This window comes from Artemia sp. Qi Xiang Cuo, chromosome 17 (assembly GCF_049724085.1).
Source record: "Artemia sp. Qi Xiang Cuo chromosome 17, ASM4972408v1, whole genome shotgun sequence".
NCBI classification, from domain to species: Eukaryota; Metazoa; Arthropoda; class Branchiopoda; order Anostraca; family Artemiidae; genus Artemia; species Artemia sp. Qi Xiang Cuo.
This window is the reverse complement of record NC_142810.1, coordinates 26,667,022-26,955,379: the sequence shown is the minus strand read 5'-3', so window position 1 is coordinate 26,955,379 and position 288,358 is coordinate 26,667,022. Positions and strand designations below refer to the sequence as shown.

General features: G+C 36.2%; 2 protein-coding genes across 4 annotated transcripts; one reads left to right on the top strand and one right to left on the bottom strand.

Moving 5' to 3' along the window:
* The first annotated feature begins 14,795 nt into the window (after positions 1-14,795).
* Naa60 (N-alpha-acetyltransferase 60) lies at positions 14,796-81,679 on the top strand. Its single transcript, XM_089103551.1, has 5 exons — positions 14,796-14,900; positions 32,562-32,726; positions 36,543-36,769; positions 71,226-71,325; positions 79,846-81,679. Exons 1-5 carry the CDS (start codon positions 14,847-14,849, stop codon positions 79,975-79,977), a joined length of 678 nt encoding a protein of 225 aa, XP_088959677.1. The 5' UTR covers positions 14,796-14,846; the 3' UTR covers positions 79,978-81,679.
* A 26,607-nt stretch (positions 81,680-108,286) lies between these two features.
* Nt5b (5' nucleotidase B) lies at positions 108,287-262,840 on the bottom strand. 3 transcript variants are annotated; one of them, XM_089103738.1, is made up of 14 exons: positions 262,786-262,840; positions 250,890-250,962; positions 228,632-228,705; positions 221,520-221,637; positions 219,028-219,123; positions 194,934-195,080; positions 188,344-188,437; positions 173,998-174,165; positions 164,958-165,123; positions 163,098-163,320; positions 160,130-160,243; positions 135,473-135,596; positions 132,107-132,223; positions 108,287-109,108 (listed from the first exon to the last, which is right to left on the bottom strand). In XM_089103738.1, exons 2-14 carry the CDS (start codon positions 250,946-250,948, stop codon positions 108,956-108,958), a joined length of 1,653 nt encoding a protein of 550 aa, XP_088959864.1. In that variant the 5' UTR covers positions 250,949-250,962; positions 262,786-262,840; the 3' UTR covers positions 108,287-108,955. The 3 variants fall into 3 exon arrangements, with proteins under 3 accessions (XP_088959864.1, XP_088959863.1, XP_088959862.1); XM_089103737.1 differs by lacking the exon at positions 262,786-262,840 and adding an exon at positions 262,592-262,744; XM_089103736.1 differs by lacking the exons at positions 250,890-250,962; positions 262,786-262,840 and adding an exon at positions 233,371-233,486.
* Between the last annotated feature and the right edge of the window lie 25,518 nt (positions 262,841-288,358).

Genomic DNA, 288,358 nt, shown 5'->3' with positions numbered 1-288,358 from the left:
CAGGCGACAAGCAAGCCTTATGGATAGATTTTAATTGGTCTTAATCAATATACATCTGAGGAACTACGTGTCGTTAGTAGGAATTTTGTTCGTGAAATAACTGTATATCTGCCAGCGGGCGATAGGAAAAGATATTAGTTGAAGCTATGACGTTGAAGAAGTTACATCACAATAGATGCTTGTTCTCTGTTTTGAGGAGTTCAAAGCTGTGTCTTAGGAAGGCCATACTAAAGAATGTAGATCGAGAATTTATTAAACTCATTTGAGAGCTGTGTTTTAATTTAACTGCAGGCACCAGATGTAATTAAGAAGCAGATTAGAGAACATCAATCAATTGTTCTTGAACTGTCCATGAGAAATACCAGTCAAAAACTGAAAAGAAAGCATTTATTTCAGGCGGGGGAAAGTTTTTCACAGTTTTATTGCCAATAATTACCGGTTTCATTAGCAATCTTCTTCTTCCAACTTCGTCATAATAATAATAAGAAAATATGGCTAAACCATATAAATTGAATGAGGAGGCTCTATCTCCACTGCAAACTTTAGAGGGTTATATCACATATTTCCTTAATGACAATAGTATACCTGATTATCCGTAGCTTTCGATTTTTCAAATGGCACCTCGTCGTGTTGACAAACAAAAACCATATCAAATAAAATCCATCAGTGTTTTGAAAATTTCAGACACAATGAGACACAAGAGTCAAGTACTTCTTTAAAAGCAGCAGTTGCACCATTACTATCGCATATATAAAAAATATTAGATTTATTACCTATTTCCTATCGAGACTGGGGTAAAAGACTATAAATTTATGTAAATGAAAGCAGTGATGTTAAAATTGATGCTACAAATAAGCAAATCACTCAAATCACAAGAAAATTGTATCCATTGACAAAAATCTTCTTAAATATTTAAACACATTGAACCTTCCCAAGGCACTTGTTCTTAACAGATTTTTTTTATAAATAATTGATATCAACAAGTGATGATGATAACAGTTCTGAAAAGGATGATTTTAATACCCTAATACTAAAAAGTACACCCAAATCAATCTAAAACAGAGATGATGATGATGATAATTCAACTTTAAAGAGTAAGAAAAAACATCTTTCCACTACCGCCGAGGCCAACACCGGTATACAAAAGGGTAGTGGAAGAGGAAGTACACATTTATATGCAAAATGGCTGAAACTCTGAAACATACCTATACAAATGATGGTAAGAAGAAAATTCATGATGCCCCCAGTTCACTTTCTCATGCCTCTAGTGTCCAATAGAGCATAGCAAAAGAGTATATTCAAAGCGAAACCAGGTATACTCTTCATCGAAATCATAGACATGGTAGTAATCAGTATCGAAAAACAAAGGTATTCTACCCTCTGTAGATCATGCAAGCTGATCATATGACTTTGGATGAGATACAGCGAAACTACAATAAACCCTATAAGCACTTTCTAATTGCGATTAGTATTTTCAGTCGCTACACCTATGAGATTCCATTGAATTCTATGCGTGGAGAGGTGATTGCAATTGCTCTAGAAACAATACTTGGCCATGATTCCTATAGTAAAATTCTTACCGATCAAGGGAGTTAATTTGTCAATCCAAATGTAAACAAAATTCTATTGAAACATGGTACAGAGTTTTATTATATTCATAGCCATATCAAGTCAACATTGGCTGAACGATTGATTAGAACCATTGGATTTCTCATTTCCAGGTATTGAACACTCAAAAATACTGCCGCCTTCATTCATGATTGGGATAAAATAATGCATGTTTATAATCAACGTCCTCATCGCTGCCTGTCCAATCTTAGTCCTCTTGAAGCTCATCGTGGTGACAATACACTTGACATTTTTCTCAAACAATATTATTCTTTGTCTAGCAATGAAAGTGGAATTAAAAGAAAATTCTCTTTCGGTGTGGTGATACAGTTCGAATCAATCGTACAAGCATTATTTTTGAAAAAGAAAATTTCCTATAGTCTACTGAACTTTTCAAAGTTTGAAAAGCTCGAGAGACTAAACCCGTGACCTATCGACTACGAGACAGCAAAGTTGATGAGATTTTGGCATGATTTTATGACTATGAATTGCAAAAAGTTAACGACAGTGGCCTACCAGATTGACAAAGTATTAAAAACTCAAACGCAGGTTGGTAAGAAACAATTGCTAGTTTGATGGCTAAGGTACAACTCTGAATTTGATTCTTGGCTAGGTTTCGAAGACGTAAACAATGCCGAACTATTTCTATGTGACATTCATGTCAAATATTTCCGATCCTCTATGACGATTTAAATAGAATAAGTAATTTTTGGACTAAACTTTCCCTTACCATTAAATTTGAAGGTAGATATGAAGTTGCTCTCGCTGATTGTATTATCAAGAATACAAATGATGTTCTAAGAAAGTAGACCTTATACGAGATTAAAGTAATACCCTTCGATTTTGGTGATAAACGTGGGGTGGCAACTTTGGACTCTGATGATTAACCTATAGCTACAATACACTGCAGAGAATAAAACAATATGCATGAACTGTATCGAGTTATCAATAAAATATTGCAAGTAAAAAAAAATAGGTGTTTCCACTTTCAACTATTTGACAGAATAAAGGAGATTTATATTACCAATCAATATGAGAATGAAAGAATTTTCCTCAGTGAGACATTTGTGAGGTTATCGGTTTTAAAGATCGGTTTTAAAGATTTCAGTGGCAAGAAACATGTTATCTATGCAGACTATGCACCCAGTTTCTCCCCGAACGTTTGTATGTTTCTTTAAATTTCATGTCTGGAAACGTCGACAATTGGTCATTCAAATGTCCCCCTTCTACGTGTTATAGAGTGAAAAGGTATAGAAAACAAAGTTCACCACTACAATATATGACATATCCTGTACGTTTCCATAAGCACTTCATATATGGAACTCAATCAGTTAACACTCAGAAGTGAAGTCAAGCATCTCTTAGCTATAAAAAAATGTTTGCGTGGATGAAAAATAGAAGAATTCCATCTGTCTGGCCTAACATTGATTCCTATGTCTGCTGCTCTGAGTCCTAGTCAAATAGGGCATAGGTTGGACTATTACACGGAGCGTACTACAATGTCTGACTATGGTCCTGGTAGTTGGTTTGCTAGGCTATTTTGTTCTTCACTACCCCTTGCTAAAAATATAATGTACCGGCTATAGCAAATTTTGCTGCCTTAAAACTACAGGACTGGAACTTGGGTAAAAATTTAAACGAGAGTCTTAAGGAAAATAATAAATCTTCACTAAGAGCTGTTGGCGAACAATTGAAATCTCAGCAAAAACGGGAAGGGATTAAAAAGAGTGTGTGACCACCATCAACTCATCAGTCTCTAGCCTGGTGGGAATCGAAAAACATCAAAAACGACTTCAAAGAATAAAAGAAGAGCAAAACGAAGAAAAAGATTGTTAGATAAAAGAAATATTTTTCTCTTAAGATGACCTATCTCCTCCACGAAGAATTCATCCATCAATCACCTCGTCCTTGAATATATTCAATGCTGAAAATGTTGATGTCAGTGTTAAATATGGCTAGTCTAAAAAATTTCATCCTTAACAACCCCTGTTAGAAAATATACACTTTCAAATATTTTCCAAGCAGATTGTTTTATCAATTTATCATCCACATTTACTGATTTAAATGTTTCAAACTGATATTGCTACTGAAGGTCTATCCTATGAAAACTGTATCCTACACAACTTGTTCAAACAAATTCATGTATTCATTAATGGAATATTGGCGATCATTAATAACAATTTATCAAACTATGTAAGCTACATACAATTTATGTTGATGACTCCAAAGTCAAACAAGGAGTTGAGAGGACAGGTATTGGGCTATGCATATAGATCCAAAATAAATTCTCAAAACACCCTGGCTAAATATGACAATTGAAACTCAAAGAGAAAAGAAACTAAAAAGATGAAATACAAAATAAAAAAGGGCGAAAAAAGAGGATTTTGTCAGCCAGTGGCGAACCATTAAGAAGAAGAAATAAGCAAATATTTTGACAAGGACCTTTGCCAAGTCGTCCTCAGTGCTAAACAAAAAAAAAGAAAGAAAAAAATCTAACCTTTCGAAGTTTACCTTATAAAGACAGAACAGGCACTAAATAAAAACCAGGCAGGAATAAATAAAAAAGAGTTTACCAAGATGATTGAGCAATAATCCTTTGCGTTGCAATAGTTTTAACTGGTCTACAGTTTTGGTTTTCATTAGATATACAAATAGGTTCTTTTCAGTTATGCCGGGTGAAAATATTGATTGAGTCCGTCTAAATTAAACTGTTGCAAACTGGGCTTAATGAAATATCTCCAGTATCTCTATTTATTGCTAAATTTTGTTCATGTCCTTTTTATCGACAAGAATTACGCCCCTGACTAGAAACATCACTTTTGTTCAGGGGCAAATCTCCAGCCTTTTTATTGGGGAGCGCAAAAGGGGTTCATCTCCGGATAGTCAGGGGCCATGGGCTACAGAATACTTTCTTATACAATTTATTGAGGGGTAAGTGCCCCCTCCCTTGTCCCCCTCAAACGACAACCCGGCTTTTGGTGTCACTTCTTACGTAGAAAAGTTTGGAAGTATAAAACGATATCATCATTTTAGTAATTATGGTCCAAAACCCTTAAATGGAGTTTTGCATGAACACCTCCAGTATGATATTCCTCCAATCCCTCCTAATAACTACAAAATTAAGGATCAAATACCAATATATCAAATTAGGTTATTAAAGGCGTGGTTGTGTTAGTACAGCGTTGGACTGCAAATTAGAGTGTCTTATAATGCTTTCTTGATTGTTTTTTCAATCGCAGTTTTGTCCCCTTCTATATGATAATTATTAGATAATTTCACTGTTTTTTTAAATGTGATGCTCATTTCTTAAAGTATGTCCCGGGAAGGTATTTTATCAAACGTTTTGAATCAAAAGGAAATAGAGGACATCCAGTTCAAGTTTTCCAACAACATTAGCGTAATTTTGGAAAAATCATGTGGGGGGGAGGGCTCCAAGTTGCGACCAATTTTACCAACTCAAGTGAAACTGACAGAGAAAACTGAAACACACACCGTATAGTAAAATTAGAGGTAAGGATATAGTAAAGAAAACTGACCTGTTTCAGTGGATGCTTGAATTTGTAGGCTAATCTCAGTTTTGACAACATTTTTGGAGAAATTGAATTTGAGCTGAGGGAGGGACTGGGGTCTGGGGGAGAACTGTGGTCTGGAAGAGACAGTTGCCCCCTCTACCCCACAGGAAATTACGCCCCTGACCCCAACCTCTTGCTGCTTAGTGGTTGGAGAGGTGTAGGCTTGTGGTTCTGGAACCATCCAAAGTTGTATATTAAAAGAATGCTTACTCATTTTTATACTTACTTATTCAAATTATTTACTTGACAATTCCACAGTAATATTATCTCCATATGTAAGACTGTGCATATAAAGAGGAAGAAAAACAAATGAAAACAGTTCTATAGGAGAATTCAGGTAATTTTTCCCAGAATTTTGAAACGAAAACAAACTTAGTTTATAATACCATTTATCGTCCCTACATAAGAAATAATCTTTTTTTGAAATTCATTAAAAACTTTTTCCGCAAAATCAATTTTCTACGACAAAACTTTCTATAAAAACCTTATTTACCCGCAGGGCATAACTTAAAACCTTTTATTGGGGGTTGTAGGGGAGTGTCCTCCTTAAAAACATATTTTCTATCTGAAAATCAACTACGCTGAACAAAATGGCTTTCTCAGAATTTTCATCATTCAATCCATTATTTTATATGCTATGCAATAACTTTAAACTTATTATTTTAATGCCTAAATTCAAAGATAATTTTAATTTTATACTGAAAGTTACTGATATCACAGCTCCTGTAAAACTATGGAAAGCGTTATAGATTAGTTTGCTGCTGTAATGCTACGTATATACTTTTGACTCCTAAATCTATATTCTTGATTCTTATACTTGGCTTTTGTGTTTTCAGTTGCTCGAGTTTTGTGCAATCTTACGAACATAGGGAAATATCACCAGTTGATTTTTGTGCACTAGTCTTATTAATATATGTTTGATAGACTGTGAAGTAATAATTTTTGTTCGTTTTAAGTTTCAAGTTCGCTCTTTACTTTCCTCAGAAAACCTTTTTTTTATAACATTTATTTTCTCAAAGGGGAGTTTGAAACGTCAAGTAAATTTCTCTGATCCGTTGAATTTTATGGTGCAGTTGTCAATAAAAATTCTTGACTTTAGTGCTATTCACTGTTAAATGTTTACTTAAATCAAAAGATCATATAAGTTGCTTGGTGATTTAAAAGTCATTTCCTGCTTACGTAGCAATGTAGACTAAAAGAAGCCTTGTGCATCCAGGCTATCAAAATAGCATATCTTCATTATCTCAGGAACAAACAGAAATAAGGATTCACTTGAAATTGCCTGGGGATGTTTTCGGTGGGGGGGGGCGAATTGACCCTGACTTTTGACTTAAAAGTAGGGTCAGAGGATAATGTTGGAAAATGTGTGTCTAGGTTGTCAAAATAGTGTAACCTTTACAAACGACTAAAAACACAAACGAAGTAAAAAAAAAACCGAGACTTAAATTTCATCTTTCCAATTGGCTAGAAAGTGAAATTTGGGGTCTGTTGCCCAATACCAAACATAATTTCCAGGGGTATTTCTGCAGGGGAAAATATTCTGGATAGAATTTTCCGTTGAGAAAGCCTATCACCGTGGAATTCATAAATTTCTTGACTAAGTGGATTCCTACGCAACAAATAAGCCCCAAAGTAATTTTGTCTACTGACCCCAGTAAGTGCCCGATTTCTTTTTTCTTCTTTACTTTTGGTTTACAGGTTGAGCAGCCAGTCAAGTTTTGGACTATCTTGAAAAAACTGGCATTTTCAAAATTTTGATCAGTGTTCACCAAGGACAGAGAGTCTAAGAACAACAAAATGGGTTTTTACCCCCTTCCCATCAATCACTTTCAAACATCCCTTATATATGTTTATATATGTAAACATAAATATGTTTTGATATTAATCCCTTCAAAATCACTTAAAAGCAATCATACTTAGAATTGGTCAAAACCACAAGTAGTACTAGTTAAATTAATGAATAGTCGCAGCGGTTGTTGAAGTAGCATTAGTAGGGGTCCTGAAAATTTCAAGTCGAAACACTCAGATATTTCTAATGTATTGCGGATAAACCTTTTTTATAATTCTTGTGCGTAAACAATCAAAAAATTGTATAATTTTAAATCTGCCAAATCCATACGTTTTTTCTTTAATTAATTATTTTATAAATTTTGCTTCTCCTTCCGTATAACAAGATACACATATTGGTTTTCGATTTAGTTCAAAATACAGCTCAACGTTCACTGAAGTTTTACGTTTAAACCCCTACGCTTTTGGGGCACAACCTGGTTGGAACATTTTTTTCTTTCCCAAAGATAAATCCTATGCGTATTAAATAAAAAAAAAATAGTTTTTTAAACTGAAAGAAAGCAGTGACATCAAAGCTTAAAATGAACAGAAATTATTCCGTATATGAAAGGGACTGTCCCCTCCTCAACGCCTCGCTTTTTACGTTAGAGTTTGACTCTTTGTCTCAGCTTGATTTTTTTTTAACAATAAAAACCTTAGTGCAAAGAGTGAGGCGGTGAGGAGTCCATAGCCCCTCTCATATAACGTATAATTTCTGGTCGCTTTAAATTGTAATGTCGCTTCTTACTTTCAGTTAAAAAACTAATTTTTGAAAATTTCTTATCATTTTTCAACTAATGCAGGTTCGAACTTACCTCCCCATACATGAAAAATTAAGACAAAATTTGCATATTAATTTTGGCAGATTTGTTCCGTATATGAAGGGTTGCCCCTCCTCAATACCTTACTCTTTACGCTAAAGCCGTTAGCACTCTTAAAAAAGCTTTCTATTCTAATTGAAGAATAGAAAATGTTTCAGTAGACCCTCTTCAAAAATTAGGACAAATACAAATAATCACAAACTTTAGTTTAAAGAGCAAGGTATTGAGGAGGGGGCAACCCTTCTTATATGGAATAATTTCTGTTCGTTTTTCAACTAATGCCGATAAATTTGGATCACCCTCTATGAAATATACCCTCCCCTCACGGAAAACTCTTCCGTGGAAATTTCATGCAACGTAAAGTGCACCCTCACACGTTAAATTTCGTTCAGACAGCTACATCCTCGCCATGAATCCTTACGTCCTGTAAAAGTGCTTGTGGACGATTCAGCCTGAAAAATTCTCCTTAGCATTCTTTCATTTGAATAAGACTTTAATTTCTAATCTGTTTCATGATCATTTCAGAAATACCACATTCCTCGGAAATTATTTCTAGGAAAACAAAACACGCGGAAAAAAGCCCCCCCCCCCCGCTCGGAACAGTTCTACATGAAAAATTTGGGCAAAGAGAATGTAAGAGAATTAAAAAGAATCCACCTTAAGCACACCCATCCCCCTAAACAAAATAAACACGTCTGAATACTTCCCAATAATAAATACTATACGTAAAGAATGAGCGAATTTCACAACTTAAAGGCCTTTCCCCACAAATTGCGGGGGTCATTTTACAGCTAAAGAATGACATTTTGACTGACGAATTCAGACGATTCGAACTGGATTTATTAGGACTTTCAGAAACTCATATACCAGGGGTAGGAAGCATGAAATTAGGTGATAGAATTTGTTTACTCAGGCAGGAAGGAGGGGGTTCACAGACAGGGAGCAGGGCTCATGATGAATAAGGAAGCTACTAAGTCTTGTTTAGGCTGGGAAAGTATTAATAATAGAATATTAATTGCTCATTTTATGACTAAAAAGTTCAGGGTATCAGTTATAGTAGTATACGCCCCTGTAGAACCGACTGACGGAGATACTAGTGACTCAGATGAATTTTACTTACAGTTACAGGAGCAAATAGACTAGGTCCCAGGTAGAAATATGATGTTATTACTGGGAGATTTTAATGTCCAGGTTGGTAGAAATAAGGATAGATGGTATCCCAGCTTAGGTAAATTTGGTGTAGGAAAAGAAAACAGTAATGGATACAGACTTTTGCAATTTTGTAGGTATAACAATCTAGTTATAGCCAATACGGTGTTTGGTCATAAAATGGCTCATAAGCTAACATGGTATTCACGTGATGGTAAGACAGCAAACCTTATTGATTATGTTATAGTAAACCGAAGACTGGCAGGATCAATACAAGATACTAGGGTATATAGGAGTGCTGTTATTGATGTTAAACGTAAAAATCACCATCTAGTAGTGTCTAGGGTTAATTTAAAGCTGAAATTTCGGAAGGGTAATAAGGGTAATTGCCTCCCGGGAAGTTATGATGTTAGTAGACTCCAGGATGAGAATTTGAGAGAAACTTTCCAGGAAGAGTTGAATACTAAACTTGAGAGTTTAAAATTTGATAATGTGGAAGATGTGATAATTTTAGAAAAATAATTTCTGAAGTTGCTGAAGGTGTATTAGTGAAGAAAGCTAGAACTGCAGCTAAGAATATTAGTGAAAAAGCTTTATGATGAATAGAAAGGAGTAAGGACTTGTACAAGAATTATCTGAGTGATAGATCGCATGAAAACAAAAGAAATGTAAAGAAAGTGGAGAAAGCATTGAAATATGAACTAAGGAGGTGTGAAGTGGAGGCCATGGATAAAATTGCCGAGGATTTAGAAGATGCAGCTAGACAGCATAATAGTAAAATATTGTACTGGCACGTTAACAAATTGAGAGGTAGTAGTCAATCCGGACTTGTCCCAGTTAAAGATAGGAATGGGGTGGCAATTAGCGATAAAGAAAAAGCTAAAGCGAGATTGGCCGAACATTTTGAGAACTTGCTAAACCGAGATAGAGTTGCAGGAAAAAATATAGAGGAAAATGAAAAAGTTTGTGATACCTCGGATGTGAAGGAAGATTTGCTTTGTGAGGAGGAATTAGCAACAGTACTAAAAGGATTAAAAAATAATAAGGCTCCAGGTACTGATAGGGTAGTAAATGAGTTTCTTAAATATGGTGGCTCTGAGGTTAGAAATAAGCTATTGAAGATTATGAATATGATTTTTGAAAAAACTGAAGTACCTAACGATTTTAGGAAAACCTTAATTAAGGCACTTTATAAGAAAGGTGATAAAAGTGAGTGTGGTAATTATCGAGGCATTAGTCTGGTCTCTGTAGGTAGCAAATTGATTAGTAATATGATACTTTTTAGACTGAGAGATGTTGTAGACAAAGTTTTAAGAGAAGAGCAGTGCGGTTTTAGAAAAGGTAGAGGATGTGTTGACGTAATTTTCACTCTTAGGTTAATAATTGATAAGTGCCTGAGTTGTCAAACAGCTTTGGTTCTCAGTTTTATAGATTATGAGCAAGCGTTCAATTCTGTTGATAGAGAAGCTTTAGTAAAGGTTTTATCCTTGTATGGTATACCAGACAAATACATTAAAGTGATTAGTGCTATGTACGAGAATAAAACTGCTGCGGTTAAGGTAGGAAATGAGGTTAGCAGCTGGTTTTGTATTAAATCAGGAGTTAAGCAGGGTTGTGTTCTATGCCCCTTTATATGGATCATTTTGATGGATTTTGTCTTAAGGAGCACAGGAAAGGCAGTGGGAGACTACGGAACCAAATGGGGAGGAAAAAGTCTCCTGGACTTGGATTATGCTGATGATTTAAGCATCCTAGAAAACCCCCTAGATGAAAGTGTGAGCAAAATGAATGAAGTTTTAGAGGTTTTGCGAGTTCAAGGTGCTAGAATTTGTTTGAAAATTAATGTTAGGAAGACTAAGTCACTAAGGCTAGGAATAAGAGAAGATGAAAAGGTGACGATGGGTAATGAAAAGATTGATCAGGTGGGCAGATTCCCTTATCTTGGTAGTATTATTAGTAAAGATGGTGGGAGCAGTGAAGATGTTAAAAATAGAATAGCCAAGGCTCGGGGTGTTTTTTCACAGTTAATAAAAATCTGGAAGAATAGGAAGATAAGTCTGCAAACCAAGATTAGAATATTAGACGCTACAGTGATGACAGTGGTCAAAATTGGTTCTAAAACATGGGCGTTCCAAAAGGCGGATGAAGATTTGCTAGATGTTTTCTAGAGAAATTCCTTAAGGATTTTTCTGAGTACCCGGCTGACTGACCGTATTTCAAACAATAGGCTATACGAAAAATGTGGTTCAATACCGCTTTCTAGGTCTATAATGAAAGAAAGGTTGAGGTGGTTAGGGCATGTTGTGCGGATGAAGGATGACAGATTGCCGAAGATTGTTCTTTTCGGCCAACCATCTGGGGCTAAACGGAAAGCGTGTCGTCCCCGTCTGGGTTGGGAGGACGTCATAAAGAATGATTTAAAGGAAATGGGAACTTCGTGGGCGGGTGTAAAAAGGGAGGCTTTGAATAGATTGGAGTGGAGGAGGAGCGTGCGTACCTGTGTTGGCCTCAGGCGGCTTGGTGCTGCGATGAGTTGTTAGTAGTAGTAGTAGTTTCATCTATACTGAACAAAATGGCTTTTTCAAAAAATTTATCACATAAATTTATGGCCAAAATGGGCCTGGGATGGGGCCCAGCTGCCCTCCAATCTTTTTGGTTACTTAAAAAAGTGAACTAGAACTTTTAAGTTCCGTTCAAGTGCACCATCTCCCGACCTTCTAGGGCTATTACTTCAATACAATCGCCCTAGGGGCAAAAAAAAACAAGCAAAGAAATACATAAACACACATCCGTGATCTGTCTTCTGGCAAAAATAGCAAAATTCCATATTTTTTACCTAGCCTAGGAAGCCTCTGAATATTGCTCTTGGCTTCTAGAACTGGATTTAGTCTATTCCTATGTATTTGCTGTTCAATATCTCCGAATATTTTTATGATATAAAAATATTATGTTTCTCAGTTTAAATATGTCGTGATACTTTTTGAGCTTCAATGGCTGCAGTAAACCGTTTCTGTATGAACATTTTTGCGATTTTCCTCCGTCTGCTATCCTCGAGCCGTTTTATGTTGAAAAAAAGCCATAAATGAGAAGCAAGGGATATGCTCGCATCAATTAGAGCCTCCCTTATGGATTTCAGACATCGTTACTGAAGGCAGCCAAAGGGTCAATCTTGAATACGTTAAACCATAAATGCCTGCATTATATTTTTGGCATGCATCAGTCAGATTTAATCTCGAACAACAAATTCAGGAGAGTATGCCGATTCACTTGTCTCAAATATTTTCAAGCAGAGGAAATTGAGATGGTTTGACCTCACAATGCAGAGACCAGATGATTAAATAAGCAAAAGGTATCTCAAACTTCGACTATTACCTGCATGGAAGAAGAGAACTGGAGGGCAAAAGAATACATGGCTCGCGACAGTTAAATTTGATCTGGAGCGAATCGGAGGACTCAGAAAATACGACCGTCGTTGGGATTGTTAGTGGCTGGAAATCCTGAAGCCTGCCACCCCCAAGCAAAGTCTCTGGAAGAAGATATGTCGTCGTCTGTTGGGTACCACAATGGGAGTCTGGATGCAGCTTTAACGTGCAACAAGTACGAATGAAGTAAGTATTTACAAGGGTTAGTCAACTATTCAACCTCTTTGACTCCTTTTAATCTGATTCGTCAAAAGCTCCTTGAACCTTTCAAATTTTTGGTTTCATCCCTTTAGCACCTGATCAGCACCGGGGCCACCTAAGTAACAGGGTTGCTACCGGTGACACTTTGCTGTCACTTTTGACACTTTTTTTTAATGGCACTTTTTGGGACACCTGACACTATTAAGACTCTTTTTAGCAAAAGTGGCACTTTTTTTGCTAAGTAGCACTAGTTTACAAAAAAAATTTTTTTTCATACAAAAAAACTGGAAGGAAAACTGTCAATGTCGATATGCATCGATATCCTTTTTCTGTCAGTTAAGATTCTTATCTTAACTCCGCGCGTGGCAACTATTGGATGCAAGAATCTTTCTGTGCGGTGAAAAACGTAAACATGTTTGTCTCTATCTGTGTGTGAGAAATTTTTATATTCTTATTCTTATCACTGATAAGCGAAGATCACCCAGTGATCTTCGGTACGAAATACTTAGCAATGAAGAGGAAAAAGACAGACATTTAACGGCAATATTGTGGAGAAGCCTTCAGTTGTTTTCAGTTGTTTGGTTTGACTATTTTGCGTTGTTGCAATAATTTGTAGGCTCATAGACAATAAGTCAGTCAAGCGGTTTGCAATTCTTGAGTGGGTCCGAATTCAATTTTTATGTTTTATTAGTTGAGAGTTGATTAAAATTCAAAGAAGAAAAGAGCAAGAAAAGCAAAGAGCGTATTTTCCGCCACTATGTTAATAGCTGTTACTATGCTAACCAGTCACTGAACCAGTGACTGCTTAACTTTAAGCGTCTTTTCATCGATATCCGTGACTGGAGGTCTTGAAACCCAGTGACTGAAAAGCTCACTGGTGACATCACACAAGGACTCAGCAACGCAAAAACACCCACTGAGCTCACTGGTGTCCTACAAGAATATCTAGTGACCTCTTCAGAGCCGCAAAAATGCGCTCTAACATTTCCGTTCATACGTTTCATATTTTTTCTTTGAACTCTTGGCAATGTACAAATGAACATTCATACATAACCATCATACTAAAAACAAAATTGATACCAAAACTTCTATTATCTTAAATCCTATGCAATCCTTAGCAAAATCACAATATAATTTAACTTTTTTTTCTAACTTAAATTTATCTTACATCATTACATAAATGGAATTTGGACGTACTTCCTCATTTTAGTTATTTCATTCCCACTAATTTTGATTGTAAATGTGCTTTCACGCTGACACTCTAAATACTTGTTTTTTATTATAAAGGTGCTTTCATATTGATGCTTAAAATGCTAGTTGACTGTTCCTATGCCCTAGTCCCTTCAGAGATCATAAATAAAAATTTACTGGGAGTGGCGAGAGTTCTCGTGAAACGTATTCTATTCAGGTTGTGATAAACAGATTAGATGACATAGCTGTCTTATTGTTTTTCCACAAGTTGTTGCCAAATGAATTATTTGAAAAACTTAGTGTCTGAATCAGTATTAGTTGTGTTTATCATAGGGTCATTAATAGCTACAATCTATGTTCGTGGCAATCTCTTCAGCATTTTCGGAGAAAAGAAAAGTTTCAAGCACATGAATGCACTGTAATAATCCAGATAATCTATTTTATGGAAAAAATGGATGAAAAAACTCTCAATTTAGACGAGTATTGCAATCCCATTTCTTCCATTTTCTCAAAAGAAAAAAAAAACTTAAGGTTTTTCCTCTTTTCTTTTTCCGTTCCTTTTTTACGCTATGAACAAAGACTGCTCAGAAAAAAAGAAAAGAAAGTACTTTGTGGAACGACTTCCCATTTTATACAGTAAGCACCATTTACGTTTTAGCGGGTTTTTAGGAGGGGGGGGGGGGGGGAAAGTTGACAAGAGTGGAAGTAAGCCGGAAATCAGCACCGACTAAGTAAAATCAAAATTTCTTTTTTACAGTTGATAGATGGCATTATATCCGATATATTTAATGTTGGAGAATTTAAAGATGTGGGAAACCAGAAGCGGGGGTGATCCCTAACGGATTTGCTAATATTTCCAATTTGAAAAGCTTGTTGATATGAGCACGAGCGATGCGAAGCGTCGCGAGCGGCAAATTTTTGAAAATGACACATTTTATACAAAATTGACACTAATTTTCCACCCAGAGTGGCACAAAAAACTGCTGAGTGGCAACCCTGCTTTATCATGACCTACACAAACTCATTAATTTTAAAATCAGAAAATACTGCATAGCATGCATTTGTCAGATGTTTTTTTTCGATTTTTGAGCCCATGTGACATTGAAGAGGTGACAGTCTTTACGATTTAAGTTAATTATTATGACCTATCCTTTAATTTTTTTATGTTTAATTCCAGAATTAAACCCTGTAGTCTCTTCTTATGATTAGATATAGGCTACTGGTCTTGCTGCCAGGATATGTTGCTCTTGTCTTTTAGTCAATTCATCTGTTCCTACCGCTGAATTTTGCCAAAATCCAAGTGAGTCAGAGCAAAATGGTAGAACTCTAGTTATTTAGGTAAATTTGCAGGTGGCATTATAGGTAAATAGCCTAGCCTATTTGGTAAATTTTTACCAAATCATATTATTAAGTGAGGAATACAGTGAATACACCATTTGATGCATTTTTTATGCTGATTACAAATACAATAATCATTTCTATTAGAAATAATTTTCAGCCCCACCCCCATATGTGCAAATATATATCCTGAATTGAAATATATAGGGGAGGGGGGGGGGCTAAAATTCATTTCCAATAAAAATGATGGTAGAATTTTACCAAATCATATTATTGAGTTAGGACTAAAGTGAATACACAATTTGATGCCTTTTTTTATGCTGATTACAAATATAATAGGCCTAATCATTTCTATCAGAAATTAATTTCAGCCCCCTATATATGCCAATTCAGGGTTAGGTTAGGTTAGTTTAGGTATATATATAGGGGGGGGGGGGATGAAACTCATTTCCAGTAGAAATGATTAGCCTATTATATTTGTATAAAAAAAGCATAAAAAATGGCATCAAATGCTGTATTCACTTTATTTCTAACTCAATAATATGATTTGGTAGAACTTTACCAAAATGATTGTTAGCATATATTTGTAATCAGCATAAAAAAAAGGCATCAAATGGTATATTCACTTTAGTTGTTACTCAATAGGCCTAATAGGATTTGGTAAAAATTTACCAAATATTTACCAAATCATATTATTGAGTTATGACTAAAGTGAATATACCACTTGATGCCTTTTTTTATGCTCTTTACTAATATAATAATCATTTTTGTCAGTAATGAATTTTAGCCCCTACCCCTATATATACCAATTCAGGGTATATATTTGCACATTAGGGAGGTGGGGGAAGGTTTAAACTTACCTCTTGTTTACATCAGAAATAAAGTTACCCCCGCCCCTTTAATGTGCAAGTATATACCCTGAATCAGTATAAATAGGGGTGGGGCTAAAATTCATTTCCAACAAAAATGATTATTATATTTGTAAAGAGAATAAAAAGGCATTGGGTGTTATATTCACTATAGTCATAATTTAATGATATGATTTGGTAAATATTTACTGCATTATAATTTAGCTGAGATGAAAGTGAAAATTTGATTTGATGCCTTTTTTTAGGGATACCACCAGATGGCTAATTTGACAGTGTATGTATATACAAATCTTCAAATTAGCCAACTAGTATTTTAAGCTGAGGATCCCAGCTGGACATAAGAAAACAATTTTACTCCATAATTTGCAGAATAATCCTAGTTAACACATTTTTCAGGCTGAGAACCTTTTTCTTTGCTTATTTCCTTGTTTATCCAGTTTTGTAAGAAATTCATGAATTTCCTAGAACTTACATATTCAGAGAGTGGTAAATTTTCTGTAAATTTTTCATTATTCATATTATTGACTTACCAATAAAGTAAACATACCACTTGATGCCTTTTTGAATATAATAATCATTTTTGTCAGAAATAAATTTTACCCCCTCCCCTATATATACCAATTCAGGGTATATATTTGCTCATTAGGGGGGGGGGAGGGTATAAATTTTATTTCTGATGTAAATGAGAGGTAAGTTGAAACTTTTCCCCTGTGCAAATATATACCCTGAATTGGTATATATAAGGGTGGGGGTAAAATTCATTTCCAACAAAAAAGATTTTTATGTTTGGAAAGAGCATAAAAAGGCAGTACTCCTGTACTAAATGGATTCTTTTATATATCCCAATCTGGAGATGCAACAAAAACTTATTTTTACAGAATAATTCAAGACACCACTGTAGAGAAATACAATGTATAGAATGGTTTTAATTCCATATACAATATTTAAAGTGTTTTTTTAGGGGGGGGGGGGTAAGGTACCTAGGTTAGGTTGGATTACATATTTAATACATGCTTTGCTCCTCACCCCCTCACCCCTAATGTGCAAATATATAGCCCAAATTTGTTTCTAAACTATTATCTAGTCATCCTATTTTATTCATTAGCATTAACCAAACTAGAACTATATAAAAGAGTCTATTTAGTACAGGAGTACCAAAAACGCATTGAGTGGTATGTTTACTTTATTCATAAGTCAATAATATGAATAATGAAAAATTTAAACAAAATTTTTCATTGTTTATATTATTGTCTTATGAATAAAGTAAACATACCACTTGGTCTTTTTTTATGCTCTTTCTAAATATAATAATCATTTTTTTGGAAATGAATTTTACCCCCACCCCTATATATACCAATTCAGGGTATATATTTGCACATTAGTTTAAACTTATCTCTCATTTACAGCAGAAATAAAATTTGTGTGGTTACAAAAATGAGATACATTTGGGGACCCCTCTAAGGGATTAAGATGCAATTTGCCACAGAAGTAATTATTGTATTACAAAAGAGCTATAAAAAAGGCATCAAATTATATTTTCACTTATATCCTAGCTAAATTATATTGCCACCTGCAAATTTACAGATATTTTCTGTCAAGAGCTTCAGATTGGTGAGCATAAAATCCATAAGGTTCAATCACACTGTTATTGAAGGATTTGTTTGTCTTGATCCTCTTTTGTCATTTCAAAATTGTATTTATCACTCAAGGGCAGTAGCATATCCAGGGGGGGGGGCAGAGCAGCCCAGCCCTCCCCCCCCCCAAATTTCTTTTCGTATTTTTTTTAAGTGCCCATATAGTAAGTTCCAAAATGTTCACACTTTTAAGTTATTTGCAACATCCTTTCTTTTTTTTCATTTCTTGTTAAATGGCTATCCATTTCTCCAGCAAGCTTATATCATTATTTTATCATCATATGTGCAATCGCCTCCTGTAATCAAACAAGATGTCAAGAAATTTTTCTCACTATTTAACCCCTGCAGCTATAAGCACTAGATTCTCTGCAATGAATGAATTGCAGTAAGGAATTGGACTAAGAGGCGATAGTTCATTCAAAGTTTCAAATGCTGCTATAATTCCAGTGTAAGCTAAGCATTATAGCGGAAAGGTCACATGAGAGGAAAGAAAGAAAATAACCTTAAATCGCATGTCCAGCAAGATAAGGTGGTTTTGAGCCTCATGTAGAAATCTCACTGGTGGTGTTTCAAGGTTATTATTTGACATCCCAGTTCAGCCTCCATTCAGCCTTGGCCCAGTCTTGATCAACTCCTTTCTTGAAGGCATCTAGAGTTTTAGATGGGACAGTGGCTTTGGATAGGCTGTTCCAAAGTGGGACAGAACAAACTGAGAAGAACTGTTGGTGCTCTCACTTGATGCAACAGGGCCTGCAGCTTCTTGGTGTGTCCTCATGTGGTGGTTGCAAAGGACAGGGAAAAGACATGACTTAATAGGTCATTTTCTAGCAACTTACAAGTTGCTATTACGTCTCCTCTTTTCCTACTGTATACTAAGGTAGGGAGTTTGAGTATGATGAGATGTTCCTTGTAAGATTTGTCTTGGAATGCAGAGATAAGCATAGTTGCTCTTATTTGGACACTCTCAAGTACTTTCACATCCATCTTATTGTACAGAGAGGCTAGGGTCATGCCAAATTCCAGGTGAGGATGGACCATAGCTTTCTACAGTTTTGTAATCACTCCTGACTTCCTGGTGGTAAATCTTCACTTTATGAGGCCAAGGGCTTGGTTTGCCTTTGCAACTTGAGCTCATGTGGGGCAGTGAAACTTCAGCTCATTGTCAAAAATAACCCCCAGGTCCTTCTCCTGACTGACTGCCTCAAGTTGTGTGTCTCCTATGTGATATGCAAGTTTTGGATTATTGTGTCCAAGATGTAGAACTTTACATTTTAAGGCATTGAACTGTAGACACCAATCCGATGACCATCTAGATAGTCTGTCCAGATCTTCTTGCATAGTTGATAGATTTAGGTTGTTCTGGGCCAGTCCTAGGAGATTGCAGTCATCAGCACATGGTGTCAAAGGATTCTTCAGGTTCATTGTACAGTTATTGATATACATGCTGACAAGCTTAATTAGTTCTAGTTAGTTCTTGTAGTCAGATACTAATATGAAACTCATGCTTAACTTGAAGAGTGGTTTCTTGGGTTTTCTGTTTGCAGAAATCTCACCAGCTCTGCAGTAGCAAAACAAATTATCAGCAAATGCATTGCATTTGGCTTAAAAATGGAGAAATTTGTGGGGGTTGGTTTTGATGGGGCCAGTAACATATCAGGCTGCTATTCTGGTGCACAGGCAGAAATTAGGAAAAAATATTTGCATGTAATCTACACCCACTGTGCATACACAGCTTAAATTTGGCTTTATGTAAAACTAGTAGGGTAGGACTTGTTAGGTCAACCTTTGCTACTATACAGCAGATTATATCATTTTTATCATCCTCACCAAAAAGAACAAATATGTTTGCAGAAGCAGTTGCTGTTGTTTGTCCCAATAGTCCTATCAGTCAGCTTCTGAAGTTGTGCAAAACGAGATGGGTGGAGTGTCACAATTGCATTTTAGTTTTTATGTCTTTGTATTGTGCAATTCGTTCCATACTTGCGGAAATAGTTGGTAGCATACAGTGTGATACAGAAGTTGTTTCAAAAGCAAATGCATTGGTTTCAGCAGCAACTAAATTTAGTTTTATGTTCAAGATGGGTATGCTAGAGTTTGTAAGTGCCATAATGCTCTCTGTCTCTAAGGCGCTGTAAGCCAAAGATTTAGACTTAGTTGAGTGCTGTTGGCATGTTAAGCAATGTTCTGATACTTTACTGCAGTCAAAACAAAATAATTTTGAAACATTTTTTTAGAAAGCCTGTGAGCTTGCACAAGAGTTAAATGTGGCTCTGGCTGTTCCAAGGTCTATCCGCTGAAAATCCATCAACAATAATGAGTCCATCAAGGTTTTTTATCGCGAGTCATTGTTCAAACCTTACTTTGCTTCACTTATTGAAGAATTTGATCAAAAATTTTTGCGCCATCAGGAGGCATCTTTCAAAATCGGAAGGCTTTTGCCAGCTAACAGCAAGTAATTAAAAATTAATGAATTTGTGAACGTTGTTGCTGTTTACGAGGGATATCACAGGGGTAGACGTGTGCTCAAAAGTGAGTTAGTCCTTTGGAAACAGAAGTGGCTCGGAATGTCTGAGAAACCATCAACTGTTGCTTCAACTCTTGCGTTATGCAACACAAAATTTTTCCCATGCATTCAAAGGCTTTTGACAATTTTTCAGACATTACCAGTGACTACCACTTCTACTGAGAGGAGCTTTAGCTGTATTAAGTGATTAAAAACCTATCTGCAGAGCTCAATGGGTGAGGAGCATCTGAGTGGACTAGCTCACATGACCCTGAACCACAATATCCAGGTCGATGCTGACCAAGTTTTTGATCAATTTGCATCCAAAAAAGACTGGCGGTTGTTACTGTGAGAGGTTAGGTCATCTTTCGTTGCTCGTTTCTCTAAGTGCAGTTGATTCTGTTTTTTAAACTTTAATTGTGCTTCATCCTCATTAAACAATGTTAATATCAATACATTTCTTGCTTTCATGGCTGCTATATTAGATAGACTGGGGCCTCCACCCCTCCAAAACCAAATTCTGGGTAATTGTCTTTGATATAATATTATTTTTTATTTATTTGGTTCTCTAAAACAAGGGTCCCATAGGCAAATATAAGGAATAATGCACTTCTTTTTTTTTATATTTTCTAAATTCTGCTGCTTTAAGTAACAAGTAACAATGGGTTTATTTTAAAAAAATATATACATCATCGATTCCCTGAATCAATGCTTCTGCGGGAGAAAAACTTCCTAATAAATAAAAAAAAACAAGAAACAAAAAAAAAGAGAGAAAAAAAAAAGAAATAGAAAAAAAAAACAAAAAAAACAACATAATTCTAGCTCAAATGACCGGACCCGAAAACCAACGAACCACCAAACAACACCCAACAAAATTATAATAATTATAATAATATTCAGCTGCAACTAAACACTCCTCAAAAACAAAACTTAAGTGGCATGGAATAATCCATTCAAAATATACACATCAAAACAATGGTTCTTTAACAATTTGCGAAATTCCTGCAAACCCCCAACATTCCTCAAATCCTCTGGCAAACTCTCCCAAACTAACGGAACAACATGGCGAATTGAAGACCTAGACGTGACCATCGCTGGTCTTTGCATCAACTGAGAAGATCGTGTCAAATGATCGTGAATAGTAGACACAAGACTAAACATTCCTGAAAAACATGATGGTAACTCCGAAGCTAAATATTTAAACATAAACAGAGCATTATAGAATACACATATTCCTGCTAACGGTAGAATTTTATACTCGCGGTAAAGATGCCTCACCGATACAGATAGGTCAATTTGATTACCATAAAGAACTCTAATTGCCATATTCTGTGTTATGCAGAGCGGATGGAGGTGAGTTACGAATGTTTTCGACCAAACCATACAACAGTAAATGAGATATGGGTGAACCATAGAAAAATACAACATTCTCAGAATTTCACACAGAAAAAGATACCTAAGTTTACGCATAATACCAATATTACGAGACAATTTGCTGTTAACAGATGCAATATGATCTTTAAAACTAAGGCTTTCATCAATTATAACACCAAGGTATCTAGTACTAGTAGATCTTACAATAGTATGGTGCCCTACTTCTATACTATTAATCCATGGATAATGTCCAGTAATTCTACCATAAATAAAAAAATTCGACTTATTGTGATTCAGTTTCAATTTATTTACTCGCATCCACTTTTCAATCGAAGAAATATCTTGTTTCAATATAGTCATCAACTCATTTTCAGTTCTAGCAGCTACAGTAAAATGGGCATCATCAGCAAAACATGGTAGAATTCCTTTAGTACCGTAAGTATCAAGGTCTAAAGAACAAGACACATTACTTGAAGCTCTACAAAGGTCATTAATATAAACCAAAAACAACCAAGGGCCCAAAACGGAACCCTGGGGTACTCCAGTCGAAATATATTCAATTTTAGATGTAACTCCACCCATCACGACACACTGAGTCCTTCCACTAAGATAAATAACTATGACGTTTAAAAAATCACCACGTATACCACTACTATACAGCTTTTGAACTAGTATATCATGATCAACAGAGTCAAATGCTTTAGTAATATCCAGAAATATCGAAGCTATCTTCAGACCCTTGTCTAAAGCATCATTAATAAAAGTTATTAAAAATAAAACTCCATGCTCTGTAGAATGATGACTCCTAAACCCGAACTGACTAGAACTAAAAAATTGTCTTTTCTCGAAAAAATTTACCATCCTACTATGAATCAACTTTTCAAACACTCTAGAAATAAATGACAGTAAAGAAATTGGTCTATAATCACTAAAACAATTCTTATCCCCTCCTTTAAATATCGGGATAACATTCGCGCACTTTAGACAATCGGGAAATATTCCAGCTTTTAAACAATTATTTATCAGTCCTAAAAAATGACTAGATATAACAGGTAATATCAACTTCAAAACCTTCAACGAAATAAAATCGCCTCCTGATGCACCATTTTTCATATTATTTATAACATCAAATAATTCATCAATAGTTACAGATTTAAGGTACGCAGACACATCACAATCTTCAGGTAGGAACTGACGAAAATCTCCATCTTGATCAAATACTGGCACCAATGATGACACACGCTGCCCAATAGTAGTGAAGTGATTACACATCTCATCTGCAACATTATTATTCATTCCTATATTATCTGGACGGATCAAGACGCTACCATGGCAAGTCACCGTCTTAATCAATGTCCAGGTCTTACTCGGGTTACCCTCAACTTTTTTAAATTTAACCTTATAATATTCTACCTTAGCCAGTCAGATTGCAGCATTTAACCTACTATTATAAACTCTATATATTACATTATCATGAAGATCATTGCTCCTTGTTGACAACTTATATAAAGAACGTCTTCTATTAATTGACTGTAACAAACTCTTTGTAATCCAAGGTTTATTCGGAGACACCCTTCTCTTCTGTATTCCTGACACTTCACAACATTCCAAAAATGTATCCTTAATCTTACCATACCAAAGGTCAAAATTCAAATTTAAATCTAATTCTTCTTGTAAAAATTTAAAGTCTAACTGTTCTATCCTAAGCTTAAATCTTGAAATAGTATTTGAATCAACTAATAATTTCTTAGGCTTAGGGCGAGCACCACAATTAATATTAATATTCTTAAATATACCCGGAACTAATATAGCCAAACTAAAGTGATCCAAAACATCATTTAACACAACACTCGACGAATCATGGGAACATTCAAAAATACATTATCAATTAGAGATGAAGATGACTCCGTCACTCTAGTACAAATACTTACAGCAGGATGCATCCCATAACCTAACATTAAATTCAAAATATTCCGGGCTTTTAAATTAGATGCTAACAATTTCAAATCAATGTTAAAATCTCCACACACAAAACACGGCATGTTCTTACGAGTTAGAAGGTCCATTTGTTGCTCTAATAATTCTAAAAAACAATCTACACTAGCTGAAGGGGGCGGTAACAAACAGCAATACAAAATGGGTCACCATTCTTATCAAACTCCTTAACAAAACACTCAAAAATCATCTCTTTATTAACAGACAAATCATCCCTAACCTTCACATTCAAATCAGTTCTAATATACAGGGCAAGTCCTCCATGCTGATGGTGAGTACGGTTCTTAACATACATATTATAATTTGAAATATCCAATAGTCCAGAATTATTATTCAATAACCATGTTTCAGTAAGTGCAAGAATATGAAAATCAGATAGCATACACAGCTCCGACAAATAATCCAATGTACTATTTAACCCCTGACAATTCAAATGAAAAATGCCAAGTTTATCCGGTGCCAGTCTAGTATGTAAATCAACTGGGCACTTATAATTTACCTTCGGAAAAACATCATCTACCCCCATATCAAAATCCCTGTGAAGTACCCCTAATCCTAAATCCGAAACACTCAATGGATTATTCGCAAGCCAATCCAAACGATCATTACGAACAATTACCATTTTTTATAAATATATATATATATATATAAAAAAGAAAAGGAGCCTAACCAACTGAATAACTTACTATAACTTGGAGGGTCGGTGGTCCCGTTTCCAACATAATTGAAGCTCCAGAAAAAACACAAAATAACCTGAAAATAAGAAGAAACATATTAACAAAATAGTATAAATAAACAAATGAATACAAAAAAAGTGAAATAATTGTCACTAATGCTAGCCTGTAAAAGTACAGGTTTACTGATTACATTACTGAATTCCAGAAAATAATAATTGAAGAAAACACAATGCTCTACATGTGCCTACTACATATTCTTTCTAAATTCTAAAAAAAACCAAATAATTTAGAAAAAAAGAACAACTTTTCTTTTTTTTCCATAAATACAAAAAAAAAAAAAAAAATATCTTAACAAAATCTTAATTAACCATTCATGATATAACCATCTATTGGTCACATAACTCAGGGATAGGCTCATCGTAACCAAATTTTGCCGCCACACCACCACGGTCGATCCGTATATATGGTGGAACTGTATTGGAAACCCACGATGAAACTCCTATAGCATTTAATCTAGATTTCTTTACATACAACTTCCTTCGAGCTTCACGAACTGATGTTGGCGCATCATCGCTAACAGATACATTTCTATGGTGTCCAACAACTTTACCTTTTAATTTCTTTCCGTTCTTAAGCACACTGACCTTCACATCTCGAGAACCAACATCAACTTTAAAATACGGTTGCTCCTTACTGACACTACCAACAACTCGAAACCTCGGGACCATGGACAGACCTAGACCCTCCAAACACAACTGGTCAAAAAACGTTTCGGCTTGGGTGGTATTTTCGCAGGGAGCATTCCAAACGATAATATTCGTCTCTGTATGTCGATACTCAGATGCCATAAGCCGACGAGACAGATCTGCACTCCCAGTCTCATACTTTTTCGTTGCACTAGCGATAATTGACATTTGATTTCTTAAGCTTAGAACATCAGATTCAAGCTGTGTAACACGCGAACTCGTAGTATTAACTTCTGATTTTAGCTCAGACTGTGTATTTTCCACTGATACCATACGATTTTCTAACATTTTTATACTATCGTTTATAGAGTCTAGTTTTTTACCATTTTCAGTAAGTATTGTTAGCATCTTAGCAAAATCATCCGCCAGGGTCTTCAGTGAAGCGACATCGTTATTCCCTTCAGATGAAACGGTCGAATTCAACAAACTGTTCTCAACAGACTGGGATCCTACTTGGACAGTTTTAGCAATCTTCCTTTTTCGCCCCATGGCAAGTGCAAATAAAATATGTAATCTCTCTTACCTATTTTGGCACCTATAATTTATCCACGTCGATGTGGACGTGCAGTTCGCTAAGCCACCGTTAATTTGGGCACGGCTAACACCCCTATCTCCTGCACCGACGACTTCCAACAGCGTTTGAATACCGACGCTACTTCAGGAATCACAACCAACTTTCAGGAATACACTGTAACGTTTGCAAAATTCAACTAATCAAATATTTGCATTTCAATCCACTCTTCAGGGCAAGCGGTAAAGACACCTGAACTACTACTCAATCAGAGCTTGATTCATTGTCTTTGGCCTATTTTCTTTTTTTGTCATAATTAAATGACGTAATCCAAGGTGTATAATCCCAAGCCAATTCAATGTTTCGCAATATCTTCACTGATATTGCAGTTCCAAAACATCTACTTGCCCAAAATAGAAACTCTCGCTGCTTCTAACTTTTTTTTAATTCTGACTTTGTTGGCGAAATTTTGTCATCCTTTCTCAAACAAAAAACTCTACAACTAGAAATACTCATGACAAGTGTGTACTTTTCATTTCTTTACCTAGATAACCCCCCCCCCCCCTACCCTTGCCTGAAATCTTGCACTATGATAGATAATTTTCTTGCTCACATGACTGCTACGAACTCAGCGTATCAAAGAACCCTACTGTATAGGATTCAAGCTCCTATTTGCAAAAATGCGGAATTTTGTATTTTTTGCCAGAAGAAAGATCCAGGATGCATGTTTTTTTTGTTTTTTTCAGGGGTGATCATATCAACCCAGTGGTCCTACAAAATCGTGAGAGGGCTCATTCAAACGGAAATTAAAAGTTCCAGTGCCCTTTTTAAGTGACCAACAAAATTGGAGGGTAACTAGCCACCCCCCCCAACCCAACCCCGTTTACCAAAACCGTCCATTAAAAATTTTGAGATAGCTTTTTTTTCATCCTAGTTGAAAGGCCCAATGACTATGTCTTTGGGTATAACATGACCCCCCCCGCCCAGTCCCAGTCCCAGTTGATAGATCTAAGTTATAAACTGAACTCCTTGATTGCCTGTATTATTTGTGATGCGGTTGTAGGCATACATTTTTGGGTCGGGGGGGGCAAATTTTCTTCTGGGGGTTTTCCATAAGGGTGATTTTTCATGGGAAGGGAAGTTTCCAGAGAGTGAACTTGTCAAGGGAAATTATACACTGGGGGAATATTTCTTGCATTGTCTTTTCTGTCACAATTTTAAACGTGGAGTGGTTAAGAGTTATTGTCCAAGGTAAATTATCACCGGGATTGAATTTTCTAGAGGATATTTCCATGGGGATGGGGTTTTTCCCATGGAGATGTGGCCAGATTTCCTGGCACTATTTAATAAACGATCAGAAATTAAATAAAAAAAAAAAAAAACAAGTTTTTTCAACTGAAAGTAATTAGCAACATCAAAAATTAAAACGAACAGAAATTACTACGTATATAAAGGAGGTTGCCCCCTCCTCAACACCTCGCTCTTTACCCTAAAGTTTGAATTGTGTTCCGATTATTTAATAATGATTCCTGAAAAACAAGGGCCATCTAATTAGAACAATAAGACACTTTTTTAAAAGCACTAAAAAACTTTAGTATTAAGATTGAGGTGTTGAGGAGGGGGAAATCCCCTTTATAAACGTAATAATTTCTGTTCGTTTTATGTTTTAATGTTGCACCTTACCTTCAGTTAAAAAAAATCTGTTTTTTTTTTAAATTTAATCAGCACTTAATTCAATCATGACTGCCATAGGTTGTGCTTTTTGGTGGTCCATCTGAGGTCAAACAAAAAGCAGATCAAACAAAAAGCAAATGGGGTGTGAAGAGGTCATAAAAAGGATCTGAAGGAAATTGGAACTTCATGGGAGGGGATAAAGAGTCAAGCTTTAAATGGATAGAGATGAATATAAGAGCGTACACAGCTGTGTTGGCCTAAGGAGGCTCAATGCTGGGGTGAGTTGTTAGGCTTTGTAGCAGAGTTTCTTGGGATACAACATAGAGCTAAATTTCTCATATCTACAAAATAAACAGAAAACTGGAGACCAGTCAAAAATTAAATTCTGTAACTTATTTTGATTCAATGTATGAGTTTGATACAAAAACATTTGATACAATGTATCATTGTATATACATACATACATATATATATATATATATATATATATATATATATATATATATATATATATATATATATATATATATATATATATATATATATATATATATATATATATATATATATATATATATATATATATATATATATATATATATATATATATGTTGTGATATCATGACTGAATTTTTAAAATTAAGCAAAACTTATGTCATATGAATAGCCTACATATGCATACATTTTGAATTGAAAATCAAGTATTTTGCAGTATTTTGTCCCTTTCATCTTCTCTCTAGATTAACTGCTCTTTCAAAGGAGGAAACACAACTAGCAGTATTTATTGTACAGAAATTGGCCATGCCCTTTGCTGTGCTGAAAAAGGTGCCGTCCCTCTAATTAAACCCCGTCATCCTACCCTTCCTGGCTGGTGTGAAAATCCAGATTTAGTGGTTACCCAGTCCAAATTTTGGCTTCAACTTTGGATTTCTTGTCGATCACCCCTTTCGGGAGTAGTCAATTCAATCCGCCTGCTCACAAAAAGAAAATTTGCGAAGGAGCTAAAAGCTGACAGAAAAACGATGATTGATATCGAATCTACAAGGGCCAAAATTAATCCTTCTCTCCTTTGGTGTTTTATGTCCTCTAAAAGCGATGAGTTTTTGTCCGCATATGCTATCCCTGATTCTGAATTGTACGTGTACTATGGGTCAGAATTTTTGCCTCCTGACCCAACCCTCAACGAAAGATATGAAGCTGAGTTGGACGACTTCTTAGATAATTGTCCTCAGGGTGATTCTGTTGTAACAGAGGGTACTTTATGCAAGGCCATCTATTGCCTAAAACCTAAACAATCTTTTGGGATTGATGAGATCAGTGCACTCCATCTAATAACTGGTGGGCCCTCTCATTAGTCACGTAACTCTCCTGAGGCAGATTATCCTCATTCAGGGGATTTTCCCAACCTCTTTTTCAATTGGAGATCTTACGCCAGTTCCTAAAAAAGGAAAAATTACCATGCAATGGTCCTCTTTCCGTCTAATCACGATTGCTACTCCTCTTTGCAAGTTATTTGAACTTTTATTCCTAGATGAGTTTGAGAAACTGTGTCGCAATCCACAAAGACAATTCGGTTTCCAACGCGGTATTGGTTGTGCTGAAGCGCTCCTTGTCGTTGCATATGAACTCCTGGATGCACACAAATCAGGAGAAAGCCTAGCGATCGGTGGCTTAGACCTGCAGAGAGCGTTTGATTCATTGATTCATGCGCTTATGTTGCTAAACTCAGCTAAAAGAGGAGTGAACTCAAATATCATTCGGGCTTTTCCTGATCTTTACCCTCGCCTTCGCGTGCGACTCAAGCTCTCCAGATAAAGGGCTTCCACCAGCCCCACGGTCAGCTTTGACACCACTCCGTAAAGGTGCCCGTCAGGGGGTAGTTTTATCCCCAAATTTCTTCAACAACTACATTATTGAGCCTCAAGACAACGGTCCTTCATCGTGCATTCTCAGTCCCATTGACATCTCCCTAGTATGCTATGCTGATGACACGCTGAATCTCAGCCGGACGCTTAACCGCCTTTCTGAATTATTCTCATGTCTGCAGTCCAATTACGAGAAACTCGGTCTGAGATTTAACTCCCAAAAGTCGGAAGTCTTGCTTTACAATTGGAAGAATGATCCTCCTACTTATGTCACACTAGGTTATTGCTCAGTAAAACCAGTTGATAAAATAGTATATCTAGGGCTGCCAATAGGTACCTCATTACAGCATATCCGCTCCCTCCTGATCTCACATCATGAACGGTGAATTTCCAGCTCCTATGCTTTGGTCCTTAAATCCACTCTGAGATTTAACCGTCCACTACTGGCAAGTATTTGCAAAGCTACCGCTCTGCTACACATATTATATATGACCCCTTTCTGGAAATTATAGGCAAAGCGTGAAAAGTCTAAAATCCGCTCTTTATTTTTATGTTTTGCCAAGTACCCACTAAAATTGCCACCTTGGGCAAAAAATAGTTTTCTTATTCGGCGCTATAATCTAGCGGACCCAAATCTAGCTTTTGAGACACTTATTAGCCGGCAAAAAACAAAACCAGCAATTCTAAAGCACGAGTGGGCAAGTTTGCTTGTTTAATTTTCCCTCTTTTTCTTTTTTTTTCTCCTTTCTGAAGTTGTTGAAAGGATATATATATATATATATATATATATATATATATATATATATATATATATATATATATATATATATATATATATATATATATATATATATATATATATATATATATATATATATATATATATTATTCAGAATCTTTATAAAACTTTTGGTAGCTTCGTCGCCTGATCTGGTTTTTACTTGAACTGTTTCTGGTACAACAATTGCCTATCAGTAATTTGCTGTTTCTAAAATTCAGACTTAAAAACAAATAATGAAGAAAATGCCCAAAACTTAATTATGTGTCAGGAAATTAAAGTTATTTTTTGTCAGTGCAATAGTTCGAATAGCAAGAAACAAATGACTTATCCCTCTAATACGTTTTCTTTAAATAAATGCATCTTGTGCTGATTTAATTAAAAAAAAACAAGTTTTTTCAACTGAAAGTAAGCCACAACATTAAAATATTATTATGTCTATAAAGAGGGCTCCCCCTCCTCAACACCTCGCTGTTTACGCTAAAGTTTTTTTAGTGCTTTTAAAAAGGTGTCTTATTGTTCTAATTAAACGGCCCTTGTGTTTCAGGAGTCATTATTAAATAATTGGGACACAATTCAAACTTTAGCGTAAAGAGCGAAGTGTTGAGGAGGGGCGACCCCCTTTATATATACGCAATGATTTATGTGTGCTTTAAGTTTTAATGTTGCTCCTTACTTTCAGATGAAAAAACTTGTTTTTTAAAATTTAATTTCTGATAGTTTTTAAATAATGCCAGGAAATCTGGCCCTACCTCCACGAGAGAAAACCCATCCCCACGGAAATATCTTCTAGACAATCCAATCCTGGGGAAAATTTACCTTGGACAATAAGTCTTAAGCACTTCACCTGTAAAATTGAGACGGAAAAGACAAAGCAAGAAATATAAAAAGAATGTTGTATAAGAATTCTGGCAAATTCCCCCAGTGTCTAATTTTCCTTGACAAGTTCACTCCCTGGGAACTTCCCTCCCCTTAGAAAATCCCCCTTATGGAAAAACCCCAAGTAAAAATTTGCCCCCCCCCCCACCAAAAAATGTATGCCTACATCCCAATAACAAATACTATGTGCAAACAATGGGCAAATTTTATAACTTAAAGACCTTTCCTCTGGGGCTTTGGGCGGGAGGGCATGTTATACCCAAAGACATAGTTATTGGGCCTTTCAACTAGAATGAATAAAATAGCTATCTCAAAATTTTGATCGGACGTTTTTGGGAAAAAAGAGGTGGGTTAGGGGGCCTAGTTGCCCTCCAATTTTGTTGGTCACTTAAAACAGGCACTGGAACTTTTAATTTCCGTTCAAATGAGCCCTCTCGTGATTTTATAGGACCGCTGGGTCGATACGATCACCCCTGAAGAGAAAAAAAATAAACATGCATCCAGGATCTATCTTCTGGCAAAAAATACAAAATTCCACATTTTTGCAGATATGAGCTTGAATCCTATAGGCCTTCAGTAGGGTTCTCTGATACGCTGATTCTGATGGGGGGGTTTTCGTTGAGATCACTTCACTTTTAGGGGCTATTCTCCCTTTTTTCAAAAATCAGGAAGTTTTCTCAGGCTTGTACCCTTTGATGAGTGAGACTAAACCTAGGGAAATTTAGATATAAAACCAATATAAAAAGCCGATTCTTTTGATATATCTATTGGTATCAAAATTCAAATCCTTTTTTTTTCTTGTTTGTATTCTACAAACGGTTTCATAGAGCTTGAGCAATCGTTTTTTCTTTTTTTTTTTTATAAAAAGCAAAATTAAAGTGTGGAATCATGTTAATAATCAGGAAAAGGTATTGAATTTCCAATAGGATTCTAATTCTTAGGAAAAGTATGATTATCTCGATTCCGATTCATTCTCCTGTTACTAATTTCAAACTATTGTTCATGTTAGTTTAGATATCTATATTTCCCTTTTGTTTTTCAGTAAAGTTAGACCATTTCTTTATCAATTTGAATTCAATAATTTGAATTATTGAAAAAAGTAACGACATTCACCTTACCATCTGCTCTCATCACTATTTATAGGTAGTAGATGCAAAATTTAATATCCCAAATGCTCCTTCTCCTGCGCGACCACACTTTTACATGAGGGGCTATTCAATTCACAGTAACATTGTATATAACACGAGTCTTTAGGACAGATTTCTAACAAGGTGGTTAAAACTCTCGTTTAATATACGTATATTGAATATGTTCTGACATCCACCGTGTCTTATCGCCTGTCCCAACTTACAAAGCTGCGAATGCTTGCTTTTTCAATTGCCACCTCTCGCCTCCCACCTTTAGGAGGACAGTCATTCTGGTTAGTGTTACATTGTACAGAACAGACTATTTGTCAACAATAATAGCACCATTATGAATATTGCACACTCAATTTTTGAAAATGAAATATTCTTACCTTACGAGCAGAACCGAAGTGCCCCCTTTGCACCACTGCATTCTAATCAGTGATCTCCCATTTAATCAGGGGTGCTGGTTGGGAGGTGGCAGATTTTAAAAAAATGTGTTATATTTTCATTTTTCAAATTCAGAAAAATTCTCTCCCTCAACCTAAGATTTTGAAATTTTTGGTATCATAATTTTAAAAAGCTAAAATAATCATTCTCCTCCTCCACCCTCTCCCTCCTGCGTTTTGGGGAATGGGTCCTGCTGCATCCGTTTATTTCTCTAAAATTAACCTTGATTAAGCAGAATGAGAGTTTCTGTTTTTCTTTTCATTTATAAAACGCTGGTTGCTGTGACTCTGTTCTTGTCTCCAACAATGTAGTTTATTTTAAAAGTATGTCTAACTTCTTTCTTTTATTTATAGGTTAAGACCCTCTGTAAGCTGTGGTTTCCATTAGATTATCCTGATACCTGGTACAAAGATGTTTTGTCTAATCCTCAATTTTTCTCATTGGCTGCTTGCCATTCAAATGATATCATTGGATTGATTATAGCAGAAATAAAGGAAGCTAGTGGAGTGAACAAAGAGGTACAACCTTTGCTAAGTGAACAATGTTCATCTCAAAACTGTTCAGGGGATGCAAGAACACCAAACACCAAACTTGTTGAGCAGCGTTCAAATGCAGGTTCACCAAGACATCTATGCCTGAATAAGTGATTCTGGCCCAGCATTTGATTAGGCAGGGAAGTCGAGCCAGACAAATGTGTGAAACCCACTTTTAAGAACAGCTGATAAATATAGTGACAAAATAAGTTTCTTGATTAGTAGAATTTGATATCTTAGACACTGGACTCAGTAATCTGGATTGAGATGCTTAGTTGTAATTGTTGGAGCCAGTCACCGAATTTTGCATGTGAATCCCCCTACTGCCTGTGAATTGATGCCTAGAAAAACACTTGTCTGTGCACATCAGTCAAGCTATACCTGTATATGAATGTTGCTTAATAATGGTAGTTACAACAGTTATAATATAGAAGAAAACACAACAGTTATAATAATGAAGAAATAGTGCATATTGTACCTGTACCACCAATGTTGAAATGTAGTAGAACAAAGAAACAACATGTAGAGAAACTAAAAGTACAAATTAAAAAGTTAAAAAAGCCTAAAAAGTATACCAGTTTTAAGTTGACTGAAGCCAACATACTTTTACTACTTTGGTCCCCTCACTAAGTAATACTTTCCTAAGTAACCTAAATAATATTTTCCAGTCAAGTTTTGATGTCTGACCTTTCTTCTATCCCCTTATGCGTCAATTAATCTATCCCCTTAGTCAATTGTCTTTGTATATTTGGCAGAGGCATTGAAAGTATATACCAAAGAAAGTACCAAGATGTATTGAAAGTTCGTTGTTAACACCATTACCTGGAATATCCTTCAAAACCAATAAAATAAAGCTTACTTAGAAGGGAATTAAAAAAGAAGAATTATATACATCAAAGACTTAGACTATCTACTTAAAATAAAAAAAAATAAATAAAAAAAATGAGGGACTGGAAAACAAATTATAAAGAAAAAAAGAAAATGAAGCGTAACAATTCATATGTATACATAGTTGTGAGCAACCATTTTCAAAGCCTAATGTAAATTTCAGTATTTTAGCTTCAGTTGGCCTCCTGGATTCCATATTTATACAACACAGGTATGTGTTCACTCTGAAACACGTGATTTTTTGACAAGTTTGCAGCTAAAACTTACACCAACTAGACAAGACACTCATATCACAAGGTTCATTAGTAATAGACCTATCCATTCACCAATCCAGAATTATTATATTGCTTAAACTTTTTATTGGAGAAAACTCTAAATATGCTTATAAAATTAGAAATTTGTTCCTTTTCAACAATTTTCAATGTATTTTCACCATATTTTCCATCTAAAAAGCCATTTACAGTGAATTTGAAAAAAGTAGTTTGGTAGATGGATAAAAATCAATCTCAGCTATGGAATGGTAGCAAAATTGTCGTCATCAGGTTATATATTAAAATTATAGGAAGGCACAAAAAATAGAAACTGAAAATTTCATTGGGAATATGAACCTTCATATTCATAGTTTGAAGGGCGAAGAATTAAAATAAATCTTTTCCTGTTTTTTTTTTTTTTTAAGTCCTAACGCCCTGATAAATGTTACACCCACAATTTTGTTTTCAAAGGTAAAGTGTAGGCTATACTATAAGACATAATGGTGCAATGATTATAAATTTCTGATTTGCTTTCAAAGGGAAATATACCTGGCTTACCTTTTTGTTTGTTGTTCTTATCTTTATGAAGATATAGAAAATTATTCTTGCACTTTCTAAATTTAGAAGGTTGAAATTAAAACACTGAAAGTTGCCAAATCTCTTAAAGCCCCATGGCTGAGGAAACCTAATTTTCCTAAGTTTCTTGTTTTTCCCAGAGTTTCTTTTGTGTGCTTTGAGAGGAAATTGTACGCCAAGTACCTCAATATATTTTCGACGACGACTCTGGTTATCAGCCAATACGGCAAACTGTTGATTTGCCCTCGCTATTAAGGCCATGTTCCTTGAACCTAGTTGTCTTTACTCGAGTGGGAAGAAAAGTCAAGGAGCGACCAAAAGAAGCCTAATAGTTTTCATGATCAGAAGTGCAAAACTTAAGTATGGCTGCGAAAACTTTGAGCCCTAGCTCAATACTGAGCGTGCGAAGTGTCATTGCTCAATCAAAGTAATGAGTTAAGATCTTGATAAAACCAGTATCGTGATATTGGAACGATAATGGCCTTATACTGGGATCCAATGACGTTAATACAATTCTCACCTCCGTCTGCACTGCTTTCCCATCCATTGCCTCTTGAGGGGATGTCTCTCTTCTTGAAGGTTTACCCAGCAGAGGCTTTAAACTCTTGCGGCAGCCTATAGAAAAAGTAACTGAGGCTATTGGAAAATATTAATGGGGCCGACTCCTTTAATGTTGGACGTCTATATACCTTTGTCAGAATATTTGATCAGATCCTAAATTGACTTGAAAGGCTAAGCTGTTTTTTGACCTTTTAGCCATCAATCAATTTTTGTAGCTGATGTCACATTTAGTAGCCTGCCTAAACGTGAAACAAATGGGTGCAAAACACTAAACGCTGACAATTATGCTTGAGTTTTTGTCCAAAAGACAATGTATTTGCTCTACACAAAAAGGACTGCCACTCAGAATGGAGTGAGAAAACCTGCGATGCCCTGCAACGGACCAAACAGGCAGGAATAACGTTTCCTGCCAGCATCACCTACTTGCTCATAGAACAGAACGATTAATACAAATTTGACGACGAATTTGTTGCTCATACTCAACTATCTTCTTCAAGGGGAGGTCTTCAAGAGTCTTACTTGCTCCCGCCATTGATCCGTGCAGCCATTTAGCGATCCAAGACATGGCTAATTGTAGAAAGACAAAGCCAAGACAGATATTCCAAGTAATCGAGTGCCAAATGTTTAAAAGGCTGCACGGGTAAATGGTGGGAGTAAGTATGATTTACTTTCCCCTCAAAGAGGTTCCCCGAAATCATTTTCGATCTACCAAGTTCACAGTGCTCTGATTTTAAATTTACTTTCTACTTGGTCAAGTAAAAAATACTTGGACTCAACTTGCTAAAGAGAGACTTCACCCCTCTCTTTAAGCTTCCTTTCCCTGTTGTGAATGAGGTGAAAATGCTAGGTGTCATTTTTTCACATGATTGCACCGTCACTACCAATTTTAATAGTGTGAACTATAAAGCTAACGCATAATGCAAACTTTCAAAAATGCTTCGTTTTGGGTGCAAGACCCATAGTCTTGTTAGGGCATACCAGTGCTATGTACACCCCATTGTGCCTGTGCGTGCTCGAACAAATCGCTAGCAGAACTTTTTCATGTCCTTTTTTACATCATTATGTAATAGTGTATACTGAAATTTGTTGCATTATAAAACAAATTTTGCCATTGAGCTATGATTTTTTTTGTAGAAATAAGCCTTTATCTTTCTCTCTCTCTCGCTCTTTCTCTCTCTCTCTCGCTCTTTCTCTCTCTCTCTCTCTCTGTCTCTCTCTTTCTTTCCTTCTCTCTTTCTCTCTCTCTCTCCCTCTCTCGCTCTCTTTCTCTCTCTCTCTCTTTCTCTCTCTCTCTCTCTCTCTCTCTCTCTCTCTCTCTCTCTCTCTCTCTCTCTCTCTCTCTCTCTCTCTCTCTCTCTCTCTCTCTCTCTCTCTCTCTCTCTCTCTCTCTCTCTCTCTCTCTCTTGTCTTTAATGCTGCTAGCTAGGAACCCGCAAGAATGTGGCTTAAGCAATCTTGACCCAAATTATACTGCTGCTCCTTGTTTTATAACATTATGGCTAGTTAATTCTATTCAATATTTTAGGATAGTAGCTTGCTTGACTATGGGCTTATTTACAATGCTGACGTTGCTTACATTCTTGCTTTGGGAGTGAAGGAGGAGTATCGAAGATGTGGAATAGCTTCTCTTGTTCTTGACACTTTCTTACGTCACTTGACTGCACAAGAAATGAAAAAGGTGAAGGTCGTCTATTTGCATGTCCTTGCAACTAATGACAAAGCTTTACGGTTCTATGAGACAAGAAATTTCAGGTTTGTATCTTTCTTCTTTTGATTAACACACTTTTAATCACGAAAAATGGGTATCCTATAGCAACAGAGAAATTAATTGTAAAAACGTTGTTAGTTTAAAATTTAGCGGTTTTTTGTTCTGGCTTAGAATTTCACAGGGAAGGACTAATCAGGCAGAATTGAACTTTTGTTGTTATTACTGGCATAAAATTTAACACGGAAGGACTAATCAGGCAGAATTAAACTTTTGTTGTTATTACTGGCATATAATTTAACACGGAAAAACTGATCAGGCAGAATTAAACTTTTGTTGTTATTATTGGCATAAAATTTAACACGGAAGGACTAATCAGGCAGAATTAAACTTTTGTTGTTATTACTGGCATATAATTTAACACGGAAGGACTAATCAGGCAGAATTGAACTTTTGTTGTTATTACTGGCATAAAATTTAACACGGAAAGACTAATCAGGCAGAATTAAACTTTATTTTTATTATTGGCTTAAAATTTAACACGGAAGGACTAATCAGGCAGAATTAAACTATTGTTGTTACTACTGGCATAAAATTTAACACAGGAACCATTTAGACTTTAAAAGCTAGGGCCGCTGGCTTTTCATTCTAGTAAATACTTCATGTATAATTTGACTTACTTATGAAAATACGTCACAAACCTAAACCAATGAAATATTTGCACGCTTTTTACCAAAGAACCATGGGAAAGTAATGTATCTTTTTACTGTTGGTGCTATGTGTAAGATCAAGCCCTTTGGAAGCCAAATCAATTAACTCCAAAGCGACAAAATTTTAAGTTAAAAGCATCATATGTTCTAGCGTGGAAAATATAAGATACATTTACTTATTCAAATGGCTTTCACAAGCAGACAATCCCAAACTTACATTTCTTGTTAAAGAATGAATGAAAGAAAGGTGATTCAACAAAAACGAGAAATGTAGGAACTAGACAAACTCAAGATGAAACAATAATAAAGGTCCGCTTTTAAAGTTAATGCTAGAAACACAGTTTACCAAACACTTATGGTAATAAACTTCAACCTAATCCGAAGATAATAAGCGATTTTTTAATATAAAGGATTAATAAAAATTAAGAGATAATTTAGAGTCAAAAGGGGGTAAAAACAGTTTATAGGGAAACTAAACTTAAAATTTAATACAAATTTTTGATTTTTAATTTCAAATTTATGCAAGCGCACACTCGCAACAAAAGGCATTTTTTAGGCTAAGCGGAAGGGGTGAGTGAAGCTTTTATTTCGCTACCTATTTTTTAAATATAACTCATTGCATTCAATATCACCCTTATGCCTTAAAAAAATAGACTCATAGACTTTTAACTGAGCTGTAGAAGCATTTAGTGTGATAAATTTCAATCGGAAACTTCAGTATGCAAGCATTCATGAATTTTATGACTAATCCAAAAGGATAATAATTTCTATTACAGGGTGGCCACCCTATGTGCGCAAGTGTGTCCACGACCCACGACCTTCTTTATGTTGAAACACCGTCACTAGATTTCACTCAAAAGTTTTAGCCTTGTGTATCTCAATACTATGCATTCAGTTACTAGGGTCTACAGTTGGTACTTTCACAGAACAAATTCTTTAAATACATATAAAATAAAAAAGGGAAAGCGTCAAATACATTGAACATATATTTATATTAGGGCTCACTTGACTCAAGGACTTGTAGTTTTAAGTTTCAATCAATTGAAAAAAAAAATATTGTGCGTTGGACCAGGTTTTCAGGGAAATCTATATTTATTCCATTTCTTTTATGAAATCCGATCTCCTTGGTCCAAAAGGTTTTTATACAAGTTTCAAGCCAAATGTAAAAGTTTTTCGGTTAATTGTTTGGGAGCCGCTCCGCGAATCTTGTTTTATTTTGCCTATTTTTTTTTAAATATAACAGTTCATTACATCCAATATCACCCTTCTGCCTAAAAAAAATAGACTCATAGACTTTCAACTGAGCTGTAGAAGCATTTAGTGTAATAAATTTGAATCGGAAACTTCAGTATGCAAACATTCATTGTAATACATCTTTTTGGGATGTACCACGAGTCGAAGCAAGTCTCTTTAATATTCCTTTAAATTTATCTAAACTCTGTAATTTCTGAAATCAGCTAGCTAGCGCCCTTATCATTAACACAGATCTGCTGTTGCCAAATAGTACAAGCAATAGCATGGTCAGTTAAATCTTTAACGAATTATTCGAATTTCCAAACAAACCAGCCTTATAATGGAATTTGGTGATAGAAAATCAATGGGTAAAATTGCAGATTTTTCTAGAATCAAAACTGGGATTAGAATGAATAACATTTTCCTGATTTGTATTACGATTCCAAAGTCGGGTTTATTTTTGAAGTAAAGTAAATTGTATCTTATATTTGCATTTAATATGCAAATACAATAATTTAAACTAATCGCCTGGAGTTTTCATATGTCTGAAAATATTAAAAGTAAACTGCTTTATTTTTATTGTCGTGGTCACCCCTGTCAAAATGTATATGTTGCTATGCAATTTTGGACTAAGTTGTAAGGAAATAATTGCACATATTTTTGAGAATCATTATATGTGTACTCCTAATTAAAGCAGAATATTACTTAAATTAATCTGCTTAAGTCCGTTTTCTTTTTAAACATACGTAAAAATTTATTTTATGAAATGTGTGTATAACACCTGGTAGGTACGCCAAAGTTTATGCTGGAGAGTGGGGGGAGGAGCGTCGTCACAACCCTATAAAAAAAGGCGAATATGAAGAAAATTGAAAGAACTTGGACATTTTGTAAGGGTTTGAAAGAGTGCCTCACTTGTGTGTAATTCACTGTAAAAACATAAGGAAAACCCAAATTTATTAGTTTGCTCACTTAGTATCTTTACTTCAGAGTAATGAATGCTAGCAATGCTGAAAAACGAGTACCAAAGTCCACACCGAACCAACGGTAATAGGTAAGCGGAACCTGTCATTTTGAAAGCAGGCTGAGACTTGTAGGTGCCTTGGAAATTGACATCTAACAAACATCTAGGAAAGAGGCTGTTAGAAAATATTTCAAGAAAATGGAAATTCCATGAGAGGGAGTAGAGTGGTGCTTTGAATTGAATGGAGTCGAATAGAAGAAGGTCGAGTAGTGAGGTTGATAATGGGTTGTTAGTGGGATTAATTGTAGTTTCTAATGAGTCAACGACTATCAAACAAAAATTTTATCAAGCTTTTAAATTTTGCATTCTACAGCAACATATATTTAGCAAATGTTTCTAAATTAAAAAGGATATTTTGCAGAATATCGCACATTTTCATTGATATCATCTGCGCTGCAGCGGTAGCTAGCAACCTAGTAAGAAACGACTACGTCCCATTGTAAAAATTACAATACCACAAAACTCCTAAAAAAAGAATCAGATCAAAACATGTAGTGCGCTATTAGAACTACCTTGTTCAAAATCCCTATATAAAAAACTTACCGTCCCTTGCCTAAAAACAACAAGGGAAATATATTAGCTTGAAAATCATGAAAAGTGGATGGAACCACGACATTCTGCATATACATCTTTTTTTTTCAGATAGCTTGGCACTGGAACATCATAGACAGTTCTTTAATGGCTCATTTTAAAGGAAATTGATATGGTTAAAAACTTGGTGTAATTAAAAAAAAAACTACTTGAAAATTAGAATTCTTACGGAAAAATGATAAGGAACTATAGACCGTAGTAACTGAAAATACACTTTAAAGAGTGTTTCTGGCAAAATATGATACTAGTGTGAATTTGATCTTTACTTAGTTTCATTGGTACCTTGGTTGTAGAGATAGCTGACACCTAGTAAAGAACAAACCACGGCATATAGTAACTAAAGGTTTGTATTTGTATTCGATTAATGACGCTTTTTGACTACTAAGGTCTTTGTGTCGGCCCTGCAGTGTATTACAACAACGAAGTTCCATGTCTGAGTCTCTAATTACCATGCTGAGGTCCCAAAGTTGCTTTTCTGGGGTATGATGTCATATTTAGTTTATTTAGCTCCCTGATTCTCTGAGATTCGTCTCTTACTATTTCAACTAAGAAAAGGCCATATGCTTTTTCCTGTTTTCAATTATTTTTGAAAAAATGAGAAGAAAAACCACGAATATAGTGGAGAATAAACCACAAATCTAGTAGTGAGCAAGTTTAAACTAGTAGCAACAGAAAAGCTTAGGTTAAGAGACACAAATTAAAAGGAAGAAAACACATTATTTGTTCTAACTATACCTAGCCTCCCAATGTTTGTGCTAAGGAAATTTAATTTGATTTGTGAATGTATCAGTTACATTGTGTATAAAATTTTATCCATATTGAAAACTTGATCTAATTAGTCGAATTATAATAAGATTTATACAAAAGTTAATAATAAAAGAATGTTACAAATCAGTTGTCAACTGACTTTACTGAAACTGTATTATATGAAACATCGGTATAGTTCATTATAAATATTAGAGTGACGAAAGCTATAAAAAATCAAGACATCTGCGAGGCTACTACACCAAAGAACACATACAGGTAAAGCTCAAAAGTACATACAGAAGTCCAAAAACTTGGCAACCATGAAATCTGATGTTTATGAAACTGAATAGAATAGAGTTAACTTCATAAGAGGTACTATTATGTCACTTCTGATTATAAATTATAATTATGACGTCATTCATTATCTTGTAAACGACGTAGCACTTTTTTTTTCTTTGAATATTGTGTCTCATCAATCACAAAAGCACATAAACTTAGCAATGTCCTTCAAAAAGAGCCCTTAAACAGCTCTATCTCCGGAGATTTTATTTGTGATTTAAACTCCTCTTAGGGGGGAAATAAAAAAAAAAACTATCTATTTTTAATCAACAAAATGCTAATTTCAATTTTTCCCTGGTCAATAAGGCCGTGCTTGAGCGGTTCCATGATGACAACACATAAAGGGGGACTTGAATGCTTGCTTTCTTAGAAATTCACCGACGACATCTCTATGTTTCTTAATAGAAAATGCTATAATTGAGTAGGTCATAATATGACAGTGATAAATTTCAAACAATGTCTACTGGACGGAAATTTCAATTCAAAGAGAGTGGGAAACTTATAAAGAGTCAGGTCATTCGCGATTTCACATGTAAAAATGGGATTTCAAAAACTATAAGCGTCAATTCAATTGATGCTAATGTTTCAGTGCCCCGCTACCAGCAGAGAAGGAAAAGAAAGGATGCTTCTCGTGCAAAAAAAGTGATTTTTCTTGTTTTCAATAAGATACGGTTTGATCCATATATGTTTTTTTTTTAATTTAAAACATAAGTATTGCAAGCATAGGGCCCTGTATTATACCTTTCGATACATCAAAGCGAAACAGAATTAACATTAACTGAAACATACCGAGATTTCTTTGAGAGGTAAGACCTTAAACATTCTAAAGAGATTCCATGCACTCCAATTAAAGATAGCTTAGAAAGAAGAGTAGAATGTTTGAAAATATCAACTGCTTTAAAAAGCCAAGAAATAAACCCGAAGAACAATTTCTTGCCCAAATTAATTCGCACAAACGTTTTGATATCTGAAATTAGTACAGAGGCTATTGAAAAACATTGGTTAGCAAAATATATAAACTTGTATTCTTTGGTGACTATTGGAAATATATTGGTGTCTCAGGATAGATTGTTGCATTTTTAGAGACGTGAGATATACAAAGAAATGATGACACTTTTTTACGACAGTTAAGATGTACATGAAGTAAGTTGTTAGTGAGAAAAGGTTCTATTAATGAGTCAATTTACAGTTTAATATCATATGATAAAATAAATCAAAGAATTCAAGCAAGAAGGACAAGATATAACGTTAAGAGAGAAAGTAAACTTTCTGAGCAGGTTGGTGTATTTTTGGAGACATGGGATATACAATCAAGAAATGAGGTTTAAAAAAAAAAAATTTAAAGATCTACATAAAGTTGGTTGTTAATGGCAAAAAAAAGGAAGTTAACGGGTAGAATAAATTGGCCTAGAAATGTCTGCTTTGGTGAGATTCAAAATGAAAAATCCTGGACATGAAACAGCATTCTTAAATAGGATTCATGACCCTCTGAGTGTCCACCTAACATAATATATGGACTCTAATGACGAGATGAGAACCCTGAAGCTGGGAAAGAGCCAAAACTGCTGAAAATATTCAAAATTTTACTTGACGTTCAGCGTATACTACTAACAGATAACTGAATGATTATAATTATTTTCGGTTGCAGGTGTGGCTGGAACCTAGTAAAGAACAGGGTTATGGTCTTATGAAACCCAATTGATTATTTTACCAAACTTATAAAATGGTCCTGATACCACTTTGGTGCTTCCTAAAAATTCATTATTTGATGCAGCTTCCATCAAATTATCATTATGACGTTATGATGCGAGATATTATAATATCATATTGAAATGGTTGTATGTAAATTATGGTTGCAGCATTCACTGCAACTTAGTTAAGAACAAACTCAAAATATTGTAAACAAACATTAAAATAGTATTAAGAAAAAAAAAACTAACAAGTGAAGAAGAATCAGTATTTGAAGGTGATTGAACATTTTTAACTACTAACTGGCGTTTGGCTAGTTCTCCATGAAGTAAGGAAGCCTAGCATTAGTTACTGGCACCAATAATTAGTTTGCACAAATACACACTTAAATGCAGACTTAAATACTTTGCTAGGATAGTAAAATTCAAATGCAATAAAAAGAAAATTCAAATGCAATACCGTATTTCTAATTTGCCAACCAATTTTATTGTTTCAGGTTGTAAGTATTTTACCCAAAAATTCTTAACAGTGTTGAGAAGCTTCTGAACATAGATAAATTATCTCATCCAAAAAGCAAAGATATTAGTATTTGTCTGTTTCACCGAAGAAAAAGCCAAAAAATATTTGTGGTGAACTCTTATTGTTTATTTCATTTTAGGATAGCCTTCAATTTAGACAAAAAATTGAGAAGAGAAAGTTTGTTTTTAGTTATTAAATTGAAGAAGGACGTGCTGAATTGGTTATCAATATTGATAATATCACCAAAAGCTATAAAACAAAATGTCGGTTCAAGCATATAAAATAGAAAAAAAATTCTGGTACGCCTACAAGATAGCTTCTATTTTTTTTATTTTTGGTTTATTCCTACATGCAACAGGGATAGGGTCGCGTTTAATTTACAGTCTTTTTGATGATTTTGACGAACAAGCTATCATACGTGAAATGAAAATGAAATACAATCTTGAGGAAGACCAGAGTGAATACCTTGACATTAACGAGCCAGATATGGAAGAAACTGAATATAATAAATTAGTAGATAATCCTAATGACGATGATCTTTATGGTCTCCATTTTGGCAAAATCAAGTCTCTGCCATTAAAAAAAGAGGATGTGACATGTTCCTTTGGTGAGAATGGCACGGCACTAGTTTCTATTGACAATAAATATCACCTGAAGCTGCAGCAAAACAAACAGCTGTTCAGTACAATTTTTCAGGTACAACTAAAATACTATACTAGCAACGGAAAGCTGCGTACGAAATCCTACAAGCCGAATTTAAATAATTTCTTTGTTGGTCATGTAATCAATCGCTCCGAGTCTAGTTGGGTAAATATGTATGTTGATAAAGATTGTGATATCATGGGCTCAGTTCATCTAGAAGACGAAGAATTCACCATACACCCTGGGTATTACTATACTCGTATATATAGGAACATAAGCTCTAATATTCTAGCAAAAACAGAAGCAAAAGGAATACCAATTTTTAGACACCAGTTCCTACGATTTTCTAAGAATGAAAGTTACCCCTTTTTTGATCCAGACTCCATTGAACTGGTTAACGTAAATAAACCTGTTTGCACTGTCAAAGTAGATGCGCATCACTCAATGCTGTATGGTCCTTTGGGAAGACAAGGTAATGAAGTTCATCACACTTTTAGGTACATGAGCCTAATGGTTGCTGAAGCTAGTAAAATTTTGGAAGGCTTTATTATACCACCTTTTACACATCAGATTAAAAGCCGGGATCCAACAGAACGGAAAAGAACAAATATCAATAAAGACGGACCTACATATAACAATCCTTATGTCAATAAAGAGGAGACTGATGAGGAGACGGACGAGGGGACTGATGAGGTGACTGATGAGGACGAATGGGAAGTAGAGATGGAAAAGAAAGAGAATCAAACAGCAATTGAAAATGAAAGAGAATCAAACAACAAAACTGATGATCCAGAACTTTCACGCAAGAGGGTCTTAGAAACAAAGCCAGGACACATCTTTAAAGGTGCTTTTTTAAGCATTGACGAAATGGTGATATACTTAAATGGAAATGATTCCATTTATAATCTAAGATCAGGAAAAGAGCCTGAAGTTGTCAAGGTAAAAAACCAAACCGGCACATTTAATTCTAGTCAATACAGAAAAAATGTTGTCAACTATTTGGCTGACTTTAATGCTGCTACTTCAGGTGGTATTGGAATCAAAGATTTCTTCAAGAATCACGTAATGTCAAAAAAAAGAAAACATAGAGACGCTGTACAAGGAGACCTCTTGAGAATGCCCAAATTTCGTAAATTTGACAAGCTAAAATGGACAAAAAAGTCTGAGAATGGGCTGTACAAGCACGAAGATGATTGGAATTGTCTACGAATTATGTTTACATCTGACAACTTTTTTACAAATGTTATTGATAGACAAAAGATAGCTTATAGTTATACAAAAAGTATGTGTGCTGAAACCTATGGTCTGAATACAATTCTCACAAAAATAACTACAATTCATCCTCCACCACCTCTACCTCTTGTTCGACCTATACAAGCATTAGAGAGATTAGAAAGGCTAGACATCGTTTACACATGGCTAGCAAATCATATTGCTTCTACTTTAGGTCTAGGACATGACTGTTTTGGTTTCCGAAAACTAATGACTCGAGGTCAAAAGAGTCAAAAGAGAAAAGTGAATGAGAAATTTATAACCAACCGTTATATAAGTAAACAATTCATTGTTGGGAGCGCGGAGCTTGAGTTACTCCAGCCAGAGTGTTTTATAGAATTCATAGAAGAAAAGAAAAGTATTTGGGACATCATGCTGGAATGACTTTTGGATCAACCTTTGGTCGATCGCAGGTTATGCTCAATTTTCAAGGTTTTGAAAAACGGCACAATAGCATAACACTTTGACCCTTTATCACAATTTGACTTTTCAAAGTAATAAAAACTTTAGGGTAAGGAGCAAGGTGATTATTTAATGTTTTTTTGGATTTCATTAATTTCTAATAAAAATGTCTGTTCATTTGAAGTTTGAATTGTTGTTTGCCCTATTTCAACTCATCTTTGGTGTTTCTGCTTGCCACAACTTACCTTACCAAAATAAAGCCACATATGCGCTACATTGTGTCACTTTGGCTAAGCTTTTCATCCTTAAAACCTCAAACTTATGAAGAATATGTTGATTTCCAAATACAACTACTATTATTTTGGGTATTTTGGTTGATGCTTAACTTATAATTTAGCTCTTGACTTCATTACAATTGCAAAGTTTGGCTGTTGACGCTTTTAAGAATGTGACAAAAAATGGACGTGATGCAGTATAGTGTAGAAATATATAAATTTTGTCATAAGAAAATTTGGATGGAATTGAAACAAAAATTGAAGCGCAAATTTACTTGGAAGCAGAGCATAAACACGAGTAAAAACAATCACCAAATGATTCGCAACCACCTTGCTTCCCAACCTTGCTTCAAGTGCTACTTTGTTGATTCAAGGCTGTGTGCTACATCCGCCAGCTTGATTATTGGCTATTTACTGAAACCCCACGACTCCAAAAGAAGCTACTAATAACCTTTTTTTTACAAGAGATCCTTTTTAAGGCTGGAGCTCTTAGTAGCGTATTATCATAGCAACTTATGTATGGGACTGCTTTCATATACGGAATAATTTCTATTCGTTTTAAGTTTTAACAATACCACTTACTTTCAGTTGAAAAACTTGTTTTCTTATTTAATATTTGATAGTTTTTCAAATAATGCCGGTAAATCCATGAGACAAATGAAAGAACCAGATGCTTTGGTGCTTTCATTGAAGTAAATCTTTGTTTCTTTTGTGCTGAAGACGCCTCGTTTTTATGCAGGCGAAATGTCCGCGTCGTGTTTTTTTTTTTTTTTGTCTTCGCTACTGGCCGATGTCTCGTTTTGTCTCTTTTCTTCATTGAGTTTTTTTCTCTTTGTTTCTTAAACCATGAGACGTAAAATGGTGCAATTAATTTTTAAAGGCCTTGTGGTAAAACTAATCCCCAAGAAGTAACTAATAAAACATTATTTTTTTCCATATGTTGATAATGCTAATTAACTTTTGTTTAAGGATGTAAACTCTCGCTTACTTGTAAAAGATTTTCTTGTGTAATTGAAGGCAGGCTGAGTAAACTGCACTGACTCACTTGCTACAAAACACTGATGTTTTGAAAATACTGATTTTTGACCTTTTGAAGTAAATAATAAAAGTTATGGACACAGAAAAGTTGCAGAAAACACAAGTTAAATAATGTAAATCAGCAGGAAAATGTTCCAATAGCACTGAAACAATTATAAATCAGTAAAACAATAGCGTAGTCAAATTTGTTTTGCAATGCTGTGTCTGTCATATTGCTGTTGTTGTTTTAGAAAAGAACATGCTCGGCTTTCGTCCTCTGCGTTACGAAAAAATATAACTGTTTGACAAAACTTTTAATTATTTTAGATAAAAATTCAGTCTCATAATTTTCATTTTTCTGAGTAAAACCAGAGGGCAACCACGTTTGAACCGATGATCTCAGCGGTCGTATGGTCTACCACTAAGCTAAAATGTTTGTGTATGATTTAATGCCAAATACAATATCTAAGCAATATGGGCAAATTTCATAACTTATAGCCCTTTCCGGTATGTGAAGGGAGTTGCCTTATAGAGGGTCATTAATCCTATTCAAAAATGCTGTTTGATGTCCAGGATTTTTTATTTTAAATTAAACCAGAGGAGACATTTCTGGTCCAATTGATTCTACCCGCTAACTTCCTTTTTTTGTCATTAATTAATAAAAAAAAACTTTCTGAAAAATAAGTTTTTCAAAGAAAAGTAAAGGCCAAATTTAAACTTAAGTTCAGCAGGTACAAATACATTTTAAAACTCAAACTCGAAACGACCAGAAATTACTATTAAAGAATAAATGAAACCCAAGACGAATAGAAATTAAATAAATAATCGTAGCAAAAACGTACAACAAGTAATAATATAAATGAATAAAAAGATCTTAAAGCGAGTAATGCTTAGATTGAATAGGAAAATCAAGCTTAAAACAGGCTCAAAATTTGTAGCGGATGGGTTTGGTTAAAAAGAGCGTGGTGGGGGGACTAAGTGCCCTTAACTCTCTTGACCCTAAAAACTGAACTGAATAAATGAAACCCAAGACGAACAGAAATTAAATAAATAATCTTAGCAAAAATGTACAACAAGTAATAATATAAATGAATAAATAGATCTTAAAGCGAGTAATGCTTAGATTGAATATGAAAATCAAGCTTAAAACGAAAAAAATATTTTCCTACTGTAGTATAAATAAAACTTAAAACGAACAGAAATTAAATAAACAATCAATGCAAACAAACATACAATAGATATTAATTAAAATTAATAAATCAATCTTAAAATGAGTGAAACTTAGATTGAATATGTAGATCAAGCTTGAAATGTACAAAAATCACAACAAACAAGAGTTGGGGTATGAACTCCTTTTTGTGAATTTTATGAACCAATTTTATGAAAAATATTTTCTTTTGTACTTAATATTGAAAATAAACATTAAAATTTTGAACTGACGAGATTTTAGCAATTAATATCATCATACATCGAATATTCATTTTAAATTATTATCTCTTTTTGAAGATGTTTAAGACGAATATAGTTTCATTGCGAACGAGTGTTTGGATACTGCCTCCTTTCCTAACTGTACATAAAAATCAAAAGCCTACTGCGTCATTGGCGCTTAACTAAAAACAAATTATATTACAAATATTTTCTTTCCCAGTTCTCACAGCGTTGAAAATATATATAAAACTACAGTGAAATAAATTCTTCAACATATGGATCTTTCAACAGCTAATGTCATTATTTATCAAATGTTCAATTTGATGTTGTTAATACTTTCCCATACTGTTAAAGACCCATATTGTTTTCAGCAAAGCGTTAGCCGCGCAGTAGCTTTTAGACTCTTATACAGTGAGAGAAGGAGGTCATACCCAAACTCTTGTTTGTAGTGATTTTTGTTCGTTTCAAGCTTGATTTGCATGTTCAATTTAAGTTTCACTCGTGCTAAGATTTATTTATTAATTTACTTTAATATCTTTTGTATGTTTGTTTGCATTGATTGTTTATTTAATTTCTGTTCGTTTTAAATCTCATTTATGCTTCAATAGAAAAATATTTTTTCGTTTTAAGCTTGATTTTCATATTCAATCTAAGCATTACTCGCTTTAAGATCAATTTATTCATTTATGTTATTACGTGCTGTATGTTTTTGCTATGATTGTTTATTTAATTTCTGTTCGTTTTGGGTTTCATTTATTCTTTCATAGTAATTTCTGGTCGTTTTGAGTTTGAATTTTTAAAGGTATTTGTGTCTGCTAAGCTTAAGTTTAAAATGGCCTTTACTTTTATTTTAAAAACTTATTTTTCAGAAAGTTTTTTTTAATTAATTTTTGTTCGTTTTTGGTTGCAAATAAATTCAAGTTTTTAAAAATTTCTTATTTCAAAATCAAACTTAAAAAAAAATCAAATTTTCATCAAAGTATCAAAACTAGTATCAAAGTAACGATACCAAAGTGAAAAAATGGGTTTGTGTCAACCTCGGAGTTTTAATTTCTGATGTTTGAACTATTTTTTAACAAAATTGCTATCTCAAAATTTTGGGAAAAAGGGCGTGTGTGGACTAATTAAGCTTCGGTCTCTTTTGACTCTTTAAAAATGAACTAGAATTTTCTATTTTCAATCAAATGAGCCTTCTCTGAAGTTAACCATATATATCCCCAGAGTATAACTTACAACGCCTGTCCCTGGGCCCAAAGGGGTTTGTGTCGACCCTGGAGCTTAATATCTGATGGTTGAACTATTTTTAACAAAATGGTCACCCCAAATTTTATCGGATGGGTTTATCCATCCCATACACCAAAAGGTGTGAAGGGCGGGAGGGCTTAGTTGCCCTCCAATCTTTTTTCACTCTGGGAAAATAAACTACAACTTTTAATTTCCATTCAAATGAACCCTCTCCGAAGTTTATATGAGCGTTGCTTTCATAAGAACCACATACGGCCTCAGTACATAGCTTACAATGCCTGACCCCGGGCCCTGGAGGGATGTGTCGACACCGGAGTTTCTGTTATCTGACCTTTCAACTATTTTGAAAAAATGGCTCTCTTAAAGTTCATATCGGATGGGTTTGAGAAAAATAGGGCGTAGAGTGGGGGGCTAGTTGCCCTCCAATCTCTTGACTCTTTACTCTTTAAAATAGTAAAGTTGACTCTTTAAAATAGCACTAGAACTCTTGATTTCCAATTGAGTGAGCCCCCTTTGAAGTGTATACGACGAACCCTTCTATATGAAGTGCCTCTGGGGAAAAAATAAATGGAGCATGAGGGGAGGTTAGCTGATCTCCAATCACTTTTGACTCTTAAAAAGTGAATTACAACTTACAATTTTCAATCAAATTAGCTCTCTAGGAAGCTTATACGAGCATCCCTTCCATAATAACCATATATGCCCCCAGGGCATAACTTACAAGGCCTACCCCCGGGACTTGGGGGGCTGCATCGACACCCGAGTTTTTGTTATCAGAACTTTGAAATAGCTATTATAAAAATTTTATCGGATGGGCTTGGGAAAAAAGGGTGTGTGGGGGGGGGGCGCTAGCTGCCCTCAGATATCTTTTGATCCCTAAAAATGAAACTAGAACTTTCAATTTCCAATCAAATGAGCCCCCTCTGAAGTTTATACGAGCATCCCTTTCATAAGAACCATACAGGCCCCCAGGACAGCGCTAACAACGCCTACTCCCCCGGGCCCTAGAGGGAGTTTTCGTTATCTAATTTTTTAACATTCTCAAAAAACAGGCTCAAAATTTGTAGCGGATGGGTTTGGTAAAAAAGAGCGTGGTGGGGGGACTAAGTGCCCTTAACTCTCTTGACCCTAAAAACTGAACTAGAACTTTCAATTTCCAGTTAAATGAGTCCTCTATGAAGTTTATACGAGCATTCCTTTCATAAGAACCATACATGCCCTTAGGGCATAACTTAGAACACCTTCCCCTGGGTCCTGCGGGGTTGTATTGACACCGGATTTTTCTTATCCGACCTTTGAACTATTTTTAAGAACATTTCTATCTCAAAATTTTCGTCAGATGGGTTTGGAAAAAAAGATTGGGGGGGGGGGTTAGCTGCCCTTGGATTTTTTTACTATTAAAAAGTGAGCTCGAACTTTCAATTTCCAATCAAATGAGCCCTCTCCGAAGTTTATACGAGCATCCCTTTTATATGATCCATATATGCCCCAGAGCATAACTTACAACACCTGCCCCCGGGCCCGGGGGAGGTTGTGACGACACTTGAGTTTTGTTATAAGAGTTTTGAGCAATTTTCAACTTAATGGCTATTTCAAAATCTTTATTGGATGCATTTGGGGAAAGGGGGCGTGGGGGAGGGAGGGGCTAGTTGCCCTCCAATCTCTTTTGACTCTAAAAAACTGAACGAGAACTTTCAATTTCCAATCAAATGAGCCTTCTCTGAAGTTCTTGCGAGCATCTCTTCAATAAGAGCCATATATTCCCCCAGGGCATAACTTACATCACCTGACCTCGGGCCCTGGGGGGCTGTGTCGACCCCAGAGTTTTCGTTATATGGTCTGTGAACTATTTTAAAAAAAGCTATCTGAACGTTCTTATCGGATGGGTTTGAGGAAAAAAGGGCGCGGATGTGGGGGGGGGGGGGGCTATGTACCTTCCAGTCTCTTTTGACGCTTAAAAAGTGAACTAGAACTTTCAATTTCCAATCAAATGAGCCCTCTCTGAAGTTACTACGAGTATCCCTGTCCATAAGAACCATATTTGCCCCCAGGGCATAACTTATAACGCCTGCTCCCGGGCCCTTGGGGGTTATGTCGACACCGGAAGTTTTATTATATGATCTTTCACTATTTTTAACAAAATACTGACTTACTTGACTTAAGTCCCATCCGTCCTTGAAGGTCGTCTTGGGGCGTCTTTCTTCGTAACGGCGTGGATGTGCCTTTTGTATGTTTCACGGTGTTCTGCTAGGCAAAGAAGGTCCGAGAGGCGGTGAGGTGCAAAGTTTTCCTTCCACCTTTTTGGGGGACGACCATGATGACGAGAACCGTGAATTTGGCCTTCGAAGATGATTTCTGGGAGACGGAACCAACTCATCCGTTGTGCATGACCGAGCCATCGAAGTTCCTGCAGCTGGATCTTCATGAGAATTGTTTGTTGTACTTTAAGGCACTCAAGAAGTTCAACATTTGAGATTCTATCAAGGTAAGTGATCCCGCCGATGCGGCGGAGAAGCTTAGTTTCAAATGCTGCAAGTCGACGGTTGTCATTTACCTTCAGTGTCCATGTTTCACATGAGTAGATTGCGATGGGGATGATCAGGGTATCAAAAAGTCGTCTCTTAAGCCGCAGAGACAAATCCTTGCTTGGCCATATGGGCAAAAGGGCCTTGAAACTGGAACTCGCGAGGGCGAGACGTCTTTTAATGTCTTTTGATAGACTGTTGTCGCTGGTGATCAGACTACCGATTTAAGGGAACTCGTCAACCCACTGGATACACTCTTCATTAATTTTCAGGTCTGGCTTAACTGTATCCTGCGGCTTTCGTGAGCAGCACATAGCCTTTGTTTTTGACTCATTTATGATCATTCCAAAAGAACTAGTGGCTTTGAAGACATCGTTAGCAACGGCTTGTAGATCCTCGGGTGTTTCAGCCATTTCGTCGATATCGTCGGTGTAGGCTAGCTTATCTATCTGAACACCCCCTATATGTGCGCCACAAGTTGTCTCTACCAGGGATAAGACTGCTGTGAGGAAGAGGTTGAACACCTCTTGAGACAAAAGGCATCCTTGAAGGAGACCTGCGGAAGTCCGGAAACTGTCAGTGAGACCTTCACTAGTCATGACGCGACTCCCAAATTTTTAGTACATATCCTTGATAAGATCTACTAGGTTTCGTGGGATTCCGTAATGGAGGAGGATATGCCATAGGCCATTTCTCCAAATAAGGTCAAATGTTTGCCTGAAGTCGATGAAGAGCTGATACAGGTCGCGACCGAATTCCAGATATTTCTCTAAAATTTGTCGAACAGTGAAAATTTGATCAATGGTCGATCTCCCAGAGCGAAACCCGGCTTGGTATTCTTGGATGACTAAGGATGACACGGCTCTGATCCGTTGGAGTATAATTCGGGTGAAGATCTTGGCAGTTTGACTTGTTAGGCTAATAGGACGGTAATTATCACATACTGCCTTTGACCCCTTCTTGTGTAGTGGAACAATTGTGGCTTCGCACCAAGAAGTTGGGAAATGACTCTTTTGCCAGGCACCGGATGCAATCTTGTGGAAAAGATCTATAAGTGGTTCACACCGGACTTTCAGCAGTTCTGCCTGTATCCCGTCCGGGCCAGGGGCCTTGTTAGTCTTCAGTGCTTGGATGGCATCTTCGATCTCAGAACGGAGAGGAGGTGGGCTGGGGTCTGAGACAGTAACGGGAAAGAAGTCCAGAACAGAAGGGCTTGGAAAGATATCAGGATTAAGCTTTTCTTTGAAATGCTCCATCCATCTCGATCGGATACCTTCTGTACTTTGTATCTGAGAGCCATTTTTATCTAGCAGTGTACAAGGCAGTGTACTGAGGCTTTTCTTGCTTGTTAGCTAACGAACTCTCTTATACATGAAGCATGAATCGCCTCTCTTAAAATCAGCCTCACACCGTTCACATTTGTCTTTAATGTAGGTGTGATGGGCTCTACGGGTGGCTTTTCTACAACACGCTTCAACTGCTTATATATGTCCTTGCTCTCTCATTCTGACCTGTTACTATTTTTTCGTCTCTCAGCATACAAGAAAATAATTTCGTTGGTTATCCAAGTCTTTTTATCACCCTTTTTGGTTTCTAGGCTGGAAACTGTTACTTTGCTGACGATCTTAGAGGAATTTGCCACTAGTTTATTCATACCCTCTTAAGATAGGTTTACAGGAATATTAGAAAGAAGGTCCGATATTTGAGTAGACAGTTCATCGATGTAGGTTTGGCGAGTTTGAGGGTCTTTGAGAAGATGTGTGTTGAAACGAGCGGGTCTATTATTCAGCTTTGCGGAAGATTTCAGGCGTATCTTTAGTGCAGACATGACCAGGGAATGGTCGCTGTTGAAATCGCCACCTGCGAGGGTGACAGTATCTAGCACAGATGATTTCCACCACCTAGAGACGAGCACGTAATCAATAAGATTACGGGTTTTTCCATCCGGTGAAGTCAATGTCGCCTTACGACGTTCTCTATGTTTGAAGAGAGTATTGGTAATGGTTAGATCACTGTCTCTGCAAAATTCAATGAGGCGTTCACCCCTCTTTTTACCCATAACATCTTCGTTACCAGCAGAATAGTTACCAACAATAGCATTGAAGTCGCCAATAGCAACAACATGGTCTTTCTCGGGAGCTGCGTCAGATAGGCTCTGCAGGGTAAAACAGGAATTTTCAGACTCTTCATCTGGTTTGCTGCAATCAGGAGCGTAGACTTATATGATTGTGATTTTTATCGGTGATCCTTGCATTTGTATCTTAATCAACCGTTCTGACACAGACGTTACGGAAATCAGGGATCTTCGTGCCTTAGTCGACATCAAAAAGCCAACACTTTGGCGGTGGACGCCATCTGTTCTCCCAGACACTATCAGACTAGTGTTGCCAATCCTTTCTTCGCTGGTGATAGGGAGATTTGTTTCTGAAAGTCCCACAATATCCCATTTATATCGGTTTAGCTCATTTAGGACAAGATCTATTTTGCCTTGTTTAACAAGCGTCCTAACATTCAGGGTTCCAACAGATAAAATCAATTTAGGAGAAAGCATAGGCCTCTGGGTTTGGAGTTGTCAACATTGTTAAAGGGAGATTCTCGGTCGTCAGATCGTTGGTTGCCTCGGACGTGGTAACTTCGTTGGTTGCCCCGGACGCGGTAACTTCGTCGGTTGCCCCGGACGCGGTAGTATTGGTTCTCGTTCTTGATCGTTTGTATTTCATATTTTATAGGAAAGAAGGTTTCTTGGCTAATTTCAGGACGGCGGTAAGCCACTCCTCTCCATCCCTAGCAGGGGCCGGCTATATCTACTACCGATAATGCGCCCTTCTGGCGTCCTGCATCACCTGCAATTTTCCCATTGCTGGGAGAAGGTTTGTGACTGGCGAGACGTATCCATAAGCCGATGGGCCCTGCCCATTGCACATCAGAGGGGCCTTCCACCTCCTCCGCCTGAACTTATGGCCCCCAGACGTGGGTGCTCTAGTTATATTTTAAGACCCCCAGGGACCGGGTCCTCCCTTGGTCCGCGCCTCCCTACCGGGAGGTGCCCTGCATATCTACAGGACGTTCCCCTATCCGCCACCTGGGGACGCGCTGAGTGGCCTGGGAGAGGCCGAATCTCAGAATTGGAAAAAAGAGGGTTTTTTGGGGGGGAGCTGGCTACCCTCCAATACGCTTATAAAGTGAACTAAAGCTTTCAATTTCTAATCAAATGTGTCCTCTCTGAAGTTTATATAAGTATTCCTTCCATAAGAACCATTAATGCCCCCAGGGCATAATTTATTTTCCTTACCCTTGAAGACTGAGGGGGGAGTGTCCTGCTCAAACATATAATTTCCAGAACTTTCAACTACGTTGAACAAAATGGCTATATCAAAATTTAGATTGGATGAGTCTTAGGAAATGGAGGGCGTGGAAGGGGTGGCAGCTGCCTTAGAATCACTTTCGACTATTAAAAAAGGAACTATCCATTTAAATTTCCAATTGATTGAGCCCTTTCTGAAGTTGCTACGACGCTGTCTATAGAAAATCTTATATGCCCCCAGGACATAAGTTACAACCCTTGCCCTGAAGTTTGTGGGGGAAGGGGGGTTTTCATCCTCAAAGACCTAATTTCCAGAACTTAAAGCTACGTTGAATAAAATGGCTATATCAAAATTTTTATTGGATGTGTTTTGGGAAAAGGTGGGCGTGAGAGGGGGGGCTAGTTGCCCTCCAATCACTTTTGACTATTAAAAAGAGCACTAGCTCTTTGAATTTCCAATCGACGAACCCTTCTATATGAAGTGCCTCTGGGGAAAAAATAAATGGAGCGTGAGGGGAGGCTAGCTGCCCTCCAATCACTTTTGACTCTTAAAAAGTGAATTACAACTTACAATTTCCAATCAAATTAGCTCTCTAGGAAGCTTATACGAGCATCCCCTCCATAATAACCATATATACCATTGTTGGCATATATACCATTGTTGCATCCCTTCCATAACCATACATAACCATTATTGGATGTGTTTTGGGAAAAGGTGGACGTGAGAGGGGGAGCTAGTTGCCCTCCAATCACTTTTGACTATTAAAAAGGGCACTAGCTCTTTGAATTTCCAATCGAATGAGCCTTTTTTTAAGTTTCTACGACAACGCCTTCTATAAAAACCTTATATGCTCCCAGGGCATAACTTACAACCCTTGCCCTGAAGGCTGTGGGGAAGTGTCCTCCTTAAAAACATAATTTCTACCTGGAAATCAACTACGCTGAACAAAATGGCTATCTCAAAATTTTGATTGGATGTGTTTCGGGAAATGGTGGGCGTGGAAGGGGTGTTAGTTGCCTTCCAATCACTTTCTACTATTAAAAAGGGCACAACCCTCTCCAATTTCCAATTAAATTAGCCCTTTTCGAAGTTTGTACGACAACTTCTTCAATACGAAGTGCCCTGGTCTAAAGGAAAAAAAATAATACGTTGTGCCAGCATCGTTCTTATATGTCCCCCGGGCATAACTTGAAACCCTTGCTCTGAGAGTTGTGGGGGAGTGTCCTCCTTAAAAACATATTTTCTCTCTGGAAATCAACTATGCTGAACAAAATAGCTTTCTCAAAATTTTTATTGGATGTGTTCTGGGGAATGATGGGCGTGGGGGGCTAGTTGCCCTCCAATCAGTTTCACCCTTAAAAGGGGCACTAGAACTCTCGATTTCCATTCGAATGAGCCCTCTTTGAAGTTTCTACAACGACCCCTTCCATATGAAACGCCTTTGGGAAAGAAAAATAATTAAATAAATAATAATGATAAAACATTGGAGCCGTATGGGCTTTACTATATGTAACGCTATAGCGTTGCCTCTAATTAACAATCAAATATATGTAGATCTCTAATTTCTTTTTAAAAAATCCTTTTTCTTGATTGTATATCCCATGTCTCCAAAAATACAACAATCTGCTCTGAAAGTTTACTTGCTCTGATTAGCCTTTGTACTAATTTGAGATGTCACGGAGTTTGTGCGAGTTAATCTGGGCAAGAGATTTTTCTTCGGGTCTATTTCAGGACTTTTCGAAAGCAGTTCATATTTTCCAACATTCTAGTCTTCTTTCCAAGCTATCTTTAATTGGAGTGCATGGAATATCTTTAGAATGTTTAAGGTCTTACCTCTAAAAAAAACCTCAGTATGTTTCAGTTAATATTAGTTCTGCTTCTCTTCGTTGTAAGTAACGATTGTAAATTATGGCCCGAGGACATATAAAGTTTTTATGCAAAGGTTGGTAGTATGAACTTCTGGAGAAGGCTTATTGTATTGGAAATAATAACTTCTAGGGCTCTTTTTAAGATTCAAGGCGTCAGAAGGTGACTAGCCCACCATTATGGTCTATTTTCCCAAATGTATCCGATAAAAATTTTTAGATAGCCATTTGTTCAAAAACAGGCCATTGGGCATGACACAACCCCCCGAATTATTGATTCTTATAGGAAGCAACTTACGAATATAAAAATTTTATTCCACGAATAAGACTTGTGTCAATAAAAAACGAACAGCACACAAAAAAAAATTCAAAGAAAAGTAAAGAGCTTCATTAAACCAAAAATGAGCAGAAATGAAGTCAAGTATTCTTCCAAGAGTAAAATTACCATAAATCATTATTTGCACTTCACTGAAAACAAGATACATTTTAAATGTCTTCAATTTTATGACTCAATAAATAAAAATATTCTTGAAGCTTTAAGAAATAAGTACTACTCGTGTTAATTTTTGCTCGTTTTGGGTTTGACTCGGTCATTTATATTAATCTCTTGTTAGTTTTTGGTCTCATTTATTTATTGATGGTTATTTGTGTTAGTTTTACTCTCGGAAGATTACCTGACTTTACTTCTCCCAGTTTTTGGTTTAATGGAGCTCCTAACTTTTCTTTGAAAAACTTCTTTCGAAAAAGTTTTTTAGATCAATCTCTAGAAACATCTTTTATCTCGTCCGTAAGAATCGCATAGTGATTAACTTATTTTACTTCTAAGATAACGTCTTGAGTAGTGGAGGCCCAATAGATCCAGTTGCATCGCCTATCTCCACGTTCGGTCACTGCGTGCCCTAGCAACCAGTAGGTGTTATTGATCTATTGTGCTCACGTGGCTATTACGTAATAGTTTTATAATGATGTAATGATATTCAGAGATGTTTAATGAGGTGAACCATTCAAAGGCAAGGGGGCTTTTGGGCTCACATCTGCTTCTTGAAGTCTCAATATATTGTTGTTGTTTTTTATGCATTGTACTTTCCACATCATTTGTCTATTTCGTTTTTTTTTTCGAACTAGTGACGATATCCCTCCAGAAATGTTCGACACAGCAGAACAAAATTTTGTGTGTGTGCCCAATAGTATATATAAATCAGAGGCAACGCCATAGTGTGACGTGTAGTGAAGGCCATACGGCTCCAATGTTTTCTAACTTCAAAGGGAGCTCATTCGATTGGAAGTCGAAAGTTCAAGTGCCCTTTTTAAGAGTCAAAAGTGATTGGAGGGCAACTAGCCCCCCCCCCACCACGCCCTTTTTCCAAATGTTTCCGATAAAAATTTTGAGAGCGATTTGGTTAAAATAGTTCAATCATCCCATAGCGAAAGCTCCGGTGTCGACACAACCCCCAAGGGACCGGGGGCAGGCGTTGTAAGTTTTATCCTGGGGCATGTGTGGTTCTTATGGAAGGAATGTTCGTATAAACTGCAGAGAGGGCTCGTTTGATTGGAAATTGAAAGTTCTAGATCACTTTTTAAGAGTAAAAGATATCCGAGGGTTACCAGACCCCCCCCCCCACAACTTTTTTCCCAAATGCATCCGATAAAAACTTCAAGGTGGCCATTTTGTTAGACAATGATCACATTACAAACACTCCCAAGGGTTCAAGGGCCCGGGGACAGTCGTTGTAAGTTATGTCCTGGGGGTACATATGGTTCTTATGGAAAGAATGGTCGTATAAACTTCAGAGAGGGCTTATTTTATTTGAAATTTTAAGTTCTAGTTATAGGGTAAACAGCCCCCTCTCCCCACGCCTTTTTTTTACACGTGCATCCGATAAAAGTTTTGAGATAGCCATTTTGTTAAAATAGTTCAATGATCACATAACAAAAATTTCGGTGTCTACACAACCACCAAGAGTCTGGGGGCAGACGTTGTAATTTATGCTCAGGGGGCATATATGGTTCTTATGGAAGGGATGCTTGTAAAAGCTTAAGAGTGGGCCCATTTGATTGTAAATAGAAAGTTCTAGTTCAGTTTTTGAGAGTCAAAAGATATTTGAGGGCAACTAACCTCCACCCCTTCCTCCACGTTCTTTTCCCCCAAATGAACCCGATAAAAATTTTGAGAAAGCCATTTTGTTAAAAATTTTGAGAAAGTCAGATAACAAAAACTCAGGTGTCAACACAACTCCCCAGGGCCCGGGGGCAGGCGTTGTAAGTTATGCACTGGGGTATATATGGTTTTTATGAAAGGGATACTCGTATAAACTTCAGAAGGAGCTCATTTGATTAGAAAATGAAAGTTTGAGTTCACTTTTAAGAGTCAAAAGAGATCCGAGGCCAACTAGACCCCCACCACGCCTTCTTTTTACAAACCCATCTGATGAAATCTTTGAGATTGACATTTTGTTAAAAATAGTTCGAAGATCAGATAAGGAAAACTCTGGTGTCAATAAAACCCCCCAGGGCCTGGGCGAAGGCGTTCCAAGTTTTGCCCTGAAGGCTTGTCTGATTCTAGTAGAATGTATATATGGAATTCTACGACCGCAATAGGACCATGCTATTTGCGTACCGCAATAGGACCATGCTATTTGCTTAGACGTATAGGAAAAACATTTCCAGAGCATGTACTTATGGATTTGCTTGCCTTATGTTCCTTGGCGTCTTTCCAGAGCATGTACCTGTGGATTTGGGTGGATTATGTTCCTCTTATGCTATTCTAAGGGTTTATGTTCCTTCCTGTACTATTCTAAGGGTTTACGTTCCCTCCTATGCTATTCTAAGGGCTTATGTTCCCTCCTATTCTATTCTAAGGGCTTATGTTCCCTCCTATGCTATTCTAAGGGTTTATGTTCCCTCCCATGCTATAATAAGGGCTTATGTTCCTTCCTATGTTATTCTATGGGACCTCTACATGTGATTGAACACGTTTTGCTTGCCTTTCATTGGTACCTTTCCAAGCGAGCGGGGATTCCCCACACAAGTTTGTTTCAACTCCAAGTTTTTCAACCAGAGGATACCATTCCAAGCAACGTGATTAAACACGCTTTTACAATCGGAATTGTTTGATTGACATTTGCAAAATAAAGGGGTAAGGAATTCGCAAATTGAACTCTATGAACGATATTAATTATGTTTGAATAATAGGAGTGTGATTCATTCTAATTAGTGATTGGATAATTTTTTAACAAAAAATCTCTGAATAAAATATTTTAGGAGAGATGGGGTGATGGGAGCGAGGTGTCTTAGAGTACTTATAATGGTGTTATTTGGGGAGATTACGTTCCTTGGCACTTTTGAATGACATTGCGAGTTGACCTAGCTCTACTTCTCCGTATTTTTTATTCGTCCTTGAGATTTTGTATAAAATGCTCGGGGGGGGGGGGGGGTGGAGCGATGACAGAGTGGATGTCTTAGACTAGTGATAGTGCTGTACTGTGGCACGAATTGCTTGCGAAAAACCCAAATGAATGACTTGAAATAAAAATTTTTACGAGAAATGTCTGAAAATTGTTTTTGGGGGGATGGGGCGATGACAGAAGCGTGTCTTAGAGTAATTATAGTTCTGTACTGTGGCATGAATTTCTTGTGAAAACCAAAATGAATGACTTGAAATAGAATTTTTAACAAGAAATGTCTGATTTTTTTTTTGGGGGGGGGGGGGTTGGGCGATGACAGAGTGGATGTCTTAGGCTAGTGATAGTGCTGTACTGTGGTACGAATTGCTTGCGAAAAACCCAAATGAATGACTTGAAATAAAAATTTTAACGAGAAATGTCTGAAAAGTGTTTCTGCGGAGATGGGGCGAGGACAGCAGCGTGTCTTAGAGTAGTTATAGTTCTGTACGGTGGCACGAATTCCTTTTGAAAAACCCAAATGAATGACTTGAAATAAAATTTTTAACGAGAAATGTCTGAAGTGTTTTTGGGGAGATGGGACGATGACAGAAGTGTGTCTTAGAGTAGTTATAGTTCTGTACTGTGGCACACATTGTTTGTGAAAAACCAAAATGAATGACTTGAAATAGAATTTTTAACAAGAGATGTCTGAAAATTGTTTTTTTTTTTGGGGGGGGGGGGGGGTTGGGCGATGACAGAGTGGATGTCTTAGACTAGTGATATTGCTGTACTGTGGCACGAATTGCTTGGGAAAAACCCAAATGAATGACTTGAAATAAAAATTTTTACGAGAAATGTCTGAAAAGTGTTTCTGGGGAGATGGGGCGAGGACAGCAGCGTGTCTTAGAGTAGTTATAGTTCTGTACTGTGGCACGAATTCCTTTTGAAAAACCCAAATGAATGACTTGAAATAAAATTTTTAACGAGAAATGTCTGAAAAGTGTTTTTGGGGAGATGGGAGGATGACAGAAGCGTGTCTTAGAGTAGTGATAGTTCTGTACTGTGGCACACATTGCTTGTGAAAAACCAAAAGGAATGGCGAAATAGAATTTTTAACAATAAATGTCTGAAAATTGTTTTTTTTTTTGGGGGGGGGGCGGGGTGGGGGTTGGGCGATGACAGAGTGGATGTCTTAGACTAGTGATAGTGCTGTACTGTGGCACGAATTGCTTTCGAAAACCCAAATGAATGACTTGAAATACAAATTTTAACGAGAATTGTCTGAAAAGTGTTTCTGGGGAGATGGGGTGAGGACAGCAGCGTGTCTTAGAGTAGTTATAGTTCTGTACTTTGGCACGAATTGCTTGCGAAAAACCCAAATGAATGACTTGAAATAAAAATTTTAACGAGAAATGTCTGAAAAGTGTTTCTGGGGAGAAGGGGCGAGGACAGCAGCGTGTCTTAGAGTAGTTATAGTTCTGTAATGTGGCGCGAATTCCTTTTGAAAAACCCAAATGAATGACTTGAAATAAAATTTTTAACGAGAAATGTCTGAAAAGTGTTTTTGGGGAGATGGGACGATGACAGAAGCGTGTCAGAGTAGTTATAGTTCTGTACTGTGGCACACATTGCTTGTGAAAAACCAAATGAATGACTTGAAATAGAATTTTAACAAGAAATGTCTGAAAATAGTTTTTTTTTTGGGGGGGGGCTGATAGAGTGGATGTCTTAGAGTAGTTATAGTTCTGTACTGTGGCACGTATTGTTTGCGAAAAACCCAAATGAATGACTTGAAATAAAAATTTTAACGAGAAATGTCTGAAAAGTGTTTTTGGGGAGATGGGGCGATGACAGAAACTTGTCTTAGAGTTGTTATAGTTCTGTACTGTGGTACGAATTGATCGTGAAAACCCCAAATGAATGACTTGAAATAAAATTTTTAACAAGAAATGTCTGAATAGTGTTTTTGGGGGATGGGGCGATGACAGAGTGGACGTCTTAGACTAGTTATAATGCTGAACTCTGGCATGAATTGCTTGCGAAAACCCGGATGAATTACTTGAAAATAAAGTTTTGACAAGAAATGTCTGAAAAGTGTTTCTGGGGAGATGGGGCGATGATAGAGTGGATGTCTTAGAGTAGTTATAGTTCTGTACTGTGGCACGAATTGCTTGTGAAAAACCCAAATGAATGACTTGAAAATAAAGTTTTAACAAGAAATGTCTGAAAAGTGTTTTTTGGGGATGGGGCGAGGACAGCAGCGTGTCTTAGAGTAGTTCTAGTTTTGTACTGTGGCACGAATTCCTTTTGAAAAACCCAAATGAATGACTTGAAATAAAATTTTTAACGAGAAATGTCTGAAAATTTATTTTGAGGGGATGAGGCGATGACAGATTGGATGTCTCAGACTAGTGATAGTGCTGTACTCTGACACGAAGTGCTTGCGAAAAACCCAAATGAATGACTTGAAATAAAATTTTTAACAAGAAATGTCTGAAAAGTATTTTTTGGGAGATGGGGCGATGACAGAGTGGATGTCTTAGACTAGTTATAGTCTTGAAAATAAATTTTTAACAAGAAATGTCTGAAAACTGTTTTTGGGGAGATGGGGCAATGACAGAAGCGTGTCCACACACAGATACGAAACACGCATAGAGGCAACACACACACACACAGAGACGGCATCCACACAGGGACGACACACACACAGAGACGACACACTCAAAGTGACGACTTACACATAGAGACGACACACGCACAGAGACGACACACACACAGAGACGACACACACACACAGACGACAAACACACAGAGACAACACACACACTGATACGAAACACACACAGAGACGACACACACACACACAGAGCTGACTCACACACAGAGAGGACAAACACACAGAGACGACAAACACAAAGAGACGACTCACACACAGAGAGGACAAACACACAGAAACGACACACACACACAGAGACGACACACACATAGAGACAACACAGATACGACACACACACAGACGACACATACACAGAGGCGACATACACATAGAGACGACAAACAAACAGAGACGACACACACACAAAGACAACAAACACAGAGACAACACACGCACAGAGACGACACACGCACAGAAACGACACACACACAGAGATACGAAACACACATAGAGACGAAACACGCACAGAGACGACACACACACAAAGACAACAAGCACAGAGACAACACGCGCACAGAGACAACACACACACACACAGACGACACACACATAGCGACGACACACGCACAGAGACGACACACACACAGAAACGACAACACACAGAGAGAAGACACACGCACAGAGACGACACACACACAGAGATGACACACACACAGTGACGACACACACACAGAGACGACATATACACGGAGACGACAACACACAGAGAGAAGACACACATACAGAGACGATACACACACACAGAGAGACGACACACACAGAGATGACACACACACAGAGACGAAACACATAGAGACGACACACACACAGAGACAACACACACAGAGACTACACACACATAGCGACGACACAAGCACAGAGACGACACACACACAGAGAGAAGACAGACGCACAGAGAGACGACACACACATAGCGAACACACACGCACAGAGACGACACACACAGACACAGAGAAGACACACGCACAGAGACGACACACACACACACACACACAGACTACACACACACACAGATGCGACACACACACAGAGAAGAAACACACATAGAGACGACACACGCACAGAGACGATACATACACACAGAGACGACACACAGAGAGAGACGAGACATACACACACAGAGATGACACACATAGTGACGACACACACACAGATACTAAACACACATAGAGACATACACGCACAGAGACGACACACACACAAAGACAACAAGTATAGAGACAACACGCACACAGAGACAAAACAACCATAGACTACAACACACAGAGTGACCACAGACGCATACAGACGACAAACAAACAGAGATGACAAACAAACAGAGTCACAACAACCACAGAGACAACACACGCACAGAAACGATACACACACAGAGACGACACACACAGAGAGAAGACACACACATAGAGACGACACACACAAAGAGAGGACACACACACAGAGACGACAACACACATAGAGACGACACACGCATAGAGACAACACACACACAGAGACGAGACACACACACAGAAAGGACAAACACACATAGAGACGACACACACAAAGAGAGGACACACACACACACAGACGACAACACACATAGAGACGACACACTCACAGAGACAAAACACACAGAGACGACACACACACAGAGACGACACACACACAGAGACGACAAACACATAGAGATGACACACGCACAGACACGACACACAAATCGAGTCATAGTGAGAGAGATATCCAAAAAGTTGGGTTGATCTAGGTTCACTTAGAGTAGCGCGCCACTCTAAGTGAACCTAGATCAACCCAACTTTTTGAATATCTATAACTACTCTAAGACATCCACTCTATCATCGCCCCATCTCCCCAGAAACACTTTTCAGACATTTCTTGTCAAAACTTTATTTTCAAGTAATTCATCCGGGTTTTCGCAAGCAATTCATGCCAGAGTTCAGCATTATAACTAGTCTAAGACATCCACTCTGTCATCGCCCCATCCCCCCAAAAACACTATTCAGACATTTCTTGTTAAAAATTTCATTTCAAGTCATTCATTTGGGTTTTTCACGATCAATTCGTACCACAGTACAGAACTATAACTACTCTCAGACACTCTTCTGTCATCGCCCCATCTCCCCAAAAACACTTTTCAGACATTTCTCGTTAAAATTTTTATTTCAAGTCATTCATTTGGGTTTTCGCAAGCAATACGTGCCACAGTACAGAACTATAACTACTCTAAGACATCCACTCTATCATCGCCCCACCCCCCCCCCCGCCCCAAAAAAAAAACTATTTTCAGGCATTTCTTGTTAAAAATTCTATTTCAAGTCATTCATTTTGGTTTTTCACAAGCAATGTGTGCCACACTACAGAACTATAACTACTCTAAGACACGCTTCTGTCATCGTCCCATCTCCCCAAAAACACTTTTCAGACATTTCTGGTTAAAAATTGTATTTCAAGTCATTCATTTGGGTTTTTCAAAAGGAATTCGTGCCACAGTACAGAACTATAACTACTCTAAGACACGCTGCTGTCCTCGCCCCATCTCCCCAGAAACACTTTTCAGACATTTCTCGTTAAAATTTTTATTTCAAGTCATTCATTTGGGTTTTTCGCAAGCAATTCGTGCCACAGTACAGAACTATCACTAGTCTAAGACATCCACTCTGTCAACGCCCAACCCCCACCACCCTCCCCCCTAAAGAAAAATTTCAGACATTTCTTTTTAAAAATTCTATTTCAAGTCATTCATTTTGGTTTTTCACAAGTAATTTATGCCACAGTATAGAACTATAACTACTCTAAGACACGCTTATGTCATCGCCCCATCTCCCCAAAAACAATTTTCAGACATTTCTAGTTAAAATTTTTATTTCAAGTCATTCATTTGGGTTTTTCGCAAGCAATTCGTGCCACAGTACAGCACTATAACTACTCGAAGACACGCTTCTGTCCTCGCCCCATCTCCCCAGAAACACTTTTCAGACATTTCTCGTTAAAATTTTTATTTCAAGTCATTCATTTGTGTTTTTCGCAAGCAATTCGTGCCACAGAACAGCACTATCACTAGTCTAAGACATCCACTCTGTCATCGCCCAACCCCCCCCCCCCACCCCCCAAAAAAAAACAATTTTCAGGCATTTCTTGTTAAAAATTATATTTCAAGTCATTCATTTTGGTTTTTCACAAGCAATGTGTGCCACATTACAGAACTATAACTACTCTAAGACACGCTTCTGTCATCGTCCCATCTCCCCAAAAACACTTTTCAGACATTTCTCGTTAAAAATTTTATTTCAAGTCATTCATTTGGGTTTTTCAAAAGGAATTCGTGCCACAGTACAGAACTATAACTACTCTAAGACACGCTGCTGTCCTCGCCCCATCTCCCCAGAAACACTTCAGACATTTCTCGTTAAAATTTTTATTTCAAGTCATTTGTTTGGGTTTTTTGCAAGCGATTCGTGCCACAGTACAGCACTATCACTAGTCTAAGACATCCACTCTGTCATCGCCCAAGCCCCCCCCCCCCCCCGAAAAAAAAATTTCATACATTTCTTGTTAAAAATTCTATTTCAAGTCATTCATTTTGGTTTTTCACAAGTAATTCATGCCACAGTATAGAACTATAACTACTTTAAGACACTCTTCTGTCATCGTCCCATCTCCCCAAAAACACTTCAGACATTTCTTGTTAAAAATTTTATTTCAAGTCATTCATTTGGGTTTTTTCAAGCAATTCGTGCCACAGTACAGCACTATCACTAGTCTAAGACATCCACTCTGTCATCGCTCCACACCCCCCCCCCTGAGCATTTTATACAAAATCTCAAGGACGAATAAAAAATCCGGAGAGGTAGAGCTAGGCCAACTCGCAATGTCATTCAAAAGTGCCAAGGAACGTAATCTCCCCAAATAACACCATTATAAGTACTCTAAGACACCTTGCTCCCATCACCCCATCTCTCCAAAAATTTTTCATTCAGAGATTTCTTGTTAAAAAATTATCCAATCACTAATTAGAATCAATCACACTCCTATTATTCAAACATTAATTAATATTGTTTATAGAGTCCAATTTGCGAATTCCTTACCCCTTTTTTTGCAAATGTCAATCAAACAATTCCGATTGTAAAAGCGTGTTTAATCACGTTGCTTGGAAAGGTATCCTCTGGTTGAAAAACTTGGAGTTGAAACAAACTTGTGTGGGGAATCCCCGCTCGCTTGGAAAGGTACCAATGAAAGGCAAGCAAAACGTGTTTAATCACATGTAGAGGTCCCCTAGAATAACATAGGAAGGAACATAAGCCCTTAGAATAGCATGGGAGGGAACCTAAACCCTTAGAATAGCATAGGAGGGAAAATAAGCCCTTAGAATAGCATAGGAGGGAACATAAGCCCTTAGAATAGTACAGGAAGGAACATAAACCCTTAGAATAGCATAAGAGGAACATAATCCCCCCAAATCCACAGGTACATGCTCTGGAAAGACGCCAAGGAACATAAGGGAAGCAAATCCATAAGTACATGCTCTGAAATGTTTTTCCTATACGTCTAAGCAAATAGCATGGTCCTATTGCGGTACGCAAATAGTATAGTCCTATTGCGGTACGCAAATAACATGGTCCTATTGCGGTGGTAGAATTTCATAGATACATTCTACTAATTCTTGTGCAGGGATGCCTGTATAAACTTCGTAGAGGACTCAATTGATTGGTAATCGACAGTTCTAGTTCACTTTTTAAGAGTCAAGAGATTTTAGGGGAGCTATCCCCCCCACGCCCTTTTTTCCCAGAACCCATCCGCTAAAAATTTTGAGATTCCCTTTTTTAAGTTTTTCAAAATTACATAACAAAACCTCCGGTGTCGTCACAACCCCCCAGGGCCCGGGGAGTAGGCGTTGTAAGTGTTGTCCTGGGGGCGTATATGGTTCTTATGGAAAGGATGCTCGTATGAACTTCAGACAGGGCTCATTTGATTGAAAATTGCAATTTTGAGTTCACTTTTTAAGAGTCAAGAGATATACGAGGGGAACTAGCACCCCCCCCCCCCCCCACACACACATACCCCTTTTTCTCCAGACATATCCAATACAAATTTTGAGATAGCCATTTCGTTAAAAATAATTCAAAAGTCAGATAAAATAAACTCCTGTGTCGACGCAACCCCCCCCCCCCCCACGGTCCGGGAGCAGGCGTTGTAAGTAATGCTCTGGGGACATGTATGGTTCTTATGGAAGGGATACTCGTATAAACTTTGGAGAGGGCTCATTTGATTGAGATTGAAAGGTGTCTTTCAGTTTCTAAGAGTCAAAAGAGGGTAACTAGGCCCCCCCTCTACGCCATATTTTCCTCAAACCCGTCCGATAAGAACTTTGAGATTGTCATTTTTTTTCAAAATGGCTCAAAGATCTTATAACGAAAATTCCGGGGTTGACACAATCCTTCAGGGCCTGGGTCAGGCGTTGTAAACTATGCCCGGAGTGTTATATAACTGTTATGGAATGGATGTGCGTATTATCTCAGAGAGGGTTCGTTTGATTGTAAATTGAAAGCTCTGTTTCAGTTTTTCTGAGTCAAAAGAGACCAGAGGGAAACTACCCCGCCCCACACCTCTTTTCCCCCAAATGCATCCGATAAAAAATTTGGTATAGGCATTTTGTTAAAAATAGTTCAAAGGTAAGATAACAAAAACTCTGGGGTCGACACAACCCTTAGGACCGGGGAGAAGGCGCTGCAAGCTGTGCCCTGGTGGCATATATGGTTCTTAAGGAAGGGAATGCTCATATAACCTTCAGAGGGCTCATTTGATTTGGAATTAAAATATCTAGTTCGCTTTCTCGGAGATCGGAAAGCAACTAGTACCTCCCCCCTCCATGCCTTTTCTTCCCCAACCCCATCTGATAAAAATTTTGAGGAGACCATTTTGTTAAAAATGGTTTCAAACATCAGAAATTAAAACCCTGGGGTCTGCAACTGGCCCCCCCCCCCCCCAGGGCCCGAGGATAGGTGTTGTAAGTTATGCCCTGGGTACTTATATGGTTCTTATAGAAGGGATGCTCGTATAAACTTCAGAGAGGGCTCATTTGATTCAAAATGGGAAATTCTTGTCCACGATTAAAGATACAAAAGAGATCGAAGGGCAGTAAGCCCCCCCCCCCATCCGCCACTTTTTTTCCTCTAACCCATTCGATTAAAATTCGTTAAAAATAGTTCAGACATCAGCTAATAAAAACTCCGAGGTGGACACAAGCCCATTTTTTTTTACTTTGATATTGTTACTTTGATGCTTCGACGAACATATGATTTGAAAAAAAAAATGAAATAAGGTATTTTGAAAAACTTGAAACTTTTTGCCATCAAAAATTAACAAAAATTAATTTAAAAAAGCTTTCCGAAAAAGAAGTTTTTTAAAGAAACGTAAAAGCCATTTTAAATTTAAGATCAGCAGATACAAATACCTTTTAAAATTCAAACTGAAAACGACTAGAAATTACTATTAAAGAATAAATGAAACTCAAGACGAACAGAAATTAAATAAACAATCATGGCAAAAAAACATACAATAAGTAATAATATAAAGGAATAAATAAATCTTAAAGCGAATAATGCTTAAATTGAATTGTCAAATCAAGCTTAAAACGAAAAAAAATATACATTGCTATTGTAGTATAAATAAAACTCAAAACGAACAGAAATTAAATGAAGCATCAATGCAAACTAACATACAATAGATACAAATGTAAATGAATAAATAATTCTTAAAACGAATGAATTTTAAAATGAATATGTAAATCAAGCTTGAAACGAACAAAAATCACTACAAACAAGAGTTTGGGCATCGCCTCCTTCTCTCACTGTAGAAGTCTAAAACCTACTGCGTCATGGTTCTTTACTGAAAACTATATGTGTCTTTAAGAGTCTTGTAAAGTATAAACAAAATCAAATTGAATATTTGATATATAATGATATTAACTGTTTAAAGATCCATCAGTTCAGGGTTTTATTTCACTGTAATTTTATTTTCATTTTCAATGCTGTAACAACTGGAAAAGAAAATATTTGGAATACAAATCGTTTTCAGTGAAGAGCAAATGACGCAGTATTCTTTAGGTTTTTACAGTTAAGGGAGGGGACAATATAGGAGTTTTGAACAATTTAACAAAGAACTAATAGATTAAACTGAATATTTAATGCTATTAAACTGAATTTTAATGTTTATTTTCAATATTAATTACAAAAGAAAGTATATGTAATACAATTTGTTTTTTGTATGTTTTGTATTGTTCTATGTTTTTTTGCTTATAAACAGCGCATAACTAAATATAGTTATGCGCTTGTAGATTGGTTGGTGGTGGCTTTTTTATTTGACGTTATTTAAAGCGTTCGTATCTAAGTAGCCTAGGAGCTTCCGCCAGCATTGCTTTGATGCTTATTTTTAGTGGCAAATGTGTTCTAATTTTTTGCGACTGAGATGATGCATAGCAAAGATATTACTGTATTCGAACATTTTTTCTTCTTATTGGTGTCAAATAGCTTCTAGGATATCTTAGGTGCTAAGTTCTATTCTAAAATATACAATGTTATTATTTCAGGATGCATTCATTTCTTCCGTACTATTACTGCATCGGTGATAAAATGCGAGATGGTTTTACATACTGCCTTTATGTCAATGGGGGACATCCACCTTGGACTGTTTTATATCCTTTTGTGACAGTAATCATGACTAATCGATAAGAAATTATTGTCAGCTTGTTGCCGACGTAAAGTTGAATGTTATTCTCTCTTTCTATATCTCTTTCTCTCTGTCTTCTATTTCTATCTACTCTTTCTTTCCTCTCTCTCCCTTCCCTCCCGTATATTGTTTGCTCTGCCTGTTTTATTTGTTGTGATTCATAATACATCTACTTTTTCAAACTAACATCAGGCATTGCTTGTTTGGATTGTATTGCATTAATCACCTAATGGAGCTCCATTTCTAACAGTTTGATTTCAAAGCATGAGACCAATCCATGTATAGTTCTGCAGCTCCATCCAAAAACCATTCCTGGTCTTAGGTGTATTTGTAGCTTATCAACAATAAAAATTTATATCAGAGTAAAAGTATCAATTTCTATTTTATTGTGAAATGATCACTTAGGGCAGACAGAAGGGCCTCTAATAAAATGTTATGGAAGGGGGGTCGGTTTTGCCGACAAGCTGGTTATTTTCCCAGTTTCTTTGCCGACCGAGATTGATAATTTATTAGAAAGTGCTGCGAAATTGATTGAGCTGCCGTGAAATCTCAGTCTTTTGCTTTTCTTTCCTTAATGGGTATTTTACATTTTTGGAAAGTTTATTTCATTAACGTGCAAGTTCTATACCTTAATGGTTACATTATTTTATAGAAAAAGGGAGTGAAATGTCAAATACTTTCCTAGCAGCCGTTAAAATTGTGCACTTAAAAAAATGCCAAAAGCTGTTCATTTTGATCATAACCTGTCCATTTTTACTGACATTTTACCGACGATAATTTTGTCAAAACTCCGGTAAAGTCGGGTGAATTGTGACAAAATCTGTGTCTCCTTTCTGATCCTTCCTAAGTAGATTACTGGAAAGCTAATTTTCTCGACACAAATGGCACACAGTTTTAACGGTGGCATTATTAACTCCTTTATATGTAATCGTATATTTGTACGTCAAGTATTTCCGTTGCTGCAGTTTAAGACTGAACACTTTTACAAAAATAAATAATGGAATTGAAATTAGTTGAAAAGAACCAAAATAAAGGCTTTTTAGATAATCACTTTAATTTTTAAATTTTAGAACTCGAAACATCCGTAAACTATAGTGTAAAACCATTGTTACTTTAGATTGGCACAATTTTCATGCAGAACAGCATGCCAGATCATTTTGAGCTGCTGAAATATGTACCTAGTTGATGCCAAATTTACCAGTCGATTTTGAATTTCGTTTGGAGTTACTTAAGTACCGTCTATCCTAAATGATGGCACGAATCAGGACTTGATGTCAGGATCTGTGCTGTTGTGGATAGATTTCAGAAGTTGATTTTTCTTTATTATTTTCACTTCGTTACTTTTATTTTGCCTTACTCTGTTTTTCTGTTTGTAAGAGGGCAAATTTTGCCTCTTTTTCCTAGTTTTTCATAAATACTTCTTATTCCCAGTTTTTCATAAATACTTCTTTTTCCTAGTTTTTCATAAATACCTCTTTTTCTTAATTTTTATAAATACCTCATTTTCATAAATGGTTTTAAATCATTTTCGTAGCTTTTCTTAAATACATCTTTTTCATAAATCCTTTTACCTCTTTTCCGTAAAAGTGCTTACCTCTTTTTCCTAGTTTATCATAAATACCCCTTTCATAAATGCTTTTCCCCCTTTTTTCCTAGTTTTTCGTAAATATATCTTTTTCATAACTGCTTTGAAATACCTGTTAGTGTCATTACATGCTTCTTAGTTTCATCTTCATCCTTCTGTTAGTTTCATTTTGTAAAATGTTCAAAAAATCCTGACAGTGACAATCATATTCACTTTCACTTTGTGTATCCTATTTTTACTGTTTTTCTTAAGAATTAGTAAAAAAAAAAACTTTCCGAAAAAGAAGTTTTTCAGAGAAAAGTCAAGGCCATTTTAGACTTAAGATCAGCAAATACAAATACCTGTTAATGTTCAAACTCTAAACGACCAGAAATTATTATTAAAGACTAAATGAAACCCAAAACGAACAAAAATTAAATAAACAATCAATGGAAACAAACATACAGTAGATACTAATGTAAATGAATAAATAAACCTTGAAACGAGTGAAAATTAAATTGAATATGCAAATCAAGATTGAAACAAACAAAAATCACTAAAAACAAGATTTTGGGTATCACCTCCTTCTCCCATCGTAAAAGTCTAAAACCCACTGCGTCATTGGTGCTTTGCTGAAAACTATCTGTGTCTTGAACAGTCTTGGAAAGTATAAACAAAATCAAATTGAATATTTGACATATAATGATATTAATTGTTGAAAGATCCATCAGTTCAAAATTTTATTTCACTGTAATTTCATTTTCATTTTCAATGCTGTAAGAACTGGAAAAGAAAATATCTGTATTATAATTTGTTTTCAGTGAAGTCCCAATGACGCAGTAGTTTTTAGGTTTTTACTGTTACGGAAGAGGGTAGTATCCAAACACTTGTTTGTAGTGACAGTATATTCGTCTTGAACAATTGCAGAAAGAACTAACAAATTAAACTGAATATTTGATGTATAATGATAGTAATTGCTGAAAGCTCATCAGCTAAAAATTTTACTTTAATTCTAATGTTTATTTTCAATATTAAGTGCAAAAGAAAATATTCGTAATACAGTTCGTTTTCAGTCAAGCGCCAATGACGCTGTAGGTTTTAGACTTTAACAGTGAGAGAAGGAGGCGATGCCCAAACTCTTGTCTGTAGTGATTTTTGTTTGTTTCAATCTTGATTTGCATATTCAATTTAATTTTCACTCGTTTCAAGGTTTATTTATTCATTTACATTAGTATCTACTGTATGTTTGTTTCCATTGATTGTTTATTTAATTTTTGTTCGTTTTGGGTTTCATTTATACTTCAATAGCAAAATATTTTTTTTTCGTTTTAAGCTTGATTTGCATATTCGATTTAAGTATTATTAGCTTTAAGATTTATTATTCGTTTACATTATTAATTGTTGTATGTTTTTTTGCAATGATTTTTTATTTAATTTCTGGTCGTTTAGAGTTTGAATTTTAACAAGTATTTATATCTGCTGATCTTAAGTTGAAAATGGTCTTTGCTTTTCTTTGAAAAACTTCTTTTTTGGAAAGTTTTTTTTTATTAATTTTTGTTCGTTTTTGATTGCAAAATGTTTCAAGTTTTTAAAAATTCCTCATTTCAAAATCAATTTTTTTTTTTCCAAAATCAAGTGTTCATCAAAGTAACAATATCAAAGTAAAAAAATGTGTTTGCGTCAACCTCGGAGTTTCTTTATCTTATTATGTATTAGAGGCAATTACCAATTACTTGGCTAAAAAAAAAAAAAAAAAAAAAAAAAAAAAAAAAAACTGTCTTCCTAATTTAGTACCCGAAATAAATGAGCACTTGAACAAGGTCTAGACCTTATTCATCCATCCAATCACCTAGGACAAAACAGTATATCCAATCCGAAAATCAAGTCCAAAATAGAGCAAAATCAGCACTAATAAGAGTAAGTCATTGTCCCAAAACCAAGCCATAGCACCTTAAATCTACAACATTTTAATATTCCCCAGGTAACCACCACATATTAGTGCTCATCAGATGAAAACTCATTGCCTATAAAGGTTTCGGCGCTTAAATTTCATTACCCAGCAAAATGAGCGCGCCATGCCATAATATGGCATATCCCTATGTAGTGACACCTGTGGAAACAAAAACCAAAATACCCCAAAAATATAAAAATATACCCCAAAAAAAATTTCGAGCTTCCTTAACCAATCTTCACCTAGCACTAAATCAAATTAAACACATCCAAACTCTGAAAGCATAACCTTCAGCCAGTATAGCTCCACTTATTTGCATAACACTAACCATCCACCAGAAGATTTTCACTTTCACTCAATTTCTACGAATTAATTTCCAAATATCCTACGTTATTCTTTACCTGCTCGTGTCGAAACCAACCCTGAACTCCAAAAATATACCGGGAAGAGAAAAAATATTCATCCAACAGGTTACCGCAAAATATCATTCAAAATATCTTGATAACTTTTATTATACTTATTTAAAAGTTAATTTTATTGAAAACAAAGCTTTTTGAATCGCCAAGCAAGTTTATTGGCGGAAAAACCTCTTACGATTAGCTTATTGCTAAGTATTTTGCACCTATTTCTAAAATCGATGTAATTAGTACAAATTCTTGCATATCTAAATAGTTGGGGAAAGTACGATGAATATGTTATATTCGAATGTATATTACTTTTAGGAAATACCCCTCTGATCTCTTTTGACTTGTAAAAAGTGAACAAGAACTTTCACACAAATTAGCCCTCTCTGAAGTATATACGAGTATCCCTTCCATAAGAACCATATATGCCTTTAGGCCATAGCTTACAACGCCTGCCCCGGGCCTTGGGGGAGTGTATCGACACCAGAGATTTTTGTTATGTAACCTTTAAAATATTTTGAACAAAATGGCTATCTACAAGTTTTATTTGATGCATTTGGGGGAAAAGGGTGTAGAAGGAGGGAGGGCTAGTTGCCGTTCAATCTCTTTTGACTCTTAAAAAGTAAACTAGAACTTTCAAATTTCAATCAAATAAGCCCTCTCTGAATTTTATATGACCATCCCTTCCAAAAGAAATATACCCCCAGAACATAACTTATAACGCGTGCCCCTAGGCCCTGGGGGGTTTTGTCGACGCAGGAAAGTTTGTTATCTGACCCTTGGAATATTTTTACAAAATGGTAATCACAGAGTTTTTATGCGGTGCATTTGGGGGAAAGGGGCGTTATGGGGAGGGGCTAGCTGCCCTTCGATCACTTTTGACTCTTAAAAAGTGGACTACAACTTTCAATTTCCAATTAAATGAGCCCTCTCTGAAGTTTATACGAACATCCCTTCCATAAGAACTATACATGCCCCCAGGGCATAACTTACAACGCCTGCCCTCCAGGCCCTGGGGGTTTGCGTTGACGCCGGAGTTTTCGTTATCTGATATTGGAATTATTTAAAAAAAAATGGCTATCTCAAAATTTTTATCGGATGGGTTTGGGGGAAAAGGACGGGGGCGGGCTAATTGCCCTCGGATCTCTTTAATTCTTAAAAAGTGAACCAGAACTTTCAATTTCCAATCAAACATGCCCTCTGAAGCTTGTACGAGCATCCCTTCCGTAAGAGCCATATATGCCCCCTGGGCATAACTTACAGCAACTTCTCCCGGCCCTGGGGGGTTATGTCGACACCATAGTTTTTGTGATCTAGCCTTTTAACCATTTTGAACAAAATAGCTATCTTAAAATTTTTACCCGATGCATTTGGGAAAAAAGGGCGTGGGGGGAGGGGCTAGTTGCCCTCCAATCTCTTTTGACTCTTAAAAAGTGAACAAGAACTATCACTTTCCAAACAAATGACCCCTCTGAAGTTTATACGAGCATCTCTTCCATAAGAACCATATATACCCCCAGAGCATACCTTACAACGCCTACCCTCCGATACTTTTGACTCTTAAAAAGTGAACTACAACTTTCAATTTCCAATCAAATGAGCCCTCTTTGAAGTTTATACGAGTATCCCTTCTATAAGGCCATCTCACAATTTCATCTGATACAGTTGGGGCAAAAGGGTGGGAAGAGGGGGTTAATTGTCCTCCTGTTTCTTTTGACTCTAAAAGAGAGAACTAGAACTTTTGATTTCGAATCAAATGAGCCCTCTCCGAAGTTTATATGAGCATTCCTTTTATAAGAACCATATTTGTCCCCAGGACTTAACTTACAGCGCTTGCCCCCGGGCCCTGGGTGCTTGTGTCGACACTGGAGTTTTTTTTCCTGTATGATCTTTGAACTATTTTAAACAAAATGGCAACCTCAAAATTCTCATCAGATGTATTTGGGGAAAAAAGGGCGTGGAGGGGGGACCAGTTGCCTTTCGGTCATTTTATACTCTTAAAAAGAGCACTAGAACGCTCAATTTTGCATTCGAATGAGCCCCCTTTGATGTTTATAGGACGACCCCTTCCATATGAAGTGCCTCTGAAAAAAAAATAATAATAATAAAATATTGGAGCCGTGCGACCTTTACTATAGGCAACGCTATAGCGTTGTCTCTGATTTTGAACTTATATTGAAGGACAAAAGAAATACCCTAAATTGTACGCTTTGTCTTTCAGTTTGCTTAATTGTTGTAGTAGCATTTATATTTATCATTCCTTGTCTTTTTATTGACCTGTTTTTACTTTTTAATTCTTCTTCTTTTAACTTTAGTATTTTAACCTTTTCTCTTAAGAATATTTATGTCACGCCAGAAGACTGAGGAAAGTCAAATAAAATTATATCCTTCTTTTTTCTAATTAATTTTATCTTTTTCTATTTAGAAAGAGCACTAGACATAGCAATTTCCTATCAAATAAACCCTTAAACATCTCTCTATTATGTTTCAGCGCCCCTCTATCGGCGACAAAAAAGACGTCACTGCTTGCCTTGCGATAAAGAGATTTTTCTTGCTCTTTAGGGGACTGTAATTCTCCTAAATTGGGTTTTCTGCAATGTTAATTCCAATGGTGCATTTTTATTCTGATGAAAAATGGCAGGCCAATTCTTGGCATTGCCATCAAATGATAAAGATTCATCCTCACTTGACAGTTGTTGTTTTTTTTTTTTTTTTAAAAAAGCGTTATTAATTTTCCGCTTACTATGGGCTAGGGTTCGCTCTTGGCTCAATAGCGCCTACTTGTACCCCATATTTTTAACTGTTTCTGTCCAGTCAAAGCTATTTTTGTATTTATTTTCCTTGACAATTTAGAAATTACTTTTTAAGGGCCTGGGAAAAACCTTGATACACTTCTTTTTTTCTGTTGGTCTGATTGGTACACTAGCTTTCATTTTAATATTCGTTATTTGTTTGCTGTTTACTTATGCCCTTGCCACATCATAGTCACATCTATCGATGAAAAAAGCCAAATATCATTAATGACAAGGCAATTTTCTTGATTTTAGCGTCACATTTGTATTTAAAAAGCAAAAAATTAAAATGTCAAAAAATTAGTTTAAAGAGTTTGCGCCAACAATAATTTGTGTCCAACTGTTATCTACTAATACTAAGTCTTCTTAACTTTTGTCAGATGCCTCTCCCAGATAGAAAAACTGATGTTCTAAGTTTCCATCTTTTGTAGTTTTAAAAAATATGCCTTAAACCTTGACTCTGATTGGTCAGTTAAGAAATTTATGTTTGAAAGTTGAACAATGTTCAACTCGAGAAATTAGGAACGATGAACATAATTGGTGCTGTAGTCATGCGTAATTTTGATTTCATCGACAACTGTGACTATAATTTGGCACGGGCATTGGACTTTTTTTTTTATTTTATCGATGTTTGAAATATAAAATAGGCTATTTGTTTCAAGTCTTCATTTGTCTATTTGTTACAAGCCTTCAGGGCAAAACTTAGAACGCCTTCCCCCAGGCCCTGGGGGGTTTTATTGACACCAGAGTTTTCCTTATCTGATCTTTGAACTATTTTTAACAAAATGTCTATCTATACTACTACTACTACTACTTAGAACTCACCGCAGCATCAATCTGCCTGAGGCCAACACAGCTACGCACGCTCCTCCTCCACCCCAATCTATTCAAAGCCTCCCTTTTTACACCCGCCCACGAAGTTCCCATTTCCTTTAAATCTTTTTTTATGACGTCCTCCCACCCCTGACAGGGACGACCTGCTTTCTGTTTAGCCCTAGACGGTTGGCCGAAAAGAACAATCTTCGGCAATCTGTCGTCCTTCATCCGCACAACGTGCCCTAGCCACCTCAACCTTTCTTTTATTATAGCCATAGAGAGCGGTATTGAACCACATTTTTTCCTATTGTTTGAAATACGGTCAGTCAGCCGGGTACCCAGAACAATCCTTAAGCAATTTCTCTGGAAAACATCTAGCAAATCTTCATCCGCTTTTCGGAGCGCCCATGCTTCAGAGCCATATTTGACCACTGTCATCACTGTATTTGTTTATCGATGTTTGAAATAGAAAATAAGCTATTTGTTTCAAGTTCGGCTCAAAACTACATTTCTGATACAATTTATTTAAACTGATGACACTTTTATATTGAAGTTTGACATATAATGTTATTTTGACCTAGGTCCATCGCGCCTTTTTTATATAATAGTTTAGTTACCTCTTTTTTCGTTTGCAGTTTATTAATTTAACCATTTTATTGAAGTTTAAAATGCAATCTTGTATTATTTTAAATCCTCAAAACTATCTAATATGAATAATATATAACAAAACTTTCACCGTCATAATAAACTAACACTTTTTTGGGTAAATTTTTATTTTGACATAAAAATGTAATTCTATATTTGTGTCCACGAGTTCTTTATCCTATTCTCTTTACTGGCCTTAACACAAACTTTAGGTTATTTTGCTTTGAACTCGTTTCACGACAAAAATTTACGTTCAGCTATTTAGCTTATTCCTACATTTTCCTCTAACAAATTATCCTTAACTGAAGCGCACAGAATATGCATGGCATTGGTGTTCATCTATACCTATTAGAGGATACCTTCTTCTCCCTTGGAGGATGTTAAGATACCTAGTCCGTTTAATGTTCAAAATTCTTCAAAGCAGAGAAGCAACTACGTGATTGGCTGTGATTTATTCATTGTTTCAGAACTACTTAATTTGTACAAATTCGTTGATAATAGGAGCGCTTCTAGGGTAGTTTCATCCTTCTAATGTCTGTACCGTAATTTGTTGTAACCGTTCCGACCTTGAATTCAGGCATTCGAATTTTGGCTCTGCTTTTACTATTTTCATTTCAACCTACCTTCCATAGCAGAACCACAGCTTTTCAAACTACTTAATTATTGTATAAGTAGTTAGTATTAATTATACCAAACTAATAAGTATTAAGTATTATATAGAGAATTTTTGTTTTCTATCTGTATGTTCAGAATGCAGGTGTAAAGAGTTGGATAGGACTCTTAAAAAATGACCTATTCTTCCTCTCATGAAAGTTACAGGAATTTTGACACGTTGCTTTGAACCGTTATTTTTTTGGATGTTTTCTTGTCCTGAAATTGACCTTTTTTTTATTTTACTTATTTAAAAACAGAAGGAAACTGCTACTTGATAGCCAACAAGAAGTAAAAAAACAAAAACATTAACGTCTTCTTTAAAATGATCAGACAGGTAATCAGACTGATCATTATCTTCAAAATTACCTTTTTGATTCTACTTCTGTTAGGTAGTGTGATATCGTAATTTTTTAAGCTTGATTTAATTCAACCTCGCTTTTTCTTATCTAGATCCTCTAATTTAAGGTGTTAGTCGACATTAAATGTTATTTTAGTTATACCCTAATTTATACCCATACCCTAATTTTTAGGATGGTGGAGTTGTCCATGTTAAAATTTGTATTTTTGTATAAGCTATATCTGAAATGCCTCCGTATTAAAAATTGTTACTGGAACCGGTAACACCTAAACTATAAGATACAAAAACAGTTCGATCTCATAATTAATAGCGTATTTAAATATGTACTGATATATTATATCAATGTGTATATTGCGCGATTTTTACTGATTATCTCCATGTGCTGAAGAGTAGTTACGCTAGGCGTTACTACGTACTTTTTCCGCTTAGTCTGGCAGCAGTCACTTACAAATAATCATAAAAATTAGGTTCTTGAAACTTTGTGCAAAAAAATAAGAAAGTCAGGAAAAAAAAAATTTTAAGGCTCCTGAAAATCTTTTAAACTCACGTCTATAATAGTTCTTTGTATTTAAAATTTATGTAGAAATTAAACTTGAAAGTATCTAGGCTTATTTTAAGAGTTTAAATGGAAAGCAGAAAGCTTTGTTCCATAAGTATGTGCTAAAGTTCTGTGGTAATTTAAATTTAGAGTATGAATTGTTTTTTAATTTTTATAGGTTATTAGATTTTTTTTTGGTTCGATTGTTTTGTTAAAAAGAAAGCTTTTCTGATGGAAGTAAAGAGCGACATTGTAACTTAAAACCAAAAAAAATTCTTGCTTTGCAGTTTATGCAAAATATATCCTAAAAACTGGTTCAAATAAACTTGTAATATTGCCCCTTATTTGTAGAACCAATTTAAAACTAGCCCTTTACCGAAAACACAAAACCGACGCAACAAAACTGTTTAAGTGAAGAAAACTCAAAGTAACCTGCAGATCTAAAAAATCAAGCAAGCTCAGTTTTCAGTAAAGCGCTAGTTTTAAAGAGTGCTACAAATATAGGAAAATATCACGAGGCAGCCATCAGAAAACCTTTTTTTTATAAATTATTGTTTGTGTTTTAGGTTTTTTTTTAAATATACACAATAAACCTTGCAAAACGATGTTTGTCTAATTCAGGCGAAGATACTAAAGAAGTTAACATGAGTTTTTTTTAACAGGGCATTAGATATAAGTTATACTTCAGACCTCTTTTAAAATCTTCCTCTTTTAAAAAGTCTGTAATTTTATCACATAAATAGTCAAAGGGACAGTGCTGTCAATTTCCAAGAATTTTTGGGATAGAACAAAAGCTATTGTCCAAAATTTAGGAGGGGGCAAATTTGGTGTTTCTGTTTATGAAAATAACAAAAAAAAAACTTTTCATTGAAAATACTTCAAAAAGAGGTATTTTTCAAAATATAGGAGGGAGGGAGCAACCTAGGGGGCCACATGCCTCTGATTCGCTACAAAAACCCTGCGAAAAAAATAGAAAAAGAGAAGAAGACACATCATGGCTTCCCATGCGAAAAATTAATTTTCCTTTTTGTTTAAGATAGGAGACTCTAATTCTCTCAAATAGGTTTCGAGCATGGTGATTCCAAATAAGCCTCTACGATGTTGCATTGTCCTACTAGCGGCGCAAAAAAGGACACATCAGTGCTATCCAAGCTAAAATATACTATATTGGGTTTTTGAAAGGGGGGGGGGCTAAAAACAAAATGAATTAACAGACCTTTCAACAATCAAATGCCCAATTTATATGTAATATTACAGTCTCACGTCGAAAAAGATAGCGTGTACTGCATTAGGAATGTTCCAAGTGCCTTCAGCCACTGTAAATCACTGTTTTAACAACGCTGAAAATAGATAGGTTGCTTAAGTTTTTCAAACGTGTTTGCCATTCTTTGCATTTAGTTGCCTCAATGACTGGGGAATTGTTGCCTAGAATTTATTTTCTCGTTAACTTGTTGGTGGTTTAGCGTAAACCCTTGCCAAGGGAAGCTAACCGCCAGATATATAAGCTAACATTTCACAGAAAATTTGGCCCCTTATAGTACTCGCTGATTGTCTGCAGAGTTGATGCGTTTAATATTTCGGTTTAGTTGTCATTAATTAAAAAAACTTTCCACAAATTATGTTTTTCAAAGAAATGTAAAGAACTCCATTAAACAAAAAATGAGCAAAAATAAAATCAAATAATTTACCAAGCGTGAAACTACCACAAATCAGCATCGATAAATAAATGAAACCCAAAACGAACAGAAATCACAATAAATAACGGAGTCAAACTCAAAAAGAGCAGAAATTAACATGAGTAGGGCTCAAGGCCAGAACATATTTTGCATTTTACTGAAAAAAATGCAAATGAATGTGCATTGTCAGTTTAATATACATATACTGATGTATAGTAATCAAAATGTTAAGAAAATTTGATTTATTAAAGTTATAAAAGTAAAAACATTTATATTTTTTCAGTAAAGTGCACATTTTGTTCTGGCCTTGGAAAAGCATAGAGGTTTATAGCCCAACTTGTGTTAATTTCTACTTGTTTTGATTTTGGCTCGGTTATCTATTGTAATTTCTAAACCCTTTTAAAAATCTGGACACAAATAGTAGTTTTTAATTTAGTTTCATACCTCCTCTAGTTGACCTGAAATGGAAAACTTGATACCATTCGCAAAAAAAAATCTATTTACTTTCTTCAATAGCTTGGATACACTTATGCTATTTTGATTTGGTTAAATTTTAAGAGCAGAAGTAGCCCCGAAAGTTTGAATAGAATACCCTCAGTCGTTCTTGGGATACCGCTGAGCTGCCTTATTGGGAATTAGGAACATTTAGTTTTTAAACATAATGGGCAAATGAGAGGGTGGGCGTGGGAGGAGGATTAGTTGCCCTCCAATCACTTTCGACTATTAAAAAGGGCATCAGCCCTTTCTATTTTTAGGCGAATGAGCCCTTTTCGAAGTTCCCACGACAACTCCTTCGACACGAAGTGCTCTGGTCTAAACAACAACAAAAAAATAAAATGATACCCTCATCGATCTTCACTATAATTTATGTCAAGCCTTCCAATCACTTTCGACTGTTAAAAGGGGCACTAGGCCTTTTGATTTCCAATCGAATGAGTCCTTTTTGAAACGGCAACGTTTTCTATAAGCACCTTATATACCCCAGGGCATAAAATACAACCCTTACCCTAAGGGCTGTTAGGGTGGTTATCATCCTCTAAGACCTAATTCCCAGAACTTTCTACTACGTTGAACAAAATGGCTATCTGAAAATTTTGATTAAATGTATTTGGAGGAATGGTGGGCGTGAGAGGGGGGTTAGTAAACTATTAAAAAGGGCACTAGCCCTCTCAATTTCCAATTGAATGAACCCATTTTGAAGTTTTACGACAACTCTCTATTAAAACTTTATATGCCCCCAGGGTATAACTTACAACCATTGCCCTGGGGACTCTGGGGGGTTTGTCATCCTTAAAAACATAACTTCCAGAACTTTTAACTACTTTGAACAAAACGGCTGTCTCTAAACTTTCATTGAATGTTTTTGGGGAAATGGTTTGCGTGAGAGGGGGGTTAATTACTCTCCACTCACTTTTGACTATTAAAAAGGGCAATTTCCAATCAAATGACCCCTTTTTGAAATTTCTACATCAACTTTCTATATAAACCGTATATGCTCCTAGTGCATAACTTACAACCCTTGCGCTGAGGGCTCCGAGGGGTTATCATTCTAAAAACCGAACTTCCTATGTTTTGATGGGCGTCTTTGGGCTGAAAAACCTCTTCCTAGCTAATTTATCTATTATGGGTTGCCTCCCCGTAATAGCATAATATTTGTAGGCATGAATATATAACGAGTCGGAGGTAATAGGCTTGAGACTGTCTGTGCAGGATATTGAATCTTGTTGATAGAAGAGCATCGCCAAGTGCTGAAAACGATGTTGTGACCAAGATGGGCCCAAGATTGCACAAAGCCTCCATTCATGGAGGTGCCAGGGACTTCTTGCTGTCTGGTGCTAAGCCGGCTTAAGCACTTCGGTGTAGACTTGAGAAGATATATGATCTCCGTCCTGCACTGGTATCCGGGATCATTGCTTTTCCTGAGGCCAAACTAATTTGAATGATTTAAAGAACATGAAAATTGGAACTTGGAATGTTACGACATTAAAAAATGACTATCGTATTGACATTTTGACTGACGAATTTAGGCGATTCGAACTGGATTTATTAGGAATTTCAGAATCTCATATCCCAGGGGTAGGAAGCATGAAATTAGGTGATATAGAATTTGTTTACTCAGGCAGGAAGGATGGGGTACATAGACAGGGAGTAGGGCTCATGATGAATAAGGAAGCTGCTAAGTCTTTTTTAGGCGGGGAAGGTATTAATAATAGAATACTAATTGCTCATTTTATGATTAGAAAGTTCAGGATATCAGTTATAGTAGTATACGTCCCTGTAGAACCGACTGACGGAGATACTAGTGACTCCGATGAATTTTACTTACAGTTACAGGGGCAAATAGACAGGGTCCTAAGTAGAAATATGATGTTTTTACTGGGAGATTTTAACGCCCATGTTGGTAGAAATAGGGATAGATGGTATCCCAGCCTAGGTAAATTTGGTGTAGGAAAAGAAAACAGTAATGGAAACAGACTTTTGCAAATTTGTAGGTATAACAATATAGTTATAACCAATACGGTCTTTGGTCACAAAATTGCTCATAAGTCAACATGGTATTCATGTGATGGCAAGACAGCTAACCTTGTTGATATTGCTAGAGCAAACCCAGAGACTAAAGGGATCGATACTAGATACTAGGCTATGTAAAAGTGCCGTTATTGATGTTAAGAGTAAAGATCGCCATCTGATAGGGTCTAGAGTTAGTTTAAAGCTCAAATTTCGGAGGGGCAACGACCTCCCGGGACGTTATGATGTTGGTAGACTCCAGGATGAGAATTTGAGAGAAACTTTCCAGGAACAGTTGAATACTAAACTTGAGTTTAAAATTTGATAATGTGGAAGATGGTTGGAATAATTATAGAAAAATAATTTGTGAAGTTTATGAAGGTGTATTAGGGAAGAAAGCTAGAACTGCAGCTAAGAATATTAGTGAAAACGCTTTATGTTTAAAAGAAAGAAGAAAGGACATGTACAAGAATTATCTTAGTGATAGATCGTATGAAAACAAAAGAAATGTAAAGAAAGTGGCGAAAGCACCAAAATATGAACTAAGGAGGTGTGAACTGGAGGTGATGGATAAAATTGCCGAGCATCTGGAAGATGCAGCTAGACGGCATAATAGTAAAATATTGTACTGGCACGTTAACAAATTGAGAGGGAGTAGTCATTCTGGACTTGGCCCAGTTAAAGATAGGAATGGGGTCGCAATTAGCGATAAAGAAAAAACTAAATAGAAATGGGCCGAACATTTTGAGAATTTGCTAGTAGTAGTATTGATACAATTAAAGGTAGCGGACAGTCCCCCCATATAGCTATAACGATTACAAGCGGGGTGTCTCCCATATAGCTATAACAGTTTCAAGCGGACAGTACTCCCGTCAATACAAGCAGACAGTGTAATGACCGGAATTCAACCACCATGAAAATTCGTGTTGATCTGTGTTCAAAGTGCGTGATGACTCCTTTGTATGAAATTGTGAAATTCTTTTTGTAATTTAATTTGTTAGGCGTGGTTGACTTATGTTTAACCTTGAATACGGATATAAAAACTCTGACAATTTGTTATCTTCTCAGTTCAGAATTGGCATTTGAAATATAATGATGCATTCAAATAAAGGGAATATTGACGAAAGCTACACGCAAGAAGTAAGTTATTCTTTTATAATCATAGTGGGTAAAGAAATTAATTCTACTAGAATTTATACAGATCCTATTATAGTTAACAGATTGTTAAATGTTTTTTGAACCTGGATCTCCAGAGGTCGGTAAAGAGCAATATCAAAACACGAATAAAAGTATGTAAACATTGCATTTAAATGGCTTGCGACTTAGCACATGAGTTAAATCATTCCTATTTTTTATTCCGGACCAAAGTTCTCCACATTCGTTCCCCACCGGCCCCACATTCGTTCCACACCGGCCCCACATTCGTTCCCCACCGGCCCAAAGTGCCACAATCGTCCACCGCCCCCTCCCTCCAACTTTTTTTTAACTTTTTTTTACATCTCTTAGAATGTCATGAAACACACTTAAAACACAAAAATTTCATATTTGATGTTTTCAAACTTAAAAATGGGAATGATATAGATATGTGTGTCGCGACTTTTTCTATTAGAAAAATAAAGTTTGTAGTGACCAATTTTTTTTCTGAAAGTTTTTTTTAACTTTTTTTTTCTGACAGTTTTTTTTTTAACTTTTTTTTCTGACAATTTTTTTTTTCTCTGACAGTTTTTTTTTAACTTTTTTTTACATTTAAATCATATCAGAAAAATAGAATGACACTTTCAATTTAAATTTTAAAAACTTATTCTTGTGCATACTATTGCTGAGGACTGATGGTTCTCTTTCAAGATTTTTTCATGAAAAACAATTTTTTTTTAGGATTTTCCAGAGCTCCCCCTACCCATTAAGAAGATAAGAAGGGGTGAAGCGACGCCAGTGGTCAGCAGACCGACGGTTATACAACATGGTCGTAGGTCAAATCCATTAATACAATCAACATTAACCGTAAACCGCCCAATAGCCAACTATCCAGCTATCACAGCTAGCATCCACAGCAATATGATACAACCATCCGGACCCATCTTACACCAACCAACTGTCAACTGGTCAATTCCTACATCCAACACTCACAACAAGATAACACAACCACCCGGACCCATCATACACCAACCAACGCTTACTTGAGGTGAAACCTATCGTTATCTTTTAGGTTTTAGCATTCAAAAGGAAGCAAAGGGAAAAGGGCCCCCAATGTAGCAGTTGAAATTGGAAAGGATTCCCGACTAACATTTGAGTGGGATGAGATGTTTGGCAGATACGTTATATCATTGAGTAAATTTAAGACAGATGAACAATTATGCTTTGCCGCAAAAGTGAATATAATGTATTTATCACGACTATAGCATGGAATGAATGCTATTATGAAGCACATTGAGGGAAATGGATTGACTCACCTAACGCAAAGAGAGTGAAAATATTATTTCTTTGAAATACACATTTACATTTTTAATTTCATGTTTTTGATTTTATATTGATGAAGAATTTAAACACAACTTCAACTAGTTATTTTTTTTGTTCGGCATAAATGAAAGGTCCAATACCTTAGTTAAACTAAGAGATTACATTTTGACATTGTTTGACAATTTACTACATTTTAAGGTTTTATTTAGTTTCAAAATGTTTTTGTCAGTCGCCACCTTTAATTATTCATAAACAATACTGAAGAAAACCAATTTCCACTGTTTATCGATATTAAATTATTAAGAAGGCTATTATTTCTTTGAAATACACATTTACATTTATAATTTCATGTTTTTGATTTTATATTGATGAAGAATTTAATCACAGCTTCAACTAGTTATTTTTTTTTGTTCGGCATAGATGAAAGGTCCAATACCTGAGTTAAACTAAGAGATTACATTTTGACATCGTTTGACAATTTACTACATTTTAAAGTTTCCTTTAGTTTCAAAATGTTTTTGTCAGTCACCATCTTTAATCATTCATAAACAATACTGAAGAAAACCAATTTCCAGTATTTGTCGATATTAAATTATTAAGAAGGCTATTATTTCTTTGAAATACACATTTACATTTATAATTTTATGTTTTTTTATTTTTTAAATTGATGAAGAATTTAAACACATCTTCAACTAGTTATTTTTTTTTGTTCGGCATAAATGAAAGGTCCAATACGTGAGTTAAACTAAGCGATTACATTTTGACATTGTTTGACAATTTACTAAATTTTAAGGTTTTCTTTAGTTTCAAAATGTATTTGTCAGTCACCATCTTTAATCATTCACAGTCAATACTGAAGAAAACCAATTTCCAGTGTTTGTCGACATTAGAATATTAAGAAGGCTATTATTTCTTTGAAATAGACATGTACATTTTTAATTTCATTTTTTTGGTTTTAAAATGATGAAGAATTTAAACACAACTTCAACTAGTTTTTTTTTTTGTTCGGCATAGATGAAAGGTCCAATACCTGAGTTAAACTAAGAGATTACATTTTGACATCGTTTGACAATTTACAAAATTTCAAGGTTTTCTTTAGTTTCAAAATGTTTTAGTCAGTCACCATCTTCAATCATTCATAAACAATACTGAAGAAAACCAATTTCCACTGTTTATCGACATTAAATTATTAAGAAGGCTATTATTTCTTTGAAATACACATTTACATTTTTAATTTCATGTTTTTGATTTTATATTGATGAAGAATTTAAACACAACTTCAAATATTTTTTTTTTTTTGGTTCGGCATAAATGAAAGGTCCAATACCTGAGTTAAACTAAGCGATTACATTTTGACATTGTTTGACAACTTACTACATTTTAAGGTTTTATTTAGTTTCAAAATGTTTTTGTCAGTCACCATCTTTAATCATTCACAAACAATACTGAAGAAAACCAATTTCCAGTGTTTGTCGACAATAAATTATTAAGAAGGCTATTATTTCTTTGAAATACACATTTACATTTATAATTTCATGTTTTTGATTTTAAATTGATGAAGAATTTAAACACAACTTCAACTAGTTATTTTTTTTGTTCGGCATAGATGAAAGTTCCAATACCTGAGTTAAACTAAGAGATTACATTTTGACATCGTTTGACAATTTACAAAATTTTAAGGTTTTCTTTAGTTTCAAAATGTTTTTGTCAGTCACCATCTTCAATCATTCATAAACAATACTGAAGAAAACCAATTTCAACACACACACAAAAACTTACACACATACAAAAACTCACACACACAAAAACTTACACACACACAAAAAAAAAACTAACACACACAAAAAAAATTACACACACACACACAAAAACTTACACACACACACACACACACACAAAAACTTACACACACACACACACAAAAACTTACACTAAAAAAAAACTTACACACAAAAAAAAAATTAAACACAAACAAAAAATAAAACAAAACAACTAAAAATAAAACACACACCCACAAACTTACACACACACAAAAACTAAAACACAAACTCAAACACTGACACACACACAAAAATTTACACACACACACACAAAAACTTACACACACACACACACACACAAAAACTTACACCTACATAAAAACTTACACACACACACAACTTACACACACAAAAAAAACTTACACACACACAAAAACTTACACACACAAAAAAACTTACACACACACAAAAACTGAAAAACATACAAAAACAAACACACACAAAAAAACTGACACACACAAAAAAACTTACACACACACAGAAACTAACACACACACACAATCTTACACAAACACAAAAACTTACACACACAAAAAAAAACTAACACACACAAAAAAACTTAAACACACAAAAAAAATTACAAACAAAAAAACTTACACTCACAAAAAAAATTACACACACACATAAAAAAACTTACACACACACAAAAACTTACACACACACAAAAACTTACACACACACAAAAAAAAACTTACACACACACATAAAAACTTACACACACACACACAAAAAAAAAAATTAAACACACACATAAAAAACTTACACGCACAAAAAAAAATTACACACACACAAAAACTTACACACACACACAAAAACTAAAAAACAAAAAAACTTACACACACACACACAAAAAATTAAACACACACACACAAAAAAACTTACACACACAAAAAAACTAACACACACACAAAAACTTACACACACAAAAAAACTTACACACAAACAAAAACTTACACACACACAAAAACTTACACACACAAAAAAACTTACACTCACAAAAAAAACTTACACAAACACAAAAACTAACACACACACAAAAACTCACACACACACACACACACAAAAACTTAAACACACACAAAAACTTACACACACGTTTTTTTTTAAGTTTTTTTTTGTGTGTGTGTGTGTGTGTGTAAGTTTTTGTGTATGTGTTAGTTTATGTGTGTGTCTTAGTTGTTGTGTGTGTGTGTGTAAGTTTTTGTGTGTGTTTGTGTAAGTTTTTTTTGTGTGTGTGTAAGTCTTTGTGTATGTGTGAGTCTTAGTGAGTATGTAAGTTTTTGTTTGTGTGTTGAAATTGGTTTTCTTCAGTATTGTTTATGAATGATTGAAGATGGTGACTTACAAAAACATTTTGAAACCTTAAAATTTTGTAAATTGTCAAACGATGTCAAAATGTAATCTCTTAGTTTAACTCAGGTATTGGACCTTTCATCTATGCCGAACAAAAAAAAATAACTATTTGAAGTTGTGTTTAAATTCTTCATCAATTTAAAATCAAAAACATGAAATTATAAATGTAAATATGTATTTCAAAGAAATAATAGCCTTCTTAATAATTTAATGTCGACAAACACTGGAAATTGGTTTTCTTCAGTATTGTTTGTGAATGATTAAAGATGGTGACTGACAAAAACATTTTGAAACTAAATAAAACCTTAAAATGTAGTAAATTGTCAAACAATGTCAAAATGTAATCGCTTAGTTTAACTCAGGTATTGGACCTTTCATTTATGCCGAACAAAAAAAAAATAACTAGTTGAAGTTGTGTTTAAATTCTTCATCAATATAAAATCAAAAACATGAAATTAAAAATGTAATTGTGTATTTCAAAGAAATAATAGCCTTCTTAATAATTTAATGTCGATAAACAGTGGAAATTGGTTTTCTTCAGTATTGTTTATGAATGATTGAAGATGGTGACTGACAAAAACATTTGAAACTAAAGGAAACCTTAAAATTTTGTAAATTGTCAAACGATGTCAAAATATAATCTCTTAGTTTAACTCAGGTATTGGACGTTTCATCTATGCCGAACAAATAAAATAACTAGTTGAAGTTGTGTTTAAATTCTTCATCAGTTTAAAATCAAAAACATGAAATTAAAAATGTAAATGTGTATTTCAAAGAAATAATAGCCTTCTTAATAATTTAATGTCGACAAACACTGGAAATTGGTTTTCTTCAGTATTGTTTGTGAATGATTAAAGATGGTGACTGACAAATACATTTTGAAACTAAAGAAAACCTTAAAATTTAGTAAATTGTAAACAATTTCAAAATGTAATCGCTTAGTTTAACTCAGGTATTGGACCTTTCATTTATGCCGAAAAAAAAATAACTAGTTGAAGTTGTGTTTAAATCCTTCATCAATTTAAAAAATCAAAAAACATGAAATTATAAATATAAATGTGTATTTCAAAGAAATAATAGCCTTCTTAATAATTTAATATCGACAAACACTGGAAATTGGTTTTCTTCAGTATTGTTTATGAATGATTAAAGATGGTGACTGACAAAAACATTTTGAAACTAAAGAAAACCTTAAAATGTAGTAAATTGTCAAACGATGTCAAAATGTAATCTCTTAGTTTAACTCAGGTATTGGACCTTTCATCTATGCCGAACAAAAAAATAACTACTTGAAGCTGTGTTTAAATTCTTCATCAATATAAAATCAAAAACATGAAATTATAAATGTAAATGTGTGTTTCAAAGAAATAATAGCCTTCTTAATAATTTAATATCGATAGACAGTGGAAATTGGTTTTCTACAGTATTGTTTATGAATGATTAAAGGTGGTGACTGACAAAAACATTTTGAAAGTAAAGAAAACCTTAAAATGTAGTAAATTGTCAAACAATGTCAAAATGTAATCTCTGAGGTATTGGACCTTTCATTTATGCCGAACAAAAAAAAATAACTTGTTGAAGTTGTGTTTAAATTCTTCATCAATATAAAATAAAAAACATGAAATTAAAAATGTAAATGTGTATTTCAAAGAAATAATATTTTCACTCTCTTCGCGATATGTGAATCAATCTATTTTCCTCAGTTTCCTTCATAATAGCATACAATCCATGTTTTAGTCGTGATATATACATTATATTCACGTTTGCAGCAAAACATGATCGTTCATCTAACATAAATTTACTCACTAATGTAACATATCTGCAAAACATCTCATTCCACTCAAATGTTAGTCGGCAATCCTTTCCAATTTCAACTGCTACATTGGAGGCCCTTTTCCCTTTGCTTCCTTTTGAATGCTAAAACCTAAAAGATAACGATAGGTTTCACCTCAAGTAAGCGTTGGTTGGTGTATGATGGGTCCGGGTGGTTGTGTTATCTTGTTGTGAGTGTTGGATGTAGGAATTGACCAGTTGACAGTTGCTTGGTGTATGATGGGTCCGGATGGTTGTGTCATATTGCTGTGGAGGCTGGCTGTGATAGCTGGATAGTTGGCTATTGGGCGGTTTACGGTTAATGTTGATTGTATTAATGGATTCGACCTACGACCATGTTGTATAACCGTCAGTCTGCTGACCACTGGCGTCACTTCACCCCTTCTTATCTTCTTAATGGGTAGGGGGAGCTCTGGAAAATCCTAAAAAAAAGTATGTTTTTCATGAAAAAAATCTTGAAAGAGAACCATCAGTCCTCATCAATAGTATGCACAAGAATAAGTTTTTTAAATTTAAATTTAAATTGAAAGTGTCATTCTATTTTTCTGATATGATTTAGAGATGTAAAAAAAATAAAAAAAAAACTCAGAAAAAAAATTGTCAGAAAAAAAAGTTAAAAAAAATGTCAGAAAAAAAATTGATCACTACAAATATTATTTTTATAATAATAAAAGTCGCGACACATATATCTATATCATTCCCATTTTGAAGGTGGAAAATATCAAATATGAACTTTTTGTTTTTTAAGTGTGTTTCTTGACATTCTAAGAGATGTAAAAAAAGTTAAAAATATTAAAAAAAAAAGTTGGTGAGGGTGGGTTAGAGAGAGTGGGTTGGAGGGAGGGGCGGTGGACGATTGTGACACTTTGGGCCGGTGGGGAACGAATGTGGGGCCGGTGGGGAACGAATGTGGGGAACTTTGGGCCGGAATAAAAAATAGGTATGATTTAACTCATGTGCTAAGTCGCAAGCCCGACCTCTGGAGATCCAGGTTCAAAAAACGTTTAACAATCTGTTAACTATAATAGGGTCTGTATAAATTCTAGTAGAATTAATTTCTTTACCCACTATGATTGTAAAAGAATAACTTACTTCTTGCGTGTAGCTTTCGTCAATATTCCTTTTATTTGAATGCATCATTATATTTCAAATGCCAATTCTGAACTGAGAAGATAACGAATTGTCAGAGTTGTTATACCCGTGTTCAAGGTTAAACAAAAGTCAACCACGCCTAACAAATTAAATTACAAAAAGAATTTCACAATTTCATACAAAGGAGTCATCACGCACTTTGAACACAGATCAACACGAATTTTCATGGTGGTTGAATTCCGGTCATTACACTGTCTGCTTGTATTGACGGGAGTACTGTCCGCTTGAAACTGTTATAGCTATATGGGAGACACCCCGCTTGTAATCGTTATAGCTATATGGGGGGACTGTCCGCTACCTTTAATTGTATCAATACTACTTTTGCTTAACCGAGATAGAGTTGCAGGAAAAAATATTGAGGAAAACGGAAAAGTTTGTGATACCTTGGATGTGAAGGAAGATTTGCTTTGTGAGGAGGAATTAGCAACAGTACTAAAAGGATTAAAAAATAATAAGGCTCCAGGTGCTGATAGGGTGGTAAATAAGTTTCTTAAATATGGTGGCTCTGAGGTTAGAAATAAGTTACTGAAGATTATGAATATGATCTTTGAAAAAGGGGAAGTACCTAACGATTTTAGGAAAACCTTAATTAAGCCCTTATATAAGAAAGGCGACAAAAGTGAGTGTGGTAATTATCGAAGCATTAGTCTGGTCTCGGTAGGTAGTAAATTACTTAGTAATAGGATACTTTTTAGACTGAGGGATGCCGTAGACAAAGTTTTAAGAGAAAAGAAGTGTGGTTTTAGAAAAGGTAGAGGATGTATCGACCAAATTTTCACTCTTAGGCTAATAATTGAGAAGTGCCCGAGTTTTCAAACACCTTTGGTCCTCAGTTTTATAGATTATGAGCAAGCGTTCGATTCTGTTGACAGAAGAGTTTTAGTAAAGGTGTTATCCTTGTATGGTATGCCAGACAAATATATTAATTAGTGCTATGTACGAGAATAACACTGCTGCGGTTAAGGTAGGAAATGAGATTAGCAGCTGGTTTTGTATTGAATCAGGAGTTAAGCAGGGTTGTGTTCTATCCCCCTTTATATTAGAGAGGGGTTGTCATCCATAAAGACCTAATTTCCGAAACTTTCAACTACGTTGAATAAATTGGCTGTCTAAAAATTTTGATTGGATGTGTTTGGGGAAAAGGTGGGTGTGAGAAGAGGGTTAGTTGCCCTCAAATCACTTTTGACTATTAAAAAGGGCGCTAGCCCCTTGAATTTCCTATCGAATGAGCCCTTTTTCAAGTTTCTACAACAAAGATTTGAATAAAAACCTTATATGCCCCTGGACATAACTTATAACCCTTGCCCTGAAAACTGTGGGGGGAATGTCCTGCTCAAAGGTATAATTTCCTGAACTTTAAACTGCGTGGAACAAAATGGCTATCTCGAAATTTGGATTGGATGTCTTTTGGGAAATGGTGGGCGTGGAAGGGATGTTAGTCACCTTCCAATCACTTTCGACTATTAAAAAGGGCACTCCCTTGCAATTTCCAATCGAATGAGCCCTTTTACAAGTTTCTACGACAACGCGTTATTTAAAAACCTTATATGCTCCCAGTGCATAACTTACAACCCTTGCCCTGAGGGATGTGGGGGGGGGGGGTGTTATCCTCAAAGACCTAATTTCCAGAACTTAAAACTACGTTTGATAAAATGGCTATCTCGAAATTTTTATTGGATGTGTTTGGGGAAAAGACGGGCGTGAGAGGGGGATTAGTTACCCCAAAATCACTTTCCACTATTAAAAACGGCACTAGCCATTTGAATTTCCAATCGAATGAGCCTTTTTTGAAGTTTCTATGACAACGCCTTCTATAAAAACCTTACATGTCTCCAGGGCATAACCTACAGTCCTTGCCCTTAGGCCTGTAGGGAATTGCCCTCGTCAAAAATATAATTTCTATTTGAAAATCAACAACGCTGAACAAGACGGCTGTCTCAAAATTTTGATTGGATGTGTTTTGGGAAATGGTGGGCTTGGAAGGGGTGTTAGCTGCCTTCCAATCACTTGTGGCTATTAAAAAGGGCACAAGCCACTTCCATCTCCAATTGAATGAGCCCTTTTCGAAGTTTCTACGATAACTTCTTCGATACAAAGTGCCCTGCTCTAAAGGAAAAAAAAATGATAAATAACAAATTGTGCCAACATCGTCCTTATATGCCCCCAGGGCATTACTTAAAACCCTTTCCCTGAGGGTTTTGGGGAAGTGTCCTCCTCAAAAATATATTCTATCTGGAAATCAACTAAGCTGAACAAAATGGCTATCTCAAGATTTTTATTGGATGTGTTTGGGGGAATAATGGGCGTGAGGGGGGGGGGGCTAGTTGCCCTTCAGTCGCTTTTGACTATTAAAAAGCGAACTAGCCACTCCAATTTCCAATCGAAAAAGCCCTTTTAGAAGTTTCTACGACAATTCCTTCGATACGAAGTGCCCTGGTATGGAAAACGAAAAAAAAAAAACAAAAAAAATAATAATAATTCATTGTGCAAACATCGTTCTTTATTTAGGCAGAGCAGTTGCGCTGCCTATGATTCCTACAACAACTTTTTATGTAAACCCTATAGTTCCCCGGGCATAACTTACACCCCTTGCACTGAGCGCTCACCAAAGGGCTGGGAGGGAGGGGATGTCATCCTTAAAGACTTAATTTCCAAAACTGTCAACTACGTTGAATAAAATGTCTATCTAAAAATTTTGATTGGATTTGTTTGGGGAAAAGGTGGGTGTGAGAGAAGGGTTCGTTGCCCTCCAATCACTTTCGATTATTAAAAAGGGCACTAGCCCTTTGAATTTCCAATCGAATGAGCCTTTTTTGAAGTTTATACGACAGCACCTTCTATAAAAACCTAATTTGCCCCCAGGACATAACTTACAACACTTGCACCGAGGGCTGGGGAGGAGTGTCCTCCTCAAAAACATAATTTCTTTCTGGAAATCAACCACGCTGAACAAAATGGCAATCACAAAATTTTGATTGGATGTGTTTCGGGAATGGTGGGCTCGGAACGGGTGTTAGTTGCCTTCCAATCACTTTCGACTATTAAAAAAGGCACAAACCACTCCAATTTCCATTTGAATGAGCCCTTTTCGAAGTTTCCACGACAACTTCTTCGATATGAAGTGCCCTGCTCTAAAGGAAACAAATAATAAATAATACATTGTGCCAACATCGTTCTTATATGGCCCCATGGCATAATTTAAAACCCTTGCCCTGAGGGTTAATGGGGAGTGTCCTCCTCAAAAACATATTTTCTATCTGGAAATCAACTACGCTGAACAAAATGGCTATCTCAAAATTTTGATTGAATGTGTTTGGGAGAATGATGGACAGGAGGGGGGGGGGCAGTTGCCCTCCAATCGCTTTCGACTATTAAAAAGAGTACTAGCCTTTCACTCCAATTTCCAATCGAATGAGCCCTTTTCGAAGTTTCTACGACAACTTCTTCGATACGAAGTGCCCTGGTCTAAAACCAAGAAAAAAAAAATAATGCATTGTGCCAACATCGTTCTTTATTTAGGCAGCGCGATTGCGCTGCCTATTATGAAAAAAAAGTTCACGACAACAAAGCAAAATTCGTTTTAATAAATAGCCTTGACACGAATCTACTTAAACAAACATATTGTTTCAGCAAAATGTAACCTAAGAGGCTTATTCTTTTTTAACAAAATGGTGGATTAAGATATGGGTTTTTTCAAATGTGTCTATAGGATAGGGGTAAAGCTGGCTTCAGCCCTGTATAAGATCAAATTAAGACTTTCAATACAAACGACTGATAATGTTCCTCTTTATCCGCCAAAAATTTTGTTGCAAAACAATTGTTCAAAATCTATAGCACAAAACTACTATTGATCAAAAATTGGACTGAATATTCAGATTTTGTCCAGAATTCAAATCAGATCCAAAAATTCAATTGTTAAAGAAAAAACAGAAAGAAACTTTGGAAACATTCCTAATAATAAAACTGCGTCAATTAAAAAGCAAATAGAAATTATTTATTTTTTATCTTTAAAAAAAGGAATATTTCTAAAAAAAAAAGTAAAGAGCCATATCAAAGCCTAAGAAACAAAGTCATAATATGATTTAAACCTAAAAAGAACGTAAATTACAATCAATGAATAAATGAAACGAAAAATGCAGAGATTAGCTGGATAAAAGAATCCGAAAACAGGTTTTTGTTTTTCTCTGTTTCAACTGTTTTATCTAAACTACTTAATACAACGAAAAGCATTCACGACACAGGTGACTGTTCAAGTCAAAGGTAAAACGAACAGAGATTACCAAAAAACGGCAGCTGCGGTGCTGCCCCCTTAAGCTTCGAAAGATCAGAGCGTAAATTGCGATTTAACGAAAACAAATAATATTTTCTTTTCTGTTTTATAATTATAGTATTACAAAATTAAAAGTTGCTGAGACTTCCGGGAATGAATATTAAACAATCAGTCGGCGTTCTTTAATTCTTTTCCAGTTCTCTTGATTGGTGGTTTTCTTCTCTCTTTTTTTTTGCCGGTGTTTTGACGTATATTAAACACAAACACACTGCTAAAATACATATCGTTTTTGTCGTGCATTGCATATAGTTGTAAACCTGTCGTCAAAATGCAAATAATACTAAAGCCGTTAAAGGTAAGAGGGTAGCATCACTCTTATTTGTAAGCTTTGTTAGTCCTGAGATATTATTTTTCTGTTATGGGCCTGCTGATTTTATGACGAATTAAGATCAACTTGCCAAAAATGCAGACCGTTTTCACCAAATCCCAAACGATGCTCAGACCTTTAAAAGGTTTAGGAGATGGTAGCCCTGCTCCTCTGTATGGTAATTTCTGTTCTTTTTAGGTTTGACTTGATTATGAATCTTCATTTCTGTTAGTTTTAGGATAAATTTATTTATATATAGCCGTATTTGTTATCTTTATGTTTTTAACGGGATTATTCATTCTAATTTCAGTTCGTTTTGGGCTCCTTTTATTCATTGATAATAATTTCTGTCGGCTCTAAGTTTGAGTTATTATTTATTTTTATATATATTTGTCTCAGGTTATAATCTGGCTGTTTATTTTTCTTGAACAGAATTTTTTGGGAACGCTATTTTTCAAATTAATAAGTAAAACAAAATGTTAATAATTTAGAATGTAGTATATGCAGAACCGTCATTTAGATCCTTGTTTTTTACTGGTAAATTAGACGCTGGCAAGTTCTTAGAACGCGTGCCTACTTGCTAGTGGGCGTGTTCTGTCCATTGTTTCAGTTTTTTTTTAAATTACTTGGATTCTAGGGTGAAAATCCTGGCAATGATCTCGGTGATAGAAAACAAGACCTGAGGAGAAATGTTATAGGTATATGGTATTTTTGGGTTAAGTGGGTCGAAGAGATGCGTTCAAAAGGGGGGATTGTAAACCTCTGGATAAGGATCTTCGACCATAGATATTATATCTTAATACGCTTTTCAGTCTTCCCACTCCAGTTTTGTGCCATTTTTGGTGCTAAACTTTGGTGCTGGCTTCGTCAAAGTTATAAAATGAGCTCATACTTTCAAATGGGCCATTAAATATCTCTACGATTTTTCGGTAGCCTGCCAGCCCCAGTGGAAAAAAGTCTCCCTGCTGCTACTTATTCAAAATACCAATTAATCTTGTTCTTCAAGACTAAGATACATGCTCCTTCTGAAATAAGTGACTTAATGATAAGCCTCCAGCTGTAACTTACACCAAAAATACAAGATTCTTATATTATTTGATTATTAGTCTCAGATCTATCCATTCACCGAGCCACACTTTCGATATTATTTGGGCTTTTTCTTGGCGAAAAATTTAAACTTGCTATTAAAATAGGAAAATTATCCCTTTTTCAACTAATACTAAAAAAAATTTTTAGTCTAAAACACCCTTTACTTTAAATTTAAAAAATTAAATTTGGTAGATGGATAGAGCTGAATTTCAGCTATGGAATGATAGTAATTTTGTTGTCTTTCTTTGCCATACTAACACTGTAGGAGAGCAGAGAAACAACGTATTAAAAATTACACCTGGAATATAAACCTTAAAGGTTCAAAATCTTCAGTTAGGAAGTTTTGACCGTAGTTATCCCAAGGGCAAACTTTTTGGTTTCGATCCACCGCCATTTTTGTGGAATTTCCTGCTCTTTCAACATTCCTGAAAATTGATTTTTGCAATAAATCTTTACTGTTAAGACAAACGTGCATAATAGTTACCATTCCTGAATCGCCTTTAACTGACAATTTTCTCACTAGAGGATTTTTTTAATACCCATTGTTAAACTTTCCGTTTCCTATGAGCTGGGGTCGCTCTTTAGCCTATTAGATTGCTGCTATTGCTTCAAACATGACTGGATTTCTAATTCAGTCTTCACAGCTGTGGAAAACTGATGCTTTTACTAAAAACAAAACAATATAGGGTATTTGTGAAGTAGAAATATAAAACGCAATTAGTCGGTTAGAAAGGAATAATGTTTGTTCGTTTCATGTCTCAGCTACACTTCACTTCCGCTTGATTTTTTTTTTTTTTTTTTAATGAGTCTCTAGGGTCTAAAGAGTGAGTTAGGTTAAAAAAAAAACATATTAATTATATGCAAACTGATTGAATACGCTAATTTCTTTTTATAAGACCTAACGCAATCCTTTTCATAAGACTTCCTATTTTTAACTAACTTGGAAAATTAATTATAATTAATTTTTAACTAAATGGAAACAAAAAAATATGCTGCCAAAACGTTTAAAAAAAAATGTACTAGAGTATTCAACTCAAAATAACCTACAGGAAAGGGCCAGAAGAATGTTGTTTGCAACTGTTTACTTCCTGTACCCTGAGCCACTGCTATGAGCTATCTCATTACTTTCCGTTGGTACTGTTCTGCTATAAAAAAAAAGTAGGAGGCCGTAAAAAAAACGTCGTTAGGCCCAGTAGTGTCTCAACTCCTCTGCTCTTTGGCGACATGAGTCAATTATCTCGCTTACCTTAAATATGTGAATCGAAGCACGTTTTTAAGAGCCCAATAGCTCTTACTTCGATCTGATAACTTTACTCGAGTTAAAGGAGTGGGGTTGAATACTAAATGCTAGGATAAGGAGTTTTAGGAACTCGGTTGACTGACCGCATATAAACAGTAAGCTATATGAAAATGTAGTGCGATCCCACTTTCTAGAGCTATAATGAGAGAAAGGTTAAGTATGGTTAGGTCAAGTTTTATGAATGAAGGATGTTAAGTTGCTAAACCCGTTGTTTTTTCCGATCCACCTTGGGCCAAATGAAAACCACGACGTCTTCGAATAGGATCGGAAGGGTTCTTGCACATGGAGATAGTAAGAAAACCGTTGGACCATTTTAACTCAAGAAAACTTTAAAGGCTAATTTATTCTAATTTTGGAATATGGCTTTTGGAACAGAATTGCTTAACTGGGAGACACATCCTGGGTCAAATTCAAGGAAAATGCAAAAGCAAGACACAACAAAAACATTAGGTAACCAACCAGGTGGCCTAATTTTTCTAATGGTGACACAAATTTTGTTTGATATGCAAAACAGAACTTGACTGTCAAAGATGTCTTAGTTCAGATTGTTTTAAAAATATATACAAAAAATCTCTAAGTGACAAGAGTCAATGAGAAAAGTATAGACAATAAGGGAACTATAACCCACTTTACAAAAAGAAAAACATTTTAACTAAATTTAACGGTCACATTTTAGCTACGCTATCTCTATAGAATAATCCTTAGGTTCAGCCTTGAATTTAGATTTTAAAAATTATTAGTAATTGATCCAATTTGAGTCAGTAGTTACATAAATGAATCCAATTTAAGTTGGTCTACTACCCGTGATTATGGTTGAAATATTATATAATCATCAGCATTCTTATATATACCATGTTACTGAAGGAAAATCAAAGATTAAAATTGAATATATTGGTTTTAAAAGAAAACCAAAGGTTTTTTTTAAGATAAGTATTTTGAACGAACAATTAAACATGGAGCTAAAGCGTGTAGTTGATTAAAGTAGGCTGTATTTTCAAAAATTATTATCTTAAAAAGGCTAAGTTGACACTAAAAATCATAGCTCCAGAATATTGAAAGTCAGCGATTTGTTTTTTTTCTGAAATTAGCCAATGTTTCATTCGGTCTCAAAACCAATGTTTCTGTCTCATTTACTTTCTTATCAGTCTTACTTTCAATCTTAAGACTCTTTGACCTTCCTCCCACATCAATGCTATTACTTGACTTCATGTATATGTTCCATCCGACACCTGGAACCACCTCGACTCTTCACGGTTTACCTAATCTATCAAATTTCTTTTTCTCTCGGATAGTAGCTATAAATCAACCAGCATAACGAAATAACAGGGCTGCCACAGGTACAAGGAGTCAAAAATAGGAGTTTTAGATATGGGTAATATCAAGATGATTCGACCCCTTGGCTTTCCATATGGATCTTCTCAAGTTTCCTTTTTTCTTGATTTTCAACTAAGAAGGTACACAAATTCGAAAAATTACTTAATTAATGACCATAAAATCATCTCATGACCGCAACATTTCAAAATCACTTTTTATGTTTATTGTTCTTGATGTTTTTTCCAGCTTTGGCTTTTCTTCCTTTAGACCTTAAAAACTGCAGTTATCAGCAACTGCCTTTATTTCTGCATATTAATTAAAAAAACTTTCTCCACAAAACATGTTTTTCAAAGAAAAGTAAAGAGCTCCAATGAGCCAAAAATGAGCGGAAATATAAAGCACAAATTATGCTCTGGTCTTGGGAAGGCAGGGGGGTTATCAGCCATACTAATTTTAATTTTTTCTTGTTTTGAGTTTGACTCGGCTATTTATTGTAATTTCTGTTCGTTTTGAGTTTCATTTACTTATTGATGATGATTTGTGGTAGCTTTACTCTTGGAAGATTATTTGACTTTATTTCCGCTCATTTTTGGCTTAATGGAGCTCTACTTTTCTTTTAAAAACTTGTCTTGTGGAGAAATGTTTTTAGATTGATTTCTGCTAAATTTTTTTATTGGCATTGTCTTTTTCCTGGGAAAAAAAAAAATTATATCTTCAGTTCTTCTATAGGAATCCATAGCTTGGGTTGCTATTTCTATGTGGAAGAAACTTTTTCAACAATTTTTAATCCTGGCACAAACAGTATCTTTTAATTTAATTTTATAACTCCTAAAGTTGACCTGAAAAATAAAACAATATCATTCCCAAAAGATTATATCTATGCTCTTTGACACCCTGGATACACTTACACTCTTTTTATTTATTTAAATTGTAAGAGCAGAAGTAGTAACAGTATTATCCCCAAAAGTTTCAACCTAACACTCCCAGTCGTTTTCGATATATTGTTGAGGTGTCTTCTTGGCAACCATAAGCACGATGCCTTTTTATTTAGTTTAAATCAACATTTAGTTTTAAAGCGTAATGGGCCGATAGCACGATTTTGGGGGGCTGGCATACCCAATATCCCTAAGGATATAGTTGCTGGGCCATTCTACTATGCTGAACAAAATGGCTGTCTCAAACTTTTGACTGGATGTGTTTGCAAACTTTTAACTGGATGCGTTTGAAAAATGAATGGGCTTGAGAGAAGGCCTACTTGCCATCCAATCTCTTTTTACTCTTAAAAAGGGTACCAGAACTTGCGCGCTGCCCCTCCAACGTTTTTGGCATTCGGCAAAATTGCCCGAAATTTAGCAAAATTCTTAATTTCTGCAGAAAATTCAGCACAAATCAGGTAGCGATTCGGTAAAATTTACGAAGATCGCCCTCCAATGAAATGAGTCTCGGGACGCCCCTACCTGTATTTATCACAATACTAACAGTAGAATTAGCATTAGTTTGCACATATTGCCTTTTGATGAGATGATCTTCCCCTTGAAGCATTCTCTGAAAGTCCCAACTGAATACCCAAATCGATTCTTGAGATAAGCTTTTTTGATAATGTGCAGGGACATGCTTCTTTTGATTCAGTTCAAGTTTGCCCTTAATGTTGTAAATTGGGAAGTGTGACAGTAGTAGATGCGGTAGTTGCAGTAGTGTTGGTAGCATGCAAATATTGCCGTTCTGATCATATCTCTTATCATTTCCTGAATTTTCGAAAATAATATACTCAGTTGTTCCGGTTTTACGTCCTTTTGAAAATCCATATACGCATTAAGTGTTTTGATGTTGTTAAAGCTTCTCTCAAAATTCTTCGAATGATTCATCTAAATACCCTTCGTCTTTATGAAAAGTAAAGTTAAAACATGCCTACCTTTCTCAATAACACATACTGTGTGTAAACAGTGAAGAAATTGCCTATCTTACAGCCCTTGTCCTGAGGACTGTGGGGAGGTTGACATCCCCAAAGACATAATTACTGGACCCTTTAAAAAGGTTGAAAAAAATAGATCTCTTAAAATTTATATATTCTGGGGGATGATAGGCTTGGAGGGAGGGGGGAGGTGCTGATTGTCCTCCAGTCATTTTTGACTCATAAAAAGAGCACTAAAACTTCGGACTTCCAATCAAACGAGCTCCATCCGATCCAAAGCTTATACGGCCACCCGTTCCCGAAGAAACTTATATGCCCCTGGACATAACTTACAACCCTTGACCATGGACTCTGGGGGATTGTGTCCACCCTAAAGACATTGCTATATGATTTTCGGACTATTGGTAACAAAATGACTATCGTATGATTTCAATCCAATTTCTTTTGAGAAAAGAGGATGTCAGGGAGCGGGGCTAGTTGCTCTCCGTCATGTTTGACTCTTAAAGGGAACTAGAGCTATACATTTCAAACTAAATGAGCCTCTTCTAAATTTCACACGATCACCCCTTCCATAAAAACCTGATATACTCCTGGGGCATAACTTATAACCCTTACCCCCCCCCCAGACTCTGGGTGATTCTGTCCACCCAAAAGGCCTTATTATATGACCTATGGACGATTTTCACCCCTTCCCATTTTCACCCCAGTCTGGGGGGTAAGGGATATTATTTTATCTCCAATGTTCTTAAAACCGGAGGAGGTCCTTAAAAGTCCTTAAAACACCTCTCGAGTCCCTAAAAGTTCCTGTTGGTAAAGTTAAGTCATTTGTAAGTTTTATATTGTAATTTTTTTCAAATATTTAATTTTCCCATTTGGATTTTTTCTAATATTACTTTCCAGTAAAGTTAGGCTTCTAACTTTAGAAGTTGGACGATTCATTGACTTGTTTCATTAGTTAGACTATTCATTGATTTTTAAGGGCCGGTCTTTTTCTTACTCATCCCCCTGACTTTTGGTGCAGGATCAATACTTCACACAAGAAGTCTTTTTGTTGTTTTACTGACCATTAGGGTCCTGAAGATGGCAGAATAATTTCAAGGCTACAGGATCCAATTCTTCTTGATAAAGATGGACGTAGATGTCCTTTGCCTCTGGGGTCAGTTAAACATTGAACACGGGTTTTGATGAAGGTAAAGGATTTGTTTAAGATGAAGTATGTAAAGTAAAAAAATAGATGGGAATAAATCAATTCAGACTATTCCTAGTTGCAAATATAACGGGATTTCAATTAGTTATAAAAAGATTGCAAGGGAAGACAGAAGAACCTGATAAAGTTGTACAAGATGATACAAGAATAATGAAAAAAAATGCTTGGTTAGGTAGAAATGAAGCAAAATCTATTATATACTCACAAGTTTGAGTTGACGCTAAAAGAATCTAAACCTGGCAAGTCTCTAGGTGCGTATGAAAGGATAAATGAGTTTTTGAAAAGGTGACTATTACTTTAGAGATAGGACATCATAAATTATTGTTTTCCTTTTTTAGATACGTTTTGCTTTAGATTCCACATTTTTCTCAGCTCTAAATGGACTAATAAATTCAGTAAAGTAGCCATTGATGTCAAACCCTTGCGGACCTAATCCTTATGTCATTGTTGCAGTGGTAGCTGCAAGCTAGTATAGAACAATCCTCGGGCCAGAGCAACCGAAAATTAAAAAACGGTTTAAAAAAATTAATGCTAAAAAAATGCTCAACCAAAAGAAATCCAAGAGTTTATCTGTTATTCACTTCTAACTCAACATTAATTTATATCGAAAAGTACACCACTGGAATAGCCATATTCGAAAACCCTTCATTAGGGGTTTATAACCCTATCTCCAAAGCCCAAAAAATGACAGCATCGCTATACAGCCATTTTTTATACCCATGCCCTTTGGTAGTATTGGATTGCTATACTTGTGTAATGTCTCATGGCATATTGATCTGGGCCTAGGCTACGCAGTGTGAGGTTTTGAGTTCAAGTCTTGTGCTCGAATTTTTTTTTATAAATGGTGTCAAAGCAAGTAGGACATGGGCATCTCTTCAGCAATAAAGTACTCCCCCCATCATGAAGCAAAACATTGACTGTGATACAAGAATGTCGTTTCAAGTTACTGAAGTTATCTTGAGAACCAGAGAGAGCTGGAAAAAGAAGAATGAAGAAGAACGATGGATGGTGGCAGAAAAATAAAAATAAATGCTCGATGCATTTTTTCCCAGTAAGCAAAGAACAGAAGCTCTTGAAAAATCATTACAAGAAAAAAAAGAGAAAAGGCTGCTGGGTACAAGGAGCAAGCTAGAGACAAGATACTTGAAGAAGTCAGAAATTGTCTTAAAATGGGCATTTGGAAGAAAGACCTGATTGAAAATTCAGCTCACCCAAACCACGATGGATGGGTCACTTTTGTTGCACAGCAAACAGAAAAAGGAATCAGCACCTGTTGAAAGTACTGAGGTACTCACCACAGGCAGTGCAATAGCGCTGACTAAGTAAAGAGCGATGCGGGCACAATGTGTTATTTTTTGGTCTTAGACCAGGGCACTTTGTATCGAAGGACTTGTCGTAAGAACTTCGAAAAGGGCTCATAAATTGGAAATTGAAACGGCTATTGCCCTATTAACTATGAGATAGCCATTTTGTTCAACGTAGTTGATAGGTCCGGAAATTATGTCTTTGAGGATGACACCCCCCCCATAGCCCTCAGAGCAAAGGTTATAATTTATGCCCTGGGGCCACATGCGGTTTACATAGAAAGGGTGATCATATGAACTTTGGAGGGGACTCATTAGATTGGTAAGTAGAATTGTTAGTGCCTCTTTTAAGAGTCAGAGTGATCGGAAGTTGGATACCCCCCCCCCCCCACACCTCGTATTTTCCTGAAATTCATCTGATAGAAATTCTGAAATGGCCATTTGTTGCAGTAGAAACTTCGAAAATGCTTATTCGATTGAAAATTGATGGGGCTTGTGCCCCTTTTAATAGTCAGAAGTTATTGGAGGGGAACTAACCCCCCGCTCCTACCACGCCCACCATTTCCCCAAACACATCCAATCAAAATTTCGAGATAGCCATACATTTCAGTGTAGTTAAAAGGTCCGGAAATTATGTCTTCGAGGATGCCAACTTCGACGTTGTAAGTTATGCCCTGGGGGCATGTAAGGTCTATATAGAAAGGCTGGTCGAATAAAATTGGGGGGGGGCCCACTGGATTGGTAATCCTATTTCTCTAATACCCTTTTTAAGATTCAAAGTGATCGGAGGGCGGGGACCCTCAAACCCCGCCCCCCTGCCCCCCACACACACCTGTATTTTCCCGAAATACATCTGTTTGAAATGTTGAGATGGCCATTTGTTGTCTTAGAAACTTCAAAAAATGCTCATTCTATTGGAAATTAAAAGGGCCTTTTTAATCGTCAAAATAGATTGGATGGCATCTAGCCCCCCTCCCACACTCCAATTAATTCCCAAAGCACATCTAATCAAAGTTTTGAGATAGCCATTTTGCTCAGCGAAGTAGAGTTCTGGAACTACTGTCTTTGAGAATAACAACCCCCCCCCCCACAGTCCTCAGCGCAAGGGTTGTAAGCTATGCCCCGAGGGCATATAAGGTTTTTATGGAAAGGGTGGTCGTATAAACTCCAGAGAGGGCTCATTGGATTGGAAATCAGATATTCTAGTTCCTTTTTAAAGAGTCAAAGTGAGCGGGGGCAGCCGCCCCCCTACGTCAAATTTTCCATGAATGTATCCGATAAAAATTTTGAGATAGCCATTTGTTCGAAAATCGTCCATAGGTCATATAATAAGGCCTTTTGGGTGGACAGGATCACCCAGAGTCTGGGGGGTAAGGGTTATAAGTTACGCCCTGAAATAATAGTACAATATATTTTCTTTCAAGTTATTTACTTTTCCAGATTTTTCATGTAATCCACAAGGTCATTACCAGTTTCAGAAAGGTTTAAACCATAAGCAAAGCTATGTTATCTATTTTTATAACACCCATTTCGACTGCAAAGCTAGAAAATTACCTTTCGAACGCTTAGACAATAATGGTTCGTCAACTTTACCTACTTATAGATTAGGAGGGCTCTCTAGCTCATTAAAAATAAAACTTGTTTTCATCGTGTACATATATTTTTTGCAAATAAACCAGTAAAATGAATAGACAAATGAAATGTGCGAGCTCATAGTCACCAATTACAACTGTTTTTCTACTCTAACTTCAACGCCATTAGCTGGAAACGTATGGAATAAAATGAACTAGAATTGTTGCACGTAACGTAAGACATCCATAAAACAATAAAGCGAAATAAAATAATGTATTAAGGGAAGGCATTCCTTTCAATTTAAAATTTAAAAACTATTGTTTGGAAATCCTTTTTAACAGTTTCCCCATAACTTCAGAAAATCTGATTTTGAAAACTAGTCAACCAACTTTCTCAAGAAAATTTCACGAAAAAATTCACTGGAATTTCTTACTATTGCACATAGCCTAAGAAATGAAAATGACAAGGGATGGTTTAGAACACGGAATCCACCCCTTCCCCCTTACTCTAATCAAATTATGACACAGTCACCATAAACCAAGGTAACTTCGAACCCAAATGTTAAATTTCGAACCCTGAAATTACAAACTTTATTTGAAAACTACCAAAGTTTCATCTGCCTCCAAGAATTAGGCAATAAAGTGGATCAAAATTTTGCAACAAACTTTCAACGTCCCTTTTTTCCCCTCAACCGAACAACATATTTCTAGGTGCTATCCAGGCCAAAAATTTATTTATTTCGATCCATTTTGAGGTGTAATTTTTAACTCCCCAGTGGTAGTGATGTGAACTTCAATATCTGAATCATAGTCTTCATCGTGCGTGTGAGTGACGCGTTGCGGTGTTGCAGCTCGAGCGTGTACCAGTGTTGACAATTCCCGTTGAAACTAAAAAATAAAATGAGTTCACATAATACCTAACAAGTTTGCTAATTTTTTCGTGGATTATCTTATCCTTTCCCCCAAAGAAAATGTATATTTTTTCCGCTCTCCCTATAATTCTACTCCCACTTTTGTTTATTCTTCACCAGTTTTACGAACCATGCGAGCTTCTTATAACGATGCTATTACAGTTCTTGTCTTTACCTTAAAGAGGTTTGGTAATAAAGGATATTGATTCCAATTTAATTCCTGGACTACATTATAGTCACACTTATTGATAAAATCAAATAATGCACGATTACTGCGCCAATTATACATCCCATTCGTAATTTATCGAGTTGAACAATATTCAAGCGTAAACTTTATGATTGACCAATCAGAACAAAGATTTAAGATGTCAATTTTTGAAACTAGAAAAGATGGAACAGCAGTTAAATATCGTTAAAACTGACCAGAAATTGAAATGAGATGAATACTGTAAAATCTACCTAACTAATCTCAAAACCTGAGAAACAGAAAAAAAGATGAAATATTATAAACACAACCACCGGATAAAGAAATAATAGATGAGGTTTGATAACAAGTTATTTAAATCAACGCTAAATAAAGTTAGCTAAATTCCTCTGACGGGAGGATGAGCTCTTTGCGTTATGGCATATTTTTGCAGGTAAAATTAATTTAGTTGACATAGAAACCATAAGTAGAAACCACTCCGGAGATTATGTTAAAGCAGAAGCAATATTTGAAAAATAAATAATAAATTAAAATTTAAAGTAGAATTAGAAGCAGGTGTTAATGTTAAATTTTATATATCTATTTGAAAAGTTTGATATGTAATGCAACTGAGAAAAGAGGAGTAGGGAATTTAAAAAAAAGGAATAAAAAAAGGGAATATAAAAAAAGGAATTTAAAAAAAGGGAATTAAAAAAAAGGAATTTAAAAAGAGAATTTAAAAAAAAGGAATTAAAAAAAAGAGAATTAAAAAAAAGGAATTTAAAAAAAAGGAAATTTAAAAAAAAGGAGAGATCATGGGCGCAAACTAATTCCTCCTTTTCAGAAAAAGTCACCCACACCTTTTTGTTTGGAAAATGATGAGCTTGGAGATCATAAAATAAAGAGAATTTATGATGGCGTCGAACTTAATAGCCTGTTACCAGCTTATCAAGATTTTCTTTAAGCCCAAACGACCTGCCTCAAATTCTGAATCTTTTATGTGAACCTGGATCCATTCAACGTCCATATAATACAATCTACTAATTGCGACTTATTAATGCCAATCCACTAGAACAGGAAGGGGGTCTGTTTGGACTATATAAAATCAAAATCTCCTTTATTTCAAAACTCTTACACGGTCCGGCCGATTCTTTTTTTTTTTTTTTTTTCAAGACAAAAGTAAACAATTCAAAAAGTCTTCGTATACAAAATATAATTTTCACATTCAGTGACATGGTCAAAACAAATACAATTTTCACAACGCTTACATGGTCGACAAAATTAAAAGAAAAGACAAAAATTAGAATACCATACATCTATATATAAAATTAGGCGTCTAAGTTATAAAGGCGAATAAACCCAGGCACAAAAAAATTTTTCGTATCTTGCATGAGTTGTAAACACTGGTTGTATTTTTAGTATAGGTTCAACAACAGACCTTTGCAAGCTTTGTCTACAAGGGGAAAAATCCTGAGGAAGTATATCACGAAGGTTGGGATTTTTCAAGATACCCTTTCCCAACTTGAGACTATATACCGCGGAATGAAAGTGGTAAGATTATAACAGCATACCTTCCAAAAGTTTAGTTTTCATAACTTGTTAAAGAGGTTGCGACACGGTGTGTTGATATCTGAAAACTCGCTATTGAATATAAAAGAGAGAGATATTTGATTTTAGCCGATGTTCAGCGTAAATTCACCTGTATCATTTCCCCAAATTTATTATTTTGAAATAGTATGTGTTAGCATCGAATAAAAAGTTTCCCTTGAATAAATCATCAATATCATAAAAATTTTAAATCAATACAGTTTAGATCAGTTTGTAATCTTGTCAGTGTTTAAGGGAAGTAAGCAAGGATGACAGCCACAAAACTAAAAATGAAACAAAATAAAAATTTCTTTAATGAGAGCAAGAAGCAATGTTAACACTTGAAATAAACAGAAAATAATGCTATATTATATATGAAGCAAGCTGCCACCTTTCTCAATACCACACTAAAATACCAGTGTTTTATAGATATTAATCGTACCTCAAGAAAACTTTGCTAGGCTTAATTTAGTGTAAAAGCGAGGGGTTGAAAAGGCGATAACATCCTTTATATGTAAAATATGATTTCTATTGGTTTTGATTTTTAATGTTTCTCTATGCTTCTTCTAAGAGAAAATAGTTTAAAATATTTGTAGAAACCTCAGCTTAGAGTTAAATATTTTGAATTAGATGATGTAATTTTCGTGAAGATCGTGAGCCATTTTGGCGATAGGCCTGTTTTCCCGTTTTACAAAATTTACGATTAATGAATTTTAATATTTGGAATAAGCATAAAAAGCAGATTTTTTTTTTATCTTTTTTTTAAGCTTCTGATCACTATTCGCATGGGTTAGTTTATACTAAAAGTTTCTTTCTTCAAATTGGTTATTGAAATGTTCCGGTAAAACTTAACATGCATTTAAATCAAGAAAAATCAACATTCTCTTTATCATTTTCTTTACTGTGTTTTAATTTAACTCGATTTATATAGAAAAAGGCGTCAGAAATACGGTTTTACTTTATTTTTCTGCTGTTATATATATATATATTCTTTTTCCTATGGCAGACTCAAACATTGCCTTTCAACCGGCATTGTTTGCTCTATTGAAGTGCAAAAGAAATGAAAAATATTAGAGGAAAAAAAAAATTCAAACGAAATAATTTTTCTTTGGATTCGTTTAGTTCTATTAAATGATTTAACATTGAGTTAAATACATTTAAATCAAGAAAAATCAACATTCTCTTTATCATTTTCTTTTCTGTATTTTAATTTAACTCGATTTATATAGAAAAAGGCGTCAGAAATACGGTTTTACTTTATTTTTCTGCTGTTACATATATATATATTCTTTTTCATATGCCAGACTCAAACATTGCCTTTCAAACGGCATTGTTTGCTCTATTGAAGTGAAAAAAGAAATGCAAAATATTAGAAAAAAAAATTCAAACGAAGTAATTTTTCTTTGGATTCGTTTAGTTCTATTAAATGATTTAACATTGAGTTAAATACATTTAAATCAAGAAAAATCAACATTCTCTTTATCATTTTCTTTTCTGTATTTTAATTTAACTCGATTTATATAGAAAAGGGGTCAGAAATACGGTTTTACTTTATTTTTCTGCTGTTATATATATATATTCTTTTTCCTATGGCAGACTCAAACACTGCCTTTCAACCGTCATTGTTTGCTAAATTGAACTGAAACAAGAAATGAAATATATTAGAGAGAAAAAAAAATTCAAACTAAATAATTTTTCTTTGGATTCGTTTAGTTCTATTAAATGATTTAACATTGAGTTAAATACATTTAAATCAAGAAAAATCAACATTCTCTTTATCATTTTCTTTTCTGTATTTTAATTTAACTCGATTTATATAGAACAAGGGGTCGGAAATACGGTTTTACTTTATTTTTCTGCTGTTACATATATATATTCTTTTTCCTATGGCAGACTCAAACATTGCCTTTCAACAGGCATTGTTTGCTATATTGAAGTGAAAAAATAAATGCAAAATATTAGAGAAAAAAAAATTCAAACGAAGTAATTTTTCTTTGGATTCGTTTATTACTATTAAATGATTTAACATTGAGTATAATACATTTAAATCAAGAAAAAATCAATATTCTCTTTATCATTTTCTTTTCTGTATTTTAATTTAACTCGCTTCATATAGAAAAAGGGGTTAGAATAACGGTTTTACTTTATTTTTCTGCTGTTACATATATATATTCTTTTTTCTATGGCAGACTCAAACATTGCCTTTCAACCGGCATTGTTTGCTATATTGAAGTGAAACAAGAAATGAAAAATATTAGAGAAAAAAATCAAACGAAGTAATTTTTCTTTGGATTCGTTTAGTTCTATTAAATGATTTAACATTGAGTTAAATACATTTAAATCAAGAAAAATCAATATTCTCTATCATTTTCTTTTCTGTATTTTAATTTAACTCGATTTATACAGTAAAAGGGGTCAGAAATACGGTTTCACTTTATTTTTCAGCTGTTATGCCTTTCAACCGGCATTGTTTGCTATATTGAAGTGAAACAAGAAATGAAAAATATTAAAGAGAAAAAAAAATTCAAACGAAATAATTTTTCTTTGGATTCGTTTAGTTCTATTAAATGATTTAATATTGAGTTAAATAAATTTAAATCAAGAAAAATCAACATTCTCTTTATCATTTTATTTTCTGTATTTTAATTTAACTCGATTTATATAGAAAAGGGGTCGGAAATACGGTTTTACCTTATTTTCCTGCTGTTATATATATATTTTCTTTTTCATATGCCAGACTCAAACATTGCCTTTCAAAAGGCGTTGTTTGCTCTATTGAAGTGAAACAAGAAATGAAAAATATTAGAGAAAAAAATCAAACGAAGTAATTTTTCTTTGGATTCGTTTAGTTCTATTAAATGATTTAACATTGAGTTAAATACATTTAAATCAAGAAAAATCAACATTCTCTATCATTTTCTTTTATGTATTTTAATTTAACTCTATTTATACAGAAAAAGGGGTCAGAAATACGGTTTCACTTTATTTTTCAGCTGTTATGCCTGTCAACCGGCATTGTTTGCTATATTGAAGTGAAACAAGAAATGAAAAATATTAAAGAGAAAAAAAAAATTCAAACGAAATAATTTTTCTTGAGATTCGTTTATTTCTATTAAATTATTTAACATTTAGTTAAATACATTTAAATCAAGAAAAATCAACATTCTCTTTATCATTTTCTTTTCTGTATTTTAATTTAACTCGATTTATATAGAAAAGGGGTCAAAAATACGGTTTTACTTTATTTTCCTGCTGTTACATATATATATTCTTTTTCCTGTGGCAGACTCAAACATTGCCTTTCAACCGGCATTGTTTGCTATATTGAAGTGAAACAAGAAATGAAAAATATTAGAGAAAAAAAATCAAACGAAGTAATTTTTCTTTGGATTCGTTTAGTTCTATTAAATGATTTAACATTGAGTTAAATACATTTAAATCAAGAAAAATCAATATTCTCTATCATTTTCTTTTCTGTATTTTAATTTAACTCGATTTATATAGAAAAAGGGGTCAGAAATACGGTTTTACTTTATTTTTCTGCTGTTATATGCCTTTCAACCGGCATTGTTTGCTATATTGAAGTGAAACAAGAAATGAAAAATATTAAAGAGAAAAAAAAATTCAAACGAAATAATTTTTCTTTAGATTCGTTTAGTTCTATTAAATGATTTAACATTGAGTTAAATACATTTAAATAAAAAAAATCAACATTCTCTTTATCATTTTCTTTTCTGTATTTTAATTTAACTCGATTTATATAGAAAAGGGGTCAAAAATACGGTTTTACTTTATTTTTCTGCTATTATATATATATATATATATATATATATATATATATATATATATATATATATATATATATATATATATATATATATATATATATATATATATATATATATATATATATATATATATATATATATATATATATATATATATATTATATATATATTCTTTTTCCTATGGCAGACTCAAACATTGCCTTTCAACCGACATTGTTTGCTATATTGAAGTGAAACAAGAAATGAAAAATATTAGAGGAAAAAAAAAAATTCAAACGAAATAATTTTTCTTTGGATTCGTTTAGTTCTTCTCTTTATCATTTTCTTTACTGTATTTTAATTTAACTCGATTTATATAGAAAAAGGCGTCAGAAATACGGTTTTACTTTATTTTTCTGCTGTTACATATATATATATATATATATATATATATATATATATATATATATATATATATATATATATATATATATATATATATATATATATATATATATATATATATATATATATATATTCTTTTTCATATGCCAGACTCAAACATTGCCTTTCAACCGGCATTGTTTGCTCTATTGAAGTGAAACAAGAAATTAAATATATTAGAGAAAAAGAAAAGTTCAAACAAAATAATTTTTCTTGTGATTCGTTTGTTTATATGAATTGATTCAACATTGAGTTAAATAAAATTAAATGAAGAAAAATTAACATTCTCTTTACATCTTATTTTATGTATTTTAATTTAAATAGATTTATATGGAAAAGGGGTTGGAAATAGGGTTTCATTTTATTTTCCTGCTATTATATATATATATATATATATATATATATATATATATTCTTTCCTATGGCAGAGTCAAACATTGCCTTTCAACCGGCATTGTTTGCTATATTGAAGTGAAACAAGAAATGAAAAATATTAGAGGAAAAAAAAAAATTCAAACGAAATAATTTTTCTTTGGATTCGTTTAGTTCTATTAAATGATTTAAAATTGAGTTAAATACATTTAAATCAAGAAAAATCAACATTCTCTTTATCATTTTCTTTTCTGTATTTTAATTTAACCCGATTTACATAGAAAAAGGCATCAGAAATACGGTTTTACTTTATTTTTCTGCTGTTATATATATATATATATATATATTCTTTTTCCTATGGCAGACTCAAACACTGCCTTTCAACCGGCATTGTTTGCTATATTGAAGTGAAACAAGAAATGAAATATATTAGAGAGAAAAAAAAAATTCAAACGAAATAATTTTTCTTTGGATTCGTTTAGTTCTATTAAATGATTTAACATTGAGTTAAATACATTTAAATCAAGAAAAATCAACATTCTCTTTATCATTTTCTTTTCTGTATTTTAATTTAACTCGATTTATATGGAACAAGGGGTCAGAAATACGGTTTTACTTTATTTTTCTGCTGTTACATATATATATTCTTTTTACTATGGGAGACTCAAACATTGCCTTTCAACCGGCGTTGTTTGCTATATTCAAGTGAAACAAGAAATGCAAAATATTAGAGAAAAAAAATTCAAACGAAGTAATTTTTATTTGGATTCGGTTATTAATATTATATGATTTAACATTGAGTATAATACATTTAAATCAAGAAAAAATCAAGATTCTCTTTAGAATTTTATTTTATGTATTTTAGTTTAAAGCGCTTTATATAGAAAAAGGGGTCAGAAATACGGTTTTATTTTATTTTTCTGCTGTTACATATATATATTCATTTTCCTATGGGAGACTCAAACATTGCCTTTCAACCGGCATTGTTTGCTATATTGAAGTTAAACAAGAAATGAAAAATATTAGAGAAAAAAAAAATTCAAACGAAATAATTTTTCTTTGGATTCTTTATATTGAGTTAAATATATTTAAATAAAGAAAAATCAACATTCTCTTTATGATTTTCTTTTCTGTATTTTAATTTAAATCTATTTATATAGAAAAATGCGTCAGAAATACGGTTTTTTTCTGCTGTATATATATATTTTCCTTGGCTGATTCAAACATGCCTTTCAACCGGCATTGTTTGCTATATTGAAGTGAAACAAGAAATGAAATATATTAGAAAAAAAAAAAATTAAAACGAAGTAATTTTTCTTTGGATTCGTTTAGTACTATTAAATTATTTAACATTGAGTTAAATACATTTAAATAAAGAAAAATCAATATTCTCTTTATCATTTTCTTTTCTGTATTTTAATTTAACTCGATTTATATAGAAAAAGGCGTTAGAAATACGGTTTTACTTTATTTTTCTGCTGTTGTATATATATATATATATATATATATATATATATATATATATATATATATATATATATATATATATTCTTTTTCCTATGGCAGAGTCAAACATTGCCTTTCAACCGGCATTGTTTGCTCTATTGAAGTGAAAAAAGAAATAAAAATATTAGAGAGAGAAAAAAAAAATTCAAACGAAATAATTTTTCTTTGGATTCGTTTAGTTCTATTAAATGATTTAACATTGAGTTAAATATATTTAAATCAAGAAAAATCAATATTCTCTTTATCATTTTCTTTTCTGTATTTTAATTTAACTCGATTTATATAGAAAAGGGGTCAGAAATACGGTTTTACTTTATTTTTCTGCTGTTACATATATATATATATATTCTTTTTCCTATGGCAGACTCAAACATTGCCTTTCAACCGGCATTGTTTGCTATATTGAAGTGAAACAAGAAATGAAATATATTAGAGAGAAAAAAAAAATTCAAACGAAATAATTTTTCTTTGGATTCGTTTAGTTCTATTAAATGATTCAACATTGAGTTAAATACATTTAAATCAAGAAAAATCAACATTCTCTTTATCATTTTCTTTTCTGTATTTTAATTTAACTCGATTTATATAGAACAAGGGGTCAGAAATACGGTTTTACTTTATTTTTCTGCTGTTACATATATATATTCTTTTTCCTATGGCAGACTCAAACATTGCCTTTCAACCGGCATTGTTTGCTATATTGAAGTGAAACAAGAAATGAAAAATATTAGAGAAAAAAAAATTCAAACGAAGTAATTTTTCTTTGGATTCGTTTAGTACTATTAAATGATTTAACATTGAGTATAATACATTTAAAATCAAGAAAAAATCAAGATTCTCTTTAGCATTTTCTTTTCTGTATTTTAATTTAAAGCGCTTTATATAGAAAAAGGGGTTAGAAATACGGTTTTACTTTATTTTTCTGCTGTTACATATATATATTAATTTTTCTATGGCAGACTCAAACATTGCCTTTCAACCGGCATTGTTTGCTATATTGAAGTGAAACAAGAAATGAAAAATATTAGAGAAAAAAAAATCAAACGAAGTAATTTTTCTTTGATTCGTTTAGTTCTATTAAATGATTTAACATTGAGTTAAATATATTTCAATCAAGAAAAATCAACATTCTCTCTATCATTTTCTTTTATGTATTTTAATTTATCTCTATTTATACAGAAACAGGCGTCAGAAATTGGTTTTCCCCTTATTTTTCTGATGTTATTACTTTCAACCGGAATTGTTTGCTATATTGAAGTGAAACAAGAAATTAAAAATATTAAAGAGAAAAAAAAATTCAAACGAAATAATTTTTCTTTAGATTCGTTTAGTTCTATTAAATGATTTAAGATTGAGTTAAATAAATTTAAATAAGAAAAATCAACATTCTCTTTATAATTTTATTTTCTGTATTTTAATTTAACTCGATTTATATAGAAAAAGGGGTCAGAAATACGATTTCACTTTATTTTTCTGCTGTTACATATATATATTCTTTTTCCTATGGCAGACTCAAACATTGCCTTTCAACCGACATTGTTTGCTATATTGAAGTGAAACAAGAAATGAAAAATATTAGAAAAGGAAAAAAAATTCAAACGAAATAATTTTTTTGGGATTCGTTTAGTTCTATTAAATGATTTAACATTGAGTTAAATATATTTCAATCAAAAAAAATTAACATTCTCTTTATCATTTTCTTTTCTGTATTTTAATTTAACTCGATTTATATAGAAAAAGGGGTCAGAAATACGGTTTCACCTTATTTTTCTGCTGTTACATATATATATTCTTTTTCCTATGGCAGACTCAAACATTGCCTTTCAACCGACATTGTTTGCTCTATTGAAGTGAAAAAAGAAATAAAAATATTAGAGAGAGAAAAAAAAAATTCAAACGAAATAATTTTTCTTTGGATTCGTTTAGTTCTATTAAATGATTTAACATTGAGTTAAATATATTTCAATAAAGAAAAATCAACATTCTCTTTATCATTTTCTTTTCTGTATTTTAATTTATCTCGATTTATATAGAAAAAGGGGTCAGAAATAGGGTTTTACTTTATTTTTCTGCTGTTATATATATATATATTCTTTTTCAAATGCCAGACTCAAACATTGCCTTTCAAACGGCGTTGTTTGCTCTATTCAAGTGAAAAAAGAAATGAAAAATATTAGAGAGAAAAAAAAATTCAAACGAAGTAATTTTTCTTTGGATTCGTTTAGTTCTATTAAATGATTTAACATTGAGTTAAATACATTTAAATCAAGAAAAATCAATATTTTCTTTAGCATTTTCTTTTCTGTATTTTAATTTAACTCGATTTATATAGAAAAAGGGGTCAGAAATACGGTTTTACCTTATTTTTCTGCTGTTACATATATATTCTTTTTCCTATGGCAGACTCAAACATTGCCTTTCAACCGACATTTTTTGCTATATTGAAGTGAAACAAGAAATGAGAAATATTAAAAAAGGAAAAAAAATTCAAACGAAATAATTTTTCTTTGGATTCGTGTAGTTCTATTAAATGATTTAACATTGAGTTAAATACATTTAAATCAAGAAAAACCAACATTCTCTTTATCATTTTCTTTTCTGTATTTTAATTTAACTCAGTTTATATAGAACAAGGGGTCAGAAATACGGTTTTACTTTATTTTTCTGCTGTTGCATATATATATTCTTTTTCCTATGGCAGACTCAAACATTGCCTTTCAACCGACATTTTTTGCTATATTGAAGTGAAACAAGAAATGAGAAATATTAGAAAAGGAAAAAAAATTCAAACGAAATAATTTTTTTGAGATTCGTGTAGTTCTATTAAATTATTCAACATTGAGTTAAATACATTTAAATGAAGAAAAACCAACAGTCTCTTTATCATCTTCTTTTCTGTATTTTAATTTAACTCGGTTTATATAGAACACGGGGTCAGAAATATGGTTTTACTTTATTTTTCTGCTGTTACATATATATTTTCTTTTTCCAATGGCAGACTCAAACATTGCCTTTCAACCGACATTGTTTGCTATATTGAAGTGAAACAAGAAATGAGAAATATTAGAGAAGAAAAAAAAATCAAACGAAGTAATTTTTCTTTGGATTCGTTTAATTCTACTAAATGATTTAACATTGAGTTAAATACATTTAAATCAAGAAAAATCAACATTCTCTTTATCATTTTCTTTTCTGTATTTTAATTTAACTCGATTTATATAGAAAAAGGGGTCAGAAATACGATTTCACCTTATTTTTCTGCTGTTACATATATATATATATATTCTTTTTCCTATGGCAGACTCAAACATTGCCTTTCAACCGACATTTTTTGCTATATTGAAGTGAAACAAGAAATGAGAAATATTAATGAAAAAAAAAATTCAAACGAAGTAATTTTTTTTTAGATTCGTTTAGTTCTATTAAATGATTTAACATTGATTTAAATACATTTCAATCAAGAAAAGTTAAGATTCTCTTTACATTTTCTTTTCTGTATTTTAATTTAACTCGATTTATATAGAAAAAGGGGTCAGAAATACGGTTTTATTTTATTTTTCTGCTGTTATATATATATATTCTTTTTCCTATGGCAGACTCAAACATTGCCTTTCAACCGGCATTGTTTGCTGTATTGAAGTGAAACAAGAAATGAAAAATATTAGAGAAAAAAAAAATTCAAACGAAGTAATTTTTCTTTGGATTCGTTTAGTTCTATTAAATGATTTAACATTGAGTATAATACATTTAAATCAAGAAAAATCAATATTCTCTTTTTCATTTTCTTTTCTGTATTTTAATTTAACGCGATTCATATAGAAAAAGGGGTCAGAAATACGGTTTTATTTTATTTTTCTGCTGTTACATATATATATTCATTTTCCTATGGCAGACTCAAACATTGCCTTTCAACCGGCATTGTTTGCTATATTCAAGTTAAACAAGAAATGAAAAATATTAGATAAAAAAAAATTCAAACGAAGTAATTTTTCTTTTGATTCGTTACATTGAGTTAAATATATTTCAATAAAGAAAAATCAACATTCTCTTTATCATTTTCTTTTCTGTATTTTAATTTATCTCGATTTATATAGAAAAAGGGGTCAGAAATACGGTTTCACTTTATTTTTCTGCTGTTATATATATATATATATATATATATATATATATATATATATATATATATAATATATATATATATATATATATATATATATATATATATATATATATATACAGGGTGGGCGGAAAGTAACTCCCTATTTTGATTAATAAAACAATGTACATTATATTTATTTATTCTCAAAAAAATTAATCATACAAGGTAGGCATAAATGGTAAGTTATCTCTAAAATTCAATATGTGCCCCAGATCTTTCCACCAGCTGCTGCAAATGTTCAGGAAAGAAAAAAGTCACAGGGTGTCAAATCCGGGCTCCTGGATGGCCATTCATGTGGACCACGACATCCCAACCAACGCCCCGGAAAGCGAGCATCCAGCCATTCGCGGACAACAAGAGCAAAGTGTGGTGGGGCGCCATCTTGCATAAATATCAACTCGTCGATGTTCTCCCATGTGCTGACAACTGGCCAGACTCTATCACGCAACATATCAAGGTATCTTTCAGCATTCATGGTGTTGCGCAGAAGAAATGGGCCCACAAGCTGATCTGAGGTGATACCACACCACACCGTTACTTTGGGTCGATTTTGCTGTTTTTCAACTGTCATCATAGGATCCTCTCCTGCCCAGTAGTGGCAGTTGTGACGGTTGACAAAGCTTCCGACTTGAAACACAGTCTCATCAGTCCAGAGGATGTTGCGGAAGAGATGGGGCCACTCTTCATGCCAAGCCAGCATGATTTCTCCGAACTCCATGCGAATGTCACAGTCCTCATCCGAGAGTGATTGGCAGTAGTGCGGCTTCCACGCACGCCAGTTCAACTCTTTCTTGAGCACAGTTCACACTGTGTAGCGGGTGAGTCCACAAGCAGTAACAAATTATATACAATTTATAAGTAATTTAAAATAGGGAGTTACTTTCCGCCCACCCTGATATATATATATATATATATATATATATATATATATATATATATATATATATATATATATATATATAATATATATATATATATATATATATTATATATATATATATATATATATATATTCTTTTTCCTATGGCAGACTCAAACATTGCCTTTCAACCGGCATTGTTTGCTCTATTGAAGTGCAAAAGAAATGAAAAATATTAGAGAAAAAGAAAAGTTCAAACGAAATAATTTTTTTTTGGATTCGTTTATTTCTATTAAATGATTTAACATTGAGTATAATACATTTAAAATCAAGAAAAATCAAGATTTTCTTTATCATTTTATTTTCTGTATTTTAGTTTAACTCGATTTATATAGAAAAAGGGGTCAGAAATACGGTTTTACTATATTTTTCTGCTGTTACATATATATATATTCATTTTTCTATGGGAGACTCAAACATGGCCTTTCAGCCGGCGTTGTTTGCTATATTCAAGTGAAAAAATAAATGCAAAATATTAGAGAAGAAAAAAAATTCAAAATAAGTAATTTTTCTTTTGATTCGTGTATTACTATTAAATTATTTAACATTGATTATAATACATTTAAATAAAGAAAAATCAATATTCTCTTTATCATTTTATTTTCTGTATTTTAGTTTATATAGATTTATATAGAAAAAGGCGTTATAAATAGGATTTCACCTTATTTTTCTGCTGTTACATATATATATATTCTTTTTCCTATGGCAGACTCAAACATTGCCTTTCAACCGGCATTGTTTGCTATATTGAAGTGAAACAAGAAATGAAAAATATTAGAGAAGAAAAAAAATTCAAACGAAATAATTTTTCTTTGGATTCGTTTAGTTCTATTAAATGATTTAACATTGAGTTAAATACATTTAAATCAAGAAAAAATCAATATTCTCTTTATCATTTTCTTTTCAGTATTTTAATTTAACTCGATTCATATAGAAAAAGGGGTTAGAAATACGGTTTTACTTCATTTTTCTGCTGTTAAATATATATATTCTTTTTTCTATGGCAGACTCAAACATTGCCTTTCAACCGACATTGTTTGCTATATTGAAGTGAAACAAGAAATGAAAAATATTAGAGAAAAAAAAAATCAAACGAAGTAATTTTTCTTTGGATTCGTTTATTTCTATTAAATGATTTAACATTGAGTATAATAAATTTAAATCAAGAAAAATCAATATTCTATTTATAATTTTATTTTCCGTATTTTAATTTAACTCGATTCATATAGAAAAAGGGGTCAGAAATACGGTTTTACTTTATTTTTCTGCTGTTACATATATATATTCTTTTTCCTATGGCAGACTCAAACATTGCCTTTCAACCGGCATTGTTTGCTATATTGAAGTGAAACAAGAAATGAAAAATATTAGAGAAGGAAAAAAAAATTCAAACGAAATAATTTTTCTTTAGATTCGTTTAGTTCTATTAAATGATTTAACATTGAGTTAAATACATTTAAATCAAGAAAAATCAAAATTCTCTATATTATTTTCTTTATTTTAATTTAACTCGATTTATATAGAAAAAGGGTTCAGAAATACGGTTTTACTTTATTTTTCTGCTGTTACATATATATATTCTTTTTTTTCTATGGCAGACTCAAACAATGCCTGTCAACCGACATTGTTTGCTATATTGAAGTGAAACAAGAAATGAGAAATATTAGAAAAGGAAAAAAAATTCAAACGAAATAATTTTTATTGGGAATCGTTTAGTTCTATTAAATGATTCAATATTGAGTTTAATACATTTAAATCAAGAAAAATCAACATTCTCTTTATCATTTTATTTTAAGTATTTTAATTTAACTCGATTTATATAGAAAAAGGGGTCATAAATACGGTTTTACTATATTTTTCTGCTGTTACATATATATATTCTTTTTCATACGCCAGACTCAAACATTGCCTTTCAAACGGCATTGTTTGCTCTATTGAAGTGAAAAAAGAAATGAAAAATATTAGAGAAGAAACAAAAAATTCAAACGAAATAATTTTTCTTTGGATTCGTTTAGTTCTATTAAATGATTTAACATTGTGTTAAATACATTTAAATCAAGAAAAATCAACATTCTCTTTATCATTTTCATTACTGTATTTTAATTTAACTCGATTTATATATAAAAAGGGGTCAGAAATACGGTTTTACTTTATTTTTCTGCTGTTATATATATATATTCTTTATCCTATGGCAGACTCAAACAATGCCTGTCAACCGGCATTGTTTTCTATATTGAAGTGAAACAAGAAATGAAAAATATTAGAGAAGAAACAAAAAATTCAAACGAAATAATTTTTCTTTGGATTCGTTTAGTTCTATTAAATGATTTAACATTGTGTTAAATACATTTAAGTCAAGAAAAATCAACATTCTCTTTATCATTTTCTTTTCTGTATTTTAATTTAACTCGATTCATATAGAACAAGGCGTTGTAAATACTGTTTTATCTTATTTTTCTGCTGTTACATATATATTTTCTTTTTTATATGCAAGACTCAAACATTGCCTTTCAACCAACGTTGTTTGATCTATTCAAGTGAAACAAGAAATGCGAAATATTAGAAAAAAAAATTCAAAAGAAATAATTTTTCTTTGGATTCGTTTAGTTCTATTAAATGATTTAACATTGAGTTAAATACATTTAAATCAAGCCCGAACTACTGAAAGTAAACTGCAAACCACTCCTTGCCCTTTACCACAAAATTGCCACAGCTGCTTGGGAAAAATGTCACTTCCCCTCACCCTGGTGCGAAGCTAGGATAATTCCCCTGAATAAGAAAGTCTCTAAAGCTGTCTGCGACAACTACCACCCAATAAGTCTTACCAGCCACACAGCATAAATCCTCAAAGGAGTCATGCTTGGGAGCATGCAAGCTATATCTTTATTAATCAATCTGGAGGACCAAGCCGGCGACTAACTTAACAGATCAAAAATTGATCAGATATTAACGGTTCAGAAGATTATGAAAAAGTACAGTGATCTTGGCCGCAGCATCTATCTCCTTTTCATAAATTTTAAACAAGCTTTTGATCGGATATGGAGAGAAGGTCTATGGCACATCCTTCTTCACTTTGGCATCTCATCCAACGTGATCTCGCTGATCAAAGACATGTATGTGAAGTTCAGTAGCCGCGTCATGATTGGAGAGGGACTTACCTAGAGCTTCAAAACCTGTACCGGAGTACTTCAAGGTTGCCTAATATCACCGGAGCTGTTTAATCTCTTCCTAACTGCAGCCCTTTCACTCACAGATAACCCGCCCGGCGCCCTTGTCGGAGGAGTGGTGATAGACAAACTGCATATGCTGATGACATAGTCCTAATAGCCGAGTCCCGTCAAGATCTACAATCTCAGGCTAACAGCGTTCACTCGCCCACCAACCTCTTCGGGATGAGAATCAACACCTCAAAAACGAAAGCCATGCGCTGTTCACGCAAATTCGATTCACATGTAAATCTCAGCCTTCAGCTTGGTGAAGGTACCATTGAGTGGGTGGAAGGCTTCGCGTACCTTGGGAGCTTACTTACTTATGGTAACAACCAACTCAAAGACATCAAGAGACGCCGGGCACTTGCAAACTCCGGTTTTAAAGCTCTGATGCTTGTTTGGAGGAATAAAAACTTAACAACAAGTTTCAAATTGAGCCTGTTCTATTCCCTCATTATTCTGATTATCGTTTATGCCTGTGAATCTTGGACGCTTAAAAAAGACAATCAACGCTGCTAAGCCGCCTTGAAAACCAAATCTCTGTAACGTATCGCTGGTATCAACTTTCATGACAGAATCTCCAACTTCAAGCCTCTCCATAATCTGAGTCAACTTGGCAATGCTGGACAAAATAAAACTGAAACACCTCACATGGCTTGGATATACACAAGGCATGGCTAGCACTCATCTCCCAAAAACAACCTTCGATAGAAAAGTAAACGATTCTCAACCCAGGGGTCACCCTCTGAAGAGATGGAAAGAAAAATTTTCACCTTACAACCTGCCAAAACTTTGCCGCCTGGCCGACAACAGAAGTACCTACAGGAGGCACATCAATGAACTGGTTAAAGAAGAGGCCCCAAAACGACCTCCAAGGACGGATGGGACATAAGTCAAGTGAGTCAAGTCACGTATATATTTTTTTGCTCAAACAATGACTCAAACAATGCCGACTCAAATGCAGACTCAAACAATGCCGGTCGTGCTTCTAATCTCCAACTCTTATTGTATTTCTAATCTCTTTTCCAATGCCCAATTGAACGACACACCAAATACTTAACACATGGTCTGATAAAAGGGATCATGGTTTCAGCACCAGATGCAACCTAGTAAAGGACGAAACACGGTCCATCATAATGTTTAAAAAAAAATGGTAGGTGAGAAAAAATTGACAATTCTAGCTGATTTAGGAATGCTAACCATTATCTAAATTGGTCTTAATATTAAATAATTGTAAATGTAAAAATAAAAATAAATGTAAGGGAACTTCAAAAAGAAGCATGAAAACCCCTAAGAAAATGACGTCGGATCGAAATAAAAAGTGCACAATTGTAATTGCCATGGCCGAAAACTCAATACATAAAAAATAAATAATATATATTTGGGCTTAAAAAAACTGGTTCAAATATTATACTTGTCTTATTTGTAGATTTGTTTTACTTGTAACCGTAGAAACTGACGCTTGCATTTTTCAGACTCAGAGAGCCTGAACGCTATTTTGGCAGGTAATTTTAATTAGACCCCGGCGCCGCGCCGGCGGATCGACCGAACGCCGCCGACGAAAGGCCCGGTCGAACGCCACCGAAGCGTCGTAATGCCGCCTGCGCGCCGCCGCCGGCAAAGGTGACGGCGTTCGGTCGACTTTAAATTAATTTTGCGGCAATTCTTTATTGCGTCAACCGCAAAGTCGGAGCTTTTCCTTCTCGTTTGGTTTAGTATTTCGATTTTCCTGATTAGAAATCAAGCAGGGCTTGCACTATCCCCGAATTTTTGGGTATTTCCCCGAAAAAAAAATTGGTTCCTCAAATCCCCGAAAATCACGCAATCACGGTGCCACCCCTAGCGATTTATCACCAGTGACTTTCCCTGCCAAATATTACTTTGCATAAAAACCAGACTGATGCAATATACAATTGCAAATGTTACAATATACACAGTTCTTAATATGTTGACAAAAAAAAAGTATCGTCTTTATGAAGTGAGTAAATCATTTCGAATGCAATTTTCCAATCGCTATTTCTTACATCATTCGTAGTCAAGAATTTTATTTTCAAGTTGAATAGAATTATAGAACACATTCACTACTATACAGCTTCAGCCTTCAGTTGGATTTTGAAATTGACAGCCGACAGATTGTTTCTACAGCTGAATTGTAAGTTTGCAGATTTTTTTTTTTTTTTGCTGTTTGTAGGTAAGATTTTCTTAATGTTTAATACTCAATTGTTGAACGCCTGATAGAAAATACAATCTTCTTTCTGAAATATTGTTACTCCCCCCCCCCCAAAAAAAAAACCTTCTATTGAGACAAAATTTAGCTATAGACCAAGCTATGTACAAGTTTAGGGAATTAAAGTTCGAACCGGAAGTTACACCAAAAATATGATTCATAAATAAATAGTAAATTATTGCTTATAGGAGGGGGGGATAGGGGGCTATCAATTTCAAATGATAATACCTCATTTGTTTTTGAAAGCAGGGATGCCAAAAAGATAATTATTTTTTTCATTTAAAGTGGAGACAGAAGAAAATGATATCAAATTCCCTAGGAAACCATTTAAATATTATGAAAGACCCAGGGCCCCCCATTAGGACTTGTTCATTGCTTCGGGTATTTTGCGATTTCTCATAGGCTACTGGCCTAATTTCGCTTTTGTGTGTGCTCCCTTTTAATTAGATTCTTTGGATCTTATTGAATGCCACGGCGAATCTATGACTCAGTTTTCCAATAGTATGAGGTGTATCTGAATAATTACGACACTTTCGTTTTTGTATTTGTGCCCCTTTACTCATACACTCAATTTTTTTTCAATGAACACTAAGCTGTTTAACGTTATTTCGCGTGTTTGTTTTAACCATATAGCGACCTAGTTAATGATTAAGTAAATTTTTTTTTTAATGAAAGCTGAGACGGTATCCTATCAAGGTGGTATCCAGCGGGGGGGGGGGGTAGGGAGGTATTACATTTAAATGATATCTCGAATTTTTTTTATTGAAAGCAGGGATCCCAAAAAGTTATTTTATTTTAATTTAAAGCAGAGACGGCATCCTATAAAGGTGGTATCGAGAGGGGGGGGGGGGATAGTGAGCTATCATATTTAAATGATAATACCTCGATTTTTTTTTGAAAGCAGGGGTACCAATAAGTTAATTATTTTTTTTATTTAAAGCAGAGACGGTATCCTATCAAGATGGTATCCAGATTGGGGGGGGATAGGGAGTTATTATATTTAAGTGATAGTACCTTGATTTTTTTTTATTGAAAGCAGGGATGCCAAAAAGTTGAACAGTTGACAAAAATTAACAAGATTTTCGTGAGTTATACTTGATATAACACTTGCATGGTTTTATTGTCCAAAGGGAAAGGGACATATGCAAAATATACACAAATATAACAAATGTAACATTTGAAAAATTATAACACTTTTTTCAAAGCTTTGAAGAAAAGCAAAAAAGGCTGAATACCCCTAACTACGCTTGAAAGCTATTTTAAAAGGAAACTCTTTGGAGATTTCCGTGGAAATGACCATAGCAGAAGCTTTGATTCTGGGTGGGGATCAAAGAGGAGTCTTTGAATATTTTGACCACAGGTGAATTATTGTTGCAACTTTCTTAAATTTGGTAATTTTTGTGAGCACTTGGAAATCAAAGCTTAAACTCAATAACTGATACTAAGTGTCCTAACATTTTGCTTGGATTAAAATGACGAACTAGGATGAAAATCTCAACATCTTCCTGGAGCTACTTCAGTCTGCTTATTATTTTATTTAATTACATTTAAAACGGATGAGCTTTTCATTTTTTACCTAAGAAAATAGCTGGCACTTCATTTTTCTTCATACCGAATAAACCACTAAGTGTTTTTTGTTTCAGTGTAATTGAAGTGTTCTCATGTTAAGTGTTCATCATGTATTTTTCAATTTGATAAATTTACTCCTTTTAGATGCAGTTAATAATTGACTGATATTAGGTATTTATCAGTTTATAATTTGGAATGAATCCCCATAAGAAAAATTGAATAATATCCAAAAGAGCAGCCAAAAGTAATTAAAAAAGCAGCAATTCAGCCTTAGCCTACATGACATATATTCTATAAAGAAGCCAAAAAAAACTTTAAAATGTATTTTTTTTAATTGTAATTAAAAACCATTTTTTAATACAAGAAGGCTTCTTAGGAAACCAAAAGAGCAAAAAAAAAAAAAAAAATCAATATCAAAGTCGCCCATTTCAACTGTTTTAAAGGCGAAAAAATATATATAGGCAAAGAGCATTATGAAAAAATTAAGCTCATAGACTCATAGACTCATAGACTCATTTATTTATAAACAACTATCGTAGCCGTGGCCGAAGCCCCGACTAAATGGCGCTGTTTAGTACATTACATAAAACTGGTCACTGGCGGTTTAAAAAACTGACAAAAAAAGGCACGAAAGAATTGCTGTGACGGGTTGTTCGACACTTTGGCGGCACTAGTTGATTTTTATGGCGGGTGTTGGCGGTGATAGGTACAGGTGGGGGAAGCAACGAACGGTGTTTCTGGGACGAAAGAAGGGACTGCCCAAAATTGCACATTAACTGTAAGCGCCTATCACGCAACGTTGGCAGTCGTAAGGTACTAAGGGCAGCCTCATAAGAGTTGTATTTCGGGCCTAGTATCACTTTCACTGCCCGTTTTTGAATGGCTTCCAGATCTTCACTTAGGTGTTCAATATTATGAGCCTGAGGGCCCCACACAGGACACGCATATTCAAGGATTGGGCGCACATACGTGACGTAAACCGTCTTCAGCTGACTTTGTGAGAAACCCAGTCGGCGCAAGGTAATTAGCGACTGTAATGCGCAACTACCTTTTTCACCAGACCGGCGATGTGCGCGCTAAATGAACAGTCGTCACTGAAAGTAACCCCGAGAATCACTGAGGTTGAGGTAGTAGGGTACCAAGGAACCGGGCATGAGAGGTCACGCTTAAGCGGATTAAACCTCATGACTTTTGTTTTATTCATATTAAGCTGGAGGTCATTAATGCTACACGCCTCGAGAAAGGAGTTCCTGATCTCACTGCTGAACTGGGGATACACGTCTGACTTTTCAGCAAGATATCTCAGAAGCAGGGAGATATCATCCACGTATTTGAATCTGTCTTCAAACTCAAGGATAATGTAGTTAATTACCGCTAAAAACAAAAGAGCTGCCAGCTTAGTGCCTTGTGGTGCGCCACACGTTAGTTCAGCCCACTCAGAGTTTAAGTCACTAGGGAAGAGAGCATAGACACACTGACAGCGGTTACGCAGGAAGTCAACAACTAAGAGCAAAATATGCTTCCTAGCGCCCATCTTTTTGAGGTTATTTGCTGCTGTATAGTGGCGGATCAAGTCAAAAGCCTTACGATAGTCGACTAAAAGCAGGTCAACAAGGCTACTGCCTTTGTCCAACCACTCGGTAATCAGGTGGTAGAGACGTACTAGATAATGCGTCGTACTACTCCCTTTCAAGCAGCCGTACTGAAACGGATCTAGGGCTGGCTGAACTTGGGCTAGGAGCTCTCTATAAATAAAAGATTCAGTCACTTTAGCCATATTAGGCGTAATAGAAATCGGACGAAGCTGATTGCAGGACTTCGGGTCTTTGACTTTAGGTAAGACGCGGACGTAGGCTTTTTTCCAAGCACTCGGGAATTTGTGCTCGTTGAACGACTGATTGATCACAGATGAGAGTGGTTTTGCTAAAAACATAGAATATTCTCTTAAAAGTTTAACTGGCAAGTCTCCTGGGTAAGAAGCACAGTTGCTTTTTAACTTTTGAAGTTCTTTATACACCGCGAACTCTGATACTTCAACGATTGTATCTTCAGAGACGTCAGCAATGAGGGCTTCGATTTCGGCTTCAGTGAAGGACGGGTGAGTAGTACAGATTGAAGTGAAAAAGGCGTTCACTTCGGCTGATTTTATCAGCGTTTTGTCGTCTTTCTGTATCTTAATTTCACTGGTGGACCCAGATAACTGACGAATTTTGTGATACGGTATTTGAAGTTTTGTATGCAGTAACGCTCGATGAAAAAAACTACTAATTTTGATAATTATTCATGTTAAGAATACATACCTAATAGATACTTCAACTACTCGTATTATGCAAGGGTTCTGAAACGCCACAGCCATTTCGTTTCTACCAGATTTTTATTTCTCTTGATGAATAACGAAGAAGACCAGTTTCCAGCCAGCGACTTGTGAATTTTTGAACTCATGAATAGGCTCGAATCTGTTGTAAATTTAATCTGTTATTTAAGAAAGACTGATGAAAACATTAATGTTTGCGGTCAACATTGATCGCGCCGGCGGCGCGGCGCGCTGTTTTTGGCCCCGCCGCCGCTGGTCTTCCCTCATCGGCGCGGCGCCGGGGTCAAATTTTTATGTGACTATATGCCCTTTTGTTGTAAGAAAATAAAAACCATTTTTCTAGAAATAAAAACTTTACAGTAGCTTGTTCTTGCAAAATTTATTGAGCATCGGAAATCAATTACATTTTAGACACTTTTGGAAACTCTATTTTTGGCTCCTTTTTTTGCGATTACGTTAGCAATATCTATTTGAAGCATGATATTTTCATCTATTTAAAGTATTTACATTCAATAAATATATTTCGTTGCTAAATATGAAACAGTTCCTAACGAAACGAATTTTACAATCCAGATTATTTTTTTGACAGATATATGTTTAATTAATTTCTAGTTGATATCAGCTTACTACATTTTTTTATATTTTCATACTGCTGAAACGCTTTTAAATACAATTTGTTATTATTGCAATCTTGCACCAATACCATAAAATACTGTACCTTTTTTTTCCTCCGTTCATGGCTGTCTGCACCAGGAATGTTATCCAAATTTTCTGTACTGCTGTCATGGCGACCTTCTTTATTCTGTTCATGTTCTACTGTTGATTCATGCGGTAGCTAAAAGAAAATACAATTTCTTTTTATTGGTCATGCTTTTATAGTTCATCTTCAAGATCGAATTTCAGAGACCAGGTTGCTTAGCGAAAAATTGGAAAATTCTAAACAAGATTAAAAATCTTCAGATCCCTGGTCATTACGCTGAAGCTCAACTTCTTTGTCTTAAAGAATCATTGCTAAAAATGAAGTTTTTGCATAAAAAAGTTTTTGCATTCCCACAAAAATGAAGTTTTTGCATTCCCACAAAAATGAAGTTTTTGCATTCCCACAAAAAGAGAGGAGGTGTTACTGCCTTGTTATGTACATTCCATACTCAGTTTGAATATTTTTTTCCAACTGAAGGGAGGTTAGGGTCAATCCTTTTCTCTATATTTACGAAATATAGGCCTCTAATGTACGAAAGGAATGAAATATATATAATGTATGAAATATATAACCTCTTATGCACAGTTTGGAAAGTAGGGTAATGAATGGCATTTTTTGGCTTTAGACCCGCCAGCGCATAAAAAATCCTCTGAGACAAAAAAGAATGATCATAACGAAACTCATCTTATCATGGGCGGGTAAACTCAAGCCACAAAGATCCTTTCCCTCCAAAAAGAAGTCTAAAACCCATCTTTCTATTCTTATTTATTGCAAGAATATATGTTCTTAAAAGTTGTTCCCTCCTATTGAGTTGAAAACCTGGATACAAGCACTTATACAGGGGAGGGGGGGGGGCAACTGTGGAATGGTTGATAATGTCCTTGGCTATTTTATTATGCTGCTCTTTTCACTGTCTTATTTTTACCCCCCCCCCCCTCCTAAAATATACACACTACTAAAAAAACTTCCAGGGTATGTACCAGCTTACAGGCTACGTGCATCATTAATATACTTTCGTGTTATTTGAAAGAGCTTATATTAACTAAATTGTGTTGTTTATCAACAACTATTAAAACAGTCATTTTAGTTTACCTATCTTCGACATTTTGATTAGCTTACAAATCACAGAAACAAAGCTTATTAGTTTTTTAATTCATCTTTAAGATTGCATTTCGGAGCCAAGGTCAGTGACAAACAAGACCAATTAAAATAAGATTCATAGCTGGTTTGGTTTTGAAGTACCACCTATAGGGTGGCAAAAATGCACCGATTTTTTTTTTAAATACAAAAAAAAAAACTACAACATAGAATAGTGAACTCCGACGAGTAAAATAACGCAAATATTTCGCCAGTATAAATCAAGGCGTCATTGATGCGCATGGAAATAAAAAAGACAAAACAAGAGAAAAAATAGAACAAAAAGGATAAAAACAAGAACAGTTGCACTATTGCGCATGAGTCGGTACTAAGCAAAAAAGAAAAATTAAGTAAAAAAACGACATATAGTTGTAAAAAAAAACTAAGTAAAAAAAACATATAGTTGTAAGCACTAAGTAAAAAAAATTCAAATCGGTTAAAAGTTCAGACCTGTAACGTATCAAGTATATATCGAAGGAGAATCCACGTTTATGACTGGTTCTTTGGATTAGAGCCGTTAAATACAAGTTTAAAGATGATAATGGTACAAAAATAAGCTCAAATTCGATGATAAATACGTTACTATTTGTAGATATACAGGGTTTGTCCGGAAAGTAATAGGATTGAGTCAATTTAAAACATTTATTGAGCTAATCACTACAATTCTTTAAAAACTTTCAAAATAGACTCCTTCTGCGTCAATGTAGCGCTGCCAGGGCGATTTCCAAGCATTGAAGGCGTCACGGTGTGCATTCTCCGGAACAGCCTTGAGAGCCACGGTGCATGCTGCTTGGATCCCCTCTGTCACCTCAAAATGCTTGCCTTTCATCATCCTTGTCAGGCGAGGAAACAGAAACAAAAGTCCGGGGGCCACATCTGGACTATAGGGCGGCTGCGGAAGCGTTGGGATGCCAGCCTTGGTCAGGTAGCTGTTCACGAGAAAGGTGGTGTGAGCTAAGCGTTGTCGTGGTGCAAATTCCAGTCGACTGCGATGTCTTGTCGCACCCGATAGACCCTTCGTTTGAGTCTCTTGAGCACTTCTACATAAAACTTGGCGTTGACGATTTGTCCAGGAGGAACAAATTCATGGCGGACGATGCCTTTGATGTCAAAAAAGACAATGAGCATCGTTTTTACTTTGGGTTTCCTCATTCTTGCCTTTTTTGGGCGAAGAGACGCCGACGTGTGCCACTCGGAAGATTGCCTCTTTGTCTTGGGATCATACTCAAAGATCCAGGACTCGTCAACTCGTCAAATTTATTCAAAAATTGAGGGTCACTTTCAAAAATGTTTAAATTTTCTTGGCATGCTTCCATTCACCGCAATTTCTGGTTGTCAGTGAGCACTTTTGGGACCATCTTCGTGCACATCTTGTGCATGTTCAAATGCACCGCCACAATGTCAGAACAACAAATTTTGGTAAATTTAACTTTTGGGCAGTTAAACGAATATCTAATAGATGGTCTGAGCTCAAAACTTTGCGCACACGAGTTACATTGTCGGTGTTTGTCGAAATCGAAGGTCTTCCAGCACTGTCTTCATCGGCGACCTCTTCCCGGCCCTCCAAAGGGGCTCAATGGTAGCAAACACATCACGTATTTTTAAAGCAACATCTGGGCAAGCCTGTTTGATCATATCAAAAATCTCTGTCGCAGATTTACCGAGTTTCACACAGAATTTAATCACAAACCTCTGCTCTAACTAACGCTGCATTTTCGACTTGCACCACTCACAGAAACACAGTCACGCAAAATGTCTGTCCTGACTCTCCAGGTGCTCGGAGACAACTGATCAGCCACTCTTTTGATAGCTAGGAATGCCCTCTACCGAATCCAGTCAGTGCTCGCACGCTCCGAAGTACAGTCGCGGCGCAAGAAAATCAGTCCTATTGCTTTCCGGACAAACCCTGTATACTTGATTCTCGTTTTGAGGATTTCACGAAATAAAGGTCATGTTTCTTATCATGAGATAAGAAGCATGGAGAAACTGGAGATTTCTTCCCTGAAAATCGGAATTTAAAAATGGCAATGGTAACAACGACATGCACCAAATCAAGTAATACATAAGTTCCTAGGAGTTGAACTGAATTTGACATGTTTTACGTGAATTCTGCTTAGAAATGGTTTTGTGTCTTGAGATAAAACTAGAAAATTTTCCCCTGACGACGCATGCCGTCCAAATTCTAATTAATTAATTTGTAAAAACAAGAGAACTGACAATAACAAAAAAAAAATCGACAGTCCTTACAAGCATAGCTGGAGCTCTGAACATATAGCTAAATGGGTAGTAGAGCAAATTTAGTACTGTAGCAGCATATATATCAGCGTAACGAACCAATTGACTGCTAAAGAACGTTTGACGAGAACCTGACCTGAAAAAATAAAAATTCGAATTTATACTAACATGAAATTGTTAACACTTTACTCCGATAATGAGATTTAGACTTGATACAGCTTTTCTCATCTCATTTTAAGTCCTCCTGAGGGAGGAATTACTCCCTAGTTGTTTTTACATCTCACCCCCTAGATTTTGAAAAAAATATGTTGCCTTCTACCTAAAATTTCGTGAATGACATCCTTGTTCCGTCCGGCTTTTTTATTGACCCCTGCTGGATTGGCCTATAGAACTAGTCATCAAAAGATCGTGGCCTGAAAATTTTAACCTTTCTTTCATTAGTCATAAAAGGGGGGATCGAACAAGATTCTTCGTACAGCGGATTGCTTGACGTACGGTAATTCAAATGAGTAACTTGAACTATCCTTAGACCCTTTGTCTAAGGATAGAAAACGGCTAGAAAATATGCCTCTACCTTTGAAAGCACCTACGTTTCGGTACATACTTAACCCATGAAGTACCGTGGCTTCTAATTTCCTAATCTTTGCTTTAAAAAGTGTCTTCCTATTCTTCCAAACGTGTTTCGACTGCAAAAAAAGACACTTCACCTAGGGTATTATACTTTTTATCTTCAGTTTTTCATAATTTAAGCGACTTCATCTTTTTAGCGTTAATTTTGAAATTTTTTCTAATTGCATGAATAATAATTCATGCAGGCGAAGATAAAACACAACCATGCTTAAGTCTTGATTCTACAACAAGTTAACTTCTATCATCGCTTCCTACTTTAGGCGTAGCTCTATTATTCTTGCTAACTTTAACGTCTTGTCTGTAAAATCAGACGAGTACATGATCTTCAACAAGATTTCCCACCGTTTTTACTAATAATACTACCAAGGTAAGTGAAGCTGCCCACCTGATCAACCTTTTCGTTACCCGGCGTCAACTTTTCATCTTCAATTATTCCTAACCTTAGTGACTTACTCCTCTTAACAGTAATTTTTAAACCTTTTCTAGCTCCCTGAACTCGCAAAGCCTCTAAAAGTTCATTCATTTGCTCACACTTTCATTATGCCTATCATCAGCATAATCTAAGTCCAGGAGATTTGTTCCTTCCCATTTTGAATCCGTGGTCTCCCATTGCCTTTCCTGTGCTCCTTAAGACAAAATCCATCAAAATGACCCATATAAAAGGGGATAAAACAAAACTCTGCTTTACCCCTGATTTAATGCGAAACCACATGCTAACCTCATTTCCTACTTTGACCGCAGCAGTGTTATTCTCGTACATAACATTAATCACTTTAATGTATTTGTCTTGTATACCATACAAGGATAAGATCTTCGCTAAAGGTCTTCTATCAACAGAATGCTTGCTCATAATCTATAAAACTGAGGACCAAAGGTGTTTGACTCAGGCACTTGTCAACTATTAACCTAAGAGTAAAAATTTGTCCCACACACCCTCTACCTTTCTAAAACCGCACTGTTCTTCTCTTATAGTTTTGTCTACAGCCTCTCTCAGTCTAAAAAGTATCATATTCCTAAGTAATTTGCTACCTACAGAAACCAGACTAATGCCTTGATAATTACCACACTCACTCTTGCCACCTTTCTTATACAGTGGTTTAATTAAGGTTTTCCTAAAATCGCCAGTTACGTCCCCTTTTTTCAAAAATCATATTCATAATCTTCAATAACTTATTTCTAACCTCAGAACAACCATATTTAAGGAACTCATTTACCACACTATCACTACCTCGAGCTTTATTATTTTTTAATCCTTTTAGAACTATCCTTAATTCTTCTTCACAAAATTGATCTTCCTTCACGTCCAAGGTATCAGCAACTTTTTCATTTTCCTTTACATCTTTTCCTGCAACTCTATCTCGGTTTAGCACAAACTCAAAATGTTCTGCCTCTCTCTCTTTAACTCTTTCCTTATCCCTAATTGTGGCCCCGTTCCTATTTTTAACTGGGACAAGTCCGGATTAACTACTTCCTCTCTATTAACTTGCCAGTACAATATATTACTATTATGCCGTCTAGCTGCATCTTCCAGATCCTCGGCAATTTTATCCATGGCTTCCACTTCACACCTCCTTAGTTCATATTTTAATGCTATCTCCACTTTCTTTACATTCCTTTTGTTTTCATATGATCTAAAATTCATCCTAGAGTCTATCAACATCATAACTTCTTGGGAAGCAGTTACCCTTTCGAAATTTCACCTTTAAATTAACCCTATTCACTACTAGATGGTGATCTTCACTTTTAACATCAATAACAACACTCCTATATACCCTAGTATCTTGTACTGATCCTACCAGTTTTCGCTTTACAATAACATACGCAATAAGGTTTGCTGTCTCACCGTCACGTGAATACTATGTTAGCTTATGGGCCATTTTATGACCAAACACCGTATTTGTCATAACTAGATTGTTATACTTACAAAATTGCAGAAGTCTGTAGCCATTACTGTGTTCATCTCCTACACCAAATTTATCTAGGCTAGGATACCATACATCCCTATTTCTACCAACCTAGGCGTTAAAATCTCCTAATAAAAACACTTAATACCTTCCCAGCCTGAACAAGACTTAGCAGCTTCCTTATTCATTACGAGCCCTACTCCCTACTCCCTGCCCATGTACCCCATCTTTCCTGCCTGAGTAAATAAATTATATATCACCTAACTTCATAATTCCTACCTCTATGATTTTCTGAAATTCCTAATAAGACCAGTTTGAATCGTCTGAATTTGTTAGTCAAAATGCCGATAGTCATTTTTTAACGTCTTAACATTCCAAGTTCCAATTTTCATATTCTTAAAATCACTGAAATAATTTTGGCCTCAGGAAAGCAATGGTCCCAGATACCAGTGCAAGACGGGGACCAACACATCTTCCCGAGTCTGCACCGAGTCCGTTGATTTTAAATTAAAATAAAGTATTTTGCAGTCATCAAGACATGGCTAATTGTAGAATGATAGTCCGAGTGATTTTAGAGGCAAATCTGGGATAAGCCTTTTTTAGGATTGTATAAAAATGATATTATTTCATTTGTTGATAGATAAGTCTATCGATCATCCATCCATATATCATTCCTTGTGCAAAACTAAGATAAGATAGACATAGAAATAAGAGATAAAAGATTGGACTGATAGTGGGTTGACGCGTGACGGACAATGTCCACTGGACATGTATGCAAAATCTGGTAGCTTGCAAATCTGGTAGCGAATCCTGTAAGCCAGCTAAAGCTGGCTTAGAAACCAAAAGCAAGAAGTTCCTGGGACCTCCAATATGAATGGAGGCTTTGTGCGATCCTGGTCCCATCTCGGTTACAACATAATTTTCAACACTTGGCGATGCTCTTGTATCAACAAGAGTCGAAATCCTGCATAGACAGTCTCAAGCTTATTACCACCGACTCATTATATATTCATGCCTAAAAATATTATTCTACAACGGGGAGGCAACCCAGAGTAGATAAATTAGCTAGGAAGAGGTTTTTCAGCCCGAAAACGCCCACCAAAACAAACCAAGCCCAGAATAATTATCAATTAATCAGGGTCCCGTGCGAATACTGTGTCGTTTGCTAGGCTATAATTTCCTGAAGGGACGCCACTCCTTAAGTTGGGACAGAATTGCACGCAAGGTCCCCAGTCTTGATGGTACCCCAAAAAAGTCGAGGCAGCCCTTTGCAGAGGCCGTTGTCCATAAATCTGGGTCTTACACCCTGCTGTGGTTGTCCTCCTATAGAGGATACTCCCCCAATGGTATTCTGCGTCAATATAGAATTTAACCCATTACTGGGAGAAGGTTTGTAACTCACGGGATGTGTGCAACCACTGGTAGCCCCTGTAGAGTGTACATTTGAGGGGCCTTCTTCCTCCTCCACCTGTATTTACGGCCCCGGGTGAAGGTGCCCCAGTTTTTATTATGGACCCCCAAGGAAAACGTCGCCCATTGGTCCGTGCCTCCTATGGAGGTACCCTATATATCTGTAGGGTGTTCCCCTATCGCCATCTGGGGACGCACTGAGTGGCCTGGGGGAGGCCTCTACCTATCTGCCTAGTTGGATAATAAAAGAAAAGCTAGGACGAAGTATTATCTACCAAGTTAGATGTTCATGCTGTATCTAAGGGAAATAATTATCTAGCTAGAGCAATTATTTGTCAGGCTCATTACCACATCGTCTACAGCATCGCTTAGTCTATTAAATATTATCATGCTAAGAAATTTCTCTTCTACCAAAGTCAAGCAAATGCCTCTAGAAAAGACATTCAAACCTTAAACAGATTGCAACAGAAATAATTTTATACCATTTGAAAGAGAAAAACAAGACTAACATACCCAAAATCAGCTTTGCTGCCCGACGCAAAATGGGTCAAATTTGCCCTTAAAGTACGGAGAAGGGGATAAAAAGCTAAATACTTTGTTTCATGATAATAAATAGAAAGGGATATCTTTTATGGGGTTATCGAGGTAATAGAAAACGAAGGAAAAAGGGGTGCACCACCTGTTTTACAGGATGTTTTTTTTTTCAAATTCCAGTTAGTTTTAAGTGAGAGGGGTAAAGTCCAAAAATCAATGAAATATCCTATTTTAGTAAGTAAAGAATAAACAAACGAGTGAGTTAAGAGGTTTTCCTTGATCGTAGATAGCGAAAAAGGAAAAGAAAAAGACTTATAACCTGCAAAACACACGCAATTGCAATATTACACTGCAGTAGTGAGCGATTCGGCCCAATAGTAACCGAAACTTTAAAAACGGAATTTTGGTAACAATAGATATTCAAAAGAATTAGCTTTTTATATTGATTTCAAATATACAAAATTCATTAAGCTTAATGCTGCCCATCAAAAGCTACGAACCTAAGGAAATTTGCCTAATTTTCGAAAAAGGGGGGAAGCATCCCCCGAATAGTCAACGAATCTTAATGAAATTCGCACCACTCCGACGCCCCTACTTTTCCCAAAGCACTCTGATCAAAATTTTAAGATTACCGTTTTCTTTAGCATAGTTCAAAGGTTCAATAACTACGTCTCTGGGGATGACACAAGCCCGGTAAGTTACGAAATATGTATGTTTACATATAGTTTTTGTTTTTGGGAAGTATATAGACATTTTAGGGGGGGGAGGGAGAATTTCCACGGGGAGGAATTTCTGACGGGAGGAAAGTTTCCGGGGGTGAACATTCCAGGGGATATGTACTTTCTTTTCGGCGACACAATTTTACATGTGGTATTGTTCCGGAAGCGATTTGAAACTGGGTTGGAATAGTCTGGGAAATTTTCCCATGGGGGAGGGGATTTTAGTAGAGATGCATTATTGAGTCGTGTCAGCACACCATATATGGGCATAGCCTCCCTAGGGAGAAAGATTAGGTAATGGTGTCAATGACCTCTTTTTCCAAGGTCGATTTATTTGATGTTTCTATGTGTAATAACTCGGGGGGGGGGGCGAAGGTTGCACATGCGCATTGAATTCTAACGGGAACAATGTTATAGATGTAGGACTCGAGGGGGAAGTGAATTTCCGAGAAATTTATTGCGTAATCGAAGGGGAAGTGGATTTCCGAGAACTTGATTGCGTAATCGATTGGGAATTTTATTGATCCGATAACGGGCAACAGGATCACGTGTATCCTAACGAATCAGGGTCAGTCTAGAGTTGGCGGTCAGAGTGAAAGGATTGAAAAATGAATAAATTTGAGAAAGAGAGAATTAGATTAAATCTAGTGTTTATGGAAAAACATTTGATTTTGGATGATGATTTTCTCAAGTTATCTCTTAAACGCAGGATATTATCTTGTCAGGGGACACTTGACAATATAATAAGGAGCGATTCTCCCCCATTGGACTATTGTATGAAACTTTTAAAATGTGATTCAAATGCTTATAGTCAATTTATTCATATATTAATTGAAACAAAGCAGAATCATATTGTGGATATACTTTTGAAAACATTGCCAAATGGATTCAATGTAGATGGCTCCCCCATCATTCGAAAGAGGTAACGTCACAGAGCTACTCCTCTCTCCCACCATTTCCCTCTCGTTGAATTTATCGAACGAAGAGGATCAGTTTCGTTTTAGCTGTGAGTGAGTTGACAACGGAAACCGAAAAATGTTCTATATATGTCCATTGTGCATGTACACTCTTGGCAGTTGGAAACAATGTGAGAATTGTACAAATATTGATGACTATAGTGAAAAGTGTAAAATATGTAATCCTTGTAAATTACATAGAGGCTATGCAGTACAAATTAAAGGATGTAATTCATGTCTTGAGAAGGTGTGTGACTCACATCCTAGAGGGCACCTCTGCTCCAATTGTCACTATGATAAATGTGATCAGTGGGAGAATACTTACCCCGCTATGATTGGAAAGAATCCCAAACGTGATTTTAGTTTATTTCTACAAGATTGGTATCGTCGTGGATTTAAATTATTCTGGGAAGAGGAATCTGGTCAACGATTCAACTGTTGGGGTAACAAGACAATCTGGTTTCTACGTCATCGCTGTGATGACACCACCTACTATGACTATAAAACAAGTGATTTTTATTTGGCAGTTACCGAATGTGATTCACCACTTGAAAACACTGTATGTGATATTGCTTCAAATAGACAGATTGAAACTCGTGAATTTCATAATATGAATGCAAATAGTATCATTGACTATACAAAGAGATATGACAAGAGTGAAGTTACATTGTACTGTAGAAAATGTGACCCCGACTTTGCAGTCAATCAAGATCAATATACAGTGAATCCAAATGATTTACCAGCATTAGTGGTTCACGACAATTGCCTATACATCGAAGATGAAGAAATCTAAAGTGTAGATTTAAAGTCATTGTTGTATATATATTCATTTTATTAATAAACAAATCCACACACATTTTTTAAGCACTTTACTCTTAGGGCACTAAAATCAATACTTTATAGGTCTGAGAGGATATTTTCCACTAGAAAGTCATTCAGACGGAGATTGCCTACATAAATATGGAGAAACTGCTTGTAAGTACAGCCGCGACACCGGAACACAAAATATAGTAGTGCATGGAGGCCACAGCTTTTAGTCGTTAGATCCTGAAACCTCTTCTGATTTGGAATAATAGTTGTCCCACTGCTCTCGATATAGTTGCTGATCTGGGATGTTTATAATCTATAGGGTAGACCAAGAGGATCAAAGAATTTAATCATTTTCATTGTTTGAAAGAGGCACAGCCAATGACCCGTCAGCACAGTCGACGGACTGCTATTAACAATAATCAAGGTATTGTTGACACATTGAATTTTTCCAAGAAAGTCCGAGGGTAGACAATAGGATTTGTACTGGGACATGTAGGGGTCCATATTAAATACATTGATTATTTGACTAGTGTTCATGGTGCCAAGTCTAGTAGAACACTGCCTTCAGGAGTGATTTCCCAATAGGTTTCATATTGATTTAGTGAGATTAGTGCAATACTCTCAGCCAATGGGTCGGCAAATGTACACTCTAAACGCACACTCCCTGTACGTACTATACTCATATCCTGTGTGCCCGACAAATCCAGTACAATGATACCATGTGTTTTAGCAAACATATCTTCGGTTATACCATTTTCAAATAGTTGAGAGTCATGATCTAGGGTTTGCATGGTCAACTCGTACAATGTTCTATAGGATTTATCAAAAGATAGATTGTAGAGTGTGATGCCGTTTACTTTGCACACAAGAGATTAAAGTCCAAACATCTCGAATTTATGTGGACATTCAGTCCATGATCCTATTGCACTGGCGCTTTTTACAAATGCCAAAGCCAATTTCGACGGGATTTCGCCATTGATAAAGGATGAATCGGTGAAGGTGCATCACCCCACGGCAATATGACGTTGATTGGTGATTGTATGAGGAACAAGTAGTTTAATATTGTTGCCAGTGGCTCTCAGTTTTTCCACGGCCAAAGCAACAGAACTCTTAACCTGCTTTTTGCGTACATGAAGTATTGCCGAGGTGAGGGAGAGACTTACATCAGGATTGACAGCAAGTTCTTTTCTCATTATGAAATTGGAGGGTGCAAGCGTTAGTTTTATATCCACTTTTAACATTGGGCGGCAGCCATTGGGGTATATTAAATATTTCATGATATATTTTTCCAACTAGATGTAATTCACTAGTTGTAGCATTTTTAAGTGCATCTGTACTATCAGTCTTAGTAATGTATTCATATCCATTGGAGGCGCCTCTCAAGTCCTTGTATGACTTGGGTGTCATCAGCATGAATTGCATATAGCTTGTGTAATTTGAGAGATTGGTACTTGTGCTCACCAGCGTACCGTTTATGTAGACACTGATTTGACGAAATAAATTATGTAATATACAATTTTCATAGGATATTCCATCGCCCCGAATTGGCATTGTATTATCGGATTTCCGGACTTTCATTTGCAAATCTATAAATGTTGAAGACATGTACATAAAGTAGTCTTCATTAGAATAAATTTGCAAGTGAATATTATCGGAGAGAGGTTGTTGTGGATAAAATTTTTCAGAGTATCCATGCTTTACACTCCCATCGACATTTTCGGCATTGAATATATTCAATGATGTGGTAATTGAAGGCTGAGAATCTTTTTGCAGTAGGTAGGACATTTTATGAGAAGAGATCTAGTTTCGATCTGGCACTTCTATTCTTGCTGGGGCTTCTGTTTACACTACGTGTCGGCTTTTTCCTTCTTTTCTTTGACAAAAGGGATGTCTTACGTTTCCGACCTGAGTGGAGACTGATGAGGGATGCATTGTTTCTTGACCTTTTTAAGCCTTTACCACTTTGTTTTAATCTCTCGCCAAGGGTTCGCGCACTGGACCTAAGATTTTCCGAAGCACTTTTTTAAAATCCTTGCCAGAGCCCCAATCGTATAGTGTAGAGGATGCAAAATCTGTCGCAGCCGGTACGATATATTTTCTAGCCAGAGGTAGTGCAGAGCGAAACAGCTTAGCAAACCAACTGCCAAGACCGTAGACAGACATTTTACGAGCGACCCCTCTAATACTACATTCAATTACCTTGTTGTCTGGGGCCAAGAGTATTAAAATAGCAGTCAATATCAGGACAAGTGAATACCACTTTTCTATTAGACATCTTGCAGTTGAATGATGGGACAAAAATGGCATATAATCACAGCCAACCCTTTTGAAATTGCTATTGGATCACCCAATTCGGTTCTCAGTGTTAACTTACAGAGTTCCAAATAGGAAGTGTTTACGGGGATATACTGAAGATGCTTTATATTGTAGTGATGAATATGTTCTTGATTGGTTTTTCGTTCAAGAACTCGTAGGAGGGGAATATTTGAATTACCAACCCGAGATGTTTCCACAAATGAAGCGTAGAGAAATATACAAGTGTCTGTGGAGAAGGCAGGCGGGTAGTCAGCAAAAATGAAATTAGTGTTTCCGGCACTTTTACCATTGACTATATTGAGCTTAAAGCCAAGAACATCCTTTAGATTATCATTGAGAATAACCTTTTTACTGGCAATGGGTGAACTAATGTAGATCTTGCCCTCCCCCTTTGAATAGTTGAAATGAAAAGCACCTTTTTTAGGATCGGAAATTCTTTTATTAATAGAACGACATAAATCATTCCTACAGGTGAGTTCCTCGTAGGGTAATTCAACATATGGATAATCCATCCAATTGATTTTTTGAATTTGTTCTTGATCACCTGGTGGAGGCGGCCAATCATAGGGTCTAATTTTTATTTCATATTTACGATCCTTTCTCAGGATGTCAGATGTATTTTTGAGAATACAGTCAACAAGAGCCACTTCATACTTTCCATCATCGAAATTGACGGTGGGGGAGAGTTTCGTCCAAAAATCACGTTTTCTATTCAAATCATTGTAGAGAGGATCAGAAACATTGGACATGAAAGTCACATAGAAATCACTGGGCATTGTCAATGTCTTCAGCACTGATCCAAGAATCAAAATCTGAGTTGTATCCTAGCCAGCGAACAAGCAACTTTTTCTTACCATGTCGTGTACTACTATTTAATATCTTTTCAATTTGATAAATTTCACTAGTGTTTCTAACTTTTTGCAGTTCATATTCATAAAAACCGCCCAGAATCTCATCATATTTGGTGTCTCGTAGTCGATATGTTATGGGTATGGTGTCCAGAATTTTAGACACTCTAAAAAGTTCGGTGCTCCATAAATACGTCCTCTGTTCAAAAATATTGTTGGTTCTATTAATTCGAACTGTATAACCAACATTGAAATTCTTCTTTTTTTTTCTCTTTTTCACCATTTGTGTATTTCTCTAGAAGATTATCAAATGTATTTTAACTTTAGTGAAAATCCCGAGGACTAGAGTTGGACAGAGATCGATGGGGTCGTTGATTATAAATCAACTTGATTTTATCTAAATCATGAATAAAAGCAGGCGTATTTTTCATAGTGCAATATATTGAAATTAATAGAAGAATCGTTCTTATTAATCGTTCAGCCAATGCAGCCTTTATCGGGCTGTGACTATGATAAAGTGATGTATTATATTTCAATAGAAACTTTTGCACATAAGGATTAACAAATTCAGTACCGCGATCCTATTGACTTTTTCTATACGAATCCGATTCAAGAATACTTTCAATGGCCCGAGCAACTTCAACACCTCTCTTTGATCGCAGTGGAATGGCATATGCATAGCGACTAAAGATACTGATTGCCACTAGAATATATTTGTAGGGGGCATTGTGACGCCGTTGAACTGCGTCCAAAGTTAAAAGATCCGTGTGTATTATATGCAGAGGGAAAAAGGCTTTAGTGTGTCGATTGTGTTTACTGCGAAGCCTGTGATTCCGATGTAGTGTGTACTTCGATTCACTTTCTAGATACTCTTTTACTTTTTTCAATGTGGTGGTGGTGGTGCTGGAGACAGCTTTGGAAAGCGTTTTGGGGGAACTTAAACTCCTCGCTTCGCCAATATTTTCATAAACACCTTTCAAAACTTCATCCATTTCGAATGTAAACATGTAGTGTAATGTCCACCCCCCTTTTGCACACTGATGGGTGAATCAATTCGTCTTCGCTATTGAATAGCAGCCACATGTGTTGTAAAATCATTGCTGCTGCTGATAGTATCTTCAAATATTGAATGTTCTTCTTTTTTAAATGATGTTGTTGGACTATATTCTCTTATTTTCTTTAGAATTTGCTTATTGCCAATAAGACTTTTGGGAAAGTTTATTGCACACAGAAAGGTGTATAGATTATCGTCAACGGATAAGAGTCCTTTACGATTCGTCACCGTATCACAAACTAAATCAAATAGATTATAACTTTTTCCCTGTATTATGATTCGTGTCCTTGTGCTGTCTACTTTAACGTGATGATCACCAGTTTCCAATATGAGATAAGATAATAATCATTTACTCTGTTCTCGATAGGTGAGTGGCAATAGGTTTCCAATTTTCAATACAATCGAATTCAATTCCTTCTCCTTTGATGGTGCTGCAGAATCTTGAGATGTGTCCTGTTGGGGGGGATCAGTGGCGACGGTGGCTTGTCTCTCATGGTATGGTTTATGTTTGTCCAAACGTCACAATGCATCTTGAAGTAAAAACAGTTTTTTATCATCGGTAATATTCTCGTCATTAATGAATTTGCCTAGATTGTCTTCAAAATGTTCGATGGGTGAGAGGACAAGTTCAACTGGTGTCAATTTATAGGGTTTTGCCATTCTCACTAGAGAAAACTGTTTACAAGTCCTGCAATTATCGGTAGTAAAAGTGTGAAAAAGCTACCGCCCGCCTGAAGGAGCCGTGTTGTTTTAAATTTTTTTACCTTGTTTTTAAAAGACAAGGCGCGGACAGTGGAACCATGGTGGGTTTTCTGGTGTCTAACACCATATTGCCGTTGAACATTGCCCTCGGTTAAATTTAAACAAAGTTCAGATATTAGATTAATGAAATCATTTTCAACAACTTGTCTTAGTAGAGCTTTCCTAAGCAAGGGTTTTAAAGTGCTTAAAACGGAAAACAGATACCGTTGTTTACGTAGTTTCTTCAGGGTCAGAATGATAACTAAAAGCCTTTTAGATTGTGCACTGGACGATATACTGTAATTTCATAGTTGAAAATGTCGGTGACTACACGTAGATCCTCGGGCGTGCTCTGATTAAGATCCAACAAACTGTAACCGTAGGGATTGCTAGGCGCGTGAGTTTACGCTTACACCATACTTTTTGGGGCGCGGGGTTTTATCGGATTTTTGGGTGTTATGTGCGAGATCTAAGCCCTCACGACTCGATATATAATATAGACAGTGCAATTCAAAGCAAGGGTTCGCATACATTTGCTCTGATGAAACAGATTGTGTAGAACTAGGGTAACGGAAATGTGTTCATGATGAGAGCGAACGGTGAACAGTTGTAGCATTTCCTGTGAGAACTGTTCAATGGATTCAGCCAAATCATCAATAATCAACCACGAGTTCGATTCAATACTATTGAAAACATCAAGTCCTCGTATGAATTGTATTGGTATGGATGTGGCAATAGCTTTTATTTTATCATATGACTCCTGCCAAATACTAGAGCAATAGTAGATTTTTTTCGGCTTTTCCAAAAACATTTTATCGCAATTTTGAATTATTATAGTTAAAAGTGTTGTTTTCCCCGACATTGAGGGACCACACAGAAACGATCTGAAGGGTGTTTTAAATTGATACATGCTGTTGGGGACAACAGTCGGACTACAACTAACTGTAAATCGTATGTGCTCAATGAATAAGTAGCAATTTTCCCCATAGATCTATCTATTCAAGAACAACAAAAAACAATATTTCAAGGCAGCATTTATTTCGGCACTGCATGAAAACAAATATTTGTGCAGTCAACATGAACAATGATAAAAATAATAACACAAGAACAATTAACAAAATTTCATGGTCAAAATGAAAACTCTATTTGTTCAACATGAACTGCAACGATAACACTTTATAATAAAACACTTTTTGTCTCTAAAAAAAAAGCACTTTTTGTCTTTAAAAACACTTTATGTACAATAAAAAAACACTTTTTGTCCATCATCAACAACACTTTTCTGTACAACACTTTTTTTGTCAACTTAAACACTTTTCTATACAATAACACTTTCTATACACACTTGAAAATACACTTGGAACTAGTAGCACAGTTGAACATTACGGTGAATTTAAAAATGGGATCCCCCCCCCTCGGGGGCCGCGGGGCCGAAGGCCGGCCGACCACGGGCGGGACCCCCCCCCCCTGGGCGGGCGCGGGGAGGGACCCCCCCTCCCCCCGGGAACCGCGGTGGAAAAAATAGTTGTCGTCACTGCAGGTTAGTGGTGGTGGTGGTTAAGGTGGTTAGATTGTCAGATTAGGTTAATTTATGTAGAGGTTGTGTGGTGGTTAGTGCTTGGGTTAGGTTAATTTATCCAGACCAAGTTGATTACGAGAGTCGATGCATTCAACTAGGTCTGAAATGTGGTAATGACAGGGTTGTAGGACAGTCAAACCCCTCTCGAGCACATATACCTTGTCGGATATACACGAAATTTCATTCTTTTCTACTCTTACAGTATAATTTATATTCTGTAGAGAGCGAATTGCATGCACTTGTGCTCTTGGCACGAGGCTACTTTCTACACAGTCTCTGTACACACTCATGTTGAAATTGCTCTTAACAAAATCTGTAGGCACCCCTTTAAACGCCTTCTTTTCTTCCCCACTATGTGTTTCAACGCACTAGACTTTGGGACCTAGGACCACCCCCTGGATATCAAATCACTCCCCGTCTCTGATTTTAATTTTAATAGGTGGTTAGGGGCTTGAAGTTTCACCAACTCAGGGTAGAGTGTGGGATACCAGTTGTTGAAATCCATCCGAGAGCGGATGTGCGCCCCCTGTTCTAAATCACCCAATAAATCCAATTCACTCCCATTTACCTTTAACAGCAGAAAATCTCTATCACCATAGTAAACTTGAACCTCCCCTCCCGTTGCCAGTGCACCTCGCACACATTGTACAAAAATGACAACATGAGCTTTTTGGAAATTTCCATTTCTGAACTACCACCTACGATATTCTTGTTCAGTACCACATTTTGCTTTCGCCTGTGTAGAAGAACCATGCCAATCTCTATGCTCGTGAATGATGTAAAATTGGGATCGGCAATAATTCATGCACACTCTAGAGGGTCAGTCACGACGTCGCAGCGAGATCTATTACGTACGCTTTCACACATATTGCCCAACGCTGAATTTAGGATGAGCTTATACAGTTCCTTTTCCACCTTTGAATTTGCCCTAGAGCGTTTATCGACAAAGGTGTCGATAAATGTTTTCAGGTAGGGTCGCTAATTTAACAGCAGGGCCCTATGTCTTTTTGTGATTTTGAAACCGTTGCTCACCATCCCGTGCAAAAGCATCAGGTGAACAACGATATTATCCGGAGGGTCCAGATCCGCAAACAGTTTTTATTTAGAGGGTGTCCAATGCATCCCCAGATCCTCAACCAATGAACTATTGTAGGGGCTCAGAGAGTTCCTGCTCACTGGTCGATTGATTCAGGGAAATACAACCTCTTTGTCTGAGTCGTGAAGCGCCAGCGGAATGTAACCATCAACTTCAAAGAACCATCCTTGTGGTCCATTGTCCTCGACGGTGGTAATGTCGGGGAACTCACAAGGATTCTCAAGCCATTGATAGTTCCCACACGGCAAAGAGTAGTGTGACATTGCCGAGGGGTACAACGAGTTCATGTCCAAGAACACTGCATTTGACTTTGCACCGGTGCTTTGACCGCTCGGATCGGTTGATAAGATGCGGTCCCCATGAAAAACATACCCTCCCCTCATTGAACGCTCTACAAAAAGGTGTTGGTCTATGTCAGTGATTAGTCCTAGTTCCTCCCTGCTAATTTTTAAAATTAAATAACTTACTAAATGGGGTGTTGAAAAATAATAACCAATATCTAACCCGAACTCTGAATAGATCTGGTCTGTGTTCTTACAGACTATATCCAACAAAATTAGAACGTCACTGGCCAAGTACAGTCTACAATAATCCCACCCATTTTTACAATCCCCCTTGGACCATACCTTCTTGGCAAACTCATACTCATCGGCTGTGCATTCACTGTTGGTCAGTGAATTGTAAAAAGCTTCAATTGGAGGTAGTTTCTCCTCACTTAAGCGTGCGCCAGAACAGAAATAGTCGTATGCGTATATACCTTTGCAGGTCAACAAGTCATACATTTCACTGTCCGGAAAGTGCTGTTTAGGCAAGGAAAAACGATCAAAATTGTCGCTTTTTTACACTTGAATAAATTGAATAAATGCAGTGGTGGCAAAACGAAAGGATTATCAAAACCTGAGTTTATTCCAGAACATATGTTCAATATACAATACATGCCATTTAAGCTCAAGAAGCAATAACTTCTTGGCTGATTTGGGAATTATGTTGTAGGTAAATGAACTATTTACCCATGGAAAATCTACTCCCCCTCCCTCTCTATGCAGACGTGCCAGTGCCGTCCAAAAACATTTTTTATCATACATTTAATTATTAATAAAGACAGTTATAAAAACTGTTGGCTACCATAGAAATTACATGATCGCTGCTCAACCCAGCTCACCTTCCGAGCTCCCGCGGATCGGGTCTGGGCTCCAGTAGGCTGAGCGCTAAGGGTCCGGGGCCCCCCACGGTTCCGTGTAGTCCCCTTATCCCCCTCCTCTGCACACTCTCCCTTGCCACCCCCACATATGTGGGTATTGTTTAAAGCGGGGCGAGCCTCTGCAGACAGCACCAAAGGATAATGGGTATTTCTCAAAAGAGAAATAGCACCATGAGCCGTGCCAATCAGTTAAGTCAATGCCTTGTCCATGCACTCAGGCCCCTCATCCAATGTTTCCACTATTTCTAACAACCGCATAGTGTTAGATCTATCTCATTGCGCGTGGGTGTAGGACACTGCAATAGCCAGATGTTCTTTGACTCGGTTTGGAAATTTGGTGTCGTTCATCTCCACCAGCTTAGCCTCACAGTCTAAAGATATTTTGTTGCACTGGAGGAGGGTGTTTTGAAAATTTTTGAAGCGTAGAATGGCCCTATCGCCTGAAACCGTTTCCACTGTCTGGTAGCCGTGACGGCTACAATACCTCATGTGAGTCCGTAGTTTTATATCACTACGGACTCTAGATAGGCATGTTGGACAGTAGAAACATACCCCCCTAAGCATACCCTCCCCCAAAACTCTACTGATGTCAGTGATAGGATTAAAATGACCGATTGTGTTCAGTTGACTAGGTGGTGTGCATAGCAACCAAACCCAGTGTTTAACCAAATCAACTGAGGGACACCTTACAGGGAATACCACCCCCTTCTTTTTTAAACGAACCCAATATTCAAATTCAGTTTCATATTGAACCACAGTAGCGCCAATATTTAAATGGGCATTAGTCCTTTCAAAAATATCAATAGATCTTAGCGTTACTGGATATTTCCCCTATAGGCAAGAAAAATCTACAACTGGGAAATCGGACCCTTCCTTCCCATGTCTAGCCCAAATGTCTAACTTCGTCTTGGTAGCGTCCCGAGCTAGAGGCTCTTATGCTGATATGAGGAAAGCATATCTGAAACACATATGACCTGTTTCAAAACAGATCTTCTGGACACCATGACAACCCTCTAGATCAGGATTATAATTTAAAACTCCTGACCTTTCCCCAGCTCCCCCTCTTAAAATAAAATCTTTCTTAAATTTAAAAATGTTTCAACTTAAATTTTCAATAAATAAAAATAATGATCCAGTAACATTTTCATTAAAGTTCTCGAGATGCGTTATAATTTGATCTACCCAATCTAAGAAAGCACCCTCAAAATTTTCTAAATTCGAATAAACCAAACGCATCTCGGAATGTATAAAATGATAATAAACCTCGCTTTTTCCCTCATTCAAATAGAACACCTTTAGAACAATAGCGACCTTAATTGAATCCCTACTTCCCCACAATTGAATTTGATTCTCCAGAAGTGCACGAATTTTTTCTACATAGTTGTGTACAATTTCTACAGGGTCATAAACAAAATTACCACACAAAAGCGAATTAAAAGGGTCACCAAACATTGCAGTGAAAACAACTATATGATTTAAAATTCTGTTGGACAGATGAAAGTCTTGGTGAGTTTTTCCCCCCTCCCCCGCGTGTATATTACCCCCTCCCCCCAGCGGTTCAACAATATCTGGCGAATGCTCCACATCAGTTGTTCAAAGTGGAGTCGTGAGGGTATAGGAGGTTGGAGGGTTACCTGTGAAATCATTTAAAATTTGTAAAGTATTCGGGCTCAAGTCAACCAGCTCAACTGCGCTATTATCTACATTTAAAAAATCACCTAAAAAGTCGTCAATATTATCTGGAATTTGATGTAAATCATCCCATAGTGAATTGTTGGGGGACTCCACGTGTGCCTCCTCTTCTTCTCCAACTGACGAGGAGGGGGGAGATGGCGAGTATGGAACCAGGAAAACCTGTAAATGAAAAATAGCTTATTTTCAAAGTGTTCAAATCATCCCCTACTGCTTTTAAAATTTGGATTATTATTGCTCAATAACATTTGGTTAATACAACTTAACGACAATCTAAGATATGACATAGAAGGCGACAATTTGATCGTTTATTTTCAAAGTGTTAAAAAAAAAATTTTTTTTTTCGGTGCTTCCCCCGTGTCGCGGCGCGGGGCCCGTGGTGTATCCTGTGGCACTTCCAGAATTAGGGGTGCCGCTCAGTGTAGCTTTCCCTAACCCGGGGCACTTCCCTGGCCCGTGGCGCATCCATATGGCGCTTCCCTGACCCGTGGCGCATCCATGTGGCACTTACCTGACCCGTGGGGCATCCCCCCCCCCCCCCCCGGCGCTTCTCGGGGGCCCGCATCGCTTCCCGCGATGCTTCCCGAACCCACTGGCTCCCGGCCGTTTACATAATGTCCCAAAAAATGTTGAAATGTTCGCTTAGACTGCATAAATCCAAGTTTCTCTCTAAGTCCATACACGTTCAGTAAACACATGAGTTTTATTATGGAGGTTAGATGAACGAGTTTTAACTTCAAAATGTCGAGAACCGTTAACTCGGTTTCCCCTCGTTAAAATCTTTGGCATGATGGAAATATCCTTGCGCAAATTACGGGATCCATATGTGACAAATAGAATAATCTCTCTCAGTTCCTTCTCTTAAAACTATGTGAATGGATTTTGAGTTTCAAATGGTGAGCATTAATTTAAATTACCTAACAATATTCGCTTATGAGATAGAGGCGAAGAGATAGGGGGGGGGGGGGATGCATAGAAAATAGCAAAGATTAGAAAAAGAGCAGTTTGACAAGCAAAAAAATATATTTAGATATCTCTGAGGGAGGGCCGAGAAAATAAGGGTTGGGAGGGGGGTTAATATTTTAATAAATCTCTGAGATATACTTTTACAGTGTTGAAAAATCGGTTTGTTTAGATATTTCTTGGTCCTGAATGATAGAAAAAAGTGAAAAGACAAAAGTAAAGAGTAAAAGGCTCTCTAACAGCTAAAAAATAGCTTACTTGATTGAAAAAAAATACTCACGTCTTCAAATTGATCAATCACTTGACAGAAAGCTGGAGGCTTGACCATTACATGATAGGGAGCCATTGGTTGGTCTATGACTTGCTTGAATGAGCCAACCCTTCTATCTTGCATGGAAGGCTCAGGACTTGACGGAGAGTGCACTGACGCTTGATGGGGAGCTGATAGCTCAGATATTGCGTGAGAAGGAGCCAATGTTTGGCCTACGGCTTGTCTTGAAGGCCCAGGTAACGTCTGTTGGAGGGTGGAGGGGCCGACGTTAATTTCTTGTGCAGGAGCTGTGACTTGCGTAGCCGGGACAGGGGCTTGCATGGATGGCAGCACATGGGCAGGCGGTGTGGAGCTGGGGGGCTTTGGCCAGCGACCATGTTGCATGGCAGGGGGCGCATTATTGACCCTCGTCTTCTTAGCAGGAGGGGGCACGCATTCTTCGCTATTTGCGTCAGACATAGGCCCCATCAAAGCAGTGTCCGCAAATTCTTCATAATTCGCCTTAAAAAGAAAAGAAGAAAAATCAAATCAAAATAATTTGCCCCTTTTAAAGAAAGAAAGTTATTAAACATTATTTTGTTTAGTTTATCACTAAGAAAGCAAAAAGTAAAAATTTCGCGAGAAATATAGTTGACTTAGAAATCAAACGTTTTTATTAGACAATCAGTAGTCTATATCCATAGGATAGAAATCATTGTTTCTATTTTTACCATTTAAATTTTCCAGTCTATATGCTTTAAATTAGATCGTTAACCCATCGACCTGTAGGCCTATATTTTGCAAGCATAGGTTAAAAATGCTATTCAATTTATGCATAATATAAGCTTTATGCAACTCCTAAAGACTTTTCTTTCTAGCCTTGCATATCAAAGTTAAAAAGCATATTTTTCACGCAGCCGTCCTGGGAATATAAAAGAATTTTTATTGAAATATTGAAGAAATTATAAATTTAAACAGTAGTTTTCTTTTCAATTGTGCGTATGTGTCTACACACAGAATCACCCTTCACATAATTTACTTACAACGAAGCTGTTAGAAGCAATGTAATGCCCCCTTTCACATAATGCCCTAAATATATTGATAAACTAGATTTGAAAATAATCTGTTTCTCTTCTCCAAAATAGCGCATTGCGTCTGCGCCTAATTATTACAATTGCCTCAAAGTGTTTTAATTTTGACAGAAGAATAGTCCCTTTGCCTGCCGCGTTTGTAAACCGGAAAGAGGGTGACTGCTAATTTTAGGCCTCGCGCTATGTCAAAACAGAACGGCATTTTCATTAAAAATTGACAAAAGTAAGTGATCGCTTTTAGCTGGAAATATAGAGGGAAGGAATTTATTGAAATGCTATTTCTTTTTGCGAGAATTTGGGATTTTAAAACAATGGTGGAGGGAGGGGGGATTTAGCTGGAAATATAGAGGGAAGGAGGTTCATGGAAATGCTATTTCTTTATGCGAGAATGTGTTTGTAAAACAATGGTAGAGGGAGGGGGGATTTAGCTGGAAATATAGAGGGAAGGATGTCCATGGAAAATAATTTTGAAAATAAAATGGAACTTACATGGTAAATTGTAGTTGCCAAGGTTTCTAATTCATCAATATTATCCATTGTTGTTTACACTGTGTCAAAATACTTTCTGATAATTTAATCACAGTGCATGTCCGTTATATATGAAATCTCAAGGGTGAATTGTTATGTAATGGGGAAATCATATGTAAGCAGGCCTCTGATTGGCTGAGAAGGAGGATGTATCCGACTCAATGATTGGCTGAGAAGTGGGATCTAACTGTTTCCGGGAAAGTCATAACATTCACCCCTAGCAGGCACTTGGCCAAAACAACAATAATAAATAAATCCCTCCGGCCTAAAGATTAAAGAAACCTTAATGTTTCTTAATTCCCCCTTCGTGAATCAATAATTCCCCCATCGATTATGTAAATCAAGTTCTCGGAAATCCACTTCCCCTTCGATTACGCAATCAATTTCTCGGAAATTCACTTCCCCCTCGAGTCCTACATCAATAACATTGTTCCCGTTAGAATTAAATGCGCATGTGCAACCTTCCCCCCCCCCCCCCCCCGAGTTATTACACATAGAAACAACAAATAAATCGACCTTGGAAAAAGAGGTCATTGACACCATTACCTAATCTTTCTCCCTAGGGAGGCTATGCCCATATATGGTGTGCTGACACGACTCAATAATGCATCTCTACTGATTTTACACGGGTGGAATTCTTCATGAGGATATTTTCAATGGCAGGATCATGGAGGAACTTTCCACGGGAGAAACTTTCCATTGCAGGGGGGATTCCGGCATGATTTGGAAAACAATCAGATATTAAATAAAAAACATGTCTTTTTGTAACTGAATGTAGGCTAAGGAGAATTTTCTGGGCGGGGAAATTTTACATGGGAGTAACTTTTAATAGAGTTTTTTTTGGTAGGGGGGAAGGGTTGGTATTTTTCAAGGAGGAAGGAGGCAATTTCCCGAATTCTTTAGAACTACTCCTGAAACTCAAAAGCCGTTTAATTAGAAAAAGAAACTTTTTGCAAGTACTAAAAAGCTTTAGCATGAGGAGCGAGGGATTGATGAACGGGGAAGCCCCCTTGATATATAGAATAATTTCAGTTAGTCTTAGAGTTTTAATATTCTTCCTTAGTTTCAATTGATTTTTTTTTTTTTTTTTTTTTTTTTTTTTTTTAAATCTAAAACTCATCCCTGAAAGGCTCAACAATTTTGGATGTATAAAAACTATTGAAAATAAAATGCTTAAAATGTATTTTGTTTTCAGTAAAGTGCAAATAAAGCTCTTACATTTAGAAGTCACTTCTCTTTGTTGTAGTTCCTGCTCGATTTAAGTTTTACTTTTGTTATTTACTGCATTTATGTACTGATAGTAATTTATGGTCCTTTTACGCTTGAAAAATTAGTTGACTTTATTTTTGCTATTATTTGGTTTAATTCAACCAGTACAAACTCTTCACTTTTCTTTGAAAAACTTCATTTGTGGAAAGCTTGTTTTTTAAATTATAAAATCGTTTTTAATTATTTATATAAATTAAACTGTTTTAAATAAATTAAAAACTAGATATTTGTTTTTAATTGACACTAAGTTTCCTTAACGAAAAGAAATAGGCAATTACGGTATCCGCCGCAATTAAGTAAAGCCCGAACTCTTGCCTATATTAACCAAAAATTCAGAAATTTGTTTTGAAAAAAAAAGAGTACTAAGTGAGGGAGGGTCGCCACTTCAGCTTATTCAGGAATGGTGTCTATTTTTCCGGTTAATAATATACAATAGAAGGAAATAACCCGTGTGGGTCATCCACACATATTATAATGTCAAACAGGGCAATTCATTCTTAATCAACAGTTAATACAGCATAGAGGGTATAGGGTTCTCTTCTGGAGAAGGAGGCTCGAAGTTCAGGTCGCTCTGTAGTACGGATATTCCCTTTCTTGAAGATGACGTTTTTTTTTTTGTTTTTTTTTTAATCCCACCTTCTCTCCTCCCGGTGACATAATAATCTTTTTCACTTAATTTCAAACTTTAATGTCACCTGCACTAATTTAAAAACATATTTTATTTTTTATTTTGGGTAGCCAAACATAATTGATGAAAACAAAGTATAGTACTATAAATTTCAAAACCACAAGAAATACCATTCCCGGTTTTGCAGGGTGCCCTTCCACCATAAGGCACCCCTTTCACCGTGGAAATACATTAATAATACACAAATATTTTCTTGAAACCTTGTTCTCATTTAACTATACATCTTCCGCTGCAGTTATTGAACCGCTATCTACGCCTTTGAAACCCATTGGACAGACTGCGGATTACATAAAAAAGACGGTCAACTTCAGAAACAAAAATAATTATATTATCGACAGAGACAAATATTTTGTTGGTGATAGCGGTAACCTAACAAATAAAGAAAAAAAAAAGAATTACATTGGGGATACATAATGTCCTCCAGCTAGAAAACACGTTCTTAAAATTCATCTTTGGCTCTTCTGGCATTTCCCAATAGAAACAAGAAGAGTGATAGAAAAGGAATCATCATACAAATAGAACATAATCATAAGAAAAAAAGAAATGGAGACTCACAGAAAAGAAAATCCCTGTACTCACAACTCACAATCCTGTACAACTTTTTTTTAGTTATTACGATTTCTGTTCTTTTGGTTTTTCCCACTTAATAGCATAGGTGTCAGTTTTGTAGGCTACTAGTGCTTTCTCCCTCTTTTTCGTTATTTGCGACCAAAAAAAAAAAAAAAAAAAAAAAAAAAAAAAAAAAAAAACAACCTAGAAAGTAAACCTTAATTGCTAGAACAGGCTATTTTGTTGTTTTTCTGAGACCCCCCCCCCCCCACTTCAAACCCTATAGACGAATTTCCAAAAATACCCCTGTTATAGAGATGATAGTCGATTTTTACCTTAATTTCCCTTTTCTACGACCCCAATAACCCCATAGAAGACATCTCTTTCTAGGTATTACTGCATAATTAATTTTTAGCTTTTTCCCCCTCCTAGGTAGCTATCCCGATTTTGGATATATTAATAACTGCGTTTTTCTCCATCGAATGGTATAAAATAATTTCGGTCGCAATTTTTTCAAGGTCTACCCCTTTTTGTCGTATCTTTTTTGTGCCATGTGTATTTACTGCATGTATTCTTATCTCCTTACAAAAAAGGTTTAATTAAATCATCCTAAAATCATTAGGCACTTTACTTTTATCAGAAATCACGTTGAAATTTTAGGGTACCTTATCTCTGCAACCACTACATTTCAGACACTCTTAGTGTACTATCAGCAACAAAACCTTATTTTTTTTGTTGTTTTTTGACCTTCTAACTCTCCCGTGCTAAAAAAAAACTCTTCCTTTGCTTTCATCTTCACAATTCTTAGTTATTCGCTAAATCATCCCCAAGACCTGTACCGTGGATTAACATATTCTCGAGTTGATCTGCATGTTTCCTTAACATTCCATTCATCACTAACTGTGAGTAAGAGAATTTTGTGAATGCGAAAAAAAGAAAATGACAGTGTTAAAAATAAAAAAAGGAAGAAGAAGAAGAATTTCTTTGGTTTGAAGTAGCAAGATCAAACCTAAGACCACATAGCTTCTGCTGGAATTTCTACTAACCTTTATTTAAAGTAAGAAATAAAATTGTACTGAATGAATTACATAGAAATACACCAGATATCGCTCACATTCTACAAAAGAAAACAGATTTGTATCACCGAGGCATTTTAGGGCAGGAGGGCAGAGGGGGCCCTCGGCGCAGGAATTTCAAACAAATAATTTAACAATTATAATCATTTTGTAATCTTTGAACTTTTTTTCTTAAAAAAAGTAGAGGGCGCAGTTGGCAGTGAGTCTAAGCAAATTGAATCAAAAACTTTTATTTTTCCCATATCTTCACCGCCATTTCTAACAAGATAATTAATAATTTCTAGAGGCTAAAGTAAAAAAAAGTCAGATTTAAGTGAATGGAAAATTTTGTTAAAAACATTAAAATTTTGTTAAAATTTGGCGACAAAATTCTTGGAAGATAGGAGGGGGCTAATAAAGATTTTACCCCGGGCGAAAAGAGGCCCGAACTGCCACTGTTGTATGCTGTATCAAGCTTAGGATCGCTAGGCTACACTCTACAAGATAACATGGGTTTAAACACAATTCAGTTTAACTACCCATGCAACATTATTCAAGATGAATTCCCAAAAGCATCAATTCAAAATATATTGAAAGATCCAAAGATCTTTGTCTCACCCCTTTAAAAGATGTGTTTTTGATCAAGACTTTAAGTTTTGTTCATATTGAGGCTTTTTTGTTTTTTTTCGTAAGATACAAATTTCTTAGGAAAAAGGGTAAGATCTTACGTTGGAGCCTATGAGCAGATATTTCATGAACTTTGCAGTCAACTAGAATCATAGTTACCTAAAGAGACTTCCAAGCATACCATAAGCCATGTCCATTTCATGGGTTACATCTCGGATAGCAGTCCGAACATTACTTATATCGGGCTTCACTTTAGTTGAACTATCTAGATGTCTGAAAAAAGATTATAACAGAGGGTATCACAAGACAACTTTGTTAGGAGGGACAAGGGTGGTGGCTAAATTCTGCATAAATAAATGGACCAAAAAAAAATGAATCAAGTTTCGCTCTTGATACTTAATCGACTCTTTAAAACTCCGCAAATACAGACTGCGTTTGCTAGATTGCGTGGCAAGGATCTGTCCTTTGTGAGGGAATTTTGATTTTGAATGATCATCCACTGGACAATGTTAATATTCGTCGTGTTTTGAGACCAGTTTTTCTCAGAAGTAATCTGAGCCTACGTAGGTTTATTTAATACTGATATGATGTTAAAAACTTTCTCTTCAATTCTAATTGTACAAATCTTCTTGGAGTTTTCCTCATTTATACGCTTTGGATTTTTACATTATATAATCTGTGTAATTTTTCAGTCGGCCATAACGTTTCCCAATATTTCTTATATAGATTATCTCACTACATTAGCCCTCCTCAGATGTGAGGAAATCACATCTCATCCACCTCGTTTCATTTTATAAGAGTTTTGTTGCTACTTCAAATCTTAAGGTTTCTGCTTCCATTTTGGATTTGGAACAGGGATGAATTGTTTTGGTTAAATTATTTTTTTTTTGTGATATACAGTCCTTTATTGACTCAAATCGATATTTTCGATTCGTGACGGTCTTTATTTTGAGAGATCAATATCTTATGTTTGGAAAAGCGAAGTTGTACAAGAGCAGAGAGGGGTTATTTGTGTAGTAAGTGGACTAATTAAGCTAGAAATTGACAACACATTAAGAGGCAAATACCAATATGAAGTTTTGAAATCACTACTTTCTTACTAAGATAAGAATTTGGAAATTAACCGTGAAAGAACCACATTTCTTTGCAAAACTAGGATATGTGGGTATTGGAGGACATTGGAAAATACCCACAGCCTTGCTTATGCACTGGTGTGACCTGGAAAGCGCGGTTGGGTCTATCCTATAAAAGTTACAGTTCATTGTAACAAGGGCCCTTATCTCTTGATACACGTTTTACCTCGGGTCTGTGCTAAACATTCTGCTTAGGATTGCTTTCAAGTATTGTATGTGTCCTTAATTTTCTTATAGTTTATGGTTATATCTTTGTGTTCTTTTTATTATGTGGGACAAAAATCCCAGTACCGAGTTTATATTCAGACCTTGTACTGTTGTTGAGTTCATTAAAATTAATCAATATTTATACTGAACTTGTCTCCAGAGCGTGGTTTGTCACAGTCGCGGTTTGATTCACTGGTTTGATTTATGTCACACTGGTTTCTTACCTTTGAGGTTTTAGCTTTTATTTTTCCTTTAAGAAAGTCTCCTATTGATTGAGCTCAGCACTTTAAATGTAAAAAATTAAATGTAAAAAATAATGCCTTAAAATTAAGTTTATCTCGCTGACAAAACCAAAAGAGTACGAATAAAACATAGAGCAGGTTCAACGGCTCAGACGGCGCCAACTCGACTGTGTCACTATTGGGTCAAATTCTTTAACACCAAATGAAAATACAATTTCTAGTCGATTTAAAAATAATCATCAACACAAAATGCGCCAAATTTTTGGTTCAAATAATAGCAGCTAGACTCATACTAGTTACAAAATATGGAATTCCATTATATTTCTGAAAATCAATTTTATTTGATAGAGGAGAAAAACATGAGCCTTGGCATGCCATTTAAAGGCTGAAGGAGATTACTTAGTTATTAGGAGCTCACACGGACGTTGAAGGGAAATTATTAAGCTAATTAGAATGTTAGTTTAATATTTGATTTAAAAAATAAAAAAATAAACTTGATAATAACCTTCTAAAAATCTAGCAGACCAAGATAAAAAGTTGCAAAGGTAGTAATAAATTGTAATACAATATTGTGTAAAATCAACAAATCAGATATCCACTATAGCAAGTGGAACTATGACTTAATGGGTTATTTAAACGTGAAAATGGGTGCCACTATCGACAGGCCAGGGGAGTGATTCACCCAGAAAAACAAAGACACTAATAATCTAACCAAAAGAGAAACATGAGACATAATACCGTTTAAATTCAAGTAAAAACGAAACTACGCATGTCAGAAAAATGTCCAAAGAAGAGCCTGGGTTCTTATAACCACTGAATTTGTAGCCGAAAATATACTATTTCCCATTGCGATCCTTACCGCAAAAGACTTGGGGGGTAAGGGAGGCTTTTAATGGAAGGAAATGGGATAGGAAACATTTCATATGGTCAATATTTAAACCGCTGTCATTTCATTTGTGATGGTATGAATTAGAGTAAAAAACATGCTGAGTAATAGTTTCAAAATGCTTTTCTACGAAAATACCCATCCAAACAGAGAGGGGAAAATGACAAGGAGGTTCAATGATAATTATGAACACTTTTAAATGTTTCTGGAAGATATATAGCCTTTGAAGCAACTTTGTGGGGAATGTCCTCTTCCTTGTCCTTGGGCCTGTGTGCAGGTATATTTACAGTTTTTTCCATAAGAGTGAGATGGAGGGTCAAGCTGTTGAATAAGGCTCTGGGACTACTTCCACGACATTTCCACAATAATTAACCAAGATTCGAGCTCAAGATAAATATTTTCTATATAGCATTATGTTTGTCATGGGTTATACAACTTATATATCGTTTCGTAGTCATGTTTATTAAAAGCAGAAAAAAAATAATTGGTCCGAATAATATACAAATTCTTAATGTTACAAACGAAAAATCTTATTTCCATATGCTAGGAAATAGCAGATGCATGTTTCCTCATATACGATGTGCTTCTCCAGCTTTAGGCGTACAGCTTCCACAGTCAGATATATAATAAAAAGGGAGTAAAATAATTTCACCACTTACTTGTATGCTTCTCCGAGCTTCACATCAAGAAGCTGAAGCTTTTGGAAAAGATCTCTCTTACCAGTCCAAACATGCAATTCACTATTTAGCTCTGGAACAACTAAAAAAGTACGCCAACCTCTGATCTTCTTGGATTTTAAAATATCACCAAATATGTGATCACCACAGTACAGAACATCTTTCCCCTTTGCTCCCATCATCTCAGACATAACATCACAAGATCCTATAAACATTTTACTTGTTGTTGATCTATGTTTACGTCTAGGATCAAGAAGAAACAAAAAATAATGTATTTGCAACGTAATTTTACAGGAAATAGAGATGATCACATATAGCAGAAGACTACATGATCTTCAGTATCAATTCATAAAAATAAGAAGAATTTCTTTGGTTTCAAGTTGAAGTACTGAATACCTCAAATGAGATTGCTCATGTTCTTCTGGTAGGTTCACCAGTCTCTCGCAAAAATAAAAATAAAAACAAATTATGGGGAATTAACTATTCATTAATACCCCATAATTCGCACATTTTCTACAAATATAATTACTTGCACGCTTTATCATGTCTAGGCACCCTAGCCTACAACCTTCAACAAAATTCGATTGATCCAAACTACCTTCTTCAAGACAAATTACTAGAACCACCAATTCATTGAGATAAAGTTGAGAAATCATAAGGTTATTAGATGCATTAAGGTCAATATCTTTTTTTCTGTATCTTCTAGAGTACTTAGAAAAAGGTATTTTAGCCAGAAAAGTTTCTTTGTAAATTGTAGCATTTTTTATGGATTTTTAGTCTCAGGGGAGGGAGTGCAACTATCTGACCTTACCCTCTCCTATGGGCGCTCTTGAGCAAATTTTGCCATTCAATAAAGCTTTCACCTGACTTCTTCATTTTTCATTTTTAGCCTTTCAAATCTGAAGTATTAGATTTGACACAATAGCGACCTTTATGTCGTTCTTAAGTCAAATTTCCACGTTTGGCAAGCACTTATTTTTAAATGCTGTAAAGAGTCATTCCAAATACAGTAAAAACCATTGAAAACAAAAAAGAAAACTAGCTATAGAAATATGATAAAAGATCGCTAAGAAGTAACCAAAACGCATAAAAATATTTTCAAAAGCTTAAAAAAGTAATAAAAATTCCACATTGTTATAGTTTTAAAAATTATTAGACCAAAGAAAACAATGTAAAAACCATAAATCAATTATTGGTCAATTTACATCTAAATACTTGCAGCCAATCTAAAAGGTTATTTAAGTGTTTATACCGTAACATAGACACGGGTCCATTACTATATTGAATCTAGGACCAATTTGAGCCATACAGACAGTTCAAACATGATGTCTAATGCCTATAAACACATAAAATCTGTTTTCACCACAGTAGAACAACAGTTATCTGAGGTAACTTGGACGGAGAGTACCTCGGATAACATTAACTCTATAAATAATCAAGAAGGCATGTGGTAAAATGAATAAAACTCGACCAAAGGTGTTTGATAAGCTTATACTTTTTCATTATACGTGAAAAATGACAAACTGTAGCAATATAACCTGTTCAACGGTGATGGCGATCTCACAATACGCCGTGCCTTGAACAAAGAAGGAGAGTTTTATTTTCGTTTACAGTGCCCTTGCAACCACAATATCGTACATCTCTATTTAAATACATTACTGAATATGTTTTTTATATATTAATAATTAGCAAAGAATCATTATATAACTGGAATACTACATTATCAGGACATGCAATTATGCAAGTAGACTACCTAGGTTAAACCAGAACTCAGTTACTCAGGCTTGAATAACCACGGCTCTACTGTACTTCTTTTCTTAATACTATCGACAAAAAAATTACCTCCTGAGTAAACTTGGCCCTTAAGCAAGGGTCCTGAATGAGTACCAATTTTTAGAGCGCCTGTAATTTCATCCACTTGTCTTAGCACAGTTCCCTCGCCAAAGAAAAGCGGCTTCCTTGAATCTACAACGATATAATCAAAATATTCTTTCCAACTTTTTCTTTCCTGAAAGAGTATATATTTTATTTTAATTTCTGGAGCACCTTGTTCTTTTAGTTTGGTCATTATATAAACAAATACCGAAATAAAAGATTCCTTATTCTCACCCAAGATTGAAAAATATACAAAAAAGAAACTTCTTCATTTCCACTCCCTAAAAGAAGTTGTTTAATAATGCTACTTATACGCCCCCCAGTATATACATGTGTTCTCAGTAATTATTTTTACCAATAAAACAATGCAGTTACGTTTTTACCTCTTGTATAGTGAAAAGGATTATATGAGCCATTTTAATGATGATTTTTCCTCATTTCCAAAGGAAGTTTCTCAAATGAACAGTTGTTTAGCTGGTTATCTTAAATAAAAAGAAAGCTATGTGCTTATATGTTATAGCGCCTTTGTTAAGTTTTTCATCTAAGTAGAACGTGTTTCTCTGACTAATCCTAATGACATATCACAAAATGTGATGAAAATATAATACTTTAGAAACAAATTCGGGCTATATATTTTCATATTAGGGGGGGGGGGGGGGGGGTAGAGAATAGCGGGTCTGCTTGCAAAATGTTTGTAGGTAGAATTATTCTGCATATTCTGAAGTAAGAATTGTTTTCTTAATTCACACTGTCCAAATTATTTACCCCCACCCCCTTAATGTGCAAAAATACAGCCCAAATTATATATTTCCCATCTATTCTGTCACTTGTATTTGTCTTGTCTCACGCTAAATTGAAAGAAAATAACGAAGAAATTGGTTCTAAAATACGTCAATGGATGAAGAACTTAACATAGGCGCTATAGCATATAAGTACCGACACTACAAGAAGTCGCTGAAACAGAAATTTCAACTCTTCCTTGTAGTCTCAATCGTTTACATCCGTCGAAACTCAAAAATAAAGGCAGCCCACGTTTAACAAAGTTCACAGCAATGAATCTAATGATCTATTGAATGTGCCCAATTATTGTGCTCTATTGAGTAAAATTCTGGTAAAAAAAATAAAAAAAAAAGTAGAAAAAATATCTTAAATGAGTCGAAACAGGAGCTTTGGGACACAAATCTAATAATCACGATGCCTTATTGAACTCCAATAATAAAGAAAATAAGCACATTTTTTACTTTACCTACAGACTTAAAATAGCTCTTTAGCGACATTAATCCTTTCAAATCATGGTCACAGGAGAAGCTGTAACATAGTAAAGAACCAACCGCGGCCCATTGCAGCCAAACTTAAAAAAAACTTCTTTTTAAGAAACCGTCGAGAGACAAATATTTTCCATGATTTTCACTCAGACTCAACTGAACGGCAAATTAAAAGTACGGAAAGTTCTTTTTACATTTTTATATAAAAAAGAAGCCATGGGTGGGGTACAAGGAAATGTAATAATTCAGCTCCCACATTTAAGATTAAAAAGCTGGCAAACCACTAGGAATGACCTTGAATGGAAGCCTTGAATTTCGGTAACAAAGAATCAACCTTATTTTTCTTTTAGCATTCTTTATTCTTTCTCTCCAGAACAGTGGAAATTGATTAGTTTCCTTCATATGCAATAAGCATCAACTAAGCTAGTTCTAAATCAATGTTCATATACATTTAAAAGCAAAGGCTCAGTTTCAGATCAATCATTGATGTAATTTCTGATTTCGTGGCATTGTGCCAAGCTTAGCATGTATCATTTCACTGAAAAGACAAATTAAGACCTCACCAAACAAGCTCGTGAAATCCACTAGGGCTCCCATTAACTTAACGATGTGTTCCATTGAGGTCTTTAGATATGTTTCAGTCTTTAATGTGTTCTTATTAGAACATGGATTATAGCATTTTTAGCTATAATAGCATTTTAGATTGTAGTACGATAGCAATTTTAGAGAATTTGTCCAATTTTTCTTCCAAACGATAAGACATTGAACAGATTTCCACGCTCATAAAAACATGTATAACGAATCTTCATTTGTTGTTCACGAATCTTCATAGTAATCAGAAAATCTTTTATTTTGTTTACTAAGAAAAAAAATGTTGGCTTAAAAAAAAAATAAAACGCCCTTTGTTACAGAAAAAGGCTACAAAAAAAGAAGAAGGAGAAAGAAAATTGAAAATCAAGTATTTCTGAGAAAATATAATTTATGTATACCACTGCCATCTAAAATCTACGAAGAGTAAAAAAAAACTGAACAATTACACTTTAAAGTCTCTAATTTATATTGACAGTGATTAACGAAAGCAAAACTTGGTTTTTATTTGAGCTTTGAGAAATCAGAAATGAGATATCTAAGTTTTTTTACCGCCACCAATTGATACAGCTTGGCCGAGACCATGTGAGGTAACCCGTCCCGGAGGTCAAGAAGTTAGGTTCTACTGGTTAAAAAATATAAATTGCGCAAAAAAGAAGAAATAAATACACAGTTCAATCGAGGATGAAGGTTTTCATCCTCAATTCATGCCTTTCTGGATCATAGGAAATAAGTGATTTAAGATCCTTTTTTTCTAGTACCCACGATTATGTTCGCGAATGTGGTATAATGCTAAGGAAGTTATGGTTAACCTATATTAGCAGCTATCTTTTTTCCTTACTATGGAAAAAAGTAAATGGCTATGAATAATCGCGCAACTACTCTAGCCCCCTATCAAAATGGCACTGCTTCAATAAAATTTATTGTAGAACGAAGGAATCGTCTTTACCTTAAATGACACTATTTTTGAGGGGGCTAGGGAAAATTGGGGGGGGGAAGGTGAAAAGCAGCGTACGATAGATGAGGTCAGACAACTTTGTAAAAAATGACCGAAATATTAGGGTCCCACTAATAGTAATAGCTTGTAATAGCTTGCATGTGATCAAAAGTCTATCCTGGTTCAGGGTTGCTAAAGATTGTTCTAACGATTATTAGAAAATATCTGCAATACGGTTTTAAACCTGAAGACTGTTTATAAAGGTTTTACTGAGAACAGATCCTTTCCTGAAGGATATTCAGATTATAAAAAGTTAGGTTTACCCTTCCCCGTTCCCCACAGAGATCGAATTGATTCCAGATTCAAAAACCCAGATGCAGCATATCAAATATTGCTTCTCACAAAGTTTGGTCGATATTCGGCAAACTCTACTGGTTATTGCCTTGGTACCATAAATTCAAGGACCCTCATTTTCTCCCCCACAAGAGCTTGGATCGCGTCCTCATCCCTGGAAACATAATTCAACATTCATTCATGTATAACTCCTAAGTTTATGTGTATTGCTTTTTTTTTGTTGTTTTGCTTATTGCTCCGTCTTTTCCTTTTTTGTATGACGGGTTTTCCAATAAATAATAATAATAATAATTAGGTTTTCTTCTGACCATATTTGGTCAAGATCCAGTAACCTCTTCTGCCATATGTTCGAATGACAAGAATTTTGAAACCACTCTAATTTCCTCCCTCTTTTTTCTTTCCTCTCTTACAATGCTAAGCCCCAACATGAATAATATCCTTTACTTCCTATAAATTTTGGCTGAAACCTGACTGTTTCTTCTGGGGATGTGCAAATAGAAAGCTTCCGAAACATCTCCCTCCCCTACGCTACGATAAATATTGTGAATGACATGTTTCAGTCTATACATGCATAAAAAAATTTACTCCATACGAAATTGCAGAGAATTCCATCAATATAAAAAAAAAATTTGGAAAAACTATGGCAATTGGCAATATCCATGTCTTAACATCACTCTCCACACACACACACACACACACACACACACACACACACACACACACACACACACACACACACACACACACACACACACACACACACACACACACACACACACACACACACACACACACACACACACACACACACACACACACACACACACACACACACACACACACACACACACACACACACACACACACACACACACACACACACACACACACACACACACACACACACACACACACACACACACACACACACACACACACACACACACACACACACACACACACACACACACACACACACACACACACACACACACACACACACACACACACACACACACACACACACACACACACACACACACACACACACACACACACACACACACACACACACACACACACACACACACACACACACACACACACACACACACACACACACACACACACACACACACACACACACACACACACACACACACACACACACACACACACACACACACACACACACACACACACACACACACACACACACACACACACACACACACACACACACACACACACACACACACACACACACACACACACACACACACACACACACACACACACACACACACACACACACACACACACACACACACACACACACACACACACACACACACACACACACACACACACACACACACACACACACACACACACACACACACACACACACACACACACACACACACACACACACACACACACACACACACACACACACACACACACACACACACACACACACACACACACACACACACACACACACACACACACACACACACACACACACACACACACACACACACACACACACACACACACACACACACACACACACACACACACACACACACACACACACACACACACACACACACACACACACACACACACACACACACACACACACACACACACACACACACACACACACACACACACACACACACACACACACACACACACACACACACACACACACACACACACACACACACACACACACACACACACACACACACACACACACACACACACACACACACACACACACACACACACACACACACACACACACACACACACACACACACACACACACACACACACACACACACACACACACACACACACACACACACACACACACACACACACACACACACACACACACACACACACACACACACACACACACACACACACACACACACACACACACACACACACACACACACACACACACACACACACACACACACACACACACACACACACACACACACACACACACACACACACACACACACACACACACACACACACACACACACACACACACACACACACACACACACACACACACACACACACACACACACACACACACACACACACACACACACACACACACACACACACACACACACACACACACACACACACACACACACACACACACACACACACACACACACACACACACACACACACACACACACACACACACACACACACACACACACACACACACACACACACACACACACACACACACACACACACACACACACACACACACACACACACACACACACACACACACACACACACACACACACACACACACACACACACACACACACACACACACACACACACACACACACACACACACACACACACACACACACACACACACACACACACACACACACACACACACACACACACACACACACACACACACACACACACACACACACACACACACACACACACACACACACACACACACACACACACACACACACACACACACACACACACACACACACACACACACACACACACACACACACACACACACACACACACACACACACACACACACACACACACACACACACACACACACACACACACACACACACACACACACACACACACACACACACACACACACACACACACACACACACACACACACACACACACACACACACACACACACACACACACACACACACACACACACACACACACACACACACACACACACACACACACACACACACACACACACACACACACACACACACACACACACACACACACACACACACACACACACACACACACACACACACACACACACACACACACACACACACACACACACACACACACACACACACACACACACACACACACACACACACACACACACACACACACACACACACACACACACACACACACACACACACACACACACACACACACACACACACACACACACACACACACACACACACACACACACACACACACACACACACACACACACACACACACACACACACACACACACACACACACACACACACACACACACACACACACACACACACACACACACACACACACACACACACACACACACACACACACACACACACACACACACACACACACACACACACACACACACACACACACACACACACACACACACACACACACACACACACACACACACACACACACACACACACACACACACACACACACACACACACACACACACACACACACACACACACACACACACACACACACACACACACACACACACACACACACACACACACACACACACACACACACACACACACACACACACACACACACACACACACACACACACACACACACACACACACACACACACACACACACACACACACACACACACACACACACACACACACACACACACACACACACACACACACACACACACACACACACACACACACACACACACACACACACACACACACACACACACACACACACACACACACACACACACACACACACACACACACACACACACACACACACACACACACACACACACACACACACACACACACACACACACACACACACACACACACACACACACACACACACACACACACACACACACACACACACACACACACACACACACACACACACACACACACACACACACACACACACACACACACACACACACACACACACACACACACACACACACACACACACACACACACACACACACACACACACACACACACACACACACACACACACACACACACACACACACACACACACACACACACACACACACACACACACACACACACACACACACACACACACACACACACACACACACACACACACACACACACACACACACACACACACACACACACACACACACACACACACACACACACACACACACACACACACACACACACACACACACACACACACACACACACACACACACACACACACACACACACACACACACACACACACACACACACACACACACACACACACACACACACACACACACACACACACACACACACACACACACACACACACACACACACACACACACACACACACACACACACACACACACACACACACACACACACACACACACACACACACACACACACACACACACACACACACACACACACACACACACACACACACACACACACACACACACACACACACACACACACACACACACACACACACACACACACACACACACACACACACACACACACACACACACACACACACACACACACACACACACACACACACACACACACACACACACACACACACACACACACACACACACACACACACACACACACACACACACACACACACACACACACACACACACACACACACACACACACACACACACACACACACACACACACACACACACACACACACACACACACACACACACACACACACACACACACACACACACACACACACACACACACACACACACACACACACACACACACACACACACACACACACACACACACACACACACACACACACACACACACACACACACACACACACACACACACACACACACACACACACACACACACACACACACACACACACACACACACACACACACACACACACACACACACACACACACACACACACACACACACACACACACACACACACACACACACACACACACACACACACACACACACACACACACACACACACACACACACACACACACACACACACACACACACACACACACACACACACACACACACACACACACACACACACACACACACACACACACACACACACACACACACACACACACACACACACACACACACACACACACACACACACACACACACACACACACACACACACACACACACACACACACACACACACACACACACACACACACACACACACACACACACACACACACACACACACACACACACACACACACACACACACACACACACACACACACACACACACACACACACACACACACACACACACACACACACACACACACACACACACACACACACACACACACACACACACACACACACACACACACACACACACACACACACACACACACACACACACACACACACACACACACACACACACACACACACACACACACACACACACACACACACACACACACACACACACACACACACACACACACACACACACACACACACACACACACACACACACACACACACACACACACACACACACACACACACACACACACACACACACACACAAAGAAACTAAGGAATACAAGTTATTTCGTCAGATCCATTTTGTTGCAGCCAATTTTTATTTCGACAGGCTTATTCCATGAATTAAAAAAAACTAAAATTTACTTGTCTCAAAGATGCCAATTAAAAATTTTCCATAAATAATCGAAAACATTTGGAATAGAAAATTGTCAACTAGCCCATTATCTGCGCCTTCAACTACATAGATATAACCAGGGCAAAAATTGCATACCAAAGCGTACAGTCATCAAAATAAGGGCAAGGTAGGCTCAAAAGAGTTGTCGTTACAAGCATTTTAGCTATTAGGATATTTCGCATATTTGCTAGTTAAACAGTAAAACTTTTTTTGTTTATCCTTATTTAAACAGATATTTTTAATTACTTACCGACCCTAAAAGGAATGACATAATAGAATTAGTATACCAATAGCCAGAGTTTGTCAATAGAAAAGTCCTAGCACCATTTTCCTTCAAACGTGCCAATAACATAGCCAATCGATCATCTTTCCGAACGTATCGAGCCAAATCATCTACTGTTTGCCTTTTCATGTCGCCCTAAAAAAAAATATATCACCCTTGAAACTCGTTTATATACTTATTACCTAGTACTTAAAATAAAGAAGACTGTCTTTAAATCATCTTGGCGATTTATTTTCCTGTTCTAGTGACATTTTTGTAGGACTGACTTTGAGGTTGAAAATCCGAAGTTTAGACCTTCTTCCAGGTATTTTTTATAATAACAAGCAATTATGAAAAATAATTTAGTTAAACAAGTGAATCACACTTTTTTTTATCCCGATACTAGTTAAATGAAAATAAAAGCCAAAACGATTCAAAGCAAGCTTGAATTGTTAATATTACGTCAAGGATCAAAGAACAGACCATCAAGCGTACACAGATGGATGGAGGAGCAACTTTTGAGATCCATAATAATTTTCAAGACAACCACTGTAAGTAGACTGTTGAATAGTTAAAAATCACTACAAGTATATTAGATTTGTGGACTAGTATCCTTATCAGTGGCATACTTTCGTCAAAATCCTGGGAGGGGGAGGGGTGGAGCCAATTTACGTGAAACAAGTGAAAATCTCAGCGAAAACTGAGAAATGAGCCATATAGTACCATAAAGGTAAAGATATAGTAAAGAAAACTGACCATTTTCTGTGGGTGCTTCAATTATGCAGGCTTATCTTTGACAAAATTATTGAAAAAAACTAAATTTTAGCTGGGGAAAACAAACAGGGATCTGGAGGGAGGCAAACTGGGGCTCCGGAGGGGCAGTTGCCCCCCCCCTGTCCCATAGCAAATTACGCCCCTACCCCTTTCTTTTCCTGTGCACAGGTATCCTGTTAACTGTGACACTCAGTAAGCAATCGCTTCCTGGGCGAACTTGCTTTGATATTTCAATACAAGAAAGTAGTAGAGACAATGGAATTGGCTCTCTAGGAATTAGCTCAAATACTAAATCCTAAAAATATATGAAAATTTCATTCACCTAACTAAACTACTGTCTTTAGATATTAAAAGAAGTTTGTACGAAAAGCGATTGCTTACCCTATTCGTAATGCTAATTCAATGAGAAAGACCCGAAAGTGTGGGTTCGTTCCATCTTCAATCAAGTAACATCACTAAAATTAACCAAGCGCTGGCAATAATTCTATGTTAATCACATTATCCATAATCTTTATACACTGTACTTTCAAACTTCTATGCAATGCTGCGTCATTAGGTACTAAAAGTTCAGCTCTTGAAACATTTCGAAAAAACGGTATGTAAAGGAAACTTAAGTTAAAAAGGGTAAATTAAATTTATATAAATGTTTGTAAAAGGTGCTCATAAAAGCCTATGTGGCAGTATAGAGGACAGTGCCTCGCCTGGAGATCGAGATGCTATGAAATGCGATCCAAATCTGCTTATCGCAAGGCTCTCAAAAAGCGCAATCCTCGAGGTAAATAAAACATAGAAACTGCCATAGCAGTTAGATGCTTTCGATATGAGTAATAATTCTGATGGTTCCTAAAGAAGCTTAAAGTGCCTAGGACATCAAAATAAGAACAGTTTTGGCTCCCTGGAGCCATCTTAAGTATATCCATATCTGAAGTCCGTAATTTTCCATGACTTTTCTTTTGCTTATTTCGAACTATGAAACTTTAACAGTAATACCCCATTTTCGTTAGTGTTACCATGTTGAACCATGGAAATAAATAAGCAATTGCAATTGGTTGATTTGACAATGCTTTTTGTCTGTGAAGGTTCATATCCTATCTTAACATTAACTATCTGTAGATTTTCAAAAACAACTACACCATGAAAGGAAAGCTATACCTTCATCAGCTCTTTTCGCTACTACAAAAATATGCTGAAACTCGGTCTTGTTCAGTAGAACATTAATTATATATATATATATATATATATATATATATATATATATAAATATATATATATATATATATATATATATATATATATATATATATATATATATATATATATATATATATATATATATATATATATATATGTATATATATATCAGATATCAGCTAGCAAATCTCAAGAAGAACTAAATTAGTCTCTGAAACAGGACAGACCTCTAGGACTTTTTGAATCACGTCTATAGAAAAAAACGTGCCGACAGTATATATATATATATATATATATATATATATATATATATATATATATATATATATATATATATATATATATATATATATATATATATATATATATATATATATATATATATATATATATATATATATATATATAAATATATATATATATATATATATATATATATATATATATATATATATATATATATATACAGTACTAGGAGCCGGGCCCTTTGCCGCCGGGCCCCGGCACTCGGCACGCTTCTGTATATATGGATTCTCATAGTCGCTTGTCTTCTAACCGCAGACAATTTGAGACAATTTGCTGTCTTTTTATGTTGCAGTCTTTTCAAAGATATTTGATTCTTAAATCAAGTACGATTTCTAATAACGATATCTACTAATCTTCAAACGTTTGGCCGTCGCCGGGCTCCCGGTATTTTACTGCCCTTGGCACTCTAAAGCTAATAATAATAATAATAATAATAATAATAATAATAATAATAATAAAAAAAAAAAAAAAAAAAAAAAAAAAAAAAAAAAGGAAGTAGGAAGATCAAGGATGCTCACAGCTAAATCAATTCATCTTTTACTCTATAAATGATACCATTAATACCAATCTTACAATTTCACAAGTAAATTACACACAGAGCAACGGAACAAAAAAAAGAATTAATTGAGTGTATTAACTTACATCAATTAGTTGTTTCAAGAAGTGAGATTCAAACAAATAATTTTATTATTTTTTATTGTCCTTGGAATAAATAATCTGTGGTTGGGTTTACCAAATGCTCAGTTAGAGGCTCAAAACATACTAAAATACGAGTTCAAAAAGAGTATGTGCCTCAAATGATGGGCAGATGGCATCAGCGCACGCATCTATTTAGGTCAAGAGAAGGCGGGTAAGAGAGTTTTCCCAGTGCGGGTATGTTTGGAACTACAAAGTTTGTTTAAGGCCAAGAATAATTAAATTGGAAAAACAAGGGCAAATTTTCCAACTAGCCTATGTAAAACCGTTCAACTGGGAATCTTCAACAGGTAAACACTTAACAACACTGGCATGCCATCTATTTCTTGTGTTTTCCGAACCCCTAACTCTGGGCAACGGTGGATATTGGTTCTCATTTTCATTTTCCTAAAACTATTTTCATGTTGCTAGCCTGATCCTTTTTGATGGACAAACTTAGAGAATATTAAATATTTGGAATCAGTATATTATTAAAATTTGTAATAAAAAATGCATTTGTAATGTTTATATTGTTATCAAAATGTGTAACTATTTTTTTTTACTTTATTTCAAAAAAAATATCGTCAACGTATTACTACTTTTAATATCTGCTCTTGATAGCTATTTTGCCGTGTTTTCCACACAAGAGATTTGTCAGTTGTTGGTAATATTTAGTTGTTGTTGTTGTTTTTTTTTTACTTTTACCACCAGGATATGATAAAGAAAAAGATTAGAAGGTAAAACATAACAATAGGAAACATCAGATAAACAAATTTCTAAATTCATTAGTCAAATAAGATGTATCTTAAAGTATCACTGAATGCATTGTAGATCTGTATTATAGAGGGGAACCAAAGACACGAAAATTGTTTTGCAATACGAGGTTGGGGCTTTCCCTGACCGATTTCCTACGAATTCCCACCAAAAAGTTAACAAGGGGGTCATTAACGAATTCTGAAGGTATATTTTTGTATTATATGTATGCATTTGGGCACACTCGATTTATTGAAGTGAATTAGTAGGGACTAATAGCATATTAAGAACTTAAAATAGCAATGCAAAAAAAAAAAGAAAAAAAAAAAGAAAAAAAAAAAAAAAAAAAAAAAGGAAGATCAAGGATGCTCACAGCTAAATCAATTCATCTTTTACTCTATAAATGATACCATTAATACCAATCTTACAATTTCACAAGTAAATTACACATAGAGCAACGGAACAAAAAAAAGAATTAATTGAGTGTATTAACTTACATCAATTAGTTGTTTCAAGAAGTGAGATTCAAACAAATAATTTTATTTTTTTTTATTGTTTTTGGAATAAATAATCTGTGGTTGGGTTTACCTAATGCTCAGTTAGAGGCTCAAAACATACTAAAATACGAGTTCAAAAAGAGTATGTGCCTCAAATGATGGGCATATGGCATCAGCGCACGCATCTATTTAGGTCAAAAGAAGTCATGATTCATTGCTCAACCGGTTAAGACCGTATTGCTTGCTATCGCCTACTCTATGAATCACGTAATGAAATGAATGACGATGGATTATTGCTAAATTATCTGCATGCTGTGATATAATGAAAACTTTGTACAATCTGATAAAAGACAATCTGAAAATACAAGCCTTTCCCTAAATAAAACTCAACAACGGAAATCATTAGCTATTATTCCTCCAAAGTGATTTAAAGCTCATAATTATTTGTAATATGAGATTAAAGCAATAGTACAGTGGGGAAAAAGGACTGATTTAGGACTTGTGGCTTCTTCTTTTGCCAGTAAGTCAATTTTAGCTATTACTAAGTTAAGATGGGCAAGAAAAAAGATAAAAGGAGTCGTCCAGATATTGATTCTAGCGAAGATATTGCTACAAGTACCCCAAATACGTCAGGAAATCCGGATATTCGGAAGCCAGTGACAACTCAGGTTTCATTAATAACCCTATCAGAGGACTTAGCGAAGATGATGGACATTATGCGGGAAACTCGTTGCTTAGTCCGAGCAATTTAACAGTAATTTATTATAGTAGAAAATAGAATAAAAGCAATAGAATCAAAGAAAATAGCCTTAAAATCCGAATTCTCCGAGATAAATTCTTGCACAAATGCTGTAAAAATGGCATTTCTTTGTGGAAAAATTATAATTTTAACCTGCAGTCGGAAATATTTTGAAGAAAAGATCCTATGTACATTTGATGGGCTTATGGCAGCAAAATATTAGCGTAACTAAAATATTGTGTTTGCATTGCATGTAGTCTTTGATGATGAAGTTGAAACTAAACGTATGTTTAACGATATGTTTACAGATGTATTAAATTTACAAGTAATACCTCATTTTTCAGTTGTTACAATAGAAAAGGATAAGAAATATTTTAAGGTTAATGTAAAAAACAGTGGAAAAAAAGTTTAAATACTTAAAAATGGGAAGAAGCCTAAAGGGAGAAAGATTGCAAATCAGAGAAACATTTATGTGAGTGATGATGCCCCATTTTCTGTGAGAGAGGCAAGAAAAAACTATATGAAAAAAAATTGTGTCTTAAAACGATGGGTATCATTTCATGGGTTTCAAACACAGTTCCACCATATCTGCAGTTTGAACGTCCGTGTGGTACGAAAGTGAAGTTTACGTGTGATGAATGGATTGAGGAACTAGCATATAAGCCTTCTCCCTCCACAGCTTCCAGGGGTGCTAAAAAATGAGTGTTTTATTGAATGTGTTTAGTTCACTTATTGGTTAATTATCTTTCCTTTTTCGCTTGGTTTAGTCAAATAGATATGGAAAAGTTGATAGTGATGAATTTGAAATGTTTGGGTTAATGATAATTTTTATTTTTTAGTAAATAATTTAAAATGTTTGTTAATGTGAAATTATTTTGAGTGGGTGGTAGCGGGCTGATGTCTTTTTGAATAGTTTTGCCTTGTGCCATGAAGCTTGCAATAAAGTGTTTTTTTAAATTGTATGTCCGCTTTGACGGAATAAATTTTGTTATTTTTTTTTGTATTTATCTAGGTCTAGATATATGTTTAGTAGATAATGATTTTTTTTTCGCCAACGCCACTCTCTACCATCACATACTTTACTTATATTGATGATGGTTAGAGATATCGTTTTTCCTCCTGCGAACAGTAATCTCCTGCAACTTGAAAGTCGAAGGGTTGATTTTTCCAGCCAGTTTAATGAAAGGATAAATAGAAATTTAGATATTAATGCCACTGAGATTTTCACAAATGAACCATCAAGGTATATTTTTAGAGAAGTGGCATTACCCTTGTATTGTGATTGGGGCCATTTTGGCCTTAACATTTTTCATTTGAATTGTCAGGGATTAAATTCTGCGCATAATTTTTTATCGGAATTAATAAATACTAATGTCTTTCAGGTGATCGCTTTAACTGAAACGTGGTTAAATGATAATAGCTCGCAATTACTACATATTCCTGGTTATAATTTATACGTAAGGAATACCGAGTATTACCAACATGGAGGCCTAGCAGCTTACATTCAGGCTGATTATAAGGTTTCAATAAGAGAAGATCTTACAATATATAGAGAGAAAGTTTGCGAGCGTTTTGTTTTACATATAACTAGAGAGAATTTGAATTTTTGTATTGTTGTAGTATATAGACCTCCACAGAGACTGCTCCAAGACTTTATGGACCTATTTGAAGAACAATTAATGCAACTTCCGATTAACTCTATGCCATGTTTTATTATGGGGGATTTTAATATTGACCTTATAGAACAGTCATCTGCTAGCATTGAATTTATTAATAGAAGTTTATTTAATGGGTTTCATCCTTGTATAAATATCCCTACAAGAATTACGGGAACATCAGCTAAGCTTCTGGATAACATCCTTCCTAATGTGCCCCTAAGTTGTCCCGGAATCATTGTCAACCATGTATCTGACCACTTTGGGGTTTCAGCTAGAATTAGAATTGTAACGAAGGTGGTTAAAGGCAAAAAATCAAGCATTCAAGTGATCAGTCCAAATGCGATAGTACAACTGAGAAATGATATAGAAAAGGTGGATTGGTGCGATGTTCTAGGCGAACTTCAAGACGCAAATTCAAAGTTTGTTTTATTTTATGAAAAGTTGCAGAGTTTGATAAGTCAAGTAATCATATTGAAACCGTTTAATAGAAAGCATTCAAGTAAAAAACCTTGGATTAGTCCTGTGATTTTGAAGCAAATAAATGTAAGATAAATTGTTTAGAGCTCAAATAATTAACCCGACACAAGAAAATAAGCAATTATATAAAATTTATCGAAATAGGTTGAATACAATTTTAAGAAATGAAAAAAAGAAACATTTAGAGAAAAAGTTTAAGGAGGTCGAAGAATGCACTAAGAAAACCTGAGGGCTAATAAAAGAAGTGATTGGATTTAAAATAAATAGTGTACCTGATGAATTAGTTAGTGTAATGGGAAAGACTTTGAATTTTGAAAAGGACATATGCAATGAATTTCAAAGTTATTTTTTGAATATTGGTCTGAATTTAGCTATGTCAGTTGTACCTGATAGTGGTGATCCAACGTCCGAGTCCTTACTGAGGGACCCGATTGATGTATCTCTTCACCTTAGACTTCTAACAGTTGATGAAATTAAAAAAAATATTTATGGGTTGCGTAGTAATTCATCTGATAGCGATCATATTACTCTAAAAACACTTAATTGTATTTTTCCTGTCATAGCTGAAGTTTTATGTGGGTTAATTAATGAGGGTTTTCGTCAAGGAAAATTCCCAGACTGTTTTAAAGTTTCCCGTATAACCCCAATTCATAAGGTTGGTATTCAAAATGACCCAGGTAACTACAGACCGATATCTGTTTTACCCATTATTTCCCGTGTTTTAGAGAAGTGTTTTAGTATTAAAATGATGAGTTTTTTGGAGGGTCATAAGTTACTGGTAGAGACACAATTTGGGTTCCGTAGAAAAAGGACAACGGAACAGGCGATGATTTATTTGACAACTATTATTAATGATGTATTAGATACAGGTTTCAAAATAGGTGCTAGTATTTTTAGATCTGATGAAAGCTTTCGACACTGTGGATCATGAACTTCTACTTAAGAAGTGTGAGGTGTATGGTTTGAGGGGTAAATCATTAAATTTTTTAAGAAGTTTTTTAAGTAACCGTTATCAGTATGTCCAACTAAATGATTCTTCTTCTGAAAAAAAGCGTATTGAAATAGGTGTTCCACAAGGATCAGTTCTCGGTCCTATATTATTCTTGATATTTATTAATGATTTACCAAATTGTCTAAATAATTGTTGCTATAGAATAAATGAACTAACGGTAAACCCGACTAATGAAACAGTTTCACTTTTTGCTGATGACACAACAGCCATTAGCACAGCTAAGACAGCGGAGCTGCTGCAGATTTCCATGAAGGAATCATTTAATAGAATTATATCATGGCTGAGGGTAAATAAATTAAGGATTAACATGGCTAAGTCTAACTTTATTATTTTCTCGCGATCATCAAACTTTTACCAATGGATCAAGGAATTGGATATGCCCAATGGTGTTATAAAACAGACTGAGTATTTTAAATACCTTGGGATTGTAATAGATGAAACTCTATCTTTTAAGGAACATGTTACTTTGACTAGCAAAATTCTGGCAAGAAATCTCGGTATAATGAAGAAACTCCAACATTGTTTTCCCAAGTCTGTCCTTCGCCATCTTTATTTTTCTTTAATACACACGTATATACTTTATTGTTCGAGTATTTGGCTCTCTACTTTTTCTTCTACCCTAAAACCAAAAATCGTGCAGTAAGAATTTTAGCCGCTATATCTCCACGTATGTCTGTTCGAGAAATTTACCCAACTTTAAAAATTTTGCCGGCTGCAGGCCTTCGTGAATTCTATGGATTGTGGTTTATTTTTGGACTGCAGCAGGATGTTCAACCTCGTTGTTTTGGTGATTTATTGTCCATTAGGTCTACTGTTCATTCTCATGACACAAGGGGTAGCGCGGACTTCTGTGTACCTAGAGGTATATCTTCCCGTTCATGTTTTTCTGTTTTTTATAGAGGTACGCGGAAATGGAATAGTTTGAATAGTGGTATTAAGACTATTGGTGACCCCAATATTTTTAGGAAAATCATTAAGGAACTGCTTTTTGCTGAATATGAGTTTTGACTGATTAATTGATTTATTTATTGTGGGGGTTTTGTTGATATGATGTTCCCAGAGGAAGTATAATATACTGTATGATATTATTTTGTATTTATTGTTTAGTGTGATGGTATTAGTGGTGTCGGTGGCCAAGTGTTCTTTGTTTTAAGGATTTAGTTTTCTCTACCTCCCCCACGGACAAGCTTTGCTTTTTAGGGGAGGCAGCAATAATTTTTTGTTGATATGTTTTTTTTCAATAAATCCTTATTCTTCTTCTTAAATATTGTAGTTTATCACTTCAACGATTTTTAGTTTGAAACTGTGCAAGTTTTTGCTGTTTTAACGTTATATTATATCAGTAAATGATCTGGTCAATTTTGAAAAGGCGTTGTATATCGGCTGAAAAAGTTCACCTAAAAACTTAAAAGCTTTCTAAATTTTTTCCCAAAAGTTTAATTTACATGTAAACTCCGTAAATGTGATATATAAAGTAAAGTTTCAGCAATGAATATAAGAAGCATACATATTGCAGTGAAGAGGGGAATGGGGAATTGCAGTAAAGATAAGGAAGTTATGAAAGAAAGAAGAATGGTGGAATCAGACAATTTATTAAGCAGTAAAAGACCCCCAACAAATTTTAGAGTGGGACTCAAACTCAAGTTCAAGGTCATTAACCGAATTCATACATTACAGTGAAATAGACAGTCTTCTAAAGAGAAAAGAATAGCCTCTCAAGTCCTCAGGGAAGAGGGGAGGATTCTACTTCAAGTTCCAATGTGGTTGTGGTTTACATTACCATGGTCATTACTAAAAACTAATACTCAAGTTCTAAGACATTAACCGACTTCATACATGATAGTGAAATACTCCGTCTTCTAAAGAAGAAAGAATAGCCTCTCAAGTCCTCTGGGAAGAGGGGAGGATTCTACTTCACGTTCCAATGTGGTTGTGGTTTACATTACCATGGTCATTACTAAAAACTAATACTCAAGTTCTAATACATTAACCGAATTCATACATTATAGTGAAATACTCCGTCTTCTAAAGAAGAAAGAATAGCATCTCAAGTCCTCTGGGAAGAGGGGAGGATTCTACTTCAAGCTCCAATGCGGTTGTGGTTTACATTACCATGATCATTACTAAAAACTAATACTCAAGTTCTAAGACATTAACCGAATTCATACATTATAGTGAAATACTCCGTCTTCTAAAGAAGAAAGAATAGCCTCTCAAGTCCTCTGGGAAGAGGGGAGGATTCTACTTCAAGTTCCAATGTGGTTGTGGTTTACATTACCATGGTCATTACTAAAAACTAATACTCAAGTTCTAAGACATTAACCGAATTCATACATTATAGTTAAATACTGCGTCTTCTAAAGAAGAAAGAATAGCCTCTAAGTCCTCTGGGAAGAGGGGAGGATTCTACTTCAAGTTCCAATGTGGTTGTGGTTTACATTACCATGGTCATTACTAAAAACTAATACTCAAGTTCTAAGACATTAACCGACTTCATACATGATAGTGAAATACTCCGTCTTCTAAAGAAGAAAGAATAGCCTCTCAAGTCCTCTGGGAAGAGGGGAGGATTCTACTTCAAGTTCCAATGTGGTTGTGGTTTACATTACCATGGTCATTACTAAAAACTAATACTCAAGTTCTAAGACATTAACCGAATTCATACATTATAGTGAAATACTCAGTCTTCTAAAGAAGAAAGAATAGCATCTCAAGTCCTCAGGGAAGAGGGGAGGATTCTACTTCAAGCTCCAATGCGGTTGTGGTTTACATTACCATGATCATTACTAAAAACTAATACTCAAGTTCTAAGACATTAACCGAATTCATACATTATAGTGAAATACTCCGTCTTCTAAAGAAGAAAGAATAGCCTCTCAAGTCCTCTGGGAAGAGGGGAGGATTCTACTTCAAGTTCCAATGTGGTTGTGGTTTACATTACCATGGTCATTACTAAAAACTAACACTCAAGTTCTAAGACATTAACCGAATTCATACATTATAGTGAACTACTCCGTCTTCTAAAGAAGAAAGAATAGCCTCTCAAGTCCTCTGGGAAGAGGGGAGGATTCTACTTCAAGTTCCAATGTGGTTGTGGTTTACATTACCATGGTCATTACTAAAAACTAATACTCAAGTTCTAAGACATTAACCGAATTCATACATAATAGTGAAATACTCCGTCTTCTAAAGAAGAAAGAATAGCCTCTCAAGTCCTCAGGGAAGAGGGGAGGATTCTACTTCAAGTTCCAATGTGGTTGTGGTTTACATTACCATGGTCATTACTAAAAACTAATGCTCAAGTTCTAAGACATTAACCGAATTCATATATTATAGTGAAATACTCCGTCTTCTAAAGAAGAAAGAATAGCCTCTCAAGTCCTCAGGGAAGAGGGGAGGATTCTACATCAAGTTCCAATGTGGTTGTGGTTTACATTACCATGGTCATTACTAAAAACTAATACTCAAGTTCTAAGACATTAACCGACTTCATACATTATAGTGAAATACTCCGTCTTCTAAAGAAGAAAGAATAGCCTCTCAAGTCCTCTGGGAAGAGGGGAGGATTCTACTTCAAGTTCCAATGTGGCTGTGGTTTACATTACTATGGTCATTACTAAAAACTAAAACTCAAGTTCTAAGACATTAACCGAATTCATATATTATAGTGAAATACTCCGTCTTCTAACGAAGAAAGAATAGCCTCTCAAGTCCTCAGGGAAGAGGGGAGGATTCTACATCAAGTTCCAATGTGGTTGTGGTTTACATTACCATGGTCATTACTAAAAACTAATACTCAAGTTCTAACACATTAACCGAATTTATACATTATAGTGAAATACTCCGTCTTCTAAAGAAGAAAGAACAGCCTCTCAAGTCCTCTGGGAAGAGGGGAGGATTCAACTTCAACTTCCAATGTGGTTGTGGTTTACATTACCATGGTCATTACTAAAAACTAATACTCAAGTTCTATGACATTAACCGAATTCATACATTATAGTGAAATACTCCGTCTTCTAAAGAAGAAAGAATAACCTCTCAAGTCCTCTGGGAAGAGGGGAGGATTCTACTTCAAGTTCCAATGTGGTTGTGGTTTACATTACCATGGTAATTTTTAAAAACTAATACTCAAGTTCTAAGACATTAACCGAATTCATACATTACAGTGAAATACTCCGTCTTCTTAAGAAGAAAGAATAACCTCTCAAGTCCTCTGGGAAGAGCGGAGGATTCTACTTCAAGTTCCAATGTGGTTGTGGTTTACATTACCATGGTCATTACTAAAAACTAATACTCATGTTCTAAGACATTAACCGAATTCATACATTATAGTGAAATACTCCGTCTTCTAAAGAAGAAAGAATAACCGCTCAAGTCCTCTGGGAAGAGGGGAGGATTCTACTTCAAGTTCCAATGTGGTTGTGGTTTACATTACCATGGTCATTACTAAAAACTAATACTCAAGTTCTAAGATATTAACCGAATTAATACATTATAGTGAAATACTCCGTCTTCTAAAGAAGAAAGAATAGCCTCTCAAGTCCTCAGGGATGAGGGGAGGATTCTACTTCAAGTTCCAATGTAGTTGCAGCTTACATTAACATAATCATTACTAAAAACTATAGCTTAAGACGATGCATTTCTTAGGCTGGAGGTGGATAAGGAGGGTGAACCAAATCTGACAAAATATATTCGATCACTTCAAAGAAAGTGTTATGCCCGAGTCAAACCGTAGTCATACCGGTTGTTTCAAAGCCAAGATTTGTGAATTATGAAAGCTTATCCTTGATTTTAATATCGCACTTGCACTACTCAAGCACGAATTGATATGGCAAGAAATTTATTTAAAAAGCTATATCAATGGTAAATTGGTACTATTTGCTAAGGACTACTGCTTTTTCCATCTTTTTCTTATTGATAGAAAAACTACTTTACCAAGCCTCCGTCTATTCTGATTCCCAAAAATGATGCCTTAGATCTTGATTCTGATTTGCGAGTCATAAAGATTGTGCCTGAATGTCGAACATTTCTAAGCACAGAAAATTATGAACGAAATACATTATTGGTGCTGCAATCGTACATAATTTTGCTTTAATTCAAAAATGTGACTTTAATCGGGATAGGACGTTAGCATTAAGGAATCGTCGAACTTGTACAGGTAAACTATATATAGAAATAGATACATGGTTTATTTCAGCCCACCATTAAACAACAGCATGGCAGAGTAAAGAGAAAAAAGACAATAAACAATACTTGAACAGTAAAAGATTAGATTATTTTGGCTATATACATTCATAGCTCGTATCATACATGCAGCAGCAGGAAATCATGAAAGTACTCAAGGGTCTTTTTTTAGCATCAATTTCTTGCTTTGCCACAACTTCACAAGGATCAAGGATTTTACACTTATTCAAAAGACATGAATTTCTGTCGAAGAGCGGTATACGTATTCAAAACTTCCAATAACTCCATCGCGCGGACCTAACTTTTAGTCTTTCTGTTTCTGTGAAGAATTCCCAAAGCAGAGAAAGGTAAAGGACATGTAACAAGGGTGTAACTCCAGCATTTTTATTGGAGGGTGGGGGGAGGCCAACAGGGATCCATATCTGGATAGTCAACGGGGCATTGACTATATAATAATGTTTTCTCCAAATTATTGGGGGTAACTACCCCCTTGCCCCCCTCCTCCGAACGACGCCCCTGTGTGGTAATGCCGCTGCTCTATATAGCCTCGCCAATTTGCCGATATGTTTGCCAGAATAGATAGGTCAAGTATTATGAAAGAGCCCAAAACGATAAATCATCTTTTACTATCAAAATGTCCATTCTTGAACAGTTGCTTAGATATTCGAAGGCTTAAAATATCTAATTAATATGCTTTGATAGATTGCCATGAATCAAAAAGCGAAATGAACAGTCAGCGTTGTCAAAGCCAAGAGATGCAGTTTAAGGGTTCAAAATTCAATATTTTTGGAAGTGCTTACTTCAAATTTAGGTAATAGTTTGACGAACAAAAATAATTTGGGGCCATATGCCATATTTCTGCATCGATTTCCGAGCATTTGTTTACTTTCAAGCTAGATCCATTATCATCCTTTGCGTGAGATTGCGACATCTGTAGGAAACAGAAAACTAGTATAATGGACCTTTTTCTTAAAACAGACTACATAATTGGAATAATGCAACAAAGTAGAGGTAAGATTCAAACAGAAAATACCGTACACTTTAAGTGTTGATTAGGAAGAAACTTACCTTTTCATGAACCCAATCAACAGCTGATCTAACATCTTGAAACATGGATTTGTAGGACATGTACAAATCCCCCATACGAACTCCATGAAGCTCTCTGAAGAGAAGAAAACAAAGTTACATCTTTTGGGATTTAATCTTTAAGGAATGAAACATTAAACTAAAAATATAATTATTTGTCGACCTTATGGAAAAAGGAACTTGTAACAGCCAAAACTTCTCTTTCGTCACTAATCCAAACCAATCCCTAGATCAGTGGTTCCCAAACTGTGGTACGCGTACCCCTTGGGGGTACGTAAAACATTTTAAGGGGTACACGGCCGGCCAACAAAAAATTAAACAACCCTTTAACTCTAGGACTGGCAATTTTATTTATATTTTGGCTATTGTTTACTTAGTACCGATGACTGGGAAGGGGTATCTAAAATGTTTTGTGGGTAAAAAGGGGTACAGTGCCTAAAGAAGTTTGAGAACCACTGCCTTAGATAATATTAGCCGTTAAGCAAAATAATATTGTTACCTTTACTATCATAATAAAATAATGGCAAAAAGAACTTGGGATAGACAAACACATCTCTGTGGCCACTAATCTAAACCAATCCCCTAGATAATAATAGTCGTTACGCAAAAGAATATTGTTCCTTCATTACCATTATAAAATAATAGCAAAAAGAACTTGGGATTGCCAAAACATCTCTGACACCACTAATCTAAACCAATCCCCTAGATAATAATAGTCGTTAGGCAAACTAATATTGTTACCTTTATTACCATTATAAAATAATGGCGAAAAGAACTTGGGATTGCCAAAACATCTCTGTCGCCACTAATCTAAACCAATCCCATGGATAATAATAGTAGTTAGGCAAAATAATGTTGTTACCTTTATTACCATTGTAAAATAATGGCAAAAAGAACTTGGGATTGCCAAAACATCTCTGTCGCCACTAACCTAAACCCATCCCCAAGATAATAATAGTCGTTAGGGCAAAATAATATTGTTATCTTTATTATCATTATAAAATAATGGCAAAAAGAACTTGGGATAGCCAAAACATCTCTGCCGCCACTACTCTAAACCAATCCCCTAGATAATAATAGTCGTTAGGCAAAAAGAACTTGGGATTGCCAAAACATCTCTGTCACCACTAACCTAAACCAATTCCCAAGAGAATAATAGTCGTTAGACAAAATAATATTGTTACCTTTATTACCATTGTAAAATAATGGCAAAAAGAACTTGGGATTGCCAAAACATCTCTGTCGCCACTAATCTAAACCAATCCCCTAGATAATAATAGTCGTTAGGCAAAAAGAACTTGGGATTGCCAAAACATCTCTGTCACCACTAACCTAAACCAATTCCCAAGAGAATAATAGTCGTTAGACAAAATAATATTGTTACCTTTATTACCATTGTAAAATATTGGCAAAAAGAACTTGGGATTGCCAAAACATCTCTGTCGCCACTAATCTAAACCAATCCGCTAGATAATAATAGTCGTTAGGCAAAAAGAACTTGGGATTGCCAAAACATCTCTGTCACCACTAATCTAAACCAATTCCCAAGAGAATAATAGTCGTTAGGCAAAATAATATTGTTACCTTTATTACCATTGTAAAATAATGGCAAAAAGAACTTGGGATTGCCAAAACATCTCTGTCGCCACTAATCTAAACCAATCCCCTAGATAATAATAGTCGTTAGGCAAAAAGAACTTGGGATTGCCAAAACATCTCTATCGCCACTAATCTAAACCAATCCCCTAGATAATAATAGTCGTTAGGCAAAAAGAACTTGGGATAGCCAAAACATCTCTGCCGCCAATAATATAAAACAATCCCCTAGATAACAAGAGCCGTTAGGCAAAAAGAACTTGGGATTGCCAAAACATCTCTGTCGCCACTAATCTAAACCAGTCCCCTAGATAATAATAGTCGTTAGACAAAAAGAACTTGGGATTGTCAAAACATCTCTGCCGCCACTAATCTAAACCAATCCCCTAGATAATAATAGTCGTTAGGCAAAATAATATTGTTACCCTTATTACCATTGTAAAATAATGTCAAAAAGAACTTGGGATAGCCAAAACATCTCTGCCGCCACTAATCTAAACCAATCCCCTATATAATAATAGTCTTTAGGCAAAAAGAACTTGGGATTGCCAAAACATCTCTGCCGCCACTAATCTAAACCAATCCCCTAGATAATAATAGTCATTAGGCAAAAATAACTTGGGATTGCCAAAACATCTCTGTCACCACTAATCTAAACCAATTCCCAAGAGAATAATAGTCGTTAGGCAAAGTAATATTGTTACCTTTATTACCATTGTAAAATAATGGCAAAAAGAACTTGGGATAGCCAAAACATCTCTGCCACCACTAATCTAAACCAATCCCCTAGATAATAATAGTCGTTAGGCAAAAAGAACTTGGGATTGCCAAAACATCTCTGTCGCCACTAATCTAAACCAATCCTCTAGATAATAATAGTCGTTAGGCAAAAAGAACTTGGGATTGCCAAAACATCTCTGTCACCACTAATCTAAACCAATTCCCAAGAGAATAATAGTCGTTAGGCAAACTAATATTGTTAACTTTATTAACACTGTAAAACAATGGCAAAAAGAACTTGGGATAGCCAAAACATCTCTGCCGCCACTAATCTAAACCAATCCCCTAGATAATAATAGTCGTTAGGCAAAATGAACTTGGGATAGCCAAAACATCTCTGCCGCCACTAATCTAAACCAATCCCCTAGATAATAATAGTCGTTAGGCAAAATAATATTGTTACCCTTATTACCATTGTAAAATAATGGCAAAAAGAACTTGGGATAGCCAAAACATCTCTGCCGCCACTAATCTAAACCAATCCCCTAGATAATAATAGTCGTTAGGCAAAAAGAACTTGGGATAGCCAAAACATCTCTGCCGCCACTAATCTAAACCAATACCCTAGATAATAATAGTCCTTAGGCAAAAATAACTTGGGATTGCCAAAACATCTCTGTCACCACTAATCTAAACCAATTCCCAAGATAATAATAGTCGTTAGGCAAAATAATATTGTTACCTTTATTACCATTGTAAAATAATGGCAAAAAGAACTTGGGATTGCCAAAACATCTCTGTCGCCACTAATCTAAACCAATCCCCTAGATAATAATAGTCGTTAGGCAAAAAGAACTTGGGATAGCCAAAACATCTCTGCCACCACTAATCTAAACCAATCCCCTAGATAATAATAGTCGTTAGGCAAAAAGAACTTGGGATTGCCAAAACATCTCTGTCGCCACTAATCTAAACCAATCCGCTAGATAATAATAGTCGTTAGGCAAAAAGAACTTGGGATTGCCAAAACATCTCTGACACCACTAATCTAAACCAATTCCCAAGATAATAATAGTCGTTAGGCAAATTAATATTGTTACCTTTATTACCATTGTAAAATAATGGCAAAAAGAACTTTGGATAGCCAAAACATCTCTGCCGCCACTAATCTAAACCAATCCCCTAGATAATAATAGTCGTTAGGCAAAAAGAACTTGGGATAGCCAAAACATCTCTGCCACCACTAATCTAAACCAATCCCCTAGATAATAATAGTCGTTAGGCAAAATAATATTGTTACCCTTATTACCATTGTAAAATAATGGCAAAAAGAACTTGGGATAGCCAAAACATCTCTGCCACCACTAATCTAAACCAATCCCCTAGATAATAATAGTCGTTAGGCAAAAAGAACTTGGGATTGCCAAAACATCTCTGACGCCACTAATCTAAACCAATCCCCTAGATAATAATAGTCATTAGGCAAAATTAACTTGGGATTGCCAAAACATCTCTGTCACCACTAATCTAAACCAATTCCCAAGAGAATAATAGTCGTTAGGCAAAATAATATTGTTACCTTTATTACCATTGTAAAATAATGGCAAAAAGAACTTGGGATAGCCAAAACATCTCTGCCACCACTAATCTAAACCAATCCCCTAGATAATAATAGTCGTTAGGCAAAAAGAACTTGGGATTGCCAAAACATCTCTGTCGCCACTAATCTAAACCAATCCGCTAGATAATAATAGTCGTTAGGCAAAATGAACTTGGGATTGCCAAAACATCTCTGTCACCACTAATCTATACCAATTCCCAAGAGAATAATAGTCGTTAGGCAAATTAATATTGTTACCTTTATTACCATTGTAAAATAATGGCAAAAAGAACTTGGGATAGCCAAAACATCTCTGTCGCCACTAATCTAAACCAATCCCCTAGATAATAATAGTCGTTAGGCAAAAAGAACTTGGGATAGCCAAAACATCTCTGACACCACTAATCTAAACCAATCCCCTAGATAATAATAGTCTTTAGGCAAAAAGAACTTGGGATAGCCAAAACATCTCTGTCTCCACTAATCTAAACCAATCCGATAGATAATAATAGTCGTTAGGCAAAAAGAACTTGGGATTGCCAAAACATCTCTGTCACCACTAATCTAAACCAATTCCCAAGAGAATAATAGTCGTTAGGCAAAGTAATATTGTTACCTTTATTACCATTGTAAAATAATGGCAAAAAGAACTTGGGATAGCCAAAACATCTCTGCCTCCACTAATATAATCCAATCCCCTAGATAATAATAGTCGTTAGGCAAAAAGAACTTGGGATTGCCAAAACATCTCTGACGCCACTAATCTAAACCAATACGCTAGATAATAATAGTCGTTAGGCAAAAAGAACTTGGGATTGCCAAAACATCTCTGTCACCACTAATCTAAACCAATTCCCAAGAGAATAATAGTCGTTAGGCAAAGTAATATTGTTACCTTTATTACCATTGTAAAACAATGGCAAAAAGAACTTGGGATTGCCAAAACATCTCTCTCGCCACTAATCTAAACCAATCCCCAAGATAATAACAGTCGTTAAGCAAAATAATATTGTTACCTTTATTACCATTATAAAATAATGGCAAAAAGAACTTGGGATAGCCCAAACATCTCTGTCACCACTAATCAAAACCAATCCCTCTGATCAAAATCTATGGTCGTTACTAGGGATTTAAATAATAAAATAAAAGGAAGTAGAAAAGAAATAGAAATATAAAAAAAATAAGATAACAGAAAAAAGAAAGAGAAAATAGAAACAGAAATAAACAGAAATTGAATAGATAAAATACATAATAGGGGTAAAACTTGTGGCTCTGATTCCCAATTCCTACTATCTTGAAAGTATGCCAAAACAAGTATGCCATTATATATATATATATATATATATATATATATATATATATATATATATATATATATATATATATATATATATATATATATATATATATATATATATATATATATATATATATATATATATATATATATATATATATATATATATATATATATATATATATATATATCAGATATGAGCTAGCAAATCCCAAGAAGAACTAAATCAGACAGTCTCTGAAACAGGACAGACCTCTAGGACTTTCTGAATCACGCCTATAGAAAAAACCTGCCGACAGTAAATAAGAAATTTAAACCCAAGAACTTGTTCTGATAAAATTACTGAAAATTGAAATAGTTCGTTACAGCATTTGTAAAAGGATGACCCAACTTTCATGTTTGCCATAATGGCATTATTACCTTTATTTTTTAAATTACAAACCATTGAAGACGGAATGGTTTAAGATTCATAGTTTTAAATGCTTTATTACACGAAATTTTTGTCGTACGGTATTGATTTTTTTAATATGTTATCTACAGCATATTTCTTTCTACAAACGTAACTTAGAAAACTTTTAAACATTCTCTTACTAATCTGAGACTGTCTGATTTTGTTCTTCTTATAAATGGAAACGTCTACTTTGTGCGATAGCATTAGCTTTGGCTTTTTTTACTTTTATTGGTTTTTTATCTTCATCTTGCGGTTGAAAAGGGGTTCCAGATGTGGTTTCGAAATATTGTGTGAACATACATAAATAAATCGAAATATAAAATATAGAAATAACAGAAATATAGTAATAATATAAATTATAATAGATATATAAAAATAGAAATAATAGAAATATAGAAATATAAAAATATTTCTTTACTGTGTGAAGTCACTGTCCTCAATAAAAATATGTCATTGTTTATGCATAATTTTTCGATTATTTACTATGCAAAAACAGAAAAGTCTTATAAACTATTTTGGAAAACAAATATTATTATAACAAGTCCGAATTACTAAATATTTTGACCTTTACTTAAATGAAAACTTACTTTCGAATGCTTTGAAACTATAAAGCATGAACTTTGTCTAGTTCATTACTGAGCGTTTCTTACGTCATGCGAGTATTATTTTTCAATTAAAATTCCTATTTTAAAAAAAATACAAAGAATGGCTAGAAAGTTTATCTGTTTGGGCTAAACAAATATTGACTTAATAATAAGAAATATTTATATGGCGGTTTCTACTAAAGCTTCCTGTGACATAAAAGACATGAAAGAAGGTGCATATGTCATATTTTTTTTTCTTTTTTATAACAAAGGTCTTTCATTAATATAGTCTTTTAATGTATATAAATATCACACGCTACTTACCGCTTATATTCAGGCGATGAAACAAAGAAATCAATTAGACAAGCTAGAATATAAGTTTCTGGAAGATTGAACAATGTATTCAAAACATAAACCCGAGATTCATCTAACTGAAGAAACCGGTTAGGATAAATATCGTATACTTCGGCCCTAGAAAAAAAGAAACAAAGATAGGTCACAACATTCCTTATACTAGCTATCATAAAAAGAGGGTTTTTAATCAGGGGTACCAAAGAATATAACTATTAAAAAAATTATGGTAATATGCCAAATCCGGAAAAAAGAAGAAAATTATCAAGACACGATATGCTATAGTTTTTCCAATTATCTTTACTAACAGAAACATTTTCGTTGCTGCTGGTAAGCTTTTAAGTTTAACAAACATGATAATGAAAATCAAAACAAAGAGTCAAAAATATAAGAAAAGTTCATTTTCAGGTGAAATTTCTTCTCAGGGGGAATTCCTTGTGAAATACAAAGTGATATATAAATTAACTAGCTAAAGAACCTGATGAAAAAAAATGTAAAAAAGAAAAGATTTCTTATCGTTTAGTCCTTTGTGAAGAACGGAAAAAAATTACCCATTCCCCCAAATACAAAACTCCAAGGAAAGCATTTCGTGAAAAATTCAACTCGGCCCCGTCGCCGCGAGACAAAACAGGTTTGTTTAACAAAATAAGTCTCTAATAGTTAAAAACCCTGGAGAAATCATTACTCGTTTTATAGGTGAGAGTACTGTAAACTGGGACGCAATATGAAATGGCTCCAATGAAATGGACCCAATATGAAGTCGCCTTTCTTCCATCTAGAAATCTTTTAAAAAAATCTGTAGAGGACATTTAGCATTACTAGTCTAATGTTCAACCATCCGGATCAATAATTGTGCTATGTTACAATTTTGTTTTTGAATAAACCTACCTCAAAATGTGGGCAATACCCCCCAAAGTTTGGCCTTTAGTTTTTTTGTTTTTATTATTTTTTGGCTCAGTGGAGTCTAGTGCTTATGGTATTAAACGACAGCCAAATCATCTAGTCATGTTCTGTAGCCGTCTTGTGGCAAAATATTGAGAAGAAAAAAAAATCACCCGTGATTCTGTAGATTGGTGCCCTCTGGTAAACAGTGGGACACAAAGAAATGGTACACACTGGGAAACGTACATGTCCAAAATGTGGACAATACCCCCCCCCCCTCAAAGTTTGGCCTTTAGTTTTTCTGTTTTTATTATTTTTTGGCTCAGTGGAGTCTAGTACTTATTATATTTAACGACAGCCAAATCATCTGGTCATGTTCTGTAGCCGTCTTGTGGCAAAATATTGAGAAGAAAAAAAAATCACCCGTGATTCTGTAGATTGGTGCCCTCTGGTAAACAGTGGGACACAAAGAAATGGTACACACTGGGACTTGTCCGAGTATGTTCCTTTCAGAGAAACTTGAGGGGAGAGAAGAACTAATTCAAAAGGTACTATGAGTATCCGAATTATCCAAAGGGCGTATGTACAATATTCCATGAAAAAAGGGGGGTACGTTGGAACTTGCAGATTATGTTATTGGGGGCATTGAACTAAATCAAAAGGCATTATGCCCATCGAAGTTTTTCATAAAGGCGTATTTATAGTCTCTCAGGAATGAATAAAGGTATTAAGTTGAAAATTTCAGGACATTTTGATGGAAATTTATAACTGAATATGGATGGTTCCATATTTATGCTAAATATGGTGTTCATGACTATCAAAGAAGCTCATATGAGTCAATAACTTATAGAAGCAAGCAAGATGTGCTATAATTTCACAAGTTAAAAGTAGAGATGACCCTAAAGCTCCGACGATTACACCACCCCTTCGAATCCCGATCCGGACACTTTTTTTTAAAACTCCCACGATCACCACGTGGTTTATGGTCCAAATATGGGCATGGAATCCCTAGAGAGAATGATTGCGTAATCGGTCAATGACCTCTTTCTCCAGGTGTGTTTTTGGCACGCCCTCAGCGAATGTTGTTGTTATTGTTTTGAACAGAGTAATTAGAGAGAACACGTGGTTAATGGGATCAATGTTGTTGTCGTTTCCGAGCCAACTTTCTTTTCTGGTCAGTCTAGAGTTGGCAGTCATTAATCAAATTGTTTCCAGGGAGTGTCTGACAGATGACGTCAAGTTAATTAATGTCTTTGGAGTTCGACCAGAATTGTCTCCGAGACAAAGTTTTGATCATACATGACAGATGATGTCATGATTGATTGATTGACACGAAAGGGGAATTAATTTGTTGTTCTAAAGAGAATTGATTCACGAAAGGGAAATTAATTTGTTGTTTCTAACAAGAGAATCGTTTCCGAGCAGACGTATTGATCTTAGCGCGCGAAAAGGTTTCCAAATAATTTGAAATGCATTGGCGCAGAGATGCCAAACAAAAGGAACATGCCGAAATTCCGTTTAGGGATAATTTTGGCGAAACCGTTTTAGCTATTTTATGGAACTATTTCGGCGAAACAGCTAGAGACATTTTAAAGGGTGATTTTTGAAGAGATTTTGGAAGAGGTTTTGAGTGTGGTCGTTATAATACACAAGTTGTATTTTAACAGTGTTGTGAGGTCCTCTACCCCAACCCCAAAGGCTTCTCATACCCCACCCCAACCCCGAAGGAAGCCCCCGGGCCTCAAAGGCCCCCCAAGGTCTCAAAGGGCCACCGGAGCCCCCAAAGGCCCACCCAGACCCTCAAAGGCCATCCCCGGGTCCCCCAAAGGCCCATCGAGCTCCCGAAGGACCAACGGGATCCCAAAGGCTCTCCACCGGTCCCCAAATGTCCCCCAGGCCCTCAACTGCCCTCCCTGTGCCCCGAAGGAAGCCCCACCGGCCACCCAAAGGCCCCCCAAGGTCTCAAAGGGCCTCCGGAGCCCCCAAAGGCCCACCCAGACCCCCAAAGGCCATACCCGAGCCCCAAAGGCCCTCCCCCGGCTTCCAAAGGCCCTCCCTCGGTCCCCAAAGGTCCCCCAGGCCCCCAACTGGCCCCCGGACCACCAAAGGCCATCCCCGGGTCCCCCAAAGGCCCATCGAGCTCCCGAAGGACCAACGGGATCCCAAAGGCCCTCCACCGGTCCCCAAATGTCCCCCAGGCCCTCAACGGCCCGCCCTGTGCCCCGCAGGAAGCCCCACCGGCCACCCACAGGCCCCCCAAGGTCTCAAAGGGCCTCCGGAGCCCCCAAAGGCCCACCCAGACCCCCAAAGGCCATCCCCCCGCCCCCCAAAGGCCCTCCCCAGGCTTCCAAAGGCCCGCCCACGGTCCCCAAAGGGCCCCCAGGCCCCCAACTGGCCCCCGGACCACCAAAGGCCATCCCCGGGCCCCCCAAAGGCCCATCGAGCTCCAGAAGGACCAACGGGATCCCAAAGGCCCTCCACCGGTCCCCAAATGTCCCCCAGGCCCTCAACTGTCCCCCCGGACCCTCAAAGGCCCCCCCCAAGCTCCCAAAGGGCCACCGGTCCCCAACTGTCCCCCAGGCCCCCAACTGTCCCCCCGGACCCTCAAAGACCCCCCAAGCTCTCAAAGGGCCACCGGCGCCCCCAAAGGCCCCCCCAGACCCCCAAAGACCATCTCCGGGCCCCCCAAAGGCCCATCGAGCTCCCAAAGGACCAACGGGGTCCCCAAGGGCCTCCACCGGCCCCCAACTGTCCCAAATGCCCTCCCATGGTCCTCAAAGGTCCCCCAGGCTCCCAAAGGGCCACCGGCGCCTCAAAGGCCCTCCCCTGGTCCCCAAATGTCCCCCAGGCACCCAAAAGCCCACCCCGACCCCCCACTGCCCTCCCCGGCCCCCCAAGCCCCTCCCCCGGGCCCCAAAGGGCCCCCCCCGCTCCCCAAGGACCAATCGGTCCTCATGGGACCCACAGACCCTCAAAGGCTCTCCCCGAGCACCCGTCTTTCGTTGATGTGAGTTGTCTGAAATCTATGATTTGGGATGTGTAGTTTGCTATTTCAGGCTTTTCTGAGCAGGATTTCTTAGCCATTCGTAGGTATGTGTTGACTGAAACCAATACTTTGGGATGATTAGTTTGCTATTTCAGGCTTTTATGAGCTAGGTTTCATAGCCTTTCGTTGGTGTGTGTTGAGTTAAACTTATGATTTGGGATATGTAGTATGCTTTTTGGACTTTTCTGAGTTGGATATCTTAGTCTTTCATAGGTGTGTGGTGTCTGAAACCTATGATTTGGGATGTGTAGTTTGCTATTTTCGACTTTTCTGAGCTGGATTTCTTAGCCTTTCATAGGTATGCGTTGTCAGAAAATTATGATTTGGGATGTATAGTTTGCTATTTCAGGCTTTTCTGAGCTAAGGTTTTCTAGTATTTCGTAGGTGAATGTTGTCTGAAACCAATAGTTTGGGATGAATAGTTTGCTATTTTTGACTTTTCTGAGCTACGTTTCTTAGTCTTTCGTTTGTGTGTGTTGACTGAAACAGATGATTTGGGATATGTAGTTTGCTATTTTTGACTTTTCTGAGCTGGATTTCTTAGTCTTTCATAGGTGTGTGTTGTATGAAACCTATGATTTGGGATGGGTGGATTGCTACTTTTGACTTTTCTGAGATGGATCTCTTAGCCTTTCATAGGTGTTTGTTGTCTGAAACCTATAGTTTGGGATGACTAGTTTGCTATTTTTGACTTTTCTGAGCTAGGTTTCTTAGCCGTTCATAGGTGAGTGTTGTCTGAAACCTATGATTTGGGATATGTAATTTGCTATTTCCAACTTTTCATAACCGGATTTCTTAGTCTTTCGTAGGTGTGTAGTGTCTGAAACCTATGATTTGGGATGTGTGGGTTGCTATTTTTTTGAATTTTCTGAGCTGGATTTCTTAGCCATTCGTAGGTGTGTGTTGACTGAAACCTATGATTTGGGATGGTTAATTTGCTATTTTTGACTTTTCCGAGCTAGATTTCTTAACCTTTCATATGTTTGCTCTTTCATAATGTTATGTTTTGTGAGTTATAATTTTCTTTTTGGACTTTACGGAGCTAGGTGTCATAGTCGCTCATTTGGGTTTGTTGTCTGAAACTTCGAGTTTTTGATGAGTAGTTGGATATTTCAGACTTTTCTGAGCTAAGGTTTCTTAGTATTTCATAGGTGAATGCTGTCTGAAACTTATGATTTGGGATATTTAAATTACTATTTCGGTCTTTTCTGAGTTAGAGTTCTTAGTCTTTCATAGGTGTGTAGTGTCTGAAACCTATGATTTGGGATGTGTAGTTTGATATTTTCGACTTTTCTGAGCTAGGTTTCTTAGCCTTTCATAGGTATGTGTTGTCAGAACATTATGATTTGGGATGTGTGGGTTGCTATTTCAGGCTTTTCTGAGCAGGATTTTTTAGCCATTCGTAGGTGTGTGTTGACTGAAACCTATGATTTGGGATGGTTAATTTGCTATTTTTGACTTTTTCTGAGCTAGATTTCTTAGCCTTTCATAGGTGTGTCCTTTCAGAAAATTATGATTTGGGAGGTATAGTTTGCTTTTTGGACTTTTCATAGCTAGGATTCTTAGTCACTCATAGGTGTTTGTTGTCTGAAACTTCGAGTTTGGGATGAGTAGTTGGCTATTTCAGACTTTTCTGAGCTAAGGTTTCTTAGTATTTCGTAGGTGAATGCTGTCTGAAACTTATGATTTGGGATATGTAAATTACTATTTCGGGCTGTTCTGAGTTGGATTTCTTAGTCTTTCATAGGTGTGTGATGTCTGAAACCTATGATTTGGGATGTGTAGTTTGCTATTTTCGACTTTTCTGAGCTAGGTTTCTTAGCCTTTCATAGGTATGTGTTGTCAGAAAATTATGATTTGGGATGTGTAGTTTGCTATTTCAGGCTTTTCTGGGCTAAGGTTTTCTAGTATTTCGTAGGTGAATGTTGTCTGAAACCTATAGTTTGGGATGAGTAGTTTGCTATTTTTTAGTTTTCTTAGCTAGTTTTATTAGTCTATAGTTGTTGTGTGTTTACTGAAACATATGATTTGTGATACTTAGTTTGCTATTTTTGACTTTTCTGAGCTGGATTTATTATCCTTTCCTAGGTGTGTGTTGACTGAAACCTATGATTGGGATGTGTGGTTTGCTATTTTTGTCTTTTCTGAGCTAGATTTCTTAGCCATTCATAGGTGAGTGCTGTCTGAAACTTGTGATTTTAGATGGTTAATTTGCTATTTCCGGCTTTTATTAGCTAGGTTTCATAGCCTTTCATAGGTGTGTGTTGTCACAAAATTACGATTTGGGATGTGTAGTTTGCTATTTGAACTTTTCAGAGCTAGGATTCTTAGTCCATCATTGGTGTTTGTTGTCTGAAACCAATAGTTTGGGATGACTAGTTTGCTATTTCAGGCTTGTTCATTTTGAATTTCTGTCATGAAATGCAAGAGTTGGAAAATTAGGGTCCTAGTCCACCAGCTCAGTATTAGGATCCCAGTCCACCAGCCTAAACGATGGAAATTCACTAGCTCAGAATTGGGGTCTTAGTCCACCAGCCTGAATGGTGGAAATCCACTAGCTCAATATTGGGGTCTCAGTCCACCAGACTGAATGGTGGAAATTCACTAACTCCGAATTAGGGTCTTAGTCCACCAGCTCGAATGGTGGAAATTCACTAGCTCAGAATTGGGGTCTTAGTCCACCAGCCTGAATGGTTGAAATTCACATTAGACGACACAAAAACTTACACACACACACAAAAAACTTACACACACAAACACAAGAAAACTCACACACACACACGCAAAAACTTACACACACACAAAAACTTACACACACACACACACACACACACAAAAACATAAAAATTCACAAGAACAAATACAACCAAAAAAAAAAAAACAATCACACACACACAAAAACACACACAAACACACACAAAACAAACACACACACACACACAAAAACACACACACACACACTAAAAAAATAACACACACAAAAAAAATTACACACACACACACACACACACACACAAACTAACAAATGAACACACCAACACACACAAAAACAAACTCAAAAAAAATTAAAAACACACACACACATATAAACAAAAAATACACACACACAGACGAAAACTAACGCACACACCACAAAACATACACACACACAAAAACTAACACATTCACACGAAAACTTACACACACACACACTAAAACTTACACACACACGTCAAAACTAACACACACACACACACACAAAAAAACACACACACACACACACAAAAAATTACACACACACACACACACACACACAAACTTACACATGCACACGAAATCTTACATTCACACAAAAACTGACATTCACACAAAAACTTACACACAAACACACACAAAACTCACAAACACACACACACACACACTAAAACTCACACACACACGCAAAAAATAACACACACAAAAAAACAAACACACACACACACACACACACACACAAAAAAAAACTAACACATGAACACAAAAAAAAACCAACACACACTAAAAAACAAATACACACACACACACACAAAAAACTTCCACACACACACACACACGAAAACTAACACACCCACACAAAAAAATACACATACAAAAAATTACACACACACACACACACACACACACACAAACTTATACAAACACCCACAAACTAAAAAAAACACAAACTTACACACACACACAAAACACAAACAAAAACACGCAAAAGCTAAGACACAAAAAAACTTACACACACACAAAAAAACTTACACCCACACGCAAAAACTTACATGCACACAAAAACTTACATGCACACAAAAACTTACACACACACACAAAAACTAAAAAACACGCACCAAAAATTAAACACAAAAACATAAACAAAAAAACAAAAACACGAAAAATTACACACACACACCAAAACTTACACACACACACACACACACAAACATACACAAACACACACACACACAAAAACTTACACAAGCACACGAAAACTTACATTCACACAAAAACCAATACAAACACACAAGAAAACTTACACGCACACGTCAAAACTTACACACACAAGAGCTTAGACACACAAAAACTTACACACATACAGACACAAAAACTGACACCCACACACACAAACTTACACACACACACACACACAAAAACTAACACACACACAAACTAACACACACACACACACACACACAAAACTTACACCCACACTCAAAAACATACACACACACACACAAAAAAACTAACACACACACACGAAAACATACGCACACACAAAAACTTACACACACTCACAAAAACTCACACACACACAAAAAATTTCACACACTCAAAAAAACATACACACACACACACACTAAAACTTATGCACACACACGAAAACTACCATATCACAGTTACATTGTCTTTATTTTTCAAATTTCATTTTGAATTTCTATCGTGAAATGCAAGAGTTGGAATATTTCAGTAGTGACTTGCTGTGCTTTACCTTCTCACAGTTACATTCTCTTGATTTTTCGAAGTTCACTTTGAATTTCTGTCATGAAATGCAAGAGTTGTAAAATTGGGGTGTTAGTCCACCAGCTCAGTATTGGGGACACAGTCCACCAGGCTGAACGGTGGAAATTCACGAGCTCAGAATTGGGGTCATAGCCCACCAGCCTGAATGGTGGAAATCCACGAGCTCAATATTGGGGTCTCAGTCCACCAGCCTGAATGGTGGAAATACACTAGCTCAGAATTAGGGTCATAGTCCACCAGCCTGAATGGTGGAAATTCACTAGCTCAGAATTGGGGTCTTAGTCCACCAACCTGAATGAGCTGAAATTCACATTAGACGAGGTTACGTGCGCACACACACACAGAGAGAGACGACTAACACACAGGGACAACACACACACAAAGAGACGACACCTAACCTTTTCCGGCGAGTATGGTTAGGTTAGGTTAGGCTAGATTAAGTTAGGTTAGGTTAAGTTAGGTTAGGTTAGCCCACGTACGCTTCACTTAGGTTAGCTTAGGTTAGGTGAGAGACAGGCAAAAAGTTAGGTGTATGATTAGGTTAGGTTAGGTTAGATTAAGTTAGGTTACGTTAAGTTAGGTTAGGCTAGGTTAGCCTACGTACGCGCGCGTACGTAGGCTAACCTAGCCTAACCTAACTTAACGTAACCTAACTTAATCTAACCTAACCTAACCTAATCATACACCTAACTTTTTGCCTGTCTCTCACCTAACCTAAGCTAACCTAAGTGAAGCGTACGTGGGCTAACCTAACCTAACTTAACCTAACCTAACTTAATCTAGCCTAACCTAACCTAACCATACTCGCCGGAAAAGGTTAGGTGTCGTCTCTTTGTGTGTGTGTTGTCCCTGTGTGTTAGTCGTCTCTCTCTGTGTGTGTGTGTGCGCACGTAACCTCGTCTAATGTGAATTTCAGCCATTCAGGCTGGTGGACTAAGACCCCAATTCTGAGCTAGTGAATTTCCACCATTCAGGCTGGTGGACTATGACCCTAATTCTGAGCTAGTGAATTTCCACCATTCAGGCTGGTGGACTGAGACCCCAATATTGAGCTAGTGGATTTCCACCATTCAGGCTGGTGGGCTATGACCCCAATTCTGAGCTAGTGAATTTCCACCGTTCAGGCTGGTGGACCGTGTCCCCAATACTGAGCTGGTGGACTAAGACCCCAATTTTCCAACTCTTGCATTTCATGACAGAAATTCAAAATGAACTTCGAAAAATCAAGAGAATGTAACTGTGAGAAGGTAAAGCACAGCAAGTCACTACTGAAATATTCCAACTCTTGCATTTCACGATAGAAATTCAAAATGAAATTTGAAAAATTAAGACAATGTAACTGTGATATGGTAGTTTTCGTGTGTGTGCATAAGTTTTCGTGTGTGTGTGTGTGTAAGTTTTTGTGCGTGTGTGTAAGTTTTTGTATGTGTGTAAGTTTTTGTGCGTGTGTGTAAGTTTTTGTGTGTGAGTCTGTTTTCGTGTGTGTGTGTAAGTTTTTGTGTGTGTGTGTGTGTAAGTTTTTGCGTGTGTGTGTAATTTTTTGTGTGTGTGTGTGTGTATGTTTTTGTGTGTGTGTAAGTTTTTGTGTTTGTGTGTGTTTGTAATTTTTTGAGTGTGGTTGTATTTTTTTGTGTGTGTGTGTGTGTGTAAGTTTTTGTGTGTCTAAGCTTTTGTGTGTGTAAGTTTTGACGTGTGTGTGTAAGTTTTCGTGTGTGTGTGTATAAGTTTTTGTGTGCATGTAAGTTTTCGTGTGCATGTGTAAGTTTTTGTGTGTGTGTGTGTGTGTGTATGTGTGTGTGTGTGTGTGTGTGCAAGTTTTGGTGTGTGTGTGTAAGTTTTCGTGTGTGTGTGTGTAAGCTTTTGTGTGTGTGTTTAAGTTTTTGTGCGTGTGTGTAAGTTTTTGTGTGTGTGTGTAAGTTTATGTGTGCATGTAAGTTTTTGTGTGAATGTAAGTTTTTGAGTGTGGGTGTAAGTTTTTTTGTTTGTGTGTTAGTTTTTGTGTGTCTAAGCTTTTGCATGTGGATATAAGTTTTTTGTGTGTTTGTGTTAGTTTGTGTGTGTATGTGTGTGTTTGTGTTTGTATTTTTGTGTGTTTGTGTGTGTGTGTGTGTGTGTGTGTATGTTTTTGTGTGTGTAAGTTTTTGTGTGTGTGTGTAAGTTTTCGTGTGTGTGTGTGTGTGAAGTTTGTGTGTGTGTGTGTGTGTAAGTTTTTGTGCGTGTGTGTGTGAGTTTTTTGTGTTCTTTTTTTTGTTTTTGTGTGTGTGTGTGTGTGTGTGTGTGTATGTCTTTGTGTGTGTGTTTGTTTTTGCGTGTGTGTGTGAGTTTTCGTGTGTGTGTGTGTGTGTGTGTGTAAGTTTTTTGTTTGTGTGTGTGTTTAAGTTTTTTTGTGCATGTAAGTTTTTTTGTGAATGTAAGTTTTCGTGTGCATGTGTAAGTTTTTGTGTGTGTGTGTGTGTGTGTGTGTTTGTGTGTGTGTGTGTGTGTTTAAGTTTTTGTGTGTGTGTGTGTGTTAGTTTTGTCATGTGTGTGTAAGTTTTCGTGTGTATTTGTGTAATTTTTCGTGTGCATGTGTAAGTTTTTGTGTTTGTGTAAGTTTTGGCGTGTGTGTGTAAGTTTTAGTGTGTGTGTGTAAGTTTTGTGTATGTGTGTGTGTGTGTGTGTAAGTTTTTGTGCGTGTGTGTGTGTGAGCTTTTTGTGTTAATGTGTAAGTTTGTGTGTGTGTGTGTGTGTGTGTGTAAGTTTTTGTGTGTGTGTAAGTTTTGGCGTGTGTGTGTGTGAGTTTTCGTGTGTTTGTGTGTTTAAGTTTTGTGTGTGTGTGTGTGTGTGTGTTAGTTTTTGTGTGGTTGTTAGTTTTTGTGTGTATGTTAGTTTTTGTGTGAATGTGTAAGTTTTTGTGTGTGTGTGTGTGTGTAAGTTTGTGTGTGTGTGTAAGTTTTGGCGTGTGTGTGTGTGTGTTTTCGTGTGTTTGTGTGTGTAAGTTTTGTGTGTGTGTGTGTGTGTGTAAGTTTTTGTGTCGTCTAATGTGAATTTCAACCATTCAGTCTGGTGGACTAAGACCCCAATTCTGAGATAGTGAATTTCCACCATTCGAGCTGGTGGACTAAGACCCTAATTCTGAGATAGCGAATTTCCACCATTCAGGCTGGTGGACTGAGACCCCAAGAGTGAGATTGTGTAGTTCCACCATTCAGGCTGGTGGACTAAGACCCCAATTCTGAGCTAGTGAATTTCCATAGTTTAGGCTGGCGGACTGGGATCCTAATACTGAGCTGGTGGACTAGGACCATAATTTTCCAACTCTTGCATTTCATGACAGAAATTAAAAATGAACAAGCCTGAAATAGCAAACTAGACATCCCAAACTATTGGTTTCAGACAACAAACACCAATGATGGACTAAGAATCCTAGCTCTGAAAAGTTCAAATAGCAAACTACACATCCCAAATAATAATTTTCTGACAAAACACACCTATGAAAGGCTATGACACCTAGCTAATAAAAGCCGGAAATAGCAAATTAACCATCTAAAATCACAAGTTTCAGACAGCACTCACCTATGAATGGGTAAGAAATCCAGCTCGGAAAAGACAAAAATAGCAAACCACACATCCCAATCATAGGTTTCAGTCAACACACACCAACGAAAGGCTAAGAAACCTAGCTCAGAAAAGTCAAAAATAGCAAACTACGTATCCCAAATCATAGGTTTCAGTCAACATACACCAACGAAAGACTAAGAAACCTAGCTCAGAAAAGTCAAAAATAGCAAACTACTCATCCCAAACTATAGGTTTCAGACAACATTCACCTACGAAATACTAGAAAACCTTAGCTCAGAAAAGCCTGAAATAGCAAACTACACATCCCAAATCATAATTTTCTGACAACACATACCTATGAAAGGCTAAGAAACCTAGCTCAGAAAAGTCGAAAATAGCATACTACACATCCCAAATCATAGGTTTCAGACATCACACACCTATGAAAGACTAAGAAATCCAACTCAGAAAAGCCCGAAATAGTAATTTACATATCCCAAATCATAAGTTTCAGACAGCATTCACCTACGAAATACTAAGAAACCTTAGCTCAGAAAAGTCTGAAATAGCCAACTACTCATCCCAAACTCGAAGTTTCAGACAACAAACACCTATGAGTGACTAAGAATCCTAGCTATGAAAAGTCCAAAAAGCAAACTATACCTCCCAAATCATAATTTTCTGAAAGGACACACCTATGAAAGGCTAAGAAATCCAGCTCAGAAAAGTCAAAAATAGCAAATTAACCATCCCAAATCATAGGTTTCAGTCAACACACACCTACGAATGGCTAAGAAATCCTGCTCAGAAAAGCCTGAAATAGCAACCCACACATCCCAAATCTTATTGTTCTGACAAAACAGACCTATGAAAGGCTAAGAAACCTAGCTCAGAAAAGTCGAAAATATCAAACTACACATCCCAAATCATAGGTTTCAGACACTACACACCAATGAAAGACTAAGAAATCTAACTCAGAAAAGCCCGAAATAGTAATTTACATATCCCAAATCATAAGTTTCAGACAGCATTCACCTATGAAATACTAAGAAACCTTAGCTCAGAAAAGTCTGAAATAGCCAACTACTCATCCCAAACTCGAAGTTTCAGACAACAAACACCTATGAGTGACTAAGAATCCTAGCTCTGAAAAGTCCAAAAAGCAAACTATACCTCCCAAATCATAATTTTCTGAAAGAGCAAACATATGATAGGCTAAGAAATCTAGCTCAGAAAAGTCAAAAATAGCAAATTAACCATCCCAAATCATAGGTTTCAGTCAACACACACCTACGTATGGCTAATAAATCCAGATCAGAAAATTCAAAAAAATAGCAACACACACCTCCCAAATCATAGGTTTCAGACAACACACATCAAAGAAAGACTAAGAAATCCGGTTATGAAAAGTCGGAAATAGCAAATTACATATCCCAAATCATAGGTTTCAGACAACACTCACCTATGAACGGCTAAGAAACCTAGCTCAGAAAAGTCAAAAATAGCAAACTAGTCATCCCAAACTATAGGTTTCAGACAACACACACCTATGAAAGTCTAAGAAATCCAGCTCAGAATAGTAAAAATTAGCAACCCAACCATCCCAAATCATAGGTTTCATACAACACACACCTATGAAAGACTAAGAAATCCAGCTCAGAAAAGTCAAAAATAGCAAACTACACATCCCAAATCATCGGTTTCAGTCAACACACACCAACGAAAGACTAAGAAACCTAGCTCAGAAAAGTCAAAAATAGCAAACTATTCATCCCAAACTATTGGTTTCAGACAACATTCACCTACGAAATACTAGAAAACCTTAGCTCAGAAAAGCCTGAAATAGCAAACTATACATCCCAAATCATAATTTTCTGACAACACATACCTATGAAAGGCTAGGAAATCCAGCTCAGAAAAGTTGAAAATAGCAAACTACAGATCCCAAATCATAGGTTTCAGACACCAAACACCTATTAAAGACTAAGAAATCCAACTCAGAAAAGTCCAAAAAGCAAACTACATATCCCAAATCATAAGTTTCACTCAACACACACCAACGAAAGGCTATGAAACCTAGCTCATAAAAGCCTGAAATAGCAAACTATTCATCCCAAAGTATTGGTTTCAGTCAACACACACCTACGAATGGCTAAGAAATCCTGCTCAGAAAAGCCTGAAATAGCAAACTCCACATCCCAAATCATAGATTTCAGACAACTCACATCAACGAAAGACGGGTGCTCGGGGAGAGCCTTTGAGGGTCGTTGGGTCCCATGCGGACCGGGGGTCCTTTGGGAGCAGGGGGGGACCTTGGGTGACGGGGGGAGGGGCTTGGGGGGCGGGGGTTGGCCTGTGGGGGTCGGGGTGGGCTTTTGGGTGCCTGGGGGACATTTGGGGACCGGTGGAGGGCCTTTGGGGCGCCGGTGGCCCTTTGGGAGCCTGGGGGACCTTTGAGGACCATGGGAGGGCATTTGGGACAGTTGGGGCCGGTGGAGGACCTTTGGGACCCCGTTGGTCCTTGGGGAGCTCGATGGGCCTTTGGGGGGCCCGGAGATGGTCTTTGGGGGTCTGGGTGGGCCTTTGGGGGCGCCGGTGGCCCTTTGGGAGCGTGGGGGGTCTTTGAGGGTCCGGGGGGACAGTTGGGGGCCTGGGGGACATTTGGGGACCGGTGGCCCTTTGGGAGCTTGGGGGGGCCTTTGAGGGTCCGGGGGGCCAGGTGAGGGCCTGGGGGACATTTGGGGACCGGTGGAGGGCCTTTGGGATCCCGTTGGTCCTTCTGGAGCTCGATGGGCCTTGGGGGGACCCGGGGATGGCCTTTGGTGGGCCGGGGGCCAGTGGGGAGCGTGGGGGACCTTGGGGGACCGAGGGAGGGCCATTGGACGCCGGGGGTGGGCCTGTGGGGCTCGGGTAGGGCCTTGGGGGGTCTGGGTGGGCCTTTGGGGGCTCCGGAGGCCCTTTGAGCCCTTGGGGGGCCTGTGGGGGGCCGGGGGGGCTTCCTTTGGGGCACAGGGAGGGCAGATGAGGGCCTGGGGGACATTTGGGGACCGGTGGAGAGCCTTTGGGATCCCGTTGGTCCTTCGGGAGCTCGATGGGCCTTTGGGGGACCCGGGGATGGCCTTTGGTGGGCCGGGGGCCAGTGGGGGGCCTGGGGGACCTTTGGGGACCGAGGGAGGGCCATTGGACGCCGGGGGCGGGCCTTTGGGGCTCGGGTAGGGCCTTTGGGGGTCGGGGGGGGCCTGTGGGGGCGCCGGAGGCCCTTTGAGACCTTGGGGGGCCTTTGGGTGGCCGGTGGGGCTTCCTTCGGGGCACAGGGAGGGCAGTTGAGGGCCTGGGGGACATTTGGGGACCGGTGGAGAGCCTTTGGGATCCCGTGGGTCCTTCGGGAGCTCGATGGGCCTTTGGGGGACCCGGGGATGGCCTTTGAGGGTCTGGGTGGGCCTTTGGGGGCTCCGGGGGCCCTTTGCGGGGTTGGGGGGCCTTTGAGGACCGGGGGCTGCCTTCGGGGTTGGGGTGGGGTATGAGAAGCCTTTGGGGTTGGGGTAGAAGACCTCACAACACTGTTAAAATACAACTTGTGTATTATAACGACCACACTCAAAACCTCTTCCAAAATCTCTTCAAAAATCACCCTTTAAAATGTCTCTAGCTGTTTCGCCGAAATAGTTCCATAAAATAGCTAAAACGGTTTCACCAAAATTATCCCTAAACGGAATTTCGGCATGTTCCTTTTGTTTGGCATCTCTGCGCCAATGCATTTCAAATTATTTGGAAACCTTTTCGCGCGCTAAGATCAATACGTCTGCTCGGAAACGATTCTCTTGTTAGAAACAACAAATTAATTCCCCTTTCATGAATCAATTCTCTTTAGAACAACAAATTAATTCCCCTTTCGTGTCAATCAATCAATCATGACATCATCTGTCATGTGTGATCAAAACTTTGTCTCGGAGACAATTCTGGTCGAACTCCAAAGACATTAATTAACTTGACGTCATCTGTCAGACACTCCCTTGAAACAATTTGATTAATGACTGCCAACTCTAGACTGACCAGAAAAGAAAGTTGGCTCGGAAACGACAACAACATTGATCCCATTAACCACGTGTTCTCTCTAATTACTCTGTTCAAAACAACAACAACAACATTCGCTGAGGGCGTGCCAAAAACACACCTGGAGAAAGAGGTCATTGACCCGATTACGCAATCATTCTCCCTAGGGATTCCATGCCCATATTAGGACCATAAACCACGTGGTGATCGTGGGAGTTTTAAAAAAAAGTGTCCGGATCGGGATTCGAAGGGGTGGTGTAATCGTCGGAGCTTTAGGGTCATCTCTACTTTTAAAGCCGTTGGATCCTCACCGACGATTTCCCTGTAGCAAAAAACAAGACAATCTCTCAAAACTGGAGAAACGCCAAAGAGGCAGGGATAGACTGGCTGGCTGGCTTTTGAGCTCCAAATTCACAGCTGATACTTCGCAAGCCAATACAATAAGCTTAGGTCAAGCAACGAGCTTTAATAGGGCTGACGTTGGATAATTCTTCTCAAACCTGAAGCCAGTCCCGAAATCTCCACAGAAGAAGATTTTCTTAACTCTTTTTTCACTGATAGGCCTGCTCCCCATAATCTTGATCGACCTGCCCCTTTTAGTCGTGCAAACCATGTCCTATATCAATCCGAATGCCCTGAGACTGAGGTAAACAATGAATAAGCTCAGAGCCCATCCGCTCTTATTTTAAATCAAGAGCTAGCTACTCCTGAATAAGTAAGACCATTCAAGAGAATTTCAAAAGCTCTGACTGATATACCTGTCACACAGCAGTTTGAAAAAGAAGAAAAGAAAGAAAAGCAAAGATCATTAAAGTAGTAGATAAAATGTTGCTGAAGAGAAAAACGCCTATACAGAGAAGAAACTCTTCAGAGAGCCAGAGAGTGAAGACGAAGTAGTTCTGGATGATAAAAGTGGTGAACCTTTGAAAGCTGGTTCTTCTGATGGGGAGGATGTGAATTAAGAAGTCTTTGGACACATCAACGGTGGTGACATTGTAAATTTTTCCCTGGATGCACTGTGGGAAAACAGAGAACAGTGCCAAAGCAGGGGCGGATTCAGGATTTTTTTAGCGGGGGGGCAAAATAGGTTGATCCGATAAACTTGCGTTAGGAGCAAGTTTAATTAACGCAAACTTGCGTTAATTAAGCAAATTAAACTACTTTAGACGACGTTAGGGGGGTGCGCGACCCCTCCCCCTGGACCCACCACTTTGCCAAAGTAACTGTTATGTGTACAGCCAGACTTCAGAAATGGAAGTGGCCAGACCAAAAACACTCTATTTTTTGCTCCAGAGAAGATATACTCATAAAATTATCGCCCCTGTTCCTGACCCGTGCTTCTTCCAGGGCATCTTCATATTTCATGCTCAAAAACTGGTAGTTAATTTATGGTGAAAGTGTGCTTGATTTTAGTTATTTCAAGTCAATTTTTTGATCATACAAGTGATTTTCATCTTTTTTTGCTAATAAATGAATGGTGCGTATCATAACCCACAATGTACCATCTCTTGTCCCTGTATGTACCACCCCCTCGAATTTAGTAGGACAACTGGTACATGCAGGGACGCCACCCCCCCCTTTTATTTCTGTAGTTGAAAAATGAAAAATCTGAAAAATCACATTCTCTTTTTCTGATAATGTGCTTTCATTTGATCTATAAACCAGTTCCTTAATCAACCATTTAAAATGATTTTTTTATATTTTAAAAAAACGTCACGGTTTTTAAAAAAAACGTAAATAACCACTCTCCTCTAGCATTACGTGATGGTTTTCACAGTGGTAAGAAAAGTAAAGCAAGAAAAACTAGACATCCGCGGTAGCACAGTAGAATGATGCTCTGCTTGGCAAACAATACAAGCCCCGAGACTTAAATCCGTTGTCACAAGGTTCGGCGACAGGCTAGCTATATGTCCCTATAGAAAATCCCCGCAATTGAAACGTCGATTCAACACCCTGCCATCAATGCTTCTGGGGGTCTTTTATGAAATACTATTGTATATACTAGACAGGCGGCATGCTAACAAACGTTTAGTGGCTATCAAAAGTTGATTACCGTAGTTTGGCGAAGTTGTATTTTAATAGTCAAGAAATGTACCTTTTTTTTCCTTGACATGACAAAAAGTCAGTGGAAGTTTATGAAATGCTTAAAAAATTTTTACAAAATGGAGAGCTTTTTTGTTTCTCAATGGGAACTTGTTCATTGAAAGTAAGCTCAAGGAAACATTGATCATAAGAAACTACAGGAATATCGGAAAAGTTTTAAAAAGTCACCTTTGTTTGGAAGACTTCACTACAAATAGTTGAGACACCGGTAACTGGCAAGAAACATTAGAACTTTTCAATATGGTCGTAAAATGATGTAGAAGTGGAGAACTATCCCTCACCCCACCCTCCCCCTAGCAACACTTATGCCCGGTCAACATATGTTTCTCTTGTTAATAAGGCGTCACAAAGACTCCGAAAAACACTTCGCTGCAGTTTTTACTATGCTGATGATTTTCTCCATAAATGTTAGTGTACATTTTCAATTAGATTCATAAAATTAACTTTTATTTATTACTGACGATGCATAGTATATAGTATATAGCCATATATATAATATTGCGTTAATTTTTTTTGCCTTTTCAACGAGAGATTGCACCTCCAAATGGTACAATTCCTGACGACTGCTTCTCTAGAGCCCTCCTACAACAAAATTGTTTGATGTATCTTTTATTGGCAATCAAGCACAAATACATAAGGGTTGTGAAAACTCGTACAGAAAATAAATTAAAGCAGAAATATATTCATAGAATGCCTTTTCATGTAGCATACTACTTTTTTTTTTAAATATTCACTCTTCGTTTAAATTCTCTTTGAGATTCACATCATTTTCTCAAAGACAAGGACTATTAAAACTTCTTGTTTTTACAAAAAAAAAAAATCCGCCGCCATCTTCTTTATTTTGCTCTAAAACTTTAATTTTTCATATTAATTTTTATATACCAAGCCTAAAAATCCCTGACCAGTTTTTGCCTCCAGTAAAGTTGATCATCAGAAAAGAATAAGATGCAAGCAAATATATTAGAGAAAAGGGAGATTTATATTTACAAGGTTTTACTGTTTTCTTAAGTGTCTATTCAAAAAGAACGGATACTAAAAGAAAAATCAAGTCTTATTACGAAGAATATCGGTTTCATTTGCCCTATGTGTTAACGTGTTTAATCCTCTGTAAGTCGATTTTCAGCATTCAAGTGTGATAACTTAAGGAGGAGTTTGGGTACAGACGTCATTTTAGGCTTTTTCGGAGAAGGTCTAGAGACTATTTCTCTAGGGGTAACGAAGGGGTCCCACTCTTTCAGTGTGTTTTCCTATTTCTAGCACACGCTTTATCAAATCTAAATCTTAAGGGCACTAACTCTCTTTAGCTCTCTTCCAAATGATGTTTCGGTTCTTTCGAAATAAAAAATCTTCTCATTAAATAACCTAAATGTCAATGGCTCAATTCTCGGCTTTTAATGGTCAGTTTCATTTTTCTCTTTTTCTTTTCTTTCGTCATAGAAGCACTGTATTACGCAACAATTATTACGCAACCTTTTTCTCCAAGCAGAAGTAAATTAAGGTTATTATCGACCTGTGTTTCTGGTTAGCGTGACTGGTACAAGGAGAAATAATAGCTGCTGACGTGCTGACATGATTGAGATCCTTTGGTATACTAGCGGAAAGACGACATTGATTATTTAGTCTTTTGTGCAATATCTAAAATCAGCGGAGGGGGGGGGGCAGCCTGAGATCAGTATAGAGCTCCCAATGGCCATTGCAGGAAACAACCCCCCCACGACTCTTCTCTCCCACCGTGAAAAACTCTCCGAACTAAGGGTTGGAGATAAGTCACCTATGTGTCACCTCTCTCTCTTTCTCTCTCTCTCTCTCTCTCTCTCTCTCTGTGTCTCTCTCTCTCTCTCTCTCTCTCTCTCTCTCTCTCTCTCTCTGTCTCTCTCTCTCTCTCCCTTACGCTCTATTGCTTCAAATGGAAGTCCCATCACTATAAAATCGTGAATAGAGAAGTTAAAATAAAAAAAAGGTTTTGGTTCTCTTGAGAAAAGAGGCTAGGTAAGTGAATGTTCTAAGATAAATCGAGGGGTAACAACTGGGCATTTTGAGGGACACCTGGAGGTATGAGGCACGGAGGCACGCCGGAGGCATATTCCAAAGGGCGCAACATGTAAATATATACAGCTTGCCTGTTATTCGGTATCTGTCGAATATTTCAGCACCTTCAAAAGCGATCTTTTAAAACTTGGAAAAAATCATTTACAGGTTTGTTTGGCAAGGAAAAGAGCCCCCAAGACTGAAAACAACTGCTATGTACCTAAAGAAGAAGAACGGAGGACTACAAGTTGTTGACATTCATGCAAAAACTAGGAGACCCTAACATGGCACTGATGGTGCCACTTTTTCCTATTAGACATGCAGCGTTGCCACCGGCTCAAAAATAAAATTCCGATTTTTCTTCAGAAAAAATCCCGAAATTTCAAAAAAAATCCCGGAACACGGTTTTTAAGTTATACAACATACGGCTGCGCGGTGATGACGTAAAAAGCAAGGTGCCAAATTCAAAGTACCGTGAAACGTGGTTTTTAGTTGTAACTAACAACTGATTGTCAATATTCCTAGTATTATTTCGACGTGAAAACGTTCTGGTGGATTAGTAGGATCTACGACAAATATTTTAGGCCAAAACAATTCTCCAAAGTTCCGAAAAAACGTGTCTACGCATCCACGTTTCATCCTTATTTGAATATCCCTCCCAAGAATTGACGTTACGCGTCGCCGCCCTCTTCAATATGACTTGACCAGCGGTAAAAGTTGCCTTTTATCACGCCTTCACACGTCCATTTCCCTTTTATCATACCTGCTTTTCTGTTTAGTGGTTGTGCCAAGACGCACCCTTGGATCTCGGATTCTTAATTGTACTAAAAAAAAGGAATCTGCTGCTTTGACACGAAATAATCCAGAACACAAATATCCTTTTTTCCCGAATGTACTTAGAATCCAACTTTCTTGGTATTAAACACAGGCCTTTGGGTATTTGAAGAGAAAACTGTAAAGCAAGAGTCAGAAAAACTGTTACTACCGAGTTATTAGTAAAAAGCGCTTAGTAAAGCAACCAACAAAAAAAAATAACTAGTTTCTCAGATATTTATTGGTACGTTTCAGTAATCATCTCGATAATCACAGCTCCAATGACAACCCTAAGAAACTGGACAAATGAGCTTCAGTAAGTCAAACTAAGCTCGGTTAGCACAAGTATAAACACTAAGTCTTCTACTACTAAGTCTTCTACTGAGCATAACAAGTTTTCCGACGGTATTCATCGCTTCCGCTGCCCTAGATCTTGGAATGCATTTGAGACTCATAAAATTATATCAAGACCTCAAGCAAATGGGAGACGAGGGGCACACGCACTTGAGCTGGAAGGACCAGCCCAGCCGTGGGTGGCCTCCTCGTCCGTAGGAGACATTGTTCAAGATTATGTTCAGTTCTGTGCCCTCGTGCACGTCGGTTATTTTTGTTTTTTTGTTGATGGGTTGGTTGTATTTTTTTTTTCTTTGTTGATTAAAGTTGGTCGTAAAAAGGGCGGAAAAAAATAAGAAAAAAAAAAGGAAAAAAGTGCCAACGCAAAAATGGGTTTCTTGTGGACGGAAGACGCCCAGTCTACGGGAGAGCAAATAGTTTTTTTTTTGTGTTAAAAAATTTTAAAGTTGTAAGAGTAAGCCTTTTGGAAGACCACCTTTAAAATTTGAATTCGTATTAGTGAAAATTGAGGGATATGAATTTGAAGAAATTGAAGTAAAAATGCCACCAGAAAAGCGTCTCCTAGAGGGGGAAGGACACCCTGGAACGGGCGGAGCGATAGATATTTGGTAAGAAAAAAGTTAAATGGTAGTGGGCCTTCATGTCCACTAATGCATTGACTGGTATATAATAATTTATTTTTTTTTAAGTTTAGGTGATATGAAAATGCATAAAGTTGTAAGATTTATATGTTTTTGTATTAAAATATCACCGAGTGGAGAGGAGGAGGGGAGGAAAAAAAATAACAACTACCTCTGATAAATGTTAAACAAAATTCCTTCTGTTGACACACTGAACATGGTGATGGTGGTGGTTATGGTCTTGAGGTCAGTTTTGGGTTTAGGTGCCATTTTTAACATGATGATTGCGATGCTGACGAGACATCAAAAAAGTGGAACCCTTTCTTCTGGATAAATGAATTCAGCTTTGTGAAGACGTCTGAGTCAAAGCAAAAGACAACGTTGCTGCCCATTTCCATAGAAACGGGTTCTGCTGAATGCATGATATACAGGCTGGAGTTACAGTAACCCTGGTCTACAAATGCGGCAGTTAATGTGAGATCAGCATTCAGCGAACCCCTGGCACAGAAATCCTATGTGGTCAGGGAACGGCATCGCCATATTCTGCGTGTCAACAGAGTGGCATCTTCGCCCAGATAAGTAGCCAAACTGTTTTCTCGCCCAACTGTGGCGACTCACGTAGTCCTACTCGTCGGCCCTGGACCATCACCCGTTTTAATCGGTCACTACTCAGCTTCTCAGAGCTTTCCCTCAGAAGCCACATCAGCGTGGATTTTTTTTATTGGTGTTATGGAGCCGTCAGAAGTCTTGACAAGACAAAACCTAGAATTCTTTATGTTCGTCACAGGCTCACTAACCCAATTTTTCTCAACTTGGTGTTCACACAGTGAGCAATCACTGGCAAATCTTCAAATGCAAGCAAATGTTGACGGCATATTCTTACCAAAATTATCCCTTATTAAGTTATTTTCCTTGTGTTTTCTATAATTATACAAACTTTCTTGTGTTCTAACAATTGCACTAATTGCTAATAAACAAAAACATATTTAAGATCTCCATAAAAAGCTGATTCTTAGACTGAATGTTATCAATAGTTAGGCTCTTATACTTTCGTTATTGACAAGGATCGTTATTTACTTACTATTCATTACTATGGAGAATGTTTTTTTTTGTTCCAACCAAATCATATATAAAAAACATTTGTGGAAAACTGGTTAGGAGTTACTCAGTCATAAATAGAAGCTTGAATTTTACTTATTGTGGGTCAGAATCCACTGACAGACATCCAACAATGGGGCAGAAAACATTTTTCCCATGGTTTTTACCTACTCTGATTTTCCTTTGCTTTCCTTATAATTACTTTATAGTCCCAAGTTTCTAGGGGGAATGCCCCCCCCCCGCCCTTCCTTGCCAGCATCCATGACGTAGGTCACAATATTAATTTTCTTGTATAAAGTTGAGACAAATTTCGATTTTTCAGGTTTATTGTGATGATTTTCATCTTCTATTTTCGCCAGTGGTTGGTATCGCTAATTTCGGCAATTTGTTGAAAGATTTCTTATCCGAACTGAACATTATAATAAAAACAATTTCTTAATTCATTACGCTCAAAAAGTTTCTACCTAATGGGAGTTCATTCAGTATAACTCCCTCTCTCCTAATTCCAAGATATATCGCTAAAATATGCCCATTTTTTTTCCAAAAAGTGTTATTTGGTAATAACAAACAGCTGGAGCACCAGAATCACCCTTTATTTAGATACCCTTCCTCTAGGCCTAGCCTATATTTACACAGCATAGTATAGCCTATTATTTAAGCAGGCTTGACCCCCCACCCCCCCCCCAAAAAAAATATCACTTGCCCTACCGCTATACCTATGCATGGCTAAACTAAAATTTGGTTCCTCTTGAGCTGGGCCCTACATATCAGAAAAATAACATCAGAATAATTTCAAACAACGGCGAGAATCAGTGTTGCCAGCTTCTGGTGCAAATTCCCTGTTAAGTCTAAAAAAAATCCCTAATTTTTTAACAAGCAACGAGGCCGGGTGTCTCGGAGGCACGGAGGCAGGCTGGAGGCAAGGAGGCATGCCGGAGGCACGAAGGAAGGGACACCTGAGACGGTCAGTTATTAGCCCCTCGAGATAAATAATGAAAAAAATACTTACGGGGTTAAAAAATGGAATCCTTGAACGCAAACGAGAATGTTTCCATATGCATCAACTTTGAGGAGGTTTCCATATGACGTATCAAACCATAAGCCTCTAAAAAAAAAACTGGCATCTATATCACTTGTTTCACTATTACAAAATATTTATAAATTACACAGTTTAAATCAGCCAAAAATTCCCATGCGAAATCTTTATTAAGGACAGAGTTAATTATTAGAAGGAGTTTTAGAGGAGAATTTGTACAGACACGAAACACCTTTTGAAAAACCTTTTTTCTTATAAATTACCTTTTTTCTTCTTCTCTGTCTTCAGGAAATAACGTCATACAAGCTAGAAACTACGGAAATAGTGTTTACGGCTTTACACTAAAATCTTGAACACCTGTAAAGAATACAGGTCCTGTACAGGATATTCCAATTCACTCATAAGCGACCATCCACAATGGACTCTTTTCTGAACTCGCCGTTTACCACTAGAAACAGTTGAATGAGCCGAAAATAATGGTCACTGTTTTCATTTGAAATTTTACGGATATAAGCAAAGAGTATGGGTAACTTACAAGAGTGGAGACTGGCACTAATTGTCAAAAAAAAACTACCAACGGCATCTAGTGTTTGGCAACACTTGACTTTTCTCAAGCTCTGTAATCATTTTTCTGTCAGGAACTGAGATCAGATACTTGTTAATACCCTAATTTGAACAATTACACTTATTAAATTAATTATTCTTATTGTTACAGTAAAAAATGTCAAATGTCGCCTAACGCTAAGTGGCGTTGATAGGTTTTTTTGTCGACACTAGCGCCAGTTTTTTCATTTTTATAAGTTACCTATACTCTTTGGACATAACACCAAATTAACAGATATCGTCGTTTTTTATGCTATCTTTAGAAAGAAGTTTTCTCGTATTTCCATTGAGCTTTCCAATGTTCGTATAACGGCAGACCAAACACGGCAATATATTTAAGACCCAGACAAAGAGGTCAAACTCAATAGATTAGATTACCATGGACAGAAATCCAATGAGAATATCTCCTTTAATTGACCCTATTTAGTAGTAGTGCTCTGTCTAGATAATACAGATAACATACAACTGAAAGCGCAGGTTATGTCGATGGAAACGGGTACGGTTTGCGAATCATGGCCAGTAATCCAAATAATTTTGATCATTTGGCAATGCTCATTATCATACGATTGAGACGAAATAAACAGGCTGTTAAAACGCTAAACGTAAAATGGGTGTTTTTTCAAATATACCATATTACTATACAGAAGCCAAACTGATTCACTAAATTAAACAACAGCAAAAATTTCAAAGATGTACTATCTTTTTGGTTAGGTATTTTCGATAAATTTAGCATAGGATAATCGAATAAGTTTAAAAAAAATTAATTGGTGACCGGACCTCGCGACTGAAACAAATATCTGCAGATCTATGTTTTAAAACTTAGCAAATGATTGGTGCTTTTGACCCTCTTTGGCCATTTTTTCAATTGAGTTAATTTAATTATGTTGTAACATAGAATAATGTATCGATGGGTTTTTTTTACTCCAGTTTTTCCATTGTATTTTGTGGGTTATAAATAAATAAATAAAATAGTATCCAAAATACACTTCGGGTTAATTCTGAATGTTAATCTAGGAATCTTTCTAAGAAGTTTCCTTAAAATGTGAAACACAAACTTAATAGTCAATCAAGGGCTTTGACGAGGAGTTAATTAAATTTAGCCTCTAAGTATTTCAAGTGGGTACAAGACAAAACTTGAAAAAAAAAATTAAACATAAACCGGCAATATTGTGAACAGTTGCTTCCAAGACGCTCTGACTTGAAAAAAGCTTTCACTCGGGGAAAAAAAAATCACCCATTCCGACTCGCATGTCGGCAAATTGAGGAGCAAGGTCGAGATAAGAGCAGTCTCATATAGAAATCCTCGAAGTCAGTTCAGAAATGTTAGACAACATGTCATATATACTTGAAACCAGGCACGGCAGGCCAAGGTCGTCATGGATGCCTGTAAGCACACTTGAAATCTCAAGATCTTCACTATCCTCCCCTATAATATCTTATATTCCGTTTTGTGGTTTCAGCTATAGTTTATATTTTTTTAAATCTCCTCCTCCATAAAAGAAAACATGAAAATGTCTAAAATTCCTCCTGGTAAAGTTGAGGCTACACGGCGGGAGCAAATCGTCAAAAACTCTCCCTTACAAGATTACCTTTATCAGAAAACTGTCCGACACGAATGTATCGTAAAGTTTCACTCGAGGATTGTAGGCTACCCTAAAACTGGGGGACTCCCAGCAGTGGTAGAATGCAAGAATCTATAAAGTTGAGACCATTCAAAAAGGGAATGTCGAATGTTTTTTTTTTCTCTCTTAATTGAAAGAAATTAATCATCGAGACTAGCGGCGAATTACGCTATGATTAATGATTCCGGGAATTGAAATATCACAATCCAATGATTTAAACAATAAACATCAGATACAAACCTAATAGGAAACGATGCATCATACTCAAATTCCATGATTTCTTGAGGGTACCCAACAGAGACTAGCCTCTGTTTAATTAGGTTGAAACCAAGGACATCGAGATCTGGAGCGATATATTCTAAAAAAAAGAATAATTAAATAACGCCAATTCGAAACTGAAATGACATTTCTTTTGAAATTCAGCTTCTGAAAATGCATAGGACCAATATTTTAATTTGTTTTGTTAATTCAAATTAATTTGTTTATAAATATAACACGACTCATCTTTGAAATTTCAAACCAGGTTCAGTTTTTTTGGGAGGAGAGGGCGGCATTTTTACTTAGCTTTGCTCAAAAATTCTCGTGCATTTTATTTAAATTGACCTCTGGTGCACAGAGTTGCGTAGCAACTAGAGAGACAGTGTCTACCGGACTCGAGCCTTCTAAATAGGCAAGAAAATTTCTAGCTGTTAGTCCCTATTACATTAAATTAAGATTCAAATAGTTTTTCTTATGGATGAGGATTACTCCCTAGCTTTACATGAATACGATCAAGCACGGAAACAATATTAATCGAGGACCCGGAACCATACGATGGACATTCGGAGCCATAGTCGTAGATATTTTGATACCCTAGTCCCACCCCCTTCCACAGAAATCGATAATTAACATACACTGATATTTATTCTTTAAAGTTTTGGATTTTTTTTTTATTTATGAAGTTAAGAAAAGCGAAAACATTTAAAACGTATTTTATTTTCAGTAAAGCGCAAATTATGTTCTGGTCTTGAGAAGGCATGAAGGCTATCAACCCTATTCATGTTAATTTTTGCTCGTTTTGAGTTTGACCCGGCTATTTATTGTAATTTCTGTTCGTTTTTAGTATCATTTATTTATTGATAGTGTTTGTGGTAGGTTTAAGCTTGGAAGATTATTTGACTTTATTTCTCCTCATTCTTGGCTTAATGGAGCTCTTTACTTTTCTTTGAAAAACTTGTTTTGTGAAAAAAGTTTTTTAAATTAATTCCTTTTCGTTTTTTATGGACATAGTCTTTCTTATGGAAAAATTTTATTTTATTTCTTTTTAGTTTTTTCTATAAGAATCCATAGTATGAGTTGCTGTTTGTATGTTAGAGAAACTCTTTCAACAATTTTTAATCCTGACACAAATAGTATTTTAATTTAATTTTATTTCTTCTGATGTTGGCCTGAAAAATAAAACTTAATATCATTCTCAAAAGATTCTATCTATGCTCTTTGACAACCTGGATACAGTTACACTCTTTTTATTTATTTAAATTATAAGACCAGAAGTGTTAGTTTCAACTTAATACCCTCACTCGTTCTCGATACATTGCTGAGGTGTCTTATTGGCAACCATAAAAACAATGCTTTTTGATCTATTCTAAAGCAACAATTAGTTTTAAAGCATAATGGGCCAATTGTATAATAGTGGGGGGTTGACATACCTAATATCCCTAAAGACATAGTTGCTGGGCCATTCTACTATATTGAACGAAATGGCTGTCTCAAAATTTTGACTGGATGTGTTTGGAAAATGGATGGGCTTGAGAGAAGGGTTGCTTGCCCTCCAATCTCTTTTTATTCTTAAAAAGGATACCAGAAATTTTAACTTTGAATCGAATTAGCTGCTTTCAATAATATTTCTAGCTATTATAGAGTGGTGCTGCCTATGATATTGCTTATATGCCCTTTTGTAACCTGCATGCATACAATTTTTTTTTCATTTAATTGATACTCCTAACGTTTCTCAAATATTTTATCTTAATACCCTTAGCGTCATTAGTTACAGTAACTATGGTGGTAATATTGAAAGTATACATATAGTACCTTCTGATTAGTTCAAAATCTCCCATAACTTACCCTTAAAGGTCTACATTAATAATGTAATTTGTTCTTCAGATATTACTGTCACCTTTTTGAAAGTCCACATACTCATAGTTTGTTTTGATTTAGTTCAACAACCACCTAAATAATTTTTACATGTTTCAACTTTATACCCTTAGCTTGCGCAGTAACAATAAATGCAGCATGATTGGTAGTAGTATGGACCTAGTAACTCTAGTTTATTTAACGTTCCGTTCACTACGCGCTAACAGTTTTAGATTAATACATACCATCAGCATCAGCCGTTCCTGAAGCATTTCTGATGCGTCAGCTTGACAACCGATTTGGGCATAGTGTGTTTCGAATTAGTTCCATACAGTTTCTATATATCCCAGATTTGTCCGCCTAAACATCCTTAATTTTATTAGCGGTAGTGGCAGTAGTAGAAGTAGGAATAATTCCTGTAACGTAAGTTTTAGCGGCAATGGTAGTAATAGAAGTAGTAAAAATAGTAACAATAGCAGTAATATGAGTAGAAGCAGTAGCACTTGGATGTAAATATTTTCTTTTGGTTAGTTCAGCATTCCTCCCAACAAGCCCTTTTACTTTCAACTTCACACACTAAACTGTTCCTAAGATATTATTGTTATACCCTTTTGACAACCTGCATACATAGGGCGTGTTCTGACAGTTCACCCCCCCCACCTCAAAATTTCTTGAAAATTTCACCTTCATACCCTTGGGCATAGTTGTAATAGTAGTCACAGCAGTAGTATTGACATTACTAGTAATAGTAGTATTAACCTATTGCCTTTTGGTCAGTAGAACATCCCTCTTATCAAGTTGTAAAAGTTCCATCTTAATAAAGTGATCTATTGCTATGACATTGCTGATATGTCCTTTTGATAGCCTGTATGTTCATATAATTCTTGAAAGTTTCATCTCAATACTCTTAACCGTACAAGTAGTTGCAATATAAGTATTAGTAGTAGTAGTAAATGTAACAGCAACAGTAGTATTAGCAGTAGTGTGCATATATTGTTTTTTGGTGAGATGATCTTCCTCTTTAAGTATTCTCTGAAAGTTCCAACTTAATACCCAAATCAATTCTTGAGATACGCTATTTTGACAATGTGCATGCACATAGTGTCTTTTGATTGAGTCCAATTTTCCCTTTAATACTGTAAATGGAATAATTTACTTGTGTTTTTTTCTTAATTTATTTGTTTATTGTTGGTTTTGTTATGTTTATGTTCTGTTTTTTCCTACGGCCCGATGGCTTTTTTTGGAAATACATGCATACATACATACAATAGTGTTGTAGTAGTAGTGGTGGTAGTTGTAGTAGTATTGGTAGCATGCAGATATTGCCTTTCTGATCATCTCCCTTATCATTTCCTGAATTTTCGAAATTAATATACTCAGTTATTTCTGTTTTGTACCCTTTTGTCAATCCGTATACACATAACATGTTTTGATTAAGTTCAACACTCCCCTCAGTATTCACTGAAAGGCTCACCCGAATATCCTTCATCTTGTTGGAAAGAATAATTCAAACATGCATACCTTTCTCAATGAATACTCTGTACGTTGACACTAAACAATTTTTCAAGCTTACAATCCGTATTTTGAGGACTTTGGGGAGGTTGATGTCTCAAAAGATATCATTACAGGATCGTCCAACAAGGCTGAACACAATACATCTCTTAAAATTTCGATCGGATATGTTTTGGGGAATAATAGGCTTGGGGAGGGGGCTGATTGTCCTTCATTCACGTTTGACTCTTAAATAGGGAACTAAAACTTCCGACTCTCAATCAAATGAGCTCCATCCCATCCAAAATTCACAAGACTAGCGTTTTCATTAAAACCTTATATGCCCAGAGCATAGCTTACAACCCTTGCCCACAGGTTCCGGGGGATTGTGTCCGCCCTAAAGACATTGTTATATGCTTTTTGGACTATTGGTAACAAAATGGTTATCTCATAATTTCAATTGAATACGTTTTGGGAAAAGAGGATGTCAGGGAGGGGAGCTAGTATTTCCCCATCATGTTTGATTCTTAAAGGGGAACTAAAACTATGCATTACAAATCAAATGAACATCTTCTAAAGTTCACAAGACCACCCCTTCCATAAAAATCTTACATGCCCCTGGGGCATAACGCAGAACCCTTACCCACAGACTCTGGGGGATTCTGTCCACTCCAAAAGCCTTATTTTAGGATATTTGGTATATTTTTGAACAAATGGCTATCTCAGAATTTTTATTGCATTCATTTGCGAAGAATACGACGTAGGGGAGGGGGGCGATCACTTTGACTCTTAAAAAGTGAACTGGAACATCTTATTTCCAATCCAATAAGCCCCCTCCGGAGCTTTTACGACTACCTTTTCCATAAGAACCTTATATGCCCTCGGGGCATAGCTTACAACCCTTGCGCTGAGGGCTGACGGGGGGAGGTGTCATCCTCAAAGACATAATTTCCGGACCTTTCAACTACGCTGAACAAAATGCTATTTCAAAATTTTGATTAGATATGTTTTGTGAATTAATGGGCGTGGGGGGGGGGGGGCTTGTTGCCTTCCAATCACTTTTGACTATTAAAAAAGGCCCCTTTAATTTCTAATCGAATAAGCCTTTTTTGAAGTTTGTACGACAACAAATGGCCATCTCAAAATTTTTCTCAGAAGAATTTCGGGAAAATTTGAGGCATGGGGGGGGGGGGTTTATCCACCCTCCAGTCACTCTGAATCTAGGGTACTAGAACTTCTGATTACAAATCCAATGAGCCCCCTCCAAAGATTATACAACCACCATTTCTATAAAAACCTTATATGCCCCCAGGGCATAACTTACAACCCTTGTCCTGAGGACCGTGGGGGAGGGGTTGTCATCCTCAAGGATACAATTTCTGGACCTTTCAAATACGCTGAACAAAATAGCTATCTCTAAAATTTTGATTGGATGTATTTGGAAAAATCGTGGGCGTGGGAGGGGGGCTAGTTGCTCTTCAATCACTTTTGACTATTAAAAAGGGCACTAGCCCTTTCAATTTCCAATTGAATGAGCCCTTTTCGAAATTTCTACGACAACTCCTTCGATACGAAGTGACCTGGTCTAAAACAAACCAAAAAAATAATAATAACAATACATTGTGCTCACATCGCTCTTTACTTAGGCAGAGCTATTGCGCTGCATATGATCATATTCATAATGTTCAATAATTTGCTCTAACTTCACAAGCATCATAATTAAAAAAAATAAAAAAAAAACACTTACCACACTATAAGCACCTGGGGCCATTTTTAATACCTTCAGTGCTGGCACGAAACCTTCCTCACAAAATTAATCTCCCTCACTTAGGCAGCGCTATTGCGCTGCCTATGGTACCCTGATGACGGGAATTTAGGTGCCCCCTACGGAACCTCGAAAGGTAAAACTAGGACACTAGAGGTTAACTGTATTCAAGTTTGATAGAGAATAAATTTTCTTCTTCTGCAAGATGAGCTGATGAAAAAAAAACTAAAAGATCCCTTCCCTGGTGAGATTAAGCCGTGTTCAAAACCGAAAAGACAGAATTTGGAAATCAACTCCTGCTTTCTACCATATTTTCTCGAAACATTACAACCTATTCTGAAAGATGTCCTGATTGCAATAGTTTAGTGCATCTCTATATTATTCACAGGGGGAGGGGGGGAATCGAACCTGGACCTCAAAAAACATATGTAAGATACAAGCATTTACTTTTTATTTCGTTTTATGTATATCTATCAGTCAGTTCTGGTAACTGTTATGATGAAAACATTTAGAGACCCCTCCCCTCTCCAGATGTGGATTGCTTCCAGATTGAGTACTACAAGAAAAGCAAGACACTAATTCTTACTTGAGACCTAGTTCGATGAAGATTTGTAATCCCCCTCTGGTAGACGTTTTGATGAAAAGATAGTAGATACTCCAACCTCTCCTCCTCCTTCAGGGGTTGGAATGGAGTCTGAAAAGATTGAAGTCTTGCACAAAGAGGATACTTACTCTTACTTCTCACCAAGTTTGGTTAAATATACAACCAGGACACTTACTCTTACTTCTTATCGAGATGGGTTGAGAACCAAAAAAAAAAAAGGTTTGGTTGGACGAAGAGATAGAAATAATTTAGGAGCTTTTCTCAAAAAAAAAAGATTAGAAAGAAAAAAAGAAAAGATTAGCACCCCTAAAAGACATAGCAAGGATACTTATTTTTAATTCTAACAGCTTGTCTTAGATATGATGACCTTATGACGACAATGTAGGGATACCTTACCTTTCCTACCCCCATAAAGGTCACGTCGGCCTAGATCTTCAACAAGTATAAATAGGATACTAGATCTTACTTCTCAAAAAGTTTGGTTGAGGTCTAAGACTTGATACCCCAAATAGACTCAATAAGATATGAATCCACAAAAAGTACAAACTTCACACTAAGTTTGGTTGAGATTAAGACAATCTCTTCTATTTGAAAGTCCTGATGACAATAATCTAGGCGTCCTTCCTCATTTCTATCCCCCGCACAGGTCGGGCTAGGTTTCAATCCCCAAAAGGCATAATATATACTAGCTCGTACTTTCCAGCGGGCTTAGTCGAAATCTTACAAACCCTTCTGGCAGATGCCCCGATGACAAGAATTTAGGTATCCAACTACCCCTCCCCAGAGTTCGGGTTGTATCCGAACATCCTTTCACAGCGATTTTACTTCCCATCTGTTTTGGTTGAGATATGATAACTCCTTCTGGTAAATATTGAGATTAAAACATTCCGAAAAACGGCCCGCCCCCCACCTATGAGTTGAATTACTTTTTTTTAATGCTGGACGTGTGTCAGTCTACTTCACGACTGGGGCTTTCTATACATAAGTTATATTTCAAAATGAAAAGTTATTTCCTAGACTGATTTTTATTCCTGTAAATCTGGAAGAGATAGGGAATCTCTGACCTTAGGACTCTATAAAAGCACTTCTTATTCATATTAGTGCTATTTAGTTAGCTATAAGTAATTATTCCCAATTTTTTTCTAGAGAGTTATAATGAACTTTAAAACTTCAGAGGAATTTTCCTTCAACGTTTCACGATCCCAATCCCGGAAAAAAAAATATCGAAGTTCTATCTCCTAGCATTATTGAGCTGCAAACTACAACTGACGATCAAACAAAAAGAAAGAGAAAATTCTGGTCCCTCTCCTAACAGTAGGCGATATGGTAATTTCAGTTAATAACAACACCAAGAACAATTCAAAGACATCATAAGTTTACCTGCAAGGGTATAATCCATGTCAAATCCATAGAATTGGATTTTTTCTAAATGAAGACTTCTGTTTACAAAGATTCTGAAAAAATATGTAAAAAATGTTAAAATACATGTTAGATCGCCAATCATAAACCAAAAACAGATGCCACATCCTTAACCTACAGGAAAATAAGTTTTATTTCAGAATGAGAATTTAGGTTTATAGAATTTAGGAAAATAAGATACATTCCAGAATGAGAATTAGTTTATTCCAGTACAAAAATGTATTCTTTCTGGCCGATACGTCCGTTTCAGTCTACGTGATCCAATTAAGCAAAATATTTTAAGCACAAATCTACATGCCAGTTCAGTAGCTGATCACTAGACTTCTGCCCGTACCGTTCGGACGGAGGGGAGTCGTCGCACCCACTCCTCCTTGAATCAGTCAATAAGAAAATGCAGTCATGCTATGGAATTAATGCTATAAAATTGTTATATGAAAGCGACAATGAGTCCCCCTCCCTCCCTCTGCCCATGTCAGGTAGAGCTTACCCAATCCCTTCCCTTCACCCTATAGGGCTCTAAACAGGAAAATGTTACTATAATAGCCTTGTCATGCTAAATAATGAAAGTGATGGAAGAGAATTATTCAAACTAAACTGAGCGGGTTTTATTTCTTTTCTTTCGTGTAAGCTTTTATGCATGAAACCTGTCAAACTAAAATCGAATCAAAGCCTTATCATTACTTTTTTTTGGCTTACTTTAAAAAGCAATAATAAAAACAAGACAACACTTCAGGCACAACACCAGCCTTCCTATAATCGAATCATCAGTTATAATTCCGGTAGAACATTTTGACAGAACAAGTACACTAATTTATATGGCAGAATGGTTTTGTTGATGTCGTTAGTTTCATAGCAATATTCTCTTATTTAATATACGGAATTTTTAATATCTTGGAACAAAACCTGAACACATCTTTTCCCAGAACACAACACACCCATATGGGTACTAGGGTACTAGTCGCCTTCCAATCACTTTCGACTATTGAAAAGAGCACAAGCCAGTACAATTTCCAATTGAATGAATGCTTTTCGAGGTTTCTACGACAACTTCTTCGATACGAAGTGCCCTGCTCTAAAGAAAATAATTAATAAATAATACATTGTGCCAACATCGTTATTATAATGCCCCCAGGGCATAACTTAGAACCCTTGCCCTGAGGGTTGTGGGGGAGTGTCCTCCTCTTTACTTAGTCCCCGTTTCTTGTCTCGTTCTCAAGAGTCCCCGTTCTTTACTTAGGCAGCGAGATCGTGCTGCCTATGATTTATACAACAAGTTTCTATATAAACTTTATCTGCCCCAAGGGCATAACTTAAAACACTTGCACTGAGGGCTCGAAGGGGGTTATCATCCTAAAAGACCTAATTTCCAGAACGTTCAACTACGTTGAACAAAATGGATATCTCAAAATTTTGATTGGATGTGTTTTGGAAAATGGTGGGCGTGAGAGGGGCGTTAATCGCTATCCAATCACTTTTAACTATTAAAAAAGGCACTAGCCCTTTCAATTTCCAACTGAATGAGCCCTTTTGAAATTTCTGCGACAACGCTTTCAATAAAAACTTTATATGCCCCAGGGCATAACTTAAAACCCTTGACTTGAGGGCTGTGGGGGTAGGGGTTGTCATCCTCAAAGACCTAATTTCCAAAACTTTTAACTACGTTGAATAAAATGGATATCCAAAAATTTTTATTGGATGGTTTTGGGGAAAAGGTGGGCGTCAGAGGGAGGCTCGTTATCGTCAAATCACTTTTAAATATGAAACAGGACACTAGACCTTTGAATTCGAAATCGAATGAGCCCTTTTTCAAGTTTCTACGACAAATATTTCAATAAAAACCTTATATGCCCCCAGGGCATAACTTAAAACCACCCTTGCCCTGAGGGTTGTGGGGGAGTGTCCTCCTCAAAAAAATATTTTCTATCTGGAAATCAACCACGCTGAACAAAATGGCTATCTCAAAATTTTGATTGGATGTGTTTGGGGGAATAATGGGCGCGGGGGGGGGGGGGGCTATTTGCCCTCCAGTCACTTTTGACTATTAAAAAGGTACTAGTACTTTGAATTTCCAATCGAATGAGCCTGTTTTGAAGTTTATACGACAACGCCCTCTATAAAAACCTTATATGTCCCCACGACATAACTTAAAGCCCTTGACCTGAGGGTTGTGGGGGAGTGTCCTCCTCAAAAACATATCTTCTATCTGAAAATCAACTACGCTGAACAAAATGGCTATCTCAAAATTTTGATTGGATGTATTTGGGGGAAAGATGGGCTTGGGGGGGGGGGGCTAGGGGCCCTCCAATCACTTTCGACTATTAGAAAGGGTACTAGCCCTTTGAATTTCAAATCGAAGGAGCCTGTTTTGAAGTTTCTACGACAACGCCTTCTAGAAAAACCTTATAGACTCCCGGGTCATAGCTTACAACCTCTGCTCTGAGGGTTGTGGGAGATTGTCCCCACGAATTGTATTTTCTATCAGGTAATCAACTATTTAGAGAACACTGGCAATATCCAAATGTTTATTGGATGTGCTCGATGGACTGATGGGCGGGGGGGGGAGCTAGTTGCCCTCCAATCACTTTCGACTATAAAAAGGGCAATAGCCACTCCCATTTCCAATTGAATGATCCCTTTTCGAAGTTTCTATGACAACTTCTTCGATACGAAGTGCTCGGGTGGAGAAAAAAAACAACACATTGTGCCCTCATCGTTCTTTACTTAGGCAGCGCTAGCACGCTGCCTATGATAGGGCCGAGTATATTACATCGAAGCAATTGCCTTTGGAGCTTGGAACATTTAGGTAAGGCACATTCAAAATATGTCACAACATTTAAGAAAAGTTTCCATCGAACATAAACTTGCGTACCAAGTGAAGCACGGGGTTAATAACCAAAGGGTTATTCAAAAAACAAAAATTCTGACTTAATGCGAAAATAACCCATAGCAACAATTCCAGAAAACTTGAAGGAATATGCAACCTCTTCTCTTCTAGCTCTGCCAATAGGTTTAACCAGATAAATTTTAGGCGAGGCCAATCCTCAAGTAACAAAGTTTCACGTCTCTTAGAAACAGTCAAGCCTCTTAAAAATTCTGACTAACTGCCCACATTAAGATCTTAGAAAAGGTTTTCTACTCTTGAAAGGCTATTTGACTAGCAAACAACACAATTTGGGGTAAAAAAAATTAATTTTTTTTAAAACCAGAATTATAACCTAAGGTTTGATTTTCACAAAGTTTCAAAACATCTGGTTTGTGTAAAAAAAAAGTCGCCCTTAATTTAGCCTTGCCATCCAAGCAAACATCTGAAAGCGATTTATGCGGTCCCAAAAATATTCCGCCATCTAACCCTGTCAAAACCATCTATCATCTTAGTGAATCACTTTCAACTAACATTTCTAGCTTCATGACGCAGAAAAAGGCCGAGAAATACTTCTCTTTTTCTTTCATTTGATTAACATACACAGCTGAAGTCACGAATTCAAAAATAAATTAAAGAGAACTTTAATTTAACAAATAGAACGCAAAAGGAACGTCATCAAAAAATATTGGCATCCAGGATGGAAAACGTCAAACTTTGTTTTGTTACCACCTTAGAAAATATGAAGATATGCAAGCTTTCAAACAAAAGACAAGGGGCCACAGCTCTACACAATTCACGCATTGATGGCTAATAATCAAAAGGTTGCATCTTCGTGTAAGCTCTTTTCTATCAGGCGTTAGGGATTTCATATTTCAAAATAGCATTTCCTTGCTTGACAATAATATTCGTTTTGGCATTTTATCATTTCAATATTTACATACATTTTTGTGTAAGACAAAATAAGTTAAAATGCAGCATTTGCATTTTTTTTAAATAGGTAATACGGCGGAACAGTGACGCCACTATGTTATATTGGTAGCCTATTGTTTGATCAATACTGAAAGGACATTGATATGCATTACTTTTGCACAAATATAGGATGATCATATGAAATACATGCTGAATGCAATACAATACGAACTTGAACGAAATTACAACCGTATGTAGTTATCAGTAACTTGTTCCCAGTGAAAGCGGCAATATTGTTCTCTTTCATGGCATAAGATTACCAAACCATTCATTGTACAAATTCAGTAAAGAGCGACCCTTGTCAATAGTAGTCGAAACTCTAAAAATCTGAAGTTTAAAGACAACACATACAGCAAAAGAAATTTACATTCATGATACTTCCAAACATGTGCAAGCCGGTTTCTCTGTCTGCATTCGGAGATAATCAGCTTAGTCTCAGTAAGATGAACTACTATACAGGTATATTTTAATTAAATATTTAATATATAGAGTTAATCAGGTTAGGTTTTTAGCATAATGCGTTCTGGGCGGCCTCTAGCCAATTTCCTACCGAAAATAGTTTTGGTAAAATCCGTTTTAGTTTGGTATAAATATTTTTTTTTGTCGGGAGATGAACTAGGGATTCGGTAGATCTCTCGAAATATCGGTAGAAGTTGAAACACTGCTTGGAAATCACTCTTCAAGTAAGAGTAATGGACACCAAACAGTCAGCATTCAAGGTGGGATATCATGTTTTATAAGCGCGTTTTTATTTGAAATAAATGAATTTGAATGCCCAGAGAGGCCTGACTAAAATTGCATCCTTGTGTAAATTCCAGGGAATTTTAACGTCAGCCTAAACTTGATTTCACTGAGTCAGAGGTACTACCTTTGTTTATATACTCTCTTGGCGGTGAGAATATGGCTATACTGTCCAACAACAAACGGTTCCAATTCGTCTTCATAGGAGCTTTCGTTGGAACTCAAAATGTCTTCACCGTCCATTAGGCGCTTAGAGACTACAAGACTTAAGATATATCATAATATGGTTAGAAATACTCTGGTATGTCCTGACGTTGTTGGCTGACATTTAACTTGGCAAAAGATATTAATTAATATAAATATCTAAGATTCAAGTTTAGCAAAACAACACATGAAAAATTATTGACCGAAATAACTCAAACGAAAAGAGTTCAATAAACCATACAAAGTCATTGCTTTTACATATATATTGACCGTGCAATTCCTATACTGGCCTGTTAAGAGAAGAATCAAGGCAAGGATGAGTTAGTGCAAAACTCAATTATAGATTAATAACACGTATTCTATTTTCACCCACAAATCAGATGTAAAGGCAGCTATTTTTGACGTTAATCTGCAACTGTTATTTAGATAATAAAGGTGGCATCTGAAGCTAGGTAGGGTAGGAGTCAAATGTCGATTTGGCAGTCAGATTTCACGTCACCCGCGAAGAAAATATCTTGCACGAGGGGTGAAAATCTGAATTAAAAACCTATTTCTCAGGACAGTAACAATGTGTGTAAAATATATAAAAGTTAACCTGTTTTTTTTCAGCGGTAAAACGGCAAAAATGGATGTCATTTGGTCTTATTTGCTTGACAAAATTTACCGTCTTCTGTCGGAACCTAGCTTAGGACTGTGTATACCTCAGAAACATCTTTGAGCGTCATTCGATTCTAGCTTTGACTGTCAACATTTTTCAAATACGGTTTTTGATGCATCAATTCCGTCGACAAGAATGTCGACAGTGAAAAAAAAGACAACAGAGTAAGATATCATAAAATTTTTCATGTCGTCAAAATTCGGCATTTACATCGACCAAAATGAGTCGAACGCTGTACTGTCAACAATAATATAAATCAAACACAGATATTTTGTATTCTGTCGATAGGTAGCATAAAAAGAACCAGGCTTTGCGAAAAACCTGCTCAATAATAATTTAAAAAATTAAATAACGCCATTTTTAGAGCAAAGTGTAGATAGAAGTTGGAATCAAATAACAGAATTCGAATGGAGACACCCATTTTCAGATTTAAACCTACAGATTCTACAATGTTGATATGCAAGTCAGTTAATGCAGATAGAACTCTAATTCTTGTCAGCTACCTTTCATGCAGAAGGAAATCAAGAGGTGCTCTAAAACTGAAGACAAACAAACGACATAAATGTCAGAGAAGCTTACAGCGAAACAAATTCCCACGTAACATCTCAACTTCAAATGCCAGGTGAGGCGAAAAACGCCCAGTCCTGCTGCAACAGCAAGAAGAAAAGACAATAAACTTGCACAACAATCAAACGATATTTTGTCATAGAACCAATTCTTAGAAAAAAAAAACATTCTACTCTTTTATTAGGTGGCATATGACAAATTTTTGAAACACACATTTACTATGCTAACAGCAGCAATTATTATTTTAAAGTCCAGAACGAATTTCATTAACAACAATTAAGCATGGATAGTTTAGTGGTGCAAAATACCATTCTTTATCTATTGATTACATCATCATGTTCAAAACTGATTTTCCAAAAATGGGTTTCCTTAGAAAAGAGCGATAAGCTACATCCTTTTTTTTCAGTCTCATCATAGAGAATTGATTGTCGTAGAAAATTGTAACAGAAAATTAATGGAAAATTAACAAACAATAGTCAGTCAAAACAGTTCAAAGAAGCAAAAATGTCCGTCCAGAGGTGACTTAATCCAAGCGGCCCCGTCTTCAACGCCCCCTAATTATGCAAATAGTGCATTTACAAGAGGAGCCTTATAATTGCATTTTAGATTCTGGGCAAAGAGTCTAAAATAACTGGAGCAGCCTATTTTAAATAAATACTCCTAACTAAAACATAAACAATGCAACTTTTCAGTATGAGTTGAGTAAAATTTCGTCATCACTTTCATCATTCACGGTCAAACAATAGATGAAACTTTACATATTAACTTGTTCAATATTAATTTGGCTTGATAAACATTTTAAATAGGTTTTTATTGAAATCTGTCCTTTTCCAATTGGAGAGATTTCCGTAATAGCATTCACTTTGAAAAAAGGTTAAAACCAGTGGCGGTATTTTGTAAAAATCCTGGGGAGGGGAAAATTTGGAGTCAATTTTTGCAAATCAAGTGAAAATGACAATGAAAACTGAAAAATGATCCATACGTTACTATAAATGCAAATATATCAAACAGTTCGTGGTAACGAACTGTAAGTAAGGAGCGACTCGGCTCAATGGTAACCGAAACCAGTATTTTGATACCAGTAGATACATCAAAAGAATCATATTTTAATGCTGATTTCAAATATATAAGTTTCATCAAGTTTAGTCACACCCATCAAAAGTTACGCGCCTGAAAAAATTTGGCTGATTTTCGAAAAAAAGGGGAAAGACCCCCTAAAAGTTATAGAACCTTAATGAAAATCACACCATCATATTCAGCGTATAAGAGAACCCTACTGTAGAGGTTTCAAGCACATATCTACAAAAATGTGGAATTTTGCATTTTTTGCCAGAAGAAAGATCACGGGTGCGTGTTTATTTATTGTTTTGTTTTTTTGTTGTTTTTTTTTGTTTGTTTTTTCAGGGGTGATCGTATCGACCCAATGGTTCTAGAATATCGAGGGAGGGCTCATTGGAACGGAAATTAAAAGTTCTAGTGCCTTTTTTAAGTGACCAAAAAAATGGAGGGCAACTAGGCTCCTTCCCACGCTGATTTTTTCCCAAAGTCACCCGATCAAAATTTTGAGATAGCCATTTAGTTCAGCATGGTCAAAAATATGATAACAATGTCTTTTAGGATGACTTAATCCCCTGAACTCCCCGGGGAGAGGGCTGAAAGTTATGAACTTTACCCAATGTCAACATATAATATTGGTTATTGGGAAATATACAGACGTTTTCAGGGGGCATTTTTCCTGTTAGGTGGGGGGGGGTCGGAGGTTATATGGGAGGATCTTTCCATGAAGGAATTTTCATGGGGAAGGGACATTGCTATGAAGGGGGTGCCGGATTTCCCAGCATTATTGAAGAAAAGGATCAGAAATTAAATAAAAAAAAAAACAAGTTTATCAACTGATTTCAACTGATTAACTGATAGTGATTAAGCGGTCATTTTTAAAGAATTGGAAAAAAAAATCCAAACTTTAGCTTAAAGAGCAAAATACTTTAATTTTGGTGTCGTTGGTACTTAGCAATTTAATTACAAATAAAATTGGGGATTTACCTGAAATCGACGATTGGGATTAACAATTTTCCATTTTTAGAGAAGTTGCACTCTTACGATATTTGCTTATTATATGTTTTCTTAGGGAAGTTATATTTGAAGTTTTTAAGATAAAAACTAGGGGGCGAACACCCTAATATACGTATTCAAAATCTATGAATATAAAAGGTTCTTACGTAAGTTACGTATATGTATTACTAATAAAAACGTTCGTAATTAAAAATTAACAAGTTTATAGAAAGCCATTCTGGAGAATGAGAGCAAACTTAAAATGCACATCTAGCTGGCGTCATCTGTGCACGGGGAGCCAAAAACATAACCTCTAACAATTCAAAAACGTTCAAAAATTAAATAAAAAAAAACAAGTTTTTTTTAACAGAATGTAAGGAATAGTATCAAAACTTAAAACAACTAGAAATTATTCCGTATATGAAGGGGGCTGTCCCCTCCTCAACGCCTCGCTCTTTACGCTAAAGTTTGACTTTCTCACAACTCTATTTTTTTTTTAAATAAAAAACTTTAGCGTAAAGAGCGAAGAGTTGAGGAGGGGACAGCCCCCTCCATATACGGAATAATTTCTGTTCGTTTTAAGTTTTAACGTCGTTCCTTACATTCAGTTGAAAAAAAACTTGTTTTTTTTTAATACTAAAGAAAACTAATATATTTCCATGGATACTTCAATTATGCTGGTTTATCTTAGTTTCGACAAGATTTTTGCAGAAACTTAATTTCAGCTGGGGGGAGGAGAAGATTGGGTTTGGAGGGGGCTTTCAATTTTCAATCGAATGTGCTCTTTTCTAAGTTTTTAAGACAACAAATGACCATCTCAAAATTTCCATCAGATACGTTTCGGGAAAATACGAGGTGTTTGGGGGGAGGGGGTAGGCACCCTCTGATCACTCTGAATCTTAAAAAGGGCACTAGAACATCTGATTTTCAATCAAATGAGCCCATTCCAGAGTTTTTACGAATGCCCTTTCTATATATAGCTTATATGCCCCCAGGGGGTAACTTATAACCCTTGCCCTGAGGGCTGTGTGTGTGTGTGTGGGGGGGGGGGGGGTGTTCATCCTCAGAGACATAATTTCCGGACCTTTCAATTACGTTGAACAAAATGACTATCTCAAAATTTTGATGGGGGGCTTGTCATCCTCAAAGACATAATTTCCGGACCTTTCCACTACGTTGAAAAAAAAGGCTATCTCAAAAATTTGATTGGATGTGTTTGGGGAAATGGTGGACGTGGGAGGGGGTTAGTTGCCGTCCAACCACTCTTGAATATTAAAAAAGGCACTAGCCCTTTCAATTTTCAATCGAATGAGCTCTTTTCGAAGTTCCTACGACAGCAAATGGTCATCTCAAAATTTCTATCAGATGCATTTCGGGAAAATACGAGGTGTTCGGGGGGGATATCCACACTCCGACCACTCTGAATCTCAAAAAGAGCACTAAAACTTCTAATTAGCAATCCAATGACCAGGCTCCGAAGTTTATACGATCACCCTTTCTATGTAAACCTTAAATTCCCCGGGCATGTTATGCCCGGGGACCTTGCCCTGAGGCCTACGGGCCTACGGTAAACCTTGCCCTGAGGCCTACGGGGGGGGGGGATTGTCATCCTCAAAGACATAATTTCCGGATCTTTCAACTATATTGAACAAAATTGCTATATCAAAATTTTGATGGAATGTGTTTGGGAAAATAGTGGGCGTGGGAGGGGGGTTAGTTGCCTTCCAATCACTCTCGACTATGAAAAAGGGCACTAGCCCTTTCAATTTAAAACCAAATGAGTCCTTTTCGAAGCTTCTACGACAACTCCTTCGATACGAAGTGCCCTGATCTAAAAAAAAAAAAAAATACAAAAATACAAAAAATAAATAATACATTGTGCCCACGTCGCTCTTTACTTAGCCAGCGTTATTGCGCTGCCTTTGATTTAGCACAGACACTCATCTTCAAAAAAGCTTATTTTAGCTATTTCAAATATTTGTAACGTAATTCACATAAAAAGTATTGGGTCTTTTCAAAGACCCTATATGAATTTTCCCAAAGTCGTGACCTATCTAGAACGTTTTTTTACACCGGAAAAGGGTTAAGACCAGGGCACTCCGTATCGAGGGAGTTGTCGTACAAACTTCAAAAAGGGCTCATTCGATTAGAAATTAGAAGGGCTTATGCCCTTTTTGATAACCGAAAGTGATTGGAAGGCAACTAACACCCCTCTCACGCCCACCATTTCCCCAAACACATCCAATCAAAATTTTAAGATAGCCATTTTGCTCAACGTTGTTGAAAGTTCTGGAAATTAGATCTTTGGGGATGATAACCACCCCACCCCCCAGCCCTTAGGATAAGGGTTGTTAGTTGTGCCCTGGGGACATATAAGGTTTTTATAAAAAGGATTGTCGTAGAAACTTAAAAAAGTGCTCATTCGATTGAAACTTGAAAGGGCTAGTGCCCTCTTCATAGTAGGAATCTGGAAATTAGATCTTTGGGAATGACACCCCCCCCCGAAAGCCCTTAGGGCAAGGGTTGTAAGTTTTGCCGTGGGGACATATGAGATTTTTATAGAAAGGTTTGTTGTAGAAAATTAAAAAAGGGTTCATCCGATTGGAAATTGAAACGGCTAGTGCCCTTTTTAATAATAGAAAGTAATTGGAGGGCACCTAAACCCCCTCTTACACCCACCATTTCCCCAAACACATCCAGTCGCAATTTTAAGATAACCATTTTTTTCAACGTAGTTGAAAGTTCTGGAAATTAACTCTTTGAGGACGACAAGCCCCCCCCCCCAGCCCTCAAGGAACGGGTTGTAAGTTATGCCCTGGGGGATTATAAGGTTTTTATAGAAAGCGTTGTTGTAAAACCTTCAAAAAGGGCTCATTCGATTCGAAACTGAAAGGGCTAGTGTCCTTTTTATTAGTCAAAAGTGGTTGAAGGGTAACTAATCCCCCTCTCTCGCCCACCATTTCCCAAACACATCCAATCACAATTTTGAGATAGCCATTTTGATCAACGTAGTTTAAATTTCTGGAAATTGTGTCTTTGAAGATGACAAACCCCCCAAATCCTCAGGGCAAGGGTTGTAAGTTATGTCCCGGGGGCATATAAGGTTTTTATAGATAGTGTTGTCGTAGAAACTTCAAAAAAGTCTGATTCAATTTGAAATTGAAAGGGCTAGTGCCCTTTTGAACAGTCAACAGTGGTTGGAGGGCAACTAACCCCCCTCTCACGCCCACCATTTCCCCAAACACATCCAATCAAAATTCTGAGATACCGATTTTGTTCAACACAGTTTAAAGTTCTAGAAATTAGATCTATGAGGATGACCACCCTCCCCCCCCCCACATTTCTCAGGGCAATGGTTGTAATTTATGCACTGGGGGCATATAAGGTTTTTATAGGAAGTGTTGTCGTAAAAACTTCAAAAAAGCCTCATTCAATTGGAAATTGAAAGGAATGGTGCCCTTTTTAATAGTCGAAAGCGATTGGAGGGTAACTAGCCCCTCTCTCAATCCCACTATTTCCCCATACACATCAAATCAAATTTTGAGATAGCCATTTTTTCAACGTAGTTGAAAGTTCTGGAAATTATCTCTTTGAGGATGGCACCCCCCCCCCCTCGACAGCCTTCATAAAAGGATTGTAAGTTATATCCTGGGGGCATATAAGGTTTTTATATAAAGCTTTGTTGTAGAAATTTCAAAAAGGGCTCATTCCATTGGAAATTGAAAGGGCTAGTGCCCTTTTTAATAGTCAAAAGTGATTGGAGGGAAACTACCCTCGTCTAACGCCCACCATTTCCCCAAACATATCCAATCAGAATACTGAGATACCCTTTTTTTCAACGTAGTTTAAAAGTTCTGGAAATTAGATCTTTGAGGATGACACCCCCCCCCCCCCATTCCTCAAGGCAAGGGTTGTAAGCTATACCCAGGGGGCATTAAAAGTTTTTTTTTATAGAAAGTGTTGTCGTGAAAACTTCAATATAAAGTTGTTGTCGTACTGAACAAAATGACTATCTCAAAATTTTGATCATATGTGTTTTGGAAATTGATGGGCGAGGGGGGGATGGTCACCCTCCAATCACTTTTGCCGAATAAAATGGGCAATAGTCCTTTCAATTCCCAATTGAATGAGCCTTTTTTGAAGTTTCTACGACTACACATGGCCATCTAAAAATATCTATCAGATGCATTACAAGGAAATACGTGGTTTTTCTTTGGGGTGGGGGGGGGGGGGGTAACGCCCCGCGATCACTCTGAATCTTAAAATGGGCATTTGAACTTCTGATTACTAATCCAACGAGCCCCCTCTGAAGTTCATACGACCGCCCTTTCTATATATACCTTATATATCCCCAGGGCATAACTCACCTTGTCCTGACGGCTGTGGGGGGGGGGGTTGTCACCCTCAAAGACATAATTTTCCGTCCTTTCAATAACGTTGAACAAAATGACTTATCTCAAAATTTTGATTGAATGTGTTTGGGGAAATAGTGGGCATGGAAGGGAGTTAGTTGCCTACCAATCACTTTCAACGATTAAAAAGGGCACTAGCCCTTTCAATTTCCAATCGAATGAACTGTTTTTGAAGTTTCTACGGCAACAAATAGCCGTCTCAAAATTTCTAACAGACGCATTTCGGGAAAATACAAGGTGTGGGGGGCGGGGGGGGATATCCAACCTCTGATCACTGAGTCTAAAAAAGGGCAGTAGAACTTCAGATTACGTATCCAATGAGCCCCCTCCGAAGTCTATACGATCACCCTTTCTATATATACCTTATATGCCCCCAGGGTATCACTTACAAGTCTTGTCCTGAGGGCTTTGGGGGCGGGCGGGGTTGCTATTCTTAAAGACATAATTTCCAGACCTTTCAATTACGTTAAACAAAATGAATATCTTATAATTTTTATTGGATGTGTTTGGGGTAATGGTGGACGAGGGAGGGGGGTTAGTTACCCTCCAATCACTTTCGACGATTAAAAAAGGCAATGGTCTTTTCAATTTCCAGTCGAATGAGTTGTTTTCGAAGTTTCTACGAAAACAAAAAGGACATCTCATTAAATGAGATGAGATTAAATGAGATTATTTTTAAATTAAAATAACCTCAAATTAAAGAACATTTAAAATGAATTACATTTTGTAAAAATAAGAGGTGTGTGTGTGGGGAGGGGGGGGGGGGGGTTGGGGTATCCACCCTCCGATTACTCTGAATCTTAAAAAGAGCACTAGAACTTCTGATTACCAATCCAATGTGACTCCTCCTAATGTTATACAATCACCCTTTCTACCTATACCTTATATAACCCCAGGGCATAACTTAAAATCCTTGCCCCAAGGGCTGTGGGGGGGGAGGTTGTCATCCTCAAAGACATAATTTCCGGACCTTTCAAGTACGTTGAAAAAAAGCTATCTCTAAACTTGATTGGATGCGTTTGGGAAAATGATGGGCGTGGGAGGAGGGTCCGTTGCCCTCCTATCCCTTTCGACTATAGAAAGGGCATTAGCCCTTTCAATTTTCAATCGAAAGAGCTCTTTTCGAAATTTATAAGACAACAAATGGCCATCTCAAAATTTCTACCAGATACATTTCGAAAAAATATGAGTTGTGGGGGGGGGGCGGAGTATCCACCCTCCAATCACTCTGAATCTTAAAAAGGGCATTAGAACTTCTAAATACCAATCATGAGTCGACTCCAACGTTTATACGATCGTCCTTTCTATACATACCTTATATGCCCCCAGGGCATAACTTACAACCCTTGCCCTGAGGGCTGAAGGGGGTTGTCGTCCTCAAAGACACAATTTCTGGACCTTTCCATTACGTTGAAAAAATTGGCTATCTCAAAATTTTGATTGGATGTGTTTGAGAATATGGTGGGCGTGGGAGGGGAGTTAGTTGCCCTCCAATCACTTTTGACTATTAAAAAGAGCACTAGCCATTTCAATTTTCAAACAAATGAGCTCTTTTCTAAGTTTCTAAGACAACAAATGGCCATCTCAAAATTTCTGGGAGGGGGTAGTTGCCCTCCAATCAATTTCGACTATTAAAAAGAGCACTAGCCCTTTCAATTTTCAATCGAATGAGCTCTTTTCTAAGTTTTTAAGACAACAAATGACCATCTCAAAATTTCCATCAGATACGTTTCGGGAAAATACGAGGTGTTTGGGGGGAGGGGGTATCCACCCTCTGATCACTCTGAATCTTAAAAAGGGCATCGGAACATCTGATTTTCAATCAAATGAGCCCATTCCAGAGTTTTTACGAATGCCCTTTCTATATACTTTATATGCCCCCAGGGGGTAACTTATAACCCTTGCCCTGAGGGCTGTGTGTGTGTGTGGGGGGGGGGGTCAACCTCATAGACATAATTTCCGAAACCTTTCAACTACGTTGAAAAAAAGGCTATCTCAAAAATTTGATTGGATGTGTTTGGGGAAATGGTGGGCATGGGAGGAGGGTTAGTTGCCCTCCAACCACTTTTGACTATTAAAAACGGCACTAGCCTTTTCAATTTTCAATCGAATGAGCTCTTTTCGAAGTTTCTACGACAACAATTCCTAACAGATGCATTTCGGGAAAATACGAGGTGTTTCGGGGGGATATCCTTCCTCCGACCATTCTGAATCTCAAAAAGAGCACTAAAACTTCTAAGTAGCAATCCAATAGGCAACCTCCGAAGTTTATACGATCACCCTTTCTATATAAACCCTAAACACCCCCGGGCATAACTTACAACTTTTGCCCTGAGGGTTTTGGGGGGGGGGGAGGGGCGGCGTTGCCATTCTTAAAGATATAATTTTCAGACCTTTCAATTACGTTAAACAAAATGACTATCTCAAAATTTTTATGAAATAAACCCCACCATTTCCCCAAACTCACCCAATCAAAACTTTGAGATAGCTTTTTTGTTCAGCGTAGTTTAAAGTTCTAGAAATTATGTTTTTGAATATGACAAGCCCCCTACACCCCTCAGGCCAAGGGTTGTAAGTTATGCCCCGGATGCATATAAGGTTCTTATAGGTAGTATTATCGTAGAAACTTCAACAAGGGCTTATTCACTTGGAAATTGCAAGGGCTAGTGCCCTTTTAAATAGTCGAAAGTAATTGGAGGGCAACTAACCCCCCTCTCACGCCTACCATTTCCCCAAATAAATCCAATCAAAATTCTGAGATACCCATTTTGTCAACATAGTTAAAATTCTGGAAATTAGGTCTATGAGGATGACAACCCCCCCCCCCCATTCCTATGGACAAGGGTTGTTAGTTAAGCCCTGGGGGCATTTAAGGTTTTTATAGAAAGTGTTGTCGTAAAAACTTCAAAAAGGGCTCATTCGATTGGAAATTAGAATGGCTTGTGCCCTTCTTAGTAGTCGAAAATGATTGGAGGATAACTAAAACGCCTCTCACACCCACCATTTCCCCAAACACATACAATAAAAATTTTTAGATAGCCATTTTGTTCGACGTATTTAAAAAGTCCGGAAAATTACGTTTTTGAGGATGACAATCCCCCACAGCCCTCAGGGCAAGGGTTATAAGTTATGCCCTGGGGGCATATAAGGTTCTTTTATAGAAAGCGTTTTCGTAGAAAATTCCAAAAGGAATCATTCGAATGGAAACTGAAACGGCTAATGACTTTTTTAAAGGTCGAAAGTGATTGGAGGGCAAGTAACCCCCTCCCACACCCACCATTTCCTCAAACATATCCAATCAAAATTTTGAGATAGCCATTTTGTTCAACGTAGTTGAAAGTTCCATAAATCATATATTTGAGGATGACAACCCTCATACAGCCCTCAGCGCAAGGGTTGTAAGTTATGCCCTTGGGCATATAAGGTTTTCATAGAAAGCGTTGTCGTAGAAACTTCCAAAAGGGCTCATTCAATTGGAAGTTAAAAGAGATAGTGCCCTTTTAAAAAGTCGAAAGTGATTGGAGGGCAGCTAACCCTCCTCTCCTCCCCACCATTTCCCCAAACACATCCAATCAAAATTTTAAGACAGCCATTTTGCTCAACGTAATTGAAAGTTCTGGAAACTAGATCTTTGGGGATGAAAACCACCCCCCTCCCCACAACCCTTAGGGTAAGGGTTGTAAGTTGTGCCCTGGGGACATATAAGATTTTTATAAAAAGGGTCGTCGTAGAAACTTAAAAAAGGGCTCATTCGACTGGAAATTGAAAGGGCTAGTGCCCTTTTTCATAGTAAAAAGTGATTAAAGGACAACTCAACCCTCTCTCATGCCCACCATTTCCCCAAACACATCCAATCAAATTTTGAGATAGCCATTTTTTTCAAAGTAGTTGAACGTTCTAGAACTAAGGTCTTGGAGGCTGACAACCCCAACCCCCACAGCCCTCAGGGTTGTAAGTTATGCCATGGGGACATATAAGATTTTTTATAGAAAGCGTTATTGGAGAAACTTCAAAAAGGGCTCATTCGATTGGAAATTGAAAGGGTTAGTGCCCTTTTTAATAGTCGAAAGTGGTCGAAGGGCAACTACCCCCCCCCCCCCTCTCACGCACACCCTTTCCCCAAACACATCCAATCAAAATTTTAAGATTGCCATTTTGTTCAACCTAGTTCTAAGTTCTGGAAATTAGGTCTTTGAGGATGACAACCCCCCCCCCACAAGCCTCTGGACAAGGGTTGTTAGTTTAACCCTGGGGGCATATACGGTTTTTATAGACAGTGTTGTCGTAGAAACTTCAAAAAGGGTTTATTCGATTGGGTTGAAAAGGCTAGTGCCCTTTTTAATAGTTGAAAGTGATTGGTAGGCAACTAACCCCCTCTCACGCCCACCATTTCCCCGAACACATTCAACAAAATCTTTTAAATAGCAAATTTAATTAACTTTGTTGAAAGATCCGGAAATTATGTCTTCAAGGATGTCAAACCCCCACAGCCCCCTGGGCAAAGGTTGTAAGTTATGCCCAGAGGGTATATAAGGTTTTTATAGAAAGCGTTATCGTATAAACTTTAAACAGGACTCATTCAATCGGGAAAGCCAGAATATAATTTGTACTTTACTGAAAAAAATTCTTATAAATGTTTTCATTTTTATAACTTTAAGAAATCAAAATTAATTAAGATTTTAAGGAACAAATGTGAGCATATGTATATTAAACTGACAATGCACATTTTTTCATAAAATTCATTTGAATTTTTTTCAGTAAAGTACAAATTATATTCTGGCTTTTTGAAAGCATAGGGGTTTAGAACCCTACTCATATTAATTTCTGCTCGTTTTGAGTTTGACTCTGTTATTTATTTTAGTTTCTGTTTGTTTTGGGTTTCATCTATTTATTGACACTGGTTTGTGATAGTTGTATGCTTGGTAGATTATATGATTCTATTTTTGTTCATTTTTGGTTTAATGGAGTTCTTTACTTTTTTTGAAAAACTTGTTTTGTGGAAATTTTTTTTTTAATTAATAAATAAATAAACATACATATTTACAATAATTGCTAGTTTAGTAATATAGGATAAAAAAAAAGTGTACGACTCCAGACAGCAATGGCAACCACACTTTTAGGGTAAATTTAATAACCCTTGCTTAAAGCATTATGCTACTTCAGAAAATGCTCAATAGCATCTATTTAATTAAGCCTAAAATAGCAGTTGCTTATAAACCAGTGACAAAATTTCGTCAAAATCCTGCGGGGGGGGGGGGGCAAAGTTGAAGCTAATTTTCGCAAATCAAGTGAAAATGACAGTGAAAACTGAAAAATGAGCCACAGAGTACTATGAAGGCAAAGATATACTAAAGAAAACAGACCCATTTCTGTATATGTTGCATTATGCAGACTTATCTTCGTTTTGAAGATTTTCGAAGAAAGTAAATTTCAGTTGGGAGGCAAACTGGGGTCGGGGAGAGGGGGCAGTTACCCCCCTACACCATAGCAAATTGGACCTCTGTTTTAAATAGGACCTTTTCTATTAGTTACTGATTAGAAATGTTGGGATTTTTCTTTTGAATACTGCCACACATAAATGAATAAAAATACAAAATTATTAAATGCATGCTTCTGGTTTTGGATATGGGTCGAACTATTCAATCGACCAAACAATCGCAAAAATTGCTTGGGGGAGGGGGCGAAGTTGAAACAAAACAAAAATACCCCCCAAAAACGGTAATATTTTCACCAAATGTTACAAATTTTACCATTGTTAGCATGTTTCAGTTTTCAGGAAAGGAGGCCTGAAAACTCTTCTGACCTTTTCTACGCATACCCTTGACTACAAATATCTAAAAAATCCAATAAAAAGTACCTTGGGATTTGTAAATACATCCAAAAACTTCTAATCCGGTATCGAACTTTTTGTCAGCAAGGAATATTCAACTGTACTGAAATCATGAATTAAAAGAACTAATAGATTTTCCAGTATGGTTCTTCACATTTGGATTACTCTACTGTTGAATTTATCAGGTAATACGAATATTTTTGAAATTAGGTAATGCAAATCTTTGGAAGTTATGTTCGTATTGGCATGTATACTAAGAGCGCGTGTGTACAATTATCACTAAATTACACATTTAACGAACAACAAACTCGAAACATGGCATTGCCACCCAGAAAAACCTCAGCATCAACCATACAGAATTAAATAGACACAGATAAACGCTCGTATTTTCTCATTAGCAAATTTTGGGACTCGACTTCGTCTTTTATGATATCAGGATTTCGGGGATAGACAAAAACAAACTAAAAATCAAGTGCCTTTAATATTGAAAAAATGAATATTTCGTATGATTTTCTACCCAAGAGAGAGAGGCTTTGATCACACGCATCTTCCTGAATATACAGCGGCTTAAATTGGGGGAAGAGCATTTTCCCCCTCCCAAGATCCCCCCTCTTTGTATTTCGAGAAATAGCTTTTTGATGTTTTCATTTTAAAATGTTTTTTTTTACATTTTCATGGGAAAAATAAATAAAACAAATGCCCCTAGATTTTGAAAAACAGATTTTTGCCCCACCCAACATTTCCCATACATTGCCACCACTGTAAACATACCACTGAAAATAATGAACTAGTTTATAACATAAGCTTCGAGACATATACCCTGGAGTAACAAAATGGAAGGATAATTAGGATTGTGCCTTTTTTATGGTTAAAAAATTCACAACCCTATTAACAACTTTGTAATATACCGCAAGTGTTGGTTATGAGCCGAAAAAATTCTACTAACAAAACAATCCTAATAACAAAGACGATATGCGTCATCTAAAACAATAGGATAAGGTACAAAAAGTAGGGTCGTCAAAACCCTAAACTTTACTTCATTTTTTCACAGCGTTTTTAATATATCTTACTATACTCTAAATAAATGTGATCCCGTGTAAAAAAAATTACTGCTTTTATACCTATTCTTTGTAATACTACAACTATCCAAAATGAATCCTACAAAACTGTCGTTACGTACACTCTAAACTAGACATGTACAAGTGCTCTTACTGGGGGGGGGGGATGGAAATGTTGAACTAAAAAACTAGCAAATTTAAAAATATAGATGATATTAGGGTAAAACATAAAACCTCAAGAATCTATTGGGACCAGACTCAAAGACTTATCCCGCTCTACAGCTACTCGCTCGAAACAGAAAAAAATCGAATCCCGTAATAAAAGTAATCCAACTTGAACTATTCCAACAATATTCTTGCACTCTCCGGTAACACTGTTCACGTTAGACAATACGATTTTCCGATTTTCCATTATATCATACTTTTTTTTTACATTTTTTTAAATATCTCCCCTCCCCCCTTCAAATATAAATTAATTAGTATGTGCGAGGCACGTTCTCGGGTAAACAGCATGAAGTTTATATTACAGTGCAGTTGGTCAGTTTCATCAGCTTCAAGATTTAATAAGGTACTATCTATAGAAATGTGAGTAACTAGTCAACCTTTCTTATCTAGAACAGCAGCTTAAGCAACATACAATGGGTAGCATCCAGATTAATTCTGCATTGATACCATACAGCGGAAACAGAAATAATTTTGAAAAGTAAATTGAACATAATCGACAATGACTTTCAGAACAAAGCTAGCAGAAAAGTTGGCTACATGCAATCATAGAAGATAATTTTTCTTCTTTCTTCTTCCCCAACTAGCAGCAGAAAATCTCTTACGACAGGCATATCATAGGCAGAGCAATACCGCTGCCTAAGTAAAGAACGCTGTTGGCAGAATGTATTATTTATTTTTTGTTTCCTTTAGACCAGGGCACTTCGTATCGAAGGATTTGTCATAAACTTCAAAAAGGGATCACTCGACTGAAAAGTGAAGTTGTTAGTACCCTTTTTAATAGTCAAAAGTGATTGGAAGGCAACTAAACCCCTTCCGCGCCCACCATTTCCCAAAACACATCCAATCAAAAATTCGAGATCTCAGCCCTCAGGGCAAGGGTTGTAAGTTATATCCTGGGGACATATAAGGTTTTTATTGAACGCGTTATTGTAGAAACTTGAAAAAGGGCTCATTTAATTGGAAATTCAAAGCCCTAGTGCCCTTTTTAATAGTCAAAAGTGATTGGAGGACAACTAGCCCCCCTCTCACGGCCACCATTTCCCCAAAAACCTCCGATCAAAATTTTAAGATAGACATTTTGTTCAACGTAGTTAAAAGGTCCGTGTATTATGTCTTTGAGGCTGACAATCCCCCCACAGCCCTCAGGGCAAGGGTTGTAAGTTATGGCCTGGGGGTATATAAGGATTTTTATAGAAAGTGTTGTCGTAGAAACAAGGGCTCATTAGATTGGAAATTGAAATGGCTAGTGCCCTTTTTAATACTTGAAAGTGATTGGAGGGCAACTAACCCCAACCCCCCTCTTACGCCCACCATTTCCCCAAACACATGCAATCAAAATTTTGAGATATCGATTTTATTAGATGTAGTTGAAAGTTTTGGAAATTAGGTCTTTGAGGATGATAACCCCCTCAGAGCCCTCAGGGCATGGGTTCTAAGTTATGCCCTGGGGGGCATATAAGGTTTTTTAGAAAGCGGTGTCATAGAAACTTCAAAAAAAGTTCATTTGATTGAAAATTAAAAGGGCTAGTGCCCTTTTTAATAGTCGAAAGTGATTGGAAGGTAACTACTCCCCCTCTCACGCCCACCATTTCCCCAGACACATCCAATCAAAATTTTGAGATAGCAATTGTGTTCGACGTAGTTGAAAGTTCTGGAAACTAGGTCTTTGAAAATGACCAATTCAAAAAATTCTTTTAAATGTTTTCACTTTTATAACCTTAAGAAATGAAAACTTAATTATGATTTTAAGGAATAAATATCAGCATATGTATATTAGACTGACACTGCACATTTTTCAGTAAATTCATTTGAATTTTTTTTCAGTAAAGTACAAATTATATTTTGGCTTTTAGAAAGTTGGGGTTTAGAACCCTACTCATATTAATTTCTGCTTGTTTTGAGTTTGACTGTGTTATTTATTTTAATTTCTGTTTGTTTTGGGTTTCATTATTTAATAATACTGATTTGTGGTAGTTGTATGCTTGGTAGATTATTTGATTCTATTTTTGTTCATTTTTGGTCTAATGGAGTTCTTTACATTAAAAAAAAACTTATTTTGTGGAAAAAGTTATTAAAATAAATAAGAGGAAAACGTGGCATATACTCTCTTATGAGTATCAGGAGCCTACTGACTCAGATTGTACAACAAGAAATACTCAACGGGTACCCGTTGTATAATTTCAAACGACTGTTTTAGAGCTGAAGACAAGTAATTGGCTGGGAGTTACTGACATAGCCAATTATATTAATATAAGGAATCGAGGCATGAATGGAGTCAATTCAACAATGCATGCACAGAGAGAGGAATATCAAGCCACAGTCCCTACTCCACGGTTTTAAATACACAGGTCATTCAGTTCTTTTAGTGAGGCAACGGAAGTGTCCACAATAAATGGTTCACCACTAATTTTTAGAAAGGCAGTCGAAAAAAAACAACATACATATAAATCTAGCTTTAAATGCAGATACTCGGGATATTTTTATAAGCGCTATTTATCATAACTTAATAAAAACTGACTTGGTACACACTTCTTCTCATTACACAAAAAGATTAATTAATCATCTAAAAACTTCCTTTTTTGTCCTTACAAATGGGTAAAATTTTGCAGATCAAGATCATTCAAAAAGAGAAAAGAATACCTGTGCTGTGTTTCTCTGTACCATTTTTTGTCTCCTATTCCCTCAACAAAAGGATTCATTGTTGCATTAATACCTAGAAGGATAAACGATTGTGAAATTTGAAAATAAAGAAAAGAATACTTTCACTAAAACTGTACTATCTTCGGTTTTCTTAACCAAAGTTCCTACCTCTAGTTTTTTTTTTTTTTTTTTTTTTTTTTTTTTTTTTTTTTTGTAGAACCCGCTTAAAGAAAATGAGCTTTGCATCTAATGGCTTAATTGATCAAAATACAGCTTGTAAAAATATAAACCTAAAACAAGCAAATATTATTTTGAATAAGGAAATTTAAGCCAAATAAAACAGAGCTTGTAACAAAACCAAACTTAAAAAAAAAAAAAAAAAAACAAGGCCGGTGTCAAGCCCCTCAATAACGTCTGAAAATGCTAAAATACCATTTACCCTTTCTGAAACAAAATTGATTGCTTGAATTAAAGTTAGTTTCGTCATTTGATCTTTGTGATGTAATTCCGCCTCCACCATTTGTGGCTCATAGGTAGTCCATCAATCTTTCTTTGCATAGTAACGTATTTATAAGGAAGAAAACAGTAAGGAAAATAGTGGTCTTTAAAAAAATAGTATATGGGAGATGTTCTTTAAAAGTCAAAGCTACAGAGTTGGCTCTAATAGTAATATAAAATTGTCACAATTATTTTACGTCAATAAATTTCCACCATTGACATTTTGTTTGGCCAATTTATTTTTTGCACATCTGGAAGGAATTGAGTAACAAAGAAGAGAAGAATACTTTGATGCAAATTAATTATATATTAGCTTATTAAAACTATGTTTATTGTTAAAAATATAACAGTATAAAATTAATAAACTTCTATGAACAGTCCATTGTTTAGGTTATAATGGTAAAATCTGAAATACATTTTGTTTTCAAAAAGGCACAAATGTGAACAGCCTTTGGGTGAGAGGTGGCAATACAACTTTTATGTGTGGTAATTTTTTTTTTCAAATCTGGCTTCATTATTCATTAAAAATTTTCTACTTGTTATAGATGTCATTTCCTCATTCTGAGCGATTTCTGCGTGTCTTAGGTTCAACATCTTACATAAGCCCAATTTTGCTCTTTTCAAGTTTTGAAATGGCTCTTTAACTTTTGATACAGGTTTGTGAACAGTAATAGTAGTAATGCTGACTAAGAAATGTTATCCGTGTCTGTAAATAATGTTAATCAGTAGTAGAGATGGGATAGGAAAAGTTGTTACACTGGGAGAAGCAAGTCATGGTACGAGAAATTAAAGTATAAAAAGTTTATAAGCAAAACTTTTGAAACAAAAAGAGCTTTTGGTCCTTTTTTAATAGACCTAAATTTTTATCAATTATTCTTTTTCGGATTGGGATCCCCTTGGTTTGTCAAGTCAATCAGAAAAGAGAAGGTTTCTTGGTTCTTTTTGCCCCCCCCCCCGTTAGGGTGGAGCGGGAGAGTGCCCCTAAATTAAATTCTTTTGCATCTTAAGGTCCTTTAGGCCCAGGATCCTGTGGCTAGAGGTTTGAAAGTCATTAAGGAAAAAAAGTTGTTGGCCCTTTTTGGGCCTAATTTTCAATTAAACCATTTTTCCTTGTTTTTGCACTAAAAGTAATTGTTTTGCTGATTAGTGTGCACTAATTTTTAAGGGGCCTGTACCCCCTGCCTAATTTTTGGGGTAATAGGGTTACCTTGACTAAGGAACTTCTGGATGTAAATTACAAGGAATTCGAAAAAAAAAACAACAGTCCTTGACCTTTTTTTCAGGCTAACCAACATTTTCTTTTCTTCTTTTATTTTAGGGTATTGGGGCCCCAAGAGCTCTGAGATACCTTTCAAGCTGATAAAAAGCAATGTCTAGGCCAATTTACGGACCACATTTTTTTAGTGCCTATACCCCTACCTATACTTTTGCCAGTATATTAGGGTCTCTTGGCCCAGGGAATTACAGATGAAAGTTTGAAGTCATTAAAAAAAATATCGTTGGTTATTTTTTAGGACCTCTTTTTAGAGAAACAAAATCAATAGCAAAAACCAAAACTTCACTTTCCTGATTGAATGGTATAACCTACATTTGAATCGCAGAAATGTATTATTTTTGTAATTTCTATAATTTCAGATTCGGAGCTTTTTTGTGATTTTTGCTTGCAAATTGGTATCCCCTTGGTCCATGGACCTAAGGACTAAAGCTTGTCATATACTGAAAAGACATTGACCTGGTCAGCCTAAGGTTAGCTGTCATAGGCTATATCAAAAAGTTTCTAGATTTTGTGAGTTGCCATTATTTAGTTCTTATTTTGGTAAAATTTTAGAAGAGTTTTTTTTTTATATCTTAAAATATAATGACATTAGGAGATTGAAACATTCAGGAACAAATTCAAAGCCAAACTGTGTCTCCGAAAGGCATTTTAAGGTCCAAGACTGTACAGAAGACAGGTCTTAACTTGGGGATAATTATGTTTATCCTTAATTTGGGGATGAGCCTCCTTTTCTTTGACTTTAAGTTTTCACAACACAATTCTAATGACTTGGGTGGAATTTTAAGCCATGTAAGATTTTTTTTTTTTTTTCAAATTCCTCAAGACCTTATAAATCAGGATTTAGATAAGCTATGAAGCTCAAAATATGAAGCTATGAATTTCAAATTCCTCAAGACCTTATAAATCAGGATTTAGATAAGCTATGAAGCTCAAAATATATTCTTTTGGCATTGGAGGTAAAGTGAAGCAATGCACCTTTTTTTTGTTTCCTTCAAATTGTCCCCTCATTTAATGTATTACCAAAGAAAGATGTTTGGTTATAGATATTGGAAAGTAATTGAGTTGGGTTAATGGAACTTTAAGGAATGAATCCAAAACCGAAAATATACCCAGGAGATTTGTTGTCAGGCTGCTTCACAAACAGTGATAGAAATTCACAAAAAATACCAGATATTACGGTCACTGCATATGTGACCGAAATATCTGGTATTTTTTTTGTGAATTTCTATCACTGTCTGTTAATAGGATTTTATCCCTATTTGAACTTTTATTTATCATCATGGAAAGGCAGTGTGGTCTCCGAAATTATCTACGTCAGATTTACAAATCTTTAAAATCTTATAAGTCAGGACTGAGCAGAAGTATATGGTGCAAAATACTTTCTCTGTGCCTCGTTTAAGTAGCAGATCTACTTCTCAAAATCTCACTTATGTTACATGAACGATGTCAAAGGTCACCATAGGTCAGTGCCCTTTGGAAAAGGGACAGGGGGATAGATACTTCAAAAAATCTTCATGGCAAGTCATTGAAGCTCTGGATCCATTAATAATAGTTCCATTCACCTAAATAAACTATATTCCAGGATAGACTTTAGTCAATTATTTAGAATTTTACACACTTTGTGAATGATAGCAAATTTTATCAACTTTCCAATCCCTCTGCTTTTTAAAATTGCAATTCTTCTTTTATTCCAGAAGGATTTTGAGCCTTACCAATGCTTTATTACCAACTAAAGAATTAGATTTACAAATCTTTAACATCTTATTAGTGAAGATTGAGCAAAGGTATGAAATTCAAAACACTTTCCTTGTGCCTCATTTGAGCGTATATCTAAATATCAAGGTTTTACTATTATTATGCAAAGGTTGTCAAATATCATTATGGGTTACTGCACTTTGGACAGGGAAGAGGTCGAGATAGGAAATTCACAATACCTTCCCAGGAGGTCCCTGAAGCTCTGGATTCATTCACAGGGGCGTAGCTCGAGCATTATATTGAGGGGGTACGCAAGGGGGGTCCACATCCGGATAGTCAAGGGACATGGGCTATATAATAGTTTTTTCTCTCCAAACTATTGGGGGCAGCCGCCCCCCCCCCAACGACGCCCCTGTCCATTCCTGATATTTTCATTCACCTAGCTCAAACACTTTCCAAGATAGACCTAAGCCCCTTGCCTAGAAGTGAATAAATTTGGTAAATCTTACCAGACTTCTGAAGGAAATAACTACAGAGAAACCTGCCTATTGTAGAACTGACAAAAACAGAATCCTGACCCATTCGTGAAAAATATTTGGTCCTTTCAGAAAACCTTCCAATTTCTCCATGTAATGCAGAATACTTGTGTAATGAGGAAAAAGAAAGTAAGGGAATGCTAATGTTCATGGCCTGCATGATGCAAAAAAAAACCTTCAGTGATTCCAAAGCTGCACAAAATATATTCCCATGAAAGGTCCTGATTTTAACTTAAAACACCTGTTTCTGGCCTGGTCCATGCATGGTTCAGTTTTGTTTGGAGAACCAAAAAACAGCTTATTTATCCTTTCCCCACATATATTGCATATATAATGAGGAGGCAACACTAGAGCATCAACATCTGTAACTAAACTGTAATTTTGTCAAAATTTGATGATTACATTGTAATGTGCAAAATATCCAATATTCTTGTTCTATAGGACATACCTGGTGAAGACAATAATGATGAAGACAAGGTCAAAGAACCATGGGCAACAGCTTTATCTGAAGATGTTTTCCTGCTATGTGGCCTTCAATTTCACGGAGAAGAATACAGGATTAGTCAAATACAAGAAGAAACTACTACGTTCAGAGAGGCTTAGAAGAAGACTATAGTCAAATAAAAATCTTGAAAATAGATGAAAACATAAACCTTGAGATGGTTCTTGGATATTCTACTTGAATTGAACACTTGAATGGTTCAATCTTGAAATGAAATAAAATGAATGAAAAATCTTGAACTGAAATGAAATAAATGAAGTGAAAAAATGCATGAATACACTTCTTATTCAAGAATAAGAAGTGCTTTTTCTTTCAGCTGAGGCAGAAAAACATTTTAAAACCATTTATACAAGAGGTCTGGTGTCTTCTATCCTTTCTTAGCAGCTGAAAGATATGCATCTAGATGGTCTTTAACAGGTAGCCATGAACATCAACTGTTTTTCCCCAAGAAGATTACCAGTATTGGCAGTTTCTCATTTGATGCACTAATACATACTGGAACAGATGTGTTATCACGCCCATTGCCACCAGTTCACCGCTTTGGTTGTAATTCTTTTGCACCAGTGATTTTAAGGCCATCATGATTGTGAGAAAAAAAAAAGTTTTGTCCAAGTTGTATCAACATTCTGGTTTGTCTATGATGTCAAGCTCTTCTGCTGTTTTTGTAGCAGGTCATAAAATCCTAGAATGATGAAAGGGTCTGCTTATTGCACAGGTCTCAGGGTTTTTAAGTTGCTCAGGTTCCTTAAGAGAGATGTTTTTTCTTTTCTTAAACCCAAACCAACAGTCTTCACCTAGCAAATTCTTTGTGAAATGAGTACTGATTTTGTTTTCACTGATATATTATTCCACTTTGTCTACGAACTGTTGTTCGGCAAGGCATACTGTGCTCAACATAATTAGGTAGTTCCGGAGGTTTTCTGATAGTAACAGCGGGCAAATTGGGGAAATCCCCTTTGCTTTTTTGTCTGATCAATTAGTATGGTGTAAATTACATATAGTATATAATGTTAACATTGCAAATAGTTGACAAATACACTGAAATCTAGGCTAGAATTGGCAAAACCTAGCCACTTGAATACATGGGGTAAGCCTGACCTCCCTTGTCTGAATTTACCCTGTACAGGGTAGGTCCAACTGTTGTCAAGTACCCAAGCTAAAGGAAGAAGATGGCATTTGGAACCAAAGACATCTGTCATCACTGAGTCAAAAAAGATGGGGGCATCAGGGTTACCTCTGTGTTGGATTTACCCAAGTTTACCCTATTTAAGTTTGTATACGTGTCACCATGAATGTACAAGATCTGGTTAATGTTGATATTCACCAGTGAATGTCTGAAACTGCTTTTTCTCTGCTTTGATTCAATTAGCTTTGCAAGTAAGCTTTTTCAGCTATGATGGTAAAAGTTAAAGCTAGGTTAGATTATGTTAGTTTAGGTAAGGTTATGTTTGATTAGGTTAGATTATGTTAAATTTGGTTATAAATGTCAGAAATGGGTTACCATTTCTGACCCTAAACTAACCTAACCCAACATAACCTCACACCTAAACTAACCTAACCCAACATAACCTCACAAAACCTAATCTATCCAAACCTAACCTGTCATCATCAAAGCCTGCATTAAATTGAAAAAGTTGACTATACTGACTAAATCAAAGGAGAAAAAAAAAGCATTTTGGACATTCACCAGTGAATGTCAACATTCACCAATTTGCAGACCTTCATGGTAACATATGCATATAATAGCACTCACACATACATAAAAGCATTTAGGGTAAAGGCACCAATGATTTGGCACTGCAATTTTGAACCACTGTTGAAATTTTTCTTCAAAACAGAATAACTCTGCTTCGTCATGACTTATAACACCATCTCTTGAAGCTGTCATTATGTTTTGACAATGCAAAATGTGGACACTCTATGCAATGTACCCAGATAAGAAAAGAATATTTAATTCAACCAGTTTCCTGTTTTTGACACTAAATAAGCTCCAAACAAATTCTTAGATATATAATGTTCAAACTGTCATTACTTGGTTATTGTTTTGCAAAAAAAATGGGATCAGCACCAATGCATCAAGATACATTTGATCTCCTCTAAAATGTAGCCACATTTGCTTTTTCTTTGTAAAACTAAGTTAAAATGCCAACTAATATTATATTGACAAAACCATGTTCCCAGTGTTGAAATTTATTGTATGATGTAGTGGAATACAAGACCAACTAAAAATGTTGCTTCAGCCAAATTCAAATGTAGATATTGGCTTCTTTATGTGATTCATTTCTTTTGAGAAAATCTTGTAGTAACCTTGTCGAAATTTTTGATGGACAGCAACAGGCCCTGTCAAAATATAGGCAACTCTGTCAAAACTTCACTGAACATGCAAAACAGATGAGAAACAATGGGTGTCGAAATTCAAGGGCCCTCTGAAAAAAAATAGTTGTCGAATTTATAGGTACTTTCCCAACAACAAGAGATTTTGATGATTATTATTATTTGTGATAATATTTCACACGAAAAAAACATTTAAAAAGTTTTTTTTTCTTTTTAATTGTAGTTTTACTGAAATGATGCTAGATACTAGATTTTTCCATTATCTGAGGAACTGCTGCTAGGCCTCATACTATGCTCATAAGCTTAATTATTTGACTTCATTGATCACAACACCCTAATTCATTAATCACTGAATAAATTTGAAGAAGACTCTCTCTTAGTAAATTTTATAATGTTTTCTCTCAAATAGATCCCAAGCTGTAAAATACAAAATATTCTCTCTGAACCCATCCCTAATTAGCATAAAATTCCTCAAGGAACCTGTTTAGGACCACTCTTATATATAGTATTGATTAATGAAATTGGTAATATTCCCTCAAAGGTATAAAAAAAAAATAAATGTTTTTACTTATATAACTTTAATAAATCAAATAATATTTACATTTTGATTACTAAATATCAGTATATGTATATTAAACTGACAAAGCACATTCATTTGTATTTTTTAGCAAAGTGCAAGTTATGTTCTGGCCTTGGGAAGGCATAGGGGTTTTGAGCCCAACTTATGTTAATTTCTGCTCGTTTTGCGTTTGACTCGGTTATTAATTGTAATTTCTGTTTGTTTTGGGTTTTACTTATTTATCGATACTGATTTGTGGTAGTTTCACGCTTGGTAGATTATTTGATATTATTTTTGCTCTTTTTTTGTTCAAAGGAGTTCTATACCTTTCTTTAAAACAATTATTTGTGGGAAAAGTTTTTTAAATTAATTTCTGTTTGTTTTATACTGAAATAGTCTTTTCAGGGAAAAAAAAAATAATATTTTAAATCTTTTCGTTTTTTTTTAAGAATTTATAATTGGCCTGCTATTTGTATGCTAGAGAAAAATTTTCAGCAATTTTTAACAACATACACCCTTTTAAAAATCTGGACATAAATAATAGTGTTTAATTTAGTTTCATACCTCCTCTAGTTGATACGATTTGCAAAAAAAATTTGTTTACTTTCTTTGATAGCTTTGATACACTTGCACTATTTTGATTTGGTTAAATTTTAAGAGAAGAAGTAGCCCTGAAAGTTTGAACATAATACCCTCAGTCGTTCTTGGGATACTGCTGAGATGCCTCATTGGGAATTAACATTAACACAGTGCATTTATATATAACCCTTGCCCTGAAGACTGTGGGGGGAGTTTCCTGCTCAAAGGTATAATTTCCTGAACTGCGTGGAACAAAATGGCTCTCTCAAAATTTTGATTGGATCTGTTTGGGGAAATGCTGGGTGTGGAAGGGCTTTTAGTTGCCTTCCAATTACTTTCGACTATTAAAAAGGGCACTAGACATTTCAATTTCTAATCAAATGAGCCCTTTTTGAAGTTTCTACAACAAGGTGTTCTATAAAAACTTTATATTCCCCCAGGGCATAACTTACAATCCTTGTCCTGAGGGCTGTGAGAGGGTTGTCATCCTCAAAGACCTAATTTACAGAACTTAAAACTACGTTGAATAATGTGGCTATGTCAAAATTTTCATTGAATGTGTTTGGGGAAATGGTGGGCATGGAAGGGGTGGTAGTTGCCTTCCAATTACTTTTTACTATTGAAAAGGGCACTAGCCATTTCAATTTCCAATTGAATGAACCTTTTTGAAGTTTCTACAACAATGCCTTCTATAAAAACCTTATATGACCCCAGGGCATAACTTACAACCCTTGCCCCAAGGGTTGTGGGGGGTGTCTTCCTCAAAAACATATTTTCTATCTGGGAATCAGATATGCTGAACAAAATGGCTATCTCAAAATTTTGATTGGATGTGTTTGGGGAAATGCTGGGCGTGGGCGCGGGGGGGGGGCTCGTTACCCTCCAATCACTTTTGACTATTAAAAAGGGCATTAGCCCTTTGAATTTCCAAACGAATGAGCCTTTTTTGAAGTTTCTACAACAACACCTTCTATAAAAACTTATATGCCCCCATGGCATAACTTAAAACCCTTGCCCCAAGGGTTGTGGGGGAGTGTCTTCCTCAAAAAGATATTTTCTATTTGGAAATCAACTATGCTGAACAAAATGGCTATCACAAAATTTTGATTGGATGTGTTTGGGGGAATGATGGGCGTCCGGGGGGGGGGCTAGTGGCCCTCCAATCACTTTTGACTTGCCCTGAGGGTTGTGGGGGAGTGTTCTCCTCAAAAACATATTTTCTATGTGGAATTCAACTATGCTGAACAAAATGGCTATCTCAGAATTTTGATTGGATGTATTTGGAGGAATAATGGGCATGGGGGGGATTGCTAGTTGCCCTCCAATCCCTTTTGACTATTAAAAAGGGCACCAGCTACTCAAATTTTCAATTGAATGAGCCCTTTCCAAAGTTCCTACAACAACACCTTCTATAAAAACCTTAGCCTATATACCCCCAGGGCATAACTTAAAACCCTTGCCATGAGGGTTGTGGGGGAGTGTTCTCCTCAAAAACACATTTTCTATCTGGAAATCAACTATGCAGAAGAAAATGGCTATCTCAAAATTTTGATTGGATGTGTTTGGGGGGGACTGATGGGTTTGGGGGGGGGGCCTAGTTGCCCTCCAATAACTTTAGACTATTAAAAAGGGCACTACCCCTTTGAATTTACAATCGAATGAGCCTTTTTCGAAGTTCCTACAGCAATGTCTTCTATAAAAACCTTATATGCCCCCCAGGGCATAACTTAAAACCCTTGCCGTGAGGGTTGTAGGGGAGTGTCCTCCTCAAAACATCTTTACTATCTGGAAATCAACTATTCTGAACAAAATGGCTATCTCAAAATCTTGATTGGATGTGTTTGGGGAAAAGATGGGCATGGGGAGGGGGGCTAGTTGCCCTCCAATCACTTTCGACTATTAAAAAGGGCACTAGCCCTTTCAATTTCCAATCAAATGAGCCTTTTTTGAAGTTTCTACAGCAATGCCTTCTACAAAAACCTTGTATGCCCCCAGGGCATAACTTAAAACCCTTGCCCCAAAGATTGTAGGGGAGTGTCCTCCTCAAAAACATATTTTCTATATGGAAATCAACTACACTGAACAAAATGGCTATCTCAAAATTTTTATTGGATGTGTTTGGGAAAAAGGTGGGTGTGGGGAAGGGGCTAGTTGCCCTCCTATCAGTTTTGACAATTAAAAAGGGCACTAGCCCTTGGAATTTCCAATCGAATGAGCCTTTTTTGATATTTTCTACAACAACACCTTCTATAAAAACCTTATATGCCCCCAGGGCATAACTTACAACCCTTGCCCCGAGGGTTGTGGGTGAGTGTCCTCCTCAAAAAGATATTTTCTATCTGGAAATCAACTATGCCAAACAAAATGGCTATCTCAAAATTTTGTGATAGCCACATCAAAATGGATGTGTTTAGGGGAATGATGGGTGTGGGGGAGGACTAGTTGCCCTCCAATCACTTTTGACTATTAAAAATGGCACTAGCCCTTTATGACAACGCCTTCTATAAAAACCTTATATGCCCCCAGGGCATAACTTAAATCCCTTGCCCCAAGGTTTGTAGGGGAGTGTCCTCCTCAAAAACATATTTTCTATCTGGAACTTGACTATCCTGAAGAAAATGGCTATCTCAAAATTTTTATTGGATGTGTTTTGGGGAATGATGGATGGGGGGGGGGGGCTAGTTGCCCTCTAATCACTTTTGACTATTAGAAAGGACACTAGCTACTCCAATTTCTAATCGAATGAGCCCTTTATGAAGTTTCTATGACAACACCTTCTATAAAATCCTTATATGCCCCCAGGGCATAACTTAAAGCCCTTGCCCCTAGGGTTGTAGGGGAGTGTCCTCCTCAAAAACATATTTTCAATCTGGAAATCAACAATGCTGAATAAAATGGCTATCTCAAAATTTTGATTGGATGTGTTTGGGGGAATAATGGGCAAGGGAGCGGGGGGGGGGTTAGTTGCCCTCCAATCACTTTTGACTATTAAAAGGGGCACTAGCCCTTTGAATTTCCAATCTAATGAGCCCTTTTTGAAGTTTCTATGACAACTCCTTTGACACAAAGTGCCTGGGTATGGAGAAAAAAGAAGAAAAATAAATAATATATTGTGCCCACATCATTCTTTACTTAGGCAGCACTATTGTGCTGCCTATGATTCTGGACTCTCTAGACAAATGATAGTCAACATAATTTTTTTTAAGTGGATTAAAATGGTAGATTAACTTTGAGATGGCCAAATGTTGACAAAAATTTCACAGTGAACAACAAAGAAAATCTTTGCTGGACCATTGGCTCTGGCTCTAATGAGAGGTGATTGGGTCTACACTCACACTGTGTCATGCTGTAATAAAATAGGGGCAGTCCAGAAACCTGTCATACATAGGGGTGGGGGTAAAATTCATTTCCAACAAAAATGATTATTATATTTTGAAAGAGCATAAAAAAGGCATCAAGCAGTATAGCCTAGGCCTAGGCTATTCACTTTATTTGTAAGTCAATAATATGATTTGGTAAAAATTTACCAAAAAAGAGACACCCAGAAGGGTGTTCACATTCTATTTTGCATGCAATGGAAAAAATTCAAAATTTACAGAAAAACTCAAATTAAAACTTGTGAAGGAAGCAACTTTTTAAGATTTGGAAAAATCATAAAAGAGTGTATCCAGTGGAGTGATCACCTTCTACTCAGCTAATTGGTGGATTAAAGCTCAAATTTACCAATGGGACAGGCTATTAAAATCCATAGGATGGTCCAATTTCTTTTTTTCCTGTCTCATAGACTAGGTAACATTTGCACCATAAGCTTAGATTTTCACCTGATCTGAATATAATTGTATCAGACTTTTTCAATTAATCCGTTTTCTAACACAGACTAAAAGTCTACTATAGTCTACACTGCAAGTTATGCCTACCTCAGCCTCAATTTCTAAAATTGTTCTCATGTGAATAATATTTTGAGAAGCAAAAAAATAAACAATGCTACCTATCGAAACTATTTTTATAACTAAAAACCATAGTTTAAAAGTGTATAATACAGTTATCCAGTTCGGCAATCTTTGGGAAACGATATATTTCCTCATAGGATTTTCTGAGTTGAAAGTTTTTTTTTAACTCGAACCAAAAATTATGAAGCGGCAAATCGGTTCAAAAATTCAGACTTGAGGGGTGCAAGGTAGGCAAGCGAACACTCAAGTTTTCAAGGGGCATAAAATTGGCCAAGTTTGTTAAACAAAATTGGCAAACTTTTAGAAATTGATGTGAATGTTACATCAAAATATTTAAACTAGAAGAAACTTTGTCTGAAAACTCTTACAGTAAAGTTTCAAAGTAAAAGCGAAGATTTTAATCGATCAATCACTCAATCAGTCAATTTATTCCCAAAATATGCCAAAAAAACATAGTTTATACTTCTCGCCCGACAAAAGGTTTTATGGCCTGGATATGTAGGGAGAACAAATACACAACTAAATCAACACATAAAAATAATAACACTCGAATAAAAAACTATCGCCCACTATTCAAAACCAGACGAAACCAAACCACAATAGATTCTGAACACAGGGTAAACACTACTCACAACAGAAGTTTTTAACCTGGCCCAAAGACGTCCATCCCATCTTAAGACAAATTATTATTACATATATTTCTTCTAGACATTATTTCGTTTTAATGCATTTGAAGGTGCCAAATGAGTGACATTCTTAAGCTGACTTAGGTAAGGTATTCCACACGATATGACAAGCGGCTAGCGGATTGAAATCAGACCTCACAGATAGATTAGATTGAATATTAATATCCTTGATTTACGAAGATAAAAACGTAGATTAAGCAAAGACAAAATATGGAGTAGTTCTTAGGGCCTTGAGAATATCCCCATGGAACTATAGAAGTGAAACACGCACATGTAGAAATGTACAGTGACTGTAAATCAAGTAACGAGTTAGCTGTAGCATTGTTTATTTCCTGTGTAAATGTCCCTGCTTTATCATATAGCTTTGATAGTAGTTTCAAAAAAGAAGAAAAAGTTTACATCAATACGAAAGGGCAATAAGAAACGTAGGACTGAACTAAACAATGCAATATAATTTTTAAAACTGATCCAGGAATAATATATTTAAGCTTTTTCAAAATTTCAAGATTCCTTGAAATATTCATTTTAATTAGTTCAATATGATGCTTGAACGAAAAATTTTCATAACGAAAAATAGCAAGAAATTGGACATACCGATCTTCTGGAGAGAACCTCTTGACAAAACGATATCATATTTCTGAGGGCAAACCAGAAAATACGGTAGAAATAAAAAAAAAAAAAAAAAAATACACGACTTAGTAAAATTTAGGGCAAGGCATTTAATCATCTAATCAAAGGATAAGCCTCTCAAAAAGATCCACTAGAACGACCCTAGTGTTTCAGAAAAAGGATAGTCTGATGCCCTTGATCAAGGTCTGAAATCAGTAAAGCATTCGTCTGGCGGGACATGACAAGATTTGTGACTCATTTTCATACCTTCCCTCTCGTGGCTTTGTTTTTCTAGCCAGTAGCCATCAATACGTGACCGGGGCCACCAAAAAGAGAGGGGCTGCCGGACCCAAAGGACGGGGTTCAGCCGCGATGATTTGGCGTAATTTAATGTAAACTTGGCTTGGAAAGCGGAAAAAACATAACTAAAAAAATTATTTGACAAACAACTTAGTTTGAATATAAATAAAATTTGACTCTACTATAGAGGTGAAGCTTCTGAGCCAGGTTACACTTGTTAAGGATAGAACATAGAGGCGGTTATAGATGGAGAGAGCATCCCGCTTGGCGCGAGAGTCTAAAGTTGTCCAAACTATAACATGGTGGCCGAAAGCCGGACAAATTTGAAAGTGACAGATAAATTATTCCCCTTCCTTCCTTTTCTCTATTTTGGGTTTATGAATTTGTATAATATGTTAATAATTGCTTTAAGCACATTTAATGACAATAAAAGTGTTTATTTTATGAATAGCAACAGATAAGCTATTTTACCTGTGACATTTAAATTATAGCGGGATTCTTCTGTCGGAAACTGATGGGGTTCTTCTTAACCCCGCAGGCTATGTAATTATAAGCCCCTTCTGGCACTTCTAATTGCGATTATTATTACAAGTAATGTTGATTTTTGATTATGCATATTTTTTCAATAGGCTAGTTCGCTTGAACTTTATTATTTGGATTTTGGTTTACACAAAAACATAATACACTCATTTTAAAGCAAGTTCACGCTTTATATTTATCAAACATTAACAGTCAGTTGAACTACAACTTTTTAATTTATTTTCTGCTGATTTTTCGCCCAAGTTTCTGCTTTTTAAATTTGAGCTCGCTACTACCAAAAACGGCATACCTGCATATTAAGTTTTTTTAGTGGTAGCAGTAGTAGTAGTTTTTAGTTCAACAAATTCAAACGTTGACAATCAGTTGAACTCCAGCTTTTTAGTTTATTTTCTGCTGTTTTTTTACCCAAGTTTCTGCTTTTTAAATTTGAGCTCGCTACTAATAAAAACTGCATACCTGCATATTAAGTTTTTTAGTAGTAGTAGTAGTAGTAGTTTTCAGTCCAGAACATCCAAACATTAACAATCAGTTGAACTCCAGCCTTTTAGTTTTTTTTTCTGCTGATTTTTCACCCAAGTTTCTGCTTTTCAAATTTGAGCTTGCTACTACCAAAAACAGCATACCTGCATATGAAGTTCTTTTTCATTTAAATTGAATCACTGATTTTCCCCTTTTTTTTCCTAATTTGTTTCCTAATTTGGCTGCTTACAATTAATGAGTGTAAACAATCTGACATTAATTCATAGGCCTTGATACTTATAGTTCACAGTTTAGAAGCCTGTTTAGTTTCTTTTTTTTAAATAATACGTTATATGGGCAAGTCACCGACTTCCGATATCTTGGTAGCACAGTCTCGTTTAGTGGTGATTCCGAAAAAGAGCTGAGAACAAGAATAGCCCTGGCAAGCTCGGCATTTCAAAGACTTCGACCAGTCTGGAGATCAGCAAAGTACTCACTCCAGCTAAAAATTCGCCTTTTCAGAAGCAACGTCCTTTCGATCTTGATTTACGCTATGTATTTCTAAAAAAACACAGCTGACAAAGAAACAGTAATCACTGCGTATGAAAACAACTGTCTTTGACGTATCTTGAATATTAACTGGAAGGATAGGATAACAAACTTGGAAATTCGCCACTACACAAACCAGCCTCATGACACTGATGTAGTCAGGCAACAAAGATGGCGCTATCTTGGCCATGTTATCCGTATGCCAGGATCGAGACTACCGAATATGCTTCTCCAGTGGCAACCAGACGACACACGTCGACAAGGAAGGCCCAAAAACACGCTTCTCAGGACATATGAGCGGGACAGGAGAGCCCTTCATGCATCCTTAATCCAAGAGTGGGAGGACATCTACGCCTCAGCTCATTTGCGGATGTTTGGAGGCTGTTAACGTACGCCCTGTGTGCCTCTGTGTGCCTTGTGTGCCTCTGGAGGTACAGGAGGAGCTAAGGTCTAAGGTCTAAGGTAAGGTTATATGGGCCTGCCCTTTATTCTACAAGCATATGAAAAGGGCCTGCCCTTTTTTCTACGGGCTGATACCTAACAACCACTGGTGAATGACGAGATCAGAATGAGAAGACAAAAGTACTGGGGGCATATAACCCGCATAGGCAAAGGACGCCTCCCAGACGATTTATGGCGTTGGACCCCACCCGCCATTCGTAGGAGTGGAAGAAAACGTAGCACACTAGGTCGATCCCTGGAGAAAGAGGTGACGAGTCTCCGAACCAGTCTTAAAGAACTTTGGTCTTTGGCACAAGATTGGTCAAGTTGGAGGTCAACCGTCACTGCCCTATGCGCCCCCAGGCGTAGGAGGATCTAATTCTAAGTAAGCGTACCAGCATAAATAGTTCAAAATTAAGCTTCTGGATATCAAAACTGTTTTTGCTACATTTTTGTTCCTAAAAACACGAAAAGTGGCTTGATATACGATATTCTGTATCTACGGCATCTTATTTTCAGTTTTTTTCCATTCAGATAGCTGGGGACTGGAAATTCATTGAGAGCTGTTTAGTGACTCATCTTAAAGTAAATTGCTGCACCTAGTGTCTTTTGTAATTAAAATATAATTAAAATTTTCATGTATGTAATGATTCCTTTTATTGCTTCAGTTACTATGGGCTACAGATCATTCCTTAATGAAAAAAAACTATTTTAAAACTATTTTGTTTTTAATTAAACAAAGCACTAGATATAGCAATTTCCTTTAAAATTAGCCATTAAACATAATCTGAACCATTAATCATTAATAATAACCTGATTAAAAATAGGTAAAAGCCTACGGCTTTTTCTTTCTTTGAAATAGTAAGAGACGAACCTCAAACAATCAATTAGCTAACTAATTCCAATGTATGCAGTGGTTTGTTTTTCCAATGATAGTCTTTTAAAGTAATTTTAGTTACTATGTGCCGTGGCTTGTCCTTTACTAGGTTTTCAGCTATATCCGATGAAACTAGCATAGGCCCCATTTATAATGAACTGTATCGGTCCTTTATGTAATGCAACCCGGATACAAACAGGAAAAAGCCTTTGGATTTTTCTTATTTAATTATCGTCTTTTAATATAATGCTCTTTAACATGAACTTCATTGATCAAACATTTTAAAATATTATATATGGTCTAGTGGTTAGGATAGCTGGCTATCACCTAGTTGGCCCAAGTTCGATTCCCGCTATGGAAGATTTTTACCTATCATGATTTCTTAAGGAAAATTAATCATCTATATAATGATTTCTTGTAATACTTCAGTTACTATGGACTGCATCTCGTTCCTTGATATAATTTATCAAAAAAACTTTTTGAGCAAAATAAGTTTTTCAAAAAAAAGAACTCCATTAAACCAAAAATAAAGAAAAATAGAATCAACTAATCTACCAAGCATACAACTACCACAAATCAGCAGCAATAAATAGATGAAGCCCAAAACAAACAGAAATTAAAATAAGTCAAACTCAAAACGAGAAGAAATTAACCTGAGTGGGGTTCTAAACCCCATGCTTTCTAAAAGCCAGAATATAATTTGTACTTTACTGAAAAAAATAAAATGAATTTACTGAAAAAATGTAAATTGTCAGTTTAAAACACATATGCTGATATTTATTCCTTAATTAATTAAATAAATAAAATTAAATCTTAATCAAATATGAATTAATTTTTTATTTCTTAAAGTTTTAAAAGTGAAAACATTTAAAATAATTTTTTTCTTATATTCTAGCTTTTAGAAAACATGGGGGTTTAAAACCCTACTCAGATTAATTTCTGATCGTTTTCAGTTTGACCTATTTTAATTTCTGTTTGTTTTAGGTTTCATTTATTTATTGATGCTGATTTGAGGTTGTTTGATGCTTGGTAGATTATTTGTTTCTATTTTTTTTGATTTAATGGAGTTCTTTACTTTTTATTGAAAAATTCATTTGAAAAAAGTTTTTTTGATTAATCTCTGTTCGTTTTATATTGACACAGTCTTTTTCAGGGAGAAAGACTGAGCCTCTTCTGATGTTAAACAACCATCCCTTCCATAAGAACCTTAAATACCCCTGGGCATCATTTATATCCCTTGCCCTTAGTCTCTGGGGTTTGTTTCAACCGCAAAAGCTTTGTTATATGATATTTAGACTATTTTGAATAGAATGGCTAACTAAAAATTTCTATTAGAAACATTTCGGGACAATTTGAAATGTGCCCTATGATCACTTTGACTCTTAAAAAGAGCACTAGAGCGTCTGATTACCAATCCAATGAGCCCCCTCCGAAATTTATATGACCACACTTTCTATAAAACCCTATATGTCTCCAGGAATAACTTACAACCCTTGCTCTTTGGCTTGGGGGGATTGTTATCCTCAAAGATATAGTTTCCAGACCTTTTTGATGGGCTGAACAAAATTGCTATGTCAAAATTTGCAATCTGATGACGTTCGACTCGTAACAAAGTCACTAGTCTTGTTGTAATGTTGTTGTAATGTGTATTTTTTGGTATTTGGGGGTTGTAGTCGTATATGCCTTTATTCTCCCTTTATAGGGGAGATAAACTCTGGTCATAAGGTAATTAAACTTTGGTAGCGTCCCTTAGGCTATGAACAAACTAATGATGCGTACCGACTGGGTATGTTCGAGAAGCTAAAGGTAGATCGTAGAGAGGTTGTCTACAATACAATACTTTTATTCATTTAACATACAATAATAATCAGATATATACTTTCTACTGCGAACGGCTGTCCCAAGTAGACCACAAGTCTCTAAAACTACAATAATATATAATAAGATACAGACACTTACAATGATCCGACAAAATCCTAAGGTATTTCTAATGAGAAAATAAACGGGCAGAGGTTCACCCGGCAAGTCAAAAGGTCTCTCTTCAGTCTCAAAGATCGGGGTATATATATGAAAAACTAACCACCCCCTTCCAGTACATTGACGCATTTAGCCAGGAAATTGGTTATTGAGCAAGTTCTCTCCAAGCCCACACATTCCACGATTTGTATCTTTATCTTAAAAAGTGGTATTTTGAAGCTTTTTTTTTTCGTGTTAATATATTTTTATTCAATTAATAATTTACTAAATTAGAAAGCTTTACCACAATACTCCCCATTTAAAGAAGAATTGTCCCAATTCTCAATATTTTACTTTTGAAACACTTAATTTTGTTTACAGCTATAATGCTGCCATCTTTGGGTCATTATGTGCATCTATCCTCAATGGGTTTCCTTAGGGTCATGTTTCTGGTCCAATGTAGGCCATGTTCTTTTTTTTCAAAGGATTTCAATTCGAAATTCATCCTTGTTTCTCTTTTTCTCTGTCTCTAGGACTGAAAAATACTCTTTTTACCCTTCTTATATGCATCTTCTGTTTTAACTTGACCCCAAGCGGCTTAAACATTATATTAGTGGTTTTGCTTAAATTAGATTTACATTAGAAAAGTTTTATGAATTTTTTTTTAGTTTAAATTTAATTCCCATTAATAATTAATTTATCTGTGTGATGTGGTTAATATACCGTTTTTGTTTTTTTTTAGAATTACCTTGGATAAATTACATATAACATTATTGATTTGTAAATTTTCACAAATTTTTCCAGCACAAAGCATTTTTACATATTTCCAGCCATTTGGGCTAGGTAGCACATTATCTAGGCCTAAATTAAGTTCTGATTTTATCTCACTTTTGATGAACTTGTAGTAAAGTCTTTATTACTGCTATAGTTTCCAAATATCAGTTGATCAAGTATGGTTTGGTTTCTGATGGTATGAGATTGATAGTATCAGGATATAATTGAACTGGCTTTGAAATTTGCTACTTTCCAAAAATGCGTCAAAGAAATGATTGAGAAATGGATCCAAAAGGATGTTATGAAAAATTTGATTTCCAAAATAAAATAGTTAAGGCTGTATCTAAAATAAATATTCACATTAGCATACATATAAAGCATATATTTTTACATATATAGTAGAGAGAAACACTCAATTTTGTATTTCAACTGAGTTAATTTCGTAACTCAGTTTAATTACTTTTATTTACTTTTCTCTCTTTTAATTACTCCAAAAATAATATCCCGCTTAAATCGAAACATTATGTTTCTTGCTGGATTATTCTTTCAAACTTAATACTAAATAGATTATTTTACAATAAAAAAATTATTAATACGTTGACTCGAGGTCAAACATTTACATATAACATTAAATCACTAGTTAAAATTTAAAGTAAATTAAAACAGCGTATATATAAATAAGCATTGTGTAATAACTTACACAAGTATTTAAGTCGCAAAACTAGATGTGTTATTATACTATTGGTTAAAACTTAAAGCATTTTTAAAAACAAAACCCGGCATAGACTAGTATTTATAACAGTAGATATTTTCTCAATTACATTTGTTACAACTATATAAATTTTCTCATATACGACTATATACATTTTGTTTTAAAACTTTGGTTCTATTTCAAACCCACTTGCGTCATTAACTCTCATTAGCTTATAAGCCTGTTTGTTTATTCAGACTTTTAAGCTTTTCCATTCTTTTCGAATTTCTAGGTACTTTAGACAGTTTTATAACGGTTTTGTCTGTAATCTCTCTTTTTTTCAGCTTTATTGTCCTTCTGGTTTAAGGCTTTATTTATAGCTTATATCTTATAAGCTAAAAAATTGTTGCTGTTCACCTTATACTTCTTATGTCATTATCAAATGATTTTGCCTGTACTCTGAAGGTTTGCTTACCATGATTTCCTTCTGGTAGCTCCTTTTAACGTTTCCATTTACTCTTGTCATAGCTACAGCTAAAAAGACTATTATTAACCTGCAAACACAAGAGTTAATTATTTAATAATTTGTGGCTACAATTTCCTCTTGGGCTATTCTTTTATCAGAAATGTGGCCCTTCTGCAGAAAACACCTGGCCTTCATGGCACACAGTAATTCTGTTTTTGACATACAAGTGACAATGACTATTTTCACTTTAACTTCCCCACTTTTAGTGGTCTTGTCTTAGCTTTCAACTTCAAATTAAGTCCTTATGGATATTATGTTAATTTTTTTTTTCATGCCATGTTAGTCATTTTTCTGAAAACGACTTCCACATAAGAGAGCCAAATTTCTTTTCTTGACTACTTTGAGCATTTCTCCAATATTTCTATTAATCTAGGCCCGCGTTAACCAATGTAACGGTGGCTCCGAAGTATTAGTGATACTTATTTGTACTTATTTAGTACAATTTTCATACTAGTTCGTTCGGCAAGTTCAATAAGCGCGTCTAACAGAGTTTAACTGACTTCATTAAGTTTATTTTCCTTTTATTTTTGTATAGATATATTTTCAAATTTAACCATTCTCTCTTTTTTTTGATTCGATATTTCAATGGAGCCTTAGGGTTTTTTTAATGTCTTTTCCCACTTTTTCTGTAAAATATGTCTTTTTTTTAAAGCCTATATTTATATATTACATGTTCTTTTTCAATAACCTTAACAAGTTTTTATGCTGATTGCCCTTTATGATCAAATTCATTATCTCCATATTTCTAAGAGTTGGGGGGGGGGTTGTCTAATTTTTGTAATTTTTATCTTTTTTAAATTATTCAAATTTTTTCTTCGAAAGGTTTTGTGTTAGAAAAGTACTGTAGTTTTTCAGCTAATTTTTTTTTAGAATACTTTTAATTCAGTTTTGCCTTGCATTTGCTAGTTCTCATTTCTTCCTTAAAATGCAATTTTTACGATATACTGGTTGCCAATTTTATCCCAGATTTAATTACCATTTTATTTGCCAAAGATAGAGAGACAATACTTCCGTTGCAATGCTAAATAGCTTTGAATTTATTGCTCCTTATATGTGGTTTATTGATAAGCTTAAATCAGGGAGAATTACAAGACTAAATTATGTTCCGAGTTCGTTACTGCAAGTTTCCTTTTGTTGTGTAGATCTGTATTTTATTTTCAAAGAAAAAGTTGATATTGTTTAGTATGTCTTAGGGTTCGGCAGATTGGATGTTGGGTGATTTGGTTGGCACATGTGAAAACTAATTGTTTAAAATAGTATTCTCCTGTGCCAGTACATGTTCTCAGATGCAATACATCGCTAGAGTTAAAATTATTATCTTGAACTACTGTGGTTTTCTTGTGACGATGGGGTTAATTTTTGGCTGATTTTTAATGGATTTTGTCGTTGGCTTTTACCTCCTGGTAAGTTTTTAGGTTATAATTTATTTTTATATCGCTTTTCGTTTCCTTTACCTAGCACTTTTTTTTGCTTTTTAAGCTTATTCTAAGTTTTGCTTAAACCTTTATAACGCTTAATTATTGTCTTTAATTTTTTTTCTTTTTACCAAAAATTATTATATTAAACTATAACTAATTATAATAAGATTACAGCTAGCTTGTACACATAGCCGGCACTTAATATATACTCTCGCTGCTTTTCCCATTATAATTATTTTAAAATTCTTCAAAGACAATTTTTTTTTAAATTATCCCCTCAAAATATATTTTTTCAATATAGATATCAAAAGAATTTCCTTTTGATGCTGATTCTAATTGTATAATTTAATTAGTTTCACAACACCTATTTATAAAATACGTTTCACCTATTAACGCCCTGTGTAATTGTTTCCGTGATAAGGTTTCTGTTGGCTTTCTAGGCACAATCTATTTGTCGAATAATTGGGATATAAGGGACTATTGGCTTCACTCTATTTCATTTCTACTATCAGATCGTATTTATATGATATAAAATCTATCTGATATTCGACTAAACTCTACTGATTTATAATAAGACTAGACTTGAGGATGATTCGTTATTGAGTAACCATAAGAGCGGACCAGAGTTATCAATATTAGCTATCCCAAAAGGATGAATTGCCTTCTCTGTTTGTCCTAATGTGGCTTATATTCTATGTAAACAAGCATAACAGTTTTCATACACTGGTAGCTTTACATCCACATGGCTCGAAAGCAGCCATGGCTTAAAATTCAAATTAGAACTTTCTCCGGACGCATTTTGTGCAGCTAATTCAGAATTTGAACTTTTTCTAACACCATTATTCAGATGAAGGTCCTCTGTGTAGGTAAAGGAGACCCTTTTAAGACCTATCCCCATGCCTCCATTTTCTGTGATTAACGGGTTGTTTCGCCGAATTTCTCGCCTTATGCAGAGTTCCCATCAGACCTGGGTAACAACTCTTTTTTTTGCTTCCTTCGGCGACTTTTGCTAAGCTTCCACATTTGTTTTCTTACTTATAAGGTTATTTTTCTCGTTTTTTTCCATCCCTTTCCTCAAGTACTCTAATTATATATTTATATATCTTTTCCTTCCCTTTGCTTGTGAAACTACATAACTAACCTAGTATTTGTTAGCTTTAACAAAGGTAATTCTATTGCTTATTATGTCGTAAAATGCCATATTTTCGAAGCATATCTACTCCTAAGACAATCGGAAATGGCAGCTTCTAACATATAATTGTTCGGACCTCAATTTATGTGTTTCATTTGCAAAATTGTAGCAGTGTTGTCCTTGAACAATAAGTATCTAGCCTGTAACTCTAGCAAGTCTAAATTAGGACCCTATTTGCTACTATTATTCCTAAAATTCTTCTGTTTCTACCAACGTATCACCGGTCCGGCTAGATTTTTTTTCTTTACGTATTATCTTTTATTTTATTCTTTTAATTCGCAGTACAAATACTTTATTATTTAGTGATATACGGCACTACTACATTGCCTTTATTACTAACACTAAAAAAACTACTAGTTATACACTTACTTCTACTTGCTAGAAACTAGATACTGTATTTTTTTTTTTACAATTCTTGATTGAGCCTTTTTTCCATTTTATATATTGTACCCAAGTCTTTGAGGGGATACAAATCTATTTCTAATAGCCAAAGTTCGAGCAAAGCTGCTCGAAGTTTTGCTAATTCGAGCGCCGCTAAAAGTGAAGTGTATTTGCTTTCCCCTTCTAATACGGTCATTTTCATTTTTTTTTTGTATTTTTGCAACCTTATTTAGTCTCCTCGACCCAGTTTTTTCAACGGCCACCAGTTGTTGTGAAGTTGTTGTGATGTGTACATTTATGGTATTTGGGGGTTGTAGTCGTAGATGCCTTTATTCTCCCTTTATAGGGGAGATAAACTCTGACCCTAAGGTAATTTAACTTTGGTAGCGTGCCTTAGGCTATGACCGAACTAATGAGGCGTACCAACTGGGTATGTTCGAAAAGCTAAAGGTAGATCGTAGATAGGTTGTCTCCAATACAATACTTTTATTCATTTAACATATAATAATAATCTGATATACTCTCTCTACTGGGAATTGCTGTACCAAGCAGACCACCAGTCTCAAAAACTACAATGATATATGATACTATATAGACACCTACAATGATCCGACAGAATCCTAAGGTATTTCTAACGAGAAAATAAACGGGCAGAGGTTCACCCGGCAAGTCAAAAGGTCTTTCTTCAGTCTCAAAAATCGGGGTATATATATGAAAAACTAACCACGTCCTTCCGGTACATTGAAGCATTTAGCCAGGAAAGTGGTTATTGCGCAAGTTCCCTCTAAGCCCACACATTCCACGAGTTGTATCTTTATCTTAAAAAGTGGTATTTTGAAACGTTGTTTTTGCGTCTTAATATATTTTTACTCAATTAATAATTAACTAAATTAGAAAGCTTTACCACAGTCTCTCAGTTTCCAATTGAATGAGCCCCTTTTGAGCAGTTATGACAAAACTTTCAATAAAGACCTTATATACCCCAAGGGCATAACTTACGACCCTTGTAATGAGGGCTATGGGGGGAGGGTTTTCATCCTCAAAGACTTAATTTGCAGACCTTTCAACTACATTGAACAAAATGGGCATATCAATATGTTAATCGGGAATTTTTGGGGAAATGATGGGCGTAGGGGGGAGGGGATTCTCTCTCCGATTACTTTCAACGATTAAAAAGGGTTTTAGCCCTTTTTCAAGTTTTTACGACAACACTTTCTATAAAAACATTATATGCCCCCAGAGTATAAATTAAAACGTTTGCCCTGAGGACTGTGAGAGGGTTGTCATACTCAAAAACATAATTTCTGGACCCTTCAACTCCGTTCAATAAAATGGCTATATCAAAATGTTGATCGGAAGTGTCTGGGGAAATGATGGGCGTGGGAGGGCATTCGCCCTCCGATCACTTTTGAGTATTAATAAGGTCGCTAGCACTCTCAATTCACAATTGAATGAATCCTTTTTAGAGTTTCTAAGAAAACGCTGGCAAAGACCTAATTTCCAAAACTTTCAACTACATTGGACAAAAAGTCAATCTCAAAATTTTGATTGGATGTGTTTGGGGAAATGCTGGGCGTGAGAGGGGCGTTAGTTGCCTTCCATTCACTTTGGACAATTATAAAGGTTCGAACACTGGAATGCCTTATTTTAATTATGCCGACTGTAACGAGTTTTATTTAAATTATATTTAAAAATAAACATGCCCAAAATAACCGTTAGAGAGGGGTTAGTTGCCCTCCAATCACTTTCGAATATTAAAAACAACAATAACCCTTTGAATTTCCAATCGAATGAGCCCCTTTTCAAGTTTCTACGACAAAGATTTCAATAAAACCTTATATGCCCTCAGGGCATAACCAAAATTCTTTGCCCTGAGGGCTCTGGGGAGAGTGTCATCCTCAAAAACCTTATTTCCAAAACATTCAACTACGTTGAACAAAATGGCTATCTTAAACTTTTGATTGGATGTGTTTGAGGGAATGGTGGGCGTGAGAGGGGGATTAGTTACCCTGAAATCACTTTCGACTATTAAAAAGGGCACTAGCCCTCTCAATTTCCAATTAAATGATCCCCTTTTGAAGTTTTTACGACAGCACTATCTATAAAAACCTTATCTGCCCCCAGGGTATAATTTACAACCTTTGCTATGAGGGCTCTGGGGGGTTTGTCATCCTAAAATACATAATTTACAGAACTTTCAACTACGTTAAACAAAACGGCTATCTAAAAACTTTGATTGAATGTGTTTGAGGAAATAGTGGACGTGAGAGGGGGGTTAAATGCTCTCCATTCAGTTTTGACGATTAAAAAGGGCAATAGCCCTTTGAATTTCCAATCAAATGAGCCCTTTTTGAAGTTTCTACGACAAAACTTCCTATAAAAACCTTATATGCCCCCACGGCATACCATACAGCCCTTGCTATGAGGGATGGGGGGGGTTGTCATCCTCAAAGACCTAATTTACAGAACTTTCAACTACGTTGAACAAAATTACTATCTCAAAATTTTGATTGGATGTGTTTGGGGAAATGGTGGGCGTGAGAGGGGGGTTAGTTGCCCTTCAATCCCTTTCGACTTTTAGGAAGAGTATTAGCCCTTTCAATTTCATATCGAATGAGCCCTTTTGAAGTTTCTACGACAACTCGTTCTATAGAAACCCTTATATGCCTCCAGGGCATAACTAACAACCCTTGCCCTGAGGGCTGTGGGGGTGTTGTCATCCTCAAAGACCTAATTTCCAGAACTTTCAACGACGTTGAAAAAATGGCTATCTAAAAATTTTGATTGTAAGTGTTTGGGGCAATGGCAGGCACGAGAGGGGGTTAGTTGCCCTCCAATTCCTTTCGACTATTAAAAAAAGGCACTAGCCATTTCAATTTCCAATCAAATGAGCCCTTTTTGAAATTTCTACGACAACGCTTTTCACAAAAACCTTATATGCCCCCAGGACATAAATCACAACCCTTGGCATGTGGGCTTTGGGAGGGGGGGGGGGGGTCATCCTTAAAGACCTAAGTTCCAAAACTTTCAATTACGTTGAAAAAAATTGCTATATAAAAATTTTGATTGGATGTGTTTGCGGAAAAGGTGGGTGTGAGATGGGGTTAGTTGCCCTCCAATCACTTTCGACTATTAAAAAGGGCACCAGCCCTTTGAATTTCCAATTGAATGAGCCCTTTTTCAAGTTTCTACGACAAGGCCATAAATAAAAGCCTTATATGCCCCCAGGATATAACTTATAACCCTTGCCCTAAGGGCTGCGAGGGGGTTGTCATCCTCAAAGCCCAAATTTCCAGAACTTTCAACTACGTTCAGGAAAATGGCTATCTCAGAATTTTGATTGAATGCGTTTGGGGAAATGGTGGGCATAAGAGGGGGGTTAGTTGCCTTCGAATCACTTTCGACAATTAAAAAGTTTCCAACACTGGAATGCCTTATATCAGTTATGCTGACTGTAACGTGTTTTGTTTAAATTATATTTAAAAACAAACATGCCCAAAATAACCATGAGAGGGGGTTAGTTGACCTCCAATCACTTTCGACTATTAAAAAGGACACTAGCCCCTTGAATTTCCTATCCAATGAGTCCTTTTTCAAGTTTCTGCGACAAAGATTTCAATAAAAACCTTATATGACCTCAGGGTATAACCTAAAACCTTAGCCCTGGGGGCTCTGGAGGGAGTGTTATCCTGATAGACCTAATTTCCACAACTTTCAACTACTTTGAACAAAATCGTTCTGTGAAAATTTTGATTGGATGTGTTTGAGGAAATGCTGGGCGTGAGAGGGGGATTAGTTACCCTCCAATCAATTTCGACTATTAAAAAGGGCACTAGCCCTCTCAATTTCTAATTAAATGAGCCTTTTTAAAGTTTCTACGACAAACCTATCTATAAAAACCTTATATGCCCCAGGGCATAACTTACAACCTTTGCCCTGGGGGCTCTGGGGGCTTTGTCATCCTCAAATATATAATTTCTAGAACTTTCAATTACGTTGAACAAATGTCTATCTCAAAACTTTGATTGATTGTGTTTGAAGGAATAGTGGGAACGAGAGGGGGGTTAGTTGCTCTCTATTCAGTTTCAACTATTAAAAAGGGCACTAGCCCTTTCAATTTCCAATCAAATGAGCCCTTTTTGAAGTTTCTACGGCAAAAATTTCTATAAAAACCTTATATGCCCCCAGGGCATAGCTTACAACCCTTGTTCTGAGGGCGGGGGGGGCGGGTAGAGTTGTCCTCTCCAAAGACCTAAATTCCAGAACTTTCAAATACATTAAACAAAATGATTATCTCGAAATTTTGATTGAATATGTTTGAGGAAATAGTGGGTGCGAGAGGGGCGTTTGCTGCCTTTCAATCACTTTCGACTATTAAAAAGCGCACTAGCTCTTTCAATTTCCAATCGAATGAGCCCTTTTGAAGTTTCTACGACAACTCTTTCTATAAAAACCTTACATGCTTCCAGGACATAACTTACAACCCTTTCCCTGAGAGCTGTGGGGGTCTTGTCATTTTCAACGACCTGATTTCCAGAACTTTCAACTACATTGAAAAAAATGACTATCTTAAAATTATGATTGTATCTGTTTGGGGAAATGGCAGGCATGAGAGGGGTTTTAGTTGCCCTCCAAATTATTTTCGACTATTAAAAAGAGCACTAGCAATTTCCATTTCCAAAAGAATGATCCCTTTTTGAAGTTTCTACGACAACACTTTCTATGAAGACCTTACATATGCCCTCAGGGCATAACTTACAACCCTTGCAATGAGGGCTTGGAGGGGGGGGTGTCATTCTTACAGAGGGGGGGGGGTGTCAAGTAAGTACAAGTAAGTACTTTCGACTATTAAAAAGGGCACTAGCACTTTGAATTTCCAATCGAATGAGCCCTTTTCAAGTTTATACGACAAAGCCTTATATGATCTAGTGACCCTTGTTCTGGTGAGGGGGGTTGTCATCTTCAAAGAACTAATTTTCAAAACTTTCAACTACATTGAACAAAATGGCTATCTAAAAATTTGATTGAATGTGTTTTGGGAAAAGGTGGGCGTGAGAGGGGGTTAGTTGCCCTCCACTCAGTTTTAACTATTAAAAAGAGCACTAGCCCTTTTAATTTCCAATCGAATGAGCCCTTTTTGAAGTTTCTACGACAAAGCTTTCTATAAAAACCTTATATGCCCACAGGACATAACTTACAACCCTTGCTCTGGGGGCTGTTGGGGGAGTGTCCTCCTCGAAAACATAATTTCTATCTAGAAATCAACTACATTGAACAAAATGTCCATCTCTAAATTTTTATTTGATGTGTTTGGGGAAATGGTGGGCGTGGAAGGAGTGTTAGCTTCCTTCCGATCACATTCAACTATTAAAAAGGGCACTAGCCCTTTAAATTTCCAATCAAATGAGCCTTTATAGAAGTTTCTACGGCAACGCCTTCTACAAAAACCTTATATGCCCCCAGGGCATAACTTAAAACCCTTGCCCCGAGGATTGTAGGGGAGTGTTCTCCTCAAAAATCTAGCCATAGCAATTTCCAATCGAATGAGCCCTTTTCGAAGTTTCTACGACAACTCCTTCGATACGAAGTGCCCTTGTCTAGAAAAAAATGTCTGTGATCAGGAAAATTTTCTCAGGCTCGTAAACTTTGATGGGTAATACTAAACTAAAATTATATATTGAAACTGTAGAAACCTCTAAAGAAAATGACCTGGATCTCTACCTCTTGGATGGTATGGAATTGAGTTTTTTTGAAAGATCTTAAGCCGAACTGGCCAGCCATGACAAAAACCAACAAAGAGAAAAATCTAAAAAAAAAACAAACAAACGAGACTGTGGCCAGTGGAGAGAAAAGTGGAGAGAAAAGAAAACAACAAATGCAAAACAACGCGGATATTTCGCCTGTATCCTTTTCTTTTCTCTCCACTGGCCACAGTCTCGTTTGTTTTTTTTTTTAGATTTTTGTGTTTTTTTGTTTTTTTAATGGCTTGCCAGTTAGGATTAATATATTTCATTCGCCAATTTTACGGGCACCAATTAGCCACTTCTGTCAATTATTATTTGTCTTTAGTTAAAAAACATGCAAATCTGTTAAATCAACTAATTTGCTTAAAAAATTGCAAGAAGGAATCAGTGATTCCGAAATCTTTTAAAATATGTACCTATTTTGGACCTGAAAATGAAACAAAATTTAAAAACAAATTAAGTCTAGTATCTTTAAATCACGTAATTTATGAACAAAAACAGAAACATTTTAAACAGCCTAAGGACTTAGATTCTGTTGAAACCCTTAAGAAATCACCTTCCATCTGATATTTTTATGTGAATTAAAGAAATGGCCATTAGATCTTTTCGCCATGATTTTCATTTGTCCAAGGTTCGTTTGGTTGACAAGTTTAATAAACTTTAGTTTGAGAAGTTCCAAGATTCAGATGTTTTTTATCCTCGTCAGTGTCTGGGTCCAGCAATTAAGAATTTGTCTTCTAAACCTCTTAATATTCAACAGGAAGCCGTTTTGTCGAAGGGTCTAAGTTCTGTTTCCAACACCAATCTCCTATTCAAAAATAATTTTAAAGGTGGAGTCAGGAATTATGGCTTCTATAGATAAGGTTGATACTCCTCAAGAACTCAGAGCCGAGATCGTAAGAAAACTAAACACCTTTAATATGAACTTAATTGGTAAAGACATTTCACAAAAAAATGACATAATTCATTATGTCAGAAAAAGGATAAATTCCTTACTATCACCAGAGCCGATAAGGGAAACACGATCGTAATTATGAACACTGAAGACTATAATAATGAAATGAAATCCATTATTTCTGACACTATTACATACAAAAAACTTGATTTTGATCCTACAGATAAATATATAAAATCAACAAGAAAGGAATTGGAGTCAATAAAAAATAATTTTCCCATTACCCCACAGTTTTATAACAAATATTATCCTATGGGTTGTTCGGCACCAAAGATCTATGGTTTACCTAAGATTCATAAGACTGGAGCCCCCCTCCGCCCCATTGTGTCAACTTTTCCGTTACCTGTTTCAAAATTAGGAAAATGGTTGTCGGTAGCATTGCGTCCACTTTTGGGAACACAAAAATCATATTTAAAAAATTAGACTGATCTTAATAATAAATTGCGAAATTTCACGCTGGAGGATAGTTCAATTCTTTTCAGTTTCGATGTTGTGTCCATGTATTCAACTTGTGATTTAAAATGGTGAGAGGACATTTTAAAAAGTAAATTAGAAAAACACTTTGATTTAATACAAGATGTGACTTTAGCCAGTTTGGATATTGAAGTCATTATGAGACTTATTATTCTGGTAAATGAATTTTATTTTTATTTTGGATTTAAATGGGCTTTACAGGCAAATGTTTGGGGCACGTATGGCGGTTTCTCTTTCTCTTTTTTTTGTAACTTTACACATAGAGGTCTTTGACAAATTTGCTCTACACAGTTTTAGAATCTCCCCTTGCTTCTGGGACAGGTTCATGTATGATTTGATGAGCGTTTGGAAACTTGAATTGGACTTCTTAGACCTTTTTTTTAAGCGTTTAAATAGTTTTGATAATAATATTAAATTTACAGTTGAATTTGAGGATAATAATAAATTACATTTTCTGGATATTTTATTAATTAAAAGGGATCTCCATTTACTTTTGTCGATTTAAAGAAAACCAACGCACAATGATAGGTATTTAAATTTTCATTCTTGCCACCCTATGTCGGTGAAAAGGGGGGTTGTAATTTCACTAGTGGATAGAGCTTTTAGAATTTGTTCCCAGGAATTTCTGGATTCGGAATCGTTATACTTGAGGGATATTTTGTTTTGTAATAGTTATCCAATTAAGTTCATTGACAAAATAATTGAAAATCGACGGGTTAAACATGATAGTAGGGTTATTGGGGTTTCTCAGTCTTTAGATTTAGTTGTATCAAAAAGTTTCATTTCATTACCCATATGTACCTGGTTTGGGTGAGAAGCTTTCACGGGCTTTACGCAAATTTGGTATTGATATATGTTTCCAATCGTTGAGGCCAATGGGTAGTTTTTTTTTTAGTTCTGGTAAGGATTTAACTCGAGGAAATTTGGTAAGTGGGGTGTATAAAATTCCGTGTTCTTGTGGGAAGTTCTATATTGGTAGGACTCACCTACAATTTGTTGAAAGGTTTATTGAACACCGAAACTCAATAGAAAAAACCCTACAATTAAGCAAGCCTCCAGAAACTTTCGTTTCAGCTTTAGCAGAGCATATTTTGCTTCAACCGGATCATTTTGTAAAATTTGATGAAGCCTTGGCTATTTCAAATGATAAGGGTTATACTCAATGGGCGAGGGAAGCCATAGAAATTAAAAAACAAATGTTTGCTAAGGTTTCCCTAAATAGGAACACGGGTAGTTTTAATATTGACACAATTTATGATAAACTTCTAAAGAGTGAATCAACAGTCAATAAGGGAGTTAAGATTATAAATAATCACTAGGGGACTATTTTACTTGCTAGACCAAAACGATTTGCTTCTGTAATGGCTAACAAAAGGATTATTTTGCAACAGAATAATTAAAGTAATTTACAGTTTTTTTTTTATTTTTCCTCAGTGACTCGGGTGTCATCACTGAAGTAACTCTATATTAGCCTCTTTTCCCTAGGTATATCAGTTTTCGCCAAGTGCACATTTTTTTTTTTTTTTTTTTGTGGTGGTTTTATTGGTGTTTAGTTTTATATTGTTTTTTTCGTTATCCTGTTGTTATTGTGTTTCTTTCGTGCTGAAGACGCCTTGTTTTGATACAGGTAAGATATTCGCGTTGTTTTGCATTTGTTGTTTTCTTTTCTCTCCACTGGCCACAGTCTCGTTTGTTTTGTTTTTTTTTTGAGATTTTTCTCTTTGTTGGTTTTTGAGTTTTTTTTATATATAATATACAATATATGTGAACTTTATAAATGTAAACCACGGGCTCTAAAGGAGGCTTAGTGGACCCAATACTTTTCTTTTAAAAATATACATTCATTAAATTTGGCTTAGTAAGAACTTGTTTTACTGAATTTTCATCAAAAACAATTATTGAGATTTTCAATTGTTGTTTTTAATGAAAATTAAGCAGAGGATTAGTGACTACTGGCGATACCTCTATGAAAAAAAGCGCTTTGATCCCTACCTCTTGGGTGATGTGTAAAAGATGTCGTGCGAAAAATGAATTTCTTTGACATTTTTCTAGGTTGAAGAAACATCGCCAAAAAAAAGAAGGCGGAAAGAGAGAACAAGGAGTTGTCTAAAAAAAAAGAAGCTGGAAACAGTCAGGAATCAAGTTGCACTATACTTTGTCCTTTTAAAGACATTAAATAAAAAAACAAGTTTTTTTTTAACTGAAAGTAAGGAGCGACATTAAAACTGAAAACGAACAGAAATTATTCTGTATATGAAAGGGGCTGGCCCCTCCTCAACGCCTTGCTCTTTACGCTAAAGTTTTTTATCATAGGCAGCGCGCCAGCGCTGCCTAAGTAAAGAACAATGTGGGCACAATGTGTTTTTGTTTTTTTTTCTCCACCCGGGCACTTCGCATCGAAGGAGTTGTCGTAGAAGCTTTGAAAAGGGTTCATTCGATTGGAAATGGGAGTGGCTAGTGCCCTTTCTAATAGCCGAAAGTGATTGGAGGGCAACTAGCCCCCCACGCCCATCATTCCCCCAAACACATCCAATCAAAATTTTGATATAGCCGTTTTGTTCAGCTTAGTTTATTTCCAGATAGAAAATATATTTTCGAGGATGACACTCCCCCACACCCCTCAGGGCAAGGGTTTTAAGTTATGCCCTGGGGGCATATAAGGTTTTTATAGAAGGCGTTGTCGTAGAAACTTCAAAACAGGCTCATTCGATTGGAATTCTAAAGTCCTAGTGCCCTTTTTAATAGTCGAAAGTAATTGGAAGGCTTGACCTTTTTATAGTAAAGATCGATGTGGATATAATGTATTATTTTGTTGTTTAGACCAGGGCACTTTGTATCAAAGGAGTTGTCGTAGGAACTTCGAAAAGGGCTCATTCGATTGAAAATAGAATGGGTTGATGCCTTTTTTAATAGTCAACAGTGATTGGAGGGGAACTAATCCTCCTCTCACGCTCACGCTTCCATTTGCCTTTATGATCAAAAACTAAATGTTGCCTTAAGATTAAATCAAAATGCACTGTGATAATGCTAATTCCCAATAAGGCATCTCAGCAGTATCCCAAGAACGACTAAGGGTATTATGTTCAAACTTTTGGGGCTGCTTCTGCTCTTAAAATTTAACCAAATCAAAATAGCGTAAGTGTATCTAAGCTACCAAAGAAAGTAAACAGATTTTTTTACGACTGGTATCAAGTTTTCCATTTCAGGTCAACTAGAGGAGGTATGAAACTAAATTAAACACTACTATTTGTGTCCAGATTTTGAAGAGGGTGTATGTTGTTGAAAATTGCTGAAAACTTTTCTCAAGCATACAAATAGCAGGCCAAACTATAAATTCTTAAAAAAAACGAAAGATTTAAAGTAACATTTTCTTTTTCTCTGAAAAGACTATGTCAATATAAAACGAAGAGAAATTAATTTAAAAAAATTTTCCACAAAATAAGTTTTTCAAAGAAAAGTAAAGAACTCTATTAAACAAAAAATGAGCAAAAATAAAATCAAATAATCTACCAAGCGTCAAACTACCACAACTCAGCATCGATAAATAAATGAAACCTAAAACGAGCAGAAATTACAATAAATAACAGAGTCAAACTCAAAACTAGCAGAAATTAACATAAGTTGGGCTCAAAACCCCTATGCCTTCCCACGGCCATAATATAATTTGCACTTTACTGAAAAAAAAAATACAAATGAATGTGCATTGTCAGTTAAATATACTTTTACTGATATTTAGTAATCAAAATCTTAATATTATTTGATTTATTAAAGTTATAAAAGTAAAAACATTTATATTTTTTCAATAAAGTTGCAAATTATGATCTGGCCTTGGGAAGGCATAGGGGTTTTGAGCCCAACTTATGCTAATTTCTGCTCGTTTTGAGCTTGACTCGGTTATTTATTGTAATTTCTGCTCGTTTCGGGTTTCATTTATTTATCGATGCTGATTTGTGGTAGCTTCACGCTTGGTAGATTATTTGATTTTATTTTTGCGCATTTTTTGTTTAATGGAGTTCTTTACTTTTCTTTGAAAAACTTATTTTGTGGAAAAAGTTTTATTAATTAATTGTTTTAAAAAATAAAGTTGTGTGACAGAGTCAAACTTTAGCGTAAAGAGCGAGGCGTTGAGGAGAGGACAGCCTCTTTCATATACGGAATAATTTCTGTTCGTTTTAAGTTTTTATGTCGCTCCTTACTTTCAGTTAAAAAAAATTTGTTTTTCTTATTTAATTTCTGAACGTTTTTGAATTAATGGAGCTTTGATTTTGGCTCAGCGTACATGAATAAACAATATGAAACTTGTATATTAATTTTACTTGTTTTGGCTAAATGGCTTTCTCGAAATGTTGTTTTGACGTAACTTACGAATTAACTTAAGTAACGAAATTTTATATTTGTATGTATTTATTACGTATATTAGGGAGTTTACCCCTAGTCAATACCTCGCGCTTTACGCTAAAGTTCGAATTTTGTTCGGATCACAAACCCCTGAATCACAAAGGCCGGTTAATTAGAATAGATAGCTCTTTTGAAAGTACTAAAAAAAACTTTAGCGTAAAGGGCGAGGTATTGACAAGGGAGCGACACCCTCATATACGTAATCATTTCTGTTTGTTTTAAGTTTCAATGTTGCTCCTTACTTTCAGTTGAAAAAAAACTTGTTTTTTTAAATTTAATTTCTGATCGTTTTTTAAATAATGCTGGGAAATCCGTCGCCACCTTCATAGAAATGACCCTTCCCCCAAAAAAATATCCTCCATCGAAAGATCCTTCCCCGGAACCTCCTCCTCCGAACCCCCCCCCCCAACAGAAAAAAAATCTCTCCTGAAACGTCTGTATACTTCCCATTAACCAATACTATATGTAAATTATTTGAAAAAAAACTACGTTTTCTAAAGAGTTAAAAAGGCTGAGTCACAAGTTCCAACCTTAAAACGTACAGGGATTTGGAGGTACAGTTGGGGGCTGCCTCCCCCCAAACCCCCGCTTCCGTATATGAAAGGGGCTGTGCCCTCCTCAGTGCCTCGCTCTTTAAGCTAAAGTTTTTATTGTTTAAAAAAAAAGTTGTGAGAAAGTCAAACTTTAGCGTAAAGAGCGAGGCGTTGAGGAGGGCACAGCCCCTTTCATATGCGGACGCGGGGTTCTGGAGGGCGGCAGCCCCCCAACGGTACCTCCTAATCCCTGTACGTTTTAAGGTTCGAACTTTTGACTCAGCCTCTTTAACTCTTTAGAAAACGCAGTTTTTTCCAAATAATTTCTTCACTTTTTTGTACAGTTTATTACTTATTATTGCTTGACTAACTGTTAGCTGATCGTGTCAGGAGTTAAAGTTGAGGGGCTGCCGCCCCCCCAACCCCCCGCTTTTGAAGATTCTTGTGTTAAGGCTTTTAATTACTGAATACTCAAATCAAATGCACAGTAAGATTTTCTTTTTTCAACTTTTCTTCGAGCATGCGGGTATACGGCATGTTATCAAAGCAGTGGAGAGTTACCTGTAAACGAAAAAAAATTAAGCAACAATCCTAAAATGCTTTATTTTTACACAATTAAAACCTTTTTTAATTTTCATCAGACGAGACGTAAGGTTTTATCGACTTGAGTAATTAAAATCTCTTGACATTCATCAGTGAATGACGTAGTTCCGAGACGAATGCCGATGCAAGCTCTTGGCTCATAAGCTCATAAGCTCATAAGCCATAAGCTCATTCGTCTAACATGGGCTCTTATGGGAAAAAACGAGGTTTTTCGTAAATGTAAATTCGGGGGATAATTTTTTCGGTCTGAAAATATCAAAAGGCCCTAACAGGTCGAATTCAGCTTCGAATGAGTCCTCATTCACCCGGATTCGTTGCCAACTGTGGCCTGTAGGCGTGGCTAACCAAAAAAAATTTGATGAACATTAAGTGGCTATATTTGGTTTTTGGAAAACAGGGAAGGAGGGATCGGATTGAGCTGAAATTTTAAGGATGAGCTCCTAGGCCATAGGAAAGCTTATCCTATAAATTTCAGCCCGATCGGACAACGTTAAAGGGGGGCTGTGGTGGGAGGGTCGAAACTTCCGGCCCACTTTCCCCCATGAAGATAAAGTCGGAGGGGGGGGTGAAATATTGTTTGTTTCTTAGTTTGAGCTTAGGCTACAAAATGCGATCACCGCCGTCTCCCTGCGACCGCTAGGACCGGAAATCGCTTAACATTGTGGTGGGTCGCCTCTTTAAAGAGGCACAAGTGTGCCTCCTTGAGAATGGGCAAAGTTCATAACTTGCAGCCCTTCCCCCAGGAACTGTAAGGGATTAAGTCATCCTCAAAAACATATTTATTAGATTTTCGACTATGGTGAACAAAATGGCTTTCTCAGAATTTCGATTGGGTCACTTCGGGGAAAAAATGAGCAAGGGTGGAGGCCAAGTTGCCTTCCAGTTATTTTGGTCACTTAAAAAGGCCACTTAGAATTTTAATTTCCGTTGAAATGAGCCCTATCACGATATTCTAGGACTACTGGATCGATACGATCACCCCTGGGGAAATGAAAAAAAAAACAACAAAAAAAAAACAAACAAATAAACACGCATCCGTGATCTTTCTTCTGGCATAAAATACAAAATTGCACTTTTTGCAGATAGGAGCTTGAAACTTCTATTGTAGGATTCTCTGATATGCTGAATCTGATGGTGTGATTTTCATTAAAATTGTATGACTTTTCGGTATTGTTTCCCCATTTTTTCGAAAATAAGGCAAATTTTCTCAGGCACGTAACTTTTGATGGGTAAGACTAAACTTAATGAAAGTTATATATATTTGAAATCAGCATAAAAATTTGATTCTACTGATGTATCTCTTGGTATCAAAATTCTGATTTTTGAGATTTGGTTACTATTGAGCCGGGTCGCTCCTTACTTACAGTTCGTTACCACGAACTGTTTTATAGGAAGAAACCGAAGACGACGGTGACGGCAACGTTCTTCAGTTCT

What these genes read in the sequence shown, in the direction of transcription:
- Naa60 (XM_089103551.1), top strand. Translation starts at nt 14,847, where the DNA reads ATGCATTTGTCAGATGTTTTTTTTCGATTTTTGAGCCCATGTGACATT. An exon ending in CTAGTGGAGTGAACAAAGAG is followed by an intron (nt 32,727 to 36,542) that starts GTACAACCTTTG and finishes TCAATATTTTAG; the next exon opens with GATAGTAGCTTGCTTGACTA. An exon ending in GGGGACATCCACCTTGGACT is followed by an intron (nt 71,326 to 79,845) that starts GTTTTATATCCT and finishes CCTTAACTGAAG; the next exon opens with CGCACAGAATATGCATGGCA.
- Nt5b (XM_089103736.1), bottom strand. Translation starts at nt 233,486, where the DNA reads ATGGACGGTGAAGACATTTTGAGTTCCAACGAAAGCTCCTATGAAGAC. An exon ending in TTGATTGGGTTCATGAAAAG is followed by an intron (nt 174,166 to 188,343) that starts GTAAGTTTCTTC and finishes ATTTTTTTTTAG; the next exon opens with GGCGACATGAAAAGGCAAAC. An exon ending in AAGCTCGGAGAAGCATACAA is followed by an intron (nt 160,244 to 163,097) that starts GTAAGTGGTGAA and finishes ATCTTTTTTCAG; the next exon opens with ACATCTAGATAGTTCAACTA.